This window comes from Cyrtonyx montezumae, unplaced genomic scaffold, assembly GCF_038088225.1.
Source record: "Cyrtonyx montezumae isolate F1298 unplaced genomic scaffold, pur_monq_1.0 scaffold_3, whole genome shotgun sequence".
Taxonomy (NCBI): domain Eukaryota; kingdom Metazoa; phylum Chordata; class Aves; order Galliformes; family Odontophoridae; genus Cyrtonyx; species Cyrtonyx montezumae.
Genome location: NW_027072034.1, coordinates 57,898,080 through 58,156,905, shown reverse-complemented (window position 1 = coordinate 58,156,905; position 258,826 = coordinate 57,898,080). Strand labels below are relative to the sequence as shown.

The 258,826-nt window shown below is 38.8% G+C and overlaps 2 protein-coding genes and 1 long non-coding RNA gene across 4 annotated transcripts; 2 read left to right on the top strand and 1 right to left on the bottom strand.

Moving 5' to 3' along the window:
• The first annotated feature begins 21,086 nt into the window (after nt 1–21,086).
• DYRK1A (dual specificity tyrosine phosphorylation regulated kinase 1A) lies at nt 21,087–93,929 on the top strand. The gene is made up of 12 exons (XM_065741692.1): nt 21,087–21,632; nt 47,953–48,031; nt 75,441–75,640; nt 85,366–85,458; nt 86,397–86,585; nt 86,762–86,909; nt 89,269–89,555; nt 90,875–91,021; nt 91,409–91,549; nt 91,824–92,130; nt 92,452–92,576; nt 93,242–93,929. The coding sequence occupies exons 2-12, from the start codon at nt 48,022–48,024 to the stop codon at nt 93,863–93,865; spliced, it is 2,271 nt and encodes a 756-aa protein (XP_065597764.1). The 5' UTR covers nt 21,087–21,632; nt 47,953–48,021; the 3' UTR covers nt 93,866–93,929.
• Nucleotides 93,930–116,923: 22,994 nt separating this feature from the next.
• Nucleotides 116,924–131,955, top strand: LOC136052003 (uncharacterized). Of its 2 annotated transcripts, none has more exons than XR_010622511.1 (3): nt 116,924–117,058; nt 117,183–117,224; nt 131,846–131,955. It is a non-coding gene; the product is annotated as an uncharacterized LOC136052003 (long non-coding RNA). The 2 variants fall into 2 exon arrangements; XR_010622512.1 differs by lacking the exon at nt 131,846–131,955 and adding an exon at nt 128,951–129,013.
• Nucleotides 127,092–235,517, bottom strand: KCNJ6 (potassium inwardly rectifying channel subfamily J member 6). The gene is made up of 3 exons (XM_065741758.1): nt 235,468–235,517; nt 165,514–166,434; nt 127,092–127,700 (listed from the first exon to the last, which is right to left on the bottom strand). The coding sequence occupies exons 1-3, from the start codon at nt 235,490–235,492 to the stop codon at nt 127,375–127,377; spliced, it is 1,272 nt and encodes a 423-aa protein (XP_065597830.1). The 5' UTR covers nt 235,493–235,517; the 3' UTR covers nt 127,092–127,374.
• Nucleotides 235,518–258,826: the final 23,309 nt, after the last annotated feature.

Here is a 258,826-nt window from a genome sequence, read left to right as displayed (position 1 = left end):
AGCACGAGTCTAAAGCTTTACCTAAAATCATTTTTACCATGTTAAAAAGTGCGGGAAAACATTTAACTGAGATGTGGCAAATGTAAACCTTTCAAGCCTCAGAGACACAGCACCATTCTTTCCTCATCGTACATAATGAGGCTTTTTTCATTCACTCAAAGAGAGGCGGAGGGGAGTTGTGATAGGTTTTCTGGGTACCAGCAAGGGAAATCAACCACCACTGAGATCCTAGACAAAAAAAAATCTGGAGTTGGAATCATAGACTCACAGAATATCCTGAGCTGGAAGGGACCCACAAGGATCAGTAAGTCCAGCTCCTAGCTCCACACAGCACCACCCAAAATTCCAACCCTATGTCTGAAAGTGTTGTCCAAATGCTCCCTGAGCTCTGCTCAGTGCTGTGACCACCACTCTGTGGAGGCAGCTGTGGTGAGCAGGCTCTGCCATAAACACCATGGACGTAGCACACAGGTGGAAGGTAAAGACATTTTTCTGTGGACTTGTCTCCCACCAAGGCTTTAGGTGGCCTGGAGTAGACAGTCAAAGAGCTGCTCAGTGGTGATACTGTGGATCTTTGAAGTCTGAATGCTAGGGCTGGTTTCCATCACCTGAGCTTACTAGTTAGTGTTATTTATTGCTTTTCTCACCAAAAATTGATAAATAGTTCTCAAAGGCATTTGAGAATGAATAAGCATTCAAAGAATTCTGAAGTCATTGTTGTTTTAATTTTATTGCCTTAGTATAAATATTTGTCCTTTTTCAGTTATTGGTGTTTAGAAGATACATTTTCTTAGCTTCAAATAGGTCAAAAAATAAATACAAGGCTGGAGGTACTATGTCCTAGCAACAGCATGCAGAGATCATTCCTGAGCACAAATGTGCTCCAGAAATGGCAGGAGGGAAGCACTCAAATGACATGAAGAGGGTGCAAAGCTCCAAGTCTCTGTTTAGCCCTCCCAGCCACATGAAGCCAAGAAGATGGTTCTTCTGGCCAATCTCCTCTCAGCCCTGTGCATGCTGTAGTGCTAAAAATGACGCTACAAGAAGGAAGACAACCACCTAAACACTGTGCCACCTGTGCTGCTTAAGTGCTTTTGGAAAGCTTGACCAAACAAACAAAATAACCAAAACAGTGCACACTTGTAATTAGCAGCATCTTTTGTTCTTGGGAAAGAGTGGAGACAGCTGTCATTGCAGAGATTGTTTTGAAAACAGACTCTAAGTGCTAAGGTAAAGGAACAAAGTATTATTACTGTACTTCATAACCAGTTACTGTTGCTAGTCACCATGAGACAGGTAAAAAGGGACTTATTTTCTTTCTATTTATTTTATTATTTTCTATTTACTTTTTACCCTAACAAAGAAGAATTCAAAAGAAAAGAGTATTTGCCCAGACAGCGCAGTCATCTTCAGACTATGTTGATTTTCTGCCATCACTTTCACAATCAAGTATTTATCATCCTTAGGAAACTTTTTCAAAGGTACTTCAGTTACTCATTTCTAGGAACTGAAGTCTCATGTCCAGAAAAAGCTCCTGTTGGTACAAGCTGTAGCTGCCCTCCTGCTTAGCAACACAGATCATCACAAACAAATCCCTCTGGAGCACCCAGGCTCCCAATGCAGTGTCCAAATACGGTCTCTGTATCGATAGTTCAGCAAGCACTCTTTGTGCAGTTCTTCTTGCCAGCACTGGATGATAGCTCCCTCTAGACTACAGTCTCTGATTCAAGGTACGTTTTGCTGGACTAGTGAGGCTGGTGGTTAAAATAAACAGATCTGCAGATGCAGCCATCAGTATTTCTAAATGTCTAGACTAAGTTAATACTAGTTAGAAAATTAGAGATGCTTTGGGCAGTTTGGAGCCAAATGCCATCCTCATCTCCTCAATTCATGTTTCCAAAACCTGAAATCAATTTTGAATGTTTCTTTTAATTGTCTTTTCTCCCTCTAGCCATTTTTATCCACAGATTAGAAAAAAAAAAAAAAGGTTCATAGTCTAACCCAGCTCTTTGAGGGGAAGATTGTGAGTCCTCAGCCTTACATCTCTCACATTATTTGTTTCTGTCATGCTACTAGTTATAGCTATAACTATATTTATTCATAAGAACTGATTTCTTCAGATTGATCTAAGTCAGAAACTTTCTATACTAAATACATTACTTACCTCATAGGGAATTATTTCAGGAAATTCAGCAAAATCAGTGACAGTTCAAGCTTTAGAGCAAAGGCTTAAAATTTGGCAGGGAGTCCTCCCATTGTCAGGGGATGTTTCTTCTGTCCACTTGAAAAATCCATTCCAAATTTGGACAAATGATGAGAATGAAAATTTTGGGCTTCATTCAGCCAATGGGAGGTATTTCAGAGAGTTACAGCTTCGTACACACCAACCATCGCTCCTTCACTTCCAGATTGGAGATGAAAAGGGAAAAAGGGCTTCTGGACTACTTGAGGGATTATTGCAGCACACAGGCCCTGGGCCAGGGCACCTGTCAGCACACCTTGGCTGTCAGCCACTTGTTTTGTCTCAGGCACCAGGAGTGTTGCCTACCTCCAGAGGGGAGGTCCTGCCACATGAGCATAACAACTGGTATTGTTCAGAGTCAACTTAAGCAGCAGTGGTCCAGGATGGGGATAAAGATATTCTTGTCCAATAGATGAGTGTGGGAACCACTGTTGTTCCATACAGCAGAATTTGGGAGGGTTTTTTATTACTTTCCCCAGTTTCTAGGAATCTGTAGGTGCTAGTAAGGCTGCAGAGTGAAAGAATGATAGGTTCAGTAATTATAAAGTTAAGGTTATTCTGCAGTTTTCAGGTGCCCCCTGCTTTTTTCATTGAAATGCATAACATACTAAAGATTTCTGTTTCTCAAATAAGTTTTTATTATTCTTTCCCACTCTTTTTTTTAAACATAGTTTTATTTAGGAGATAGGAATTTATTTAGGAACATAGAAGCTACTGTCACAAGACAACTCTTTATTACATAATTCATATCACTGTTACTGATGTTGGTTCGTACAGTGCTACATTCAGCTACGAGAATATTAAACACTCCTTTTATTCCTGATTTTTTTTTTCCCCCCACAAAGAATTAACCTGAAAGAGTACATATTTTGCTTTAATCCATCTTGGATATCATTCTGCTTGCAGAATTAGCCAAATGCATTGTTTTTAAGTTGAAATTCAAGTTTGAAGTTTTATTGACCCTGAACAAGGATGGAACTAGAACAACTCTTGCACAAGGTGAACATAAACTGAAAGCAAATGAAAAAATATATCAAATTCAGTAGAATGGTACATGCATTTGTTTTAACTGACCTTAAAATGTTACTTCAAGAAGTATGTTTAAATGGTTCAGAATAACCAGACTTCTACATTTGCCTCAATGCAAGGTTGACATTTATGCATTAATATGCATCTCATTACTGCACTTGTAACTTGAAACAAACAAAATTTAACTGCCTTTCCCTAGTGAACAGCAGCGTACTTAAGGAATTTAGTGGAAGAACTCATGCAAAAAAAAAAAAAACCTCAGGTAATACAAAAGCATACTTTCTGTGCATTAAAAATTATCCCTTAAAGTTTATCAGGCTTAGAAGAACTGTGCATGGATATAGACAAGGAAAGGTCGTAGAAGGATAGTCAGTGAAACTTAGTTGAAGAAAAGTCCATATAGAAGGACTTAGAAAAAGCCAGATAATAAAGATCAAATTAAAAGAAGAAAAAAAAGGAAGTGCTCAAAGAATAGCAAGCAATAGACATAAAGGAGGTGTGTGTACATCCATTGTATTTACCAGTTAGAGGGCCATACTCAGTGACTAGGAAGCAAAGAAGGTGAGATTCTGTGCTACTGAAATCTTCAGAGCTATTTTGTGAGAACTGCAGTTAGCAGCACGATGAGCACTCCTTTACAAGGGGTAAAAACACTGCAAACTGATTGGTCACAGGAAATGTCGAGGTACTTGCGTGTCAGGTGGCAAAGCAGTACCTGAGGTATTGAAAAAATAGGAAATAGTCAAAGACAGTTAATTCCATAAACTGGGTAATATTTGTTTATGAATCCTGGAGGCTCTTAAGAACCAAATAATTTTTCCACCAGAAGTGCATCATTTTAACAGAATTGCCACAAATCAAATGTGATTAACTTGTCTTAAAGATCTTTAAGGGCTAGAACTGAATGAAAATTACACCAAGCTTTAGCCCTCTCTCAAAAAAGAGTTAGGGAATACAGAAAATGTCATTATGGAACACGCGCAGGGTGTCAACCAACAGTGGATAAAACAAAACAAGTTTTTATATCTGATTCAGGTATTCAATTTTTATTTATTTATTTAAGTCTAGTGGGTAAATAATATCAGGCAATAAGAAGTACTTCAGAATCAGATAGCAAAGTGTAGAAATACATTTTTTTTTTTTTTGTAGTTAATAATGAGTACTGTGAGATTCTGTACAGTAGTGTAACTTTTTTCTCAGAGTAGAACTACTGCTTTTTCCTGATTTTTGACAGACACATTATTCATTGCCAGAGCAGCAGTTCTGCCACTCACCCAGGTTCTTTTCATTATTTCCTTTGGACACAAGAGGCAGATTTGTCCTGTGTGAAGCCAGGAGCTGGACTCAGCAATCCTCATCAGAATCAGATCCTGCTCAAAGCATACCTGGGAGCTGAGTGTTCCTTAATTCTCTGTGATGCGCTGTCTGACAAGTTTCACAGAGGTAACAAAATCTTGGATCAGTCAATTCACTAGTTTGCCCTAACTTTGTAATTTTGTTACTCTATTGTTTATTAAGCCTGGTATTTTGATCATGACAGCCAATGAGAGCAGCAGAGATTACCTTTCTTTTTCTTCTCCAGGAAACAAGCACATATTCTTGCTAATACTACAGTATAAACCTCACATTTTACATCAGCTTTTATAATCAACAACTTACACATAGTTATGTTTTGTAGTGGCCTCAAAGGAGACTTGTAACAGGACTTCTTCATTTAAAAAAAATCAATGAGACACTAGAAAAAGTCACAAAAATCAATATCAGTAAGTGATATCAATAACCTCAACTGTTTAAATTTTTACTGCGATATAGTTTTTGAAACTCCAAATCTGAAATCATATTTATGGATTAGTTTTTACCCAGTTATCTTCCTTTCTGCAATTGGTAAGGATCACATAAATAGGTAGGCAACTTAATACCAGTGACTGGATATTCACAGCCATGCTCTACTGTAGAAATAAAAGATAGCTTTATTTTTAATTTGCAAGAAAAAAATATGCAGCTCAGTACCTAAAACAGCTTTTTCCTTTCACATGTTACAGCTATGGTGGCAATGATATATCACTGCAAAACACTGACTGATGCCATGCACTTTTAATAGTGTACTTATCTTAGCTTTTGAATGGCAATATTTCAAAAATGGGGTATAGTGTAGGGTGAATACACTGAAAGAATAGTACCCACACAATATAACAAAGATGGACAGTATATTTTTGTATGGCTTATCCAGATGGTATAAAGACAACCGGTAAATTAGGAAGGCCTCACCTGTCAATGAAGGCTGAGGTTTGCCTGGAACTCCACAGGGGAGGGATCTCCAACAAGAGAGCCTTCCCCAGTGGTGGTCAGCCCTTAAATGGGGTCTGGGAGAGGTGGAGCCAGACTGCACCCCTTCCGGTCACACAGTGCATTGCCTTCACCTGTGCTCCTGCGGCTGACTTGGTGCTCGCCTCAGCTGATCCATCAGTGCTTCAGGCCAGGATTCAACAGTTCCCATACAGATAGCATGGAAATTATACTTCTCAAAGTATAGATGAGTTCATAGATTGTGACATTAATAGCACAAAGGAGATAAAGGAAAAAAAAGAGTTTACAGAATTACTTGCAAGGCTGTGGAAAAACTAAAAGCAACACAAAAAAACCCAAGCCCTTTCCCATTAGGTGTCTGGAGAAGAACACTTAAAAGAAAACAAGACCATAGAAAAAACTACATTTGTGTTTTTGCGTCTGTTTTCACAGTGCAAGAACTTAAAGAAACTCATGCCAGCACTTTTCATTATAAGGAATTCAACAGATTTATCTCAAATTTAAGTGTGGGGCAGAAGATGTTAGGGAACAAACAAGTAAATGAAACACTGTGGGGACCAGATGGCCTCCATCTGAGAGCTCTAAGAGAAATCAGGCATCTGACAGCTGAAGTACTGAAGTGCATGACCTCGGTTTTAAAACTCCTTTCCCTGGTAACTCAGTAGGGAATGTGCCAGCCATATTCAGGAATTACTCCAGTGAAGAGGTGGGCAGCTATGTAGAAGTAAGTCTGCTGTGATGTTCATCTGGGCAGATAAGTATTATCTGTCCTACTTAACAGAATCAGTGGACATATATAAATAGAACATACTGAGGAAGACACAGCACCGCTTTTGTTACGTTATGTCACATGTTGCAGATCTATAAGTCTTTGGTAGAGTTAACATGTGCGGACAAGGAGAGCTCCTGTTTAAGGGCTATAGAATTTCCAGTGGCAATGGCAATGAGATCCCTAGACAAAGCTTCATTTAAGAAGGAGAAAAGAAAGAAGTCTTTATGCAATAAGAAGAAAAAGGAATGGATCAAAAAATGGCAAAAAGACAGGAAGCAGAATTAAGACAGAAATAAAGGTCAGTGTTCATAGAGGAGGAAGATCACAAGAGGAGTCTGCAGGGACCTGTGCTGTGACTTGTGCTGCTTAATGTAGTCATAAATGATCTGGAAAAAGAGAGTGAGCAGTGAGATATCACAGACTGCTAATGATATTAAGCTATTCAGGTAAAGGAAAGTTAGAGGACAAATTGTGAAAAAGTTAAAGCAGCTGACTGTGGAGAACTGAAGAACTAAAGAAAGACTTGACAAGACTGAGTGACTGGATAATAAAATGGCAGACAAAATCTGATGTAGTTAAATGCAAAGTAGTGCACATGGGAAAAAAATGTATATACAATGATAGACTATAAGCTGACTCTTCACTCACAAATGAGATCTTTGGGTTCTGATGAATACTTCTCTGAAAACATCCACTCAAATGCTCCCCTGTGTGCAGAAAAGTAAATCAAATACTTGAAATAATTAAGAGTGGAACAGAGAACATTGTAATGCATCCGCCTCCGTATCAATCCATAGTACACTGTGCATTGAGTAGTATGTTCGGCTCTTTTCCTTACATCTCAAAAAGGGCATGATAGAACTGGAAATGATTCAAAAGAGGTTTGATAAGGACAACTGAAGAAACATAATAGTTCTGCATGAGGCATACCTAAAAGCTCTTCAGTCTGAAAGACAGATGACTGAGGGGAGACACGGCAGAGGTCTATAGAATCACCGGTGGTAGAGAATAGATGAACATGGAGGCACTGGTTTTCCAAAACAAGTTCAAAGGATATTAATGAAGCTGTTAAGAAACATGCTCAAAACAAAAAGAGTTCTTCACAGGATATTATGCTGCGGAATTCTTTGCTGCAATATACTATAAAGTGTTGCAAGATGTTAAAGGTACAGGAGTTAAAACCCACCCTGACAAACTAACGGAAGAAAATTCCATTAAATATAAGAACAAACCTTCACCATCCACACTGCAGAACCCTCAAACCACAGATTAGTGGATACTAGGACTCCTTGGTGACAACACGTGTACCTTGCTCTTAGCTTGTGCATACTCTATTGGTTGTTGCTGGAAGCCAAATACTAAACCCGATGAGTTTTAAATTCACAGTATAGCACTTCTTCATGTAAATACTATGAAAAAGATTCAGACACCGCAAGGTTTACCATTATGAAGTGATTCAGAGCCATGAAAGGTTAGGAGAAGCACCAATAGCTTCTGGAAGAAAAAAAATTGCATTAAAAGCAGTCAAGCAGTGAAGTCAGTCACCCACGTGTAATAACTAACACTGTCCCTTCGCAGGAAAGGAACTCTGGTGTCTGTGACTTCAACTGGTGATCTCTGGGACAATTGTTGGCTCCAAATCCATATCACCCTGCAGAGGAAGAGAATTAACTTTGACGGCAAGAGTAACAAATAAGGAATGCATAGTCTTTCTTCTGCCATCTTCTTGTGGAACAAGAAGCCACTTCAACATCCTTCTCCAGAAGGAAATGAAAAAGCTCCATGGGTTGTTCAAAACACTGTATTATTCAGAGGAGCACTGCAATTATGAAGAAACAGAAAAGATAAGAGGGCAACTGTGGGAGGCAAAAGTACAAGAGGGAGTGTATCATTGAGTGGGAGAAAGGAAACGTAATTTCCTCCCTTTGTATTTGCATGCCCAGAGCTTCTTCTAGATGTATGGCAGAACATGGTATAATATGATTCAACCTCAACTTGAAGCTTTTTATTCAGCTGCATAAAAGTAACTTGAAAGTACACTGTATATGAAATGCTCATCTTACCTCTGCTGTTTGCACGTTCGTCAGATTCTAATGCTTGCTGCACTGAACTGCATTAGCTAAAGTTACAGTTGAATGTCCTTTCTCATCTCCCTTTTTTATCTTTTAAAAATCCTTTCACAGAAAAGCTTTGTGTATTTTGTTTCGACTCGGAAGTTACTGGGAAGCTTAAGGGAAAACATTTTTTACTTATATAACATGTAGGAAAATATATTTGCATTGGTCTTCTGATTTGAACATCACACAAACAATGCAAAACAATACATTTGAAATTTAAGTCTGAAGAAAATAAATTCAACAACTTGGTGATAGAGTAAAACACACTACTCATTCCAGGTGAGATATTGCTAAGATTGTTTGTAGTGGTGCATGAACGCTGAGCTGCTATAATGCTGATTACCTTCTGTAGTGGTATAATGGCAACAGGACCACTGTAATGAGAAGATGTTACAAAGAAGGAAACAGTAGGCTCAGCCATCTACAAAGATCAAGGCTCACAGGGAAGAACTCCACAAAGGAGGGACCTCCAACAACAGATCCTTCCTCAGTGGCAGTCAGCCTTTAAATGGGGCCTAAGAGGGGTTGAGCCTGGCTCCATGCACAGACAGATTGCCTTCACCTGTGCTCCCAGGGCTGACCCAGTCTTTCTCCAGGTGCTCAATCAGTGGTTCAGGCTGTGACTCAGTAGTTGCCGTCCGCTCTCATTGGAAAATTCCCTTACACAGCTTAGCAATGGCCTTAGAAGACTTTTTGGTTTTAACTGTTCAGACTATAATTGACGTTTCTGTTGCAAGTACTCTGCCATTTTTGAGGTGATAAGCCCAGACTTCTCATACCCAAGAGGGGACTGAAAAAATGACCGTATTTAGAAGATTAGGCTGCTAAACTGTGATCTGTGTACCACACATATAAAATCTGTTTCAGACAACAGATCTTGGTGCTTGAATAGGAATATGGCTAATTCACAAATAACTATTTTATCTGAACTAATGTGCTTATTCTTACTATTAGCCATAAAAGGAAACATGTAAAAGAAGGCGTATTTTATGCATCACATCAAAACTACAAGTTGCTACTGTTGGTTCTGAAGGAGTGGAGGCTTCACACCTTTTCTCTCTGAACTAACTGTGGCTATGTCACTGACAGAATTTAGTGATACAGCAGGAGGCTGTTGCTGAAAGCACTATTTTCTGCAGTTTATGATACTCTGCTGGGAAAAAGAACAACAAATGCCTGGAAACTTTCCCTAATTCAGAAGAAACTTTTATGCATTTTCTTCTGTAGACACATACTGTGAAACTTGTGTGCTGGGTGTAACAAAATCAGATATTGTCTCTTTGGTAGTAGATGACACCGAGAGCCATCTGAGATTGGGCAAAAACTACTGACATGGAGCTGGGTTATTTACCATCATTTATTATACACTGGTCTTATTACTCTGAGAAGCAACATGAAAAGGACAACAACAAGGATTGGAATAGTTTTGCAGTTGTTCTCAGCCTTTTAAACTGACATTTTGTCTGCAGTTGTTTATAAATTTCCCAAACTGAAATATTACCCTTCCCAAACTAACCCCAACCTCTCCCTATTCCTCCCCTCTCTCTCTCAAAAACAAAAGACAAACAAACAAAACATCAAGCCTGAAGGAACACCCAGGATCCCAAACTTCTTCCAAGCCCTTGAAGCTTGGCAAAACTATAAACAATGGAGAACAAACAAACAAATAAGGATTAGTTGGATGTTTGCCTGAGCCTGAATGTTCTGGAAAAAAAGGAAAAAAAAAAGGCAGAAAGGTTTCAGCCCTTTCTCAGAATGAAGTTAAGAGGACGTGTATATTATTTTACATATCTGTAAAATCCATAGTCTTTTAACTGAAAACATGGAGAACAGTTCTTAATAATCAATATAGGTACTGCCCTGATGTGAGAGAATGTTTCTGTTCCTTTCCCGTTACGTGTGCTCAAGGTGCTGAACACCATGCACACAAGTACAGAATGTCCAAGAGGTCTGACATAATCCACATGTGCAGATATGATGGCTCTGTGTCACACATACAGAGTTTGGTCTCAGTGACTATATGATGTACACAAGTTGATTACATTCAGGGTCAGGCTTATTGAACCTATTTGAAACTTGGACTTGGTTCTCGTGCCAACCTCAACCCTTTCTATAATCCTCCCCACTCAAAATGATGAATGTCTGAAGAATCATGGTCCACTGTGCACTGTGGGAACTTTACACTGATAAATTCCTGAGTTCCTTCTTCTCCAATTAATAATGTAGTGGGCTAATTGGCCTTGCTTGTTCCAGCATTTGGTGGCATCTACACTCTGTGCATCCACAGGGAGAACATTTATGTTGTCTCAGCATTTCTGCTGCTAAGGTCCAGAGGAGAAAAATATCAGGTGTAACATGGGAGGATAAGAAGCAGGGTTACTGTAGGCAAGAGGATAGGTACAAATAGGGAAAGAAATACCTCTGGGACATAGGGCAGATGGTACAATCAGGAGTTTCAATTTCAGCAACAGAAGTAACGGTAAGATTAACCTTGAGTGTCTTGCTGCCCTTGGTGTGCTTGCCAGGTTAGTTCTGACAGCCCTTGCTTTTACACCTTAGATACAGACTATGGTATTTTGCAGTATTAGGACTCTGCCTAATTTAATAATGAGCATACAGTTCTCAACCCTGAGTCAGACCAAAGGTATACTGTTCAAAATGACTATGTGGGCTGGTATAAAACAGCATGTTAACTATGGTAAAGGCCACAAGCCTCTAGTGGCTTCTCTCAAGTGACCTCCCACACAGACACCAAGGCCTCACATGCCTTCAGTTAGAGGTGATCAGAGGAAGGGAGGTACCTGGCCTTTTAGGGCTGGCTGTTGAGCTGAGGTCACCATGCTGTGCTAATAGCATGCTGGGCCACTTCCCACAGCACAGCTCACATATGACATCTTACTCCATCTGCTTGAGCATTTGACCAGGTTGGCCAGCTTTCTGGTGCAGTTGTGAGGTGCATGTTCTAATCAGTGGTCACAGGGATTAACCCAGCAATTAAGAGCAGCATTTAGAACAGCTAAGTACTAGTAAGGGAGAGTTAACAATTATAAAACAGAAGATCTAAGTAGCATGGTATTCTGTTCTCGGTTTCACATATGAAAGAAAAGTGTACACCAATTCCAGATATACAGTGCCTGTGTAAATCTAAGCACTGGTTTTGTATGTCTCTCATAATTGGCTCTGTGCAAATATTTTATTAAGTGAATATGAATATATGAAGGATGCTCTGAAAGTAATGCCTCCTATTTTACTGTGGTAGCCCATGATGTCAGAAGAGCACCTTGGTGGTGTGGCAGTAGAGATTGAGCCTTCCCACCGATATTCCATTACATTTTGCTTCTGTGTGACAGACGGCAGCAGAGGGGTAATCTGCCCAAGTGGTGTCAGATGTGGAAGTGGGTATAAAGCAAAGATGTGTTGTAGAATGTCTCCATGTGGAAAGATGGAACTCACTGATATTCCTCAACACTTGCTGAACATTTATGGAGACCAAACAGTGGATAAGAGCACAGTGAGGCAGTGAGTGGTATGTTTCAGCAGTGGTGACAGTGACAGTAGGTCACTTCTGCTGGTGCAGATTTTCAGAAGCATGGCATGCAGGCTCTTGTTCATCACTGGAAAAAATGTAAAGCTACATTGAAAAAATACTGTTTTGTAGCTGGAGTCTTTTCTATCAAACAAAGTTATTGTGCTCTTCGTATCTGTTGTAGTTTTCATGGAAATGGGCATTTCAGGAGGCATTACTTCTGGGACAACCTACGTATTCTAGTTCTTGAGAATTCAGACTTCTAAGTGTCAGACATGGTTTTACACTGAATAGTGGTGTACTTAGAATAAGCTTAAAAAATGAGAGTTACATATTTGTATATATTTTATATATTTATGATATTTATATATAGTACTTAAATTATTATTTACATTACTGCAGACTCACCTTGATTAATACAAGATGAAGTTGCATAAAAAACCCCGCCAACTTTTAAGTGAGTGTATTTGTGAGTTCCTTTGCAGTGGGATTTTCATTTGAACGTTCACAAGTTAGACACTGAATTTTTTACGTGCTTTCCATTTATCTGTATTGGAATTTCTAAATTTGAATTAAATTTCAGTTAAATTATGTCCTGCCCGAAATTTGGCTACAGAAGTCCAATTTCACATAACTGAGGTAACATCTTACAAGAAAAAACAACCAGCTGTCAGTCAATATACGCAACAATTGGTTGAGGCTTCCTGTGACAAGCTGTTCTACAACATGTAAGTTGGAAGGGCAAAAATAATGGATTTGAGGTAGTTTTTTAGCTTTTGTTTTTCATAAGTGAGTTTTATATACCAAGAGATAAAGTTTTTGTGCTTTGAGCATAACTGTTATGTGCTAAAGCTTATAAACTTGATGTGCGATAAGTATGATAGTCTGCACGTTCATAAATTTGATGAGCCTTACACATCAAGATATTAGCTATCTGGATTTATGCTAATTTTATTCTCCAGAAGGGAAAGGATTTATGGGCAGTGCGCTTAGCACAGAGCAGAGAAGCAGAGATGTAGTTCTGTGTAACCACTGGCATAGTGAGTTTCATCAGCAGTTGCTGATGAATGAAATACTTTTGGATATAGTTTCACACCTCTACAGGCTTGCCACTATTTAAAATTGCCAGATTATTTTTTTGTAACATTTAAATACTGTTTATGAAAAACTGACAATGTAAATACAAACAGCCAGTGACAAACAGAACAGCAGTAGAAGCCTTATTCTTCTCTGCTCCCAGTCAGGTGTAGCAGTCATGCCAACAACACATCTAATCTTCACTTATGTATGTAATGGCACTTGCCAGTGTTCCACCATTCCCAGCATAAAATATTTTTCTCATATAACTGTATCCACCTTCCACAGTTAGTACTGGTGATAGAGAAGGGAGTATCCCAGCAGATATAGAATGAAATCATAGAATCATAGAATGGCCTGGGTTGAAAAGGACCTCAAAGATCATCTAGCTTCAATCCCCCTGCTGGGGGCAGGGCTGCCAACCACTAGCCTAGGCTGCCCAGAGCCACATCCAGCCTTGCCTTGAATGCCCCCAGAGATGGGGCACCCACAACCTCTCTGGGCAACCTGTTCCAGTGTGTGTCATCACTCTCTGAGTGAAAAACTTCCTCCTAACATCTAACCTAAATCTCCCCTTAGTTTGAAACAATTCCCCCTTGTCCTATCACTATCAACCTGTGTAGATAATCATTTCCCCTCCTGTTAAATTCTCCCTTCAAGTACTGGAAGGCCACAGTGAGGTTTCCCCTGAGCCTTGTCTTCTCCAAGCTAAACAAGCCCAGTTCCCCCAACATTTCCTCACAGGAGATGTGCTCCAGCCCTCTGATCATTTTAGTGTCCCTCTTCTGGACCCGTTCCAAGAGCTCTGCATCTTTCTTGTGCTGGGGGCCCCAGGCCTGGACGCAGTACTCCAGATGGGGCTGAGTAGAGGGGACAATCCCCTCCCTCTCCCTGCTGGCCACCCCTTTTTTAATGCAGCCCAGGATACAGTTGGCCCTCTGGGCTACAAGCGCACACTGCTGGCTCATGCCCAGCTTCTTGTCCACCAGGACCCCTAAGTCCTTCTCTGCAGGGCTGTTTTCCAGGAGTTCTTCTCCAGTCTGTATAAATAGCTGGGATTATGCCGGCCCAAGTGCAGCATCTTGCTCTTGGCCTTGTTGAACCTCATTAAGTTTACGTGGGCCCACTTCTCTGGCCTGTTCAGGTTCCTATGGTTGGTTTCCCTTCCCTCTGATGTATTGACTGCACTGCTGAACTTGGTGTTGTCTGCAAACTTACTGAGGGTGAACTCGTTTCCATTGTCTGTGTCATTGAAGATGTTGAAGAGCACCACTCCCAAGACAGACCCCTGGGGGACACCACTTATGACCGGCCTCCACTCAGACATAGAACCGTTGATCACAATCCTGTGGCTGCAACCAGCCAACCAGTTCTTAATCCATCAAACAGTCCATCTTTGAAATCTGTACCTCTTCAATTTAGAGAGAAGGATGCGGTGAGGGACCATGTCAAAGGCTTTGCAGAAGTCCAGGTCCCTGTCCACTCCACCATAGAAGACCTCCAGATTGGTCAGGCAAGATCTGCCCTTGGTGAAGCCATGCTGGCTGCCTTAGATCACCTTTCTGTTTCATATGTGCCTTAACACGGTACCCAGGAGGATCAGCTCCATGATCTTCCCAGGCACAGAGGTGTGACTCACTGGCCTGTAGTTCCCTGGGTCATCCTTTCTCCCTTAAAAATGGGAGTAATGTTTCCCTTTTTCCAGTCACTGGGAATTTCACCCAACAGCCACGATTCTTCAAATATGATGGACAGCGGCTCTGCAAACACATCAGCCACCTCTCTCAGAACCCTAGGATGCCTATCATCTGGCCCCATATACTTACACACATTCAGTTCCATGAGGTCTCGGACTTGTTCCACTGTTACAGTGGGACAGAATCCGCTCCTCTCACCGACACTTAGAGGTTCAGGGTCCTTGTGATAAAGGTCAGCTGAAAAGTATTGCTACTATTTACGTACCCATGATAGAAGTGACAGTGGAGGTGAATAAAATCAAAAGGGCTACACGCCAAAATGTAGCTTTAGACAGATACTCAAAGCAGAGCTAAGATTTTATGCAGAAATGCACTCCAAACGTGTTGATGTTAGTAACCTGACCATTTTTAGGCAATCAGTAGCCACAGCTTTGTTGGTGTGTAAACATATCCTAAACAAACCAATGTGACTACTACAGGAGTTCCAGATAGCTGGAGAACACTAGCCTACTAGTCACACATATTGTGTTGTAAGAGACTTACTCAACGTGCAAAGCCTGGAACTGACCTTAATAAAAATACATGTCATCCTGCAGAGGAAAAACCACTAACAAGGAACAGCCAGATATCTGCTATGTAATGCTTATGTGACAATTTTTAGCCAGAATATACTGTCAAAATCTGGCCCATCTCAGGTTTTCTCATACTGATTTGAATGCAATTCAAGCCATTTTTGCTGAAGTTTTTTTCACAGACATATCTGTACTAACTAAATGAACAATCAGACCTTTTGACTTCAGTAAAGAACATGCATTACCCCAGAATAGGGATGGAAAACTCTCTGGAGAACAGTCATAGAGAATAATAGAACCATAGAATCATTAAGGTTGGAAAAGACCTCTAAGATGGCCTAGTCCAAACATCAGCACCCCCACCATGCCCACTGACCACATCCCTCAGTGTCACATCCACACGGCTCTTGAACACCTCCAGGAATGGTGACACCACCACCTCCCTGTGCAGCCTGTGCCACTGCCTCACCCACTCCTGCTGAGAAGAAATTGTCCCTAATATTCAACCTGAACCTCTGATTGCACAGCTGGAAGCCATTCCCTCTCACCCTATCACTGTTACCTGGGAGAAGAGGCTGACCCTCACCACACCACAACCTCCTTTCAGGTGGGTGAATGGAGCAACGAGGTCTCCCCCGAGCCTTTTCATGTCAGCATAACTCACTGCAAACAGTCTAGTGAACTTGTGAACTCATCCCCCTAGTCTTGTACCTCCCAAGAGAACTGAGACCTGTCTTGGCTACATGCAGAGCAGGCTGGCTGACTTGCTTGTACTGAATTGTTTGTATGATGTTATTCTTCCCATGCCAATATCATATTTGTGGCCCCACGTGTGTTTCCCCCACAGATGCCTGTCACATTCTGCCCTCCCAGACAGCCTGGGGAACCTTCAGAAGGAATACTTTTAGGATATCCTCACAGCAGCAGAAAAACCCTGCCCGGCAGCCAATGTACTATTTTAGTAGCTCCATTCTGGCAGGACTGTCCCTGTGGGACTTGACACCACAGGCCTGGTTGGCCCCACTTCTGGCATGCAGTAGTGATCATGAGGTGGGCCAGAGCATTCACAGCATAAGGTCAGTATCAACCTTCCTTGCTTTGCCAGTTTCCCTGGAATAACTTGCTGAGGTGAAACTGAAGGCCCCTAAAAAGCATGTCCTACAAAAAAAAAACCAAAAACGAGTTCTGGTCCTCATAGCAATTAGCCTACATTTGTGATGGCACAGAATGTGCTCCAGGGCCAAAACAGCATAGCCAAGGAACTGATTGTGAAACATATGTGATAGGAAAATAATGTATACACAGCTGATTCATTTTACACGCATAGTAGAAAGAACAAACTCATTTTATTCTGGTTTTATAAGGCTGAGTTAACTTCTTCTTGATTGGTTCCCCAGTCCATCCCTCATAATTTTTTAACTCCTAGTAATGATCAGCTGCTACTTCACAGATGACTCTTTTCTGGCGGAGATCTCACATAAAAGAAACACAAAGTTTGACAAAGTTTGGTGAGACAATTGACCCTGGTTAGTTAGTTAATCATTTCTCACCGTGAGAAAGCTGAACCACAATCTTAAATGTTAATGCCTCTGGTTGGTGCCGTCTGGCCAAGCTCCACCCATATAATTCCAAATAAATCCTAGTTCACAATCACCTTTGCTCAAAAGGGTCACATGCTGAAGCTTTGGGGTCATTCACAGGGAGGTACGCAGGAAATCTGGATCCCTGAGATAAAATCTTGGATTGGGAGGGGTTAGAGTATCTGGAAGGAAAAAGGGATAGAAAACCAAGCATTATGGTTTCCACTGTTGGAAGAGTGATTTCTTAGTATGGTGAATTGCCATACGTAGCAAGCCACAATTTCTTCTTAGCTGCCAAGTAGGCAAACACCTTGCTTATAAGAAATTCCATGAACAGGACAGTGAAGTCAGGATAATGCAGATGCATCTGCATTTCAAGGAAATAATATACCTCCAGAAGGAGCACAATATCCCTCTAGAAGGATACTTTCTCATGACATCAAGAACAAAGTTTTCATTTTAGCCAGCAAAGACATACATTCTACTGCTACACAACTACAGGGTAAGGAAACTGGGCCATCACTGGACAAGCTTTAAAACAAGCTGCCAAAGAAGGACCTAATTTTACAAGGATTTGGAAGTTTTTTCCTTTTTGCTCTTAGAGGAATTTTCTGTAGAGAAGCAGAAGCTTCACATTGGGTTGGTGTAAGCACAGTCAACTGAACTACGTTACAACCAATAGAACCAAATATAAATTTTACAGGGATGGGCCTTATGTTACACCAGCCATTTTAGATGGGAGTGAAGTGTTATGATTAAATTAACAGAATGCCTTTTGGGTGTTTCCAAACACAGGGAAAACACATCCCTCTAGAAGCTGGAAATTGAAGATACAGGTGGGGCATACTTGAGACTGTGTCACTCGACTTCCAGAACTATTAAAGAATCGCAGTTCTTTGGGATGCCCGGTTTTGATAGAAAACTCTTCTGTGCTCATACAAATTTATCTATCTTGGAAAGTGGTTTCAAGAGAAGTTCTATGGTACAGCTTTAAATTACACTTTTGCTCTGGAGTAACACAGACTCCTTCCTGGAGACTTCTCCCCCCAAAAATCCATTGTTCTGGGGAGGGAATTTGAAACTGGAGTGAGGAACTTGTCATACTTAGAAAAGAGATCTCTAGCCTGCCTCTGTACAGGGTGAGAAAAGCAAGAAATGTCTAACAACCAAGAGAATATTAGAGCAAACTCAAAGAGCTGCACAACCTTTTTTTATTTTTTTATTTTTTTTTATTTTTTTTTTTCAGCAAGCCTCACATTGCAGCAACAGCAGCAATTCCAGGACCTTCTGGTCCAGAGGCGTGCCAACCTACACAACATGCAGTACTTGCTGTCAATCCAAGCCCTGTACTATCAAAGCCAGGCTCTGATGATGACTCAAAAGCGTATCTATCTGCATTCAGATAAGTTACTATGGCAACCTCTCTGGCCTAAAAAGAGATGGACCACATTAGTTACTTAGCAGCACCTTTTTGACAGGCGAAACACAAGCTGCTCATTCCAGATGATGGTTTGATTTAGAATTAAGTCTGTCTGAGAGCTGCTGCGGAGATCTCTGAAGTGCTAACAATGTAACTGAGAGAGAAGATCTTCTGGGACTTAACTTCAGACTGCGGCCTAGCACTAAAGCAACTGAGCTCTACAGTAACTTTGCCTGAGAAACGCAAGTTAACAGAACAGCTGACAATCTTTTTCCTACAGTCTGAAGAAATCTTTCCTGAAGATCTTCTAAGCTTGGTCTGCTGGGCTAAGAAGGCCGCTCTTGCAGAAGATGCGTAGGATACCAAGGATTACTTGACTTGCTGCTGGCATAAAACATCTTTTAGATTGAAATACATATTCAAAGTGCAAATATTAAACCCTGGAAAAGTCAGAGCGCCCATGCCCAATGGGAAGGAAGCCTAGCTAACAAAAACACATGCATTTAAAAGGAAAAACTGCATGGTACAAGGGTTCTTTAAGTTTTGGATTAGGGAATGAAGACTTCGGGAGCCCAGGTTGGAGAAGAAAATGGTCCTAACAGATCTTTACTGAAAAGTAGACCTAACAGATCTTTACTAAACTTCTAAGTACAAGACTCAAAGCATGAAATAAATTTTATTTTCAGTTTTTCAACTGATTCACTGATATCCGTTCTCTTTCCTTGATAAAAGGGTGAACACAAATACTTATTTATGACTTTACATTCACGTTTGTGCCATATCATATAGTTCTTCCTTTGGATGATAACGTCTGCTTTTTCCCCCTGGTAGCAATAAGTCATCAGCCTGGCAAACCTACAGCATACTTGTTTCTACAGCATACTTTCCACGGTGGTTCTGAACCTTCAGGAACTTTTGCATCCTTTAAGTTCCCATTGCAACCATTTCTGTATCGGTCCTTGTTGACAGCATAGATGTAAATGGACACCAGCGAAACAAAGGAAGATGGGAAGGATTATATTTCTCCGCATGTTGAAAGACAGACAGGAGAAGTGAAACAGTCACCAGATTTGACTAAGCTACATTTCTGTCCCATTAGGATACTGTAATTCGGTGTTTCGGATGCTGCATACTGTGTTGCCTTGCACCTACCTAACTAAGAAAACTTTCATATTGTTGTGCTTTCTTTTACATCTATTCTATTTCTCAAGTCTGTTGTAAATTATTTCTTCTCTCAAATCTTACATCTCCCTGTTTTCTTCCCATTTTCTTTTGATGTAGGGCTTTCCTCCCCCCCCCCCCCAAAGTGTTTTGCTTATTGTTCTTTTTTAATATTGACCTTTCTGTGGCAGTTTGCCCTTTGGGATGAGAAATCCAACCAGATACTCTTTATGAGCCCATCTTAAGAAATATAATACAAACTCCTGCTTTAAAGCGTCACAGTGAAATGCTAACCTCTCTCTTCCAGTTTAGGGTATTCTGCGATTCTTTTAACTGCTTGTGCAGTGATAAGGTATTTTGGGGATGTAATACTTGGCTGCTATCTGCTTGTCTTTGTCCATTTATTGCCACCTTCTCAGCTGCAAAAAAAAAGTTAAGAGTAGAAGAAAAAGCTAAGGGAACAGGTGTCAGCATCCTGCCCTCATTTCCTCAAGGAGGCTGACTGGGAGCCAAGAAAACTACCACAGGTTAGAACTAAAACGTAAGATAAAGGTAATCCTCCACTTTTCGATCTTTGCGAGCACTACAGAAACAAACGAAAAAGCAGCAAACAAAACCCCACTGCACGTTTAGGACGGCTGTACGCACCAGCCCAAAGGGAAGGATCCTTCCCTCAATAACCCGTGACTGCCTTCACAGAGCGTGCCACACATCCAGCTCCTCCGCGCCTTTCACGTGAGCGGAACAGGTATTTCTTCCAGCGGGAAGGAGCTCAGCCCGCCCGAGCCCCGTCATACACCAGCCCGACCCGCCGGGGGGCGCTACTCCCCGCGCCCCTTGGCTGCTGCCTGCTCCCCGCGCAGGGCGGTTCCCCTCCCCTCGGCGCTCCTCCGCCCCTCCGTCCCTCACGGCCCGGCGAGCCGGGACCGCCCCAACCGACAGAGTCCCCGAGGCCCAGGGGGAGGCGGGCAAAGCAGAGGTTGCCGGGCGACGGCAGCCCCGCCCTTTACCCGTCGCTCCCTCTCCCTCCCTCCCCACGTCAGCGTCGTCTCCGTGCAGCCCGGGCGGGGTGGGGCAGCAGGGCGCGCTGACGGACAGTTGCCACAGCGACGAGCTCGCCCCGCCGCCATTTTGTCGGTTCGCCTTTCCCCCCCCATCCCGCTAAGGAAAAAAAAAAGAAACAAAAACCCAAAAACAACAACGAAAAAAAACACCCTCAAACCCTTTCCCGCTCGAACCGCGGTAGCGGTTTTTATTTATTATTTATTTAATTTTCCCTTTCCCGCTTCCCCTCCGAAAGCAGAGAAATCCAAAGGACACCCTCATAAAATAAATGAATAAATATCCAAAAAGGGCAACAATTCGTCCCCGAGATTCCGCCAGAGGTTCGCCCCGCGCTGCGGTGCGCCGTGAGGGAGCGGTACCGGCGCAGAGCCGCTCCGGGAGGGAGGAGGAGGAGGAGGAGCGGGCGGGGCGGGAGGAGGTAGAGGCTGGCGGGCGGGGGAGGGAGAGAGGGAGGGAGCGAGGAGTTCCCGGGGGCTCGGTACAGCGCTGCGCTTCCCCCCCACCCCCTCCTCCTCCTCCTTCTCCTCCACCCCCTCCCCCCGCCCGCTCTCGCCGCCCGCCCGCCCGCCCGCCGCCGTCCCCGCGCTGCCAGGCCGGGGTTCAGGCCGCCGTCGTCCGCCGCACCTCACCGAGCCGAGGCGAGGCCGGGCCCCACCGCTGCCGCCGCCGGGCGCTGCGCAGGTTTGGAACGCGCGCCATTTTGTGAGCGATAGAAAATCCAGCCCGGCCGGGAAGCGCCGCGGATCCGCCCGCCGGGCCGGGCCGGGCTCCCCCCCTCTTTTCCCCGCCGCCCGGAGAAGAAGGCGCGCGGCGGGCAGACCCTGCGATCGGCACCGGCACCGCCGCCGGCCGTGCGGGCCCGAGCGCGGCAGGGCGGCCGGACGGACTGCGGAGCGCGCAAGAGGGAGGCGCCGCCGCGCCGGGGCCGCGGGCCGAGGCCGGGGGAAAGAAGAAGCGCCCGCTCCTCGCTCTGCCCGCCGCACCGGCACGACGGGACAGGAGAGGAGAGGCAAGGAGAGGAGAGGCCGCCCCCGAGAGGAGCCGTGCCGGAGCGCGGGGTTCGCGCGGTGAGTGAGCCGGCGGCGGGGCGCTGCGCAGCGGGACCGCCGGGTGCCACCTCCCGGCCCGGCGCGGTCGAAGGGGGCGCAGCGCAGGGGGCAGCGCCGCTGCCATCTTAGACAGAGGCGGCGGGGACAGCGCGGGGCCCGGCGGGCCGCTGCCCGGCGCTGCCTTCGGGGCTGCCCTTCCTCCGCGCCCTCCCCTCCGCCGCCCCCTAACGGGACGGGCCGGGGCAGCGGCCGCGGCCTCTGCAGCCCTTTTCCCGTCGGTGTCCGGGAGCGGGGATGAAGGGAGAGGGAGTTCGCCCGGTTCCTCTCGCTCTGATGCGCGACGCCCTGCGGTGGGCGGGAGCGGGGTCTCGGCCCGGGCTGGGAGCGGGGACGGGAGGGCGGCGGCAGCGAGGCCGTCTGCGCGGCGGGCACCTGTTGTGGTGGCCTGCCCGCGCCTTCTGTGCGGGTCGGGGCACGAGTACCTGCGGGAGGCCGCTGTCACACGGCTGGGCCGGGGAGCAGCGGGGTGTTAGCGGCTGGCTGCAGCCGGGTAGGAATTGAGCTTTGTGCTGCTGGAGGTGCCGGAGACCTCCTCTGATGTACAGGGGGTTCTTTCTCCGGAGCGGCGTTCCCTCCCGCTGCCACGAAATCAGAAAACACAATTAAAAGCGCTGTAATTTGGAATTTCGAAATTGGTGCATTTTTTGAGTTTCGGTCAGCTTTGAAGTTTTCAGTTCGGTCTGCCCAAAGGCCATGTAGGGGTCCTTTGATCATGCGTCTAGATTGCTGCAGTTACTTAGTTCTCCTGTTACTCCATAGTCATCGGGGGAAATAAACATCCATTGTTCTTTAAAATTAAAATTAACAAAGACTGAATATCTGACTATGAAATAAATCATCAGGAATGTTTCGGGCAACCTCCTGTTCTAATCCCAATGGGAGCGTGCAGGTAACTTCTGCCAGTAGGCTCACACAGTCGCTCTTGCATGGCTTTGAGCATCGCAGGGGATCTGGATAAGTTAACAACTTACTTGGTCATTGTGTTGTTAGAGCTGGAGAATTTATCAGTGATGTCTGAGGATAAATAAACTAATGTTTTGTTTGTAGTGGTGCTTTATTATCTGTGAGTAACTGAGCAGAATGTAACTTACCGCACTGGAATAATGTAGCCTGAAGAAGTTTTGGTGGAACTTGTTTCTCCTTATCTGTACTCCCACCAACCTCTGTAGGTTGGATATTTTTGGAAAATCAATTAAACTATAGAATTGGAATAATAACACTGAAAATAACTCTGAATAGGAGCTAGTATTTGTAACTGTTATCTAACTATATTTTGTGAGCTGTGTGTGTGTATATGTAGACTACTTTTGTAAGCTGTGCTTAATGTTTTTTGCTTACACAAAACATTTAGAATCAGAGCCTTTCACTCATGGTCTAGAAGTAGAGCACGTATGTTGGATTTACATTTGCTCTATGAATTATAAATTGTGTTGAGGTTTATGAAGCATATTGAGTTTCAATCGTATTTTCTGATCACTTTTGACTGAGCTAAGTATCTTGTCCAATAGCGTGGTCGTCTTAAATCACAAAAAAGGGGCAGTCCCTCCCCTCAAATTGTTGGGTACGCGTGCACTAGGGTAGTTATATATTGTTTCCAGGCAAATAGATAAGAAAGTTTGTTGCAGTATTCCAGTTTCTGAATCAGTACTCAGGTGAATATATGAAATTTGTCATCGGAATCCCTTCTCTCTGTGTTGGACAGTTACGGAGGAGCAACAACAAAGATAATTTCACCTAATAGAACCCAAGTGTTCTCTTTCACTGTCAACTTATGGATAATATTCTCTTACTTGTGTAAAATAAGGATGTAGCAATCGTGAGTATATCAATTTTTGAAGTATGTGGACTTTGAATGGATTGGGAATTAACATCTGATGACCATAAATAACTTCCAACACACTGATAGATGGTTTATGCAATGGAGCAAAACATGACTGACAATAAGGAAAAGCCAAGGTTTTAAAGTTACATTTAAGTGGGACATAGCTGCTAACATATATGTCACATCTTGATTGCAGTAGGGCCTTGGTCAGAAATGGGTCTGGGTTAACTGTATTGTTGGGCTTTGCCTTAACGAATTTACTGTGAGATTTTTGTCATTTTAGTTCATACGATTTCATTGACGTTTTACATTTTGAAGTGTGAAAGACCCGAAATGGTTGTGCTAACGTGTATGAAACACCTGCTTGCATGAGAGTGTGCAAGAAGACCAGTTAATAAAACTCATGAAAAACTATACCTTTATTTGCTGTGATGGCATTTTATAGTTTTATCTCAGCTGAAATGGGTGGTGACTCTTAGCGGAGAAGCAAGTTCTTTTGCTATAATTAGATTCTCCATTCAGTATTCCTCTTAAAGTGTCTTTATTTCAGGTTTTTTCCAACCTGTAGTCTTGTTGTCAGGGTTAAAGTTGTTACAGCTGATATTCTTGGTTACTTTTTCTGTAGTCATTTTTAATGCCACTTGGACAACTGTTTTCTTAAGTGAAGTCAAAAGCTTTCCTGATACCTTTGTTTTATGGAACCATGGAAAACTTGTATCACTTCTGAAATCCTTTTGTAAATAGATCCTGTTGTTGTAGAACAGGATTATTTACAGAGAACTGCTGCTTTTGTCTTTAGAACCAAATACAATAGATTATTTGTTAACTAGCTTCCATTTCATCTCTTTTCCTTTTTACAGCAAGAGTTTAAGAGACTTTTATTTTCCTCTAAGTCCACTAGCTGGACTTGTCTGATTAGTGAGACTTCTTTTTTGATTTGAGACCATTTGAAGTAATGCAAAAAACGTTTCTGAACAAACACATCTTTCCTTGTAAACTCAAGACTGGTGAAGAAAGTCAAGAATACTTTGGAAAGAGGAATACTCTCATTTTTACTCCTCGCCTTGGTGGATCCTTCAGGAGGAAAGTTGTGGGAATTATAGTCTATATTTTAAAAACACTGGGGGAAAGAAAATATTTAGAAACAATTGTTTCTTCCATAAAGATGTATTTCATATGTACAGTTAATTAGTAATTTCTTTGGGGTGACTCAGTATGCCCATAGAATTGCAGTGACCCAATCACTAGCTGTGTATAGCAGTTTGTAATTGATATCCATGGATTATCTTCTTCCTTTATGTGGAAGAAAGGTAAAATTCTGCTTGATTCTGTTCTGTCAATCGTGTATGGAAAGATAGTTCAATTGCTTTTGCTAGTACAAATGTATTTTTTGCTTTAGGGTGGGTCTTCAGCACATACATACCTCAGCTGTATTTGGATTTTTGCTTCTCATCCCTTTCTAAAATGTTCTGGCTGTATGATTTACAGTGAGAATACCAACTGGAGGGCTTGGCAGATGCAGGAGATAGTTCCCAGTCAGCTTTCCTAAGTCCATGCACTACAGATACTCTGGAGCCTATGAAGTCTAGGTAGTAGCTGCTTCAAGTTGACTTGTGTGACAGACATAGTCAGTTTAATTTCATCTCTGAATGTAGCCTGTCTTAAATTCAAAAGCAGTGAGAATGTTTTTGTAATTAAAATAGCATAAGCTAGCACTTAGTGGTAAGCATAGTTGCTTAGTTTACACTCCTTAGTTTTTACACTCCTTGCTTAGTTTCTGAGATCTGTAGCACTTAGTACCTGAAAGTGAAACTGTGTAACTGAAAGTGAAATCAGCTTTGTTAAGTGTCAGTGTTTTGTTCCAGTTATGAGAAACCAAGCTTTCAATTTGTGTGTTACATGAAGTTCCAAAGCTTTCTGTTTTTCTCTTTTTTCTTTTTCCTTTTTTTCCCTGGAGGCAAATAAAGTTAAACCAAGTTTTGAGTCAGTTAAAGGAAAGGTTAATAATGTATTAATATGCCCGTGTGTTGAAAAGTTTCCTCTTTTGCTTTAATAACTGTTTGTATAGCGAAACAAGAGTAATGGAAATGTACAGATTGGTTTCTGGTGGCAGAGTTATTCTTTCAAAACATAGTTGAAAACGTTCAGAGTGAATTTTGGTGAGTTACTGAAAAAAATGCAACTGGTACAATGACAGCTGACATAAGCAAAGGTAAAATATATTTTGGTGATCAAATCCAAAGTGCCAGTAAAACTTTTAAAAGAAACTTTTAAATCCTAGTGACCTGAAAACCTGTTGTTCATCAGTGTTTGGCTTTCTGGCTTCAAACACAGGTTGTCGTTTCGGAATCCCATTGATCTCTGCATGCCCAAATCTTCATTTGCGTTCTAGTGAGCTATGTAAATTACTGATTGTTTTCAGTTTGCTTTGCCAGTGGATCTGTGCTGAGGAGCCAGTCAGAGCAGAGTGCATCCACTTCCTTTACAGAAGGAATAGTATCGTCTTATAAATACATAACCTCACGTATTCTCATTTTAAAGTATGATTTTACAAGATTTATCTGTGTAATACATGTAGGGTATGTGTTTGATTACAAGCAAAAAAGTTTTTAATGCGTTCTGTTTCAAAATCTAATTGATCTGGAAAGCTCTCTAACTCTCCTGGATCATGTCTGATTCTGATTTCTTTCTGTTATGCTTTCTAATTTGTGGATAGGGAGGCATTAATTTAATTGCCTGCCAAAAGCTGCAAGTTAGTGTTTAAAATGCATCGATGTCTTTGCGAATGTTGCAAGAAGTGATTGTTACTGGAAGATCTTGGGAGATTCCCTTTCTGTAGAAGTTACTGGCACATCCTGCAAATACTAGATTATGCTTCTGGGATAACACAGTTGAGCGTATGTTTTTCTGTACGATCAGTTGTTCGTAAGCTTAGAGTCCTGTGTGTCGTATTTAGGGTGACTTTCCTGTCAGTGTCACGGAGTGCCTTCCAAAGCTGGGATTTTGATGGCAGGCCTTATGCAGGAAAATGAGCATTAGCACAAATGTTGAACATCAACATGTTTGTCTATCTGCCTGTGTCTTCCCACTCAAGTCAGATTTTTGCTCAAGTCAAGTTCTGTGTATGCTAAGGCTACAAACTTACAACACATTTTTCTTTCCTCCAAAATGAAAAATGCTGGTAGGTGCAGTTCTGGGGAGAGGGCACTTCGCTGTGCGGTTAGCACAGCATCATATGGAATGCCCCTTACATCTCAAACTTTCCCTGATGTCTTATTATTTTTAATATACGCTGTGTGTTACAAGCCTAGTTTCTAAGCGAGTTAACATATTCTGGGAGCTGTGTCTTTTAGAGACAGTGTCATAAATGATGCATTTATTTTGAAGGCTGGGTGGAAAAAGTATACGTGATACTGTGTTAAAAATTGTGGTTGAACGTTGTAGCATAAGAGCGTAGTCCAAATGGTTGGGGTTTTCACTGTAGTGCTACTTAGACCTTTGGTGGGATCAGATTTCCATTTTGTTTTGTACTGTTCAACATAAAGTTAAGATTACTTCTTTCTTCATTTGATTTTGTGACTTTAAGAGTCATACTGGTTCATTCCTGATGTTCATCTCTATTGCATTTCGATTACGGTGCTGTGCAAATCTCGGAATTGTAGGGGTTGGAAGGGACCCCTTCAGGTCATTGAGTCCAACCCCCCAGCGCTTGCATGGTTGTGGTTTGGTCACTTTTTCTTCATGCAAATACAGAAGGCTGTGAGTGATTGTAAGTTGATAGTCTGCTGTTGTACAAAAGTTTAATGATGGTCTAAATATTAATAATCTGGAGATGTGAGCAGGAATCATTAATGATGTCTGATGCCCTTACGAGAGGGTTTCTTTCCTGGCTTTGCACGGTTTGTTAAGTGACATTTTCCCCTGTATATTTGAAACAGTTGTGATTTGTGGATTCCACAAGATTCCTTTTGATTCAACTTTCAGTCCTTATGCCCATCAACACCTTCATGTTTGTGTCTCCCTGGAGTTGGATCAGCCAGTCAGCCAGCTTGACAAAAAAGTCAAACTTTAGTTCACAAGTTTCAAGTGCCATATTTGGAAATCATTGTCCATTTTACAAAATGTATTAAAACACGTTTGCTCTTGTAAGTCAACTGAAGTATTTTAAAATAGGTTTGTTTCAGTTGTGCTACATGGGAGTGAAATATGGAGGAAAAATGTATATAGCAATTTCTAAACATTCATCCCAGTGTTCTGTGTGTGAGGGGAAGGGATGTACGTATGCGACATATATTTTTAACAGGTCTTTGGAAACTCTGTCAGTGTATACATGTGACGCTTTGCACTGAGCAGAGAAGATGAGCGATCTGTCTGTATGTGTGATTGGTTTTCCTGTAAACTAAGAATCTGTAGGCTGTGCAGCTTTTATTTAAGTAGCAGATGGAAAGAAAAATATCTCCAACTTTCTTGATGCTTGTTTAAAATACATCTAAGGAGATAAATCTCTTACGAAAGAGAAGGAACTTAATTAACCTCTTTATGCTATTTATCATTTTACGTATCTTTATTACAACTTATTTTTTTCCTTCAATAGTATCCTCTTAGTTTTACTGTTTTACCATACTATTGGCCTCACACTTTTCTTAAGATTGAGTATTGTAGTGCCTACCAGACTTAATTGAGACATGAGAATAATGTAATTATTACTGTGCAAGAGCTTGAATATGAGTGAAGTTTAAATTTTAGACTTCCATATATGAAAAGTTTGCCCTTGATATTTTCCTATGTACAGTTCTTTACATGCTTTGCATTCACTCTTTTTCTGGACCACTGCTACTACTTCTTTGATCTTCAGTCTTCGTATGTTAAAGGAAAATGTTGTTTGCATGAAACAAAGCAACTTGAGATCTATGGTGAGGTGAGACAGTTGCATTTTTAGCAAGCATACAGTGGGCTCAGTATAATTTCTAAGTTAGGTGTTAGTCATTATAGATACTGTAGAGCCTATGAGCTTCCACGGTGCCAGTGCCATTTGTATGTTTGAGGAAACAGGCACATGCTGTATCCCGTATGTTGTAATCAGGGTATCTCTTCTTACATTTTAATCGTGCCAACAGCTGTGGAGCTGTCTTTGACTCAACTATTTCCATAAAGATTCCCAAACTGCGTCAAAAACTCAGTGACAAAAATGGGAAGACTACTTCTTGCTTTTAGTGTCTTGATTCATTCTTGTTTCATTCAGACTTTTTTTAGCGTTGTGTGGAAGAGATGTTTCTTAAGTGATTAGGATCTAATACACAGGAGAATTAATACCAAAACTGATACAAAGAAGAAAGCCTTCAACTTATTCTGTTTTGGTTTGTCTTGCTTATACAGAAAGCACTTTCTGCCTTGCTACCAGAAGATAAGCGCCTTCATAACAGCTATTTTTTTTTAGCAAGGGAAATTGAAACAAAATGAAGGTGAAATGACTTGCCCAGAGTTATACTGTGATGTAAAGGGTGGAGCTGAGGTTAGAAGTTTAGGCATCTTATGTCTTAATAGCAGGATGCTGACTGGTTACGGTTGCATTTGTCTTGAGTTTTTATTCTGAGTGCTCTGTAATTCAGAGAAGCAGTCTCTTAAGGCTGGAGAGTGACTCAGCATTTCCAGATAGTGGTCTGCTCGTGGAACCTAGGATCTGTTGGGAAATTTGAGAGCATTAGTTAGAACTCATTTTTTTTTTCTTGAAAGGAGTTTGCGTGTTTTAAGAAAAATAATTAAATTGATTTTACTTTGTCTCTTGCCCTGTTTGGTACACGTCCTTCCATTTCTGGAGGAACTGGTGGAGTGTTTCAGTAGTACCATTTGCTTTATAGGTGGCACGTACCATTAACTTTGATTTCTGTGTGCCACGCTTCTGATGTAAATCTGCTCAATGACCAAAACAGCATTTGACTATGAAAGTAGATTGTATTGCAAAATCAGAAAGGGCTGTATATTGTGCCCACCTTAAACATTTCTTAACTTCTTATTCTTTGATTTTAGGAAACTTACAAAACTTCTTTCACATGGGAGAAAGAGACATACATGGTATTTGTACAGTTTCTATAATGGAAACATCTTACTAGCAAAGAACATGCCACCTCTGTTACTTGAGCTAACAGCTTAACTACTGCCTCTGATGAGACTGAGTTCTTGGTTTTGTGGGTCAGCTGCTTGAGAGTGAATAGTTTGGAGAATGGTGGGTGACTTCTGCAGGTGTACAATAGTTGTGTAAATCATGCTCCTGAATGCTCTGGTTTAGTTGGCTTTTGAGAGGCAACATTGGCTTTGTGTCTTAGTCATGACTCTTCCACAGTAATAACCTGTTCTAGTTTCAGCTGAGCAGACTTGTCACAGCATCTTGGGGCACTGCTTTGTAGTGGTACCAGAGAGGAGGAATCAAATGACAGAAGCTGGTGAAGACTGAAGATTGGTCTTTTGGTACTCTACTTTTGTAAACTTGAGCAAAATTCAGGAAGACTTCTTTACCTCTTATCTAGATCAGTTCCATATTCTGGCGTGGAAAAGGACAGTATGCTGGTGCATTATTTCAGTGTTCAGAGAATGCTGAAGGGCAGCACCGTGAAGAACAGTACATCAAGAGGAAAATACAGACAGTACTGATCATCTCCCCGCTTTCCTCTCCTACCTTGCTCTTCCTCAAAGTGCACCTGTACCAAATCTGAAATAACAGAGAAGCGAAGCTATGAGAAGTGCATCTCTTTGTTTTAATATTTCATTTAGAAGGGCTGTGGGACATGAACAGTGCTTAAATCTGATGGCGTAATATGTGTTGTTTTTATGGCATAAGTATTAGCAAACCAATCCTGCTGCAGTGTGTACTGCCACTGAAGCACTCTGGGTTAGATTATTAAGAGTAGTTTTGAAGGCAAAGTGTGCAACAAGCAGTTCTCTAAAGGCAACTGCAGCTTAAGCAGTTCCCCCTCTCTTCAGATTCTGGCTGCTTGTTCCCACCTGCTTTGTGTTGGCACAGCTGTTTGTAAGACCAACCAGTGAATCAGACTTGGAAACTGAGTTGGCTGAAATACATAATTTTATATATATAACATTTGGGTGTGTGTGGGGGTGGAGAATCAGGTTACTTTTCAGTCAGATCAGTTCCTAGGCCCAGTGTACTGTGCTGCTGCTGAGACATTTGACAAGATAATGGAATGGGTTGTGTGGGTGGACAGGAGCAGGGTGCCTAAGAGTGGCAGGGGTTGGTTAACTGGCTCTAATAGCTGTTACTTAATGGAGAACATCATTCTGAGGAATTTTTGCCACCCCTTCTGTAGTAAATCACTGCTCTGACAGACAGACAGACACGCACACGTACACTACCCGCCCTCCCCGCCCTGCTTCTCTAGCACCCTTCCTCTCCAAGTTTCACTTGCTATCTCAAACTGACGTTCTTATTCCCGCTCTGATGCTGTCCTGCTTGCGTGTGCTCTAGCATGCATGAAAACTAGCAGCCTTTCTTGATAACGAGTTCTTCCTCCAACTCTCCTGTCTACTTTGTTATTTCATCTGTTTTCTTGCAGTCTTTCTTTACTTTTTTTACTCAGGTTCTTTCTCCTTCTCATTTAGTCCTTTTTCTTTTCCAACTTGTGCTTATGCCCATATTGTCTTGCATCCTTTTCTAGTGCTTCTCTCTGAGGTCCTCTTTTTCTTGTTAACTCAAGTGTTCTCTCATCCTTGTTCTTGCTTTCTCTTTTTCTTTTGTTTTCATTTGCTTCTTGAGAGAATGACACTTTGGAAAGGAAGTAACACTTCAACTTCTAAAGAAAAACTCCTGAGAAACCAGAAGTTTTTACTGTTTTTTTTTCCTCCAAATATTATCACAAAACAGTTATCATATTGATTTCTTCTCAATCTCATGTCCTTCTAAATTTTTCAGTTGAATTCTATACTGCTGTATAATGCATACATGCACACAAAATGCGGATTGTTTCTACTTAGACATACTGAAAGATGAATTGAAGTTTCTGAAGTTAATGTTCTAATAAGATATATATTTTAAGCTCTATAGAATATGAAAATAACTTACTGATATGAAAGGGAAATTGGAGAGTAAAGAAACTTGGGTTTTTTGATTCTACTATACAGTGGAAAAAAGGTTTATCCTGACATTATAAAAAGGTCTGATTATGTATTCAAACAAACAGTTCCTTTGGAAAATACAAGCTTGCTTGTCCACTTAAATAAGTGACCAGAGCTGCTGGGGTTATGCTATTGTTTCACTCTGTGTATTCTGATTTCTAATCTTTTTGTTCAAGTTACTGAAATTTAGTTGTTAACTGTTCACCTGCTAGTTGAGAAAGTAGGTGAGAATGCTGATTCCTTAATGACTGAGCTGTGATTTCATCTGCATTTTAATTATCCAAAGTTAATCCAAATAGAAGTGTGGAGTATCAGATAATATAGTTCTTTGTGGTAGGGAACAAAATTCTTCCCATCTCCTTTGCTTTTCATGGGTGTACTGAGCCTGAGGTCTGCTGTATGCAAGGTGTGCTTTCTACACACCAAATCTGGTGTACAACGTCTCGACTTATGCATTCTTACATGAAGAAGCACTAAAACTCTCTGAGCTTGCAGTTGTTTGTTTTGTTAAGACAACTGCTCTAAGTCAGGGTATAAAGCAGCCTACTATCAGGATGTACGTGCTAATAAGCAAACACTATTCTGGATTACAATAATTGCCTTTGGATATGCTTGTTTGGTTCCTACTTGGTTAATAAATAGAAGTATTACTCATACCCGTTATACATCTTCAGTGATTTGTATTTTTTTTTAACCCCATCCATCTTCTGCTCTTGGTCTTGTTTCAGTCTACTTTTAAGTAAGCTGGTTTCCTTGTGCTTGGTTTATGTACATTTTTTCATGTTGGAAGGCTACTTACATAAGATAAACAACGTGGCATTGCTTAGTTTCTAGAATTAGTTGAGGTTCCTCAGTCAAACAATGATTTTGATCCCTCAGCAGTTAGTGACTGCCTTCCCCCTCCCTTCTTCTGCAATCCATTGCACTTTTCATAAAACCTTTTTTCTCATTTTCCTGAATTTCCTTTGGGTTTATTATTCTGCATTTCAGAGCTTCCCGCTTTGACCATCTTTGTGGCTCAGCAAACCAAACTCCTCTCTGGACCTGGACAAAATGTTAGCAACTTCGGACATTTGTGGAGATACTATTAAATAATCACAAAGATGTAAAATCTTAGTATTTCTTTTAGAGTTACTTAAGTGGATAGTTTTATCAATGTTGGTGCCATGGAGAACATTAGCTTGATCAATTTATGCTCAGTATTTGGATGCAGGAACTGCTGGAGTTCCCAAATATCTCCATAAATAATCACTTCTGGTTTCACTTCTTCCATTTGGCGTTTGGATTTTGTAAAGCATAATTCAACAGATTTAGTCTGAAGGGCCTCTATGAGAGTTTTTCCAGGCTTTCACACTGGGCTTTTATGGACTTTTGTCTCATGACAGCTATCAAAGAACATTAAAAAATAAATGCCGCACCTCATCTTCATAGTGACTGCACCAAAGATGGATTCAAAACGTTATCTCAAATTGACTGACCAAGCTTGGTCTGTATGTTCTGGACAATAATTTTACAAGTTATTAAAGAAAAACATGTTTCTGAATTCTTCAGACCCTTATTACACTAAATTTTTACATTCTTATTCAAATAATAGGTGTATTTGTTTGTGAAGCCAAGTTAGTGGGCCTGATTGAAGTTCGTATTCTTCTGGATCAGTTGGTGTTAGAGCAGTGAGGATTGGGAAAGGGAAGAATGTGGGCAGAATTCTCCCCATGTGCTCCTTCATCCATGACTTCAGCCTTCTTTTGCTGTTGTCTGAGCAAAAGGAAACTCACATTTATTGTGAGTTGAGAGAGGGGAAGAAGAAGAAGAGTGAGCGAGAGAATGGGAGAGGGGGAAAGACAGGAAGGGGGAGAAGTTGCTATCTTATGGTGAGGTCTCTGCAACTTTTGTTAGATTCATAGAACCTTTTCCACTCTAGAAAGTCCCTGTTTTTGATGTTAGTAGGCAGGAAACAATACCGTTATAGCACTCATTGCCAGTTCTTTTAGTTTGTTGGAAGGGTATCACAGTTTCTTGACCTTTGAAAACTTCTAAACGACTAGGTCTTTTTATGGGGAATTACTGGCTGAAATTCTGAGGAAGTTCAGTTTGATTATGATGAATATACTTCGAGCTTTTATTTATTTAATAGCAGAAATTATTTTTATCTGGCCCAACGAGCATTCTGGAGTCTCCAGTGTGCTACCTGTAATCGTATTTTATAGGGACACGGAGCTACCATGAATATTAGATGACATTTCTGTAATAAATGTAGCCAAGTGGAGTTTTTGTTAGTTGATGCACACCCATTGCCTATACTGGCTTTTCTTTCCGTGTGGGCACGTGTCCACATATGTATGCTTGTATTTCTTGAATGGGATGTTTGAATTCTTCTTAATGGCTTATCATATCAGTTAAAATTCACTAAGCATTCGCTGCTTGTAACCTATGTAGTGTAGTATATCCTTCAGATATATCAAGATTATGTTTAATGGCAGGGATAGAGGCTACAACAAAACAGCAAAATAAGAGCTCGGAGTTTTAAATATGAAAAATAAGTATTTTGACCTCACCAGTAGATTACGTGACAATTCACTGAAGTTTAATTCATCTCCTTCCTCAATGAGAGTTTTCTAGGTCAGTGATTCCTTAACTGGGGAATAAGGCCATGGTAAAAGAACTGCAGATGGAATTTAACTGTACTGAATTATATTAAGTTGAAAATAGTTCTTATTATGATTAGTGTTTTCTTAAATTTTGGAGCTGGCAGTGGTCTGTATTCTAATAAATTGGGCTGTAGTTATGGGGTGAATGATGTGAGGTAAGTCTGGAATCATTTATTTATTCATCTTTATTTATTCATTACACTGAAGGAACAAAGAAGGGAAAACCCATTTGTGCATTTTTTGTTGATCTACTTAGCCTTTTTTTTTTTTTACAGTAGTTTTGGAGTGCCTTGTGATGTTTTAGGCATGGGAGATTACTGTAACTCATGTATCATGCTCATGAGATAGCTTCCTACTTTCAAAGCTAACTTAGGGGAGGGGGGGGGGAATTCAGACACATCTTCTGATGGACTTGGAGCTGTCTTTGTGGCAACACCTACCTCTTTGGTGCCTGGGAGTTAGGGGGAACCAGCAATCAGAGGTTAGATTAGGTTATATGATGGAGCTGATTTGACAACAGCCTAAATTAGATTGAAAGGGAACTGTAGATTAGATTGAACTGTGTCTGCTTTTCCGCTTGGTCCTACATTACTTGCAATTGCTCTTTGTTGGCACCTTTGCTTTATTTTTTTTAGTGCTGGGCTAGTTTAAGAAGCTAAGTGCAACAGCCTAATGATATAAGCAAAGGTAAGAACTTCATTGCTAGTTTAGCTACCTAAACTGTTTCATCGTAAGGTGGAAGAGCGCCAGGATGACAAGTCTTGCCTGTGACTTGGGCCTTCTTTTTGAATAGAAACCATGAGTTTGGTTGTCGTGTGAAGCCATGCACTTGTTTGAGGTTAGGTAATGGGGCATAAACTGAACTAACATCTTCTTGCTGCAAAAAGGTCTGTTCCACCTTTTGTTCTAGCTTTTCTTGCCTTTTGCTGAACCAGAGCAGGAAATGAACCTGACAAAGATGTGAAGAGTTTTTGGTTGGATTGTTGTGTTATCACGTTTTACCATAGTGTGAATAAACAGTGAAGCTTTCACAAGGAATAGGGGGACTCAACCATGCATCTGAGAAAGAGAGGAAGAGGGGCTGCCCTTCCTGCTGCTGGCAGCCTTTTGGATCATCTCAGTTGACAGGCATAATTTCACCTGTAGATCCAAAATTGTGCGCTAAGCACTCCATGCTGTAAATGTTTTCCAGGATAGAGCTTTATTAGCTCATACGCTCTTTGAGAAATCATCCATGCTATCTCTGGAAGATATCCCTTCTGAGTGAAGAGCTATTTTGTAAATGGTGTTCTTCTTTTAAGATGCTCATGACAGAATTAGTTCCGTCTCATAACTCTGTTCTGGAGTTAGGCATCTGAGCTATTTCAGAAATCCGTGAGAGTTGTTTGAAACTGACAAAGTTTAAACAGAGGCCATACGGAGTGTTGGGAGTTTCATCATTGAGACTTCAGTTGTTAGAGAACATGCATCAGCTAGCTAGAAATGGACCTCACTTTAATGTGTTCTTCATGATAAAGAAAACCCAAACTCATATTTTTGCTTCAAGTGAAGATGTGAAAAGTCAGGTGCTTACACATATTCTTAGTGACTGTCCACAAGACCCATGTAATCTATGCTGCTGTACAAGAGGGAATCAAGAATGATGGGACACGATAAGAAAAGGAAACATGACTATCCAATCCAGTGACTAGTGTGATGATTTACCTTAACGGAAGAGGAAAAAAGAAAATTTCTGTGATTCTAGCAGTGCGTATGCCTTTTACAGGAAATGGCTCCTGGATAATGTTTTACTGTGCAAAGATATTATGTGAATTCTGCAAACACAGGGCAAGCACCAAGTTATGAGTGCTGAATGACACGTGAAGGAAATGTGTAGGGAGTGTGGGTAGAACGTAAGAATGTTTACAACTTACTTGTCAGTTATTTGCTAAGAGCTTCAATACTAAGTAATTTTTAGAGTAAAATTAATTTTCTGAAGGACTTTGATAAATTATATGTTTTTATGTTTGTTAATTTATATGGCAAAATTACAAGTACTCTGATGTTTTATGAAATGTATTCGAGTGTTACAGTTAGTTAGAAATGCATGCTGTGGTGTTTATGCTAAAGGTATCTTCAATTCTGGAAACAGCGTTTCTCTTTAACTCCTCTAACCTGATAATCTCTAGCATGGTAGAAATAATGTTCTCTAATAATCAAACTTTCCCTAAGGTTACAGTAATCCAGAATAGAAGCAGTTTTGCTTTAGAATTCAGTTACCTCCTTTGCTGTGGCATTGGTCAAACTGAGCCTGAGTTGGAACATACTGTGGAAGTCCAAGAGCTGAGTACTATGGGTGCTTTGATGGAAAAGTCCTTTTTGTTTTTTTCTTTGTTTGTTTGTTTTTTCTTTCTCTTTTTGCTATCTGAGAAGTTTGTGGCTGGCACACCTGATTAAATTTATTTCTTCAAGTTTATTTATGTAGACTATTATGACAGACATGAACTATATATAGAAAAGCCTGTAAACATATCACTTGAAGTAGAGGTAGGGTCTGTAACTACTGATATCAAACCAGTTGTTAACTGTGGTTTTTGAGGTGCTTTGTGGCAGTCTGGCAAGTACTGTGGTGGAGTGCTTTACCCAGTCTGTTCTTTACTTCTCCTTTACTGTATTCGTAGCCTATACAATGAATTTAATCATAGATAGCAGAGAGCTCACAAACTTCATCTTTTGCTTTCCTGTGCACGAACTTGGTTAGTTTAGATGATGAGCTTTTTGAGCAGGGATCACAGTTCTGTTTTGTCACACAACACCTACAATGATGGCGTTCTCTCTCTGTGAGTAGAATGCCCTGTCTCTTATCCCAGCCCTGTTCTAGAGCTTGGCTGCTCACAACCCCTACCAAATGCCTGGACTTGTGCTGACTTACAAGCTGTCAGTTTCAAACGTTCCCAACATCAGAGGCTTGATGCAAAAAATGCAAATAAAGTTTTCCCCGATCGAGTATTAGTATGCAGAGTATAAATGTATTAGCTGTTGGCATGTACTGAAGAGATCTGTTTTAATTATTTGCTGTGTAGATTTTGAAGCTGAAAGTTAAACTCGGGCTCTGGTGTGTGTAGAGTCAGCAGGAAACTTATCAAAAAAGGTGACTATCTTACATCATGCTAAATTGCGGAAATGACTCAACGAGACTGGGGCAGGTGCCAGGAGTGGTGCAAGAGATAGGCCTGCACTGAGTGGCTGAGGACAAGGAGGGTGTGGATGCGAATGTAGCTGCTGAATCTAGATCAGCTTTGGCTTTTGTGAAACTGCAGCTTAAGAATTCTTATTTTAATGAAATAACTCAGTTTATTCATTATAGTTTTTGAATGCAGCCGGTTGTCATGGAGCCTGAACTTGACCACTGTACATTTATTTTCAAAGCTACTGAACTTTATTTGTACTGTTGTTTGAAAGATTTTTAAGTATGGTGTGTCTGTACTAACATGACTGGCAATTGATGGAGCTTATTTTTAGATTTCCAAGTTTGAGCTGGAAGAGCAGTCATGTTACGTGTAGTTTCAGAATTAAGGGATGCCCCTCTTTTTAGGATCACAGAATATCCCAATTTGGAAGAAATCCACAGGGATCATCAAGTCCAGCTCTGGTCTCCATACAGGACTACCCAAAATCCAAACCCTACTTCTGAGAGCAACGTCCAGACTCTCCTTGAACACCAGCACTCGGGCCGTGCCCCCTGCCCTGGGCACCCTCTGCCACGGGCACCCTCTGCCATGCCCACTGCCCAGTGTTGCAGAGCCTGTCCCTAACCCCCAGCTGGCCCTCCCCTGACACAGCTCCATGCCGTTCCCTCGGGCCCTGTCGCTGTCACACAGAGCAGAGCTCAGCGCTGCCCCTCCGCTCCCTGGGAGAGCTGCAGCCGCCATCAGGCCTCCCCTCAGCTCCTCTGCTCTGTGCTCAGCACACCCAGGGGCCTCAGCCGTTCCTCATAGGTCTCATATGCCAGACCCTTCCTCATCTTTGTAGCCCTCCCTTGGACAATTTCTAATAGTTTGATGTCCTTATGTTTTGACACCCAAACTGCACACAGTGCTTGAGGCAGGGCCACACAGTGCAGTGCAGAGCGGGACAATTCCTTCTCCTGACCACAGTGCCATGCCCTTTTTTAAGGTGACTTTTTGTTGACCCTTTTTCATGTTCAACTTGCCATCAACCAGAACCCCCACATTGCTTCAATGGGGCTGTTCTCTGTTCTCTTGTCCCCCAGTGTGTATATAGATGCAGGGTTTCCCTGCTCTTGTTAAACTTCATCCTATTGGTAATTACCCAGCCCTCTGGCCTGCTGAGATATCTGTGCAAGGCCTCTCTACCCTTGAAGGAGTCAGCAGTTCCTCCCAGTGTAGTATTGTCCACTAATTTAATATAACTTGAAGTTCTGTGACTTGAGTGAATGGGGGGGAAAGGCAAAATGACTATTTGATATTCTGTTTCAGTACTTGTCTTGGGATTGTGGAAAAATCAGTAAGGTGCTGAAATAGAGTTGTGCAATAAGAAATAAGATGTCCTTCCTTCTTGAAGAACATGTTTAAAGTTACTTTTAGGAATAACTGTAAGCCGAAGCTGCTTTGGTTTCTACTGTCATCCTGCTAATCAGGCCTGGCTTTTCTTATGGAAAGGCAGTGTATACCTTCTTCCTGAAGTACTGAGCTCAACTCTTAATATAAATGTGAAGCTTGAGAACTTGTTCTGCGTAAAAATCATCACCCTGATGATCAGACAGAGAGTCATGTTTTCTTCCATGAGAGAAGAAAGAAAGAAATTAGAAGGGAAAGAGAAAGTTGAGAGCTGAGGCCACCCTCCATCTAGTGTGAGCCTTCTTAATTAACTGTGCTATAATATGATTGTTGTAATGTTTCTCGTTGTTACTAGAGAATTTGCCATCAGAGTGATGGTGTGGACTGTAGCCTTCTGGGGAAGGCTTAAGATACAGAAAACTTGATGATTAAGTAAGCGCTAGAAATTTATTTTAGAGTTTTACACAGAGTTCTGTAGGTCTTTCAGGATGAGAAAAAAATATTTTTAACTGAAGAAATCTCTTCCTTTTTCTGTTTCTTTTAGTTAAAGTGTCTTGGGAACATACCTGAGCAAGCATCCATGGGAAAATCCATCTAAATTGATGAAGTTTGACAGGTACATTAAGGATAATTCAGATGTTTGAAAACTAAATATTTTCATTTAGTTACTTAGAATACAAGATAGAAATATACAAGCTGCAGTTTTCCAGCCTGAACTGGAACTTGAGAAGGTAAATACTGTATTAAAGTGGAAAGTGTGTCAGCAGTAATTCTTCATTATCACTTTTCTATCAGAAATGTGATAGGAAGATACAGAAGCTCAGGAGATAAAGTCTGTTTTAAGGTCCAGGCATATGGCTAACATATGAAGAGAGAGCATCTAGCTGTATGTATGCGTATAGCGTCTGAGTCTCTGAGATAATGAAAGGTAAAATTAGATTGTGGCACTGCAGCTGTCAATGGGAGCTGTTGTATAGGGATCAGTTGACCAGCAGTTATACCATGGTGTGTTTAACGAGTGTTAAAAAAGCATACAAGTCTGTATATTGCTTGAACAAACCACTTAACCAAAGTCTTATAAAAGCACTGCCTATTTACAGAGCTACAGTTGGTTTGTTTGTCTGTTTTTATTTCAAAGGCTATTGGTGGGCCGATGTCCTTTTGGAGTGAAATTGTTGTCTGCACCTGTTGAAAAATATATATTTGCATATAAATATAATTGCAGTTGAAGTAAATATACGTGCAGGAAGGATCAACTGCCCTTCCCTCACATAAGCATGGTCATGCAGCATGCATATTTGTGCCTATACATATTCGTATTGTGGCTCTGAGCTCATGCAGACTTTGAGAGGTAAAAGCATCTCAGTGCATGCTACACATGTGGAGAACATTGCAAGTGCTGTCCCTGCTCTAGGATAGGTTAGTTGAAGTTGGTGCATCTGAGCACTCCTCTGTGACCTAGTCTCTAAGTAGATAGTTTGTTTTGTTAATAAAAGGACAAGAGAGACTGGGTGTCAATGATCACTAAACAAGAAGAGTAGTACACTGTCTTGAGGTGTTTTAGATGTAAAGTTTGAAACTGATGAAGGAAAGTATATAGTGGCACGTGTTTTACTTTGCAGTTTTGAAGTTTTCTCAACCACAAGGAGCAGAATCTGTTTTTGTAAATGAAATGATCGATGATTTTGAGGACATCTATGGAAAAATCTCTGCTCTGAGAAGCATTTCACAACTGTGAGAGCAAATTAAATGGGTTAAACTAGATAGTCTGCTTTGTGTTACGACTTCAGTCACACGCTATTTCATATGACAACTGAAATGGCTCTGTTTCTAAGAGAAATTCATTCATTCTTGCATATAAGATGCCACCTCTTAAGGGAGTTATAGGTGGGAAATACGTGGTAACGTGAAGAAGAAAGTATGTGGTTATAGGAATTCAATGACATCAAACTACTGTGAGTGTTTCAGTGGCAGTGCTGGGGATGGGCAGCTCCTGCTGTGGCATTCTTTGCTTTTGGATGAGGGAGAGGAATGTAAGTAGAAGCATGACTTGACTGTTCTTAAACAGTTAAAACTTAACCATATCCAATTTGCTTGACAGTGTTAAATAGGTAGAAAAAGTAACTTCACACTCTGATTTGTGGGTCCTTATATGGTCAGTACAGTGATAAGTATTTTAGACTTGTGCTCCTAGAAAAAGAGTCAGGAAATAAGGTTGTACAAATTATCTAAATAAATCTAATTTAATTGAACTGTATTTAGCCCATGTTTCTTCTCTTCCCCCTCCCCCCCCCACACACCTATTTTGTCACTGAAACACTCCCTAAGACTGTAGGTTTTATTCCACGATTAGCACAAACAATTTTTTTAAACAAAAAATCCTGAGTTGTCTGTAAGGTTTGCTCTGTTCAGTTCAAGGAAAAGCGTACTTTCTTTTAGAAGAGTGAGTTGTGCCTTTATTTTCATGAAGAGTTTGGGTTAAACCAAACCATATGCATGCTATAAGTCATCTGTTTTAGAGATCCATACTGCACTCTGAAGTCTCAGCTGGTGTGACACCATTCTAGGTCTTTCTGTAATAACACTAGGTGCACTTCAATGTTTACTATTTTGTCAGTACTGTGCACTGTCTAGTGAATCAGGTTACAGAATTGGTTTGAAATGATGGTCTTTTTTCCTCCTGCTGCATCTTGTTTTCCACCCACATCGCTGCTGTTTGCTGAGCTGATGCTGTAATAGTAGCACACTCATCCAAGCAGGTAGTGCTGGAAGGGATACAGACTGCTTAGGCAGTGCTGCTATTGAAAAGAATTTCTGCTGATCTGCAACTGTAGTTCTGCCTTCGCCAGATTTGAATCTGGGAGAGAAACTTTGTGATTTCAGCTGTTTGCACATGCTTTCACACTTAAAGGATGGGTTCTTGCATCACGCAGTGTAAATTTAGCATGAGTGAAACTAGTCATTCGCAGCATTTTCTGTCTGGAGGAACTAGTGCTTTTTAGAGCACAGGCAATCATAGTTTTACAGTATACAAGAATAAGGATGGTGCATATGTTTTGGGTTGAATGTCATTGTTTCACAAGTGTCTCAAAAATGTTGATCTAGAAGCTGATCTAGTTCAGCAGCATGCGTTGAATCCTCTTTAGGAGTAAAAAAACACAAGCTCTTGGCACGATGCTGTGTTAGTGAACTTTAGTATAAACTAGGCTTGCACTGTTGTGACCTTCTCACACTGGCTTGAAAGCCAGCCATGTACCAAAAAGGTATCTTCCCCGTAACACTGTAGTTATTAGATTTATTTAATCAACACATTAAAAATATTAGAAGATAATTTCTTAACTGAGGATCTATGTTGATGTTTGGAGGACTGGAGATTGCATTCAGATCATGCTATTTGTGCTTCAACTATGCACAGCAATTAAATTGCATTCCCATAGCTTTCCTATAGTCCCTGTAATTTCACTAGATTTCACAGAACCCCATAATGACTGAGTTGGGAAGGGATCCCTAGATCCACCTGGCCCGAGACCAGAGCAGGGTGCCCAGGACCTTCTTCAGCTGTGTTTGGAAGGATCCCAAAGGATCCATGGCTTCTGGACAGCCTGTGCCAGTGTTCCATAGTAATACACGGTAACCTCTTCACAGAAGAAGGAGCTGTCAGAATGTAGTGTTTAGTTAGCACAATCTTTCAATTTTTTGCTAAAGGTGCCATCAGAAACTTATAACAACACAATGATAACCAAATAAGGAAAATAAATCTGGGTACAAAGTTTTAATTAGTAAGATGTAAAAAGAAAAATCCTACCCAGCAGACTTTTCTTTTAATTCACACTCTTAACGTGTTCTGTTGTTGATACTCTGAAAACTCTCATTTAAATTTGTTGTGAGGGAATGCTACACAGGTGCTTAAAATAAAACCCAAGTTGTAGTGAAAATGTGGCCTTTACTTTAAAGGTGTTTGTGATTGTTGCCTTTAATACTTTGCATATTTGCATTGTACGGAACAATCTTAGAATTGTACATGCTTTAATATCAGTTTTATAAATGACATGTTCAGTATATTATTTGACTCATCTCTTTGGAAGTTTATGAAATAATATATGTAGAAAGAGAGAGCTCTACATATGTAGAGCTGTCTTACAGCTCTGCTATGTATAGTTCCTGCTGAACTGGGTTCCTATTCTTATGTTATAAAATTGTCCCCATTTGCAAAAACTCACGATCTAGTTTGATAGCCAGGCATACGCACACGCAAAATGGGGAAGGATGAAACCTCTTCAGAGACGTTAGTAATGTTTTTTGCACTTCATTAGTTTTTAGTATGTATGAGAGTTCTGAAACCAGCATTGGTTAACAGTGAGCCTACTGGCAAGTAAGTTGAGTAATGAGTGTCTTGAAACGAGGAGAAAATCTGTTAAGGAGTACGGTGGACACACAGTGACTTCAGAAAGACTAACAGGCAGCTGCAGTTTATGGAGTGAAGAAAAGTCAGACACATAAAGCTTTATATTTTTTGTAGTCCCCATCTTTACAATGGTAGCGTATAACCTGGTATAGGGTATACTCAGCATCTTTGTCTGATTTATCTAAGCATGTCGTAGTGAAGCTGAACTCTACACTTAAAATAATTAATGAATGTGGAATTGCTTTGTAAAGGTAGATAATCCCATCTTCTGTATTTTGAAGAGATCAAAGGAAGAGCATTGTTTTGGTGAGGACAGGTGAAGTCTAGAAAGCAACAGCAAGTGAAATAGGAAGTAAAAGCTTGAAGTACAGTTGTAGCATGGTACAACTTCATGCACAATTGATTTCTGAGACCTGCCCTCTTTGTCTAAGTGAAATAATTCACTTTTATTATTTTGCTATACCACTTTAAATAGTTTGCTTTTCAACACCTTTCTTGTCATTTCTTCCTTTCTCCGTTCTTTAGTTCAATTTGCATCTTCTTTGTATCAATAAGTAGCCAAGCTGGATTCTTGAAGCCCAATAAATGTTACCATTTTCCTTCAGTAGTCTAGTAATGGTCTTGCAGATTGTGTGATGAGTGGGATTAGTTCTTGCTTACTCTCATCATTGATTTGTCATTACCTGAAATTGTATGGGCTGTGTAAAAGGCCTTTTGGCTTTAAGAACATAGCAATACGGAGGCACAACAGAAGACACTCAGTAACGGTGTTTAAATGTGCAGCTGGTATGTGCTGTTGGGTTGTATCCGTTTTGTAAAGGATAAAATAGTGTAAAATGTTACCCTTTTATGTTATATCTGTGATACTGATATCACATAATCTAATTATTTCTTATTTTGGTCCCTTGGTTTGTTCAGCCCAGAGAAGAGAAGGCTGAGAAACAACCATTGCAGTCCTCAGCTTCCTCAGAAGAAGAACCCTGGGGAAGCCTTCATGGCACCAAGCTGCTGGAGGTCAAGAAGTGTTTGGATAACGCTCTCAGATGTATGGCTTAATTGTTGGTAGTCATGTGTGGAGCCTGGGCTGTCTTGTGATCCCCTTGGGTCCTTTCCAACTCAGGAAAGTCCAGCTCCATGATTGAGTCGTTCTGTGATTCTGTTTGCCTGTGACAGCACGGCTCTATGTTGCTGGTGTTGCCATTGGTTTGGTAATTGGTTTGTTAGGCTGTTAGAAAGCACTGGTGATGTGCTATTCAGCTTCTTTTGGAGCTCACCATCCCATTGTAGAGCTGGCAGAAGACACTGTATGAATGCTTTACAGTCCCTTTTGGCTGAAAATCAGCTAAATTTGTTCAGATTACGTTGATGGCTTGAACTAAACGGACAGTATTGAAACTGTCAGTATTGAAACAATTGCAGAAGGAAGGGATTCCATCTAGAAGGACCTTGATAAACTCAGAAGGTAGGCCTGTGTGAACCTAATAAGGTTCAGGAAAAAGCGCAGTGCAATGTGTTGCACTTGGACGGGTACAATCCCAGGTTCTTATACAGACTGGATGAAGAACTCATTGAGAGCAGCCCTGCTGAGAAAGACTTAGGGGGGTCCTGGTAGATTAAAAACTTAACATGAGCCAGCAGTATATGCTTACAGTCCAGAAGGCCAATGGTATTCTGCACTCCATCAGAAGAGGGGTGGCCAGCAGGGACAGGGAGGTCACTGTCCCCCTCTGCTCTGCCCTCATGAGGCCCCAGCTGGAGTACTGCGTGCAGGTCTGGGGTCTCCAGCACAGGAAAGATGTGGAGCCTTTGAATAGGGTCCAGAGGTGTGCCACAAGGATGCTCAGAGGTCTAGAGCATCTCTCCTGTGAAGCTGGATGGAGCTGGGCTTGTTCAGTGTGAAGAGGAAAAGACTGCAGGGAGACCTCATTATTTAAAGGGAGTTTATAATCATGAGGGAAATCAACTTTTTACATGGGTAGGTAGTGATAGGATAAGGGGGCATAGTTTTAATCTAAATGAGGGAAGATTTAGATAAGATGTCAGGAGGAAGTTTTTCTCTGGGAGAGCGATGAGGTGCTGGAACAGGCTACCCAGAGAGGTTATAGGTGCTCTGTCCCTGGAAGTGTTTAAGGCGAGGTTGGATGGGGCTGTGGGCAGCCTGATCTAGTACATGATCTAGCAGTTGGCAACCCTGCCTGTGGCAGGGTGGTTGGAACTTGATCCTTGAGGCCATTCTGTGATTCTGTGAAACTGGTCTTGTACTGGAGGGAATGAATGAGACAAGATACGTGTTGTATTTGAACTACAAGGTGGTAAGGACAAAATAGTGATGTCTTTGGTCCTTTCAAAATCTGCTGGAAAAACATTCTGTGATATTAGTGTCTGTAGGGTACTGCAGATTAAAAGCAAAGAGAATCTTGTCTGGAGAGAGTTTAAATATGGGAATACGGCTCTGTAACCTTAAGATACCCAGGTAGGCTGCACGTATCTAGCACTCTAGCACTTTGTTTGCTTGTCTAAATCTAGTGAGTATTTAGTGTAGAGACAAGTTTGTTCTTTCTCTCTGCTTGTTTTTGAATGCAAGTATCTGCCTCTACTGAATTTAGCTGGACTAAGTTTAGTGCAAGAGACTTGCTGTGTCTGTTAGTATGGTATATATGTTTAGTGTAAGTACCAGACTGGGTGTTTTTTCTTTTTTTCTTTTTTTTGTCCAAACAGAAGTAACTTAGGCACGTTAGCACCTGGTTTGTAGGATCTGTGTCAAAATGATAAAACAGAAGGTATTATTTTTGGAGCAGCTCTCATATAATATATAATAAGTGTATATGAAGAATCAGAACTTATTTTAATTGTTAATGGTGTTTTATTAAAACATATTAAAGAAAGGGCCACAATACCATAAAACTAGTAGGATGTGTGACCTTGTTTTAGTGAAACTAACACGTCAGTGTGGCTCAGTGGTAGTGATGGCAATTCTTAGTGAGTTCTTGAGGTGTTCAGTTGAGGTTTTTGATGAAATTTTACTCTTCCCATGCTTCATCCTTGAAAACAGTTGTTCACAAATGTACATACTGCCAAAAGCAATGACATGAATAAGGTGTGATGGTGAAGCAATGGGTATTTCTGGTAGGAGAGGGCTTATAAAAATCTGCTTAAGAGACATGATCAAATTTTGAATTGCGGCTCTATATATTCCATTTGAACATTCACAAGTAATGTATTCATGTTGACTGAAAATGTAGTTGCAAATAAAATGTTGATTGCTTTTTGTCAAGTTGGGAACTCATTTTGGAATTGATTTATCAAAACTGAAAGCACGGCTCGTATTTTTTGCTGTTCACAGGCCAGTGTATCAAAATGTATACACTCACTTGCCATCACTCCATGTGATGTATGTGATGATGTAACAATGCACTGTGCCTCGAGCCCTGGTTTTGACCTAGATGGGGTTATGCACTAATGTTTGGTTGGTGCTGACAGACCAGGCTGGGACGGTTCCTGCCATGATGGCACAGGGTATGGAGTGTGGCCGTGTTGCGAGCTGGAGCAGGCTGTATGTGGCCTGCGGGTTGGACTTGCCTGCCTTAGACAGTACTCATCAGCATTGCCAAGGTCACAGCTACTGTGGTTGGCACTGACATTTGATGTGTCTGTGGAATTTCACTTTTGAATGACTAAGGTGTTGATTTATGACAGGAGATGGAGAGTTCTTGTTTGTCCCTTCTCCTGTTCGGAGACGCAGCAGCAAAAATTCACCTACTCATAAATAACAATGCAACCACTGCAACAGTATTGTCTTAGCACCACCTTCTTCAGCTTGTGTTACACTTCTGTGGTGTGGTGGTAGAACAGGTAGCTGGGCCTGTGATAGGTGCAGTACTTACACAGTTCTGGTTGATCAAGAAGTAAGTGTGAACTGAAACAGTTTTCACTATCTGAGTGCATTTTAGGCTAGAAACGCTTTACTGGAGTTATGTATATCAGGTATTTAGAGATAGTCTAGACTTGATAAATTTGCAAAAGTTCTCTAAAATTCTCAGTTATTAGTAAAAGTTTTTGCTGTTTGCTTATGTTCTATGTGATGATGATATTTCATTTCAAAACATGTGAAAAGCAAATAATTGAAAAGTGCTTTGACCAGGGGTTGTTTATATGGTGGTTTTATTGTTTTCTTTTTTTCCCTTACATAATATCCACTATTCTTGTGATGGGGTTATAAAAAGCTTTTATATCTCTTTGTTTTGTTGAAAGTTATAATTTTATTGTTCTGAGCATTTTTAATGGCACTTAAGGTAAACCTAAATGAATTTTATATGAGATATGAGGAAAAAATAAAGTTCTACCTTATGGATTTGCATGCACTTACATTTCTTTAGCCTGTTGATTTGGTAAAATCCCACTGAATTTTTTCTTTGTTCTGAGTTTCGTTTTGGGAAATTTGAGAAAGTTTTGATGACCTTGATTTTCGGAGATATTGTACAACATGTTGAAACTTTAAGTCAAACCTTGAAATTTTGTCAGATGGATTTTGTAATGTTCACCTCTGCTTTTAGTGCTGGAAAACTTCATTTTCTGTTGGCACTTCCTAGGCTTTACATCTGTGGCTCTACCTGAGAGCTCGGGCTGAACTAAACATGCAAGTCCAGCAGAATAGAGGTTGACATATATTAAGATATCTTATTGGTTTTATTTATATTTCTTTTTTTCTTAATCTCTGCAGTGTTGTTTCCTGCTGGACTCCCCATGTCCCCACAACCCCACAGGATGATATGAGACTTGAAAGAAGACGATGCATACAGGTGAGCTTATTTTCAAGTGCTTTTATAAGGGAAAATCTTGGATGTTCTTGATCTATTTTTTGTTTCCATTTCTTTATATCTCCAAAATTGTCATTCCAGACTTAGAATGTTTAAGAACCTGTGGAATTTTTTTAACGTGTTTCTTTGCCCTTTGAAACTTTTTGCCACTGACCAGGAAGGAAAGTGATTTCTCTGAATGGAAATATTGTGTTCAAAGTTTTATGAAACAAGGTTTTGCTCTTACTGATATTGACTAAGTGTACTGGTTTTAGTCTTTTCTTGCTTGTTATAACCCCATTTTAATGATGCCCACTTAATCAACAGATGTGTCACATGAGTAGTGATAGACTGTTTCAATCTCCTGTTACTTTATTTTAAAGAAATATTACGGATCCATCTGAAAATGATCATACCAAACAAATAATTGGAGTTCATTATGCCTAATAGCATCCTTATGTTCAGCTACTGTAAAATTTCTCAAGAAACAAGGATAAAGTCTTTGAACATCTTCAACTCATTAGCCATTCTTATAATTTATGTTTTAGGAAGAGACCCTTAGTCTCAAGTGTATTTGCTGAGTAGATAGCTTATTCCTAGTGGTACTGTTTTATTTGCTGTTTTGATGTGAAAAATCATGATCAGCACAAGTCGGATAGAAATAAAGTTTTACAAGAGAATTGATGCAGTTCTTTATACCCGTGTACCCTTATTTAAGTCACAGGAGTATGCACTGCTTGTATTTGGAGGCCTGTGACAAATCTTTCGTTTGCTGGCTCTGCTTTAAAACCTGTGAATCCTTTAGGCTGGGAAAGAAGTTAGATACATGTATACGTATGCACGCAGATCATCTCTTGATTGACAGTTTTCAGTCGCATCAGCTGTTCATGCTTAAACAGCTTTACGGGGTATATTTACATGGAGTATGTTGGATTAAGGCCAAGATGCTGTAAGTGGATATTTCATTCTGTGAAAACTAAGCATTTGTTCATTTCAGTTGAATGTGTGTAAGTTGTATGTTGATAGCTCAAGTAAAACTGGGCCTAAAGAATTACAAAATGCAGTAATGGCAAAGAAATGGGGAAAGATATTCTAAGGAGCTGATATTTCATTTGTTATATATACATGTATATATGGAGGAATAGCATTTAAAGTCTTAAAATTGAATCTTTTCATGTCCCTTAAGCTTTGTGGAACTCTGTCAAGTAGACAGTCATAGCAACTGAGTGTAGGTCATTTGCTTATTGCTGTATGGATTAAAAATAATGCCCAATTCAAGTATTGAAACAGTGGTTTGAAAGTTTAAAAGCCATAACTGAACAGAGATATGACAGTACAAAACAGTAGCTTAAGTACATTGTGCTGTTTGAAAGAATTAAGCTCGGTATTCTTATATTTCCGTTAATGTCTTTTAAAGTAAAAATAAAACACTTCAGGGTTGCTCAGAGTTTCTGATGATGGTCAGCTTGTAGAATTACAAGCTTAAAGAATAGAAATATATACAGGATATGTAAAGACCATATTTTAATTAGGAACTTTGTCTTCTAAAGCCCGACCTCTTCATGTAGAAGTCTCATAATAAATAGAGTGAAAAACAGTAGTATCTTACAAAATCTTTTGAACTTCTGGTAAGTCATTGAAATTGGAAATTTAATAAGATTTATTTGCAATTCTCTGTTTATTGGGAGAGCCAATATTTGTATGCTGAGGTTCTGAGAATATGTGTGTTTTGCATGCCTTAAAATCAGAAAAATATTCCATAATTATTCTCTAATGTAGTAATAGCAGGAGTCATATGACTCTGCTGATATCAGCCTCAAGTTCAAAGTAGCTGGTGAGAGCTCAGGCCAGAAATTGAAAGGTTTTGTGGTTACTGAGAAGGATTAAGAAAGCAAAAGGAACCAAACTTGGCTTCCAAGAGTGTCTGACAGAGGGTTTCAGAGATCCTTGGTAATTTCTAAGCTACCTTTGACTAAAGAGTGGGAGCCTATATGGGGTGAAAAACAAAACCAAACAAATGAAAACTTCTGTTCATTGAGTATCACTTTCTCTCTGGAAAGTAACATCAAATTTGAGATTGTGTTTGTGTACTTATAAGAAGGATTGATCTTGTTTGGAAGTGTTGGTTTTGCAATCTATTGCTACATCTTGTCCTGCACCTGCTAAGCAGAGCAGAACACTGTGGTTGTTTTTACTCTTGTTGCTGTTGTTGCTCCCTTCTCTCTCTTTTTTCTTTTTTTTTTTTTTTTTTTTTTTTTTTTTTTGTGGAGGTTACTATTAACAAGGATGATTGGATTTAAAGCAAGTAACTTTCTGGTTTGGGCTTTGATTTTTCTTGTTAGCTGTGATGTAGCAGTATGTAACTAGGAATAATTAACTGTCTCATCTTTACATTTCTAAAGAGGCTTCTTTCTTGACCTTTGCAAGAAGACTCACATTTCAGTTGTGTGTATAAGGGATCAGTGTAGATCTACTAAGCTAGAAGTCAGTGTTCAGAAGGATCCTGTACATGTCACATACTGATCCTCTCAGAGGAGAGTAACTGGTAGCAGTTACTGTTGGGGAAGTATTGTTCTTGAAACTAGAAGGGAAAGAAAAAGTGGCTGTATATCAGGAACTGCTTTTTGATGACAATGAGTTCTGCGTTAAAACACACGAAGGATTTCATACTGATTTAGGTCTTCCACACAACCATAGAACAGCATTGTTCTGAACACTGAGATGTTATCATGTATTAACTTCATTTTTGAACATATTCACTCTTTCATGGGTAAGTGTGCATACAGAAAGCGTTGAAGCAATAGTTGTATCTAATTCTTCTGTTAGTTTTGAAAATATATTGAATGTATTAGAAGTTCCAAGAACCAAGCAAGAGATCATAAATGTGAAAATGCTTTATTCCAGTTAAAAAAAACTTTGGATATGATCACATTGTTCCTAACTTTACAAGAACTATTGTTCATGTTTGGAAAATGAAAAAAGTCCATCTGTATACTATTCAATAACAACAGTGCAAGAACAACGTAAATAGTAAATACTTATATTACTGCATTTTTTTCCCCAGTTGCATTGCTTATTGAAGTGTAACAAATGCAAAGTAAAGACCTTTGGGAAGTTCTTAGGTTGGGATGAGTCTTGCAAGCACTGGGGTGTTAGTTTTACATAAGAGTGGAATGAAAATTCAAAGAGTTGGGCCAGATTCTTATAATGTTCTTACTACAGATTTAATTGAACTTGCAGCTATTTTAAAGAATACTTTATATGTGACTAGTAAAACAAGTGAGTAAAACAAAAAAAATCACAAGAACCTCCTAATCACGTTATTGTGTAGTCAGAAGAAAATCATGTCCAGTATCACTGCTCTGCATTTTGAAGTTCACCTGTTTTACATTACCTCTTAGACAGTTCAGTAGATCTGGCATAGTTTGTTTAGAGCTATTTTAACATTTACCAGGAAATTCCAGAAACTTATTAGGGCATCACCTTTTTATCACATATCTGTATTTTGTTGTTGTGGAAATGATGGATGTATTATCTGTGGTTCCGCTTAGGTAATTGCATACCTGCAGTCTTTGTGAGCTGCATGTGGTGTTGGCATAAAACCAGAATTGGATTAAAAAGGGGCACATGCTTGGCCCATGATATAATTCTGTGCTGAAGTGCAGTATGAGCTGGTTCTGTGCTTCCATTCCAGTTGGACTGATTCTGTCAGTAATTTTGTCACATGTTTAACTGTATCCTTACAGGCATTTTTTCTTGTCTGTTCAGGTTTTGACTGCACAGATTTTCATTTCATCCTCCAAAAGAAAGATGCCAGAAAAATAATGTAAGAGACAGGGTTGCTTATTAGCGGTGTTAGTTTTAAATACAGACAAGTGCTTTGCATGAATCGGAATGCTTTTAGGGTTAACCACTATTTTTACATAGGTAACTCCCCTAGCAGGAGTTGTTTGTGCTGTCTTTCTGGCTGTTAGTTTTCTGCCAGCAATTGTGAGAGAGCAGTCAGAGGTGAGTTGAACCCGGCTGCTTACTGAAAGGCAACAGTTATCACAAGGAAAGTGGAAGTTCTGCTTTTCAGAGATGGAGTCATTGACCTCAATGAATGATAACCTTGAAGTCAAGAGACTAGATTAATGCTCCACTTTCTCTACCTGAGATCAGAAATGTGAAAACATAGACAGCTAAAGTTAGACTCCTGCATCCATATTTAAAAAGAAGTTGCCTATTTAAAAAATAAGTAAGTTTTTTTTCCCCTCCTCCAAAAGTACTTAGTACCTGTGATATTAAAGATTTAGTCTTTCAGCCTCAGTGTCCACTGGAGAGGAAAGAAATTACATAAAACTCTGTTTACCTGTTTCTGTGTTTTTTTTTTTTTTTTTTTTTTTTTTTTTTTTTTGTGGAAGTATGGCCTCATAGAGAATGCTACTTGACTTATTGAGAAGTATACCGAAGTGCCTAAAATAGGAAATCATTAGAGGCCTCTGTTTTTATTTAATCTGTGTTTTCTTGAGAGAGAGCAACTTTATAAATTCAAATTTGCCTAGAAAGTTGTGTTACTAGTTGCACACTTTTCCGTGTCTGGATCTGTAATTTGTGCTTTGTAGCAGAATTAATTGAAATGCTTTCTTAGGCAGTAAGTTAGGAGTGGTGTTGATGTGAATGGTTCATGGGGCCATGGAGGCCTTGGATGGCAGCAGCCATCCAGCAGCTGATTTCCATAGGGCTGCAGGGAAAGGCAGGCATGCAAAATTCCAGCTGCTGTGGCCGACCATCCCTGTCCTGTCTTGGTGGAACTGAGATGGCAGCTTGGTGGGCCATTAGAAGACAGGAGAGTCTGAGCAAATCTGCGCTTTCAAAAACCTTATGTTGCTGCATAATGTTTTAAATAATAGTTTGTAGTTTCAGTACACTGGAAAATAATTAATGCTTATTTTTTATCCTGATTTATGTGGTCATCTTTTTATGAAAAAAAAAAAAAAACAACCAACCAACCTTTTAAGATAACGCCCAAGAAAAATTAAGTGATAAATACATTTTTTTCTAATGAACAGTTGAGCTTCTGCAGCAATATTGTGAGGCTGAAGTTTGTTACCTATTTCTAACAGCAGAGACTCATTTAGACTTGAGCAAATATTTGTTTTTGAATGAAAGTTCAAACTTTGATTAAGAAATATAATCTTAAGTATTATAAAAATTGTTACACATTTAAGTGTTAACCTTTTTCTGGAATTTTTGGTTAGCCTACTGGGGATGTCCAAAGTGAACATAATACTACGAATTTAATGTCTTTCTAGGGCCCTTAAAGCCATCAAATGGGCAGCTGGAAGGGAAAAGCACCTGTGGTGTTGGAGTGTTCAGTGAGTGAATGAAAAGCAGAAGTTCTCATGGGTAACACAGTGATGGGATGGCTAGGGCTGCTTCTAGAGCTGTTTATATTCCCTGAGCATTGTGGTGTATTGTATCGGCTTTGTGGCTCAGGTGCGAGCATTTGTGTGCTACACTTTGTGGTGTGTAACAGACAGAGCTTTTCCGTCATGTTCTGTGTGCCTTGGAGCAGCAATATTCTGTCACAGAGCTGATACTATTTGCTTGGCTTGGGTGACTTTTGAGTGACTTTAGGGGTGGTGCACAGGCTGTGAGGTGGCGTGCAGCCTTTTGCAAGAATAGCAGCAGTTTCTGTACAGAGGAAGCTTCTTTTCTTGAACTCAGCACAGGGCAATGCTCGTTCAGGAGCTTGCCCTTTACAGCTTTCCAGGAATCATGACTGAAGTCTTCTGTTCCTAAACTATATCCTAGGACTGAAATCTTTCATTGATACCTGCACATAGCAGTGAGTGTACTTGGATTTGCTATCTGTGGAGACACAGAATACCCTCAGTTCATCAGTTTTGAATGGCTGTAGCACTAGAGAAGCCTTAATAGTAAACTGAATTTAAATATGCACTCCTCTAATTCCTTAGTGCATCCTATTTTATAGATTATGCACTCAGTTGTAAATGTCCTCTTTCTCCGTCTCAGAACAGTTATATTCTTTTGGGATTAGTTTGAAGGCAGAGTGAGAGAGGTCCTAGGGTGGCTCTCTTTAGCCTGTTCTGAGTAGTACTCAGTAGTTATTTAATAGGGATTCTGTTGATGCTACTTTATCAAGTAGGAGACAAGAACTATGTAAATACTGTTCACAAGTTTTGCTGAAGTTGGATATTGTGTCATCTTAAAAACTGTTATTTCTGTTAGTACTCAATTTGCTGTTTCCTATTCAATTCAGTTATCTCTTTGATATACGTTTTTTTGTACATTTATATTCACTGTTATTTCAGAGGTGGTGACCGTACACATCCTGACAGCCTGATGCGTAACTGTTATGTCAAGCTGGTATCATTTCAGATTGTGGAACCCAAATAGGATACTCTTAAGACTTGATTATGGAGGTTTTTGTCTAGGTGTACGTAGGGAAATAGGTATCCCTTTCACTGGATCTTATGTTAACATCTGTGTCTTAACATGAAATTAACAATCTATACTTGTCAACTTGGATGTTTCTTAAGGGCGTACTTATCAGATGTTTTATGTCACTAGATTCAATCCAAATGTTGGCTAAGTGATCTAGTTAAAACTTTCTGTGCTAGGGAAGATAATAAACCTTGGGAAGTTGCTTGAATCTGAAAATGTTTTCATTCTCAGATTTTCATCTTGATGCTCTATTTTTTTTAACATATTTGTTGATAAAACTGTTACAACAGTGATTAGATAAGAGAGCAAGAAACAATCATTAGTTTTTATGAATGGTGGTGAGACATGAAATGTGCTGGTTTGACCTCTCAGTCATCCTGGCAGTAGAGTTAGTGGATAATTCACAGCACAACATATATTGATCAGCTGAAGTGACATTCTGTGGCCTTGTTTTTGATGTTCAGCACTTCATTGATAATGGCATCTAGTTCCCATTGACATTTTTGTGAGTTGAGTACCTAAATATCTCTGAAGATCTAGATTTCTTTCTGTAGTGCAGGCAGGGACAGTTCTCTGCTGTATTTGTTAGGAAGATAGAATAGGTGGCAGCAGTTTTGTTTCAGACGTGGAAGAGAGATTTGCTCTTGATTTCTACCTTACCTGTCCCTAGCCATGGCAATCTCTCAGTGCCTGTGTTAGTTCTTCTGTTTTCTTTTTTGTTTTGTTTGTTTCTTCCCCCCCTTCCCCCATCTTCCTGGCCTTTAAGATTTTACTTGTAATACAAATAGCTTCTTTGGGTTCACTCAGGGTGCTGGCTTTCGCTACAACATTTTTCTGTATTCTTTTGTTAACTTTCCAAAGAAATACAGCAAATCTTAAAGCAGAAAAAAAAAAAAAAACAACCTGAATTGTATTTTATTGTTTTACTGAATCTGACATGAAGTTTGGTACACAATCCAATGCTATCACCTTGTCTTACAGAATATTTTTTAACATCTTAGAATTTTTGTGTCTGAGGTCAATACCTTGCAGTGAGCTCAACACTTGTTTGCACTGCCTCCAGAAAATAATGTAGGAGGATCAAGGTACGTGCCCTCCAGGAAATACTGTAGAAGGATCAGGTTTACAAAGGTGGGTGAAGTTGATTTAATTCTTACCTGGTTTGTGGACAAAAGCTGTGCTTTATGTAGTAATGCAGGTAGGAATGCTTTTGAGTAGAGAAGAAGCATTATAATGCTGTGATTATTGTCCACAGTTCATTGCTTTTTCACCATTCCAGTGGAGTAGATAACTGTTTCTGATGATACGTGTAGCTCTCTCTACAGGCAGCAGCAATTATAGAAGTACAATAAGTGGGCTGAATATAAACGTATTTTGATGGATTATTCTCTTCTAAATGTTAGCTTAGTGTAGGTAGCTCCATTCATCTTTACAAAGGACACTGAAAATGTTTAGATGGTGTGAACTGACACTGCAAGTTCTTATATGTTACTGAAAGTATATATGCTTCAATCTGTCTTATATTAGTACATGTTCTGACAATCTACTGATGTGTCAGAAATGATCAGATCTCTTTATGCAAAACAGATCAAATATAGGAACGATAAGAGGTATTCCATAGATTCATGAAGATACTGTCTTATGTAGATTAGATCAATGCTCTTAATAAGCTGAACTAGGTAAACTTATTTGCCATCCACTAGTGAAGAGGGTTGTGCTGCTTTGGAATACAAAGGTAAGTTTGCCATTTGAAATATTTCCCTTAGTAAAGTTTATCAGAATGTCCACGGAAAAGCAACAGATCTCAGTCATACTCTCATTTATAATTTCATTTTAGGTGATGTTCCTTCCTTATTTTTATCTTAAGTTGTTTTTTTAAAGTGAGGAATATGATAACTCCTTACTCATTGTAAAAAAGCATTAATTTTGTAATGAATTTATCCTTGTTTCTTGAAACTAAGTTGTACGTTTCTAAACTCTTCTGTTGTAAAATTAAGTAATGATTATACAGTGCTGAGTAATTCCTGGAGACTTACCTGAGTAAAGTGATATTTCTGTACCATACAGCGTGTTTACTCTCAGTTTGTGTTGCACAAAATCTAGTGTTTCTTTTGAGCTGAGTGTACACGTCTCAGAAGTTTTCTCCAAAATATATTTTTGAAAAATTGCCATGTTGAGATGTCAATGGAAAACTTCAGTTCTAGTGTTAAAATGATTCTGGCAAATAACTGAGAAGATACAAGGTAGTCTTATGTAGCTGAATTTAGACTGGTTTGTGAAGTATGTATGTAGTTTGCATGAATATATTCTGTGCTTGCTGGTCCACATTATCAACTAATTGTTCTTGCCCTTTGATCTCACTATGCAATTGTTTGATTAGAGCATTAGCTTCTTTTTGAAGCAAGAGCCTTGCAAAGAATCAGAGTGATTTGGCCAAAATCTTCAAGCAGACAGTGTAGTTTTAAATAATAGCTTCTAACATGTCTTTCTTCCTCCTCCTTTGCACCTTGCATAAAAAACATTCCCACTTGAACCTTTTCTGAATTTGTTTTGTTTCTTTTTTCCTGACATTGTCACTATTTGGAAGGAGATTTTCTCAGAACAGCAAGACATAGTATTTGTAAATTATGCCAAAAGAGGTGCAAGAGCAAATGTAGTCAGAAGAGATTTGAGAATAACATTTTACAGACAAAGATGCCCACTTCTCTGCTAGTAAACTGGATGTTCCCAGTAACTAAAACTGATCACGTGGAGCAGCACAAATCTGTGTGAGTTAACTGTCCCAGCCTGTAAAACTGGGTGGCTGCCTGAAAGCTGAGTATTGGGAATAGTTCCTGGAACACGGTGACTGCTGCATGTTCCTAAGAGTTTCTGGGGCAGAGTGCTAGTTGGAGTGGATGCTATGTATGCAGTTTGTAGTCCTGTGCTTGGGAACCTTCCTTGGCCTAACTGAATGCACTAGTGTTAGCTCCATGTGTATGAAACTATGAAGTCCACTATTATCTACTAGTCCTTAAAGAAGGACTGGTACAGTTCTTTCTCCTTTCCCTTTGGACTTACTGTCTTGGAAGGATATTTCATGGTCAAAACAAAGAAAATACTGTTGTTCTACCTTTTGCTATATATGTAGAATGTATATAAATGTATATGAATATAACCTGGGTGTTTTTTTTTTTTTTGACCTGGAGATGCAGAAATACTCCTTTGTTTCATTCTCAATTACAAAGCCTTAGAGAATTTTGTGTTGCTTTCCTGTAGGATTTCTATGAAAGCTGTGGTTTGTTTTTTTCTTTTTGTATTGTATTTGTTTTTGTTTCCTTCCATCATCTGACAGCTTTTATCTGCTAAGTTATTCTGTGGCTTTGGCTGAGTTTATGAACTTTATTGGGTCTTCATGACTTTTCTTCTGATAAAAGATTTTCCTCAGGAAAAAAAGCTGTTGCACTCTCAAATCAATTGGAGGATTCTGCAACTTAAGTTTAGAATGCTGTGTTCAGCTTTGTATTCCTACAAAGATATTGGTAGCAAAAGGCTGCAGGCAGCAACTGTTAGTATTTTGAGAAAGGCAAAAATTAGTTGCTGTGTTTTGTTTGTTTGTTTTTTTCCTCTTCATGTCTGGAGGCATTTGGAGCTCTAGGGGAAGGCAAGTAGTGAAACTTCATTCTTTCTTGGGAGAAATCCAGGCGCTATCGGCTGCCATCCAACTACAAAAATTCTGACATTCTGTTCAGAAAAAGTGCCACCAAAATGTAGCTAGCTGAATATTCTACTTTTTCAATAGAAAGCAGTTTCCTTAAATAGAATTCAGGAGCTAACTTTGTCTGCAGTGAAGATTTAGGTTGAAAACACTGTCGGATCTCCAGTGACGCCTCTATACTTGAAGTCTTTCACTCCAGCTCCAGGTATTCAGCTCAGGTCCACATTAAGAAAGGTCAAGAATAGTTGGTTTCCTGTAACTGCAATCTATAGCTTGTGTAACTTTAATCAAAAACTCTACTTTATTTTTTCAGTAAGGATAGAAGTTGTTGTTGGAGAACAGAATGGAGTTCTTGCCTTGCTTGTGATTTACATCCTGGCAATGTTTTAAGAGTTTTTAATACAGTGTTTTTATATTTTACTTTCGATCAGTTTTTTTCCCCCCAAAGATCTGACTTTACTAGTGATATATTTGAGCCATCAAAAATCCACCTTATCCTAGATAACAGATTACCAATAGCTTTGTCTTTCCAAGAAGCTGCAGTAAGCCATTAGGAAGATGGTTAATCTCCCTCTTATCTAAGCCTTTTGATCAATTTAGAGAAAAGTGAATTGGTGTCTTATAAGCAAGTCTATGTAGCAGGCTACTTAGACAAGGAGATTTGGTCTCCATTCAAGATTAGATTCACCATCACTTATCTAATGAATCAGCTAAATTTTCATCAAACACTGGGTGGTTAGACAGGTGTTGCACCGTTTGGATTAATGAGACCTCTGATAGACCTTTCTTATCAAAATCGATTCAGAGATATAAACTATCTGCAAGAGTTGATCAGTTCTTGAAAAAGAAGAAATGCCTTGGAAAATCATGAGAAGTGTGGACCTAGATGCATATATTTGTATTTCTATTTAAGAACTTCTCAAAAGCTTTCTCTTCTTTGATAACTGTTGCTGACATTTTGAAACGTTGGAAACACTTATTGGCTCTTTGACTCAACCAGTCCCAGTCTGAAGAGTACAATGTTCCTTCCCACAAATGACGGCAAAGCCATTTCTGTCCACTCACATTAGTTCATAGACATTTTGCATAAGGAATCTCCACTTACCCTTTTGTGATAGAGAGGAAGGGAGAAAAGGGGCAACTTCTCTGTGGTGTCTTCCGTTGTACAAAAGAGGATTTAGTGAAGTTACTAATAACTGTAGTGTTTTTACAAAGCCCTGTGGAAGTTTTCAAGAGCCTGACTGAGATCGATTGACATTTTGAAACGTTGTTATGCTGGCTAATGCAACGATGTCACTGAACAACACCTTAGTGCTTTCAACCTTGATGCTTTGGCAAATACCAGCTTCATGTATTGCTGCTGCTTTGCATAATGATGAATGCTACAAAGCAGTAACAGGTGGTTTGGATTTTTTTTTCTGCTAATTTTGCACCAACTTCCTATTTTATTTTATTTTTTGCAGTGGCTTTGGAGCATGCTAGTGCTGCTCTGTTTTTTTCTCCTGGTAGGGATTTTAAATGCTTCAAATGCACTTGATAAAAAGTTTTGCTCAATGGCAGCGTTGGTGATACTAAGTTACCCAGCTCTCATTTTCCTTTGAAGGTGTCTTACAGATGACAGGAACTAGGTTTTGATTATATTTCCCCTCCCAAAATTAAACAGTGTAGTATCAGAGAGTCCTATTACTTTGCAGATTGTTTTATAGCCTGATTTCTGCTCCTGCTGTCAGTAACATTCCTTCCACGCCCCTTTCCAAGCATCTTTTCCCACAAAAGATTAATATAACCAGCAGTCTGATAAGCCTGCTTTTTCAGTCATGAGAAGGCGGGCACTTCACACTGCTTCCCTCTTACCTTAATATCTGCTTGCTAGAGGAGCTGTTAAGATGCACGTCTACAAGAGCACATTTGCTGAAGTCCTCACGTGTGGTAGCTGCCTGCCATCCAAGAAGCTGAATGTTTTGTCAGCAAATGGTTATATATGCCCATTCATTCCACAGAGCGTGCTATGCATAGCTGAAGAGATAACGTGCCTCATTGCAGTACTTGGATTAGAAAGTTTCCTGTTAGAATGGAATTGGAAAGATAGTGGCTTATTTTCTTTTCTTTGTTTTTGTTTTTATTTTTTAAAGTAGCAAGATCTTGTTTCTAAATCAGTTACAATTGTTTCATTTTCTTTTAGAGAATGACATTGAAGCTTCGATATGCATTGGTATCTAACTTTTCAAGGCAAAGATCTTGCATGTTAAAATTTTCATTACCTGCAATGCCTAAACCCCAGGTGAAATGATATTAGGAGATCATGGATTTTTGCATTACAGTACAGTTGTGTCTGCTGTTTATAAATGTGATGTTCACTAAGTACTCATGAACTGGAAAGAGTACCCTGACCAGACCACTGGCACAGTTGTGTTTGAAAGTAAGGATTAAAGGCCTGCAGGGGTCAGAGCTTTGTTAACATTTATGTTACAGACTGAACTTCTGATGAATTTTCCACAGAGCATGGCCATTAGCTGGACCTTGAAGAACTGCTTGTCTGTTTAGAGTTTAGCATTCAAATACCATTAACATTTTTACATAATCTCCTTTCCTTAAAACGTTCAAGACTCATTCCTTAGGTGAAATGTTTTTCTTCCTCTGCATCTCTGTGGAAGCAAAAAAACTCACAAAAAAAAGAAACCCAAAATGTTGTCTGACCACTTGGTCAGATTTGCTTTGGCGTAGTTGAAATGTCCTTCAGGGAATGGTTGAGTGACTTCTTCAATTTATTTTTTCTTTGCAGCCATTTTTGCACGCTCTTACATAAGAGGTCTTTTCTGGTGGCTAGAGCATACCTTGCTATCTTTGCATTTCTTCTGCAGAGATGTTGCCAGTGCATCAGATGGGCTTTTCTCTCTGTAGCTTGTTCTGAGAACTGGCGTATAAAACCATTCAGAGTGGGACAGAAAGAAAAACTGAAGTGCTACAGCTTAAGCAGGACAGCAGAACACAATGTCTTTGGTTTATGCGTCTTCCATAATGTCCCTAGAGGAGAAAGGTGAAGTTTTGTGGGAAGGAGGAGGGGCCATATCACAGAAAGCATGAACTCAAATCCTCTGGTTAGAGCTTTTGAAGTAGGATTTACTGATATGTTTAGATGAAAATGTAGACAAAATTTCAAGTTTTATCAGTGTGCATAGCTCTGGTGTCTGGGCAACGTTCTCATTGGTGTGAAAAAAAAGAAACTTTAAAGTTAACTTTTTTTTTAATAACTACACACTGCTTAGTTTTTCCTAGATCAGTCAAGCCTCTAAAGGAAAAGTGAGTTATACTTGAATGATATTTTTCTTAGATCACAGCATTATCCTAAATGAAGAGAAACAGAGGTTTTGATTTTTTTATTTTAGTTTTCTTTAGTTTTCAAGCTTAGGCAGGCTGGGAGAAATGAACTCGTAGTGAGCCCCAAACACTTCAGGGTTGTGTTCTTGTTTGGATTAATGAAACTTGGCATCACTGTCTTTTGGTGGTTGCTAGCTGCAAGCATGTGTTCAACCATACTGGTTTTTTTTTCAGTCTTTGAAAGCTAAGACTTGAAAATGAAACAAATCAAAAGAAGTAATTACTTAAAATTGTGTATACCAAATGGAGAGAAATTACAAAGGCAGGAAATTAGTCTCTAAAATAAGTGTTTTGGAATTGTGATGTCTCACTGCACTTGTGAAAACTTTTCTTTCTGATTTTAGTTGTATTCTTCTGTAACTAGCTAGGTATGGAAGTGTTAAAGCTTTTTACTGGGGGATGGTTTAAGAAGTTTGAATGCAGTTTGTTAGGAAGTATGGGCTGACTTGAGACGTCTACTGTAGAATGCCAGACTCAGAATATCAATTATCAAGTTACTGAAAATGCAGCAGAAAAATGATTTAGTTACAATTTAAAACTTTTAAATATTTTATAAAATAAAATAGTGCTGGTGCTTCTAGTCTGCTCTAGAGTAAGTAAGAAAAGAAAAAAACATTTTGAATTTTAATATTTTTATAAACTGTCAATTAATATGGATTGCATGCTTATAAATTTGTAAGTATTCTTTTTATAGAAAACTTACCAGAATTTCTGTTACTAAGACACAATGTGAAAATAGTATGCCATTTCCAAAAACAAAATAGCTGCATTGTTAGTGGCCAGAACTGCACTCAAAACTTCTGTTTGGGTGAAATAAACTGTTTTAAGATGATAGAGGAAATCAGCCATGACCTAGGATGCTTACAGCGGTAGATTCACCGTAATCAAACTGTAATATATATCATTTGTTTTTTTTTCTTCAAATTGTCACTTAGTTTTCTGTGTGTCTTTAAGTCTACAAAATACTTTTGTTTGACGTAATTAATTATTATGTTTCTGTTTGGTTGGTTGGGGTTTTTTTTTTGGTCAGCATAGCCATCCTAAATAGTGTCCCATAGCCTATTTGAAACTGGGAAAGCAGGAGGATTTGCAGCATCCATATGATGATGCACTGTCCAAATCCTGCATGTGGAAGAAGGAGTCATAGCATAAATTCTGAAAACACATGCCTGTCTATTTGCAAAATCATTTGAAAGAAAACTAGAAATGAAATTGTTTTGTTCTGTAAACAGTGAAACCTACTCATTAAATATGATTATTTAACTGCTGTAGATTTAGGAACATTTTTGAAAAGATTATTTTGCATCAGTTGATAGTACTGTATTTATTCAAACTACAAAAGTATTTTCAGATCCTCCCCCTCTCTCCTGAAAGCTGTTTTCTTTGGTCAGGTACTGAATAATTTATATCATGTGAGACTATTGCACATGATGTATTCATCTCTTGTTTAGCTCTTACATTAATGGTTTGGCATGCTAGCTGTACATTGATATGGTAGATGCTTTCCATTTTTTCTGTACCAACTGTTTAAATATATCTTGTGTCTCAGTAACTACAAATGGGAAATGACTTGAATTATTCTATTTCCCTTGATGGTTTTTGTGAGTAGGAAAAGATTCATTTTTCTAACGTATATGTGTTTGTACTGTAGATTAAAGGAGGGCTTTAAAAATTATTCACATATTTATGCTAACTTTCCATTGTGCTCAGCTGGAAATGCACATTAAATCTAAAATGTGAAGTTTAGACATTGGGCTTCGTGGCTAGCTATAGGCATTGTTTAGGTTCAGCATTTTTTGTTTTTCATATCATGCACAGCTCTACAGTTTTCTGTGTTGCCAAGTAGCAGGTAATTTATGTTCTGTTTTCAGTTTTTCGCTCTAAACTGAAGACTGTAAGTAATGTTATTTGTCCTCTTTTTGGAGGTGGGGGGGGGAGAAGGCACTGTACAAATACAAGGAACTCTTACTTAACTGCTGATAAAAGTATTACTTGGAGAGGGCAGTTGAGCAGACTAGCAGGATTAGTGCTGCAAGGTATTGGCCCAGGATGGATTGCTTGGAAAATCTTGTAAGCCGATGGTCAGATAACACTCTTCTGTTTGCTGCTGCTGTGCTGTACAGGGTGTGCTGCTAGATGGGCATAAATCAAAAAGCACAAATTTAGTTTAAAAAGCTCAACTAAGATACAGAACAGATTGAATTGATTTTCTGCATGTGTCGGGCTTGTGCACACACCAAGACAATTTTATGTATTTTGGACATATAAGGAAATAGTAATTTTGCTATTGATAATGTGTTTGAGTTGTTGAATTTTTCTGGATGAGGGAGTCAACAGAATTGTCAGATTCAGTCTCTAGAACCTACTCTTTCTGGCACTGTTTTATTTTTTAGTGCAGGTTCTGTGGTTAATAGCTGCAAAGTTTTGGGTGTCAGAGCAAGTGACGAAGAAGCAGGGAGCCCTCTGCCCTTCAGCGGTGCCCTGGGTTGGCGGCTGGGCAGAATGGTGTCACTGTCCTTGTGTGGCTCTGAGAGACACTGGTGTGCATCAGGCGGCAGAGCCAGGCTGTGCAGCTGCCTTCCCCCTCTGAGGAGAGGCAGTGACTGCAGGATACGTCGGTCGGTCGCTGCGCTGGGCACTTGGTCTTGAGCGCACTGAGCGATGGCAGTGTTTGAGTGCTCATTTCTGTGGGTGTGGAAAGCAAGCTGAGCGGTGCTGCTGGTTAGGGCCTGTGGTGGTCTGTATCCACTGCTGTGTGCAGACACTGAACTGCAGGTATACTCTCAGATTTCTCATATTCTCTTATGTTCTTTTGTAAGAGGGAAGAAATGGGCTAGCTCTCCTTAACGACACACATTTCCTACGTTCAGTCTTAACCTGGCGCTTCTATTTAGTTGAAAGAGCTGAAACACATTTGCTTAAAATCTGTCAGTGGGGTAAATGATCAAGGAGGTTGTCTTTAGTCTTCTTCCTCCTAAAATACAGAAACGTAGCGGCTGTGAGAAGAGGATCCTGCACTGGAAGCTGCCAGTTGATGCAGGCTGTAGTTGTATCGGGGGAATCTGCACCACCCAAAGGGAACTTATCTCCTGCCAGGTGTCACAGTGGCGGAAAAGCCCCGTGAAGCCTTTTTTTAAGGGGGAAACTCGCACTCGGGAGCTCCCGAGCGCTGCCTGCCTGACCCCTCTGAGCGCCCCGGGCGCCCGTGACGCCGCAAGTTCGAATCCCGCCGCAGCGCTCAGCCCTAATCCCGCGTATCATGACTGCGCGGGCCCTGCCCTTGCTGCAGGGTGAAATGTAGAACATGCCTCTAATCCCCGCTAGACGCAGCACATTTCGCTTTAAACTTGAAAGTGTTAACAGCAACTTGAAAATGTGACAAAGCTCAATTTCGTGGCTTGTTTATTGCTTGTTTTCGGATTGGACAATAGCCGGCAGCTCTGCCCCGGCAACTGCGGGATGCGATTTGCATAGCCCCGCCTGATTGGACAGCCTGCCGGCCGGCTCCTCCAATCAGCTGACGGCGGCGCCGTGGTAGGCTATGCTAATTGCCCGCTGTTGCTGGGGTTCCGGCGGTTTCTGCGCGCCGCTCTCCGCATTGTGCAAGGGGCGGGAGCGGGTCTGAGGGCGGGAATGGAGCGTTCAGCGCTGGGTGCGTGCGTGTGTGTGTGTGCGTGTCCCGGTGTGCACCTGTGCGTGGGCACGTGCTGTGCAGTAGGCATGTACCAGCGCTGGGGAATGGAAAATAAAATCTTCACCGTGAGTGCTGTGCGGATGGAAGAGTGCTGCCGCTGTACTTGAATCTCTAATAAAAGCGCCTTACATTGCAATAGCCGCGTCTGTGCGGGAAGCTGGCCCGGGGAACATCCATCGGGGCAGCTCAGTGCCGGCGCTCTCTGAACGCGCTAACCTCTGGGTTATTGAATGTGGTAAATCCAGCTGCATACATTCTGCGTCATTTATTTATTTATTTCTGTTGGTATGTTTCTTTCCTTCTTCCCCTCACATGCGTATTAATGCCTATCTGAGATTTGGTACCACCTAGCACTTAGTAGTAATGGAGGAAATTACTCTTGCTGGCGTATTTGCGACATACCCCTGCTGTCAGCAGATCTGGTCACCCCTGAGTTCAGCTGGATTTGGAAGTTTGTCAGAAGTGGTACAACTTAAGCACTTTTTTTTTCTTTGCGCTATATATTTCTTTGAAAACATCTGCATGCAAAATTATTAGTTTTCATAAATTTTGAGTAATTTGCTCTTATACACGAAGAAAACATGCGGCGTTCTAATGATGCAATGCTTAGAGTTGGCTGTACGAGTATGAGAGCATTGCTTCAGACGAGCAATAGTCTGCAGTTATTTCCAAGTCAACTCACCACAAAGACTAAAGCTTGCTGTCACAGTGACCTGTGATTAAAGTGAATTTTTATTTTGGTGGAGTTTTGTTTTAAATTTTCAGCTCTACTTGATGATTCCAAGCCCCTTTAAGAAGCTAAAAATCCGAGATATAATTTATGTGAACTTGGAGTTGGCTTTTGAGAGTTTCTGGAATGTGAGTGTAGATGTTCCGTTGGAACGTGTTTAATGGATTGACTTCATACAACCATGTTATTTTAACCTTTGTCACTGCATTGCTGTTGTCCATATTACAAGGTTACTGCAACTTATAAAGTACTCTCCCTGTCACTTTTTTACTTACTGAGTTTGTTAGAACTCCTTATAAGCGATGTTTTTCTGTCCGTGTGTTTTCCACAGGTTACGCTGGGAGCTAATAGATGGGTGTGGGCCTTTCACTTAATTAAGCCGTTTTCCATTGTCTTAATGTCCATGTTATTTACATGACAAGATTGTCATTAAATTAAGAAACTTATAAACTGTATAACTGTAGACATAATTGGATGAAATTTTAAACATAGGTTTGTAGAGGGAAAAAGAAAGAAGAGAACATCAAGCTTGGCTCTTCTTCACTGACATTTCTCCTCTGAAAAATGAGTATTTGTTGTGTTGAAGATTTTTAATAAAACTTTCCCAGTTTTAAAGCAAATGTTAGTCTTTTAAAATATTGTTTATTAAATAATTAATGTATTGATTGCTCAGCTGTTCTGATTCACATATTTCATTTGGCACAATTAAAATGCCATATTGGGCTGAATCATCAGCCTAGACTACTTTAATTTTACCAGTATTTGTCAAGCTACACATTGATGGTGTTAGGCAGAGTTGCAGTGTGGTAGGAGAACTTCTGGAGAATATGCATATTATAAGAAAATAAAAGCTTGAATAAGCAATATGTCTATGTGTATGCAGGTGTGTGGTAGTGAATGTTTCTTTAAATACTAGATTATCCTACCTTCGAGGATCGCATGAAGGCATGTGGTCTAAAAGGGAGCTTAAAAACAATGAGCCAAACCCCCAGTAATAGAATAAACAGAATTGCTGGTCTGAAGCCTCTCATTTGTTTCCTCATGTCGGTATTGTTGTCTCTGCGGGAAAGCAGACTGTTTCTTTTTTACTATTCAGCAGAAGCATCAGATGAAAATGGCAGGTTTGTAACAAGCAACAAGACATTGCTTAATGAGTAAGGTGTTGCTCTGAGTAAGCTGCGGAGCCTTTTGCCAAGGGATGTTCAAGATGCTGAAAGCTGAAATGCAAAAAATGTTTCAGCAAATCCATAGAGTAGAAGAATGAGTGAAGTATATTATGTTAATAACTGGGGTTTGGCTTTATGTAACTCCTGATCTGGAGTCTAGAAGAACATGCCTGGCACATACTGCGATATGCTTGCCCTGGCTTACTGCTGCTGACCGCTGTCAGATGGGATACTGATTGGAATGGAACTTTCATGTGATATGTGGAGGTATTCCCATGTTAGTGCTCCGTTGTTTGGAAGAGCTATGCTTCTTAGTCCAGTATGAAGCAAGTACCCCTTCTTGCTGAGTTTTGTTTATGAGCAGAAATGAACGTCTTTCAGACCTCTCTCATTTGGTTTACCTTTCCTGAATTTTTGAAACTTCCTATTAAGCTTCTCTGTAAAACAGATCTACCTATTAGTGTGTGTTCCTGGTCTTTATAAGTCTTCCTATTTATAAAATCAGGAATTTAACACCACGAAACCTTTTTATCTTTAACCTGCCTCCGCTTGTTTTTCTGTAGATAAAATTCATCTTTTATATATATTCTTATATGTAAGAATACTGCAGAAAGAAATTATGAATTACATGGGTAAAAAACCAGTGGCTGTTGTATAGATTATATCTGCAGATAGTAATGAATTTGGTTGGGCACAGTCTTAGGCCAGGTTTGGGGCTGGGTGGACTTTGAGTTCCCTTCCAACACAAGCTGTTCTGTGATTCTATGATATTATATTAAATACAATGAAAATAAAATCTATGGTATAGCAACCTCTATTCAGACAGAATTACTTTCTCTCTTTTAAACTAAATGGCTTATTAGTGTAGCCAGGTAGTATCATAATTGGTTTACATAGAGGCACTGAGTTAAAACTGTGGAAGTATTCTGTCATTTTCTGACTTCTCTAATTGTAATGTTCTTTAGTTGAGTGAGTAGCTAGGTGCAAGCTTCTGGTCTTTGTGGAAGCCTGAACGTACAGGTTCCATTCTCACTGTTCACTTTTGGAGTTGTAGACTTTCTCAGACGTGTGCTCTTGGGCAGCCTACTTCTCAAGAATAGACATTTCAAAGCAGAGTTCTCACAGAGCTTAGGATTTTGGTGGTTAGAGTTAGCATGCTAATGTTTCCTGTAGGCTTTAGCTGAGAATTTTGGTGATCTTGGGCTTTGTTTATAAACGAGTAATTTCACTTTCACATAATTTTCATCGTTCTGAAATTGTCAACAGTTTACTCAAAGTAATACTTATATGTTAATGAAACAGATTTATAGAGTTGCCAGTGTTGTCTTTCATTTAAATAATATTTGTGAGTTTTAGAAATTTCCTTCTCTTTACTTGTTGTGGGAGGGTTACAGAGAGCATTGTGAACATAGTCGTGGTTTGATGGCACCAGACTTCTGAAGTCGTTGGGTAGAGGTGTGTACCAAAGTCTCTCCCAGTCATAGGTCTTAGCCACAGCATTTCTACAGCAGAGTAGAGCTGTGTCCCCTGGAAGTACATGTGCAAAAGCAACAGAGCTTTTGCATGTAATTCCTTCTCGAATCCACCTCCTGCCATAGGTCATCCAGGACAGAGGATAGCCAAGGCAGACATGGCACTTTCAGAACAACTAATGAAGCTGTTCCTGGCTTTTCTTTCTTGCTCTTTCTGCCAAATGTCCAGGCACGTGGCAGACATGTCTTGTCAAAGGTCTGCAAGCTGTTGGGAAAGATGGCACCGAGAAGTAGTTTTTTGTCCCCTCCTAAACACTTCGTCTTCTCTGAGCATACTCCATTAGGAAAGAGTGCAAGCCAGAAAATTGGCCTGAGTGTGTTGTGAACAGGATTCAATAATGTTCTTGCTTCTAAGTTTAGGACTTAATTTTGCTTTGAGCAAAGGTAGCATTTAGTATTTCTGTACAGGGAAGTTGACTGAATAGTTATTGTAGAATAGCTTCTAAAGGTGCCATTCTTAATAGTATAATTCCTCCACAATAATATAGCTCCTCCAGAGGAAGGATATTTATAACGGAGTTGTTTGTTCTGCAGTTGCTGCTGCAGGTAATTTTCCTTTGTTCACTGGGTTCTCTCACAGCCTTCCTCATTCCACAGCAAGCTGAGTTAAATCAGTGTACCCTCAAATTCTCATGTGGTCATTTTGAATGTGCTGCATGAGGACAATAGGCAGAACAGCATTTCAGCAAAGCAGTAGTTCACTTAGAGTTCAGGTTGGCATTTGCTTATTGCTTAAAAATGATTGATATAGATGACAAAATCCCAAGTGCTTGACATTTATTATGCTTTGGCGGACCTAGGTAGTCTGACATGTCTTAAATGTGGAGGTTCGTTGGAACAGGGAGTTCTCAAGATCCTGGGATTTGTCTGTTGCTAATTGATCACTGCCTCTTTTTGGATGTGCTAACCATGCAGAGGTGGTTGGCTGTCAAAGAAATGCAGAGGTCAGTCTTCTCCCTTTTTCAGACTTGTTTCTAAGAGGTGCATTGAATGGTGGCTGAGGGTAGTAATGACTATTTCCCAAGTATGGATTTTAAAGGACAAGATTGAGCAGAGCTCTTCAATAGGATTAATTTTGCCTCGTCCCAATAAAAAAATACAGTATTCTGTTTGAGAATATGGATGGCTCTTTTGACACTTGGAAAAAAGATAATGGGAGGATGGAGGCCTTAATATGTGATGGCACTGGAGGGATTGGAATTGTTCACGTTTCAAAATCTGTTCCAGTTGTATGCACTACTGAGAACTGCCATGTTTGGTCTGTGGTATAGACCCACAAGCTCTTGAACTCTGAATGTGGAAATGAGACTACCGATTGTGGTGAATGATACAATTCACACTTTTATTCTCTCGTGTTTTCTAGCGTGTTCTCATTCAACTGTGAACTTATCACCGAGATGGAATAATACCTCAGTACATTGCTAAATGACCCAAATAGTAGATAGCAGAGATAGAACAGGGAAAGGGAGGATGGGGCAGAAGGTAGAGGAGGTATAAGGAAGGTCAAGATCTTTACAGGGTAAATGCTGATGAACAGAGAAGAGAGAATGAAATAGGTTGAGTTCTGCAGAGAAATATGTTCAAAAGATTTGTTTTGCAAAAATCAAATGACCCAACAATCCAGGAACCTACCCCCCCTACCCAAGCAGTATTTCTACTGATTCCAGTTTAGTTCTGCATAATTCCTGTGGCATACTTTACCTGTCTTTATTTTATGGTTACAGTAAGAAATTCTTCCTCTTCTTGAAGCTTAGTTGAACAAAGAGGTGGGGACCTTGGAACAGTGAGGTTCAAAAGAAATAGCTGAAGTAGTTAGTGGAAGTAGTATTCACTACTTGGAAGAGCCAAAAGCAGAAGATTTAGGTGCTATGAAATTGTTTTTTTAATTTATTTTTTTAAAGGTAGTGTTTATCCAGATAGCAAGCAGGTTAGTGGTAAATGCTCACACTTGGGAAATGACATCTGCAGTTTTATGACTGTGAAATAGGATGCTGATGTGAGCAGGTTTCCCAGGCTCATGTTCAGGCGGCTTTTGAAGATCTCCAAGGAGGAGACTCCGCAGCCACTCTGGGCAACCTCTGCTGGAGTTTCATCACTCATGCAGTACAGCAGTGCTTCCTGATGATCACACAGTGCCTCCTGTGTTCCAGTTGTTGCCCATTGCCTATTGTTCTGGCACTGGATGCCACTTTAAAAAGAGCCTGGCTACCCCGGTCTTAACAGCCTCTCTTAAGGTATTTATAGACACTGATGAGTTTCTCCTGAGCCTTCTTCAGGCTGAACAATCCCAGCTTTCTCAGCCTCTTCTCTTGGGAAAGGTGCTCTGTTCTCTTCTCCACATGTGCTGGAGTTAGGAAGTAACTATGCACCTGGGTTGGGGTGTCAGGGTATCTATAATTTGTCAGTAAGCTGTTAGCTTTCCTCAGCTGTTCAGGCAACCTCTCTTGTAATTTATCAGCAACTGTCAGAGGAGGATACAGATGTTCATGAAAGCACATGGGAAAAATAATCATTTGATAAGGATAAACTTACTCCCAGACCTAACAAATCTCAGCGTATGTGTGGATTGCTCTCTTGACCTTTCTGCTAGTGCTTATTCGGCATCTCTGGAGGTTTAATTCTAACATGTTTGGATTCCAGAATTGACTGTAGTTAGTATGTAACTGTTGTCAGCATTAAATGTTGAGCTTCCTATGGGTTTATGTTTGACCGGCCCCCACATTTGGAAAAGAAACATGAAACACTGTGAATATACATAGTTTTTTATTATTGTGTCAATTGATATATAATCTCTGGGCTTTTTTTTTTTTCTTGGCAAGGCAGAAAGTATGTGTGATACGTTCTGTGTGTAGCCCAAGTAGTGACCTTGGGAAAGGCTCTGTCATGACTTCCAGTTCTGTTAGATACCAGACAGTCTGTCTAAAGAATAGACCTCACAATGACCCAACCATAGGGAAGACTTTGGTTGAAGTTTTCATGTTCTTAGACATCAAAGTTAAAAGAGCAAAATATACAATTTTTGGAAGACTGATTTAAAATTCAGTACTTACTGAACTACTTGATGTATTCTGTTTCAGAGTCAGTGTAGCACTCTTGGGGTGGCACACAGAGCCTCCTGCAACTCTCAACAGTCAGTAGACAAATGTTTCAGCATTATCTTATTTTAAAAGGACAGTACCAGCAATGCAGTACACCACTTGGTTGTGTTCCTCACTGTATAAAGAAATGTATTCTTTAATTTACTCCTCTTCCACCACACAGAACTACTACTTTGAAGAAATGAAATTTACCTTCTTCCACATGATAGACCTATCCATTTCAGCAGTATCTGTATTTTCAGATGTTCTGAGTTGAGTTTCATAATTCAGGTTTTTTCTGTTATAACATTTGTGCTGTCTAGCCCCTTTTAACTGTTTTCTTCTGGTTATCATTACAGTGGGTTGTTTCCACATTGGTTTCACATTTTCCTAATGCTCACTTCTGGCTCTCTTTTGACTTTCCAGAGACAGTAATAAAAAGACAAAAAGATGCTCTTGTTATTTACATTTACTTTATGTTATTTTATATGGAACATCAGTGATGAAATAGGGTATTCAGAACAGCTTCACTTCAAAGAGCTGTTACATTCACTACCATAGGAAATAGGCACTCCAGGCTGAAATGAGGGATGCATGCTGTAGTTGGACCTTGTTGTCATAACAAGTTCTGATCTAGTCTTGTCATAGGCAAACTAAATATTTTGACCTTTTAACTATGTAATTTTTTTTTTTGCCATTCTCTGACCTAACGCATTAGTTAAAAACCAGTTCTTAAGATAGTTCTATACACTGCAGATCTTCAGTGTCTTCAGTGTAGATATTTAATTACTTGAAGGTCTTGGCCTGCTTTTTGTGTTCTTGTCACTTTGTTTCCTTCCCAAGTTGCATACGGAAGTGTAACCATTTCAGGATAGTGGTTGGAAAGGAGAACTGATGATTGAGTAGACCTTGCTCTTTACCTATTTGTATCCTGTTGGGTAAACTCCTTTGAAATCTAGCACCCTAAGCGTGTCAATAGATCGGTTAATTTTGTAAATGTCTATAACAAGCTCTTAAATCAGATGATATCAGGTGTTTCATCAAGGGTCATATCCCGAACATTTTTTTTTCTGATAGCTAGGACTCCATTTTAGTGACAGTTAGAAATTGTGAAGAGAGAAATTAATTGGCTACTGATGTTTTGGAGCCACAGTTCTTCAACTTTCGACCCAAATGATTCTTGTTTATTGCAGTTGAATACCATCATATTGACAGGGACTATGAAAATGCCTCTCCCTCTGGCATAAGAACACACCATACTAACTAGCCAGTTTCTACCTGTCTACTTGTCTGCCAGACTTCCAATCATCAGACTGTAGGGAAGCTCTTGTATTTCAGTGTTGCTCTGCAGAATTGATCTACATTTCTAGCAAAGAACAGTGGCATATAAAATTGTCTACAACAGGAAACTTTTTGCTTGGGATATGCTGATGTCATTGTGTATAGCTTATCCCCAGGCAAATAGGTAACTGCCTGGTAGACATTGAAATGTCAAAAATAAATAAATAAATAAATTGAATGAATACTTTGTTGAACTGTTTCTTTAAGAAACTTTCTTTGTGATTCTACAGTCCAATCTAATTCTCATAAATCATGAAATTCTTCTTTCTGGGATGATGCTTTTGAATTAACAGATTTGATCCATCTCCCCCAAAATGAAACTTCAAAGAAGAAAGCAAAAAAACTGTGTTCAGTGGATTCTTCACTTTTTCTCAGATTTGATGTGATCTTCTGTGTGTGCCAAAAGATACTGTGGATTCAGAGTGTAAATTACAACTCCATGCTGTTCTTTATTTTATTTTTATTATTATTTTTATTTGTATGTATATGTGAATTCTCTGGTTTTTTTGGGGGGGGTGGGATGTGAAAGGGCAGGGGTTTTTTTTGTTGTTGTTTTTTGTTTTTTTTTAATAGCATTTGTTTAGTTTTCTCATTTGCTAGGTATCTAGTATGTTATTGTGGAACTGGTCTTGGGTAGAAGGAAGAATAAAATACTGAACTTGCTGCAGCACTCCCAAGTGGGGCCTCATGAAAGTGGTATAGAGAGGGACATTCACCTTCCTCAACCTGCTAGCTGTGTTTCTTCTGATGCAGCCTAGGATACAGTTAGCTTTCTTGGCTACAGTGACACGCTGCTGGGTCGTGTTGAGCTTCTCATCAACCAACACTCCCCCCAAGTCCTCCTTCCCAAGAGCTGCTTTAAAGCCATTGACTTGCCAGCCTGTGTTTGTGCTTGGGGTGACCCCAGTTCAGGTGCAGGACCTTGCATGTGGCGTCATTGAACATTGTGAGGCTTTCATGATAAAAATGATCTTAGTTTAAAATGATGGTTGATTCCATCCCGTGTAGTTCTTCTACTCCCCTACTAGTTGCCAAGTCAATGATTGGCTATCATTTTAAGTATTTTATTCCTTTCTGAACTAGAACAAGTGGCAAATGAAAGTCAAATTAATGTGAGATGTTCACCTTCTGTTTTCTACTGATTATATTTTCTTGCAAATTTTTGTTTGTACATGAAGCAGAGATTTCCCTTGCTGGTTAAGTAGTTTGCTTATCTCACATTTCACCTCTAAATGTAATCCTTACCAATAATCATACTTCTACATTTTAGTTTTTATTTCCACTCAGTCTTCCAGTGACACTAGTGGTTTCAGTACGCCTGTCTGCTTGTCCCATCGTGTTCTCTCTTACATTGTGCCAGCATCCTTTTAGAGTTTTTCCCCCTCTGGCATAGTCAGCAAAAAGCAAAGGAGGGATAGCATGTTCCGTGTGTAACACCTGAACTTTCATTAACAAAGAAGACCAAATTGTACTTGTGTTTTGTCCTCTGCTGTTAGAGAGCAGTAAAGATAAAAGAAGACTATGAATCAATTAAATGTGACCTGACATAACTGAAATAATGGTTGAGAGGTGTTGGATCCATCCCAGTTGGAGGCAATTTCTATGCCTGTGGGATTTGGCATTTTTAAGCGTGCTGTGTGATATTATACTTGAGCCATGCAGTTTGCCTTTCTCCTGAGACTTGATGCCAGGCGTTTTGTTTGTCTCCTGCTTTGTGCTGTCTTGTTGCAATCTGATTGCACCTTCCCAAAAGGAATCAGTTGAAGTTACCTACTTCCTACCTCTAGTTCCATGAAACTCAACAGTCGGAGTCAGTAAGCTGAGATGAAGCACCGGAAGCTCAAAATGTAGGTTAGTGAGCAAACAATCAGTTAGGTAACCGTAGCCATGGAGACCACAGAAGATGAGCCAGGTGAAACTGGGCTCAAGTTGTTCCTTCAGTATGATCAGTTCAAGAAGTTGCTGTTAACAGCCTTAAAAGGCAGAACCTGAATGTTTTTTCATCTTTGTTGGATATCTGCACTCAAGACTAGTATGTTTGAAAATAACCCTTGTCAAATTCCAGTTGAGTTAGTACATACAGATAAAGATATCAGAAATGGGATGTTAAGGATAAATATGAATAAATGATTAATGATGTTACAACTGAAACAGAAGGAGGTTCTTCAGCTAGCTAATGTTTATATGAGAATGATTTTTGGGTTGATTGTGAATGAAAACGTAGGTATGTTAAAATGGTTAAACTATTAGTTTTTTATATACTCTGTATGCCTGGAGGTGGAGACTAACTCTGGAAAATAATTTAAAGCCATTAACTTTGCATTAAAAACTTGCATTATCTTTCTAGGAGGAGAGACTTCAGCATGCAAACCTTCATCTGTTCGGCTTGCACCATCGTTTTCATTCCATGCTGCTGGCCTTCAGATGGCTGGACAGATGTCCCATTCGCATCAGCAGTACAGTGATCGTCGGCAGCAGAACATAAATGACCAACAGGTTTCTGCCTCATCATACACTGACCGGATTCAGCAACCTCTAACAAACCAGGTACGTGACAACAAGAAAGAGAATGTCTGCATCTGAAATAACCAAGTACCTTTCAGATGTGTAGCTTTCAGGATCAGGGCAAATGGTCCAAGGGTGAGTGGACAGATGTGTTTCTGGAAGTTGTTTTCAAATATCTAGTACATTCTTACTGTGATTATTCTAACGATTTTGAGATGAGAGAGGAGGACAAGATCATCCAAATCGACTTGGAGAGAGTCTGATAGTTGTTTTCTTCTTTTTTTCCCAATGCTGTTCGGTGTTAGAATGTGATTGTTTTAATGACAAGTGCTTTGATGCAGAGTTGCCAGCTGTTACATTGGGAATATACAGGTTTGTACAAAACAATATTAGGAAAGGCAAACTTTTTATAAATGGAAAGCTATTGCATCACTGGGATTTTACTACTATCAATTAAAGTGGATCAGTTGGGGGTAATGTCGGTAGATGCTTTTGAGCTGTTGCAGTCATTGTTTCTTCTTTACTACCTTTGCACTGCTAGAACTTCCAAAGTAGCTTGCTAGCTAATAGCAGTAGCAGTACCCACAAATGGTATCCGCAAAAGCTGGCACTATCTTCCTGGGTAAAAGATAGGTCTGTTGCTTTCCATAAGAGAGGCAGCCTACTGGTCAAGACTTCAACACAGATGAGTTTCAAAGTATTAAAATCCTGAAGTCTTTTAAATCATAGCTTCAAAATGTGGTGCAGTCTAATGAGGCATGTTTCATTTAAAGAAAGTGGAGACTGAAGTCTTTTGCTGCTATCGGGATTAGGTCTGCTCTTACCTATCTTCAGTAGAAAATCCGTGGTACCACCAAGTGATGCTCTATTGGTATTTCTTTGTCAGAAGGAGCTTATGCAGAAAAAGATCAGAGAAAATGAGAATATTGAAACGAAGTGCCAGGATATTTGGTACTAAGAGTTGGAGATTTGTATTGATGAAGGCTCTGTGAAAAATGGTGAAGTGAATGGAACTGGCAAAGAATGTTTTTATTTTCATGTAAGCCATCCAATAGGAAGAGTAAATCTGATCATATAAAATAGCATTATCTTAAGAAATCTGCAAAAATATTTTATGAGACTTTTTTTAGGCTAAAGGCCAAAACCTCCACAATGAAGTTAGTGAACCAGTCTGCCAATTAAGAAATTTTTTTCATGTTCCTTAAACCTTTCCAGGGTACTTACTTAAGTATTATAATCTGGCCTCACATCTATGAGCTTTAGTGCATATTAGCACTTAATTGTTTTTATCCTAAAAAAGGAAGCAAAATCAAGAAACTGTAGGCTGTATCACCATCTCTTGCTATTTGTGGTGGCAGTGGTTTTTAAATGGTAGTTGAATAATAAAAATCTGAAGAATAGCTTTCAGAGTAGTCAAGAATTGTTGACCAAAGAATGTAGCCTACCAAGAGGACTGTATGAATACAGAGAAAAAGTTTTGGTTGGTTCTGAGAGGTTTGCAATACATATAAGTGACCAGCTGGCCACCTCCTGTTTTTGTAACATCAGTATCATTTTAAAATGAAGTTATTTATTTATTTCTTACGCATGGTAGCTTGAGACTTCCTATTTTGCTGTAACTGCATAGCTGAAGTCTTCAGAGTTCTTCGCTTAGGCAGCGTTGAATTGTTAATTGTTTATCTTCTTAGCAGCTTTTAGTTCTGTTGACTTATAACTGTGGGCAACTTTTTGAAGACTTCTGCCTTCTTGGTTTCTTATGGTTCTTTCCTCCTTTGAGTTTTTGTACTTCTCCCATCAAAATTTCACAGAATGAGTTTGGATTATCAGCTTCCAGGGTGGTATGAAGGTTCTCTGTTGGCATACTGGGAAGCCTAACTATCTTTTTGCTTTTGTGTGGTATTCTGCTTAATCTCATCTGCAGAACCAAATTCAGCTAACATCTTTATGCTAGTGACTCAGATCATCTGCTCTACACCTTGTCTCTGTGTGAGCAAAATTTTCATTCCTTTTTTCTTGTAGCACTTTTTGTAGATGTCTAGCTGTCAGTTCTAGTTCATCGTGATTAAAACCTGACTTTTATTCTTTATGTAATATATCTTTCTATACAAACCATGGCCCTCTGTTGGTGAAGTTTTTGTACTCTTCTATTTCTCCCTCACTGTGGACACCACCATCATCTTTCCATTTGTACAGAATGAAATCTGCATACTGTCTAGGTTTTCATGTTTACTTGATACATACATCTTGCAGATTCTGTCTTTATGGCATTTCTATAGGAATGCTATTTTACAGAAGGTATTGCCTTGGATGTGCTGCAACTTGTTTCTCTCTGTCCTTGATAAAAACAGTTCTGCCCTGTATATGAAATTCAGAAAAACTCCTGTGGAGATGGCTGAACCATCTTCCTGTGGTTGTTTTGTTTCTCTGGAGAATCCCACCATCAGCCCTTAGTTCTTCTTTTTGTTAAGTGTGTGCCTGTTACTGAAGCCTGTAACTAACTAACTTTTCAGTGATGGTAAGCTGTACTGAGTTTCATAAGTTAGTGTACACCTGTGTTTTCTTAGTAGATCTGCTTAAGGAGATCGTGGTTTTTAACTTGGGCAGCAAGTGTGCATGAAGATTACTCTGTGATAACTAAGGAAGGGGTTGAATCTCTATTGTAGTGGACTTAGTAGTTACATTTAGTCTCCATAAATGAAAGCAGAAGAAGGTAAGGGTGACTTCTGTTAGATGCAGGAAGCATAATTGGTAAAGGGTATGTCCTTTTAATACTGTCTTGCATCCACCTGGGGCAGGCAAGAAGTAAGGTGTCAACTTCCCTTTCCCAGAACTTCCTAATGCAACAGTGGCCATCAGCACATCAGACGCTCGGGTCTGCTTTGGTGCTACCAGTTTCATCCAGTGCAGTCCGTTTTGGGTACACGTGACAGGGGGGGACAGGAGCTGCCAGGCCTTTTGCTCCCCAGAATGTGCCGAGACTAGCCTAGTGCTGCAGCTCCATCGTAAGGGAAGCAGGAGTCTACAAGGGCCGATGCTGCTGCTGGCCGGGCTGAGGGCCAGGCAAAATTCTTTCCCGAGCTCCAGCCACCATCTGCTGGACAGAGTGGAGCACTGCACAGCCGGGAGCTGCTTAGGCGGGGAGCAGTTTTTGCTAGGAATGTCTTCCCTCAGATCTTCTAAATATTTCATGCTTTGGATAAACTGTATTCTTACTAATTAAAAATGTGTGAAATGATTTACAGGACTTCCTAGAGAACCTTGAATTGAAGAAATCAAGAACACAAATATTAAAAAGGGTGGATACTTTACTGCTACAATTGCTGAGCTTTGTAAGTAGAGTATGTTGCTCCAGTACAGACGAAAATGACTGGCTTGGAAATAAAACCTAGGGTGATGAAGTCTCAGTTTTTGTGATCCTGACATTTTATAGAGTGAGGAGATATTAAAATAGAAAATAAATGGATAATATATGATATTCTCTCTAGACACAATGGAACATGGCTTATTTTCTACCCAGCTAGAGCTGGAGTTCAAACCAAAGTCCTTCAGACAAACAGCCCTGAAAAATGAAGATGCTTTAATCAACTTCCAATGCAGTTCCAAAGTGGTGAGATTTTATTAAACCAAGAATCGGGTCTAATCAGGTCTCTCCACTTTGGCAAAGCCTGAACACTATATTTTCCTGTGTATAGTCCACTTCTTGAGTTACACAGGGAGTGAAAAGCCTCCTATTCATCCTGGGGAAAAGAGTTGCAGAGAGGAGAGGTGTTCTGCTCCCTCTGGGGACGAGGGGCTCTGCTTGAATTCGTTGTGGCTGTCTCCTGCTGGGCACCCATGGGGGTTTCAGTACCTGCATGGGCAGAACAGGAGCACAGAGTGCCTCACACCTCCCCTGGATGTGCGTGGGACGAGGGCTGCCGAGACGCATCGTTCCGGTTGCTTCCACATCCAGCGCTCCGAGCTGGTGGCTGCTGTCCAAGCTGAGCACTCCGCTGCCTCTTGAAGCCTGTAAAACCGTGTTTCCCTCACATTAAGAGGGAGAACGCTTTTGTGCTGTGTTGCTGTAAAAGTATTAGAAAAGCTCATGTTTTGTCTGCCTTCCTCATTTAATATTCTGTGTTTAAATAAAGTACCTGACCTCACTGAGGCAGTATTTGAAAGGGATAAGGGGAAAGAAGAAAGTCAAGAAGCCCCCAACACTTTAAATTTAGCCAAGCAGGCTGGATGTCCTGTTTATTGTAAGCAAAGGCTCGAACTCTCGAAGGGAGAGAGGCAAAAATGCCACCAGCTCTCCCCTTTGCCCTGCCTGGTGCTGGGAGTGCTGTCACTGGGGTTCACAGCAGCTGAGGGAACTGGGGTTGTTCAGTCTGAAGAAGAGGAGGCTCAGGGGAGACCTCTCACTCTCTACAACCACCTGAAAGGGAGCCTGTAGCAGATGGGGTTTGGCAGTTCTCCTAGATAACCATGGTAGGATGAGAGGGAATGGCCAGAAGTTTACCAGGGGGAGATTCAGGTTGGATATTAAGAAAAATTCCTTTTCGGAAGTAGTGGTGAGGCAGTGGCACAGGCTACTCAGGGAGGTGATGCAGTCACCATCCCTGGCGGTGTTCAAGAACTGTGTGGATGTGGCACTGAGGTACGTGGTCAGTGGGCATGGTGGGGATGATGGACTAGGTGATCTTATAGATCTTTTCCAACCTTAATGATTCTATGATGAAATAAATGTCAGGCTGCTGCTAGATACATAACGATACTGCTTGTCAGTTGCTTAAAGGAGTTCTTAACTTCTAGCATTTACAACAGCAACGCTTTCTGTAAACAGTGTCACTTTGAGGAATAGCAAAAATGTTCTCCCTTATGTTGATTTTTTTTTCAAATTTTTTTTGTCTATCTGTCTCTTTTCTGAGGACTGACTCTTTTTTTCTTTTTTCTTTTTTTTTTTTTTTTGGAGGAGTATTATCTTGTTCAAGTTCCCATGATGATTTTCATTTTGTAACCAAATAGTGAGAAAGCAAGGCCTTGAATGTTAATTCATTGTTTTTATTTCCCCCCTCCCGTCCTGGTTGTGTTTTGATTTGTAATGGCTTGCAGACTGTATTCTGGTATTTTATGAATCATTCACAATTAGAGGTTAGAAAACAGTAACAGCAATAAAGTTATATAAATTACATTTAGTTAAGATAATGTAAATATTTTAAGGGTGACATTTCTTACGCTTATTGCCTAATGGTTATGGTGGCCAAAACTTACTCATCTCATTATTGTCAAGGAGCAAATAACAGGACAGTACTTCAAAGCGAATGAGTCTGCTTTGGTTTTTCATTTATTTACAGGGTTTAAAATTACAGTTAAGAACTTCCAGTGCTCCCCCTCTTATTTTCCCAAAATTGCTCAGTGGTAGACGTTTATTCTCACTCAGTCATTCACTGAGAGTTGGGCCTACTGGAGGGATGGGTTTGTATGGTCTTACCTTTCTGACAAGTGCCAGAGCCCACTTCAGGAACGCAGTGAGAGAACGTAGCCTGGAGTGAATAGAAAAGATGAGATATTTGGGACCTTTCTCCTTTAACAGAAACGAGCAGTAATTTTTTTTTGTTCTGTCTCAACAGTCAATTGAGTAACCTGGAAAGTTCAATGTAGCCTGTTGCTAATATAAGAATTTAGAAGTTTTCACATCTTCAGACAAGACTGATCAGTTCTTTAATGTGTAGATCATAGATTTTAACAAGAATTCCTTTTGCAATACTTCATTTTATACTATAAATAGTATAAAATCTTTTTTATTTCTTTTGTTCATAAAATGAATCTTATTTGATCGGCAACAACAATCCCTTCCTTTTTCTCATTCAATTAACAGAACCTAGATACCTACTCATAATTTCCCTTAATCAAAATTACATACATTTTGAAAAGAACGGTGCCATCTGTTTTTGGATAGTAAAGCCTATGTCTGAAAGGAGAGAAATTACATGGGGAGAATGCAAGTGATCTGTCCTTTCATTCATGAAGCAAGCCTCAAATGCTATGCTAGTTAAAATAATATGTCTGAGTTAGTAGTTGCAGTTTCTTTAAAGCATGATTTATCTTAAATAGGGTAAATACACATAAATAGGATTCTTGACTGCCTTTTTTTTTGTTTTGTTTGTTTGTGCATGAATGATTCTTCTTTGTTTGGAATAGTAACAAGTTGTTTCTCAAGAGTTAGAAAAAAACAAAGCAACAAAACTGAATTTCACAAAATCTCAGAACTGTAGGGGTTGGAAGGGACCTCTAGAGATCATGGAGTCCAGCCCCCTGCCAAAGCAGCTCCCTAGCCCAGGTTGCACAGGTAGGCGTCCAGGCGGGTCTGGAACGTCTCCAGAGAAGGAGACTCCACCACCTCTCTGTGCAGCTGTGCCACTGCTCCGTCACTGCACTGGGAAGGAGTTCCCACACACATTTGTGCTGAACTTCATATGCAGTTCAGTTTGTCAGTTCCTTATTTGCAGTTTAATTTTTATTATGCTGTCATCCCTGGTAGCGGTGCTGATGCTATGAAGACATCAGAGTAGACCAGTCAGCATGTGTTGGGCCTGTACAGACACACAAACTGTAATGAAAATAATTTCTTGTCTCTTAATCTTGAGATACCTTTTGATTTAATCTTTAGGAAGATCTGAGGTTGCAGTGTTGCTGTCTGGCCACCAGATAGAGACTAGTGTTTGCAAAACTGGGTTGTGGTTTTTTTATTTTATGTCACTGGAAGTTCTTCAAAGCCAAGAGGGAAATTGATATTACCCTGATGATAGAGAAAAAAAAAAAAAAAAAGGAGTTGTGTTACTATGCAAATTGGATAATGACCACTTTGTTCCATAATCTTCCATTATCAGAAAAGAAGGGAGCAAGAGTCTGAAGAAGAATCTTAGTAGAAGAAGAAGGGAATGTTACAAATTTTTCAGTGTAAGAAGGAAAGAAAAGGAGGCCAATTCCCTCTCCTCTGCCACTCCAAACTTTCTTAAGAACTCAGGACACCAAATGAATACCTATTTTAAGAGTTCATTTAGATGAAAGTGTGTCCTTAGAAATGTTTCTGATACACAATAAAAAGCACAGTTTTCAGATAGCTTATTGGCCGTAAATAGAATACAGGTAGCCTACAGAATTTTAATTATTTATAATTAATAAACACCAACATATTATTTTTTCTCCAAGCTTTTATTTTGGTGTTGAATTTAGAATTTCTTTTTAAGAGAGGAAATTTGATTTTTAAATTAGAAAATAAATATGAACGCTTATCCTACAAATTCCCTTTCCAAATCAGAGCAATCTTATGTCTGAATAGTTAATCTGAACTATTGAGTTCTTCCGTACTTAAGCTATCTCCTCAAAATGTGACCTGCAATAACAGAGGCTGGTCGTATCAGCCTAGGTCAGACAGAAGTCTCTGCAAGTATTTATGTGCCAGTTTCTTTTACTGGCAAGTCTACCCATATTCCCAGGTTCCAATCATCTCTTCAATTCAAATTCAGAAATTATAGGGAACTCTCGCATTTGAAATGCCTTTAACAGTGTTGGTTGTGATTAGGACTAGGTGTTGTTTAGGTTTTTAGCACTGAGGCTGTAAGTACCAAAAATGATCATATTGAGGTGTGATTTCTTTAATGATTAACATCTGTTTGACAGATGAGGGGAAGAAACAAAAATGTTGTGGAAATGTCAAAGTATTTGTTCAGAAAACTTTAAAACACCTTCCTGATATTTTTACAGAATGGTCATGTGCTTGTAGTAAAAAGGAATTAAGGGGGAATTAATTTGATTTATGTGCTGAAAGGAAATTGACGGTAGGGAGCCTATCAAAAAGTGAATGATAGAGTAAACATTTAGAATGTAACTTGAGTTAAAATTCTTGGGGGAAGTTTAAGTTTTTTACATTGTCTTTGAGAAACAGTCTCTAATCCGGAAGGCTGAAAGCCAGTAGCATGGGTGTAGAAATGTTATGTAGATGTATTCTGAGTGGTGTGCAGCAGAGCTTTGAATTGCAGTTCAGGCTCCACTGATTCTGTAGCAGTTGGGAGTCCTGGCCTTACACAGATGCAGGAAGGTTACTAGCAGCTTCTTGGCTTTTTCTGCACTCTCTCTAGCTCATTCACAGACTTTCTCAATCTCTTGCTCTCTGTCTCTTGTTTTTGTGAATTATTTCCGTGGCTGCTTGTCCGCAGTAGAGCGTGAGCTAACTTTTCTAGTGTGGTTGTTGAGTGTCTGGGTTCAGATCCAATTTCAGATATCCAAAAATTTCAGCTATCCAAACTCTCCTTGTTGCTCCTGTTGGTAAGAACTTTTTGAGGTTAATTATATTTTTAATTTAATTAATTTAAAAAAATTTATTTGGTCATTGAGGGGTGGGGTGGGGGGAAAGAGCTATTTGTACTGCTACAGTCATAAGTAATACTGTAAAAGAAAGAGAAGTGATTATGCTTTTCTAGTTCTTTTATCAGTTCAGCAATACTTACATATTAACCAGTTTCGTTATTTTGTTGATGGCTTGTGGTCTTTGCATATCTCTGCAGGAGGGTGGATATGAGTTCAGCTGTAATAGGAGGCAGCAGATGAGATTAAGTAACTGCAAGTGAAGAGAGTTAGGAGCCTGAGCATATTTGCTGGTGTGAGATGAGATGATGTGAGATGAGAATTGTACAACTGAGTGTGGTGGCCCTCTTAGCACTGAATAAGGAAGTGAAAGGAGCTTTAACATGTTGAACAAGCTTCTCCCTAAATGATTGAACTTGCTGTAGGGTTTCTTGTCATTGAGGAAAGGGGGAATGGGGAAAGGTAAGCTTTAGGACCAGTCACACTAGCTAAACTCCTCAGTCTGTCTTCCAGCCCCACATCCAAACACACTGTGGTTTTATCTGGTGATGTTAATCACCTCTAGCTTGCCACTTGGAACTTAATCCTTTCAGGAACTTTATCTTCAGAGACCTCAAACAAATCCCAAGGAGCAATGGCAGTTGAGTAGTAGTTGCAGAAGCTGTGTGGAGCATATCTACAAGGAAAAAACAGCCTCACAAATAAGTATGTCAGACAGAAGTCTTACTGCTTTAAGAAACCAATACCAAAAAATACCCTGCTATTGAAGGTGTTCGTGTTAGGGAAGTAATTGGTGTTAGGAAACACAACTGAGCAGTGTCCTCATGTTTTCTGGGATGTTTTTAAACTTCAAAAGTTGGTATGGTTTCCATGGGCACACTTTAAATTTCTTTCAGTTTATATTCTGTTTTTTAAACTTGATATTGCACAGCATAGTAAATCTGAGTTTCTTGATTTGGAATGTAATGTATTTTTAACATGGCGAATTGCCACAGTTCTTCAACAGTTACTAATTTCCATTTGTGATTTTAATGCAGCTAAACACTGAATACAGTTCCTATATATGCCATGAAGGTAGAGCAGTAATGTCAGCTTTAACCTATGTAATCGAATGAGCTATATTTTTATAAAAAAGAAAGATTGTTTATAGGGATTAAGCCAGTTAGGCACATTTAACAAGGGTGTTTATTTGGATATTTATTGATTGACTGATTTATTAGGAAATACATTACAAAGTAACTGGACTAAATGTTATTTTCTTTGATTCCTGTATTTGTTTTTCTTTGTGTGTGTGTGTCAGCTTAAAGATGATGTCACATTGAAATAGCTCGCTTCTGTGGGGAATATCTTGATTTGATGGAGTAATTATATATAATTGAAGTCCTTTTTTTTCTAATATATCTAATATTGTCATGTTACAGAGGCGGATGCCCCAAACTTTCCGTGATCCAGCTTCTGCTCCTTTGAGGAAACTCTCCGTAGATTTGATTAAAACATACAAGCATATTAATGAGGTAATGCGTCCAGCTATCTTTGTAATGCATATTGACAGGAAGGTTTTGTTTGAAATATGTTGTTAAATGTGTTTTCTATGAATCATACCACGTTCTCTACTGGCATTACTTTGGATTTGTCTTGCAGAGTGAAGTTCTTTGTCTGTAAATTTTTATTAAATCTGAAATGACTGCAAAGAACAGAAGTATATTAATACCCTGTTGTGTCATGTCCCAAAAAAAACAGTTTGTTCCTGTATGTAAAGTAGAATAAAAAGAGAGAATCCAGCCTGTTTTTTCCCTCTTGAGTAATCCCAGTTTTTAATTTCTTTCTCTGCCAGAAAAGATTTATTTTTGCTAAAAACTTTGAAATAAAGTTGGCTCAGATAGCTATATATTTTCTAAGATAATTAAGTATTTGGATACCTCTGTTTCTAAGCCTGACTTATTGCAAGTTCTGAAAACACGCCTGATAGATATTAAATTCTTACAAAAATATTAGAAATTCATCTCAAGGAAATACTGTTATTTTATTTTCTTTCTGATTATTCCTTGAACATTTAAGTTTTACAAGACTTTTGAAGAGATGAGAAAAATGAAGGTTCCTCTCTGTTGGTCTCAATTTACTTGAGATCACTGATGTCACAGTCCTCCTTGCAGTCCAGCCAATAACTTTTTTTCCTTTTTTTATCCTGGATATGATTTTCTATTGTTTTGTAAAGAAACTTTCAGTTTTTCTGATGTTTGATGAAGAAATAGAGTGGCACGTACATTCTTCTAGCTCATCTTATAAACCGATATGAATGAATGTAGAGAATTGTAAGTTTTTTCAGCATACCAAGTCCTGTTTCAGAATCACAGGGTGAGTGAGGTACATGGTGATTATAAAAGCTATTTCTATGAACAGATGTTATAAAAGGTGCTCTCTTAAGCAGTATTCTTTTCATTACTTACTTTAGGTTTACTATGCAAAAAAAAAACGGCGGCATCAACAGGGCCAAGGAGATGATTCCAGTCACAAGAAGGAGCGAAAAGTTTACAATGATGGCTATGATGATGACAACTATGACTATATTGTAAAAAATGGGGAGAAGTGGATGGATCGTTATGAAATTGACTCTTTAATAGGCAAAGGATCCTTTGGACAGGTGATAAATATATCTATCAGCTGTACAACCTCTAATTCATGTGAATGATTATATACATACCATTTGACATAGTATAGGTACTTTTTTTGAAATTCAGCTCTTGATCCTATTTTTGACTGAATTTTGAAAACTCCAGTTGAGAGATTAGTCTTATGTATTTGACTTTTGTGTTTCAGGTTGTAAAAGCTTATGATCGAGTGGAACAGGAGTGGGTGGCTATCAAAATAATAAAAAACAAGAAAGCTTTCTTAAACCAAGCCCAGATTGAAGTGCGACTGCTCGAGCTTATGAACAAACATGACACTGAGATGAAATACTATATAGGTATTTAAATAGTTTTCTTAATATTTATTTAATCAAACTATGAATATTTTATTTCTTGCCATATAGCGTAAGATGCTGCAACTAATGCTTTTGATGCTAACAAAGTGAAAAAATAATCCAACTTTTAATAGTAGTGTTCAGTGTAAGTTACTTTGCATAAGCAATGGGTCACTTTGCAGTAGGACCAGATTCAGAAGAAAAATATATGAAATGCTTTGGGATAACCTACTTGCTATTTATTCTGTAACATTTAGACCTTCTTTGGAATTTTTTTTAATGATATGGACACTTAAGTTCCTGTGGATCTGCTTTTTTACAAAAGCTGTAATAGTTTGTGTGTCTTCCACTACTATAGTCTGCTTTAAGTAATCTGGGAAACTTCATGGATGGAAGGATGTGTGTTTAACATGAAGCAGTGTCATACAGTAGTTCTATGGCTAACTTGATAATTATTTTTTATATTTTTGCATGTTTTAAAGAGCTTAACATCTTGTTTAGAAAAATTGAGAAAAAATTTTTGTAAATGTTTAGGTTTGCCAATTGAGATCTCAGAAAATATTTCCAAGGCTTGTAACTCTGACTGTTTCTGTAGATTGGCATGCTGTTCCCCGAAGCTGTTATTAACTTGGTACTTGAACTTTGTAATAAGGATGAAATTAAGTCAGCTCGAGTGATAAGTTTATTATATCCTCTCCTCTGGAATGAAGTATTTGGCAAAAATACGATGGAAAGAAAGCATGTTGTAAGGCAAGATGGAGAACTGATTCTTTCTGGAGAAAGAATAATTGCAGAAAATGAAACATTTTAAAATATCCTTCATCTTTGTAGAAGCTGAAATACTATTGGCTGTACTAATCTTGCTAATATTTATTTCTGTAGTTCAGAAAGAAATTTTTGAAATTATGTTAGTACACATGGATGTTAAATTATCTAATGGCTGTTCAGTTACATTTTAATATTTATAGACTACTACCTTCATAATAGTATTTCTATATGCAGTTTTAAATTTTTTATGGTATTTTAAATTTATTAGGTACATGCTTATATGAAAGAAAATCTAAACTTTATACCTTCCTACATCAGAAAGGTGCTTCAAGAACAAGAAAGGAAAGACCAGTTTCACATGAATATAGAGCAAATAAAAACTCTTGCCATCACCAAATAAGCTCTTGAAATTTTATTTTTTTAGAAAGTCTGTAACACCACATGAGATTGACCAAACCTTCACTTAATCTCACTGTATGGCTTAACAGTGTATGCTTTAATATAAAGCATTTTTTAAGCAAAGGAAAAAAAGGAAGTTTTGATAATTTTGAACATACAGATTTTGCTTAGGCAGACACAAATGGTTTCTGTAGTTTTAGGCTTGTATCAAGTTGGTTTCTGAATCTGCTAAGGTGTATCTGAATAGTTCTCATTTTTCTTTACCTCAGTATTTAATAAATGTTAATTAACACCAAATATATCACGTTTTGAATGCATACCTTGTATTACATGTGTTGTGAAAACTGAGATCTCTTGGTGCTACACTGTAAAATACTTGTAAATATAGGAACAAAATCTTTCAAACCTATTTTTTTTCAACAAGACTTACTGAAGCATTCAACATATATATTTTTTATAATAAGTTGCCTATAGGATAAGGACGGTTCACCTAACTGGCATATAATAGTAATATAAAATTCTATAGGACACCAAGTAATGACCTTAACTGCAAGTCTGAATTCTGATAGTGCTAATATTTGGTTCAAGGTTTTGTTATGACAGTGAGGGAAATGAATTGCTATTTATCCGAGAGCTGAAATATTTTTTTCATGTACCTTTTTTTTTTTTTTGGCAACCAACCTGAATGCTTAAAAACCTGGTAAACCCTGCTTCCCTCTAAACAGGTGACTTTCAAGAAACAAACTGATTAGATTTGGATTGGGTTTGTTGCTTTCATAATTTGAGATTATGCCTGATTGAGTTTAATGTCGTTGGGATAATGATTAATAATAAAATTAATCTATTGAAGTAATGATATACAAATTGCAGCAATGTTATGGTATGTTTTAAATTGTTTTGGCCTTTTAATTTATTTTTTAAAATCTCTCTTCTACCTTTTAAAACCATGTTTTGTTAATATAGCTTTAGTGAGTTACACCTGATGATGCTTCAGCTGTAGGAATGAAAGCCAACCAAACATAGGCATAGCAGAAACATGCATTATTTTCAATATGTACTTAAATAACTGTGTAGATCAAGTAACAAATTTAACAATATTATCTTACTCGCAGGTCAGCACAATTTAGCATTCTTGTAATTTGTATGTAATACCTAATCACACAGCACATGTGTTAATTTGTTGTTCTTTTTAAAGTGCATCTGAAGCGCCACTTCATGTTCCGAAACCATCTCTGCTTAGTCTTCGAAATGCTGTCCTACAATCTCTATGATTTGTTGCGGAACACCAACTTCAGAGGTGTCTCATTGAACCTGACAAGAAAATTTGCACAGCAGATGTGCACTGCACTGCTTTTTCTGGCGACTCCTGAACTTAGTATCATTCACTGTGACCTAAAACCTGAGAATATCCTGCTCTGTAACCCCAAACGAAGCGCCATCAAGATTGTTGATTTTGGCAGTTCCTGTCAACTTGGGCAGAGGGTGCGTATTGGTAAAAATTCTAACTGTGTTGTTATTGGATACATACTAGAAATGTAATAATTGTAAGTCATAATACTTGATAGCTAATTTAAACTTTAGTAGACTTTAATTGCTGAACAGGGTGTTGGATGTTGGCAGCCCTTAGGAGCTTTAGATAGGAATTTTAATGCCATTGGAGATAAACATTCCATCTTTTTTTTTTCTCCTCAGTTACATTTTTATAATGCAGAATGTATCAGCACTTGATAGTAGAAGTCTGGAATGATGTAATACTTGTAAACATAGTGCTTTTTTATTATTTTCTTATTCCATAATGGTGATATAAATATGAGTAAAGAGGTGCAAAGCTTTTATAGGGCAAAGGGACACATTGCTTTCTTCAGATCAGGATAGATCTATGTTATTATTAAGTAATTATGAACAACAAGATACAAAAGGTATGTATTTTTTTTTATGCTTTGATGATGAACTTTTAAAAAATCTTTAAAATATAGTTCCTTATTACTTTAAGAAATGTTAAAATATTTGCAACAGCCATTAAGACCATAAGCAATTCCACTTGGCTGCCAAAGATGTTTTTTTTTTTGTTTGTTTGTTTTTTGAAGAAGGATGACATTGCTCAGATGTTTGATTTGTATTGATGGTTCACTAAAACTTGATCAGAATGCATTATCCACTGTACAAGCTATAGTTCAGAAGGGAGTGCAGGCTCTTGTCTGGTTGAGTGACTCCTGTCTGGTGGAGTGAGTGACCGGTTCTGTTTGGGATACCTTTAGTATTAGTTGTTGACACTGAAAAGTAACTGTTGGATAGAGAGGTAAGGAAAAATTCTGTAGACAGAAGCCAGGCTTCCAAGCATTTTTGATCTAGTATTAGGATAATTTTCTTTCTTGCAAAATGAGCAGGATAGTTGAGGGTGTAGTGAGGTAGCTCTTTTCCATGTGGAACCACCTGGTAATTTTATTTAATTTCATCACATCATAACTGCAGATTTTGATATATATATGAACTATTGGTTTTGTCAGATTTAATTGCATGAGATTACCTTCATCAACCATAAAATCTTGTCATCATGAGTGAATCTGCTCTTTTCTTTTTGTTTTTGGTGGGGGGAGGGGAGAAGGGGAGAAAGAGTATTTTCTTAAGAATTAGCATTTAAATATTTTTATACATTTATAATGTAGTTTTAGTCTTCCTGATACCTTGTCTTTGCTTTCCCTACAATGAAAGTGTATTTTATGGTAGTTCTATTTTATAATACAGAATCGTAACAGTGCTCTTTGAATGCAATGTACTATTTTTGAATGGTTTTATTTCAGATATACCAATATATCCAGAGTCGTTTTTATCGATCACCAGAGGTGCTACTGGGAATGCCTTATGATCTTGCAATTGATATGTGGTCCCTTGGGTGTATTTTAGTTGAGATGCACACTGGAGAGCCTCTTTTCAGTGGGGCAAATGAGGTATGAAGCTATTATACATTACACGTAATTTTAATTATTTTGGTCATTCTCATTGTGATATTAATCTATTTTATTTTAATACATAAATTAGGAAATAGTAATAATTATAAAATCAGTGAACATCAATGATAGCAATGCCTTTAGTTAGAACTGTAACTCATCTGGCAATAATGTTCTGTTTCCAGGTACCCTCCCCTTCGCTGTTCCTTATTTGCTAATTTGTTTAGTCAGTATTGGATTTTTCTTTAACTTAGTTATTAAGTCATGAATTAATTGCATGGATAGTTAACATTTGCTTTCCATGCGATTATATAGAGTATTGAACTCATATGGCATTGCTCAGCTGTAAGTCTCATGTTGTTCATGACTATTCTTCATGTGGAACAGGTGGATCAAATGAATAAAATAGTGGAAGTTTTGGGGATACCGCCTGCCCATATCCTTGACCAAGCACCAAAAGCAAGAAAGTTCTTTGAGAAGTTGCCAGATGGCACTTGGAACTTGAAGAAGACCAAAGATGGAAAAAGGGTAAGTTACGTAACCAGGATGAAGATACAGACTGTCCCTTAAAAAATAAAAATAAAAAAAAGGAAATGGTGATATGTTACTTGTTTTACATTGACTTACTGAAAACATGGCTATATTGTTTGTTATCATTGTTCTGTGTCATAAGACAGGGAGATTAAGTGCCACTTCATGTAGTATTGAATAATTTCTTACTTAGATTTGACTGACTTATTTTATGAGAAATTTAAACTATGAATGGAAGTGGTTTAATACCTGTGACTGGATTTTCCAACAGGAATACAAACCACCTGGAACTCGTAAACTTCACAATATACTAGGAGTTGAAACAGGAGGACCAGGTGGACGTCGTGCTGGGGAGTCGGGTCATACTGTAGCTGACTACTTGAAGTTCAAAGACCTTATCTTAAGGATGCTTGATTATGACCCTAAGACACGAATTCAACCTTATTATGCCCTTCAGCATAGTTTCTTTAAGAAAACAGCAGACGAAGGTACCAACACAAGCAACAGTGTGTCTACGAGTCCTGCAATGGAGCAGTCACAGTCTTCAGGAACCACCTCTAGTACATCTTCAAGCTCAGGTGAGTTTTTCTCACTAACAGAAAAGAAAATTGTATTTCTAAATCATATCAAAGGAGAGTTTTCCAGATAAATGTCATGTCATTGTTTTAATTCAGCAAAACGTATGTCAGTCATTGTCATCAAAAGCATTTATTTTTTATCTAGAACAGGAAACTGCTCTAATCAAGAATTTTAAGTAAATCTACATAACTAAGAGCGATTATCATAGATCCTATTTGTTTGTTTGTTTGTTTTACCTTGAATCAGTTTAAATATTTATGCTGTCGTTTTGCAGCTTACTGTAAATCTTATCTCTTGGTCTATTGCTACGATTTTTGTAGGTGGATCTTCTGGGACAAGCAACAGTGGAAGGGCACGGTCAGACCCCACACACCAGCATCGACATAGTGGTGGACACTTCACTGCTGCTGTTCAAGCTATGGACTGTGAAACACACAGCCCACAGGTATGCTGAAGTAGAGCTTTTGTATGTTTGATGTATTTTTTTTCTTCTGAGAAGATTAAATCCCTGAAATTAATTGTCACTACTTGACAAGGTTTTAGTAGTGCAAGGGTGTCCTCTTAGTAAAATCCAGGGTCTCCTCCAGTTTAAGATAAGAGCCATTTCTATCTGACTCAAAAAGGGACTTGCTGCTGTACAGGACTGAGCCAACAAGGCTCACTGGTTGAACCTCTGTGATAGCAGATTCAAGAATGGGGAGAAAACGACTGTACAGCAGCAATTGGGAGAAAGGAATGAGTAACTGTAGAAAGAAACAGCTCAGGTAATGCCAAGGGCTGTGCAGAGAAGGGCAGGATATACGTCAGGTGTGGTTCAGAAGTTCTGCTGCTCATGGAGAGGCCCATGGAAACAAGAAAAGATCATACATACTTTCAAGCTGACAGGTTTTTTTCTCCCAAGTAAACTATTTAACTCATTCAACAAATTGATGTGTTTCAAGATCTGGCTTACTTTAATTTGGCAGTAAGATCATGTATTGGACATACTTTTCTTGCTTGTTAGGAAAAAAAAAATGTTCAGAATGCAAACTTAAGAAAAGTAAGTTATATTTAGAAATGTGTATTAGGAATGATTGATGGTTTTACTATTTACTTTTCCTGTTAACGTAGGTTCGACAACAGTTTCCTCCTCCGATTGGTTGGACAGCCACTGAAGCTCCTACACAGGTCACTGTTGAAAACCATCCAGTTCAAGAAACCACCTTCCATGTAACCCCTCAACAACAGAATGCATTACATCATCATCACGGAAATAGCTCTCACCACCACCATCATCACCACCACCACCACCATCATCATGGACAGCAAGCCTTGGGTAGCCGGACCAGGCCAAGGGTCTACAATTCTCCAACAAACAGCTCCTCCACCCAGGATTCTATGGAGGTGGGCCACAGTCACCACTCCATGACATCCCTGTCTTCCTCAACTACTTCTTCCTCTACATCTTCCTCCTCTACTGGTAACCAAGGCAATCAGGCCTATCAGAACCGCCCAGTGGCTGCTAATACATTGGACTTTGGACAAAATGGAGCTATGGACATGAATTTAACAGTCTACTCTAATCCGCGCCAAGAAACTGGCATAGCTGGACATCCAACGTACCAGTTTTCTGCTAATACAGGTCCTGCTCATTACATGACTGAAGGACACCTTGCAATGAGGCAAGGAATTGATAGAGAAGAGTCTCCCATGACAGGAGTTTGTGTTCAGCAAAGTCCTGTGGCTAGCTCGTGACTAAACTGAAACTAAGTTTGTTTCTTGTGTGTTTTTATAGAAGTGGTGTTTTTCCAAAAACAAAGTGCAAAGCTGCTTGAATCAGAAGGAGATAAACTCACTGAACCGCTACAGGAGGGCAAAGCTGACTATTTTTTTAGACTTGAAAAGATTGCAAAGGGACAATGAAGTTTTTTTTTGTTTTGTTTTTGGTTTTGTTTTTTTTTTTAAGAGCCATGTCCGGACCCACCTTAACGGATAGCATAGTAGTGTGTTCACCTTTTGCTTCCCCCGTTTTAACTCGCCACAATCTAGTCTCATAGTTTGCTTTTTTTCTGGGGAGGAGGGAGGGGGAGGGGGCAGAAGAGGGTTTTTTCTTTTCTTTTTCAGTCTCATTCAACAGGGATTATTGTTCAAACGTTAGCTGTAGTTGCGAACTAGTTTCTTTTTAATGGCATTGCACATGATTTACAAAGAGGCCCTTTGATGTTTTCGGGTGGGAGAGGAGTGAGTATATATATTTTTTTTAGTTCCCCAGACAAACACGGGCACAGAAATGCAGTACTGTAAGAAAGAGGGACCTTCAGATTACACAAATATATATTCTTCAGTTGTAAAAAGGGACGGTTGTAATGGAGTTTGTAAGGCACATTAAGCATGATAAGTGGCGGTGATCAGAACTCTCCTTATCTGAATCTACTGAGGATCAAAGCAGCAATTGTAATGGGATTCTGTGTGTCTCACGTTTTGGAGACCACAGTCAGTTTAGTATTGAAATATGACTGGTTTCATAACTAAGGTGCACTGAGAAGCAATCAACGGGTCGGTCCTGGCCAGTCGTGGGGAGGTCTAAGTGGTGGTCTTTGGGATAACCTTTGGCCTTATGGATTTGGACTCTTAAGTTAGAAGAGCCTACCATTTCAGATGCAATCACTTTTGGACATGCTTTTGCAGACAGTCCTTAATGCTGAAAACACAGAGAATGGGTAATTCAAGAGGCCTTTCTTTTAAAATAGACTTTTGTGACCCACTTATTGTAAGGTATTGCAAGGTCACTTTGCGTGTGTCATAAAGTTGACTTCCTTATTGGTTGAAGGTCACAGGAGTAGTGGTTTGCGTTTGATGGAAATAGCTACAACTGTGTCCCTTCCCGCTTTTTACTTTTTTCTTTTGCTTTTTCTTGGCACGTGGTTTCTCCACCATTACTTCTGCACAAAGACGTCTTCTGTTCATCCTGAACATTTTTAAAAATGCAGAATTTTATGTGACTGCTTTTTTGCCTCACAATTATGCTGTGAATTTTACAAAAATTTATTTTCTTTTTTGATAATTTATTGTACCAAAGCTGTTTTTATAGCACATAGATGTCTGTAACCAATAATGTAGCAGTTCTGCACTTTGACACAAGGTGTAACTAGACCATTTTTAAATGTCAGTTGAAAGTTATGGCTGTACTATTGCTTAAACAAAACTGGAACTGTTGTTGAATTCATAGCCAATACATTTACAGCAATCTGTGTACTGAACATAATAGATTGACATCTACTTCAAGACTATAACATCTGTTACATTATAAATGTGTTCAGGCTTCTGAGGGTAAAAGGGACACTAGATCCAGAAGCTATGAAACCAGCAGTTTGGTTCTTGTATTCCTTATTAACATAATTGTAAACTTGAAGGCAAGACCTTGATTGCATGAACAGGTCCAAAACAATAGTCTGAGTAAAGCAAAACACTCACATGAGACCTGAGGTTAGCAGTCTGTATTTAACAGGTGCCTAATTTTTGGGTAATGCTGCCTTAATGTAACACAGTCAGCTTGGCAGTTGCAAAATTTATGGGCCCGGTCAGAGATTTGTTTATATTAAAAGTAAAAGCTTGGTGAAAAACATCTGAAAGAATGAGTGATTCAGTGATTGCCCATCCCAGATTAACACTGTTTGCCCATTATATATTACAGAAGCAGTGATCTACCTCTGCCAGTAAGCCCATTTAAAAGTTAATTCAGCAGAAATTCCAGAGTTCACACTGGTCAGTTCCATGTGGCTAAGTCATTTTTTTTTCAGACTAAAAGGCGGACTTTTTTATACTTACAGTGGCAGCACAGCAGCTGAATACCATGTACATGGGAATGAATACTTGGGATTACCATTTTTTTGTAGATCAAAACCTTTTTTTAATCAAGTGATCCATAGTTTTTTTCTATTGACATGTCAACCCTGTGGATGAAAAGGGTTGGTTTTTTTTTTCCTGCTTATTTTTCTTTTCTTCTTAAACTCAGTGATTCAGAGAAGTTTACAGGAATTGGAAGGCTGTCACCTTAAAAACAGGATGTTGAGTTCAGCAATATAAAAAGGAATCCAGTACTTACTGCTGTCTAAGAGTATAAGGGTAGTATGAAATCTGGGTATTGTGTGCATGGGTTGCCACACCTTAGCAAGCGCCAAAAAATGAAGCAGTTAAAAAACAAATAAAAATTACTTAAAGAGGAAACCACAAAATCCAGTGCTTCTGCATACTGTGTTATGTTACAGTCCAGTTTTGTGTGCTTTACTACACAGTTTGGTTACAGGACTTCTGTGCATTGTAAACATAAACAGCATGGAAAAGGTTAAATACCTGTGTTCAGATTGTAAGATCTAGTCCGGACTTGCTGTGTATATTGTAACGTTAAATGAAAAAGACAAGCCCTTTGTATTATAGTCATGCAGTCTTATGTATGATAAACAGTTGAATAATTTGTCCTCAGACTCTTTACTGTGCTTTTTGAAAAGAAAAGAGTAATTTAAGAAAAAAATGTAAACATAGTAAATCTTCCTATGCAATTAACCTACTCCAAGCCATGGTATGGTAGGTATGATTATACTATAATATGTAAATATCAGATACATTGAAACAGACTTAAAAATATGAAAGTAAAAGTTGGAGGCGTAATGGATAATTTTGAGTTTTTAATTGAAACAGCAAGGTATACAAATCAATGATGTATGAACACAGCTCTGCTTGATTCTGTTTGACTGTATTTGTAGTTTGAGTTGTTTATATTATCATCTGTTAGTTTGAATGTTCTTATATGCACTGCAGCTTTCTACCTAATACAAGACTAGCTGATTTTAAGGCCAGAAGCGACCATGGTTATGAAATAATCTGACTGGCATGCCATTATCCCTAGGATTCAATCTAGTTATTTCTGCATCACGAAGCCTGTATCTTTTGGGTGCAGTAGAACATACTTAAAAAAAAAAAAAAAAAAGAAAGAAAAAGAAAAAAAAAAAACCCGCCAGTTTTCATGTAGGCTCTGCAAGTGTGAGGATTTCTCCATGTCTCTCGAGTGATTTCAGCTAGTTCATTTTCCATACTCTCTTAGTCCTCCTTTGGTTTCGGAACTGTTTAGTTACAGCTGCTGGCCACCACATAGCTAGCTGCCTATTAGAACAACTAATAACGACTCTAGTTTTAAACTCTTACACTTTATTCACATAAAAAATATGTTAACTTTAATAACCTATGTAGATGAAATCTAACTGTAAAGCTTTTATGGCTCTTCTGAAAATTCAGATGTTTTAAAATTCATTCTAAAACGTGGACATGAGAACTGCATACAGCATTCTGGTAGTAATTTTGGTATTGCTGTGTGCGTGTAGTATGTGCAGGTACATTCTTGAACCTTTCAGTTTATATCTTTGCTTGTTTGTTTATACCTCCAAGGATTGCATTTTTAAATCTTTCAGTCTCAGTTATTTGCATTAAAAGATTGTAAATTTAGTTGATTATCCATCATGGTTCCTAAGTCCTTTTCAGAACTGCTGCTCTTCCAGGATGTAGTCTTCCATCCTGTAAGTATAATGATGCCTGAATGGGACTGGTTTACGGAAGGGTTGGATTCACCTATAGATGTGACTTGTATTCATTGTTTATCATTCTGCCATCGTTTTTATTAAACCATCAATAAGCTTATATTTCATTCTTGAAAAATCTTAAATGCCTTCGAAGATAATTCTTGTCAAAACTCATCTGAAGCATCCCTTCTTTAATGACGAAATAATCTAAATCCATAACCTTCTGACACAGGGCATTTAACACATTCTGTGTTGATTCATAGATCAAATATATTCCAGTAAGATTGTTATATGGAACTTCTGACTAGTATGAAAGCATCTCTGTAGTCAAAATGGCACGAGTAACTGACTACAAAGCAGAGTTATTGCTGAGCATTGATCTCATGAGGATAGTTTGTATGTGATGCAGCATGTCTGTGGCAAGTGATACATTTTTATTTAGAAGAGTGGATATTAGAATTGTGCTGTCTTATGCCTGTCAAGCAAAGAAAGATGCCTTGCCAAATTGCAGTTTCCTGTTGTATGCCCCTGGGTTGTTTTTTTTTTTCTTCCACATTCTATAGAAGCAACTTCTTGTTGAAAGGTTTGAAATCAGGATTTATTTCCCCACCTCACAATGGCGGTTTAACTATTTGTTTCCTGTGGATTAAGATGCCTTGTTTTTATTTCAACAGTTCTCCATATTAGCCTTATCAAATATATATGATCTACGTAGACCTGAGAGGGTATGCAGTTTTTGTTGTTTATCACATTTTATGCTAGATGTTACAGAGCATCACAAAGTTCAATCACAAAACAGTCACTGTGACAATCCTTGATACGAGAATGTAATATATCTCATGATCCTGACAAAAGTGGTCATTAGAATTGTGCACTTGAGGCTCCTCAGCTGAAGGGAAGAATTTAATCACATCAATCAAAGTTCAGAGATAATAGAGTGAAATTGAGTCTTCAGCAGGGATTTGATTTACTAGTGGATAAGGGTTGAAATTGAAGGCTGTTCTATGGAAGGGAATCTAAACAAGATGAATAACAGCATAGGGAAGGATGAGAAATACCCTTAGCTAGAATGAAATGGTGCAGACCTGAATAGAAAATGAGACAGAGACTATATTTTACATGGTCCTGGTTCCAGGAAAGCATGTGATGGAGCCTAAATGAAGAACTTCATGGCCATGTTGAGTGAAGATTAACACCTCTCCTTTGAATTGAAAATACTTTTTTCACAAAAGGTTGAAATCCTGTAATTAAAGTGAGAAAAGCCCAGAATGTAGGTATGCATTTATTTCAAGTTAAATTTGAATCCAGACTGTAATTAAGTTGCAAGTTTGCAAGGAAGCACAAACATTAGATGAGATAGGTTTGTTGCAATCAATGACTAAATTGATGAAGGAGATTTTAGTTTTTGACAGCAGAGCAAATGAGGATACATTGGATAGAACAGATCAGCAGAAACAGCAGTTATGGAAAGGAGTGGATTGTCAACACGTAGGCATCTAGTGATATTTTCGCCTACTTACTAGCTAAAGCTGAGACATATACATCTGAAATGGGCTGAAAACAAAGCTGAGTGAGACCTTAAAAGAAGCAGAGTGCTTTAGAATTTAAAAAGAGTTCTAGAACTGTAGGGGAAAAAATGGAGCAGTGTGTATTTTTGAGTGAGTGATTATTAAATCTTGAAGCAGGGTGAGAGCCACCAAAGACATGCTTAAGAAAAAACTTAAAATGTTGTCTTGGAATAGAAAGGGCACTGAATCTATTAGTATTCATTTTTTATGTACTAAAGATGTTTGTAAGCTGGATCCACAGTAACTTATTGCAAAGGCAGAAGCTTGTTGTGTTTCACGATGAGCAGTTTTTCCTCAGTGAGGAGCAGTGCAGAGCATCACAACTGAACAGTGATAAATAGCGTCACAATGAAAAGCTGTAAACATCAGATATGAGAACAGCATCCAAGGAAAAAGGTCCCAGTGTTTTTAACAAAAGTATTCATTACTATTTTCATTTTTTCCTGAAAGCTAGGGCTAATGATACTACTGATGAGACAAATACGGTTATTGTAGAAATGTCTTGAGTCTCTTCAGAGAGAGATGAGTGTGCTGAACAGTTTGGGTTTCTCAAGAAAGCTCTTAAGAACCCTAAGGAGCAGCTTGGTCTGGATTTCAGTAGAGCCATTGCGGAGAAACCCACCCATACATGGTACTTTCTGGATGATAGAATGTAACGTGGCTTTAGGTAAACAAGGCAATGCAATTAAACTACTCTGTAGTACAATTCAATCTTCTTTTATCTCTACTGTATGTCTTCACAACAGGCACTTCTCATCTCTGGTAAGTAAGTAGATGTCCAGCTCTTAAGAATGTCATAGGAACGGCTTTGACAGGAGTTTCTGCTTCCCACTGGTGCAAACTCCAGTACAGAATGCAGTTGTCCTGACATCTTGATGTATTTTTCATTTATAAGGGCATTATATTATTTTAGAGCACTGCCTCTTAGATGTCAAGTTTAATTTGAAGCTGCTCAGTTAACAGAAAGCAAAAATGTTACTGTTTTGCATGCAAACGGGCAAACCTCGTGGAGTTGTCACGTGTATTCTCAGGCAGTGCTGCAGCCTCTCTTAGAAATGTGTCAGTCTCCAGTATGAATGCTTTTTATAACATATTCCACGTTCTCTTTGATGCGTCGGCCGTTTGGATTCTTCATTGCTACATTCACCTTCTGGAGTCCATGGTGAAAAATTTCTGGAAATCTCCCGTTCTGTTAATGGAGCAAGAGATGTATAGTTTTATTTCTCCTGGAAAGCAAAACCATCTAAGTCTAAATGATTGCTTCATTTTGTTAAAGGTGTTGAAAGATGCAATATTTGACTGTAGGATGCACTTGTTGTCTTGACACATCTGCATCATGTTTTCCCGTTAATTTATCTGCCTGTGTCTGCCAGTTCTTTCTGCCTAAGGCAGTGGATGAAAGTAACATAGTTCTGAAGCCATGGCTTGGTAGCTTTCTTTTTGGATGTTATGTAAGAAGTTCTGGCCTTGCTAATGCTGAGCTGACTTTCTGTAGTGTGCATGTAAAGAAAATCGACTTAATTTTCAAGGCAATCCCCAGAGTAGTCCCTAAGAAGTTAACAGAAGGGCGAGGGAAGGGTTGAATTGAAAAGATTGCCTCTCAAATCCAGTTTTGTGTTAGAAGTATAAAGCTCATCATCACGAGAGAAGTGGAAAGAGAAATCTTCCTGAGCATTAGGTTATGAATCTATTCCAAAATTCTGTGGATTTTAAGAATTCCTTCTGTTTTCACCTCCTGGGTATTCCTCGTGGTCCTGAATAATGAAAAGAGCAGCAGTGCAGGTAGGAGAGTAGAAAGTAATGAACAAATAAATGTGCCTCACGTAGATCTGCCCATGAGAAGTGGGAGAAAAGGAGGTTAATGTGAGCTGTTGACCATCAAAAGAGAGCAGGTTGGTTAGCTATGGGAAAATGAGGAATAAAAAAAATGGAGTGAGTTTGTCCTAAAGCAACAAATTGCAGATGTAAAACAGAAAACCTCTCCACCCAGTCTGTCTTTCTCGGGATCTCTCACCAGTAGAAAAGGGTTTCTTCCACACCGCCTCCAGAAGTGATTCAGTGCCTGTTTCCTGGAGGCTTTCCTGCCACCCTGTGGCTTACTCAGCACAATGAGCTTCCCAGCATAAAATGCCAACAGTTGGTAGATTAATTTATTTGAGACAGCAAGGATGATGATAAAGAGTTTTTTTACAGGCAGGAAGAAAGCCTAGTCCTGAATGGAGACAGCTTGAACTGTTTTGCATTTTCACTGCAACAAACTCTTTTGTATTACGCACCCAAAGAAAATGCCATTCAGAGCCCCTACAGTCAAGCAGAAGGAATGTAGTGTTCCAAAGCTTTGCTCTCACCTCTTGTCTTTCCCAATCCAGGGCCATCACACATCAGTACCTATGGGATTCCTTCTTGCTTTGCCTTGCCAGAGCACTGAAGTGTTTTCATTGCCACATGAATTGGTCTCCAGGCTGTATAAATTGCTGGCTTTTTTTTAACAAAGTAATTTTATCACCTCTCTCTTGGGCCTTTGCTTCCTCTCTTTCTTTCCCACCTCAGTTCCTTTTCCCCCCTCTTTAATCCCATCCCCTTACTCCCATCCCATTCCTGCCTTTATCACTTTTTGTTTTTCCCTTTCCCCATCTTTCAGCTTTTAATTTTTCTCCCGCTTTTCTTTCCACCCCCCCCCCCCCAACCTTTGCTCCACCACGTTTGTTTTAAATGCTTTCAGGCCTCCTCCCCTCTGCCCTGCCACTCACTCCCTCTCCCCACTTTTTCCTCTTTTGACTTCCTCTCAAGTTTTTCAGGTTCCCCTTCTTCTGTTTTTGGTGCTCTCCATTCTTTTTCCCACTTTGGCTTTCTCACATTGAGTTTTCTATTCTTTTCTCAGCCTTTCAGGTTGGGGTTTTTTTGTTATTGTTTTTTTCTCTTTCTTTTTTTTTCCCACTATTTTGACCTGTTTTCATTGCCTATCTTTTCTGCTTATGTTTTTCTTGCTCTCTTCCACTTCCTTTTCTCCCTTTACTTTCACTGATTTTGTCTTCTTCCTTTCTAATACTTTTTATGTAATTTTCCTCTATTCGGTGCTTCCTGTCTCTTCCCCCCCTTTCCCCCTTTCTTTTCAGTGCTTTTCAGGTGTTTGCTTTGCTTTTAGATGCCAATTTCAATGCTTTTCAGGTTCCTCCTTTCCCTTTTCCATCTTTGCTTCAAATGACTTTCAGTTCTATTCCTTTCTTTCCCTTTAGTATTTAATTCTTTTATTTCCCCTACTTTTTCTTTGGTATCAGTTTTTTCACTCTATTGTCATTTTCTTCTCATATTTTTTCTGTTTTCACTTCTTATTACATCTGTTCACATACTGCATTTTTTCGTTCTTTTGGTGCCTTTCTTGTTCTTACAAATTTCTTTGTTTCTTGCCACTTTACACTATTTTAATGTCTGTAATTTCTTTACACATTTGCACTTTTCCATTTTGTTTTCCTCTCTTCCTCTGTTACTTTTATTCTCTTTCCTTCTGTCTTCTTTCCCTCTTTTTGCTTCTCTCCTTGCTGAGCATTCAAGCAGGGTTTTCTCCAGTACACAGAAAAGGGAAGAAAATATAAAATGCTGAGGTACAAAGAAAGTGCTGATAATGATAGAATCATTTGAGTTAGGAGGAACCCTTAAAGGGCCACATAGTCCAACATCTCCATTGTGAACAGGGATACCCACAGCTCCATGAGGTGCTCAGGGCCCCATCCAGCCTGACTGAGTGTCTCCAGGGATGGGACACCCACTGCCTCTTTGGGCAGCCTGCGTTAGTGCCTCATCATCCTAACCAAAATACTTTTTCCCTACATCCAATCTGAATCTCCCCTTTTTTAAGTTTGAAACTATTTCCCCGAGTACTGTCACAATAGGCCCTGCTAAAGACACTGCCTCCTTCTTTCTTACAGCTGTTCTTTAGACACTGAAAGTCTTCTCTCAGGTGTCCCCAAAGCCTCCTCCTCTAATTATGAAGACTACTTCTTTGTCACTTCAAGATATTGTCATGATTGTTTTTCTCATCCTGTTAAATCCTTTCAAATCTGTTGCCAATACTGAGGAGCTGATTCTGAAGATGTAGAATGCATATTGTTAGGTGGTATAAGATAGTGAACATGTTTATACTTACAGATTTGGAACCTGAGGAACGTGGTGAGTAAAGGTCTGATATCACTGGTGAATGTTTCCTCCTCAAACAAAACATTCAGCTTAGATTTGAGAGATGTGTGATTCCAACTTTCCCTGTCCACAGTGAGTTCAAAGAGGTATACTACCATACTACATCTGTCATTCGATTTCAGAACAGGTGAAAGAACAGAAACGAGGGTTTCTTTGAACTCCCAGCTTTAAAATTGCCTTATTGATTGCAAGGAATTCATGATCCATTTGGACAGGCAGAGGATGCAAGGAGAGTTAAGTTGTAGCCTTGTGGCTTTGAAGCATTTCCTAGAGAAGGAGAGAGATTAGGATTAAGACCATTTGCACGAAGGAGTGAAAGTGTTTCTAGCATGTTCTGTTAAGGGTATAACACAATGGCAGGGAGAGCAAAGGCATATGAACTCAAGCTGGGAGCTACTATTGGGTATAGGTCATTGTGTAGGGAGGGAAAATTCCAGGTATTCTTTAGAGGAGCACTTTGCTCTTTTGTATATCTGCGTTACAGGTGAAATGGTGATGTCTGGTGACAGCTCTGCATAGTTTAGGTGCTTCCTGCAGATGTGTCTCTATGGGCTCTAAGGGTAAGTAACCCTATATATAGATATTGGGGTGGGGATTTGTTTCATGAAGCATAACCAGCACTTTTTTTTCTTTAATGTTTTTAAAAGTGCTCTGGGCATGCTAGTTATTAGTTGAAGAAGAAAAAAATACATCAGCAGTAATGTTAGACTGTGAAAAATTGATTTCATACTAACTGCCTATCATCATAATATTTAATATCATCATGAACTATCCGATTACTGTCTTTTTAAAGGGACCACATTATGGTGCTATTTGAGCATCCCTAAGAGTAAGAAATCAGGCAAAAGCAGCAGTAGACCTGAATGGATGAGCAGGAAACTCATGGAAGAACTGAAATAATAATAATAAAAAACATAGTCTAGGGAATTTGGAAAAGGGGTCTGTTCACTTAGGGGAAAAATAGGGATCTTGTCAGGGCATGCAGAGATGCCACAAGGAAAGCTAAGGCCTACTGGGAATTAAATCTGGTGAGAGAGGTCAAAGACAAGATTTAAGTATCTCAATAGCAAACAGAACAGTAGAGAAAATGTGAGTCTGCTGCTGAATGGAGTGGATTCCCTGGTAATGCATGACACTGAGAAGGCAGAGATAACTGAACATCTTCTTTTCTTTAGTCTTTACTGTTAAGATTGCCCCTTGGGAATCCCAGTCCCCGGAGATAAAAGAGAGAGTCAGAGGACTCCCCTTGGTCAGGGAAGATCTAGTTAGAGATCCTCTAGGCAAATCTGACACACACAAATCCATGGGTCATGGTAGGCAGAAGTAATTGCCCAATCTTACCATCTTTGAAAGGCTTTGGAGAAAGGGAGAGTTGCCTAAGGACTGGAGGAATGCCAGTGTCACTTCAGCCTTCAAGAAGGGCAGCAAGGAGGAGCAGGGAAACTACAGGTCAGCCAGTGCCACCTCTGATCCTGGGAGGGGGATGAAGCAGCTTATTCTAGATCCCATCTCCCAGCAATTGAAAGAGAAGAAGGTTATCAGGAGTTGTCAATGTGGCTCTGCCAAAGGGAAAGTCATGCTTAATACATCCTTGTAGCCTACTGTGGTGTCATCACAGGTTGGGTAGATGGAAGGGGAGAGCAGTGGATGTTGTGTACCTTGACTTCAGCAGAGTGTTTCCTACTGTCTCCTACAACATCCTTGTTGGTAAGTCTAGGAAGTGTTGGATAGATGAGTGATCACTGAGCTGGACTGATAACTGGCTGACTGGCAGAGCTCACAGAGTTGTGATCAGCCTCTAGTTGAAGGCCTGTAACTAGCAGTGTTCCCCAGATGTTGGTGTTGGTTCTGGTCTTGTTTGGCATATTCATGGATGACCTCAGTGATGGGATAGAGTCCACCCTCAACAAGTTTGCTGATAATACAGAGTGACTGACATGCCAGAATGCTGTGCTGCCATTCAATGGGATCTGGATAGGTTGCAGAGATGGGCAGAGAGGGATCTGATCAAGTTTAACAAGAGCAAGTGCAGAGTCCTACAGCTGTGGAGGAATAACCACATGCAACAGTACAGGTTAGGGGCTGACCTCTTGGGGAGGAGCTTGGGGGAGAAGAACCTGGGTGTCCTGGTGGGCAGTAGGTTGGCCATGGGCCAGCAGTGTGCCCTTGTGGCCAACAGTATCTGGGATACATTAAAAAGAGGGTAGCCAGCAGGTTGAGGGAGGTGATCCTCCTCCTCTGCCCTGGTGAGGCCACTTCTGGAATACTGTGTCCAGTTCTGGACTCCTCAGTTCAGGAAAGAGAGGGACCTACTGTAAAGGTTTCCGCTGGGAGTGACAGAGATTATGAGGGGCCTGGAGTACCTTCTGTACAAGGAAAGGCTGAGACCTGGGACTGTTCAGTCTGGAGATGAGAAGACTGAGAGGAGATAATGTCAGTGCCTGAAGCGTGGAAATCAAGTGGATTAAATCAGGTTCTTTTCAGTGGTATGCAGTGATAGAACAAGGGGCAATAGGCACAAACTAGAACATGAGGAAAAACTTCCTTACACTGAGGATTACAGACCACTGGAACGTACTGACCGGAGAGGCTGTGGAGTCTATGTCTCTGGAGAAATTTAAAACATTTCCGGATGCTTTCCTGTATGACCTGATGTAGAGAACCTGCTTTAGCAGACTCAGTGATCCCTTCTGACCCCTGCAATTCTGTGATTCTATGAGAGGCATACAGTATTTTTAATACATCTAATATCGTTTTCTCAGATTTTTAAATTCTCTTGGGAGAATATAAGTACAAAGACATTAACACAAGGAGTCTAGGTATATTTTACTAAAAACTTCAAAACCTAGTAACAGTGAACAGGCATAAGACAGTCGTGCTTCTATGTTGTCATTATTACTTTTTTAAGGAATCAAAGAGTCAATATAAACACGATACAGACCTTAAATGGTTACAGTTACAGTTTCAAAGCAATCACATGAATGTGCTATTGTGAGGAGAGTAAGACACACATGAACTTACTAACTCCCTGACTTACTTAGGGAAAACATTTAATGTGATGCAGCAGGAAAAGTGGCAAAGACTTTAAAAGAGGAGTAATGATACATACAAAAAAATCAGCTGTAAAGTTCAGAGGAGAACGATTCTGCGAGGCTCTGTTTCCACCTTGATTCCTGAGACTCATTATTTTTTTGTCTTTCAGAAAGAACGAGGAGCCAAGAATAAAGGGAAAAGTGCAGGAATGTTCTGATTTAATTTTAACCTTGACCATTTTTCTGATTGTCTTTTTGTCAGCTAAAGGAATGCAGGGAGCAAGGGAGGCTTCTCAATAAAGCTTACATGTTTAAAATAGAAGAGTTCAATCCGTAGATGCCTGGAAACCATGAACTATTAAAAGTTTATAAAGTTAACCAAGGGAAGATGGTTGCTTTTTGTGCAGTATGTGCAGGGAATTGGAGCAAAGCACAACATGAAGCAGTAAAAGCCTAAATTCGGGATCTTGTCACTGTGATTTTTGTAAAGTGAGTTGGAAGCATGAGATAAATTAGTTAACTTCAGTTCTTCAGATTAATCAACAAAAATGGTTTTAATGTGTTTGGAAATCTTTTAGAGAATACCTGTGAGGAAAATAAATAGGCTGACATTCAAGGGAGGGCTATAAAGATGGTGAAGGTATGTGAGGAGCAGCTGAGGTCCCTTGGTGTGCTCAGTGTAGAGCAGAGGAGCTGAGGGGAAGCCTCAGAGGGCCTGAAAATGGCATGGAGCTGCATCAGGGGAGGGGTAGCTGGGGATTAGCACAAGGCTCTGCACCACAGGGCAACAGGCATGGAACAGGATGCCCAGGGCATGGGGCACAACCCTGAGTTAGCTTTCTGGTATACATTATGATTTGACAGTGCAAAGCTGTATTTATCAACACTGTAGTATACATGCCATTAGTTCTTTCTGCCTTCCAGCTTCCTCCTTTGTAACCCTTCTTGCAATAAAAAGTACAGATATCAGGAAAGCATATTGCATGTATAAGTGAGATAAAGAAATCACGTAGAATTTTATGGCCTATAACCAGTGAAGTCACCATGGCTTTTTTAATCTTGAATACCTGAGACAGCCTATGAGTCTGTGAGATTTAAAGCAGAGCCTGTCCTGTCCTTGCCCACACTTTTCTTCCCTGTGAATCATCACAAAATTTCATTCTTTGTCTCCTCTTCAAGTGCTTGTGTGATGAGACCTCACCCCTGAGGGTGCTGTGATATATTCCTTGATACCTGTCTCAGAAGAGAAGAAGGACTACATTTCCCAGAGGACTTTGCGATGCTTTGCATTCTTACGTCTTTACGCTCAGAGGGAAAGATAAAAACTGTCTGCGGTCACGGGACACTCTCTTCCCTTTGGGATGGACTCAGCAGTGGGTGCTCGCTGCCGTCCGCCTTCAGCGTTAGCGTAAGGCCTTCGGTTTATCGGACACTCTCTCTTGCTCATTTTATTTGATTTATTAGCTTTAATTCCAATTATATTGTATTATATTGTGTTATTTTGCTTTCCAATATCTATTTAGTAAATTAGCTTTCCTCCTCAGATCATTGTTGCTGTTTTGTTTCTAGGCCCATCTCCCTTTTTCCTTTTCCCTTTCCCCCTTCCCCTTTCCTGGGGTGTGGGTCCGTGAGTCCCCCCACACCAATCATCACAGAACTGGGCCGAACCTGCCCGTAAACTGTTGACATGTCCATAACACTTGATTTCCAAGAGCACCTTCGGAAAGATGACTGATTGTTCAGATGCTCGAGAAGAGCAGAAACATAAGTGGCCTCAACTCATCTGAAGCAACCTTTCTGCTCTGATCTAAAGTCAGTGTTGAAAAGATTCTCTGACAATTCTAATTATTCAGATGAATTTGTGTCCTGTGTCTCACATCAAAACCCTCTGGCATCTGTGGGAAACCTATTTTATTTTCCTCCACCTTTCTATCTGCTAACAAAACGAGCACAGCTAGACATTGTTTTTCCTGACCTTGAAACCACCTGATCATTGTTGATGTCCCTGTTGATATTTTAATATTAAATGATTCAATCTTATCATTTTTCTTAGTAAGAGTGAAAGGCTTGTTGTGTCATAGTTCTTTGCTCTAGCTTCTTTATACTATGTGGAAGTCAGCTGTAAAACCAGAGCATCCTGCAGTGAGATCATTTGATTTTAGAGATTCATCTATGAAGATTTTACTTTCTTTCAAGTACCAGTTGCGTGGGCCCTGGATGTAACACATTCCCCTCTTTTCTGACAATATTTTGCTTATGCTTCTGGCCATTAGAAGTTAAAGAAACCTTCAGTTTTTTCAGTCTATGCCAGATCATTGTGAATTTCCCTTGAGAGGAGCAATAATGTGATGATTTTTATGCCTTGTTGTTCACTGCCTTGTTCAGAAAGTAAAGCACAGGCGACTTAGATTCAAGTAAGAGCTTTTCCTGGTTCAGTATCTTTTTTGGCTCTAGACTTCTTGTCTGTGTGGATAGAAATGGATGCAAAGCATATGTTTAAAGATAATATTTTTCCTTGTAGCATCAAACATTGGGAATTTAGTCTTTTTAATTGGAGATGAGTTGTACTTGCTGATTTGCTAAATGTAATAGTTATAGGTAAGTTGAATGAGTGGCTTGAAATAGGAACTTACAACAGAGATCATTTATGTAGCTTTATCTCCATCAAGTGTCATCTATTTTACTGTAAAATGAAATAACTTTTGTGGCATGTTTTGCTTTGTGGCTTTTATTTCTGGTCAAATACTAAAAGTAATTTCAGAATGATACTATAATATTTCTTTAGAAAGAAGTCACTGATTTAAACAAACACCAATATGATTTTTCCCCCAAGTACATATTGCTAATACAATTTCAGCTTATAATTATGTGCTCGCTTGGCACCTACATCTTTATTGAAACAAGCTGGCTTTTCTTCCCTACTGGCTCTTCTGAACTTACCCCATGTGCCATCTACAGGCGGTTTTGTTGAAGCAGCCTTGAATATCTTGGGTTAGTACAATACATTTAATGAGCAGAAATAGTAATTTGATTCTTAACTTACTGTTAAGAACAAGCTGTATAATGCACAACATGGTTGAATAACAACAAAACAAATGTATATTTCACTTTAATTATCACCTGAAACTTATGCCCTCATTTAGTAGCTTGTAATCACTGCTGCTCCTCGTGGATTAAGAATGGTAACAAAGGTGATAAAACCGAAAAGAAAATGTAATGAAAAGTATGATGAACACTCCAGAAGAACTCCGTTCTACTCAGATCAGATTTCAGCATTTACATATTCTTCCTCCTGATGACAAAGTTGGAAGTCTTTCTCCTTAGCCACCATTTTACTCCTTCTCCACAAAGGATTCATCTTCTCAAGATTTTCTGATTCTAACAAAGAGGGGAAAAAAAAGAACACCAAAACCCACAAAAATCCAAGAAACAAATCTACTTATCTCAGTGCTCTACTTCAATTTTAAATTTGTTTAAATGTTGTTTGCATTTGTTTAAATTAAAAGCAAGATAGCATTGCTGTTGACAGAGGAGTGTAAGTCTTTTGCTCTACTTCATCATCGGTAAAATTAACTCAATGGTTCCTACTGTCTGTGAGCTGTGACTGTGTTAAGGAGACTCAAAGCTGTCTGCTTGCATGGTTTCCTCTGCTAAGAAGACACTCAGTGGGAGCCTGGGGCAGGGAAAGAAAGCATGGTGCTATTTTAGAGGATGGAAGTTACAGCAAGGTGAATGAAAGCAACAACAATATCTGAGGTGACATGCAGAAGGCCCTGGATTAGCACCTGTATTGTTACTAGATATCTGGAAACCAGGTGAGGAAAACAATGGCAAATCCCACAGAGGATGCATGGTAGTAAACTTGGGCAAAGTTCATGGAAGCTGTGAGGAACCTGAGAGGCATTTCACCAAGCTGGGGAATCCACCCAATGGCATGCTGTGTCCATCTGGCTATCTGAAGCTCAGCACAAAGGTCCAGGGGGAAGGAATCAGTGACAAGCATGAAGAAAGTGTGAACAGAGTGGAAAACTCTCATGCAGAGAGTCTGAAAGATAGCTTGTTTAACAAGAAGGACCAAAAAGCATAAAATATTACTCTGCGTGACGTAGTGGAGACTTCTGTTCACCTGTTGACTCATTAGGTTAAGTAGTGTGAAATTAATTTGCTGAAAAATTGAAATTGAGTTGCAGTTGAAAATGATAAAGTCAAAGCTTTTCTATCCTTTGCACTGCTAAGCCCATATAACTCCTTCCCCTAACTTTAATTGGAAACAAGGACTGAAGAGAAAGTGTGAGATAACATAGAGATAATGGTTCATCAAAATGAATAATGAGGAACATGAACCCTCAACCTTACAGGCAGTAGTCAGACCTAATCCCTGAAAGTTGGGAGAAAACTTCCTTGCTACTTCTTGGTCCAAAAAGCTGCCTGTACCACTTTCTGCTGTAGCTGCTCTCTTTGAGAGTTTGGTGCTTGCTATAGTTAGGGACAAGACTACGAGGATCCTTTCTGTGCCCATGTACGGGCTTTGTCAAAGCCTGCTTGTCCTACAACCTTCTCCTTCATCACTGAATCCACATTTGGCTTCCCTTGTATTACATAAAAAGCTTCTTGTACCCTTTTTTTTTGAATGTGGGCCAAACTCTCACAGCTGTGAGTTCAAGAAGGCATGTTTCAAAATCCAAATGAGAGAGGAGGATTTAGAAGGGGTAATAGGAGAACCAGGAAAAAGCAGATCTAAGCACGCACATTTCTACTGACTTGTTTTTCCTTTTGTTTGGAAAAAAGAAAATCAAAATGTAAAAAGGTAACAAACTCTTCATAACCATCTGAAACAGGTTCCAGACTAAATCAGTAGAGTGGTGTACCTGAAAAGAGGCACTTAAATTGGAATTAAAATAGATTCTGAAAATGTGTTTGTCCATGTCTAATTATAGCTGCTGCTCTGCATGTGTTTGATTTTGCAGCACGGATGGAGCAGCTATTTCATTTGGCTGTGTGTGCGTTGCCCTGCAACCTGCCCCCTCATTCACTGCATTCTGACACTATGTTTAGAAGCACCAACCATCCAAATTGTAATGGGCCTCATGTGTTGCATTTTGACTAGAAAAGTTAAAACCAATTAACACTAATGCTACAGCATTGATTTTTTTTTTTATTTCATTTCAAGATGTTCTAAAAATCTATTTTGGTGTAGTATGCTGAAGATACATTTACTAAACAAACCTTTATTTTAATCTATTACATTTCTTCTGCATTTGATACCATCTCTTCTCAAGTATTAGCTTAGAAGAAAGAATTTTTCTGGTTTTGTAGAAAAGGGAATTAAATGCCTTCAGCCCTGTGGCCTTTTCGTTCTCCCCATAACACTGGCCGGAGCATCACCTGTCTGTAGTGATGGGAAGGGAGGGTAAAGTCCTGTGTGTGTAGAACCCTTTCCATCTGCACTTGCGGCATTGCCAACCTCTGGGTGTTCTTTGTGTGTTGTGACATTATCTGGCATTCTATTGTTTACAATTGTTCACGTTTTTCTGAATACAATCACTTATAGACACAAATATAGGCAAAATTCTGTACTTCTCGTTTACTGAAAGAATATTCTGATATTCAATAAGGAATTTTAAAATCCTTTTGCTAGAATGCAGTTAAGGTAGAATTTGTGCTGTATTTTTAGGGGCAGAAAGATAAAAGATAAAACTGAGATGTTTCAGGAGAACATAATTCAAGAAAGGGAGATGCACACAGTTGGATAAAGTGCAGAAGCTGCAACTGTCAACACAGAAATAACTGAAAGTCAGTTTGAGTTAAGAGACATGAGGGATGGACAGCTATTAATAATAATGAGACACTGAAAAAATCCCACAGCAGCCAATGGAAGAAATCTGAGAAAGTAATGCTATTAGAAGGATTTGTAAAAATAGTAAGATATGTTTGCAGGGGCAATTTCTCAGTCATGTTGGTGGAGTAATGGAACGTAAAATGTAAGTTTCTACAGTTGGAGCATCAGAGATCCATAACCAGTTAGAATTGTGGAACTAGCCAAAATCCATACCAGAGGAAAAATCTTACAGAAATAGCTGAACTGCTGTATCGGATGACTGCAGCAAAATTACATCTGATCCAGCATGGAAAGCAGAAACACTTGTACATATCACTCAAGAGTGGAACGTGAGAGGAAGAAAGCAGAGTGGATACAGCTCAAAGAAAGTGAAAAATCTGTGCTACTAAAAAAAATATATATATATTTCAGTGGATATATATATCCACATTTCTGGTGCAATTACAATTTGTAGTGAGTAGGAACCATTTTTTCCAGTCACTGAGTTTGGACAAGAAATGGAAAAAAAAAAATCACAGGCTCAGTGGAAAAGATGAGAGTCTTAATTGAGTCTGGCTTAATTGAGTGAGGAGGGACAAAACATGAACCATGAGAAGGAAAGCCTCCCCTGCAAGGACAGGCTGAAAGAGCTGTTTAGCCTGAAGAAGGCTCTGTGGAGGCCTGAGTGTGGCCTGTCAGGAGGTATATAAGAAAGATGGGGACAGACTCTTTAGCAGGATCTGTTGTGATAGGACAAGGGGAAATGATTTCAAACTAAAATATGGGAGATTTAGACTGGATATAAGAATACTGTTGGCTGCTGGTCATTGTGTTAGACCATCCCTCACCTGGAAGGAGGTGTGACTCCCCTAGCTCACCTCTTGTACATTAATGCTGTGTGCAGTCACTACACTGGACTTAGGCTGGTATGTTTATATGGAAACTTATGTGCCCTAGTTATTACTGCTCAACAAGGAGTAAATATAACAGCTTTACAGCCCACCATGTTGAATGGCTTTCAACCTTATGTCATTTACAAAATCAGATGGTTTTAAGATGATCCTGTAATGTGCTGAGTAGCTCCAATAACGCCCATAGACTCTAATTTGAGAAAGGTATTTGCACACGCCCATGACCTTAAGTGCCTCTGTTCCTTTGCCTGAAGACAAAATTTCCTAAACTGGTGGCACAATGCCTTCAACTCCTATTAAAAAAAAAAAAAAAATCCCCACATTACAATGTGAATGTTGATTAAAACGTTGCTGTCTTCTTCTTCTTCCAGTGCATTTCAGCAAATCATGAACAGCATAATTGTTGCATGTTATGCTTGTAAAATATGCACATTGTTTGGAAGTTGTATTCTTTTGTATAGCAGTGAAGATTGTATTCTTGTGATTGTTTTCTATAGCATCAATGTTTTACTCAGTTTTGTACAAGGTATTAATTTTCTCTGAAGACACTTTTCTTTTTTTTTTGCTATTATTGTTCTTCTTACAGAAGTTATCTAATGTGGTGTAAAGTGTGGCACGCAGGGAGTAATAATCTATTGACATATTGCAAAACTTTGTGTATACTTTTTAACATCAGCAGGAGACCGAATCACAGATAATGTTATTTCCCCTCTTTTTTGTTTCAGTAACAAAATAGAATTATAGAAACTGATTTTCAGTTATTCAACAAACTAAGAAGAAAATGTTTGCTAGTAATCAGGTGAGGGAACTGGTATGTATTTTAGTGATTCGTATTCCCAAGTTTGCTTTTTTTGCCTACTTTGTTCCTTTGGGTGCATTTAATTTGCTTATCTATTCTTACTCTATTTTGGTATTTTTCTTTAATTAAAAACTTTGGAACCAATCATTCAGCCTGAATATTCAGTCCAGAAGAGGATATTCAGTGATATACTACCTTGAAGTCTACTCCCCTGTCATATGGAAAGCAAGTGTCTTATCACATCATGAGTGTTCTTGCCCATCTTCCTTCTGCTCCTCTCTACGTGCACTGAATCTGCTGTTGGCAGTGGCTGGCATCTTTCTCTTTCCAATTTGCCCCTTGTCCCACCCTTTCACTTGGTCAGATGTACCATCACTGGGAACTGGAGAGATGGCTTTGCAAGGAAATCTGAATAGAGCACCATCTGGATTCAGCCTTTGCAGTCTGCTGTTGAGCCTCTGAAACACCAAATGCCCATCATTTCAATTTCTCCCTTCCGTTGGCTTTCTTCTGCAAGGTCTTCTGCCCACACTGAACTCCTGCTTGAAGATACTTCTTCAACATTTCTGAAAAGTTATACCTTATGTCCCTCCAGAAAGTTCTATGGGAATTAACTGTTCCTCTGCCATTGGGCACCTTTTCTACCTGTTCTTATTGCTTTCCCGTTCCACCCACTAACAAAAATTCATCAGCCATCTATGTGTAAATTTGTGTGATCTACCACTCTGTTCCTATCCTCAGTTGTCTGTCCCTATGGTCAGCTTCAGTAAAACAGAGATTAATGACCCATACATTTAAACTAGATTTAAATTTAAATGCTGATTTCTCTGTTATGAATTTAGTGGTTAATTATTGAAAGTCTTCCTTGTGTTTCTCTTTAGCGCTCAAAAATAACTCTCCAAAAATAGCAACGCTATGGTTTTATGTATAGCTTTAATTTTCCTCCTTGAAATTTCTGGTTAGTTTGTTTTTTTCTTTTTTGATGATGGTTACAAAAGCCTTAGTACTGGATGTTTCCCATCTTCACTGATATTGAAGCCGTACCTAACTTAATGATACTGCTGCATTGTTTAATTTTCTCTTCTTATTTAGCTGTTGCTTCTTGATTTATAATTGAGGCTGAGAAAGTTAAGCTAAAATGCCTAGAGGTATAATTTGAAGAAGATTATTTTGATTGCTTTGAATCATTTTTTGGCAACTACTCAAAATTTAGATGGCTTTAATTTATTTTTATTTATTCCACTTTCCTTATAAAATTCAAGAGAAACTGAGCTAGAGTTAAGTATTATTGGCTTTGCCAAGGAAACAGATTTTGAAAAATTTGAACAAAAAGCAACTGGTTTACCTTGGTATGTAGTGAAATGGGTAACCAGAATTTGGTGGAGGAGAAAGACTACTGATGAGAAAAGGGACAGGGTGCAGAAAACTGAGTTGTCACTGAGGAAACAATTATGCAAAAATTAAGATTGACTTAAATATAAAACACATTCAAATAAATATCCATTGATTTGAAATTTGATTATAGTATGTCACATGATAATTTAGAGTTGTAATATTTAGAGAAAGCATGGAGGAAAACATATTCTCATATAATGTGCAAAAGTGCCTCTTGAAACTGGTAGCGCTGAAAGGGAGCTTCAAAATGTCTCAGAGACCCAGATAATTACTCACCAAACCCATTCTTTAAAATTCTGTGTTTGCAGATTATTAGCTGTTTTTCCCCCACATAAAGCAGAACTCCATGGAAATTCAAGCTGTAGAAAAAAAATCTTCATTCTATTGTCCTACTGTCTAACAGAACACTGCTGCTAGAGTACTTGAAACTAAACAATAATAAAACTCTTCCTAGGAAAATTACTGGAAGCTGAAGCTTCATGAATATCTTAGTAATTTAGGAGCTTAAGAACTATTGAAAAATATCTTAACTTTTAAAATATTAAGTGTGTTAAAATAACTTTTTAACATTTTAAACACGAGTTTGTAGTGCTGAATAATTGAAAATAGCTTTTTGTCTACTAGAAGATTACTACATTCTTAAATGTTAGAGGAAGAGTTATGTTTTTTCCTCTCATGATTATTTTCTATTAGCAGCTTTTCAGTGTTTATCTGCTATATTATAATCCCAATGGCTAACAATGAAGGACTATGTTTATAGAAAGGATACGATCTGAACACATGAAAGAGAAAAATCATCAAGTTTTTGCATAGATTCCTTACAGAGCTTCTGTGGCTGAGTACCCTTGGTTTTCAGACAACCATTTGCACATATTCTTGCAGTGCCATAAATTAATGTTTGATGTATGCCTTGACATGTTGCATGAAGAAGTCATTGGGGATGAATGGAGCTGTCTACTCTGTGCTTGAGTTGCACATGTTGCAGTTCTGGTTGTATCTACAGGCCAGGTGAAATAGACATTGCAGACAAGAAAGATATTTAATCATCATTTTACTGATTTGCTGATGAAATATTGCCAGATAAACCAAGAGTTAAATGCAACTTGCTGCCAAGGAATTTAGTTTGCCTTCTGCTGAGGTGAGTATAATGTGAGTCAACCAAAGCATCCGACTACGGCCTGCTTCCACATTTGAGGCTGAAACAAGATACTAGCTTGTCTACACCTGCTGTACATCCATCATTTCTCAAAGTGCAGAGCCTTGTAGGAACACCACCTACAGGTGAAAGCAAGCTCGTAAAGCTACTGCTTGGTCTGAGACAGGAATAGGAAGAAAACCCAGATCCAGCTGTACCCATGCCAAGTTCAATTAATACTGTAAAAGTGTGAAACATTATAGTCAAAGTACATGATTTTTTTTTCTGGTTCCTGGAATTGCACAAGAAGTACTTTGGAAAACCAAAGATGGAAAAATGGAGCCAGAAGTCCAGGCTGTGAACTAAGGACTCCAGATCTTTACTAAGCTCTGGCCTGTAGCTGTCTGTGCACTTGTATTTCAATGGATTAAACATGAGCAAATAAAATCAAGACAATGCCCGAAGTTGTTTTTTGTTTCAGAGGAATTTATTTATTAGCATCCTTTTTTAAATTTTAAATTAGGTAAATAATTTTCCTATAACAGTAGTTTCATATATATTTTATTTAAAATTTAAATTATTTGTCTAAATACATACTTTTCTTGTGCTTCCTTACTAAATATGCTTTCATCATTACCCATTCACAGGTGCACTGAATTTGTTCCTAGGGAAATACAGAAGATTTTAAGGTAGGTTAATGAGCCAAACTCTCTCTTTTTCTCACTACCACCTAACTTCTCTTACGACAGAATAATGAAGTAGATGTGATTGTGAGAACAAGTAGGCAATAGCATAGCCTAAAGAATTCTTTTCTGATTTCTCTTTATTTACCAACTAAGATAATTTGTGCATGCATTTATGCGGTGTTACTAATCTATTCATAACCATATATGTAAGTATTTTAGGGTAGATATGACATTTCTTATTTACTAACTCAACTGTGTTATCATTTAACTTCCATAATTTAACGTTCTGCAAAAATGCAGAATGACATGCAGAAATACAGACAAAAAATATTTGATATCTCAATAAAAATATATGACTGTGCCTTGCAGTTGCTTGGAAAAAAGCACTTTAATTGTTCTTTATGCTTAGCAGCAGGAGTGAAACGCTTCTGAAGGTTATAGACATCTCAAAATGAAAAGGTGTGGGGAAGGTTTAACTTTTAACTGAATAAAATTTCCACTAATGACATACAGCTGAAGTTCTGACCAGAGTACTTCTTACTCTACAGGAATTTGTATTGCAGATTTGAGGCTTTGAAAAATTTGGAATTTGTAGCTCCTGGTAAAGCAATTTCTAAATTAAGTCAAAATACTCAGTCACATTTACCTAAAAGAAGCACTTAAAATTGTGTTTTTCCATTTGCATGGTTAACAGGAAGAAGAAAAGATAATTCTCTCAGGCTCTATCTCTCGCCATTAGTGATTTTAAAATGTAATTTTACTTACAGGAAACTTCACAGACTGTTAAAATATTGTCATTTGGTGATTCTGATGACAATTAAACTGGATATTAAAAGTTTAGCTGCTTAGTTGATTTTTGTAAAGTAATGATATTAGATAACAGAAGTTTTAGACAGTTCTATGGGTCAAGTGGACATTGCTGATTCACATCATAGAGATTTTTAACACATAAATTTGAAAATTCTTGATTTCTTATTGTAGTCATGTAAAATTTGTTCTGTGTGGTATGGCATGGGAAATACTAAGTGGAAGCAACTGGTCAGCCAGCTGCCTGCCTGCAGTGCTGGAGACTAAAGGAACAGCAAGCCAAGAGGAAAATGTACCCTGTTTTGAGGGCTCAGACTAGTATTAGGGTTTCCAAGAAGAGCGCGGAGTATTTGGTGCCAGTTTGTTTGGTTGCCAAGAAAAAATATTGATAACAAAGTTTGAATTATTACTGGAAGTTTCTCTAAGGTACCCTGAAGTCATACCTTTTGCCATCCATCAGGTGCTTGTTTCTTAGGAAAAGCAGGCTTCTCCTATGACAGTGATTGTTAAGAGTGATATCAAGATCGTAGTTATCAGTACTGAGGTGTTTAAAAAAACCAAACACAGGAACAGTAGAATAATACCCAGAGTAATCAACCAAAGCACGACCAAAACCAAGCTATCTGCATTACTTATTTAGAGAAGGAGCAAGCCCTTCTAAAAATTTTATTTGTAATTGTTTTGAAACACAAAAAGCTCCTTAGTCTTGATATCAAATTATTTTGTATTCCTTGAGGAAAGCCTGAAGAGTGAATGGGAATGGAGAGGAGATATAATGGTTGAGAGGTAAATTTCTATTATGGGGCAGCCACAATGCAGGAAGAAAGCTGCTAGTTCTTTCCAGTGTTTTGAATGTGAATCAGAGATGCGGTTGCTGGAACACATGGGTGTTGCCATCTCTACACTCATGTGACTCTCTCCTTTTCACCCATTGCTCACAGGCACCTATGATGGTGCTTTAATCATTCGTTCCTTGGATGGATATTCAGTTGTTTCAGGTGGATCCCTTTTCAGGCACGACTCCAGTTTCAGCAAGTTACTTCGTTTTTCAGTGTGAATTCTGTGGTAAATATGAGCAGAATTTTTCAACTCACCTCCTCCCTTCTGTGTGTGTGTATGTATCTGTATATATACATATTATAACCTCTCAGAGTTCACAACAGATTGAACTGATAATTCGTAATCTGATGGGTAGAAACTGTAGGGGGAGGAAGGAGATCTGGATAGAGCTTTTGCAATTCAATTTTTGAGATAGTCTGAGATTAAAAAAAAAATTGGTGAGAGTCAGTTAGAGAAGGAAGTTGAGTCTACAATTACCAAATCCCAGGTGGGTCTGTGACATTTTGGTACGAACCCATCACAAGTCAATTTCCATGGAAATGTTCAGAATGTCATATTGGGAAATGCTTTATTTTAGCTGTAATGGGAGTCATGGCAATAACTGACTCATATTGCAAGCGTAAAGATCATGGCAGGATATGGCACTGTTAGGTATCTCCAGCACTGTTTTATTTTGTTTTTTGAAAATCTCTTACCTTTTCATTTTTACAGTAGGTAATCTGACTTTAATGTGACGATCTGAATTTGTTTATTATCTGCAAAGATGTCAAAAATTGATTTTTTTTAACCCATTTCCAGAAAATCTCCAACTGAACAAAACATCCAGTATCTGAATGCTTTGTTGTGTTGGGTTTTTTGGAAAGTCAAGAGGAAAAAACTGTGAAAAGACAACTCCCTCATGATTTATCAAGAAATCTTTTTTAAGATTCATGAGGTTTTTTTCTATAAAGCTGTATTGATCTAGTTCTAATGAATTCTTTTTGAGGAGAAATTCTCTTTGAATTTCTTCTCTGTTTCTAATGAATGCTGTTGCTTTTTCATGGCCACAGGTTTTTTTTTTTTTCTTTGGTTGTTTTTAGCGAATCTGAGTGTTGACACAAAGAGAGAATAAATAGTCATTAAAAAGGGAAAAGGAAATTCTTACTTAAATGTGAAAGTAGTTCACATTTCTCTGCCATTATTAAGGAAAGTTTCTATGCAGTTTTTGTTTTCTTCCATTTCTTCTCTGGCAAATGAGACTAAGCAAAATTTTAACCCCTTAGTAATAGTAATGCAGTAGTAGTAATGCAATAGTTATCATATTATGTGATCTTGATGGGATTTTTGATCGTGTTCATTCTGATTTAATGCCTCCAAGGGCTAAAACCTTTTCTGGAATCAATACCATAGGTACTACCAGCACATAGCTGATTTCTTCCTTGTCATATAAATAACTGCTAAAGTTTCTAAACAAAGTCTTGAAATGTGTGATGTCTTTTATGCCTTGAACATTTTCCCACTTCCTTTCTAATTCAATAAGTTTAAAAGGAATATTGTCTTTTGTTTGTATAATACGTTTTTCAGGGAGTAAGTGCTTTATGTGATTCAAGTGATGAATTATCTCCCTTGTCCTTTCTCATTATACAGATTTCATTTTGCTGATTTAAGTAGTTAAAAAGTAGTGAAGATTTAAAAACAATGGTTTTGGGTATTCTTTACTTTACTATAGATATATGTATGTGTATATATGTATATATAAGTGTCTGAATGTGAAGAAAATGATGTGTATGCATTAAAAATTAAAAAATGGCCAGCAGCATCGCTCAGTCTTCAACATGTGATTCCTGCCCTTTGGACAAGATTTTTGTTGGGTTTGTTCTGCAGACTTTATACCTATTTGTATTCCTTCCTGTCCAATTTCAGATACCTTTTGTATTTGCTATGAACATCTGCAGCCTTTGGATTAGAAGGTATTAATTATCTAAAAACACAGATTATTATCTATTGTTCTGAAAATGAGCTCATTAGAAATGTGGAAGGATTGCTGAGCTATCTGCTAAGGAATGAATTACACCTTTCCCTACAGAAGCTACAGCACAAGTGCAAACTGTTGGCAGTTTATGTTTCTTGCCCCACCGCTATGACTGAACATCTTTTCAAATAAACTGCCTTAGTGAGAGTCACGCTGTATTTTGTTCTTGTTGGTAGCATCTTTAACACTAATTAAACACTAAGGGAGTGCCTTTAGTGATCCCTAATTCACCTAAAAATACGTGCCTAAAGCCTACTGCAAAATGGAAGGATGTAAATACTCTTCCTGTGGCTCTCTTAAGACTTTGGCATGTATTTGATGCTGATGGCACATCACTGAGATGAAAGACCTTGCCTGACTTTATCATCTCATTGGGAGCCTAAAAGCTGGAATAAAAAGCAGTATAGAGTTCTCATACAGTCATCTCAGCAGATGGTCTCTTTTTTTTCTTTCTGCCTTTTTTTTTTTTTTTTTTTTTTCCAGAAATGCCTCTTCGTTTCTACTGATTTTGTTAAGAACTGGTATATGTTCAATATTTCTGAAAAATTACCTGTAGATACTTAGGTTAGCTGTAGCATCCCATCTGTGTAAACCAAAAATATTGCTGAGAAAATGAAATAACTTCTGTTATGGTCTGAGCCAGGTGCATCACTACGACCTCAAAGTGCTGCAGTTTCCAATGAAGTGGATCTAACATTCCATACTATCCTACATGCTATCCTTCCTGGGCTACCACCTCAAGCACCGCATTGTTCATCCCTTAATACAGATATTTCAGGGAGGAATTTGGGTCCTTCTGGTTCCTATGATGGGGAAACAGCCAGGGTGGGTGGCTGTGAGGATCCATGCTCACGTGCTGCCCTGTGTTCCTGAGCTGGAAAAATCCAGAGGACTCCAGTCCATCAGGCTTGAAAAGCATGTGGGGGAAAGTGTGGTGAAGTGACAGTTATCCATCAGTCCTTCCAATTTAAACCTTTCAGAAAAGTTAGTGCAAGTGACTGCCTATAATCATTTGAGCAGAAACAGCCTCATAAAGGAAAACACTTCGGTGCAAAATGATAGCAAGATGGTGCCTGTAGCTTCTAGAGGGGTACTGTAGACCTTTGGCAATGGATTTGGAGCTCCTGCTGCCTTCTGGAATAAAAAGAAGAAGAAAAAGAAGAAGAAAAAAGAAGAAGAATTTGAGGAGGTTGCTTCCAGTTTTACTCTGAGAAAAAACCTCAGAGCAGTTGGTATTATCTGAAAGCCCTAAATTTTTATACTGTGTGGATGACACACATGTTAGAGGGGGTGAAAGAAGAACTGTGGTTTATACTTGTGAATTCGCTTGAAATAGAAAACACATTTCACACTTGAGATGAAATAGCAAGATATGCGGGTCTCTCTGGAACACTATCTTTGCGTATGATTTCTGTGTGCAGTCTACACAAAACTGCATTACAGCACTGGCATGCGGGCAATAAATGGAAGAATGGCAAGTGGTAAAGGAAGTACTTCGTTACACTGAAGTTAACACAAGAATAACATTTCTGAAAATCCAGGGAAGCTGAATAAATGGAAATGTGTGGAAGTAATCTTGAACCAAATACACAAAATGAAATGTGCTCTAGAATGTGCAACAACACCCCTCCTCTCCAAAAGGCTAATCCTAAGTTTAAAATTAACTAAGGAAGAATATAAGAGAATTGTTTATTGTAAGTAATAGATTTTCTGTCTTGTCTTTATGAATTGGATAGCAGAATGCTGCTTTCCAAGTCATTTCCAAAGAACGTGTTTATGAGTTGAAGGAACAAGAATGTAAGAGAAGCCAGTGTTTGTTCTTGTTTAGTTAGGTCTGATTTACGGTCTAAGTAGTGTCTGAATGATGTAATGTGGTTGTTAACAGGACTTATATTCTGAAAAGAAGTGTATTTTGGAAGACAGAAATTACAGTAATAGTAAGCGGATGTTTCTCAGTGATAATCTATGCTGTTAGCCAAATAAATGTCCTACCCTCTCATTGCCATATAGACATTACATTTTCAGCTTTAAGACTTCACCTCAAGTATTTATAAGTGGTATAAATTCACCATTCAGATCTCCATGTGCCAGAAGTCCCAAGTACCCCCAATTTCTGCCAGGAATGCGGTACATCTATCCATTCTAGGCATAACATTCTTGCAGCTCTGAACCTGTCTCACAGCGAAGTTGATGTGACAAAAATGACTTGGCTTTCCTCCACCTCCCAAGAAGGCTGCTTGGGTAGGTGGTGTTCAGAACACATCAAGCCTGGACCTTGCAGGATTTGGGTGCCTGGGAGACATGCAAGCTGCTTGCATTCAGAAACATAGGCAAAGTCTGTGGTGATGCACCTCTGCAGAGAGCAGCTGCCTGCTGGACAATGTGAGAAAATTGAATTGTGTGCTGCCCCTAGCCTGAGGGGTTGCACCTGTATCAGCAACACAGCCAAGGATTGCCCCGATCAATAGGATAGTGCATCTTAGGGAGTAAGGAATTTTCCATTCTTTTGTTAAAATTTTCTGAAAGGAAGGATTAACAGTTTCTTTGGTTTAGCGAAAGAATTCAAGTATTCATCTGACCTTGGCAGGGCTGTTGGGACTCTGCTGTTGCTGCTATGGCTAGGTTTGTTTCTTGGGAGATGTAGGGCATGGACTTGAACCTTCCTGTTCTGAAGAAGGCACTGAGTCCAGATCTTCCCTTTCCTCAGTAGTCTAATGCCACATGGTTGAGCAAAACAGGAACTTGTGCTATCTATTTGAAAAGAAAATAGACATATTCACTGTCTGTAGGAGTTTCTTCTTTAACTACAGCAGAAGAATATGGGCAATGCTAGAAGAACTAGTCACCTCTGTGCATCAGAGCTGGGCATGTAAATCCAGAGCCTGTCATGAGGTAACTCCAAACTGTCCATCGAGCATTCTCCCCTTTGCAAGCACACTGTACTGCTTGTATGGCAGCTGCCTGCTGGGGATCCTTCTAGGGCATTGCACCCCCTTCCTCCATGTGGCAAAAGATGCTCAGAGCTCTGCTAACTCAGAACTGTGTAGCTCACTCTGCATGTGCTGCAGGTGCAGAGACGTACAAGCTTGAAACAAGGCCATTCACATAAGCAGATGTTTCACTTTGACCACCAAAGTTACATTTGTTGGGATGTCCCACATCAATGGCAATGGCTGTAGTTTCATAGGTCAAAGATCTAGAGAGAGCGAGAAGGAGCAAGAGATGACTGCAGTACTGTGCATGAAGTCTGTATGAATTTCTGCAGCATTTTTGTTTGTAGAAGGAACCGAGTGCTGTAGTAAATGACTGCAACTCCACATTTGTATCTGGAAATCCTTTTGTTCCTGCAGATTCCAAGATACACTGAGACAAAGACACCAACACATATTAGTGAAGTATATAGAGATACGACGGATCTTGATGAATTATGCAGCCAATTAAATAAAAATATTACATTACTCATGATCCTTAAATGTGATTTGCCAACAATATTCCCATAGGGCACTGATATTTCAGAGGATATTGTTTAGGGTTAGGAGATGAAGTTCTCAGGTTGTTGTAATGAAAACGCCACTCAGCATATACGGCTTGAAAATCCATTGTTAATTAACAGCATTCAATTCTTAATTGTCTTTTTACCAGTTCAGTTGAAATCATTGGCACAAAATACATTGTTAAACTGCTTAATCAATCATTGTAGAAAAATAGAGGTGTTTGATAGGGACATTCTAGTACAAAGTTTACGTGAAGCTTCCCCATTGAAAGCTTTGGAGGCTTCTATTTTTTTAAGCTTATGTTACAAAAAATGAGATTTCATAAACTTTACAGTCCGTGCTACATGAATACCAAAGACAATAAAATACAGAAGGGGAGAGAGAAAAAGACAAACGCACACACCTTAAGCTTGAAGTGCCCTATTCACAAAAATATAGCTTACACATGCGCATGCCCCAGTGGCGTAAAGTCTATTTTTTTGTGCTAAAGGACACAAAAATGGGTTTCATTAGGGCCCTGAGCTGCTGTTCTAATTATCACAAACTTTTCTTAAACTGCAGCAATGAATTACAGAGGGGCCCAGTATATTCCAAGAGCAAAAAGCAGGTTTATCCTCAGAGGAATGGTTTGCTTTCAGCTCATGCACCTTTTGCCAGGACTGCAGATGGACATACACAGGCTCTTGGCTACCCATGTGCTATCCCTGGGTTCTCTGCTGCAGAGCTTCTGTCTTCCAGCAGAACTTTGGGGGTGATCGTGCCTTAGAAGCACTGGGTGACGTTACAGATGGGTTGTGGTGGGTCAACAGGAGGACTTGGCTTGTTCTTGTGTTGGGGCAAAAGACCAAGCTTTAAAATGCCTGCAGCAAAAGGAGTTGTATCTCATGAAACCTCAGTGTAAATACTGATTTGATAAAAGCAGCCACTCCATATTCTGGACCATTACTTATATCATCCTGATCAGTGGAAGCCTTTAGAAAAGATGCTCAGAGCTGAAGCAAAACTTCCTATCCAGCATGCCCTGCCCATTGTCAGTGTTCAAACCTTTCCCAATTCCCTGCTCTTCCTCCTTTGCATTAAGCACAGTGGGAGGACCTGCACAACCCCATGGATTAGCCACACTTGGTGAAAATTAGCAAGGGGCAATTGTTTCAGCAAGAAATAGGTATGTACTTGAAGTGAAAGCTATATCACAGTGCAAAATTTCCACCTGCCCACCGAGTTTCTCCTGAGGGTTTTATTTATTATTTTTTTTAATTTTCTTCCCATTTTAATGTAAATGTTTCTGTACAAAAGATGCTTTTTGGGCTCCCTTCAGAGCGCTTCTTCTTTCCAGAGTAGGCAGGTACAAAAGTAAAAACAAACAAAACAAAACAAAACAAAAAACAGCAATGAAAAAACCAACAAATTAAGGCTGCAGCTTCTTTTCATTTATTGACAGGAAACGTAGTTGTGGATGGGCCTGGTGAAAGCCAACTGAGAGCAACATGACCTGCATTGAGCAGGTGACACTTAGCACACACCGGCCTGGCCGTGACCCTCAGCCTGAGCGGGTTGGCTCTGCTCTGGATGCAGACGTTGTGGTGTGAGCTATGCAAGCTGTCCCTGCCCTGTCAATTCTGAAGTCATTAAATTAGGGTGTGTAGTGATTTATGACAGCCTAGGAACTGATGTAGGGAACCCCCTCTCCTGAGCACGGGTGGCAGGATCTGTGTGTTTTGCTGAGAAGCCCTGTTGATGCCTGTCACCCAAGGATGGCACCTGTTTTGTGGTTTTTTGGGACCCACTAAGCACCAGTGCTGCTGGCGAGTGAATTTCTTCCATTGCAGCTTCAGCTGTTTCCTTTGCGGCTGGGAAGCTGCCATCTGCACGTGACAGGCTCACTTGGTTTTCAGTGGCCTGTGCCATTTGTGCATCAAACTGCTTAGCAGAAATCCCACGGTTTGAGTGGAGAGAAGGGAGGTGTTCCCTAGATATTGCACATAAAGGCTGATACCTCCGCATGAAACATGCTTGATGAGATTAGGAGTACGCAGGAAATTCATGTTTGCCACAGTCTAAATTTAGATTTAACTGCTGAGAGTATACCCAGGAATGATTTGCCTTATTTGTAAACATTTTCACAGTATATCAGTAAGTATTCTATAATTTTTCTACCCTGCCCTCTCCCAGACTTATGGCTTTTTAGAGTCAATAAAATGACCTGTTTGGGAAACAGTGAGGTACTCTAAAATAGCTGCCAGTCTGGTACACTGAAGAAGATGTCATGCACTAAAAGAGCCATAGATATAGGGATCAATGTGATACTCCGGAGATTAGAAGAGAAGTGCTTACTCAAGGGGTAGTTTGTTTTTGCATCCCAATACTTCTAGAACTTGTTTTCTAAACCTATATTAATTACACATCTATGTACATTATTTAGAAGTTCTTTACTACAGTACTTTTGTACATGCGTTGTTTATTACTAAATGTAAAGAGAAAGTAATTACATAAGGCATATGTACAGTATCGTGTTGGGGTGCAGATCCTTCTGCTCACCGTCCTCTTAAAGCTGCAAGGCCCATTTTACAGAGGCCTGTTATCCAGTTTACAAAGCTGTCTTGAAATGCATAAAAAAAACCTGGAGCCTAGGCCCTTCGCTTTGATGAACATCAATTAGTCTTTCATTTTTATTTACCTTGTTCACATTCCTGTGGCTTTTTGTTACTTTGAGGAAACCTGGAGGTCTGAACTCAGAGAGGCGCAGAGGAAACCAGCAGTCGTTACCAGGGCGGGGATGGCGGTCCCACTGAAAGTAATGGGTATTGCAGCTTTAACCTGCATCTTAGCTTAGTCTGTGAAACTCTTGAGTTTAAACTGGGCAGGTAGATATTTCACATCTGAAGTATTTATTTTTCCAGAATTAATGACAAGGAAGAAAAATAAAAGCTTGTGGAAGAAATAAAATGGGAACATAAAGGGAAAAGGTAAAGAAGGTCATGTGGTCCTTACACCTCCGGTTCTACACTTTGGACTCATTCTCTAGGTTTGCCACATCACCATTTCTTTCATTTTGGTCTTCTTGACTTTTCTCTTCCTCTTCAGTTTCCAGCTCAGCATGTTGGTCCAGCTTGCTGGAAACAGACCAAGTCAGGGGCAGTTCTGCTCGGCTGGCCATCTCTGCCAGCTCTTTGGCACTGTAAACTGGGGTGTTTGTCTCATATGTTTCATGAAAACTATTGTAGTCAACTTCATAAAATCCATCCTCCAGAGTGAGGACAGGGGTGAAACGATAACCCCACAGAATCTCACTCGTAACGTATGAACTTCGAGCTTGGCATGTCATTCCTGTAACAGAAAAGGAAGAAGCGCTGTAATAATGACTCACTGCTTTCCCGAAACCTTAATCATTTTTAAAAATAGGCAGAGAAGTGTATGTAAAATGACACATGCCAGAAAAGTAATAGGCTTGACCTCAGATGAAGTTGAGCTGAGAAAGTAATTTTATGGTGCATAGCCTTCTCCTTCTATGCGTATATATAATAACATGCAGTACATTTAGGACCAAAGTCTTTACATTTTTTTTATTAAATGCAGCTCTTATTCCTTTATTTAATGAGTGAATAACTTGCCTGCTGCTGAATCTCAGAGTGCTTGTGGAGAATGTGTATGACTTCCTTTTGTCATCCTTTTGTTCCCTGACCGATGCCTTTTGTAACAAACACACACCACCACATTCAGCAGTTGCCCAGGCTGAGGAGCTTCTGTAAAAGCTTTTCTCTGTTGGAGCTAAGTTCTGAGCTTGTGATCCACAGATTACTTAGTTTCCACAAGGGTTGAAGCCACCTTTTAGTTACTCTGCTTTGATGTTTGGGCTGGTGGTCAATGCACAAACATCAGCAAAGTTCTTGGGGGGTGTTGTAATAGTGTGTGGTGTTGAATTTAGATGAGTGGGGCTATATTCTTTGCTGCCATCCCTGTACAACTCTGCTGAATGTCTCCCTTGCAGCTGCAGTTGCGGGACAAATCTGTAAGGTACTAAACTGTATTAAGAGATATGGAGATAGGCAGCCATTCCGAGTTCAAGGTCTAATTCAGGGTGTCCTCTAGCTGAAAAAATATCTGGGTGTAGTGGGGAACTGTAACTTGGAGAACATTTCCCATTTGAAGCAGACAACTCAGAGAAGTACGACAACAACATATTGTTGCTTAGCAATGGAAGGGGAAACTCAGCAGACTAGGAAAAAGGTCAGGAGAAAGGAATTCATGAAGCAAATGAACATTCTCAATAAAATATATTTACATGGAGATGATGTGATGGCTTTCTTTTAATTATTTGTACATTATTAGCTATGTGTTCCTAAGCAAGCCTCAGTTAAATATTATATGTCAAGTGCTTATTAAATACTGACATATAACCTCTGGATAAATCTCCCACATATCAGTTATTCATAAGGTAAACAACAAAAATGTATGTCGTTTTGAGGGTACAAATGACATTCAATAGCAACGAACGTTATTTCTCTACCATATGAAGTGACACATTGAGTTTCAGGAAGAGGAAACTTGGATAACTTAATGTTTCTGATCTTTTTCAGTGCTGTACTAACTGTTCTTGTTAATTCTGCCCTCATCCTCTCAAGCTTTTTCTTCAAACTCAGGTAACTCATTTCTGACAGGTGAAAGCTGCTGTTCTTGGTACTCAAACTTCTGCATTTATACTGTTATGTTACAAAATTATTTGCTGGCTTTTCACATGCTGTGGTACTTCTCCAGTACTTCTCTCCACATCGCAGATGCTGAGGACTGGTGACTGAAGCTTCAGCTTGAAAACTGCCTCACTTTTTCTACTTGCTGGAAAAGCAAATGTGCTTCTGCTACACTTATCAGTCTTAACTTCTCTTTCCCTGACTGGGCTACTCATGCCTTTCTTTTTCTTGGTTTTGCAGCACAGGTCATTTTTGCATTTCACTTTTCAAGTAACACACAGAGAGAAATATAAAGATCTTACCGTTTTACTCTTCATTTCACAAGCATGAAAGAAGGAAGGACACTGGATATCATGACAAAATTGTTCATAGCGAGATTTTCTCTATGATTTTTAGTCTAAAGGAGATCATCTTCCACACAAAATGACAGAGGAACTTGACTGCTCACAGAGCACTATACAAGAGACAAATGCACTAGCTGTGCAGCACCATCCCAAAGCACGACTTCCTTTCATAGAATTGTTAAAACCTAGGAAAGACCTCTAAGGTCATCTAGTCTAACCATCAACCCATCATCACCATGCCCACTAACAATGTCCCTGTGCAGAATACTGGAATAGCCAGAAGAATGGATGTCATGTTTCAAAGGACCTTCCTGCCATGGAGATGGCATCACCAGACTGGAGGCAGAGAGGTCTGGGAGCAGCCAGTCTCAGATCCTAAAGGTATATGTCATCCCTGGCACTCATGTGTTTTTGAATTCCTTTGCTGGAGAAGTGAAACTTAAAAAATAGCAGAAAATCTGGAGTTTTCATTAGAAAGACACTAAGATTAAATTAAAAAAATACTCAAGTGCCTTCAGAACAGTATTACTTTCTTGCTCTCAAACCAAGGACACACTGTTCCTGCTGTTTTGCTCAGGAAACATTAATTTGACCACTGGAAAATAAGGGAGCAATTTTCTACAGAAGTCAAGAAGATTAATCAAAATATGCTTGAGTTAATGTTCATTAAAATCTAACCAAATCTGAAATTTTGACCCATCTCTGCTTTTTAATTTAGTCTCCCATTCCCACAGTGATTTAATAGCTGTTCATTTCCCATAGCTAGACAAAATAATTTCAGAGCTAGAATGAAGCAAACAAATTCAAATCAAGAAAAAGACTAAATCTAGCAAGGAGTGTGTGTATGAGAAAGGCTTTAAAGGCTTAGATTGCTAATACAGAAAAAAGTCTGTGAGTAGAGCACAGTGATTCCAGAATAAAATGCCCTACAGTTGCAGACCCTTGAGGAGAACCTGCGTGCACCTGGAGACAGAATAGAGAGATTTCTGCAAGGCTATATTGCATGGGTTTACTAGCTTGTGCCTGTACTGGCCCAGGGTCCCTCAAACTTGTTCCCTTATCAGATATTATCTAATGTACATGCATTTTTATTATATGTCATCACTTTAAATTGTGCTAAAAAATAAATGTAACTGTCATTTTTTGCTCTAAATTCTGAAGTTTGTGGATGAGGCCGCATTCGTGTGGTGTTTAAGACTTTTTTTCAAATATTGTGTTTTTCAAATATTGTGTGGTTTATTCAGTAATCATGTGGTTCACATGCAGCCAGAGATCTGCTGCACAATGGCCTTAAAAATAACTGTGATTTGACATTCTGACTAGAGTTTCACTTCGACTGGATCCCTTCTGGGCAAATGAAAGCTGGATGGGAAGCCTTTGGAACTTCTTAGCTCAGCATTAATTGGACTTCTTCAAAATTAGCAGGGAAATTAGGAGACCCAAATAATTCATTTTAGATTAATTAAAACTGTAACTGGTCTGTACAAGCAGGAGTGTTGCAGTTCAGTGAAGACTTTTGAGACTGGATGCTCACACCCTAAGTCCACATGGCTGAGGAGTGTCAAGTGAAGCTGGAGTGGCTGGTGGTGACTGAAGGACAATCTTGCCTGCCTGGGGCAGCTGCCAGCCCCTGTAAATCCTTGTGAGGCAGCTCCATAGCCTCCTGCTCCATCTGTCTCTGCTCCCTGGCACGCTAGAAAAGCAGAAGCAGGATTAGGTTGCACCACTGTGGGCTTTATCTTGCACCTGTTCATCTAACTGCATGCTGGACTTTCAACACACTGTGAGCTGATGAGACCTCTGATGGTTCCCCTTGACTGTCTCACTCCTCTAAGCTCAAATAATCAGCCCTTGAACATATTGTGGCTTTCTCTTAGGTCTGTCTTACTAGCGCTGTTTTGGTCTGTTAGTTTTATGTTTACACAGGCTGCAGCATCATAACTGAGTGTTGTCAGGAAAATTACCTCTGAAGTAAAATTACTAGCCATATTACATTATTATGATTATCATTATTAAATTATGCTTAATGTTCAGTTAGAACTTGGTGGGCTGTAGCCACAGCCATAAATATTACCACTTTCTCCTGAAAGAATTGCACTGTTGTGCATAACATTCCTACGCTCTCTTGTCCCACTTCCTGGGTCAGAACTATGCAGAGCATCACAGCTGAATTTTGGTCCTCTTTACATTATAGAAGGCAAAATAAATTATCCGTTTTGGTGAAGGAGATTTTTTTTCTGAAGTATCCAAGCTAACACTGCAGTATTTTCACAGTTCTGCTTTCTAACAGGAACAAAACGATCCTGCTGACAGTACTGGGATTACTTCCATGTATCTGAAATCAGACATTAGTTACTATTTTGGATAAGCCTATTACCATATAGCCAATTCACCTAACATTTCATTTATTCCCTAAATACTTATTTCTCTTCTTCAACAGGTAAGAAGTTGAACAGCTTGGAGCCTTGATCTGCATTGCAGAGTAAAGTGTCGTGTGTGCAGAAAACAACCAGCTAAGCAACTTTCTGTCCACCTTAAGGTTGACACACAGCTTCTGCCACAAGGTATCCGAGCCAGGGTGAGAATACTGTGTATTTATCCATAGGCTATACTGTAGAAGGCTTGCTCACATCCATGACATTACATCCAGACCGCCTTGACAAGAATTTGGGACCACATTCTGGCTCCTGACAGGTGTTCCCCTCCAGACAACCTAGGAGAGAAGGCTGAGGTGGCTCCCTCTGGCTGATCAGTAGCATGGGGCGGTTCAGTTTCCGTGCATCCCATCAGTAATTTTTCTTGCAGCTAGAATGTGAGGTTTTATCAAGCTTATTATTTGCAAGTTCAGCCTATGAAAATGACAAAATAATTCCCTTAAACTGTTGCTGATATGAGGGTAAGGTTACGACCTCACCTTTGCTAGTCTTGTGTTAATAACAAAATTGATGACTCTTCCACATTCATTACTCTTGTAAAGTTGCCCTGTGCAGTTATTTTGAGGTTACAGATTGTTCATGCTGTCTGCTGCTATTTAGGCTTATGCTTACTACTGTCTCGCAGTGGTATAAAGATTTAGTGTGGTAACCCAGAGTGACGTGGTGCCTTTCCTCACTGAACTCTAAATTTAAGATTTCATGATCACTTACACAATGATACACTGTGTCATGTACACTTACCATGTATTATTTCACCTTGTGATGGGGGTGATAAAAAATAAAACACTGTCAAAATATTAGGAGAATAAGAATCATAGAGTCAAACTTATGTTTGGACTGATAAATGGAAGTACTCAGATCTAGGTCAGCCTACTGCAGATTACCCATAGGAACAGCCTCATTCAGCTTTTGTGATATTTGGGGTAGATTTCATGACAACAGAACATGTTATTTTCATATTTTGCTCCTGTGATGACTTGTAAGATATGTGATTAAATGAAATGGGCGGGGAGGGGGGAAGCAATTATTGACAGAGTCTTCGTGGCTGATGGTCACAATGTCAGTGGCTTTTGAAGTTCAATTTAATGGGGATTTCCTCTGAGACAGACTTCTCGCTGCACAAGATTGTTGCATGGGAAGTTTGCTTCGTGGTTCAGCTCAGAGTGAGATCTCAGCAGCTCAGGAATGGAGCAGCAATAGAATACAGTGGGGTGTCCCCATTTCTGGGATGAGGAGAATTTTGCTTCTTTACATGAGTACTGAATTTTGTACGAAGTCTCAGCTGGAAGATGAAGTGCATGTGGGGTGATCCTAGCACACTACTTCCAGTCTCTCTTTAGTCATAACATCCTCTCCTCTTTATTACTGTAGAGATTTCTATTTACTTGGTCTAAAAGTTCATTTGTACAACAAGAACCTTTTGAAACCAAACACAAACATTATACAATCCTCTACTCCTTGAGATAAATTCCTGTAGCCTCTACACCAGCACTCACAATGCTGTAGGAGTTATGAAGAAAAAGGAGATTCTGACTCATAGCATCAGAGCCAACGTTTGCACCTTACCTCAAGCACAGGTCAAAAAATGGGTGAATTTTCCTTAAACACCTTGATGACAACACTAACATTGAGGTAACTGGATTAATGTGCACCTAATCTCTTAAACTCTGATATGGCACAGTGACTTTCTGTGCTTATGTTTGAGCATTGCCCCTGTGCTTAGTAAGTACCAAATGTGTGCTACAAAGAGAGATTCCATGATTCTAAATTCTAAACAAAGTTCATTTTGCATCAGTCAAGGCATCCTGCTTTGCTTTTCATTTTGACTTTTCCAAACTTGATGTATTTATAGAACATGAATTAGAATAAGATGATCACATTTCAGCCTTTTACAAAATACTAACAAAATGCACAATTTTTTTTCCCTGATGGGGGATTTCAATGTCACTGATGATATTTTCCAATGGAAACATGTTATTTTAGAAATATTTAACTTAGTTAATATTTCTCTTTTCAGGAATTATAAAACCATAGGATATCCTGATTTGGAAGGGATCCTCAAGGATCCAAGAGCACATGACATTTATTTCACTGAATATTTTGTATCTTATTTCTTGCTTTTTGGTTACATTTAGCTTAGTCTGAGGAAGGTAGAGGAACTTATTCCAGTCAATCTCCAAATGTGCTGCCATTTTTAGCTACGATACTTGTATACATTCTCAATGAACAGCTTCTCAGAGACACAGTACAATTACTATTCAGCCAATATTTAACCTTCATTTAGCCTTATATTCAGGCCATGCCCAGCAAATCAAGTTTCCCTATGTGTATGAATTTAAATCATTTTTTCAGCTGTGCCTTTTCAAATGGACGATGATTGCATTTTTCTGCTGACTAAATCTGGGAAATTCAGTATATCAAACAATGCAGCATCTGACCACAGGGAGAAGCACATGGCTCTCAGAGTCCTCCCCTCTGCTCTGCCTTGTTAGGACCCATCTGGAGTACTGAGATCAGACCTGGGTCTCCCAGTGCAAGAAAGATGTAGAGCTGTTGCAGTGGGCCCACTGGAGTGCCACAATGATCACAAGGCTGGAGCGCCTCTCCTGTGAAGACGCCCCATTCCTGGAGCTGCTCAAGGCCAGGTTGGATGGGGCCCTGGGCAGCCTGAGCTGCTGGGGGGCAGCCCTGCCCATGTCAAGGGCTGGGGCTGGATGAACTTTGGGGTCCCTTCCAACCCAAACCATTCTATGATTCCTTGAGAGAAAAGTGTCCACTCAACCTTTCTGGAACAAAAAAGTACAGAGATGCCATACCCCATTCTGAAGTACATTCATAGACCTAGTGTTGTTTTAGACATTGACTCAGCACCATGCTTCAGTTCTCCTACCAGACATCTACTGCAGGAGGATATAAGAGTATCTCATTTAAAAGAGGCTGTGTCTTCTGTTCATGGCTGTATCTTCAGTGACACTGCTCACAAAATGTGAAGTGCTGATGGAAAAAAAGACCTATCCTGACCTTTTAAGAATGCATTGCCATAAATCTGTGGGATTCCTCCTGAATTCTGGTGCATGGGTGGGGTTGTCTTCTTCAGCATGGTATGCAGGCATTCCACCTTGCAGTTTCCTCGTGAAAAAGGATAGGGGGCAAGCATTGAGGAACTACTCTCAAGCTGAGCTGCTGCTGCTGCCTCCATCCTGGCAACGTTTTTGTGTTTTTGTAGCACAGCCAGCCAGGGCTGAGAGGAGAGCAGGGGATCTGAGGTGGCAGGCGGTGGGTAGAAGACCTCAGGAGTGTACTAAGGCTAATAACGCTGTTTATGGTTTCCAATCTTGCCAGTTGTCCTGATGTACTGATTCCAGTTGTACTGTAACAGACCCAGCAAGAGTAGGGTAGATTCACATCTGCTGGAGAAAAGCATCTTGTAAAAGCAACAGAAGAGGAACAGATGTTGTTGCCCAGCTGCATACCAGCATGCTGAAAAACCATGCCACAGCTGGTTGCCTGCAGCATGGCCTCAGGCTGGGACAAACTAATGGGAGCCTCTTCCTCCAGGTACTCTGAGTCCCCTGTTCTTTCTCTCACCTCTTGAAGGGCTCTGCAGGAAAAGCTAGATTCAGATAAAGGAAAGGTGAAAACTATACCTTTTATGTGCAATATAATGAAATCTGCTTATTCTCCAAAACGTTCAGGCTAATGCTACAAGATGCAATAGCTCAGACACACCTGAAGCAAGCATGGGGTAATGCCTGGGGGTGGCACTAGGCAGAGCTGGATGTTCTATGAGCTGCCTGCTGAGAATGTGAATCCTCATGCATTGATCTCAGAAAGTGGGAAGAGCATTGTTTACATGAAAGCTCTTTCAAGACGGCATCCTATAAGACATATAAACAGACAGGCAACACTTCGTGGAAAAATATAGCTGACTGCTACATTGGTTCTATGCTAAACAATGCCTATGAAACACCCTTGAGGAACATATATTGAACACACAATAGTAACTGGAACTGAGAATAGACCAAGACATGTTTGGGCATTGCTGAAGTACCACATCACCATTATACCAAGGGATGGCTAGGAAAAAAAACACAAAAGAAAACAAAAAAAAACCTCATAGTAAGAATGACTTCTGTGAAAACAGCATTTTGTAATGGCTTATACCTGCTGCATATTTGTGCTGTCATGCCTGCAAGAAAAGAATTTTGTTAAAATGTAAGTGAACTTTCTCACCTCCTGCAATGCAGACTTCTTAAACATATAATTTGAGCTTACATGTCTGGATGTTTTTTGTTTCTCTCCTTAAAACATTACTTAAAAAAAGAACAGAACATCCACTATTTTCTCTGTGCTAAAGACTAGTGACTTGAGCTTTTTATAAAAATGTCACATTTTACTGTGGAAATGTTTGTGAACCTGGGATTACAGACAAAACAGTGTGAGCACACAGCTTGGCATGCTGTAAAATGTAGGAAACAAGAAAGATTACTAGCTTTTTGACAGCAAAATATGAGTCACTCACAAAGTATTTGGTGGCTGTTTCTAGATTTCTGGCTAATGGCATTGCAGAAGCCTGGTTTAGCTGTTGTGAAGCAGGAGGAGGAGATGAAAGAGAGGCTACTTGCTTCTGCCAGGCAGATGCTGGTGAGATGTGATGTTTGTAAATGCACCATTAAAAAAAAAAAATGAAATAAATGATGCTCTATCCAGAATAGCTTGGATTTTTGATAAGCAACAAAATTTGCTGGTGGGATTGACTGGGTGGTTTTGTAACAGTGCATCCTTTTAGGTGGGCTGGAAAATAAGCTAAACATGGGTAGGTGGTACTTGCTTTTAACAGAGACAGCTTGAAGAAATCAATTTTCTAAAAATATTTCAGCTTCTGAGATGGTAATTTCAATTTATGTTTTACCAGAAAGAGTCCCAAGAGGACTTGTTCAGATTCAGAGGTGCTCAGTGGCTTTCAGAAGAAAGCTCTGGCTCTTGACAGCACCACTGGAACTGTCACAGCTACTGTTTGAAAAAGCCAGCCACTATCATGAGTTGGCCTACTAAAAGCAGATAGGAATGGGGATGTGAGGAATGGAGAGTTGGAATGGTCCAGCTCTGTACACTGCCTAATAGCAGCACAACAGCTTTCTGGTTCTTACAGTAAGTAAAGCAAGCAGCTAACGAGCTGCTCTGGGAGGAGGAAGAGAAAAACCTGAGTTAGTTTTTTTAATACAGACCTTCAATCTTTTCATTTACACCATGGGAAAGAGTTTAAGCAATCAAATATTTGTCAGTGCTATTATTTAGAACTGATCATCTCCTTTATAAAAATATTTTAAAGGAAAATGGTTAAATAAATTAACCTTAAAAATTATCCTGTCATAATGATGATTTTTTAATTAAAGTTTAAATCGGTCATATGGATTCAGTAATTACTGTTATCATAACAAAGGAATCAATCAATCTCTGACTGAAAGCAGCCCAGATTTTTGATGAACTTTTGCTATTCTTTGTCCTTCTGGCTGTTATGCGAAGAAAATCATCTGTGCTGTTAAAATCCTCCCACTGAATCTCAAGTGCATTTTGATTTTTTTTCTATTTTTTTCCAGTTCATAGGATGAGACTTAAGATAAGTTGATGCTTTCAGGTTAATAATGTCGGATATCTGTCAAATTTAGCAGCATATTTTGAAATGCAGTCCTGAGCAAAAACTGGTTGCCTTAGGGAATGAGATGCAAAATCATCCACTTCTGAAGCACTGTTTAATATTCAAGTTATGTCAAAACCTGTATCCACAATTTAGCAGTGTGGCATCCTATCTTGTAATAGGTGCTATTAATGTACCTGCTATAAGATCAATAGTCATTTTAGAAAAATTAATATTTCATTTAGTTTTAATTGACTTTGGCTTTGTTTGAGGTGACGAGGATGGAGCTGAATCAGATCTTTAATTACCACCTAGAATTTAGCAATGAGTCTAATGAAGGAGGATAGCAGCAGTAAAACTGGGATTTTTGGGAAGCTTTGGTACTACTCTCCTGACACTTTTATTCTGAGAGAAAAAAACAGGAACAATACATTTCAGGCTCTAGGGTTTTCAATCTAGCACTTTCCTCAGTGCCTGCTTACATTTTAAAGGATTAAAAAAAAAAGAAGAAGAAGAAGAAGAAAAACCCAGCAAAAGGGTATTTTGCTCCATTCCTTGTTCATGTGTTTTAAATATTTAAACGTACTGTCTCTGAGTGAGGCATAGACAGATCAATCCATGTGCTGGGCCTGATTTTGGGACAAATATTTCAAACTGATGATGGAGCATGAAAAATTTAGTTTCTTTGACTTTCATATCTCATTTATGGAAGAAATGAAGAATTTTTGGGACTTTTTACTGCCACAAAAATTCTCCATAGTCTTAAGAATCTTTATCTAAGCTGTTGAGAGAAGTTAGTTGTATTAGCACAGAAAAATTACTGAGCTTGACAAGAGGTGCTAGGAATGGGGTAAGCTGTCTGAGCAAGTAAGAAGATGGTGTTTGCACCCAAATTGTGCAGTTTGCAGAGGAGAGGTATCTAAGATCCTGCAGAGAAGGATCAAACACAATGAATGGGCTTTTGAAGCACCTTGTGTAAAATGGCCTGCATAATTTTGATGGTTCTTCTGAGGGATTAATTTCTGTTTAATGCTAAGGTTAGGCTTGGTGGTGAGGAAAGATGCTAAGCTTTTTCTGTGAGAAAAATAGTTGAAATGCACATCTTTGGCAAGGGAATACTTGTCTCAGGATGCTGTGGTGCTGTGTGAAAGCTGATGGGAACAGAGAGGATGGGCTATTGCAGCCCTCCCTGGCCATGAGCTCATGAAAGCTTTCATCTTTACCTCTGTGGTTTGTTTCATTCCTCTCTAGCAGTCATGAGGTGGCAGTCTCTTACCAGAAGAGATAGCTCACAAGCATTTTGTTGTATGCATATGTCTAAATGAAGAAAAACAAGCAACGCCTAGAAAATGTTGTTGAGAGGTTATTGCAGAAGATCTTTTTGAAATGTTTGGGCAGGCAGGCAGCTGACGTACCAGCAGGATGGTGTGTGTTTGTGGCAGGAATGTAGTAGTTGGAGGAGGAATCTTGCTAACTTCTAGTTGAGCTAGAGGTTAGCAGCCTACTCGATTTTCTTCTGAATTCCATATAGATTTGAGGCATTTCTGTGTGCCAGCTGCAGACTATATTCTTCTTCATGACAAGCACAATTACACAGTCTCTTTCTTGCAGCTTTTTTTACTGCTGCCAGACCACTGCTAATTTGGAGCACTTCACTGATATATGCTTTGTATAATGAGTGCTTGGCTGAAACTGGACATCCTTCATTCTGATAATGTCCTGCCTCTCAAAAAATAAACTAGAACAGGCTCTCGGTTTCAGAGGTAAAAGGGAGAAAAATGAAGCATAGGTCTTGCTGACTAAAGAGCTCTACCTCTAATGTCTCATATGAGTGTTTAACACGAAGTTTTAAAACATGTATGCTGCAGTAAATTCAAAACACAAAGCCAGATTCCAGTCTCAGTCAGAAGGAGTTCAAATCGGGAACAGCTTCCACCATGATACTGGTGTTCCAGACTGTGGACATGACTCTCCAGTTACAGACATCCATAGGATCCTTCCTATGTTCCAAGCAATAAAGCAGATGCCTGTTTGTCAGTCATCATCCCCGGGCTCCTACTGTGTACCTAAGAGATGTTTAACCTCCAGGATGTGAAAGAAAATTAGCATTTTTGGCACAGTCCTTTTGGAAGCTTGCTGACCACTTTCCTCCTTCACTCTTGCAGTGAATCAGATTTGGGTACTAGGTGAGCACAGGGATGACGTTAAAGCCATTTGTGCTTCCTTTAAAAAATTTAAATCACAAAACCTGGGAGGAAAATGCATGAGTTTGGAGACAAAGCAGGCTAGCAAATGGGATGTGTTAGGGATTTCAAGAAAGCATAGGAGGAACATTGGGTCTAACCAGCTCTATACCATGTTCTTCTTTTCCCTCTCTCCATGAGAAATGTTTTCCCTGGATGCCTAATGAAGTACAGTGTAACTGCCTTTACTTCATACTCCAGGCAGAGCTCTATTTTTAAAAGAGGGATAGAAGAAGTAAAGCCCCGCTTCTGGGGTGGGTGGTATTTCACTAGTGGCACCTTGTCTCCTTACTCTTGTCTCTCCCCTGAGTATACCACTGTGGATCTGAGCCTTGACATGGGTGGGTGCTCCTCACCCCCTGAGGATGAACTCCTGACTGTTGAATCGGAAATCAGCATGGGCAGAACCCCAAAAAGACCAAATTCAATCATTAACTGAAGAATTACTATAGAACAATCACAAGCCGTGTGTGTATATGCTTAGAGCATTAGGTGTTATTTGCTTGGTACAATCAGGATGATTTGCTGCCTGTGTTTCCTACCAATTTTTAAATCATATTTTATTCCAATTTTACTGGAAATGGAGGCCAATGCAAATACAATAAGGCACGTGAAAAATGTAATATGCCAATCACTTTGCGTCACAACCCAGAAGCTCAGCAGGGAATGAATTATTGAAGCTCAGAAACAATAATAGTTTCAGTGTTTGGATATTATTTCCAATGACCTTTCATCTGAAAGTCTCAAACGAAGGGAAAAGTATTGCTTCTGTTTTGCAAATGAGGAAACTGAGGCAGAGAATAGTGACTTTCTCCAAGGCTTCCAGGAAGATGTACAACAAAGAAATACTACTCTAGTGAGAATACATACATTTTGACACCCATGTGGGGGCATGCAGTCTGTCTGCTGTCCTTTGACGTGAGGCAGGAGGATTTTTTTTACTGAAGCTCCAGTGTAGTTTTCATGAAGCGTTTTGGAACGTCATTCTTTTTCTGATCCTCTTATTTCAACACAAAGCAAACTTCTGCTCATTTTCAGAGTCTCAACGGAGCTTGGAATCTTTCCTAAGACCATTTCTTCCCTTTGCTTTAAACAGAGAAGGGTATAGATGGCAAAACTGAGGAGATTATTGTTTTGGAGACAGAAGTTTGATGAGATGGATCTAGGCAAGGAATCTGTCCTAAAGTCACAGCCTTTTCCTTTTGTTTGTGCAGCGGAATTCTCTCATTCTTCTAATTATGTTTAAAAAAATACTGACAATCATCTGAATTATGGAGTTTTTGTGCGTGAGTGCTGTGTTATCATGAGGCTGTGATGTGCACAAGCACATATGTATATACTGGATGCTTAGAGATATCATGTTCAGTGATTTCTCAGTTCTCATATACCCAGAATAACAAGTTCTTGATGCGTGAGCCTTGGAAATCCTCAGTCCCTTCAAATGCTTAATGAGATAGGTTGATTATCATCAAATGAAAATTACTTCTGTCGTATGTGGGGAGGAGATGAGAATTTAACTGTCAGCAGTGAGAAGACAATTAACAGACATCAGAGAGGCACTGGGAGAGCTAAAACATTGTTACAAGATAATAAATGGGAATTAACTTATAGATCAGGCTATTTAAAGCATATGTTGAGAACGCTCCACAAGCCACCCCAAAAAACTGAAGTCTGTTATGATAGGATTAAATCAGCTGACAGTGAGTGAAATGCCATTGTGCCATTATGGCACAGAAGGGCTTGTGTTCAACACATTTATAAAAGTTATTTCCCACACTTGCTGCCCCCCATAAAAACATTTGTAGTGCAGAATGCTTCACTTGATTTCTTATCTGTGGAAATGTTGTAGCACAACTCATAATTCTTTTTCTGCACAGTTTATTGGGGTAGTATTACACAACTTGGCTGCAAGAAAGTCCCCTAGTAAATGATATTTGTTCACAGTATGTAGTCCAACCATCAGTCTCGTAAATGTTCTTATAATCACTGAAAAGTTGAAATAATTTGGAACTGTGGCTTTACACATTGTTAATCACAGAGCAAAGTGATTGCTCTGATTTCACCAGGCATGTAAAAAAGCCTATGCTACTCTCAGAGGCCAGTACAGGTATAGAAGCACAGCTAATCATAACTTCCATGACTGGATTTTAGGCCCAGTAATTCATGGAGCATTCCTCAAAATTTGGTTAAGATTGAAGGCTTTCATTTAACAAATCCCTATGTGAACTGGGCCAGGTTGTTTGTGTACTGATGTGTGTCCGTGAAGGAAGAAGAAGCTGATTAAAATCTTGTTCCCAACTGATAATGAAAAAGATGAATATGATGGAGTCCCCTAGTGGACTGATAGCTCTAGCTGTAATACGTGCCTTTGTGCTAATCATTGGCACATATCTTTTCTACAGGCTTTCCAACCCAAGGTGGAGGTCTGTTCTAAGCTTCACAAAAACCAACAGTAACTTCTTGCTTCATTTTGACTTTTGGAATAGAGTGGAATTAAGTACAGATGGGTGATGATTTCAATAGTCTCCATAGGAATGGCACTGTGTTTCAGAATCCCTGGACTTTGGGAACGTTCTCCAGTTTTACATCTGATTACTGAATACCAGGAATATTTGTGAATCAAAATGTTGTAATACATAAGCAAGGACAACAGAAGAGTTCATTCAAATGAAATCATTCCAAGATAATGAGGATGCCATGACCTGAATTGCACATAGCATAGAATCCTAGAATCATCTAGGTTGGAAAAGACCTTTAAGGCCATCACATCCAACAGTCAACCTGACCTACTGAGTTCCATCACTAAATCCATGTCCCTTAGTGCCACAGAAAGGTATAATTCTGCTTCATGAACTTTTGCAATGCCTAGCAACAATATCACAACTTATCTGTATTACGTACAGTGCCACATTCATGCCAGATCAGTGTGGCCTGATGTTTAGGTTATTGTTGTATCTTTAACTAGATTGCTGTGAGCAAACATCTCAAAAGAAGGAGCATAATCAGAACCTTGATGCTGCACAACTCCTGAATAATGCTGTAGCTTGCAGCTCTGTTGCTAACAGGAAAAGGATGAAGATTAAGATGGCAGCTGCACAGAGAAATTCATTTTGCAGCCTTTTCACATTATCATATTTAAGAGATAATGTTACAAATATAACTACTGAGGTATGATGATTTAGAGGAGGACAGTTTGGATTTGCAAGAAGCTTTAAATGTCTTGTTTTCTCACAGCCGCTTCCATCTCCCTTGGTAAGCTAATTTTAAAAGTTAATGGACTAGATCCTTCAACATGTTAATACTGCATTGTACTGCTTCAGTGGTGCAAAAGAGCACTACAACAATCTTCTATCAATAGAGCTTTCCACCGATTCCAAGGAACTGATGGACAATATGGGTTAGCTCTATGAAATCTTCATTGAGCCCTGGTACATCTGAAGCAAATGCCTCTGGGGAAGAAGCGGGGCAAGAAAGGTAGCCATATACCCAATTTAGAGTGACTACTACCTTGGGACTGCAGGTTGAGAAAAACATTTTAGAGGCTCCTGATAGAAAAGATAGTTCCAGGACTGCAAGAGTACTGGAAGTCTCAAATCAGTGTATTGCCCTGCCACTCCTCCTCTACCAAATGTAGAATAAATGTGTGTCCATGAAATTTTGGACTGCTTATTTGGAAGAAGGCAGGAAAAACAGCAACAGATAAACAATTCCTTGCAACTTTCCCACTTTCCCACTTTTTCTTAACTGTGCTGACAAAACAGAAAATACCCACTTGGCAGTCTGGAACCTGTCAGTGTTTGGTACATAATGTACTGAGTTAAGCTCTGGGATCTGAGAGGTGATGCTGATCAGGGGTAGCACCTACACATCTACTGTATGTAGTCTAAAGGTTAGTGCTCTGGGTTGAACAATCTACCCACATCCAGCAATGCACTCACTTAATTCTGTGCTTCTATGATTCAACCCATGGTTTTTGGAAGGTTTTGTAAAGATTCTGGAAAACCACAGGGTTCAGGAGAGGTGGTGTCCATTAAAACAGCCCCAGCTGAGACAATATTTGTTAGAAAGAGGAGGCTGGCAGGGAGCATAACAACTTTAGCTGGCCAGTTTTAATGTGCTCTCATAAGTCAGTCTGACTCCAGCTCAGGGAGAGATGCTAGAACAGGGGCTGATTCTATGCACAAAGCTGCTCTCTGCCTCAGACTTCTGATAGAATACAAGCTCACAGTTAACCAACCTGAGCAGGGCATCTACAAAAAGACACAGCTGTGAATAGGCAATTAAATTCATTACTGTTACAATTTGGTGCCTTCAGCTAGCCATGCTTAAAACTTCCTGCAACTTAATTCTGATATCATTCAGGCAACTAGACAAGCAATCATGTCTTCTGTTTCAGACTGGTTATTTACCTCATATAAGCAGAAAGTTGCTGCTGCTGATTTTTAGTTGAAGGAATGGAATGGAATGGAATGGAAGAGGGGAGGGGAGGGGAGGGGAGGGGAGGATCAACAAAGATTAAGTTCAGCTTGCATGAACTCAGTGAAGTTAGTCCAAAGCCAGAGATCTGAACAGGCTAAAGCACAACTGTGGGTTCTCCTCCATTGCAGGTAACTGCAGCATGAGGATAGGATAGGTTCCATAAAGCCTATATCCACGTACACATCTGAGGCAACAAGCAACTTGAAGCTAACGATGAACAGGAATAGCATTGTCTCATAATGACTGCGAACCCTCCAGTGTTGCTGTATGTTGAACAAATGTTATCTGCACAACTGATACATCTGCCCAGGCTTTGTGCACAGTGTGTGCTCAGTGAGTGTAACTACAGGGACATCAGGTGAGTCTTTCATTTTGTGTTTGTCATGCAGACAGCAGACTATGCCACAGAGAAACCAATTTGTGCACTGTCCCTTTCTGTTAAACATCCTGCTGTTTCTTTTGTGAGGAGAGATTTGTATCTCCAGGCTTGCCTGTGCTTGCCTCTGGGAAGTCCATTTCCCTGCGCAGAAGCATGGGACCTGTCATTTGATCTGTACAGCATGAATAAAAATGTGCGTATTTTCAGGACACTCGTTACTTGAGAACAGAGTAACTGTGGACTGCTTCCATCTTGGTTAGGAATAGTTGAAGTGGAAATTTTCTGGTTTAACAAAAGCAAGAGAATGGGGAATAGACTGCAGTGATGACTGAATATGTTCCTAAAACTCAGTAGTTTTCATTTGAAAAGCAAAGCAAAGATTTTTGACCCAGTCTTTTTAATACAAATGCAGAATAGCAGACATGGCATCTGACATATTTCCCTTGATGCAGGGATGGGAATGACCACTTCTGATAAACTTCAGTTGTGCTGCATAAAGTCTTCAGGCACTGAAACAACAGGGATCTGTCTGAGAATGGGACAAAAATGAACTCCCTGGATAGAGAGTAATGAGATCAACAGGGAACACTTCCTGGGAAAAGCATCACTTACAAAAGGACTGCTGTTTGCCAGGGCAGACAGAAAAGTCCTGTGTGAAGCAAGACAGCACTGGGAAATCTGGATGACAGAGTAGCACAGTTGTATGATTCAGTATTTTCAGGTGATCAGCTCAGGTAAGCCTCAGATGGATGTGAATCTGTGCCCTGTGAGGTGAATCCATTGTACAGGAAGACAGTGGAGGAAGATAAGAAAACTTCATTTTTCCTGTTGTCTATTATTTTCTACTTCTCTCCTTGTCAGAAAATGACAGATGCCTGCATGTCAAACTGACACACTGTCAAGTGAAATCTTGAGCTGAACGAAGGCTGTAATTTTTTTTTAAAGGGATCTGACAAGTTTTGAAACAATGGAAGTCTTAAGACTGAGCCAGGAGGATTTTGTTCATTAATAGTGTAGGTGCTGCATTACACAGTTTTCATAAACCTTTCATATTGCAGTGGCTAGAACATAACTGCATCTACTTCTTCTGCTGATTTCAGAGGGACCGAGTGGAGATGAAAGATTTGGAGGAATGGACAGGTAATGAAGTGAAACTTCAGGGAGGTTGGATTCAGCAAATGAAGACTTGTGGTGATTTGATGGCTGCTGAGAGAGTGGTGTGAAAAAGAAGCTGAAGCTCTTGCGAAACACATAATTGGTTTGAGATTAATTTCCCAGTGCTCTGTTCAACTCAGCATCACAAAATTAATAAGTTGGTGTCTTTCAACAAAGTCTGTACTTACATGTGGGGATGGGTATAAAACTAGTTACAACGTAGTAAAGTTGATTAAAGTCCATGGTGCTGTCAGCACAGATACAAAGCTTGAGGTGAAAAGCTGTAGGCCAGAACTGAAGAGATTTTTCACTTGCATTTCCTCAGGGATTATTCCAAAATAATTTTCTTCTGTCCAGTATGAAAAACTTGATATCTGGGTGAGAATCAAGCATGTGAGTCACATTGAATTGCTCTTAGCTCTGACAAATCAGGTTTACTTGGACTGTGGTTTGCATACAGGCAGATGGGTTGGCCTCACAGGGCCTCCAGGAGAGAGCTGTGTTTGTACCCTGCCCATTGTATTTAATGTTTAGATTATAGGTCTTCAGATGCAAGCAACATGGTTAAAACGTTGTGGTACTTTTCTGTTCTCTGTTTTCTTCAGGAGAAAGGGCTCCTGTTTCTTTCTGCTGTAACCAGGAGTAGAACGCTAGGATGACAAAGGGACACAGGTTTCACTTTGGAGACAGCCAAAACCTAGTAAATAAAGGGTTTACCTCTCCTAGGAAAATCCAACCCTCTGTCAGAAGGGGGGGAATCTCTTTTCCATTTCTAAGTGTCTACTTTAGTAGCACCTACATAATGTTCCTTGTATTAGAAACTTAATAACTTAACTTGGAAATCATGCTTTTTTGATGGCAGTTGAAATAACATGACTTTTAAACAAGTAGAGGAGACTGTCATTGAAGCTGAGCCAGTTATGTGGGAGTCAGATGATTAAGGTAGATACAATGTAGGAGGTAAGAAATACTATCATTTGAAAAAAAAATGCTGTATTATGAACAGGTTTAATGTTCTTTTCCAGGAAAGTGGGGATGTCACTATTAAATGCATTATTAACATTAGATGCAGGGCTTGATTCTCTGTTGATGTGCCTTCTCTGTAATTGTTCACATCCATGTAAATAGCTTCAAAAATGACTCTATGTTTTTACTGAGTAGTTCAGCTGTAGTCTAGGGGAACTGTGTGCTTCCTTTTTCAGATGTAGAGACAAAGATGCAGCAGATGTGGTGAGAAGGAGCTGTTCTTTTGTTCAGACCATACTAGTGTCTGCCTGTCTGTAATGCCAGGGATCTGCCTTCTGATCTATTCACGTGGTAGCTTTTCCACCCCTTGGTCTTGCATTCAGTTACACTATGCTGGAGAAAGAGAGCTGGAAGTAGAAAACCTTTGCTGAAAACCTAACTAATATGGCATTTGAGACAGATTTAGTGTAATATCTTGTGATGTGGATGCAATAAAATCTCAGTGTAGTGATCATGAAAATGTAATAAGCTCTTGTGATGGTGTGGTTAGTCTTCACTCTAAGCCATGTGAATCTTTCTGTTGACTCCAGGAAACTCAGGGTGTTCTCACACATACTTTAAGGTTCCTCCCAACCTAAGCCATTCTATGATTCTATGGATCATACTGGAAGTGGCAGCAGTTTAATACAAAGAAGTGCCTTTTGAGTAGCAGCTCATAGCATAGCAGCTCACAGTAATACCATTCTGAACCTTTTGTTTTTTTTTCCAAAGTAGAACTTCTTTTTCTCCTTGCAGGAGAAGCTTGAACAATTTAAAGCTGATAGAAAATTAACATAAAATGTTACCTCTCCTCCAGATGCTTTACACCATATTTTGGAATACAACTACTTTCTTGAAACAATTTCTTCTCTCTGAATTTGCAGTGGAGAGGCTCATTGACCCTGAACTGTAGCCAGAATGGTTACAGCTCAGCCTCTGAGCCTGCAAAATGTTCTGCTTTAGCGAGTATGTTTTGATTTGCATGAATTCCTCCACTTTTCTCCATCCACAAGTGAATTAAAAGACCTTGCTACTCGTTTTTCACTTCGCTTGGGATTTGAATGACCACGTATATTTGAGTGACCTCTGCCTGGACACGTCTCTGCTTTTTATTGCAATGTTGTAAACTTAGTGTTTTTTAAAAATCCCTTGAGAAAACTATGTTTTTTTCCTTGTCAGATTATAAATGTATTCAGTGCCCTTTTAGCACCAAGCCTACAGACTCATGATGATGAAAACTGAAGCTTATATAGTGTAGAGTACAGAAGGCTACTACACCAGCGCGTATTTTATTTTTACATTTTCTAGAATGAACTTACTGTAATTACAAGGAGTATATTGAAAATACTGTTGCTGTATATTACCACCACCTGTTTGGAATATCCTCCTTATAGCAGCATGGTTCATCACTCAAGTGTTATGTGAAGTTACAGCATTGCATGATAAAGACATTATGCCACATGATAATGTACTGAAGCATATTGTGAATGCTAATATGGGTTTAAGCATCAACCTGCAAGTTTTGCTTTCACAGCATCAGTTATACACTGAGTGCTAATCTTCTCCCAGTGTACCTCTTGGTGCTCAATGCTGTTTTCTTCTCCTGTTGTTAAACAACATACATGTGTGTTATATATTTTGCCCATTTAAGTTACATCCATCCTCAAATAAAATATTAGGTTATTTTAAAATTGTTTTTTCCTTATCTTCTTGAACCTTGCACAGCTAGAAGAGTGGAGATAAAGCATTCTGGTCCGTATCATACTATTTTTACATGGAAGATATCTGGCTGAAGTAGCCAGTGATATCTTGGTGGAAGCTTTCTCAGGGAAATGAGGATGTTGCTTGCTTAGTGGTTTAAAATAAAGCATTACACAGTCATCTATAGCTCTCAGAGACACTCCAAGCAGCTGGTTCAGGTCATGCTTAGCAGATAATGACACTACAACCAGAATCCTTTGCCTGCACTCCTTTCCCTGCTGGCTCTGGAGTGGGATGGATGAGGAAATGTATCTTGGCCTGCCCCTGTTCTAACACCACCAGAGTCCCTATAGAATTGGCCATAATGAACTGCAAAGAGATCCCTGTCCAGGGACTGAGTAGATATTCACGCAGTAGAGTAGTACCCTACCATTGTACAGTCAGGGACAGACTCCAGCTGCTTTGAAGGTGTCTGTTATTCTGTGAGGCTGCAAATGTGTGATGCCTCCTACACCCCTGTGGGACAGCACACATTTCTTGTTGTCCTCATTTCCTCACAATTGCCTGGAGAGAAACATAGTGTGCTACTCGGTCTGCTCTGAGGACAGAGTGAAGTTCTGAACAGTGAATTTCTGTTGAATAAACTGCTGAGAGGCAAAACAGAACTAGAAAGCTCGACAATTAGAGCCTTTATTCTCATACCTGTAATGCTACATTCTGCCTTGCTCAGTACCCAAGCTCCCTCCTCTTAGGTTCCAAGCCATCAATCATTGAGTAACTGCAGCATGGCAAGGAAACTCTCAGAGCTAGGTGTCTTTTGACATTAATGCGCCGAACAATCTCCCTCATGCATCTATCAAACATTGTGAGCAGTAGTTCATATTTGGCCTAAAGAACACCAGATATTTATTTGGTTTTGAGATGGGAAATTTTGATATGTCTTTTTTTATTCCAAAGTTTGGGGGCTCCGAGGTAGGCTTGGCATAAATAACTGCTGACAAAGCAGAAGAAACAGCACATACCAAGAGTCAATTTAGTTGAGCAGTTTTCTCATACCCTCAGGGACAGACCTTGATACTTAAATGTTTTGTTTATATTTTCAGCCACCTGTTTTATATACATATACTTTACCTGTACAAGTGGATAAGATGTGGCTTTGCCATAGAAAGTTAAAGACATCACTTCTAACTGATGCTTACGTGCCTGTGAAGTGCCAAAAGCCACTTCCCTGTAATTCCTCATCAACCTCACACTAGTCTTTCTAAGTCACACAAATCCCCTTCCAGCAGTGGAGATAGTTTATACTTGTTCACATTTGGATGGCTGGTGATACTGCATCACTAGAGACTTTTATTACTGAAAGATATCCCCTGGTCATTTTGAGTGAACTCCATATAGTTTTCTATGTCACAGTGATGCACTGCATAAAACCAGAAGAATATGGGAACAGGAAACCACAGCACACACTTCCCACTCTGCAGTCCTCAGGTGAAAGATGTTGTATGAGTTTCTGGATATGAGTGACTGTGATTATTTACCACTTTATTTATTTCTATATATTTTATTTTGGTTGCTTTGCAGTCATCAGAAAAAACTTGTCTGCTGTCTTTTCAGCATCACAGATTGGGCTGTTGGGAACACATTGCTAACCAGAGGATAATTTTGAAATGTACAGATTGTTTGGCCTGTTGGATCCTTAAAAATAAAAAAGATATAAATAAAAAGGGGGAATATGAGGGATATGACAACGCTAAAACAGCATTGTCAAGGCCTTATATTAAAAACAAGTTTTAGTGACCAAGGAACATCCTTACTGCTGAAGTGAGAAGGGCTTTGTCTGGAAAAAAAGTCACATGAAAACTCCTGGAGGTATTTTGTATTTTTTTTTCAGTAGATGTTCTTCTGATCTACTTCATATGATGCTTATCTATGTGAAGAAAAGAATTTCAGGAGGGATCTTAGTCTTGGCTGTCATAAAGCCTTGAGAGCTGTGTGAGTTCACAAGGGTCTCTAGCTCTCTATTCTAGTTGTTATTATTTAAATGAAATCATTAGCACATATTTTTAATGGACCTGCAGTATCTGGTGAGATTTTGCCTCTTGGTTCCTCTTTTTTATTTCCAACAGATGATGTACTGAATTGTGTATGCAGATGGAAAGCTTGGTAGGAAATAGTTGGGTACATAAGGAAGGGATATAGGGTAAGGTGTACTTTCATGGACCAAGTGCTTTCATATGTAGTCATGTTTGTATTTACTGTGAACAGTTTGTATGATAAAATATTCAACATTAGTTCAGGCTGTCTTTGTAGAACAGCTTGTTCCTGCATATGCAGAAAGAAAAGTGACTGTGGAGAACAGAGTGACTGCAGGATTGTCTCAATGCAGTGTGCCTGTGGGGAAGACATCCCGCCTGAAAGCAACATCCCTCCCATGGGTATGGAATCTTCTCAAATGTCATAATGTCTCGTTTCAATAGACCAAAATTCTCATATGGGCACTTTATCTAGATTATAAACATTTATCTGCTTTTAACCTTTCATTTGTCTTTTAATTAGAGTATTAATTGCTTCTTCTTTGAGGTCATTAGAGAAGTGGCAGGTATTGCACAGCTCAATTTATTCCTTTGAGGTCCTAATTCAAATGTCACCAGAGACTGAGACCTACTTCATGAACATGGTAGAACTTTGGAACAGGCTCAGAATTGTATGATAAATATTTAATACTCATTAGTAGGGAATATTTCTGAACCGAATTTCTATCACTGATGGCTTTTGAATTCTCTAGTACCATTTTATATCTCTTTCAAGCATAAAAGAATGTTAACGTGTAAGGTTAAGATTCATTTTGTGTGTTCTTGTGTTTCGGGATCTTTACTAATTTAACAGGGTTTTAGAACTCTGTTGCATCAGTGTTCAACTCCTGAGATGAGAGTCTTAAAGTGGGTTTTGAGCACCATTTTAACCCTAGAATGCAAATGTGGAATTTTCATTCAACTGTATCTAATTCATTTGCAAGTTGGAAAATTACTACTGGATCTATTTTGTTTTCGATATGAGTTAGACCTTTGCCTCATTATTCTTTGCTACAGAGAGAAAAACAATCCCAACAATTTCATTGTAAAATTTGGACCAGTTTTTGTTCTTCAGGATCTGGAGAAGGCCGTTTGTGAATGGTGGGCTTGTACTCTTTCTGCACCTGCTGCTCTGATGTCTCCCCAAAAGATGATGCCTGTCATTGCTGGCCTACTTTCTGCCCTTTCCTGCATTGCAAATTATGATGGAAGTGCTGCAGATGAATATTTTGCACTGGTCTTTACACACAACTCTCATGCTTCTTACAGCCTTCATCTCTAAAGGGAATATTCTGCAGAATGGTGTGGAAAAGTTTGAGTTGCTGCAATAAGAATGCACACCATAAGCTAGATCCACAAATGTCACCTGGAAAGTACTGAACTTTATTAATTAAGTTATGGTGAAGTGCAAGACTGCTATAATGCAAAGATAGATGTTAGCTTTTCTCATCCCAAGAGATCCTGCTCTTGATCGGTAGTAGGTGAAAAACATTTTCCTCAGTCTGCAAAGCTAAACCTCGTTCACTTTGCAGCTGTGTAGACATGTGTGTACTCAAAGAAGATCTTTGACCAGAGAAAGTCTATAACTGGCTTGGAACCTTTGGCTTTGAACTCATCTACACTTTTTCACAGCATCTATTATAAACATACTGATAATTAAAAACTCTCATTATTATACTTAAGAAAGAAAGAAAGTAAGAAAGAAAAAGAAAGAAAGAAAGAAAGAAAGAAAGAAAGAAAGAAAGAAAGAAAGAAAGAAAGAAAGAAAGAAAGAAAGAAAGAAAGAAAAGAAAGAAAGAAAGAAAGAAAGAAAGAAAGAAAGAAAGAAAGAAAGAAAGAAAGAAAGAAAGAAGAAAGAAAGAAAGAAAGAAAGAAAGAAAGAAAGAAAGAAAGAAAGAAAGAAAGAAAGAAAGAAAGAAAGAAAGAAAGAAAGAAAGAAAGAAAGAAAGAAAGAAAGAAAGAAAGAAAGAAAGAAAGAAAGAAAGAAAGAAAGAAAGAAAGAAAGAAAGAAAGAAAGAAAGAAGGGAAAACCTACCACTGTAATTAAAGGACTACTGGAAAAAGAAACTTAGAATTATGAAAGTGATGTGGGGACCTTTCCTATCATGGTGATCTAACTGTAGTAAAGCTAATACTTCTTATCCAGGAGGGAAGAAATTGAACCTTACGTCTAGTTAAAAAGAAGTGCCAGCCCAGTTTAATTGGACTGGCTGAGTCTTAAATCTTTTTTGCTATGGTGGTGCCTGGCAGCTCTGCCATAGTCAGATTGATTTTTCTCCTTTAATGGTAAGCTCCTGTCTCTTCAGTTCACATTAGTCTGCATCAGACAGAAAGGTGGAATAAAAGTTGTCAACCCTGATGTGCCTTAGGGCTCCCCCCAAAGATAAACCACTTGACACTATTGCTAGATACAAGGCTATCTGCTGTGATGATAACAATGATGATGATAATAACAGTAATAATAACTGAACAACTGTAGATAAGCAGATCTTGTGTAGCACATTTGAATCATACAAAGACTGTCCAAAGGAGAGAGAAGCAGGCAACTGCAGCAATGTTCAATACTCATCTAGGCCTTCCTCACTGTTTAGAGGAGAAGAAAGATAAAAAAGGAGACTGTGGCAATGAAAAAAATCCAGGAGAAATAGTAAATTCTGATTTAGCACAATCTTTGGACCATTCTTCAAAGATCAGTTGTCTGGTAAAGTGCTGCCTCACAATTTTAAGATATTCTCTTGCAGCAGACCTCCTGGAGCAAAGCTTGGTTGCACTGACTGGCTGGTTGCACTGACTGGCTGGCTGCCTGACCAGAGCAGAAGACTCATACTCCTTACCCAGTTTTCAGGTATATAAAACACAATTGCTTAAATGGTGTTATGGGAGAACAATGCAAGTCTTCAGCTGGACGAATCATTTTTCAGTGCCATTCAATTCTTCACAGTTACCATGTGCTAGTAGAAGTAGCCTTGCAGACTAATAAGCAGTGAATGATTTAGACTGGAAGATATCTATAGAGTCAACTGGTCCTACGTACTGCACAATGTGTAGCCAAATAGCTCAGGTTGCTCAGGGCTTATTCAGTCAGGTTACAGGCACTTGCAGGGATAGCAGTTCTATCCTTCTGGGACCCAGCCATAATGGTAAAAAAGGCTTTTCCTGATGTCTAATCATGTACTCATTGATTCTTGTCCCATCATTTTGAGCCTCTGAGACATGCCTGTCTCTATGCTCTCTTTAAGGTCTTATTAGGGCTGTTCAGACAGAAGTAAGATTACCCTGAAGGAAAAGGATCTGGGGGTGCTGATCAACACTTGCCTGAACAAGAGCCAGCAGCAAACCCTAGTAGCCAAGAAGACCAATGGCATTCTGGCTTATATCAGAAATAGTACAGCCAGTGAGAGCAGGGAGGTGATTGTCCCCCTGTACATGGCACTGGCGAGGCTGCACCTCAGGTACTGTGTTTGGACCCCTCACAACAAGAAAATAAGTGGCCCATGACAAGCAAGACAATGTGGCCTGGAGCATGTCCAGAGAAGGTCAATGAAGATGTGAGGGGCCTGGAACACAAGTCTGATGGGGAGTGGCTGAGGAAACCAGGATTGCTTAGTATGGAGGAGGCTCAGGAGAGACCTCATTGATCTCTAAAACCACCTGAAAGGAGGTTTGCAAGGTGGGAATTGGAGAGGAAAAGGACCTGGGGGTGTTGGTTGATGCTCGGCTCAACATGAGCCGGCAGTGTGCCCAGGTGGCCAAGAAGGCCAACAGCATCCTGGCCTGTATTAGAAATAGTGTAGCCAGCAGGAGCAGGGAGGTGATCATCCCCCTGTACTCAGCTCTGGTACGGCCGCACCTCGAGTACTGTGTTCAGTTTTGGGCCCCTCACTACAAGAAGGACATTGAGGCCCTGGAGCGTGTTCAGAGAAGGCCAACAAAACTGGTGAGGGGTCTGGAGCACAAGTCTTATGAGGAGTGGCTGAGGGAGCTGGGATTGTTTAGTCTGGAGAAGAGGAGGCTCAGAGGAGACCTTATTGCACTCTACCACTTCCTGAAGGGGGGCTGTGGTGAGGAGGGGGTGGGCCTCTTCTCCCTGATAAATAACGACAGGACGAGAGGGAATGGCCACAAGTTGAGCCAGGGAAGATTTAGATTAGACCTGAGGAAACATTTTTTCTCTGAAAGAGTGGTCAGGCACTGGAATGGCCTGCCTAGGGAGGTGGTTGAGGCACCATCCCTGGCGCTGTTCAAGAAGCGTTTAGATGAGGTGCTAAAGGATTTGATTTAGTAGTTGGATAGGAGGATGGTTGGACTAGATGATCTTATAGGTCCTTTCCAACCTTATGAACTTATGAACTCTTCTCCCAGGTAGCAGTGATAGAACAAGAGGGAATGGCTGCAAGTTGTGCTGGGGGAGGTTCAGGTTGGAAACATTTCTTCTCAGAAAGAGTAGCAGTGGCATAGTCTGCCCAGGGAGATGGTGGAGTCACCATCCCTGGAGGTTCTCAAGAAATAAGCAGATGTGGTAGTTAAGGACACGGTTAGTGGACATAGTAGTGATGGGTCAACAGTTGGACTAGATTACCTTACAGACCTTTTCCAGCCTTAATGATTCTATGATTCAGTTTTTTGTACTCAAGCTCCAGATGCCTTAGTGGCCCTGTGCTAGACTTGCTCTGTAAGACCAAGTCTTTCTTTTACCGGAGCATCAAGAACAGGACACAGAACATCAGATATAGTCTCTCTAGTGGTGAACAGAGGCAAACAGTTACTCTCCTCAGACTTCTGTATAATACCTTCACTAACACAGCCTAATAACCAGGGGGCCTTGTTTGTGATAAGGACTTATTCTGGTGTGTGTCATTCACTCTAACAGCTTGTGCTAAGAGCAGTAGTTTAATGATCTGCTTAGCACTGTATCTACAGAGACTTTTATGCATTTTACTCCAGTGAATTCAGTGTGGTCAGCAATATTCACTATTCACTGTATGTGTGAACCTGAGCCCACTCATCTCCTTGGGAAACCTGCATCTGAGGGCTGAAGTAGGCAGAGGTGTTTGACAGTTTCCTTACTCATTTTGTCTTTTTTTTTCTCTTTTACTTTTATTCTTATCATAACGGTGATGTCAGGGACATGCTGGCCTCTTCCAGCTCTTTTTATTAGCAGGTATAAATTCTATGCCAAATCCCTGGGTATTTGGCTCCGTTAAGTTAATTTGGCCATTGCTTTGAGCAAACCTGAAGTAGATGGTATGGCTTCAGTGTCCCCTTCCCTTGCTATGACAGAGAGCTGCAATCACACTGTCATAACTGCATGATACTGCCTTTCTCTAGTGCCCAAAGCATGAGATATAGTGCTGATCAGTGCTGTCTTGGGAACCTATTTGTACAGTTCCTGGCTTTGTAGCAGGGAACTGCTGGGAAGAGATTGGAAAGTTACAACTTGGCATCATTTGCAGGACAGGAAATCCCCTGGAGTTTTTTACCCGTCCCACTATTTATTTCTCATCAGTGGAGCTGATCCAAACATTCCCTCTAAATATTGTTGGTAAAAATTTTTTTTATTATTTCTCAGAAATCTTAAAGAGTTTTTTGATAACCACTGAAATATTTTTTGTAATAAATATCTTTTATGTTTAGTACATTTTCATATCTTAAGTGTTTCTTTAAATCAAGTTTCTTTATTTCAATGAGTTGTTTGAATGGAATATCTCCAATTTGATAATTCTATTCTTATTAGAATCTTATATTTCTAAATTTTTATTTTTATATTTTTAAAGTCTTCCACTCCAAAGAAATACCAACAAATGAAAGTTGTCCAAATCAAGAAGAACAGATATCTTGGAAAACTTTTTGATTTCTTTTTTGGTAATTCTCTTAGGAATGGCAGGAGTGAGTGAGCGAGCATAAGTGCAGCCACAAGGCTGATCACATGAGCTCTTTCTCCCTTTCACATTCATTGCCACAGTGGCTGCTATCATTCCTTGAAGATATTTTCTCCTTTTCCATCTCTTTTAACAATGCAGTAGGTCTGGAGAGGGGAGGACAAGAAAGGTGAACATGGGTTTTCTGGCTGTCATACACATTGCCAAGAGGAGGAAGTGTTTCTTCTTTTTTTCAAAATCTATCCTGCTTGTTCATCAGTCTTTTAGGATGTTACAGTTACTACTCTATTCAATTTTGTGAAAACTTTCTGTTGAAGGTGAATGACCAATGTGCTCATGTTCATCAGGAATTGATATAAACATCTATAAATTCACAGAGATCTTACTGTTGTCAAGAAATGTAATGTAACACATTTATCCTTTGTTATAATTCAGTGAGACTGAAGAGGAGAAAATGATATTATACAGCTGGGAATAAATAGGCACCAAAGGGACAAGTGAAAAGATCTTCTGGAGGTGTAGGCAAAAACAGACATTGCCAAAAGTACTTCCCAAGGTTTAGAACTACAGGCTACTTAAATATGCCTTATATCTGGAGATCAAACACAAGAGAACAAGGTGATCAACATGAAAGAATCAGTTCATTTCAGAAAAAGTTCCAGGGTTGAGATACTGCCCTGATTCAAATCAGTGTGTGTCTAGGATTTCATCATAGTGCTCAGCAGCCTTTGTTTTCTGGTTGATAACTACCTCAGATGGTCAAAAGCAGAACTTTAAAATAAGAAATTTTTGTTAATTTTTGTTATATTTTTTCCAAAATCATCTGCTTCCATGCTGGCTCCTCACTTAACATCATTACAAGGCTAAAAAGACAATCTGAACAAGCATAAATTAATAGCCATTATCTTTAAATGTGCTCAGAAATGCAAAAGGTTCTTCATAGTCCTGAAGGAATTCTTAGGAGTTCAGAAATGACATCTCCACTTTGGAAGCATGGGAGGTGTTCAGTCAGCTAATTTTGCTTTGGGAATTCTTTGGCCCAAATAAATGGCTGCTGTGCTCTTTGTCTAGCATCATCTGTTTTGTTCAGCAATTAGAGATCTTTCTGGTCAAGACTGTGTAGACTCAGGAGACGCCAAACACAATACAGTACAGATCAGCCCATGCTTGCTTGATCCCCTAAGTTATGCACATTCTTTGAAATCTGATCTTGGTCAGGATACCCAAGAACACCACGGCATCATAGAATCATAGAATTACTGAGTTGGAAGTGACCCTGAAAAGCTACCTGGTTCAACTCCTCTGCAATGAACAGGACACCTACATCTGCATTAGGTGCTCGGAGCCCCATCCAGCCTGATCTTCAGTATCTGCAGGGACTGGGCATCCACCACCTCTCTGGGCAACCTGTTCTAATGCCTCACCACTCTTATCGTTAAAAATGTCTTCCTTATAACCAATCTAAATGTCCCCTCTTTTAGTTTGAAATTATTTCCCTTTATCCTGTCCCAATAGACCCTGCTAAAGAGTCTGTCCTTTCTCTTAGGCTCCCTTTAGATACTGACAGCCTACTCTTGGGTCTCCCCTGAGCCTTCACTTCTCCAGGCTCCAGCTCCCTCAGCTTGACCTTGTAGGGGAGGTGTTTCATCTCTTAGACAATTGTTGTGACCCCGCTCTGGATGTGCTTTGACAGGTCTATGTCTCTCCTGTACTGAGAACTCCACATCTGGACCGCCTTCGCAGGTTCCTTATTTTCTGTTAAAATACTGAAATACAATGTTGCTTGAAGATTTGCTGGAAGCAGCGTTGTTAATCTTCCTTCTGCTAGGGATGCAGCAGCATGGCCAGCGTTACATTACAGATCTTGTGATTCCTTTGTCCGTGGAGATCACGATTGCTGCAAAGGACAATATATGCAGACCCATAATTGGGAAGGAATAGTGAGTGCAGAAATGGTGTGTATCTATCTCTGCTTGCCGCTGTGCTAGGAAAGGAACAGTGCTGACAGTGGAGGTCTATGGAAGCATGCACAAAACTTAGAAATACCCTTTTTCTGTGTCCTACCACAGTTTGCAAGGGTACAATGTGCAAAATGAAGATCTTCTACTGAAAGTTTTGTGTTCAATGCAGATTTTTAAAACAATAATATCTAATTTGTGACAATTATTTCAATATAGCAGGGTCTGAAACCTGCCTTTTATAGAGTTTACTTTTTAGCATCTGACTTGCTGCTTGAATCTGAATATCTAAAGGTTTAGGGGTGAGGGAGCAGCTGTTGTTGTGAAGAACCGAGCAATGAATTGGTGAGAAAGACATGGAAGATGGATAACAGGAGGTTATCAAACTGTGTAAAATGTTTGTATAGTATCATTATTCATAGAATGAAGCTATTAGAGAAAACATGTAATTCCTTTTCCCCTCCATCCCTGAAATCGATACAGGCACTTGCTCCAAAATTTTAGTTTAGCCAGCATTTCTCTTTTTTTTCTCATGAACTTTGCTCCCTGGCTTCTTGCCATTTTGTGTACTGTTTTGACTCTTACTGTGAAACTGTAACAGCTCCATTTAAGTCTTATATTTTCCTTCACCTTCAGGAAGCTTCCCAAAAAGAAACTTTGCAATGAAATTGGAGTGATTTTCTGTGCCAACATTCAGAACTCCATCTCATGACCGCAATACTTTATGGTAATAACCCTAACTTTCTGTGTTAAAATTAATAACAATGAAAATTATTGCTGAATTTGAAAAAATGTAAAGGAGAGCATAGCACATAAGTGAAAGAGGTTGCTGGAAAATACTAGGGAGGTGGGGTAGAGGTGTAGATGAACTTAGATGTCTAAGCCTAGCTCGTAGCACCCAAGTGATGTAAAGACAGAAGGAAAAAAGTACAGCCTAAGGACTGGAGAGCAGTTGTATTTTGACCATTCCTGAAATGGTGATGATACAGTGTAAATAAAAGCCATTTATTCTTAAACCTGTTTAAGCTGCATGTCAGTCAATGTATGTTTGTCACGTCCTGGAGCACAACAATCTAATCTACTCTAACCAGTTGCCTTGCAGAAACACTTGCGTATGAGAAATCCTGATTCCTTTTTTGCCTTTCATCTACATCCCCTTAAGAAGTAATTTGAGAGCATAATCATCTCTTCTTTGAAGAGCAATAAAAAATTCTGGTGAAAAACTGTAACCCAAGCAAGGCTTATTTGGAGGGAGAGAGAGCAAGGTCTGCTGAGATGTTTTGAAAGGTTGGAACTGCTAACATACATATCAAAGGGAGATATTTGTTAGGATTGGGCAAAAATAAGGGGCAAATTTTGCAATTCATTAGAGTGAAAGCAAAAAGACAACAAATCAGTCAATCAAAGGGGCTGTAGTGAAGAGTGGGAACAACTTTATACAATGTTTGTCTAGTCGATAGCATCATTTACTATATAAAAAACCATCAGTGTGAACATTTTATTGTTTTCTGCACACATTTTCCACAGCTGGCGAGCATGTTTGTTTATGTATATATGAGCCATTCTGCCAACATTGCTCATAACCAGCCCGTGTGTCAGAATTATAAATGCACCCTACTGCAAGTTTATTTGTAAAACCATCCATATAAGCCTGAAGTTCTACGCCTAGTTTCATAGCTTATTTTCTTGACAGTTATAAATGCGCTGATTTTTTTTTCTTGTCCTTTGATAGTGTTTCATTTTTCATATTTTATTTTTAGGCAGAGGGAATTCCCAGAGTGTCATCTAGTGCACCCTACTGGCCAGACACAACTTCACCAGGTTTGTGGGTTTGTCTGAGTAGTTTGAAATCCTTCATAGTACTTTCCTGAGTTGAAAGAATTTTTTGTTGTTGCTGTTATCATTATTTTGCAGTGTAGTACAATTTTAGATGAGGGTTTTGATCCCCATTGTTTGCAATCCAGAAACCACATTAACACCAAGGCTGTGGGCTGTTTGGGACAGTCCTCTTTCTCCCTTTCCTTTATTTATTTATTTTTTTAGAAAATTCCTCTCAGGTTTTCTCTTTCTCCCTCCTGGTTTGTCTCTCATCTCATATATCTCACTTTCCCTCTTCAACTTCCCAGTTTCAAATGACTCTCAATTTCTTCATCTTGTTTTAATTTTCCTACATTAGAATTCAAATTCTGGAAGTATCCTTTATTTTCTTTTTTCAAATGACAGATTTGTTTATCTTAATAAGACCTCCCTCAAAAATAGACTTCACTTGGAGAAAATGGCTTTAAAATATCAAGTCTATTGTAGGAAAGTGGCTATTAACTTGCCATAAAATGTGTTAATTGTAGATTTCATAGAATCATAGGACCGTTTGTGTTGAAAGGAACCTTTAAGATCAAATAATTCCAACTCCCATACTACAGACAGGGACACCTCCTACTAGACAAGATTGCTCAATTCTTTTTTGAATTTGAGAGAAATACAGAAATTATTCAGATCCAAACTTTTGTGCATACTGTTTAGGGCAGACAAGGTTCAGGATCTTTGAGCCCCTGTGTTCTGTTTTTCATGGATTGAAGAATTATTTACTCAAATTTCACTGCAATAAAACTGTGTAGTCCGACAAATATCTTAATTGATCTCCAGAAAAGAAAAAAAAAAAGCAGTGATGGCATTTTAATATAAATATTTTGAATGGCAGATTTCAAATGCTGAGGAATAGAGACTGTTGTGTTGGTCTTGCTCTTTTCCTTTAGTAGATCTGCATGTTGCATTACACCTCTCCCATAAGGAGTGAAAGGATGCTGGAATCCTGTTGTCTCAATGCCACAGCTATATTCTGACACTAAAACATACAAAAGTGCCTCAAAGCACTTCCCTATTAAAGGTGGATGTTATTTTTGTTATTGCTGAGTTGTACTGATTCTTGCATCTTACTTGCACTCTTACCTTGCCATTAGCAGAATGGAAAGAGGAACAATGGTTGTAAAAGCTGGAAGTAATGGATATGTCCATTATACAGGGGGATGTTTGGTTGGACTTTTGCACCTCCATCCTGAGGGGTCGACATTTGCTTCACAACAGCCTAATATACTTCACAGTATAGGGCTGTGGAGAGCTGACTTCACTTCTCCTTGAGGAGTAGCAGCATAGCCCACCAAAATGAGAAGCACGAGGTGCTGCCTTTTCAGCTGAGTCACCAGCTTTTGTGGTAGGGGTTGCATTAACTTATTAGCTGTGAGCACTGCAGAACAAGTCCAGAGACACTCACCTACCATTGCTTTTTTGGGTGTTTGAGAGATGTGTTGGTATTAGGAAGGACATAGGAGTGAATGTTTGTGAAAGTGTTATCCTTTGAACACAGAGGGATTTTTGAGTAAACAAATAAGGAAAACTGCACATTGAAAGGATCCATAATATGTTCATAAAAACCAGTGTTATTTTCAGTTCTTGCTGAAAATATTCAATATGAAGGAGTCAGATGGACATCATATTTTGTTAGAAGGGACTTTGTGAATCTTCTACCCTCAAAATAACCCTTATGGTAGAATTAACATAGTAGAGGAAAAATTAAAAAAAAATAAAAAAATAAAAATAAAATAAATAGTGGAGGTTCAGTGATATTCTTGGTTGATATTTCGATTTCTGCCTTGGAAGATACATCTTCTGCATTTTGTATCTCAGAAAGTACAGTGATGCTTCCAAGGGGAATTAGGGTGTCCTTGAATTGATATTTCTTCTAAATTTTGGTTTGGCTAATAATTTCTGTTTCCTTTCATAATGTGTTATTCTTCATTTCTACTCCTAATGCACACTGCAAAATTTATATGATGCTACATAAGTAGTTATGTTTCATACTAGAAGTGGCTGGGCTTTTGAATCCCTTAACAAGGGAACTATTATATAAGGTGATACCATTTTCTCAATAAAACTTTAAACTCAGTAATAACAATAATTGATAAAAACAATAGCAAAAATTTATACTTAGCACTTCTCATTAAAAGGATAAATGCAAGAACTTATCTAAAGCTCTGAAAATTTAGAAAGGATTGTTCTCGTGATCAGAATTGGAAGTGACTTTTTCTAATGCACAGAAGATAATGCTATCAATCTGTGTTTGATGCATGCAAGGTGATACTGAATGATGTCGCTGCTATAGCTAAGGACATAGTTTCTTAGTTTACTTGTCAGTATTTTTTTATCCCATGACTTTGAGCAATGTTGAAAGGTATGATGGGTAGTATGCTGGAGATTTCTGCAATAAGCAGCTTCTCTTGATGCTCTCACTCTATATTTGGTATGAAAAGGAAAACTGAATATATATGGCCTAAATTCTTTTTCAGTATTTGCAAGAGTGTAAATGACAAATATCTGTAGAGAAAAAAAAAAAAGGAAATATTCTTGTTGTAGAATGTTGGTCTGGTTGCATCTTCAACAGAAGTAATCCAATGCACGTGTACTACCACACAAACATGTATTAGAAATTGTACTAGTAATTATGAAAATACTATTCCTGATGACATAGTTAAGAGGCATTATACAATGCCCTCCCCTCATATCTCATGCAGCTGCATGCCAAAGAGGTGTCTCCAACAGAATAGACTGGAGCAGCTGAAAATGTGGTGGGGTAACAACTTTATCCTGGGCAGTTTCAGTAGATTTCCAAATCATTACATCCTGTCTTTCTATTATTATGGACTTATACCAGAATTATATAATTTTAATATAACTTCGTCAGTCTGAGAGATAGCCCTAACTGCTGGAAGCTGATAATGACTGAATGGAAGATGGGATCAATATATTAATATCAGAGCAGCAAAGGAAAGAACAGAGGGCTGCGTAAGTGTGCAAGGGTCAAGAGGAAGTAGGGATAAGAAGGTTAAATAGTGAAAAGCTTAAAGGTTTAAGACAACAAGTCTACACTTGATGTACTGCAAAAGTATACATAAAGAGTATACAGTCTTTTGATCTTTTATACATTTTTAGTGAGATGCCTTTTACACAGATTGCTCTGAAGGTAGAGTCTCCTAATTTTTTCCATGGGAACTACAACTGATACAAAGAGCACAGTCACACTATTTGATAGAGCAAATTCTCAGCTACAAATCAGTATTTTTCAACACAGCCACCACCACTAGCTATGTGTTTTTACCAGTAATGAATGAAAGTATGCTTGAAAAATCTTCACCAGTGGAGGTGACCCATTGTTGCCACTGGTGAAATGCACCACCCACCCCTTACTGTGGTCATTTCCACTGACTGATATACAGAAACATTCAGAAAGTTGATGAATGTCAGTGGGTCCCTTTTTTTTCTGCATGGAGGAATTCAGCAACACACCTTTGCTTCATGGGCACTTCCATGTCAGATGCCATTTTGTCAGTATGCCTCTCTGCTGCTGTCTTTCACGTGAAAAAAAAATATGTATATATATGGGATATTGATGGGAAGATTCAGTCTCTACTGCCATGCCATCAACATCCCTCTGTGGTGTTATGGAGCATCATAGCAAAATGAGATGCATTACTTTCGGAGCAGCCCTCAAATATTACTATTACTTGCCAAATCTTCTTTTCTCTCTCTTTTTTTTATTATTATTATTATTTTTATGAAAAACGTGTCATTTAATAAATATTGAATAATAATAATAAAGAAAGGCTTCTGTTCCTTGGGATGTCAAGTTCATCTAGCTGCAGTTCAGAAATTGCAGAATGTTTCAGCTACAAACAGCAATTTCTTCATCTTCTCATCCAAAAGTGATGCGGATGTTTGAAATCTCTATGCTTACTGCATGTATCAGAAACTCTAAACATTTAACCTCCTTGATTCCTTTTCATTGCCACCTACCTTCTGGAAAATGTGGAAGCCTTGCATTTACCTCTTCAGATTCTCTGCCAAGTTCCCTTGAATTATATTTTACTTCATTTTTGTCTCACACGTTTATTACATGGTGACAAATGCAATTTTATTCTGACACCACATAATAGATGTGTGAAACACACACACATGTTCTGGTAAGAGACTGCTCTTTATTTCCTGGCTCCAGTTGCAAAACATGAGTCAGGGTTAGGAAGGTTGTACTTGTGTCAGAGAAGTGTAATCTGCATCTTCAAACTCTCCTAGCTTTTACAGTAGTAGGGAAGATGGCAAATCTGGTTCTTCTATTTTTCTGCTCACTATTTTCCCCTTTCCAAGCACATCCTTTCTTCATTTCCTAATCACCATTCCCTTGTACTGTTTATGTTTGTTCAGTTCAGAATGTGATGCTGTCATTAGCAGGAAAAATATCTCTCCTAAACCAAGTATATCAGCATTCTGACTGCAGTAGGTACACCATTTTCAGACAAAACATCCTCCTACTATTCTGGTTTTAATGCAAAGAAGAAACACTGCTAGTCCATTTACTGTGAATTCCAAATAGTATTTTCTCTGCATAAACTGATATTGATGTTCTGCTGTATAATTGCAGGTAATGACCAAACAATCTCTCTACAAGACTTTGGTGACATAATATGCCTTATTTATACATACTAGAATTAAGTGTTCTGAACACTTCTGCAGTGTGTAGGAGACATAAATGAAATACAAAATCAGATAGATCATTGGGGAACTAAGGTGGAACAAGCCCCAAGTTACAAGTTAAAAAGCAGGTAAACAAAGAAGTTAAAAAGAGAAAGCTAAACACATCATCTTTTTTGACTGGATCCAAACAGGCTAGGAATTTAATGTGGCGACCAGTTATTTTGCAGCTACCCATGGGTGATTGGAAGTAGCAGAAACTATAGTACTTCCATGTTAATCATAAACAGTTTCAAATTGATTTTTTTCTAAAACATTTTATCCCACAGGATCCTAGTGGTTGAGTGGCTTCTCCAATAGAGAAATCGTTCTCCAAACAAATAACTGCATGGCATACTGTGAAAAATTTAGAAAATGAGAAAAACTATCCCATTTTCCAAACAGAGCAGAAACAACACTAATTTCATTAGGCAAGATGGAACAGACAATTAAACTGGGCACACTTTTAATTTCAAAGCTAACCAGATAACTGATGCCTTTTGCAAATGTATCAACTATTGAAATGATTCCTTTAAACTGAAGCAAAACTGCTGATTTTCCTTTCTAAAATTAAAGCATTTACCTTACACAAAGTATAAGAAATGTTACCTGTTGCCTCCACCATTCCTTCTAGGATTACAACAATTTCTAGCTCCTCTTTGGGCAACTGGGCTTTGGAAATCTCCCAGAAAGGACTCTGCTGGTTAATTTCATGGCTGATGATCAGTGGTGAAACCAAAAAGAGACGATCATCCCCTGTGTAATAACCTACGTTGATATCTGTCTGGTTGAGCGGTATAAATTCCCCCTCCTTTGTCTGTTTGGATTTGATCAACTTGGCTCGTATTGATGCCTCTACAATGTGTGAATTCCTAAGGTCTCCTACTCGGAACATCAGACATAGCTTTCCGTCCCGCATGGAAATAACTGCATTTGTAGAAAAAACCAAGGTTTCTGCCCTCTTCTTGGGTTGGGATATTTTCACAAACATGCAGCCAACCATGAAGGCGTTGACGATGGAACCTAAAACAGACTGAATTAAAAGAAGAACAATTCCCTCGGGACACTTGTCTGTGATGACCCGGTAACCATACCCAATGGTAGTTTCTGTCTCAATTGAGAATAAAAAGGCTGAGACAAACCCATTGAGGTTGCTGACGCAGGGAGTCCATGTGCTGTCCCCTATATGATCCATATCTCCTCGCATGTAGGCAATTAGCCACCAGATCATTCCAAAGAAGAGCCAGGTCACTGTGTAAACCATGACAAAAATCAACAAGTTGAACCTCCACTTCAGATCGACTAAAGTAGTGAAGATGTCAGTCAAGTAACGGTAGGTCTCTCTGACATTCCCATGGTGGACGTTGCATTTTCCATCTTTCCTAACATACCTCTGGATTTTTCTCTTGGCACATTCTTTGTTTAGATTTTTTGGCAGATCCTCTCTAGCTTGTTTGGGTAACTTTGGCTGATGAATAGTGACAGGGCTCTCTATGTCCTGCTCCATTGAGTCTTCTTCCAGTACGTTAGCTGCCATTAAAAGCAAAAAACAAGAAAAAGGCAGGCATTATTTTTCTTATTATTTTCCCAAGTTAACACACAACTTCTCCCCATATTACCAAAATGATATCACGATTAATAAATAAAAGTATTGTCCTTGTTTTTTGCTCACTTATTACATGCATAATGCAGAAGTCAAATGATGTCAAGCATCCTCAATTTATTACTAAATAGAAATACTTTAAAAGCAAATGTTCTTTTTTCGTATCTATCAGGTCATCTAATCTGCACCCATACTTAAATTCTGCAAGATGTATTAAAACAAATTTTTCTTCCCTCTGTCCTCCTTTACAGTTTAATAAATGATTATTATTTTTTTATGCACCAAGAAAGATCTTCTGGGAGATAGCTGATATAAATGAGGAAATGAGTTTGCTTGAGGGTTTCCATCAAAACGAGCAGAGAAAATGAGCAATTGTTGAACTATTTTTTTTCTCTGAATTGCATTGCTATGGGGAAAGTATTAAATAAGTTTCAGAGGTTTAAAAAAACAAACATTTTTTTTTCAGAATGAGCCGATCTTACTCCTGTTGAAGGAAAGGCAGGATTTCATGCAATATACACCAAACCCAGTTCAAGTGCATTTCTACAGAAAATCAGTGTCTTGCTGATACTGAGACAGGGAACTGTGTGTCCTTCTCCCAGTAACGTAAAACATACAGTACTTCAGAACATGATTTCATTTGAATTCTTTATGCCTGTGGCTTTAATTCAAGTGTTCCTTTCTAATGACATCAGCCTACAGAGTGTTCCCCAGTTAAGTGTCTTATAAGAATATGAAAAACAGAAACAACAGTAACTGTCATTTTTCTCTTTTGATTCCCAGGCTCTTGAGATAAACAGCTTCATTCGTTTACAAGATTTTGCTCAAATACAAGAAAAAAAGAGTTTACTGAGGAGAGTGGCCTCCTCCAGGAAGCCAAGGATCTTGGAGAGGTCCAAATTTTCACATTTTTGGCTCTTGTCCGACCCAGTGGTCATGTCTCTGGCACCCCACAGGCTTGGGGTCTCTGCTTGGCTGTCCTGAGCAATAGATTCAAATCCATTCAATGTTGAGGAGCTACTAGGGAAGGCCTGGACTCTTATCTGGAGGGAGGACTTGCACAAGGGACTGCTCTGGATGGGTCAGTATGGCTCAAGGAATGTTTTGATCTCACAGCAGCAAGTATTACATGAAAGACTGTGGAATCCCAAGATAGCTGTGCATTTTTCAAGATGTGCACCTTCATCTCTGTGGAGAAAGGCCCCTATTAAGTTTTAGGAGTGACTGGAACAACCAAGAAAAAATGGGTTGTAGAGCGTTTGTCTTATCTCCCGGCCTGCTCCACTGACAGCCAAGCCTCTGTTCAGTCCTGCAGCCTTTTCCAAGTTAAAATAAAGGCTCAAAGGCTGACAGTAGCATGGAAACATGGAAGCAGTTATATATTTTAAACACTGCACTCCACCCTGTGTCACTTTTTTAGTTTGCTACTGTGTCGTGAGAGCACTATTCAGGCTGATTGTAGTGGCAGCACTTAAAGTCGTGTCCCAAACCAGTCAGTTCTGGATGAACTTATCCCAGTTGGTGACAGTGTGCCTACTTGGATTATCACTAATGCTAGATAATGTATGACGAAATAAACACAATAAAAAGGCCTTAAAGGAACCTAGTGAGACAGACTAAAGAAAAAGGCATAAAATTTGAAGTTAGGGCTTCACGCTTTATGCTTAACTCCATTGTGCCTAAGGATATTTCAGTCCAGAGGAGCTATCACATTGCTGCAGTAACAGACCCCTCAAACACTCACGAACAGCCTACAAAAGCTCTAGTTTTTGAGAATTTAATGCAATGTATGTTAGGTGAGTAATGCTGGTTTAATGTGTTTCATTATATTTAATGCATTGTGAATATTTGGCTTTCCCTTTTGTGTTAGAGGACAAAGATATGGTGCAGGTGTTCCCTGCTGCATTTCAGAATGTATCTTCTGCTAAAGGCAGCCATGCCCTAGACCTTACCACCTGAACATCTCTTACCAGAAGCTGCGAGGCATATTAAAAACCTTAACAGGACAGGGAAGAGACATAAGCATTGATTTTATTTGTGGCTTCAGGAGAAATTTGAAGGGGTGTACCCATCCAAGGATAGCTACCAATCATACACTGCACCCATCTAGCCTGCTTTGCATGTTTATTTCTTACAGAAGTACTTACTAGCAATGAAGCATGTTCTATTCATACTGCATTTTTTTACCAATGCTTTCAAAATACTGTGTGCTGATGAAGCCCTTGTGCAACATACCCAGTGTTACTTGCCTTTTACAGTATGTGAACAGTTTTCTCAAGCGGCTGTAGGTTTTGTAGCAGGAGCACAGTGCTGTCCCAGCACATGGTGGTGGGCTGGCTCTGTCACTGTAAGTGGTCTAACGTGTGAGAATTTTCCTCAGCCTTGGGAGACAGCACCAGAGCTGGCTTCTGCGTGGATGTGGAAAAGGGCAGCTTTTAACCAGCAGATCCGATGGCTGCATTTAATCTAAGTCTCTTTCAGTATAGCACCTCACTAACACTTACAGACATTGTAATCTTCCCGGAGGCCTTTGGCTGTTTTGTCAACTCTTCAGGCTGTTTCCAGTGCTGTCATTTCTCAAATCCCAGGCAGTCTCAGAGGAGAAAAATTTAGGCAGATTTTTTATTTATTTTTTTCTCTTATGCAAGATGCCCTTTTACGCTCCCCCTCACCCAAATGCCCATACTCTAAGACCCCCAAAATACCAGAATGGGGTGCTTTCTAGATCGTGATTATTGCTCAGCACTCTCACCCAGACTCAGCTCTAACTCTAGAGTGAACCTTGGTAGCAGTAGCTCCTGAAATAAGTGATCCAAGGACTGTGCATCTATGTGTTTCCATGGAAATGCTTGATGAATAAGTTTTAAACACATGGTCAGGTTCCTGTTCACCAGTGAGGCTGAGGAGCTGCCACATATTGATGGTGCTTTTGACACAAAATTCTCTGACTAATTATATTTTTACTTGATATCAACCCAATTGACTTATTTATTTCATGTAATTTTCTTTTTGGTTATATAAGGGCTGTCATAGTTCCAGGAACAGAGGAGTGAATAGCAGCTCTCTCACTTGTGAACTATTTTTACTATCTCTGTTTTTCTTCATGACAAAAATATATGCACATTATTAATCTGCACAGGAAAAAAAAATCAGCAACATTTGAACATTTCCCCCTTTCTCAGTAAACATTATGTTTGTCTGAATGCAATAGCCTGGTATCGATACCATGCCAATTTAGAATATTCTGTTCAAAATACTTGTTCCAATGAGCCCTTCAGGCAAATACATAAATCATGTATGGGATTTCTGTGACTGGCTTGATTTTCCAGCAGATGACAAAAAGAATTTCTCCTAAAGAAGTCCCTGAATTCATGCTTCATCATAGCAGTATGTACTGGCTACATCGGCATATTAAATGTGCCCGTGCCTATTTTTTATCATGGAAGATAAATGTAAGGGTACAGCCCACACTTGTACTATTTATCCCCATTTGTTTTCAAAGCAGGGTAGGCTTATACAATGTGCTCATTGGAAACAATCTATGTTCCATAATGACATAATGACACCTGTAATGTAGCCAGGAACTGTGTATACTCAGTTATGTACTGGCCAAAACCATGGCAGCAGCTTTCCTTGGAATTTTACCACATAGGCAGCAGGGTGCTTGCACTCAGGATCAAACAATTTATTTTCTAGTAAAAATGCAACCAGTGATAGAGTTTCAGTCTTGTGTATTTTAGGACAGACTTAGAAAGGCACAACTCAATGTTTCCAAGCACATATTTTTATTCAGAGCCTATGGAAAGACATGAATCCAGTATCAACAATAAACTATGAGCTGCACTTCTGCACTCATTACTATAGTAGTTGTGAACACAATGGACTGCTATAATCCCTTAGTCACCATTTTATAATCAAATATAATTTTTTGTATTCTGATAGTCCTTCAGAGGTCTTGTCATGGTGTCATACAAGTTCAAACCAGATGGAGGTATGTAAAGGACATACCTGTCCAAGTCATATACTCCTAGCCTGCTTTGGCTGTATACTGTATTAGAAGATGACCAACAAAATAATTAGGTATTTTAAAGACAGAATACTGTAAGGTGTAACTTGATTGTTTTTTAATAGAAGCTGATGTAGGGAATTCAGGGAAATTTCACTACAGTTTAGTAGATTGATTTTCTCTTCTAACACAGTTGTGAATGATTTGTGTGCAAGTTTATTAAAATATGACTAATTTCAAAACATCAGTTGTAACCTGCTAATTGCTCTCATGGAAATGATCATACAAATGCAAATGTTGTGCAGATGTAGTTTTGATTGTGATTTCATAGAATTTTTAAGGTTGAAAATGACCGCTATGGTCACCCAGTCCAACTGTCACCCCACCTCCACCATGCTCACTGACCATGACCCTCAGTGCAAGATCCAAACAGTTCTTGAAAACCTCCAGGAACAGTGACCCCACCACTTCCCTGGGCAGCCTGTGCCAGTGCTTGACTGTCTGCAATTTCTGTCTGCAGGTTGTTCCCCGCTTTCTTGTTAGGATGAGTTCAGCTTTTAGATTCAGCAGATATTTGCATTGGTAAAGTCCAACCCTGTCCTTTTGTGAATAGTCTTCAGCATTCACCTTCTATTTGTTGTGATCACAAACTTTCCTGACACTGAACTCACTTATGGAATATTCAATAATACCAGGTGGATATTTCTGTTCCCCATTACCTCTGGAAGGTTGTTGGTCTTTGACATCAGGGGAAGAAGTCACAGTACTAGAGATTTTCTGAAACGTTCAAGGTCTTTTTTGTTTTTTTTTCTTGCATAAGATGCAAGGAGAAGTCAGACAGAGGAAGCAGACAGGGAGCTTTTGAAATGCTTTGCCTGATCACTGGCTTGTTTTAGTCACTGTTTCAGAGCTTTGTTGCATCTCAGTCTAATGAGCGTTGAGGGCACAAGAACAGATACTCTCAAAATAGAGGAGGATTTGCTTGTTTGATTAACACAGCCTCTCAGTGACACCAGGTAACCTGTACTGTGAGAAACTGTGTATTGTCACTATATACAAGGAGAAAGAGTTTTATTTACACAAAAAGGAAAATGAGCCTTTTGTGATCAGCTAACAATCGTAAGCAGTTATTATCACAAAACGCAGATTTTCCTCTGAAAATCAGAGAAATTAGGATCTGGTCTTTCAATGTTGAAATCAATGGAAGACTGCCTACTCATTCAGCTGGGAACATTGTCTAGTTCTCATTTGGAAATGTTGAAATATTCAATAAACAGTGACTTGTCAAATTTCTTCAAGTACAAAATTACTTATTTGCTCCCATAGAATCATAAATATAAATTCAGAGAGAATGAGTGTAATTTAAATTTATTTCAGCTGCAGTTTTCACTAGAAAAGAAATGCAAATTGAAATACATCTATGATTAGAAAAGTGGATGTAAGGATGATACCTTGCTTTTCTCATGCTACCTGCTTCATTATTACCTTCTAATCCAATCCAATAAAAATAGTTTCTACTATTTTTATTTCTTTTAAGCCTGTACAATTTCAGTCTCAGTAACACTTTGCTTCTGTGAAGTCTAAACATATTCATGAAGTTCTCATTCTTGGCCCTTTGAATACAGAGGATGGAGAATGATGCTGATACGTAAATTAAAAACAAAAAACAAAAAACATGACTTTATTGCTGGTAAACATTTGACCTTGTAGATTTTGTTTTGGATTATAATCAATTGCGACACAGAATTTACCACTAAAGGCTCCAGAACGCTGTTTTTACATCCGCTTTGCTACATGCAGGTTCATTTGAAGCACAAGCAAAGCAAAGAATATTTTATGTGTGTCGGGAAATAAAAGAAGGCTACAGACTTTGAACCTGCGAAGGTGTTTGGAGATACCTGATTATCATCATCTTCTGCCTTTCATGAAATAGGGAATCTTGAACGAGATTATGAAACTTGTTTACTACCTGAATTCTGTGTGCCTGTGGAAATCCCTGGCATCAAAAATTGGTTTCTAGAATAAGGAGATTTTGATGTTACACATCTCTACTCTTCTCTTACTAGTCTATACATGGGTTTTACCAGATTTTTGGCTTTCAGAAAATCTGAAAGTTTGAGAGCATGTGAGGTTTCACTGTAGGCCATGATCATGGCCCAAGGTTGCCAGACCTCAAGGAGATTTTGGAGAATCTCTCAGACATAGGGTTTGGATTTTGAGTGGAGCCAGGAGTTAGACTTGATGATTCTTGTGGCTCCGGCAGTTTGGGGTTTTCTATGATTCTATGATCTACACAAATTAACCTCCTGTGTTTGACTTCAGCAGGTATTCTCACCGTTGACTCACATCCACATGTGGTGACTATGTCCAGAGTCTTTTTTGGGAGCCCAGTTCAATGCTGTCCAGATCCCACTCATTTGAGCAGACTCAGCATGTTCGTGGTCTACTGTTGATATTGCACATATGCTACGGTTTATGCTATGCCCTTATTCATCAAATTCTCCTTGATGGTACAAGTCATCTTGTAATAAACTGGAAGTTCAATTTATGAATCCCTCTGATCTTATGTGGAAGAATATCTATTGTCTTTATCTAGTGCTCAGTACCTTTTCATGCTCGCCCTTCCCATTTGTGTGACAAGTGAAGTGTAGATAATGGAAGGCTACCAGAAAGCAAAAATCAAGATGACCAGTCATAATAAGTGAACAAGACTGGCACTGAAGTTGGAGACTCTGGCATGCAAGTGTTCATAGTAACATGCAAAGAAGTCAGAGGACTATGCTATTTATCTGAAAAAAAATCAGACCTCAGTTTCCTTTCTTATAGTGTTGTCCTACCTACAGCCAATGCAGAAATGACAACCTCAGAAGCTGTATCTCGTTGGAGAAGGTGAAGAAGGTGAGAAAGGTAGAAAGAAAGCATTTATGCACTTGGAAAATAGATACTATCACCAAAGCTGCTGCAAGAAGTGAAGCAAGGTCAGTGGCAGAGAGAATATAGGTGTCACTCCCTGAATCATGCCACCGTACAAAATCAGACCTTGTATAATTTCTACCACATGGGGTAAAGCTACTGACAGCTGCTGTAGTAGAGATAATAGGGATCATTAATGATTCTCAGTGCTGAAAGGCCTTAATAGCTGCAAATGCTGGCCACATGGTTCCCTTCTGATAACTCTGCATCAGATGCATGTCACCCTGAATTACTGTAAAATGTCATTGTCTGACATGCCCATTGAGAGATTTATTTTTGTAGTTACTCAGCTCCAGCTATTTCTGCCAGTTACTATAACATGTACTAATATCAGAATTTTTACTTTTCTGTTTCAGTAGTACTTCAGACATTTACCAAGAAGTCATGTTCATTTCTGTTAGGTGTACCAGGAAAAGGCAAAAGTGTGAAGTATACTGACCTGAGTTTTACCAGTTTAAAACTGCATTCACATTTTCTAACTGCTGGAAATTGGATAAAAAATCAAAACTGCTTAAAATCATGGAATATTTTGGGTAAGAAAGAGCCTCTAAAGGTCTCTTGACCAACACTCTGCCCAACATAGGATCAGCTTCAAAGGCAGATCACCGAGCTCAGAGGAGTTTCCACAGCCTCTCTGGGCCCTGCCCAACACTGCATTTCTTGTACTGGGAACATTTTTTTTCTTTATATTCTACTATTTTCCTTGCTGAAAATTGTGCCTATTGCTCCTTGGTAGAACCAGTACACCTCTGGGAAGAGTCTGGCTTCATCTTATCTACAGCTTCTCTTTTGCATCTTGGCTGTTGATTTACAGCTCTGCCTTCCTGGAAATTTCTGTGAGGCCTGATTAAATACTGTTTTCTCCACAATTTTTTCCTAACTGATTATGCAAAAAATGAATGTCCTCAAGTTTTGTGAGTAGAGATGAGGAGAATTAGTTCCTTGTCTCTCTCTCTCTCTCTTTTTTTTTTTGTGTTAAAATTTTCCCAATTGAAAATTCTAGAAATAAAAATTAACTGATCAGCTGAACATTTTGTATGCATAATTCTGTCTCATTTAACTCTGCACCTGTAATGTCACTAATATCTGCAGGTTTCTCTTGGTTGCTCCTGGAAATGTAAATGTAAATAGGAGTGTGGCTGTCCTGTCCAGTATGCAAGCCTGTGGATCTGGTGTGGCTGATGTAGTTGCCAAGCCAAGCCACTATCTACCATATTCAAAAAGTCATGGCTGTCAAGTGAAGCCTCTGGTGACTAGAAAAGGGGAAACATTACTCTGTTTTAAGAAAGGGAGAAAGGAAGATCCAGAGAAATCATGGAACAGAACATTCTGGATGATATGGTAAGGCATATGCAAGGCATCAAAGTGATCTGCATTGGCTGACAAAGAAAGAGTGACTGATGTCATCTATCTGGACTTGTGTAAGGCCTTTGATACGGTCTCACATGATATTGTTACCTCTAAATTGGAAAGACGTATTTGAAGGTGGAATTATTCAGTGGATGAAGAATTTGTTGGATGGCCACAGCCCAGAGTTGTGGTCAATGGCTCTATGTCCAGGTGGAGGGTTCAAGAGGCCCTCCACCATGCATCTTTACGTGGTCCTCCTCTATGTCTTTGTCAGTGACCTGGATAGTTGGATTGAATGCACTCTCAGCAAATTTGCTAATGACACTAAGCTGAGTGGTGCAGTTGATATAAGGGAGGGATGTCATCCAGAGGGACCTTGATAAACTTGAAAGGTGGGCCCATGAGAACCTCATGAGATCAAATAAGGTCAATTGCAAGGTGTTGAACTTGAGTCAGATAATTCCCATATATGTGTACAGACTGGGAGATGAACTCCTTGAGAGTAGGCCTGTGGTGAAGGGCTTGGAGGTTCTGGTAGATGAAAAACTGAACAAGAATCAGCAGCATGAACTTGCAGCCTGGAAGATCTACAGTACCTGCAGGTGCACCAAAAAGGGGATGAGGGAAGTGATTGTCCCCTTCTACTCTACCCTCATGAGGCCTCATCTGGAACACTGCATCCAGGCCTGGGGACCCCAGCACAAGAAAGACACAGAGGTGTTGGAGTGGTCCACAGGCTGTCCAGAGGGCTGGAGCACCTCTTCTATGAAAGAAAACCAAAAAGGCTGAGGGAGATGAACTTGTTCAGAATGGAGAAGAGAAGGCTCTGTGGAGATCCCATTGCAGCCTTCCAATATTTAAAGGAAGATTGGAAACAGGAGGGACACCCACATTTCATGGTCTGATAGTGATAGGAAAAGGTAAATGGCTTTAAACTAAAGGAGGGGAGACTTAGACTAGATGTTGGGGGAATTTTTTTTACTGAAATTGGTGAGGCCCTGGCTCAGGTTGCCCATAGAAGCTGTGGATACACCACCCTTGGCGGCTTTCAAGGCCAGACTGGATGGGACCCTGGGAAGACTGATCTGCTGGGTGGCAGCACGGCCCCCAGCAGTGGGGTTGGAACTGGCTATTTTTTACAACTCCTTCCAACCTAAGCCATTCTATGATTCCATGGTTACCCATATTAATAAACATTAGCCTGCTGCCCATTTTGTTTTTGGACTATTCCTGTAGCAGTCTGAGACAATACGTATGAATGGTTTGAGAGACAATAATACGTGCCAGGGACTGTTTCCATTAGACAGCATGGATGAGATTGCAGCACCTCTGGGTTCATTTACTTTCATTGGACAACAGTATCACAGAAGTCCTTGCTGCCTCAAACAACTCCACAGGCTCTCATGCTATCATCTGTCTCAAGCAGATGGTGTTCAGTACGGTCTGCAGGGCCAAGTGCACTGTACCTCTTGCTTTCAAGGCTACAGAACAATTTTTGACCTTGTTTTGTTTATCACTGTAGGTGTAGTCAGAATGGTAATGGGTCTGGTGCCTATTCCAGCATGTGAATAGTTTAGAAATCAAGTCAGTTATAGTTGTCCTGATCAATGTCTACTAGATCACTGGAGTGGAGATAAACGGAGTCTTGGAAAAGGAGTTACTGCCATCAGTTTTCAAACTTTCCTGTTGGAAACCAACACTTCCCTCTCCCAACAATTGGACATAATTTCTTTTTAGTTCCTTTTCCTGAAGTAAGGAAGGCTTTACTCACATCTTCATTCCCAGGACAGCCAGATAGAGTTTTTGCCTGCAGTACTGAACAACCTTGAAACAGCTCTGTACCTGAATATTCATACAGCTTCTTGGGCAGGTGTTGGAACTGTCTTGACTGCTGTACAACCATACCATGTCAGCTTGCACTGCTTTGATCAATGAGCTATCATAAATATAAGGCATAAGAAGAATGGAGAAGAAAATTTTTGTCAGAAAGAAAGAACTTGATTCAGTCAGTATGCTGTACCATACCAGTGAAGTAAATAACTTATGCAATGAAGTAAGGCTTCAGACCAAGCACAAGAATTAGTAATACTTTACTCCAGAAATATGCTGAAGACACTATACTATTGATCCAGATTTTGGTTTTGGTCACCTTAGGGATAGGGAATCTGAGAAGAATTTGAGAGTGTTTAATTTTCCTCTGCAAAGCACCACATACAGTGAGTGAAATATCAATAGGTCAAGACAAATTTTTGCTAGGGAGAAAACAATCTATGGGCCATGTGTATCTGTGCCATGATACAAAGTGGACTGACTGCTACTTTGCAGCTGATTTTGCCTAGCAGCATCATTCTAGAGAAGCCAGGCTTTGGGAGAGCTCTCTGAAAGCCATTAGTAAAGATGAGGTGTTTGTGCTAGAAGGACTGTCACTTGCAATATGTGCTTCTCCAAGAAATACAGACTGTAGAGAACAGAGTAACTTTGAAGTGCAGATAACTGATTCCCTCTCTTTGTCCCACAGTTCTCAAAAGAAGAATGAAAACATGTTAAAAACTTCCTTCCCTAAATCATCTTTTCTTTCTCCTCTTAGTTTACATCCAGCTGTACCCCAAACAAGCTGCTCTCAGGTCACAGACATTGCCTAAGAGTTTATTGGTTTTCCTTCTGTTGTTACTGTTTCATGAAGTTACAGAAGAAGCTGGAAAGATGGGAAAATTGAAACAGACAGAAACGTATTTTGCTTATTATTTGGCAAAAGACATTCCTTTCTCAATAACGTCTCTGTAGGTAAAGGAAGATTTAAGAGGCTTTTGCTTCTAAGCAATGTGCTTCATAACAGGAAGGCACTCCTCCCTTAAAAAATCAGTCAGGATTTTAATTTAACTTTTTTGCACGCTTAAGAAAAATAATTAGTAAGATCATTCTCACAAGCTCTTTGTAGCTGCTGCTCTCGTGGTGGTGACCACTCTCATGGCGGATGTTTGTAGCTTATCTTACCTGCCACATATCTCTCTTGCAATCACTCGATTTATCTTAACAACTGCCATGTTCTTTCAGTTTCTTACTGCAGCTCGAGCTCGAGCAGCTTTCTGTAGGCTAAATAATAAGGCCATTGCTGGCTGTATTGTCTTTCTCTGGTGAAAGAAGTCTCAGTGAAATGCAAAGACCTAGTTTCTTGTTATTCACTTCTCATTTATACTTCATGCAGTTTACAGACTGTAGAGAAGAAACTGAGAAATAAGACTGGAAGTGATATTTAAAAAGACATTAAAAATAGTTTTCTTAAAAAAATAATTTCAACTGGGTAAAAGTTCTGTTTCAGATTGTAGTGTTTTGATAATCTAGAATCTGTATGTGCAGAATAGTACTTTAGAAATGTTTTCTCAGGAAATGAGCCTTATCCATTGCTCTGTCTGGCCTCTTCCTGATCACCTTTGAAAGTCTGGCTTATATTTAGGTTTTTAGATTTCTTTTAGATTATCAGTTAGATTCTGAAATGTAAGCATAGCAATTTTTGACAGTGTATGGAGGTCTCAGAAGTACAAAATTCTTACCAGTGTCATGAAGACAGTCTGAACGAACCATGTTATCAAGTGCCAAAAAGTTGATACAGGATTTTTTTTTTCTCATGCACAAAATTGCTCCCAAAACTACCCTTTCATAGTTTTATATTTTTTCATGTAACTATTTCCTAATCTCACTGTGAACTATCTTCAAAAACCTTGCTCCTCCTCTGTGCAGAGCAAAAAGGGATGCAAGCTTTTGTTTTCAGTAAGAGTGAAGCCACAGGTTTCATCTGCCTGATGCCCATGTTTGATAGAAGTGCTTCCATGTTCAGCAAGATTTGTTTAGATTGCAGTTGGTGGCTTTGACTACAAAGAAAATTGAGTACAAAAAAAAAATCTGACTCAACATCATGATTTTTTTTTTTAAGTTTTTTACTTGAATCAGAACAGAAGATTGAACGAATGTATGTTTGGTCTGAATCAAGACTTTTCTTAACTTTGTTTATTTTGAAAGAAAAGCCACATGCAATTGCTGTTGTGCATTAGCTCTACTGGATTTTTTACCCATTTACATATGAATGTGTTAAAAAATATATTCAGGCTACAATCTCAGACCCAACATAACTGAAAATACAAGTCAAAAACACAAAAAATGATGTTTCCATGTCAACAAATAGCAAATTTTTGTGTTGGAATAATAGTTCTGTGGTGTCTAAACTACCATTTACTATTTAAATTCATTTAAGCCACATAGCAAAGTACAAAGGTCTATAAACTTGTTTGAAAAAAGAATTGAAGAAGTTGCTGTGGTATTGTCATAACTGCTATAATTGCTATTCTTTTTCTACATGGTAATATGCAGCAAAAGGAATCATAAGCACTGAAATATTTTGTTAAGTTGAATTCAATTTGGCCAATGGGATTTTACAAAATGTTTTCTGATTGAAAAGACATTTAATTTCAGAGTTTAAAAAATGCAATATTTTGTGTCCGAAATACTGAAGTGTAACAGCATTTCAGAAACAGTTTTAAAATTCAAATTCTCACTCCTTTTTCACAGTAACATTTTACCTTGCTTTAGGCAACAAATAAGGCTGTTCAAAAGGATTAAATAAATAACCTCAAGGTGGAAGGATTATATGGAAGATTTTTTAATGCTTGTTTTGCATTGGGAAAGGCTTTGCTATGTTTTTGCTTGTTTATTTTTCTTTGCTTGTTTTATCTCCTCTTATTCTGTTTAAAAAAAAGTACTTTAAAGAATTAAGAACTTTTTGATTTGCTCTTAGTTTTAATTTTCTTCCAGTTTGACTGAAAACAACCCATCACTCACCAGGATTGCTCCCATGCACGAGTCATTAGATCATCTGTTTCCTCCCATAAAAATGATGTACTTTGAGAGTAACTTGAATGTTCCCGAAAAAACAGAAAGTTTACTGTGCTGGGTTCTCCTGCAACCCCAGCTGGCTGGATCACTTCATTCAGTTTCTGCAAATTTCTTAAGGAACTTTAATAGCGTTTGAATCTGGATGGATGAATTCTGAGCTTAATACAAAAATAAAACCCTAGTGTGAATTTAAATTTTCTTTCCAGAGTATGCATGAGTCTTTCTAGAATGGGCTGAACCAATACTGTATTTTCGTGTACATTAGCGTTCAGCTAGTAAAGCCCATCTATCTTTACTGGAGATAGCAAACCTCATCTTGACACAAATAATTCCAAGCTTTCATAGCATTTGGATGTCTTGAGAGAAAAGAGTAGTTCCACTTTTCACATATTCCCGGATTTGTATAGAGAAAAAAATCTGCCTATGAAATGTACGAGCTTGCTTTCAGGGATTTGCTCACAGACATCAGAAATACATGTTGCTCTAGTTAGACCTACTGTGTGAAGCAATATGCTGGAATAAAATATGAATTCTGTGTCTTTTGTAATCAGGTACATGTAGCTTGATCACTTAAAGAAACAGTAGATAAGGAAGCTGACCTTTTTAAGAGAAAGGATCTCCCATGCAGTAAGCACAAGTATTGAGACCATGGAAGCAAGCTTTTGATAAATAAATAGACTGGCAACAAGAACACACTTCTTGCACCTCCAAAAGCAAAATTAAATGGAAAGCTGAGATGGTAAAAATACAGCTTGGCTGCTTCAAAGCTGTTTTCTATGCATAAAATGAGCAGAACATTTGCAAACAAATGAGCTTGTGTGTTGGAGAGGTTTCTGGTTTTCTTCTGTTTAGAGCTAACTCAAAACCCATTTATGAGGCTGAGGCCAGTGTAGAAGGGTAACATTTTGCCAGGAGGCAGGCAAAGGTTTAGCTGCCCACTACAAGTTCCCCCAACTCCTCAAGCTCCACGGGAGCCCACCTGACTGATCCGAAAGATGTGATCAATGTCTTTGTAGTGACAGTAGGCACAAAGGAGGACATTCAGAGAATAGCATGTTAAGTGGGGGAAGTATATATGGATTCATTTTTAATGAAATAAAAATGGCTTCAAAGGCCCTTTCCCAGAGGTCTGGTTCTGTTGTCCTGATATGTGTACCAGTGTAGGAGCATGAGAGGACACAAATGCACAGGAAGGTAAATGAGGGGCTTATAAGAACTGTACATACACTAAGAAAAATATTTTATTTCTATTCTAATTGGATGATTTTCTTGTTCATGTAAATACTTTGGTTGGGTAACATAGAAGGTGACTGCAATAAAATGATTGCTGAGTTCAAATACAGACTCTTAGACTTATTTTTTTCCTAGCCTTGCTAGTTTCCAAGGAGATCTAGATTGTCTGCAAAGTTGGTAATTAGCCAGCAATGAACAAGATGGACACAAAGCACTCCTTGGCAAAAATCTAAATTCAGATTAGTTCCCTTTTAATGGCTAGTATGCAGAAGCAATCTGATCAGTTCTTTTCAGGTTTTGAAAAATATCCTCATTTGCCTTCAAAGTATGGTTTTGTACACAACCGTCTTTTAGACTGGGGGCTGAACTGAAAAAAAGGAAAATGTTCTTAGGCTGATTTTGATGGGATAGTTTTTCACAATATTTGTCAATTAAAAATAGGATCTGATGAATTAGTCTGCCTGCCTGTAAGTAATAACTGTTTGGTTTTATAATGCTTATATGTAAGCATTCAGAAAAAAGAGGAGTCACAGGCCGAGGAGGGGAAGAGGCAGGTGTTTCCTTTTTTCTTTTGGACACAGACATGGCCATTATATGGGGTGAGAAGTCCTGGATTTGCCTTTGAGTAAGGCAGAGACAGGTTTTGAACCTGGGTTGTCCTTTCTGCCTGGTGTGTACCACAGGTGTTAGGAGTGAGGTAGAGTGAAGAAGAAATAATGGCATTCTTGAAAATCTAACTTCTTGGGAGAGCCATTTCTCTATTGATCTAACACACAAGTACAGTAATCATTCTATATCTGATACCCATACTTTCCTCCTTGGGAAAAAAAGATTAAGAAGGTAGTTGAAAAATATTTAGAGATTTTATGCTAGAAGAATTAAAACATCATTTGTTCAGTAAATGAGCTATTTGCAATAAAAACATCTTATAACTTGTGTGTCAATGCAATTTTCAGGCACATTTAGGGTAATGCTTAAAGAGAAAGAAAAGCCTTGAAAAATTAAATGTAGAGGGGTCAGTGTAGCTGAGAGTTACCCAGAAATACTATGTGGGCAGAAAAGTGGAAAATCTGCCAGTGTATCTGGACCTTGTCACTCTGGAATGTTTTATCACTGTTATGATAATTTTTATGAGGATTGGAATAAAGTTTTGAGATCATCTCTGTCTTTCACAACTCCCGTATATCCCAATATGGACCATATTTGTCTTAACCAATGCATATTTATTTCCATCTACACCGAATATGTGGGAGTCATGTGTGAATCGAATAATGAGGACCTGAGATACTTGGAATACAAAGCAATGAGTATGCATTCAGGAAGAGTGGGGGAGATGCACGGAGACCTCTTTCTCATCTGTACATAAACACATTTTTTTCTCCTCAGATACTGAGTTCTGAAATGGTGACTAAACCCTTTATTTTGGGGTTGTTACTCCTCCCCCAGCTTGCACAACTGGTACTTCATTCTGGAAGACAGATACATGAAGCTGTGTTGGAAGCTCTTTTTTTAAGATGCTTCCCCAAGTAGGTAAAAGGGAGCAGCAGCAGAGCAAGCATTTCCTTCTACCTGATGTCTGTGTCTTTCAAGAGGATGGGAGATAGGCCCCAGCTCACTGCTTTCCTCTGGAGCCCAAGAGAGCAGTGAGTTTGTAAATTAGCATTCCCAGAGGAAACTGAAGTGACCAGCATCTTGAAAAGAAGGTGGAAAAAGTAGTTAATTCCCCAGCCACAGCCAGCATCTCTTGGTGGGTGGGGTCCAAGGGAGCAGGTAGAAATTACCTATTGGGAAGGAGGCATGGATAAGGGTGGTATAATAATGCTCATAATATAAAAATAGAGATAATGTGACACATAGACCTTCAGAAAAAGCGAGGAAATGTATGAGTGCACAGTGGTGTTAACAAGCGCAGGTACCAAAGAACCTGCAACCTCTTTTCCCTCTTAACCTACAGGTTGAGCTCTGAACCACCGTTCTGATATGGCACAGGACTGTTCCCAGTACACAACAAAGCAGGCACTACATCTTCTCCGTGATAAAGTATTTATTACCAGAGTCTTATGCAGAGCAAGCTCTGCTAGCAACATCTGGCAAGCCATTAATAACAGCTGACTGTGATAAATGTCTGTTAGTTACAACTGATTTCAGCTTTTTCCTGGCTGACCTGAGCGTAGGCAATCAGAGCGTAATACTATTCACATGCAAATTAAGAACAAGTTCCTACTGCAGGGATGCTGAGACTAAATAGGCAACCTCTTGTTTTTCATTTGCGATCATTTTTAACAAATTGACTGACTTGTTTGCTTTCACCTTCCCCCTCTTGCAATTACCTTGATTATTTGTTTTTATATTTAGCATTAGTGGATGCGTTGTATCTGGTAAAGCCTCCTTGTGAAATCAATGAAGAAGTGCTTTTTCTCTCATCCTCTCAGTACTGTTTAACATAATATACTGATGTTATGGAGCCCAGACAAAATCAATACGAGCTAAAAAATGCAGCTAGACACATGAATAGGTATGATTGTTGGAGACTCATGTGTATAATGTATAATGTTATTGCCACATCGATGAGGGAAAGGCATTGCTCAGTGCTCTTCACAAAATGCTCCTTTTCTTTGTCAGGCTGAATGTTCCTAATTATCTACTGTATTATCTTTGGAACATTAATGCAAAGAAGTGCAGTCTGGAATTCCCCTAAGAGAGGTTATATCTCAGGTTGGAATTGCAGAGTGAAATTCCAGAGGCTGAGTTTCAGGTTTTGTGGTTTTAAAGGATGTTTTTGGATTAAAAGGATTCCCAGTATTTCTTCTTTTCCATCTCCTCATAAAACTACTATTGTTATCGCTCTTTCTCTTTAATTCTCTTCCTACTTAAAATGAAACTTGGTCAAGAGAAACTTGGCCTTTGGTCAAGAGACTTCAAGCTGGGGAATAAGCCCATGTTCACAAAGATAGGTCAACTCCTGGCCCTGTTGCATGAGTAAAACCAGGGACCAGCAGCAATTGTGCAATATGAAATCTCTGACCCATCAAGGGATTTGAGGCTGCACTCAGCACTGCCCTAAAGTCATGTGATGCACATGTTAGGTCTCAGATCCTTGTCAGTACGGGATGAACCTCCCCTGGAGGCTCTGTACTTCTGGCACCTCCATGCTTTTGTCCAAGTGACTCATGCTGAAGGGGGCCCAGTTCTTTCACAGTGAGGTTAAGAGAAGATATGTTGCTGATGTAAAGGGGTTTTGCACTGATAGATAAGAGCCAGCAATTGTTAAAAAGAGAAACTCAGGTTTGAGCTATAACACTCCTGGTTTGGGAGAGTATTTTTTCTTTTACAAAGCACAACTGCAGAGGAGAAAGAATGTAAAAACTGTTTCTGTAATGTGGTAAACTCCATGATAGATTATTTCCCACAGCTAAATCTCTGCCAAGCTCCCTGATGGGGGCTATCCAGGTGCCAGTAGCTGCTCCTGGTCTCACTGTGCCTTGAAGTTTCAAGAAGTGTACACAAGGACCTATTGCAGAGAAGGAGGTGTAGGAAGCTACTTGCCTGCAGGAGTAATACACGTGGGGGGTATATGCAATGGAAGGACTCAGCAGGACACAGTGTTCCACTAGTTTCTGGATGCTGAAAAGGAAGCTCTGCCAATAAAACACAAGAAAAGTAGGAAAGAAAAAACATCCTGGTGAAAGGAGCTTGGGTTTATCTGGTCCTCCCAGTGAGTCTGCTCAGAGCAACGTGTGCAGATGAGGGATAGAAGAAAGGCAACGTACACAGGTCCTCCCAGGCTGACTTACAGTGTGTTGATTCTTTGCTTTTTAGGGCTTCCCCAAGAAGAGTTTGACAACCCAAAACCCAGCTCATTTTGGATTAAAAAAAAAAAAAAAAGCAAAAGAAGGAAACTATACAAATATATTTTTAAGCAGTGAGAGTGACTTTTCTGTATCCAGTTGGCTTGCTCGTGAATGAAGCTTACAGGGAAAGAAACGTAATGAAGATGTGTTCTTTCTGGTTTTACTCTCAGACAGTTGCAAGTCCCTTGTGGAGCCCTTCACTGCTTTCACATAGACTCAGAAGAACCCATGTTTCTAGTTTCTGATCATTGTCCCCCTCTTTAAAGTCTATGAAGTAATTTTCATGGTGCAAATCAAAAGAAATGCAATTGAGGAAGGATGGCTTACTGTTGATGCAAATACTTCAGTATTTGAAAGAAGACAAGATTTTACAACATCCTATTTTTACCATGTATACAAGTAAAAAGATCCAGTTACTGATGTTCCTGCTGGTGATTACTATAGTGTCTTGAGCATATTTGTTTTTTAGATTTAAGTAACTGATTCACTGATTTCACTAATTTTAATAGACGTTTGTTTGTTTCTATGTTTATTTTATTGATCCACTATAAAATAGAATCATTCTTTCTGCTAGTTGCAAATTTTAAATAAACCAGTTACATGAAAAAGGATATTTGAACTATTAGATGCATGGGTAACATTTTGTTATTCTTTGTTTTTCTGAGTCTTGGAAACACCAGTATGTGAGAAGTGCCCTGATCCCTCTAGTTGACTAGCATTTACTTATACTTCTTGGGTCTTCCTGTTTTGGAGGATGTATATGGATACATGTAGAATGGAAAACTGAGAAGCTCTGAAAAAAGATACAGTCTGTTACAAATGAAAGGTTTCAAAGAGAGACAAACACAAAGTTTAATAGAAGTGGGAGATAATAATATGTTCGTTGCAATGGAAAAAAGCACCATAGAATTCCCAGGTTGTGTGCTGAGATTTGTTTTATATTTCTTTTCACTAGGCTTTTCATCTTCAGTAACATTTCTGTCTAAAATAAAAGAGAAATACAATTGATTTCCAGGTTGCAGTGGGATGTCTCTGCATGTAATGACAACCTAGATGTTCTGGTTTTCTTTTCTCATGTCAGTTTTTCTTTGCATTGTTATAGCTCCTTCTGATTTCTAGGGCTCTGTAGCACAGGTTTTAGTTACTGAAATCATGGAAGTCAATACAATCTTTGTATCTTATATTTTCATTGTCTTTTCTGAGTCATGCACTATTCTCATGTTTCCAGCAGTTGTCAAGGTTCCAATCAGACTAATATAGTTTATCAGAACAAGTACCCTGAATACTTCCAGTCACCAGATGTTAAACTCTCCTCACCAAACACGCTAAGTAATCTAGCAACTACTGAGCTTTGTATACGTGAGTAGAAAACCACAGCATTGAAAGACTTAAATCGCTGGACCATAGAGGGTGTTAATCATGGAGGATAAATAACTAACAACCAATAAGAAATTCAAGAAGTTGCAGCTGAGATATTGGTCTGCCTTTTCAAATACAGTTTACCTCCCAGATCCTGTCTAAACAATGTCTTTCAGCATTCAGTACCAAGCATTAATGTAATTACTCATGCCAAGGTGGTTGTTAACACTATCAGTACTACCTCTTCTTTCTATTGTGCAATCTGTTAGCCTGCCATAGCATTTAGGATAAGAGAGTTTGTAGCTTTATATCAAATCTTAGCCTAGTGTGTATACTATAAATTCAGTCAGCTCCTCTCAGGCATACCCTTTTGAAATAATTCCTTTTCAGGAAAAGGAAAGGAAAAGGAAAAGGAAAAGGAAAAGGAAAAAAGGAAAAGGAAAAGGAAAAGGAAAAGGAAAAGGAAAAGGAAAAGGAAAAGGAAAAGGAAAAGGAAAAGGAAAAGGAAAGAAAAATCTCATTTCCCTAATGCAAGCTTTATCTTCTTTTTCCTCTTTTTTCATATTGAATATTTTTTAAACTGAGCTCTCCCCTGCAAGGTATCCTTACTTATAACAGTAAGGATACCTGCCTGACTGAATGTAAACAGGACATTGTTAAATTAAAATGGGAGATTTAGATTAGATGTAATGGAAATTTTTTACTCACAGGGCAATGAGGCCCTGGCACAGCTGCCCAGAGAAGCTGTGGTGCCCCATTCCTGGAGGCACTCAAGGCCAGATTGGATTGGGCCCTGGGCAGCCTGAGCTGATGGGGGGCAGTCCTGCCCACTGCAGCAGCCTGGGGCTGATTGGGCTCTGAGGTCTCTTCCAAGCCAAGACTATCTCCAATTCTGTGATTGTGCTGAAGTGGATTTACAAAGATGCCTGAGTGCACTTCAGGGTCGGGGGGAGGGGGGGGGTGTGGGCATCAAAGGGGAAGAAAATACCTGAACACAAAACTTCCAGGAATTAAAAAAGCTGAAAATCTCATTGGAGAAATGTCATATTGAAACACCTAGATTTTTCTTCTTCTGTGACTTCATTCTGTAGTAAACTGATGCAGTGGAGAACTTGCAACTACTTAGGTCGCTCTGAAAGTAATGCATCCTTTTTATTTCCATGGAAACTACAACACCTACAAAAAGCATAGTAACACTATTTGATAGAGCAGATTCTCAGGGACGAAATGCTATTTTTCAACATAGGCACCACCATTAGCTCTGTATTTTCACCTGTGATGAACAGGACTCTGCATGCCGAACACAAGAAAATTCTGCCTGACCATCCAGAATGTGGCTTGCCTTTCATGATGCTATTACTACTGCTGAAATGAAACATCCACAGCTTCACTGTGCTCACAAAAAAAAAAAAGATGCTAAGAAGAGAAGTAGGAAGCCTAGGCCATGTAGCAGGAAGGGGTTCAACCTCCTCATCTGTTACAGAACACTTATTCAAATATGCACTTGGCATGTAGTTGCTACTGGGACATTGTCTGAGGAGTAACATTTTTCAGGAGTAGAATTTTTGGGGCAAGGAACATAGCCTTATGACTTGAAAAATTTTCTAAAACTAAAGTTTCTCTTGAGTATTATCAATTTTTCCTTTACATCTACCAGGCATCCTCATTCTCAAAGAGCATTTTACATTCTTTGAAGTTTTGTCACATGTGAATTTTGAGAAATTAAACTTCTCCTATTGTGAAATCAGTGTTAAATATTTTGACATCGTTACAATTTTATTAACTGTGACTATTTTTAGTTTAATTTCAGGTTGCTATTTTTTTAAAAAACAGAATGTTTTATCCTTAACATTTTGTGTTTTCAAGACATCCAGTGCTCATCTTCTTTTACAATTTCCAGCACTACCAGACCTTGTTATCTGTGTAGGTCTATAAACACATTCACTGTAGAACATGGAATGTGAACTGCAATTTTCGTGGTAAATGGTAAGATTATTCCTGGGAATAAGTGTATGTTTTCATTATTAAACCAAAGCCTTACTCTTTCACTTTGTATTCATTTATTTTATTTCTTGAATTGGAAGGAAGTACTTGGAAGAAGGAGTCAGTCCAATTACGATTTCTCCTGTCTGAGCAAAATGCAGAGCTTTCTCCAGCTAGAAAATTGAGCTTTAGTGTGCATTTAATTGTTACACTCTGCTCCCAGAAGCATTCTGTCTGCAGAACAGCCAGGCAGACCTCTTTTTTTTAAGCAGAAGTCTTTTTGCTTCCCTGTCCTCCACATTTGAAGTTAAAATTGCATCACTGAATCTGAAGGTACTTACTTTTCAGCTAGACCAAATCTACACTGCATCTTTGTTTTCCATTTCATTCTTCTGAGAAACTTAAGATAATCAGTTTCATTATGATTGATTATATGTGTGGCATACTGCCGTCTGCTTGTGTGTTCATGTCTGCTCTGGCTGAGTATCTCCTGTCCCCTCTAGTGGATGGACAGTGAAAATAACCTATCTATAATCCATATTTTTGATTCTTCTTTTCTGTCTTTTAGAATAAACTTTTTATGTTGGGTCTTTGCTAAGACTCTTGGCTCATGTGTGAAATTTACAGCTGATAAGAAAAGATCAACATGGAAAGTAGATATGCAACAGAGATATAGTAATACAAGATGCAGTTTATTCACCAAGATGATAGAGTTCCTCTAAGATTACATCAGAGAGAGTGTGGAAGATAATTTGTAGCAAAAAAAAAATGATATTTTTTTTCTTTCATTTTCTATTCTCAACAACTCATGACTTGGCTTTCACGCTGGAAAGCATTTAACAAATTTTTCTGGGATTTTTCTCTTAATTCAATTTTTTCTTCATGAACTGGTCCTAGAGAATTTGCTGTGAATATTCAGTATGTTGCATCTGAAATCTAGGCTATGTTCTCCATCTGAGACTATTCACATGAATCTTACAATATTTTTGCTGTTCCTGAATTGGAGAGATGGAACAACACATGGAAGCTCTGAATTTATCACTGGGGAAGTCAGTGCTGCAGAGATCCATGAGCTAGTGCACTCATGCAGCGCTAAGCAGTGCTCTGCTGCAAGGGGATGTCAGCCCAACTCCTGAACCAGCTATCAGTGTACTAGTGCAGTGCCATGTCTGAACTCCTAACCCTGGCACTGTTTTGTGAGAGATTAAGTTATTGCAAGATGCTTGTTCTACTGCAGTTAGCCTTAATCTTGTTGTCTTTGCCATTTTGTTAAGAAGGATGAAGTCTCAGCCTCTAGGAGGGTGAATGCTATCATCTCACAGCTGTGGTGAGCCACATCCAATACAGCTTTCCTGGCATTAAATTCATTTGACATACAGTGGAGATTTTTCTGGTAAGTGTCCACACAGTCATTGTATTTAAATAATTAGTCAATTTGCTATTAACATACTTTAGCCTCAGGATGCTGTTTATGAAATAAAAAACAAAACTCTAAATATTGGAAATTAGTGCTTACAGACCACTAAAAGGAAAAAACAAGCCAACCATGAATTGATAGCAACCATTGATTAAGAAAAGCATGCACAACTCACTTTCAAGTGGATTGTTCAGTACTCATTCATTCCTTGCTGCCTTTCTGTGCTTCCCATTTCTGGGAAGAATTATCTTATTTAAATGAGATGTTAATAAATTACGTCAAAGATTTCCTTCCAGTCATTGCAAGTTCTAAAGGACCATAAAAAGAATGCTGTGCATTAGTTTTATGGATGGTAGCAACTGACTATGTTTTGTAGAACTTAATTCACATTTGTGCTGCCCAAGAAAGAGGTTTTCTACCTCTCCATAGTATAAGCTGAATCTTGCAAGTGAAATCTAACAAACTCATTCAAAGTGTAGTTCACACAATACTTTCAGTAGCAGTACTTTATAAAAGCATCTTAACAATGGATTTTTTTCCCTTGCATATAAAATTGTAGAAACAAACATAGAAGGAGATAGCACAGAAAGACATCCAGCAGCAAAACCATGAAAGTTGATTTGCCTTTTTACACTGTTTTTCTAAAAAGTGTTTAAAATTTTTGTTTTAATGATTTAGCAAATAATGAAGTTGCGCCTGTTCTGAATGCTGAACGAACACCAATGTGATCAATTCCCACTTCAATTAAGTTTAAAGAAAACTTACAACTAGGTTTTTCATATTGGTAAAAATAAGTTTTCAGGAGTATTTAGCTTGCTTTTGCCACCTGCTCAGACTCCTGGTCTGAATTAAGTCACAGACACCTGAATGTATTTCTACCTGATAACCTTGTCTAGATTTTCTGTCATTTAATAATATGAATTAGGTGGATGATAGCAAAATCTAGTAGAGATTTGTTTCTAAGCATGTTTGGCTCGCATGTGAAATAAGTGTTTATTAGGTATTCAGGCACCATCAAGGTGCATCCTTACATTTTAGCATGAGCTCAGAGTAAAAACAAGGTTACAGGATTTTGAAATTGCTACTCTACAAAAGTGAGATTAAATGCTTTTAATTGTGTCTTTGCTTTTGCTACTCTTTTGTCTAAAATTGGAGGAAACCTTTGAAGGAGGTATTACCATGCATTGGATCTTGGCAGCCTTGTGTAAATTCACTTGGTATTGCTATCAACACACACATTTAAAATAAACTGGTTGCTATCAAAGCTCTAAATTAACAATCTCAACAAAGCTAGAAACCAGAGCTTCCATGGAAACTAGAACTACCTGAGTCAACAGAGATGAAAAGTGAAATGCACATTTCTTCATTTTGATTGTTCCTTTCAAGTAATTGCCTGAGCAATTGAGGTTATAACTGCAGTCTTTGGAGGCCTATAAGTTAGACAAAATTCACAAGGTTTAAAAAACAATGAAAAAAAACCACCAAAAAAACCAAGGAAACCACCCCCAAGAGAGAGAGTGTTTAAAAAAAATATTTTAACACTGAAAATGTTTGAAGCTTTTGTTTAAACCTTCTATCTGTTCTCTCAACTTGGAAGTGATTTCCTGATCACTGCTGTAGTATTAGTAGGGCTTCTAGCTGTTCACCTGCTGCCTGCCAACATGTGAATCACAAAATGCATGGTTCTTCCTGACCACAAGGATACAGTTCTGGAATCCAGCTCTGCATATGGAGTTCACTACTGGCTATAATGGGACTGCCATGCCATACTCTGATTTGGGTCAGAAGGACTCTGAAAATCAGCTAGGTCTCCCAGAAAGTGTTTTCATTTCAGATGCCCCAAAAGAAGTAAGATAGATCTAGATGTGTGGTATGAAAGTTCAATGTGTAAGACACTTGTTGGCTTTTGTGCATCTTCACAAACCTAAATGATAACCTGAAGATGTTTAAAGACTTGAAGGTCAGGCTAGTCAGAGAACAATTTATGTCTCATGAAAACTTCAACAGCTTTTGTAACTGCTTCCAAGGTTTTGAATTTTTCCTTCTACATTGAAGGAGAGCCAAACCCTTATGAATGTATTTTATAAAATTAATTAGTTGAAAACATCCATTTTATTATTAGAAAGATGAGACATTTCAATTTCACTTCCTTTCTGCAATCCCAATGACCTGATGGCCCAGTTCAAAATCTTAGAAAACCCTCTCCAGTGCTAATTTCCCTGAAACCTAAACCCACCTTGCCAATGATTTTGGCTATTAAAGCTCTCCCAATTAGTTTCTTTGTCAGAGCCATTCCGACAAGTTTGACTTCCTGGGGTTTGTGACCCTTGCTCCCCTGTCAGGCTATGTGATGAAGTAGTACAAAATGTAAGGAGCTGATGGGCTTTAGAACTTACCTCTGTTTCTCATCCAGATGCCACCAGAGGTAATAAAGGTGATGTAAAGATTTTGTGCATGATGTGTAGAAGTTGCTGAAGTTTTACAGAATTGGTGAGCTAGCCTGTATTCTTGGAGCTGAAGGACATGTCCAGGGGATGAAGAGGAACAAGACACATGATTCATTGAGAGAAGTGAAAAATGTTTCCACAGCTTTGCTCTTCCTATATCTCATTCTATCTTATATTTTATCAAGCTGTTACTAATGTCAAGCTGTTTCCTCCTATCACGTGAGATGTGGCATATTGTAGCACAGTTTTGAAAAATAGCCAAAGTCTATATGAGATGAAGCAGTCCCTGGAAGAGCTTCTTCTATCCAGGAAATGCCAGATGTTGTGCTCTACACTGAAGGCTAAACTAACTGCTGAGGAGTGAAGGAGTGAAAGAAGTATTTTTCTAGGATGAGCAGTCTAATCAGTCAGGAAGTTGAAGTTTTCTAGGTTACTTCTTATACGAGAATGCAATAATGTGACTACTAAGCACTGAGCAGCCTTTGATCTGTGAATCAGTCATTCAATATTCTCGGTCCAATGAGGGCACATCTGCTCCTCTCTGATCCTCAGGACAGACTTTGGTTTGATAATCGGCTTTCCCCAGGGTGTGTGATTGGTTTCAATCTGTTAAGTGGACACAAGATTCCTTAGGAAAGACTGGGAATTTTCTAAAATCTGGGATGTTTGTGGGACAACAGTTGGATTTGTCAATCTTGTTTGCTATTGAGACTACCTAGACAGCTATGATGTGTGCCGTGCATTAGGCATGATCTAAAGCATCGAGTTCATGCTTTTGGGTGACACACAAAATACACATTAGTCTCATTTCTTTTCTAGTTGGAGAATGGTGTTATAAAATTCAGTACTGCAGCCCTGCTTTGGTCACATCTGCTCCTTCAGTGCATTCAGTCCAGGCATCTGTCACCATTTGATGACAACATTCAGATGGGTTGACCTGTCCCCTTTTGGCTGTTAGACAAATGGACATGATCCCATTGTTTTATACTGCCTTGTCTATCTCTCATAGTACTGTTCACCCTTCCTGTCCCAAAAATAGCCCTTCCCATTGGTTCTAGGGAAAAATATAGCAGTTGTGCTAAATAAAACCTATCCAAATATGTTCTGTTTGGTTCTACCCTTCTGCGAAGAGGGGATGATTTAAGGGTTGTTTATACCCTGAAATAAACCAGAAGTATTTACTGTTTTTTTTTTTTTTTTGTTGGTGGTGTTTTTTTCTTTTTTATTTTCATGACTTGCACTGCATGACTCAATATATGAGGACAAAACGCTATTTAGAGTAATGAAAGGAATGGACACTTCAGTGACAGCATTGATTTTGACCTAACACAGAATAATATCTAGTGCTGGCACAATGCAAATCACAGCCAAATGAGGTTTTCACTCACGCAACAGCAAATTATTAAAATGCAGTACTCAGTAAATGCATTAACATATGGTGAGACAACTGTGATTCTGTCTGCACACCACAGGACTTGTGGAAAACATATTAAACTCTCCCTTCTGCTACCTTCTTAAGCAGAAATTTCCTAGTTAAGAGAAGAGCAAGTGAAGAAAGTCTGGTGCTCTTGTTTCTAACTCCTGTTAAATTCCAGTTCTGACTCTGACACCAGTTACCCAAGGCTGAAACTGGACCTGTCACAGTTCTTTTCCTTTCCTATGGGTGCTGCTTTGCAACCTGTTCCATAGTTGGAGTTCACCAGCCACCCATAGTTAACACACTGCAAAATTAAGTGAAGATCCTCCACAGGTCCACAGGAGAGACTGAACTAAGTGTTATTTTAGTTCATTGTCATACTTGTGTATGCAATTCATGTGCTGCTGAGATCCAAGGCAGTCAGGATTGTATTCTGTGGTAAATCATAGAAGGAATTAAAAAGGCATAAGACTAATCAGGAGAGCAGTAACCATATAACCAGAGTAGTCCTGATTCTTGCCAATTTAATACATGAGGTATAAATAAAACTCCTAAATGAAATTCCTCTTCTGACTGAGAACAAATACAGTGATGCTGCAGTTGATGAAGGAATTTCTCAATATTCAGCTTCTCTTGTGAGAAGTAGGTATAATTTAGAACATAAACATTTTCTAGAATCTGGAATGGTCTATCTGTTAGTATTTTTGAGAGGCCTGTGAGAGGAAGCAAAGAGGCTGAAGCATTAAATATATTTTAGGCAGATTCACCAAAGCCTCAGAAATGCCCTGGATTATTTATGTAGAAATTCAAATTTCTTGTGAACTCAAGTTCTGATCAAATCTGCACAATCCCTGTAATCATGTGTAGCAGTCATTCAGACTCTTAGTATCAGGCTTACAGGAACACAAAAAGAAAAAAAATGGCCTGAAAGAAAGTAGGACAACAAAAATAAACTATTCTGAGAGCTAGTAGAGTAGAAAAATTAAGTAGATGCTTTCCTGCTTCCTGAAGCACCAATCCTAGGGTGTCCTAAAAGGAATACAAAGAAAATAATGTACCCCCTTCATTTGCAGTATGCAACCTAATCTACTGGGATTTCCAACAGGCTCCTCAGCTTTAAAAAAAACAAACAATCAAACAAAAACAAAAACTTTTTTGAAAAGTCCAAATTAATGTTTATCATGGCAAGACAGATATTTTAAAGTTTTAGGTCTCCCAGCCATAGCATGCTTTTTAGGGGAAATCTCTCTTGTGCACACCGGTACATTGCACAGTTGGAGCGCCTTTGGCAAATGAAAAGGGTTATAATGACATTGCTGGAGCTGTGCACTGCTTACATTTCTGTAACCACTGGCACAAAGCAGCTCTGAGCACTCTTCTGCAGCGTGAGGATTTGCAGATAGACAAGAGAGCTCTGGAAAGATAGAATGAGGAAAACTGATCCAGAATGAGGCAACAAGCCCTTTCAGGTGGATGTTCTCCCAGGAGAAGTGAGGCTGGGAGGAGGTTGGGGCCAATTTTCAGGACCAAGTAAACTTCCACACATGGATACTGCTGAGATCAAACTCTCGGTTGTTTTTATCACTGATGGAGCATATGGGATACATCACAATTGGAGCTTCAGTGGTGCTCTGCCCTGCTGCTGGTGACAAGAATGTCACAACTTTGTGATACCTACATGGCTGATGATGCTTTCTGTGTTATGTTATGGTTCCAACCATAACAACCATAACATAACCATGATTGTTATATCATAACTGCTAGGTGAGGGTTTTATGCTGCATTAGACACCACCTCCTCACAACACTTGGAGTGTGGTGCAATGAGCTCAAAACCCTACATCATCACAGAACTGTGACAACAGCATACCAAACGTTCCTCCACTGGGCCTAAGTTAACAATGGAGTTAAATGTAAGTAACTCTCTCTCAGAGTGAGAATGCGAATTAGGATGAGGTAAACACGGGTCAGGATCTGCCATTCTCCAAGGGGGCGAGAAAATTAAATAGCATGAGGAATGAATTTCTGGCTGGTAGATAATGTCTTCAATAGAACCCTGTTGATTTATATTAATTGGAGATTTCATGCAAGGTATGTTGCTGAAAGTACTATGGGAAGACAAAAATAAGATTTCAAGTGAGAAGACCATTTCATGCGTGTAATTTAAATAATAGCTATGTCTGCTATTGCTAATACTCTTTCCTGATTGTTAAAGTGGTCTAGATCAAATTTCTTTGTGGCTCATCAGCATAATTGCAACAAATAATAAAGATGGGGAAAAAAATCTAAATTCATAATAGAGTGGCAAGGAGTAAAATGATAACAGAACCATTAGAACCCATGTCAGACGATCAGATTTTTCCATCAGATTTTAACTCACAGTGGGACCACAGATTTGCTGAAACACCCCCTTCTTTCCCACTAAAGTGAGTGCACATTCTTGGGCTGTCAGATTTGTTGCCTTTGTTGTGCAGAAGGTTGCTGTGTTAAAAGTGCCTTTTTAGCACAACTTAAAGAATAGACTTCCAATAGGAGATCTGTCTCTTTTTAAGTACTAGCTGATATGAGCCTTCATTTTCTGCTTAGGCCTTTTAATATTCTTGTTTCTGAAAAAGGTTTCTTCCCTCCATGTTTTTATGGGTTATACTGAGAGTATATGGAGGAGTATTTATGAAGTAAGGATTTCTGGAACATATCTCTTCAAAATCTACCAACACCAGCTTTAAATATTACTTGAATTCAAACAAATACATATATTAATTCTTCTTCTTTCTCTTCAGTGATTAAGTAAAAACAAGATTTCACTATAAAAATTAGAATGTCCTAAGGGCAACATGATAAGGAAATCACCTTGTCTTCAAATAAGCTGAAAAAGCCATTTAATTCATGTCATGAATGAGGTTTCTAGCAAGGATGAATGTGGTAGTCATTTGTAATTCTGCATCTGCCAGATGCTATCATGAAATATTCACTTCATTTAATTGAGAAAGCATGTTTCATTGTTTGAAAAAATAACTTGATTTTGTTGGAATCCAGCCTGTGTTTTGGAAATGGATGAGAAGATCTTGCCATTCGTTACAGATGACCAGATCCTTATGTACCCCACCTCGGCAGAAGATAAAACATCTGTACACCAGAAGAAACTTCCTCAAAAGCTTTTCACAGATTGCTCAGATATTTACTGCTGAGTGGTGCTAAGACTACAAGAGAATTAAAGTAAAATTCACATCTTCCATGGTTACAGCCTCCAAGTATTAAGCCATTGCCAGTATGATAACAGCACAACAGATGGGAAGTATCTTGAATACTCTTTCTTTTATTTCAGCAAAGACAGCTACAATAGGCAAATCTCCAGAGGTGAAAGCTGCTCAGGTACCTCTTTGGAGAGGAGTTTGAACATTGCTTGCTTATTCCTATGAGAGGAGTTCTGGACTGTGGTAAGAAGTGACTCTTTCACCAGCTGCTCTGAGTTTTCCTGGCTGAGATGCACGCTCAGCCTCTTTCAGCTGCCTGTATTTTTTTCCAACTCTGATATTCTGATTTCTATAACTTATGTCTGATCCCACTCTTTGCTTTGGGCCTGGGCTGCTCTACACAGTTTCCACAGTGGGAGTCACCTGGCACAGGTTGCATGCATTTAGTATGTGCTGGCTGCACTTCACTTGTGTGTCTGTGAATGCCACCTCCCTCTCCAGTTGTTCCATCCTGTAGGTAGCAGATAGCCACCAGCAAATTATATTTCAGCCAGGCAGCAATTCAGCAAGTGTGAACCAAGACATTCAGTCAGTTGATCCTCCTGTGCAGATACACCTCTATTGGCTGTTAGCCTGATTTACACAAACTGAGAGAGGGCTGGGGACTCTCTCAAGCAAGATTTATGTTCCGTGATCTGCAGGGCCAGGGCACCCTTGGGTAGGTGAGAGGAGGGCTGCTCCTCTCAGGGTTTCATTTTATGAGACTCACGTGCTGTACTGCAGTGTTGTACTGAGAAGTTAAATTCTCCTCCAGAAGCCTTTGCTGATCTTTTATGAGTTATGTTGCTCTTATTTTCCTCCTTGTACCAACTGTCTGACCTGACAAGCAGGTTCCCCTTCAATGTAGAAAACTGCTTGATGAACAACATAACTCCATCCTTTGCTTCGTGGCTTTCTGCTCACATTCCTCTACCTCTCTGCCAATGAAACATATATTCTTCTCCTCTTTTGTGCCCAGATCTGCATGCTCTTTGATTGCCAAAACTTTCCTGTATTCAATGGCTTGATCAGCTCCCAGATGTTTATTTGCATGTATATGTACATCCCCATCCTCCCCCAGCTTTTGTAAAAACATATAAATATTTGAAACAGAAACCTATGAATATAATTTTTCCACTTTTATTATTTTTAAAAATTGCTTCTAATATTTCAGTGTGGGAGAAAAACAAAAAGTAGCAGAACCCACACTAAGACTTGTGTGTTAACAGAAAAGGACTGCACTGCCTCTAACTTCCAGAAGAGTTTAATGTTATATTCCTTCAGCACATGGAGGAGCTGCCTGATGCAGTCTTGATTAGGATTCTCTTGAGATCTATTCTACATCCTGCCCATTTGTTTCCGTAGACAGATATTGTACATGATCCCCTTCCCATCACCCTGGAAATGGCTCATTGCCCTCTCTCTGAACTACTTTACAAGGATGGTGGTAGAGAACGTGTGGTAACAATGATAAAACCTGCACTGCATGACAAACAGTGAACGGTTCCCATAGGGGAAAATGCAGTCTGCAGACACCCTGCCTCCATATTTGACATTAGAGGCAGCTTTCCCCCTTATCTCTCAGCACTTACAAATATGCTGTTAGGCATATCTTTTGCGTGAAGTGCTGTGTTTGAAAGCTGAGACAGGTGCAAGGAAGGATGAGATGCATGGGCAATTTAGGAGCTCCAGTTCTTGTGGGTACAAAAAGAAACAGTTCAGTAAAAGAACCAGCTTTCTATTCTGGGGTTTTGTTGCTTTTTTGTGTCTCCTTCATACTCAGATGTATTTTTTCTTTGTTCACAGAAGTGGCAACATTCTTCTGGGCTTGCATAGAAATCAGAGTCAGGAAACAGGAAAAAAATTATGGGATTGGCAAGGCTAGGAGCCATACAAGAAATCTAAAAAGTCACTTATTTCTAAAAGAGTGGGAAATTGCTCTACAAGTTATTCTCACTCAGAAGGTAAGGTGACTCCACACTGCTTGCAGAAAGAAATTAAATCTTCTAATAGATCAATGCATCTAACTGTGGACAAAGATAAACAAACAAACAAACATGGGTTTAGGCATAAGGGTTCTTTTTTAGTTTGGAAATGGAGTGTAGGAGGAATACATTAGCAAATTAATAACCTCCCTAAAATGGTAACTTGAAGAAATTTTCTTCAGGGTGTTTTACAGAGCTTTTGGTGTCATTTGACCTTAAAAACAGTAGAGAAAATAGGAAAAAAAAAAAAACCCAAAAAACAACCTCATTACTGAGAGCATATATTTCTTGCTGAGGAGTTTACTGAGAAGGGTAAGAACATCAGAGCAGTGACATGGCCTGTCCAGCATATATGTTTTCAAGCTTGTTTTGCTGTACAAGATCTTTCCCTCTTTCTCCTGGACCCTATTGGGTTACCTCTATTCCCTACCGGTGCCTGAATGATGCAAATCTGTACAATTATACAATTATCCCTCTTTTCTGTGGTGGCTTTTTGTTTGTTTTGCCTTTTCAAGGTTTGTTGGGGAGTTTCTTTTAATGGAAGGAGGTGGGTGTCTCTGAATTTTTTTTATTTCAATCGTGTGGTGAGTCACATCAAGCCTTATCTGTTCTTTTCTTTGCTGCCTTTGTTATTAGTCCTCAGCCTGAAAGCATTACGGTGCAAGTCAGATACAAGGAAAAAGTTTGCAGGAATTGTTGTAGAGGGACGCAGTAAATGGACAGGGGGTGACTTCTGCTGGCTCTTCATATGCTTTGACTCTTGCTTTCAGGAAGAGAGCTGCAGTCATTCAAGCCTCAGTATAGGCTCATTTATTCACAATAGTCTTGATCAAAGAGGAGATATGTACACTTTGGAATGGTTTTGGCATGTGATTTTTATCATATCTGGTCATCTGATGACACATGGCATTCTGATGCATCATTTGATGAAAAAATAATGCCTGCTGGCTGAAGGACAGGGATAAACAGGGCAGAGCCACGGTCACACACACCCTGTCTTAGTTTGGAACATGATTTCATTCTGTCTGTGTCTACAGTGTAGAAGTGTTTCTCAGCATATGTACTTCTGGCTCCAGAAGGAAGGATTTATGCTCAAGATTTTCTAGACTATTGCTTGCCTTGATCTTGCCTAAATGTGAATACTGCAGCCAAAACATTTAATTTTAGAATTTCTTGTTCACAGGCCCCTTGTGTAGTCAAAACTGCCGTAACGTTTGTGGATTATATGACCCATGTGACTGAATAATCCTTTAATGTGCTGTCTCCATTCCTTTGTCCACAGTAAGTGACTGTGCCTGTTCTAATACACCCCTCTCTGGTAGGTATCTAAAGTTAAGTATGGCAAAAGCACATCTAAGAGCTTTGGCTGTATAAGCTGCACTGTGTTGAGAGACTGATCTCCTTTCCTTGCACTTTTTTATGCTTTATTGAATTCAGCAAGGGTTGATGTGGATGCAGAGGGTTGCAGAATTATTGCTCAAATTATTCTTGATATAGGGAGGAAAATATATTAGGAGAGAGGAGACAGGAGAACACAAAAAATACATAGTTTTAATGTAACATAACCAATTATTTTAGAATATAATTGAGCCATTAATTGGACCTGGGTGCTAACTGAGGGAGAAAGAGATTCTTTAATAATGTAAAGTAATTATCTACTGACATTTCTCTTTTTTTGCTGCCATCCTTTCAAGCTTAACTCAATTTTCCAATATTCCACACAGCCTATTACTAAGGTCAACCTCTGCAACATAGTGCAAATTTATGTCAGTTTTCTTTTGTCTTACAGTGATTCTGTAGCAAAGCCCATGAGGAAATAACTAATTCTGTTCACTGAGTAAATGGTCTGCAAGAGAGAGAGTGTAAAGCCACACTGAGCAACGAAGATAAAAGAAATTACTGAGAATCTCCCAGTCAAGTGTGAAGTACACATGTTTGTGGACAGAATAAAAAAGGAACTGTGGAAGCAAGAGATGGAGTTCAGTAATTAAATGCACTTCCATAATGTGTGTGCACAAAGAATGGGAATATGAAGTTTTCCCAGACCTTCTGAATAAGCACATTTTCTCCCTGCCACATCCAGAAAACTACTGCAGAGAAACAGAAGAGATGTTGGTGATGGAATGTGGAGAGTACTGATGTGAAATCTGTTCAGATGGATGACATAGTGTGGACTCAGTCATCCTCTGACTGGAATTTCATCCTGTACTAATAGCATTAATTAAAACCTCAATGCTAATAAATAACATGCTTTCTGATAGCTTCATAGATTTTAAAATTCAACTATTTCAAATCGTGAATGAATCACCAATTTAGAGTGGAAAATCCTATTACCATGTCTATGCTGTACTCCTAAATTACAGATCCCAAACTTTTATTCATGATTCATTGAATGGGAGTAGCAGAGAGTACATCCTTGTAACCAGGACTCGTGGAAATATGATCAGTGTGCTCTCCTTCAGAGAAGAAAGGCACTGTCGGCACAGTGGACTATCTTACAAACACTACGGGAAGTGTTTCATCATTCACTTTACTCGGAGCAGAATTAATGTTCTAAAAACTGTTGTTCTAAACAGTAATGAGCTCAATCTAGACAACATGCAAGAGCCAAAATTCAAATCTTCAAAGATACTCACAAAGAGTATTCAAATAAGTAGTCACTTTTCATTTATCCTCAAGATACCTTTCAAGAACAAAGGTAAGTTTGCTGTAAGTTTGCATTTAATTCTGTTCACTTATACATTAATTGCTTTTGTTTGATACAAATTATTTTTAAGGGAGATTTTTTTTTTTAGTGTGCAAGGTCAATTAATATGTATATACAGCAAATATGCTGGGAACATGGGAAGAATGGAATGAAGAATTCCATGTGATGGGAGATTAAGTTAGAATGAACAGTGCCATAAAATGTGACTTTTCTCACATGAGATGACAATAATTAAGGTATTGTTACATGTGCTGAGTGCACTTAATACTTTTAATTAGGATGAATAAGCAGATGCTAGAAATTTCCTAATGCACATTGCTCCTTGTCATTTTACTATCTAAATAACTCTGTTTTCTATGAGAGAATCACTGCAGATTTATTTACCATGCTGATTTGCTTTAGTCCTTTGGGCTTTCCTGAGCTCCTTTTTCTTTCTCTCATTTTGAGACATTAAACAGTATTTAATCAATGTATGAAAATGCCCAAGGCTACATTAATGTGGTTTGGCTCTCCTAATGGCTGCCCTTTTATAATGAAGCAGATTCAAATTATAGTACTTCTTCAAAATGTGCAAGAGATTTAGGATGCTCTATGCTTTCAGGCTTCCCACAATGCTGTCACTCAGGGAGCATGGTCTCATGATTGTGTGTTAGTGAGATTTTTGCATTCTCCTCGTTTGATTTTAGGATTACCAATAGGTTAAGTATAAAAAATAGAACATGGCAAAAAAGAAAAAAAGAAAAAAAAAAAAGAAAAAAGAAAAAGAAAAAGAAAAAGAAAAAGAAAAAGAAAAGAAAAAGAAAAACAAAAAGAAAAAGAAAAAGAAAAAGGAAAAGAAAAAGAAAAAGAAAAAGAAAGAGAAAAAGAAAAAGAAAAAGAAAAAGAAAAAGAAAAAGAAAAAGAAAAAAAAGGAAAAGAAAAAGAAAAAGAAAAAGAAAAAGAAAAAAAGAAAAAAGTTGTACTAATGTAAAGTGCCAAGATGTATAGGGATTTATTTTTCAAAAGAGAAAAGAAAACAAAAAAAAACTTCCCTATTTAACAAAGACTAAACAGAAGAAAAAGAGTCTGCTTCTTCTTTTTCCAAGGACGCTACAGATTGCTTACACCATCCATCTTTTTACAAAGAGGTAGCTTTAGTCCAGTTATTAAAGAATGGCTCTTGCTCTCCCTTTTCTATTCACCCCACTCCAGTAGAGCACAGCACAAATACGTTACCAAGCACAGAGCAAAGAGTACTGCAGAGTGCCCTGCAGGAAACCTTCCATTCTGGAACTTCTCTGCAGTAAGACATGAGAAGAGGGAAGGAAAGACCTTTTTTTTGTGCTTTGCAGTTGCATGTTGGTAGAAGTATGTGGTAGTGCAAAAGGAAATGAAACTGTGCTGATCATCTCTTTGGTTGCCTGCGAATTTTTCTAGTGCTCATGTGGAAGGTTGTCCAAAGAATTAGGCAAGTAGAAGAGGTGGCAGGTAGAATATTCAAACTGAAAGATTCCCTGCTAATGAGGAAATGGGATTTTGACACACTCTGCTTCTCTCAAAATGGTATTTGGAAGTGTTACAGATGTTTGAAGGTTCCTAGTCAAGCACCCTATATGCATGCATCTGTTTTACCTATTTTTGAATTATATTCATTACAGTAGCAAATCATTTCTCCCATTACAGGTTAATTTAACAGAGGATAAAAGCACTACTTCAAACAAGAGAACATATCTCGCATACTTTGAGATGTATTTTGAAGGTTTATGCTGAATTGTCCAGCAATAATAGTTTAACTATTGACTTAGTTCAGATTGTTTGGGATGGACACTGCTGATTTCTGCTCCCTCATGGGATTTCATAGGGAACGAATTGTGTGGAAACTAATATGTTGAGGAAGATGCCACTGGGGAAGAAAGAGGAAGCATAACTGTAATTCTCACACTTCCTATACATATGACAAAAGTTATTTGATTCCCTTAGAAAGATTTCAGAAGTCTCCTGCCATATTTTACCAGGCAGATGTGCTGCACTTCTCACTTGATAACTTTGTTGTCCATGAGCAGTTGTCACTGATGGTTCCTACTTATTTAAGAAAATTTTGTTTTGAATTATTTCAATGATTGATCATCGTCCTGGTGGGTAATATAGAAATTTTCATAGTATTTTTACTCGTTTCTGAGACCAGAAATATTGTCATTTGAATTTCAAACTCAAGTTGGCTTGAGAACCTTTCCTTTCAGTGCAACTTACCAGTTTATCATCTGCAATAAAAACTGCTAAAATATGTAAAGAGTGGTCAGGCACTGGAATGGCCTGCCTAGGGAGGTGGTTGAGGCACCATCCCTAGTACTGTTCAAGAAGCGTTTAGATGAGGTGCTAAGGGATTTGATTTAGTAGTTGGGTAGGGATAGTGATAGGAGGATGGTTGGACTAGATGATCTTGTAGGTCCTTTCCAACCTAATGTACCTATGAACCTATGAACCTATGAACATCTCTTGGTTAACAACCAAAGGAACTACTTTTGTTAACAATAATAACGAGAACAAAAATTTAATGTGTGACAAAAATGCCTGCAAGAGGCACAAAGAACAGGCTGTGGCATGCCATCTTTTACTGTGAAGTTTTTTATTTTTTACATGAGTTCTTAGGGTATATTTACATCACGCTCAAGGGAGAAATCTTCAAGAGAAAAGGCACTAGCTCCACATTTAGAAAGAAGCTATGTTTTCTCATATGAAGACTTTAATGCTAATCACAGACCACTGTCAAAAATGTGCTTTCTTGCACCCAGTGCATGCATATGGTCAATTTATCAGTGAAGTCTCTGTGGAAGCTTAGATCACACTGTAAAAGTCATCTCTACGTTACTCAGACTTACAAGATTATGACCAATACCTGCGGAAAATAAGAAAATTTGCTTCATACTCCAAGACAAAAATCAGCAGATGCTTTCAGATGTTTTCATTACTTAGAGGAAAATGAGGACAGAGAAATAAGTGAGCAAGGCAAGAATGTGAATAATTAAAGCTATCTGATTGATACTTCCTTGCAATTCTAGACTGCTAAGTCTGATACTGCTGTTTAATTTCAAAGGCAACTGAACTAGGTTTTCTATTTGTAGGACAGAGAAAAACAACAGCATGCAAGAGCTAAATGATTTTCTCCTGGGTCAGTTCTTAGCAATCTCAGAGTTAAGCATTTTCAGTAGGTAATGCTTTTAAATCATTTACAGTCTCAATTGAGCAGTAATCCTGAAACAGAAGAAATAGAAGCCCTCTCATTATTTCAAACATTTTAGGCTCAGTGTCACTGGGGAAAAGAAGGATTTATTTCTCCAAGAGGACAAAATCTGCATAAGGGAGCTGTGCCTAGGTGATGACCAAGCACATACCAGTTTCGACTGATTTCTCAACCACACTCATAGTCTTGGGTCAGACTTGTGTCCCATTCACAAAAGGTCACAAAAGAGTGAACAACTCTTTGAGAGAACTTCTGTCCTTTCTCTGGAGACCAGGATCTGGGGTTATAATTCCTAACTGTGCAGTTTATTTCTGCTCTTTAGTGGTCACATTACTTGGGATATAGTAATTATACAACAGATGTGAACAGACATGAGTGAGTGTAAATAGAAGAAAAAACATTGAAAACTGATACCAGACTTCTTCCTTTTGCATTTCTCATGGGTTGTAACCTGTAATTCAAAATGGGGAAGCATCTGTCAAAAAGAACTACTTCAAGATGTTGAATCATGTTGTTGGATCCTGAAACCGCAAATGTACCTGTTTCCACAGGTCTTTCTCAAACAGAGCAGGAACATAAATGTCTGGGAGACTCCTCCTCTATGCTGCAAAACTGAATAAATGTCTCTGATATCACTTAGCGGACAACCCCATCTACACTGTCATCTGACTGGAAAACTGATTACAACCCCTTGGCTTTCTCTCTTGGGTTTTCTTGTGTTTCCTGAATGATGACTAAGATTTTGAGCAAGCCGCCATGCTCTGGCCTCAAACTTGGAGAATCTTCTTGCCTTCAGGTAATAAAGATTATCTGTAAAATTGTTGGGGATGTTCTTCCATTTTTCATTAGTCATCAGTGTAGGGAGACAAAGGCCCATCAGAACTAATGTGGCTCCTGCCTGTGAGCATAGCTGATGGCACAGAATCAAGGCCACGGCATTTTCTAATGAAGATGTTTAATATTTATTGAAAAATAATATCAGTTCTCAAACAGCTGGCTAGCTAAGAAATCCACACCTTTTTCTTTTGCTCAGCCCTTTTTTTTTTTTTCCTCATTGAGTAAACCTTTCATGCTTGGACACTGTAGGAAATACTTTGCTGCAACTCATGTCCTTTTTACTTAACAGCTATCATATGGACTTCAGGCTATGCTCCTGTGCACAGAAAACAGATGTTAATTGTTCTCATATTAAATGTGCATGCAAGCACTTCACTATAAAGTGGTTGGGTGAAAAATATGGAGAAAGGTATTATTTTCTGAAAAGTTGTTGTAACATGAATATGACAGTCACAAAATGCTTTTTTCTTGTGTGTTAAAAGGGAAAGATAATTTAATGAATCAGTTGCCTCTCAGTTCTGTGTTTTCTCCCTTAACACTGACAACTCTGCAGCAAGCTGTGTTGCAACTTGTATTAGTAAAGTGAATCTGTAGCTGTACATGTGAGACAGCTCTGTCCTGGTACAATATATATCACTGAAGAATGCCACACTTCATTCTCCTACCTTAAGTACTTAGCCTTTTAAAAAAGTTCTGATGTATTTTCACATGAAAGAAGCTAATCCTAATGAATGATGAAGGATTCATCCAGGAGGCTGCAAAACTCCTCAAAGACTTACTAAAGAGCTCTTCACAAAAACACTACCAGTAAAGCAGCACACATGGGTCTATCTTGACTGAAGATTTAGCAACTGGTATATCTCCCCCTGAATTATTTAGTGAGATTTAATCTCAGATCTTTTTTAAGTCTTTTCCATTATGTGGAGGTGATTTTGTTTAAGAACCGGAATATAAATACTTACTGTTGTACAAATACTACACTATCATAGCCTATAGTATGTGGTGCACTGCATCTGCAAAACATTGTAAGTTGACTTTTAAGAGAAGTATTTTTCAGATGTTTTTAAAGACAGTTCTTCTGTTATATTCCAAATTCAGTGCCATTAGGACACAACACATTGTGAAGATCCTGTGAGCTGTGTGCACTACCTACTCCATAGGCTCTTTTTATTCCAGTACTATATTTCTTTCTCCTGTCAATTTCCTACAATTGTTGGTACTTCCCTCACAGTCTTCCCTTACACTTCTTTGATTCCCTGGTCTACTGTCAATCACAATGATGGAAAAAGTAAACGATTATATTAATCGGTTGCTCAAGTGTCAGCAAGTCCTTCATTGCTCCCTTTCTTTTAGCTCATCAAAATCTGTTGACTGATTCCCAGAATATTTGGTGTACTTGGGACTGATTGCATGTGTTTTCTATTCAATGGTAGAGAGACATTCAAACACATTTATCAAGAACAAAAAGGCTAATCCATATTTGAGCATCTAAGCCAAGAGGGCAACACATGGAAGTCTGTTGGTAAAGCAGGAAAAGAGCATTTTGCTGATTGGATAAAAACTCAGAGCTGCGCTACTATCTTAAAATTCTGTAATTTTTAGAATAATTTAATTTTATTTCCTTGTGACATTTTAGTCATTGGTTGAACAAACTGAGGCACAGAGAAATACTATTGAAGCTACACTGTGTGTATAGTTCAAAGGGTCATGAGGTGTGATAAGCTAGCTCTGGATCCCATGCATGACTGACCCCTTTCTGTCAAACGTGTTTCAATGTTTATTTAGTGTTTCACCATTTCTATTATTTCTAGGATTAAGAAAATCTTAACAAATGCAGTACACAGCTGCTATTGTTTCATCAAACCACATTTTGAATACTTATTAAGGCCCTTTGAATCACACTTAACATATAAATAAATATATATTTAGATAATTGAATAAAGGAACTTAGTTACCTTCAGCAATATATTAGATATAACTATTTGATTTCTTACTTTTTTTTCCTTTCCCACATATAGCTCCTTTTTCTATAAGAATAATTGGTAATAACAATAAATAATTACCAACTGGGAAGCTGATCTTCCCAGCTTCTTCCTGGAGGCACTAGAGAGATGGAATGTCCTCCGGAGCTCTCTAATTCAGAGTATCTACATCAGGTACCTAAACATACTTATGCAGAAGCTTTTGAAGGAATGTAAGTGGAAGGAAGAAGGAATACATGCGGATGCACGATTTGGCTCCAAAATGCAAATTAATAAAAGTGCCTTCTTGATGATGACAGAATTCAAATGGCATTTAATGAAGGATGGTGCATTTTGATTTGGTTGGTTTGGAAAGGATTTCAGTGATAGTTATGAAAACAAAGCACCAAAAATCCCTGAAAATTAGTGATCTGCATATGGTATCACTAAAAAAGATGAAGGCAATCTACCTCCCCAGAGGAGTAATTGTGTTTTGGAAGGTGGACAAAGGGAGAAAGGAATCTCATGATCAGATGGCACAGTATTTTTTAATTTCTCTGAAACAGCAGGCAAAGACCTGAGAAGTATCACAAAGTCCACGGAGAAGAAATAAAACGTGATTGTTGCATTTTGTTCCTAAGGACTTTCTTTTAGTGGCTGAATCATTCTCATGGCTTCAGGAATAACAATTAGACAAATATCCCAGGGACCTGAGATCTTCTTAATGTCTCATGCAGAAGAAATCTGGGAGTGGAGGCCTCTCCTGGGCTATTCCTTGGAAGGGAGCAAGTTGCAGATATTTGGCTTCTGTTTCTAGTTCTTTGCTAACCACCCGGGGGGAAACTCATGTATCATCTATACATGTATATCTATACTTGTATCTATTCGTTCAAAATGCATATATTCATTTATTTTCCTGGCAACAACAGGTACAAATTGTTTTCAGTTCAACAGTTTAGAGTATTGAAATAAAATATAATGGCATATATTAATACTACTACCAGCAGTAAGCAAAAGCATACACTGCATTTCATGTCCACTTTATTGGAAACAGCAGGTTCTTTGGTGTATCTGGGACTGCTGTTCAATTTTATTTGCATTTCATGGACACCAATTCCTCTGCTGGAGCTGCTCTGTGAAACATTATAAGGTGCTTCAGGGTAAAGTTTGATATAAATCTCTTCTTGACTATACCTTAGTGTTAGTCTGGTTCTTCAAGAGATTGATAACTCATTGTGTGACCAACATATTTCACACAGCTGCCAGGAAAATGGTTCCATCTAGAAGAACATAACCTCTGCTTTTCTTCACAAGTATTTCTTACTATGAGCCGGCAGTAACCAACATATGTGGGCTCTTAAATTACTGCATTATTCTTCCAGCACTGTAGAGTAAGTGTGGTTGGGCTTTATGTGAGCATGCCTGAGGGAGTAAGAGTGAAATTCTGGATACACCTGACATGTCATCTACCGACAGAGTGACTGCCAGATGACATGGAGCTGTATTGTCTGCATCCTGACAATTCACAGTGCTATTTTTGAATTGACTTCAAAATAGTTACTCTGCGCAGAGGAATTCACAGCACACTAAAAAATTCTCCCTGTACCTAACAGTCTTTTGGAATTCAATGAAAGATTCACTCTGGGGCATTTCTTATTGAAGGCAGTAGGAGCAGCTACTCTGTATTTGCTGCTCAATGATTAGTTAATGGCAGTTCTGCATATCCCTGAGGGCCTTTTCTAGCACAAATACAGAATTCTGTACCTATGGCCCCAGGGCATCTGCCAGTCATGTGAGGGATCTTGGACTCTGCCTCTCTCTCACTCTGTACGGAAAACATTTAATATATTTTATGCTGGGGAACTGTAATTCCCCTTTGCCTTTACCCTTCTGCTTGAGAACTGCTTCTATTGCAAATATGCATAGAAACACACCTGGTTGAAATATGCATTGGAATTGAGCATGGATGCAAACAAGATAACAGTTGATGTGTAAGCACCAATCATAAAAAGTAAAATTATGCTTCATTTTCATTCTCACTTTAGAAATCAAATGGATACCTGGCTGCTGTTCAGGGCAGAGTTGGTCACACCCATATGCCAAACGGTATGTCAAGCCTAGCACCTGAGGAGCCAGACTCTGTAAAACAAAAGCAGTTTTCCCTGTAAGCCTGCAAAAATATATGAGTAAAATATATTTGGAGAAGGCATTGTTTTCACAGGCATCAATCCATTCTACCAGCTCCCTATTCTTGCCACAGATTTCTGAGTGAGATGAAACATAGCTGCTGAGGGTAAAACAGCAGCCTGTTCCTTACTCATGAACTGAATAACAGAATTAGGCTCAAGTGATTAATACTGTATTGGTTTCCTGTGCAGTGTGTGCATGAGGCTGCACTTCCTCTCAGGCTAACTGGCATTTTTACATTATTTGAGGAGCTACTAATGATCTCAAGAGGTGTCCTGCGGTATTTCTGTGAACCTCAGATTTACACTGTGATGTGTCCCAAGAAAAGACTGAACTCATGCCCAAGACATCCCTTGGGATCTCTGGCAAGTCTTCTCATCAGATTTTTTTTTTTTTCTGGCACACATCCATAGACACTGTGGGCTTTAGATATTTTTTTATTATTATTTTTTTCTTTTTTTTTTTTTTTTTCCCTTTGGACAGGCACATCTCTGCTGCAGTGCACCACAGCTAAGCTCAGACATTGAAAATATAGGCCTGTGTTTTCACCTCAGGGAGCAAAACTGCCTCATGTTGTAGTCCTGTGGGAAGGTAAAATTAATGTTTCTGAGGAGCTCAAATATTATATGGCAGTACCTTTAAATAACAAAGAATCAAATCAATTGAATACTCATTGCTCAAGAATTTCTAGTAAATTGGTTGTTTTGTTTTTGCCCTCAAACAACTGATGTATTATTAAACCTAAGCAAATACAAATGCTAAGTAATGTGAAGAGCTTGACTCATACCAAGAGTTAAAGCTGGAAATAATTCTGTCCTTAATCCACTCTGCAGTGCCCTGTGGTAACATTAGTTGTCATACTAGTGGTCTAGTAGACTGCTTAAATTCCTAATAGAACAAACTGGCTAGGGCACATTTTTTGCTGAAACTGCATTGAACTTCTCCTTGTGTTTCTAGCTGACACATAAAAATCATTTAAAAATGTAACAGTTATTACAAAATTATTGTAAGACATTTATTTTTTGTATAAATGATAGATGGAAAGGCAAATTCAGCTTATTTATGCTTAAACAAACTGATTGTCTTACTCTCAAGTAAAACTTGAGCTGATATCAGAAGCTTCAAACTGTGGAGTCTCTGTTTTCTGACTTTTAAAACATTTTTTTTATTTATATCGTTCTTCACCCTTAGCAACTGAATTGTCTTGAGGAATTTTCCTTGTAGAAATACCTACAACATACATTAATTCAGAACTGGAGTGATTTTTAAATGCACTGAAGTCATTTGGTCACTGAATTCTATAAATATTTCTAAATATTCCTCTTGCAAATGTATATACCTATGATATATCATAAGTGCAGTAAAGTAAATACAAATTAGTATTGTTACACCCACTTATATGTGTGGAAATGGAGTCACTGTGAGAGACTGGGAAGCACGGGCGATGAATTTATTGAGAAGTGTGAGAACAAAGCAGGTATCAAGCTCAGATCCCCTGTGGAATCTTATTTTTTCCAGCACTGATAACATGGATGAAAATAATATGTATGCCTTGAGATTCCTGTGGTTCTTAATGGTCAGTCTCTCCTGAGCTGCATAGTAGGTGGCATGTGAAATGCTGCTATTGCTGGTAAATGGCTGGAAGAGTTTTAGATAATCACTCCAGTCTATAGCCATACTGCACATCCATTCATTTTATATTACTAACTGGGAAATTGGCTTGTGACCAGTTAGAAATGTCTTAATGTGTCTTCCTTTCTTAGTGCATTAACTTCAGTCTGCCCACCAGTGCCTTCTGCTCTATTCTAGTGCAGTGGAACTATTTGTCTACCCAAAGCTTGAATCAATTCTCTCTGCTTCTAGTGTACCCTCATGTCTGAGCATTGAGAGAGCCAAAAGCCATGTATATCTTGTAGCAATTCGCTCTCCTTTTTGTGAGGACGTTTCAGAATCTCATCAAATGATTACAAGTGTGCCTTCATCCTCTAATACTGATTCACATTAAGATGGTCAGCTTGCATATCATACTTCTAGAAGAGCTGTACAGAAACTCTTGTCAGCTCTTACAGGAAGTCTCTGTATGAGACAGATAACAACTACTTCAGGTATTTATGGGTATAAATTAATCCCAAATACACAGAGTTGTTTAAGACTGGGCATAATTTTCCCCATCTCAATTTGTTTTTGAAGTTTTAATGGAATTAAGTAGGTTAACTGCCTCTGAATCATTCTTAAAGCAGATATGAATTTCTCCCAGGTTGGCTGACTGTATACTTTATTGTAGTACTGCTTTTGATTTTTCAGTTGATAGAACTGAAATAGTCTAAATGCATCTCTAACTTCAGTGTATATCTGAAAATCCAAAATATCTGCAAGAAATGAGTTAATAATCAATACATATTATAAGAAATGAAGATCTAATACTTCTCTGCTAAATTATATCTTGCTCTGAGCAGCTTAACTGCTTTTTCAGTTTCTCAGATTCTGTATTTGTAAGATGTAAGGCAGGTACTGTATTTTTAATGTCTGCAGAGTATAAGGAACTCCGCTTTCCTTATCAGACAGCTTTATATACAGCTTGTATTGCTGTTTATGATTATGTCAAAGCTGTAAAGTATGAACTTCTCAGAGAGGTACTGCACTCAAATATTGTTGTATATCAATACATAAATATAATAAATAAGTAAGTATATGTGGAGAGTGAAAGAGAGTATTGCATTTGAGACTTCTGGTACAACTGTAAGGATACCTCTAACCCCGGTCTGGTACAACATTAAGTTAGGCAGATGTTTCCAGGAAAGGGGTCTGAAAGATCTGGAGCAGGTTAATTGGGCCCCAAGGGTCAGTTAAAGGAGTGATGTGCCTTCACAGGCACACAAAAAACAAAATGCCGTGGAATGACTTGCCTTAACTGGAACTGAAAGGGAAAGCAGCTGACAGTGCTCAGCCTAGATTAACTCCCAAGTAAATATTTAGATCTTTAATCGTTGACTAGGTACATCTGAGCCTGAAATGCAATGGAAGCTGTTGATTATTTGGCTTGAAATGCCATGCTGTTAACTGCAGCGCATGCAGAGCTGCCTTCTGGGCAGCTTCGGACTCCTGGGCAGAGACCCTCAGGCTGATCCCTATGGAAATAACTTGGAGCATACTTCTCCCGAAACAATTAATTTACTGTCTACAAGAGGTGACAATTGTTGCATAGATTTTGTTTACAGTGTGGACTACTAGGCTGTTTAACTGCTAGCCAGGTCCACATCAGCTGGTTAAAAGCTAGCTTGCACAAGCTGTAGCCTCAGCAGGGACTGCACTGCAGATATATCCTGAGGTTTCAGGTTAGCCACAAAGTACAACGATCTACTCATACCATTTAAGCTTGTTTCATGATTAGATTCTGTTCTGGAATACTGGAAATAGTAAAATGCCAATAATGGCTAATGAAATAAAAAATGCATTGGTTTTCTTGGCTAATTTCCAATAAACAGAATATCATATCTCCATAACAGAGGTTTTCTTGCCAAAAGGACTGCATGTCAAAAGAAAGCAATGTAATTATATAAAAAATCATCAATAGATGAAAGGATAAAAATGGTAAGTGTAAATAGGCACCCCTAATAGGATGGAGTGTTCCTTTACATGAGCAACATTTGCCTTACTTCTCTCCACCCTCTTCTACAGTGATTGATATTTTATTTAATTTCTAGCAACAAAGTCAGGTTTCAAATCTTATGTTTTAGTTCTGCATCTGTATTCAACAATCCAGTGCAACAGTATGCCTAAGAGTCAGGGGCATGGAATTCTTTCAGTTTACCTAAGAAGGCAAATTATTAATTATAAAATTATAAAATTATTAATTATAAACCTCCATATTAATGCATTTCATTAGGATTGTAGAAATATTTTTAAGCAAGGTAACTACTGACTACTAAAGCAACAACAAAATTATGACTGCTGAACTATCATTAAGTAAGCATGTCCAACCTATAAGCTCTACCTTACCAGAGAAAGATAACCCTTCACAATTGTACCTTATTTATGTAATTGTTTTGGGCAGCATATACATTTGTGAACAACTATTTTCAAGGATGAAACACAGGAAGAGTAAAATCTCTTCAAAAAATCTCTGACAAGCACCTGGAGAACTCGCTGAGAATTGTAGTCACTGCTATCAAATCAAAGTGATGTGTTAGTTTCACAAAAGCAAGGTCTCATATCCCAATAGTTCTATAGTATTGTGGCTCTTCTGAAACGTTTTAAATAAAAAACTTATAATAATAAATAATAATAAAAAAGCTTTGTCATTTTCATACATTATCTGTATTACATATATTCTAAGGGTTGCTCTGAAAGTAATGCCTCCTATTTTATCATTTTGGCCCACAATGTCAGAGGTGGATGTTGGTGATACAGAAGTAGAGGCTGAACCTTCCTACAAATATTCTGTTACATTTTCTTTCCATGTGACAGATGGTAGCAGAGGGGCAGTCTGACACAATGGCATTAGACATGGAAGTGCACGTGAAACAAAGGTGTGTCACTGAATTCCTCCATGTGGAAACCACGACACCAACTGATTTTCATTGATGCTTTCTGATCAGTAGTGGAAACCAAACAGTGGATGTGAACACAGTGAGTTTGTGGGTGGTGTGTTTCAGCAGCGGTGACAGCAGTGGATCACCTCAACAGGCATGCACTTAAAATGCATAGCTAGCAGTGGTGGCTGTGTTGAAAAATAGCATTTTTAGCTGAGAATTTGCTCTATTAAACAGTGTTATTATGCACTTTGTATTGGTTGTAGCTTCCTTGGAAATAACTAGGAGGCATTACTTTCCAAGCAATCTTCATAGATATGGCCCCAGACCATTCCTTTTTAGTCAATGCAGCCGTGGGAAGCCAAAAGGTTGGACACTCGTGTCATTAAGAATCTCATAAACAGGAGAATTTATGCTATGGTTTATTCCTGAGGCTTTATTAGGGCTTATACATCAGAGCCAGAATACCAAAAGCCAGCTGTTGGCTATTTTAGCCCAGGGGAAAATACAAATGCATTTTTAAAGCAAAACTTCAGGCTACTAAGAGCCATTACAATTTAATGTGAAACATTATAGTACTCAGTGCAAGTGTGTTCATTTGCACAAATATTGTGATGTTTTGCTCTGCATTATTCTTGAATATACTTATTGATTATTAAATTAATCGATTATTGAAAACAATCCCTTATTTCTTTATGCTTTCTATTCATTGTGTGTAGTATGTGCAAGCGCTGTGCAATTATAAGACATACTCTGAACAAGCTTAGTTCGTAGGCTAGATTGAAATTGTTTCTGGACAGGGTTAAAAGGTAAAGATGTTCTTGTGTATCACCCTCTTTGCACCCAGGAATCATCACATCTGCAAATAGTTGCCAAGTGCTGCAGATGGTGGCAGTGTTGGAGGCACAGTGTTCTTTCCTTCAGGGGAAATTTTGGCCTTCTGGACCCAGGCATATGATGAACAGCTCCACTGAGAGATACTGGATCCAGGGGAACCCATCAAATGAAAATTTTCTGTAAAGTTTTCTCCTTGGTGTTTATACAGATTTTCCTCCTTTCTTTCTTTTTTTTCTTTTTCTTTTTCTTTTTCTTTTTCTTTTTCTTTTTCTTTTTCTTTTTCTTTTTCTTTTTCTTTTTCTTTTTCTTTTTCTTTTTCTTTTTCTTTTTCTTTTTCTTTTTCTTTTTCTTTTTCATTTTCTTTTTCTTTTTCTTTTTCTTTTTCTTTTTCTTTCTTTTTCTTTTTCTTTTTCTTTTTCTTTTTCTTTTTCTTTTTCTTTTTCTTTTTCTTTTTCTTTTTCTTTTTCTTTTTCTTTTTCTTTTTCTTTTTCTTTTTCTTTTTCTTTTTCTTTTCCTTTTCCTTTTCCTTTTCCTTTTCCCTTTCTCCCTCTCCCCTTCCCTTCCCTTCCCTTCCCTTCCCTTCCCTTCCCTTCCCTTCCCTTCCCTTCCCTTCCCTTCCCTTCCCTTCCCTTCCCTTCCCTTCCCTTCCCTTCCCTTCCCTTCCCTTCCCTTCCCTTCCCTTCCCTTCCCTTCCCTTCCCTTCCCTTCCCTTCCCTTCCCTTCCCTTCCCTTCCCTTCCCTTCCCTTCCATTTTTTCTTCTCTACAGATTATAGCTCTGACCACAGAATATAAAGTATGAGAAATACTGTTGCACTGCCTTCAGCATTAGTGACTGTCACTACAGATACTCAAAAACTGCTTATGTCTCTTCAGCAGTGAAGCTTACGCCTCTCCAAAGCCAAGTCTTCCTTGGGAAGAATGGAAGCAGAGAAGATTTTCCTAGACCTTAACCTTCTTATTTATAGACTTTGCAAAAGCTAATGCAGAAATGTTTATCAAAAAATACTTTTCATCTGATATTTGACTTAAGTTGAAGTGAATACTCATTTTTCAGTTTTGTCTGGGGGTTTATTTTCAGGTAGATTTTTTTGGGAAGAGCTCTAGGTTTTTTGATTACTACTGAAATAAAGAGTGCTTTCATCAGAATCTTCTGTCATATTTTGGGAAAATGGGGTATAATTTTGATGGGGGGATAGAACATTCTCCTATGTGGTGTGACAAGGAGCTCTCTTGCCACCTTCTAGTGGACCAAGGACAAGAAACAGAGGACATGATGGCTGTCCACAAAGGCTGAGATATTCTTACCAAATTCTGCATGTTGATGGAAAATTTGACCACCTCCTGTGTGGAAAGCACCGAAAGAGGAAGATGGTGATTAATCAGTTTGTAGTGTTCTCAGTTGAGGGCAAAATGAATCATAAGCCAAATGTAATTCCTGCACTTGTCATTATTAAATAATGTGGGCATGTAATATAACTCTGTGGGCTTCCTTGGTGCAGAAGCCTGTGAGGGAACACATACAGATGGAAAGCTATCAGAAAGAACCTGTTTTTCCTCAGGCACCTCAGTTGTGAGTACACTGATACCATGCTTTCCAGCTGTCCTGTGATGTGAATAATACTACACTGGGAGTGGAATAAGACAGAGAGACATGGAGAGAGAGGAGAGAGAATGCTCTTGCTTACCTTCTTTAACATAATGAAGTATTGTGGTGGTCTTTCAAGGCTGAACGTATGATCTTTGCACATAATTTTCCATGAATGCATTCTGAGATGAGACAAAACTCCTTTGTTCTTACATGTACAGCTGGGGCTCTGATAACCATGAACTCTGCCTGCTGCCATCCTGCTTATGTTCTGCTAGGTTGCACTACTGGGAAATAGTGATATCCCATAAATGCTAATATGACCTACGTGAGCATATGCAAAGTGGCAGTAATTCACTGCTCTTTATTGCATATTTGAGAGAAAACCAGAATCCGCAGGACCATGAGGGATGCAGGACCACAAAGATTAGGTGTACTGGCAGTCTCACCAGAGGAAGCTTGCAAGACTGCTCCTGGATTTATCCATTGTACTTGCAATAGTGTAAGCATTTTATCAGAACAGAAGTTTAGTTTCTCTCAGAGACCAGTGATTTGAAACATTGCCTATACAATTTTGGTAAAATATGCATGAAGTGGATTTCAGCTAATGCATTATTAATTTTGGTATTGTTAGATCTCTAGCAACCTCGGATATATGAATCAATGGACGTGACTGTTTCAAAAATTTGTTGTATGTGTCTACACAACTGCGTACATATCAGTGTGTGTGTGTCAGTCATACAACTGTGACACAAAGCTTTTGTAAGCACTCCCACAGCATTCTTGATGCATAATGGAGATAAAAGATTTGTATCACTTTTTCTGTTTAACTGTCTAGTTTCATTTTTGTGACCTTTTGCTCCTAATGCATTAAGGGAACTGAATTGAATGGTTTTACTTGCTATTCCTAGGAAAAGGTTTTAGAATAACGTCTAAGAGATTTCTCTAGTGTCTTTTTATTTATGTTATGAAGCTGGAATAAATAATTGCAAGAGATACAGTGAAGCAATTCCTACTTGTCACATTTTTACAGACTTCACAATATTTACCACTTCTAAAAACACAGATCATAACTTTTATATACTCCCTTCCATCAAAAATAGTTCAAATATATCTTAAAATGACAATTCATTAAGCTGTTGCCAGCATAGCTGCAGAGCTTTCCGACATTTTCTGAACTATATTGTGTATATAATGACAATTGGAGCAAATAACAATCTACAGTGACATAACTCTATTCTTGGAGATGTATTTTGAGGTGTAAATGTAAATTAATGTGAAATAATGATCTGAGGAAGAGAGACTAAGAAGTTACTCTATCAGTCTTTTATGCTGCTATGGAAGAAATGATAACGCAGTAAAACACTACTACGTTATCTTTGTCACTTTATTCTAAAGATGGTGCTAAAGGATAGTAATCCATTTAACACTTCCAATTATTTGGGGAAAAACAGAACAAAATACATTCTTTGCATTATAGGAATTGACACCATGGAAGAGCTATTTTTTTACTTTTGATCTCTGTCATAAAGCATGTATAAGTATGTGTACTCTTCAATGTATGTGCACTTGGGGTGACTCCAGATCTATCAGTTATCTTAAATAGATTTTCCTTGTATTCAAACAAAGCTCTTAAAAGACATTTTTCTTAGTCCATAATGTAGCCACATTTCAAGATCATTTTTAGAAGAAATTCTTATTGCTCTCTTCATAGTACATAAGAAATTATATTGCATTAATTCAAATCCAAGATAAAAACACATCAATATATTGGATTTTTAGACAGAAACAGAGTACAAAGTTGTAATTTTTGAATAGTTGTTGCATTTTACCAATTGTGGGAATTAGTAGCACTGAGGCCTTGTATTCTAAAAGCAGGTGCTTTCTCATACAGCACCTTGGGAAAATAATGAAGAGAGAAGACCCTAAGCTCTTCTTTCAACTAGTTTCCTCCCTCCCTTCCCTCCCTCCTTCCCTTCCCTCCCTCCCTCCCTCCTTCCCTTCCCTCCCTTCCCTCCCTCTCCTTTCCTTTCCTTTCCTTTCCTTTCCTTTCCTTTCCTTTCCTTTCCTTTCCTTTCCTTTCCTTTCCTTTCCTTTCCTTTCCTTTCCTTTCCTTTCCTTTCCTTTCCTTTCCTTTCCTTTCCTCTCCTCTCCTCTCCTCTCCTCTCCTCTCCTCTCCTCTCCTCTCCTCTCCTCTCCTCTCCTCTCCTCTCCTCTCCTCTCCTCTCCTCTCCTCTCCTCTCCTCTCCTCTCCTCTCCTCTCCTCTCCTCTCCTCTCCTCTCCTCTCCTCTCCTCTCCTCTCCTCTCCTCTCCTCTCCTCTCCTCTCCTCTCCTCTCCTCTCCTCTCCTCTCCTCTCCTCTCCTCTCCTCTCCTCTCCTCTCCTCTCCTCTCCTCTCCTCTCCTCTCCTCTCCTCTCCTCTCCTCTCCTCTCCTCTCCTCTCCTCTCCTCTCCTCTCCTCTCCTCTCCTCTCCTCTCCTCTCCTCTCCTCTCCTCTCCTCTCCTCTCCTCTCCTCTCCTCTCCTCTCCTCTCCTCTCCTCTCCTCTCCTCTCCTCTCCTCTCCTCTCCTCTCCTCTCCTCTCTCCCTGCCTTCCTGCCTTCCTGCCTTTTCCTTCTTTTCCTTCCTTCCTTCCTTCCTTGCCTGCCTTCCCTCTTTCCTCCAGTTCTCCTTGTCTTCCTTTCCTCCTTTCTCTCTTCCTTCCTTCCTGCTAGTATTTCAGTGTATCTATTGCTATGTCTTTGAAAACTTACACTGTTCACAACATTTTTGCAAAGACATTTATGCTGGACTGCAGGCTAGCAGTGACTTAGTCCAGCCTGATGTAAATCTCTCTGGGGCTGTCTGGAGAAAATTACTCCTGCTTGCTTCTTTCTGACTATGATTTTCACCAGACAAAATGGCATACTCATCAGTGGTTTATAGCACTGGGTACATTGCTCTTGGGCCTTACATTTTTTTAAAAGAGAGGTTAAATAATCTGATGAGAAATAGATATAGTGTGGATATCTAATCATAACTACCATGCTTTGTTCAGCCAGAAACTGTCATGCCAAGAAGGAAGTACATTTTCCAGGGGTCAGGCATTAGAAAAGAGTTCTTTTTTAATGAAATATAGGTTTTGTCATTCATAGGATGGGGAAGAGCTGGCAATAGAATCAGATCACAGCTACAGCAGCATCTTTGCCCATCAAACCCATTGGCACTGCATTTCAGAGATAACTGTGCCTCTTTCCTCTTGACTATTCTGATTGTATAGAACAGCTACTGGTACACAGTTGTTTCTTTTTTGGTATATTTTATTCTCTAGTGCTTGAGCCAAGCAGGATGAGAACTCTCTTCTGCCACCTAAGTAGTTATTCATTCTTGTGACATGCAAGAGCGGAGGGAATCTGCTGCACTAGTGTGGGATCTGTATTTCATAGGACATTCACACACATCCTATGTGTATCCTGTCATAGTACAATGGTAGATGGTAGTTTCTTCTCCCTTTTAAAAAGAATAGCGGGCATTAAAACATAACTGTATTTAAAGATTTTTTTTTAAAGTAAAACTCATAATATGTCCTCTAAACGTTGTTTTTGGTTTTCCTCTGAGAAATCTCCATCTGTGGAGGAAACAGTGCTTATTGAGAGAATGATGGAAGTACAGTGGAAAAAGTGGTTGTACATCTCCCTTTCACTCCTAGCATTCACAGGTGTATAAAAGATATAGTAAGATGTCTGTTCAGTTCTTGGTCCCCAACTCTCATCTAGTTCTCCTACAGAATTACTTGATTAAATTTAAATTTGTCTGCCATTTAAAAAAATGCACTCTTCATTTCCTTGGTGTTCAGCTGAGACTGGAGATTCTGGTTTTGATCTTGGTTACCTTGTCTTTGCACCTGACACTACTGAGAATTAACTTCATTGGCAAAAATCTGGCTGGAATGTGAATGGACTTCGAATTGGGACATCATTAGTGGCAGCCCTTGTCTACGATTTCTCCAGTGGCCTCTGGCAGGTAATTTTGATCTCCTGTCTCAATTTCTGTCTGTAGTGTGAAGACGGTAATAACTTCCTTTATTGTCTGCAAAGTATGTGAATACCATGTCAAAAGCTCCACAGGACAATCGAGAAGGAAATGCACGAGTAGGTCATGGGAAATGAAGGTTGCCTGCATGCTAGTTCTGGCAATTCCTTGCTTGAAAGCATTCTAAAACCACAGCTGCTTCAAATCTTTCACTGCAGACTGATTGGTATAGAATGTGTATAGACTCAATTGCTTTTTACCTCCTACCCTCATACATCACTGTCATTTACAGATTCAACTGTAGTTTCTCTGTTATAATACTGACAATGTAGGGCTTTAAACCAAAACAAATTCCCACCCAAGAAGTCTGTTCATCACCACCTCCTCCAGCCTAAACAATATGATCCAAGGTTGTGTAAGATATCTATACACTTATATACATGAAATTCTATGCATATGTGTGTATATATTTCTATTAAAGCATTAAAGAAATGCCTCAAGAAAATAACGTTACTTTAAATGAAAAAAAGTCAAGTCTCTAATTCCTAGTACATAAAATATTACCTCTGATAACGTGGAAAGAGAGTTGAAGAGAACATTAAAGCCTGAAATTAACTGAGCTGCTCCTAGAAGCAGTTAGTGAATGTGGCCAATAATGTGTTGTTTAAAAAGCAAAATCACTAAGGATTTTGATTCCATGTGTTCAGTATGACACATAGCATGCATATCTAGTAGATCAATATTTCACAGACAAGGAACAATTTATATGACAGACTGTAAATTATAATGGGTCCAAAACCAGCCAGTATAAATGGATGCTAAGCAGTGTGAATCAATAACAGACGCATCTCTAATAGTTTCCCCACTGCTGGTGGAAGACAAAAGCTCAAGCAGCATATCTGTTGTTCATTTGCCACCATGGGAACACCAGATGCTGTGTATCCCATCCAGATCTTCATTCTGGTCATTTTCTTTTACATTTTCTATAGAAAATCTTAGCAGGGTAGCCTGCCACTCTGTGTGATAACCCAAGATCCTCAATGTTCATGCCTAAGAAAATCAGACTTTATGCAGCTGGTATTTATTAGAGCACACTGTTCCCTTGTCTTCATGAGCAAGCAACAGGAATGGGACAGTATGGAAGAATTTTGTCCCCAGTGTTAAGTCTCAGCAACACAATAATGATTAGGTAGTTAATATGATTTTGTTTAATATAATTAATCAATGATATGTTGTCAGCTAATTTGGTTAGTTAATGATGATAGGTAATACTTCTGACATTCTAACTCTTTAAGAGTCAGACCGTGGCAAAGATTTTCCAAAGGGAAACAGCCTAAATCCAACAAGACTAATTTTCTGTCTTCCTTTAACACCCCTATAATGCATTCAGTTGAGCTACTCATCTGAAGTTGCTCCTGTTCAGGTTGCCAATAGCCTTTCCTTTGTTTATTCTAGTAACAGAATCTATCAATTCCTTCTATGCTTTTGTAAGTCTGTAATAAATCTTCCATACACTTCTCTTTCTAGCTTTCAAGGTCTCTTGTTCTTTATCCTTGGATTACTGCCATTTTTTGATCTCTAATTTCCTTCCTTCCTTCCTTCCTTCCTTCCTTCCTTCCTTCCTTCCTTCCTTCCTTCCTTCCTTCCTTCCTTCCTTCCTTCCTTCCTTCCTTCCTTCCTTCCTTCCTTCCTTCCTTCCTTCCTTCCTTCCTTCCTTCCTTCCTTCCTTCCTTCCTTCCTTCCTTCCTTCCTTCCTTCCTTCCTGCCTGCCTGCCTGCCTGCCTGCCTGCCTGCCTGCCTGCCTGCCTGCCTGCCTGCCTGCCTGCCTGACTTTTCCATTTATATCATCATGGTTATTATTAAAGGAACATCCTTTCCCTCAGTAAAAGACAAAAAATAAAATAAAACAAAACTATCCAAAGGCAATTCCTTCTTTCCCCAGCAAGCTCTGACCCAATAATTCTGTGGGTTAAATATCTGCTAGTGACTGGATTGAAGGCTTGCCTCCATTCTCTGGCATTCCCCTTTGCTGACTCAGCCCAAATCTCAGTAGCTTGTTCCGTTCTCCAGTTCTGAAGCCTGGTATCCATCATCCCCTAACCCTCTGCATAATTGTTTTGAATGGTGAGTCATCTGAGGACTTGTCTTCTTGTACTTGTATGTTCAAACATATGTCTGAATTGCTTGAGATTATATAGGTGAGGATAGGACAGGAAAATTTTCTATTTTCTCTTCTGTCTGACAGATTTTTTTCTGTTTCCATTGAACTGTTTATTTTTTTTAATTAATTTTTTTCTTTAAGATCAGACAGCTGAACCTTAGTAAAAAAAAATTGTGTTCTCTTCTTTACATTCAAAAATGTTCTTTTGTCTTCATTCCCACTTCCAGTCATTGATGTGAACAGAGGACTCTGCTTTTTTTCATCACAATTCATCATTTCAGTACCATGCAGTACCATTCCTTCTGATTTCCCTCACTTCTTCACTATGTGTTTAAGAGTTTTATATGATTCTGTGTGACTTTACTATCCAATCACATCACTAAACTTGCCGTAATATACAGTCCACATGATGCACATAGACTGATATGCATTGTGTAGAACTGTTTGTTAAGACTTCCCCTTCCTCCCCTCTGCATACATATATTCTCACAACTCTATCTCCTCTATTTACTGCTGCAAGTGTCTTCTCAGCTTTTTTCTAACTTTTTGTGAGCAGTTATCCTATCTATTATTAAATTAAAGCTTCTTCTGCCTTGCAGAATGCATAGTAAATCAGATCCTGGTTAAAGGTTTTTGTGTCTCTTCACCCTGCATCCCTTAAGTGTGCACTTCCTCAAGAGGTCCAAGAGTCCATCAGTAGTGGTCACAGCAGTACATATTCTCCATGCTACTCTTCTTTATTGTACATGTAAACTCTGGGGCAATAAATGTATTAATGATCTGTCATAGACTGTATTTTGTATAAGCCACTTGATGTATCTGATACTTCAATAAATTAAAAACTTTAATGAATGTCTGCTATGAAAAGGAAAAAAGAAACAGTGAATGGGGTACAGCGAGTGAGTTAGCACTGAGGACAGTTAGAGCTGTCTGGTCAGTTTTATTGGAATGTGTCTTTTCTAAGCCTAAAGGCAAATACTGTAGATTACTTGGTGCACTTCTGTGCATAAAGGGATAAGAGAGGAAAAGAGGAAGAAACAAAACAGTTGTGTTTTTTTTTCCTCTGCAGTAATCCATAAATTCTTGGCTGAGATGCGCCAATATTAAAATGAAACCTCATTGTCACATTCTTCTCACACCTCTAAGCAACAGACAGGACCGTACAAAAGAGACAGTACTCCCTAAAATCTGACTGGAGCACATTTGCTTTCTCTGTGCCAAGAGGAGGATGGAAATGGTATCAACACCTTGTTAAAAAATGCTGTGAGCAGAGATAAAAAATGAAACAGAACAAAAAAAAAAACAAAACAAAAAACAAAAAAAAAAAAAACAGAAGAAGGAGGCTCATTTGGATCTCAAATTGTGACTTATACTGGCAGTTTCAGTGGTAAGAAACTCCGCTGTTTCTTTACCCATTTGTGTGATTTTTACCTTTTGGCTCTCTCTAAAGCTACAAACCATTTCAAGCATGGTAAAACAACAGCAGCTGTAACTGCCTTCCTCTAAGGCAATACTATCTATTCTTCTTTGCTGGCCTCTCTGCCCTTAAAGTAAGATATACTATGAATGTACAGTTTAAACATCTTTACCTCCCTCCTTTCTTATCTCCTTCCCTCTCTCCCTTTCTCTCTTCTCCTCTTTCAGCAGCCCCCCCTCACTTCTCACAGCTATCTGGTCTATTGTGATTCCTTAAACTTATAAATGTCAGTCCTTCCCCCAATCTGCCCCCACCAGATTCCACTGTTTCAGTTCTCCAACATCTCTTGCTATATATAGCCAATTTGTCTGAGTAGAAAAAAAATCCTTTACTTTCTGTAGGGAATACCAGCAAAGCAGCAATATTGCCATGGCAACAAGGTTCTCAATCCATCAGACTCCCGCAGTATCTAATACATAATCTGTAAGGAGGAGACTACTGTTGAAAAATGAATGTGACACATGTCACTTCAGGATTTAATATGCTTTCCCCATGACCTTAATTAGCTCACCTTATTTTGAGTGATTACTCATTTTCTGATAGAAACTTCTTTTTTATTTTGCTACACTGAGGAAGGTAATATGTGATCCACATTCATTAAAATGCAACTTTTGACTTTTTCTCCATAAACATGCCACAAAATGGGAGTTTCTATAGTAACACACAATGCAGACTTAATTTGAAATTATAATCTCTTGATAAATATGAGATTCCCCCAGCACCCATCTCTGAGTATTTTTCTTTTTTTAAAGAAAAACATTGATTTTGCTACAGTGGTATACCTCTCTTTTACTCTAAAGGCTGTTTGAGAAGAGTTTCTTAAAATTAAATATCATCACTGAATGGCACTTCTGAAGTGAAAAACACACATTCTTAGCACACATTTTCCTTATACAATATAGATTTTGTATCATTTACTTGGGTTTTAACCTCATCTTATTCTTAAATTATTGAATTCTTTCACTATGACTGTTTAATGCCATAGAAAAGGGATAACTGCTTTAAGCAACAACAACTGCAAGGACTAATGGAAAGGCCTTTCTGAAGTTTAAAGTGCCTTAGATTTTTAATCTAGTTTTTAAATACTATTGAATCTGTTTAGTACTCGGTGTCACAACTTCATGAAAAATAAACCACTGACCATTTTTAACTGCAGTTAAGAAGCATTTACAGATCTTCTGCTGTTGAGTGGGATGAAGAAGAGCCTCAAAACCTTCTGTCAAGGCTTGAAAGTGGAAATGAGGGATGGAGGAAGGGAAGCAGGGAAAAGAGAATGATTTGTTTACAGTTACATTGTCCAAAACAGAAGAATGCAGAAGAAATTAAATGTTGCATGGAGAACTGTACTTTCCTAATGAGGCAGAGGGACTCAGCCAGCCAGTTCAAAACACTGTGGTGTTTGGCAAAGGAAATAATATCTACTGCAGTAGATGGTGCAAATTGTATTTTGATTGAAACGCCTTTTTTTTTTTTTTTAATCTCTTCCACGGAATGAAGCCTAAAGCTCACTGTAATTTGCCCTCCACTCCCTTGAGAAAGTTTCTTCTGGGCTACAAATCAGACTTTATACAGTCAGGAGATTTATCCCTTGTACTTAAGCGTTTAGTCGATGAAAATGGATATAGAAACCACTGCAACCACTGCTACCTTCTCTGTTTGGCTCTGCATCTCAGGAGAATGGACTTGGATATGGACTCCTGATTGCTCTTCACAGACATCTGCTCAAATCTCAACAGATGTTTCTGAACAGTAAACAGAAGTGTGCCAACAGCCTAACTCAGGCTCTGCTACTAGTCCACTTGTTTGCCAACAGATTTTTGTGTGGTTCTTTCAGATCTATCCTCCAACAGAAGAAAAGGCAAACTATTCTGATTTGAAGAAATGTACTTAAAACTGCACCATTTTAAACTACTTTGAAATTAAGAAGTTTTAAATGTTCCCTTAAATCTGAAAATCCTATATTTATATATATTTATTTGTTTTCAGCAACTTTTGGCAGTTTTGTAAATGTCAGTCATAAAAAAATCAAGACCAGAATCTCTAGCAGTAAAGGTACAGAATTAACCAAGACAATGTTACGTTTTAAAAACTTCTCACAGGCTCCAAACAATGAAACACAATGACATTCAGGAAGTTGAAGCTGCCAGTCTTCATATTGTATAGACTGTTCTCCCTTACTGGGAGTTGTGGGGATCATAACTTAACGCAGACATCTGCCTGCTCAGATGTAAAGAGACCATTTAAATGGGTTCATGAGTCTCTCTCTTTTTGTGTTAATATCATGGACACCTTATAAAATTAAAGAGGCAGAAAAGCAGTAGGGTTTTTTTCCCTCACTTTAATGAGTTTTGTATCATGACTTTCATGAATACATTTTCAAACATTACAGCCCAGCACATGTGATTGAATGGATACTAAAAATATGCAGCGTTCACCCACAAATTAGCACAACAGCATGAGGTACTTGCGCCTTAAATAGCAATACTCCCATAAATAATAATGTTAACACCAAAAAGACATTCAACTGTATGCAAGATCAATATGCCATAGGAACAAACTGACTTAGCAGGAGGTCTGTGGATAGTTCTTTTCTGCCTTGTTAAGAAAAAAAAGGAACGTATGTACCATAATGCATTCTACGTTTCAGAAGATATTATTCTTTGCCTGTCATTAAAATAACTATTCAAACAACACTAGAAAATGGAGTGGAATGAGATATTTAAGCTGCCTCCCAAACCTGTCAAGTGAAAATACAGGTTTCCTAAATTCAACAAAAATGTACCACCTTTAAGGACAAGCAATCATGCTATTTGTTGTCTTTTTGATTTATAACTAGATTAGCAAAAACTGTTCATGTCATGTGATACAACTCTATTTCATAGGTTTCTAGGAACAACAGAAGGAACCTGCAATATAGAGATAGCAGGCTCAGTTTGATAAATATGTCAGACAATGACAATCATTCTGTTTCTCGTGAATGAACTGAAGTGGTAATTTAAAGTGTCATCATTTGGAAACTTAATAATCTCTGTGTATCATTCACAATCGTGTTAGAACAGAGTCTGATATTATTCCATGCATAGAGTGAGCTATGTGAAGATCTACAGATACAGATTTGGAGTTGGATAGGAGCATCAGATCTGACCTCTGAGATAAAATTACTAATTAAATTTCACCAAAGATCTGAGGCCAATTACTTACATACCACTGAAACATGACAGACTTGATGAAGATCAGGGCAAAAATAGGATTTACAAGCCAACTGTATTGTGGGGTTTGGTTCCAGTCCCTTTGGCCATACTGCTGTCATTCCCCATACTAACAGGATGAGGAAAGACTCATCTAGGGAAGACCAGGCCAGGACTCTTTGAAAACTGCTGTGATAGTAGCCAGTGACTCTTCTCACAGCTTCAGAGGTGTCATGAGTTTTCGCTAACTGCTACCTTGGTCTTCTTTGTTATTTAGTAGGATGTCTAAGATCTTGGGACTGTACTGGAATGGTTTTGCAGCCATTATTACTTATTACTCTTATTATTGCTCAGGTAGACACAGGTGTCCCAAACTGATGCTGTTTTAAGAGGATGTGTGGAATTAAAGCTATAGGAAAACAGGAAAAATGATCTTGTAACTACTGGATGACACTCCTTGGGTAGGGCTGCTGATTGTGATGGTAATAGGTGGTGACAAGTGGTGAGGAAGGAGATATAGAGCACTATCTCAAGCAGATTGATGTGAAATAAAACATCAGTGGAATATATTTTTTTGCTTAATATTCATTGGTTAGTGGATCACTTCTTTCCAACTTTCCTCCTAGTGGATCATCACCTTATAACTCCTTATATAGACATCCAAATCGCTAAACTGAATGTTTGCTGTCTGTCATCCCATCCTAGCCAGGATTACTTTAAACTTTTTCCCTACTCTATGGTACTTTGTGACAAAGTATTTCATAAGCTGCATGCTCTGTGAAAAGCTTCCTCAGATGTGCTACCAAATGTGATGGTTTTAAGATTTTCTAAAAACTGTCTTTTACCTCCCCTTTCCATAAGTTGGTGTTGTCAGGAAAGATAAACAGAAATGCATCTATCTATGGTACTATTCCATCAGTTGGTCTGTGTCTGTCCTGAGCAAACATGGGATTTTGTTTTGGATGAATATATTGATTCTGATAAGTTTACTCAGCTCAGGTAACCATTATTGAATTGTCCTTTTTTTTTTTATTCTTAATTTATTATTAATATTATTATTTTTTTAACGAAGACGTAAGCTATTAAGCCAAACTAAGAATAGAAATTGAAATCTGGACTCTGAATCCAATACCCAGCAGAAGATTTACTGATGAGGAAGGATATATCAATGCAAAAGTTCTTCAGAGTACCTCTGCTTCTGCTACTTCTCTTTCGAAAGAAACACCACCTTTCTTAAGCATTTCTTTTTAATTGCCAATTAGGTGAGTAAGAGCTGCATGCCTTCTTTTGTAGCTACCAGAATTCTTTTTCTTTTGTGTAAGCCTTTGTCCTTTTCATTATTTTGCTTATAGGCATATGGATTAAGAAGAGTACTTATGAAGTATGATCATGACAAAGTGGAGGGTATGCAACAAAGAACAACAAAGACTGGAGTGCCTGAATGTAGAAATAAGATTATAAGACCTACCCTTGCAATTCAATTATGAGGTGATTAGGCAATGTTTTTCTTAAGTTGGCAAAGATATGAAGAGAAGTAGGGCAATTATTTGCAGGACATAGTAATAATAATAATGAGAAGAAGGTGCAATCTCTAGTTATATGGCTGTTTCATGCAGTGCATGATTCTAACAGTAAGGATCAGGAAATGCACAGTCATATTCCATGGAGATATGCCTGTGCAATGTGCCTGGGCTGGAATGGTAAAGGGTGTAACACTGACTGAATTGTTGAATGTAGAGCTGTGTAACAGCCACTCTGTGCAATCACTGTGATCCCTGCATCTGGAGAGAAACAGTGCTGCACTGACTTGATGGAGGACAGACCTTACAGTTTCTTCTTTGATGCCTTTTCTTTCAACAGCTCATGTAATGCTGGCAATGGCTCTCACTGGAGTCTTTCTAGTTTTCTCCTCCATATAGTTGAAAATATTTTATGGGAAAATGAATAGTGGCAAATAAATTTGGAAGAGCTTGAGCTACGAGTGCAGGCAGTGGTTCAGAAATAATATACTCTGAATTAATGTGTTCTGTACACATTAGAGAAATTGACTTGTAGGAGTTGTTTTGTCTGTAATAAGGTTAATATGGTCCCTGCTATCCCCTCTCAAATTTTTGAATAGGAATGGAGGCAGGTGAAAAATGCAGGAACAATATAGTCTAGCCAAAGGGATTAGCTTAATATCCAATTATAAGGCTTTTAAAAGACATCTGTCAAAAATACCATGATAAGACCTTTCATTCATTGTTTATAATGAATGCATTCATCTGGGCTCTTTTCTCAAAACAGTGGAACATTTTTCTTTCATATCAAATGGTTTATCCTACCATATTCTAAGTGATTTTCCATTAATTGATCCTGGAAGCCTTTGCAACTCATTTTCAAAGTCTAAGAGATCCAGAATCCAATCTATTTATGGCGGTAAATTTTAAACAGCTGCCTCTTGTATATCTTGAATATCTCGTTGTTTTTTTTTCCTCTTAATTGTTGACCATCATTCTTTATTATTCATTATTCTATACCTATTTAATAAAACTAAAATCCATTATGGTCTCTTATCTGTTCAATAGCTCAATAAGCCTGAACCAGGTCAGACAGCTTTCTACAGCTTTCAGAAACATTGATTCTGCTTTTCACCTTTTCATTCATCTCATCTCTTCACTGTGAAGACAAACGATTGATGGCTCAGACAGTTTTAATCACTTCTTTATCATACGTGAATATGAACTTCCTGCTTTTTACATACACAGTGTGGGCTTTTCTTTCAGCACTGAACACTGCTCACTTCTCTAGATGAAGTCTGCTGATGAATAGCACCTTTGGAAGACTTAAGTACATGTTAAATAAATGCAGTCAAAGCTCTATATTAGAAGGACATTACAATTGTGAAACCCAGTACAAAATGGCTGTAAATACAGAGCTGGCAGTGCTTTTGCAATACAGACTGGCCTGGATGCATGCAAATGCAACACATCATATCATAAAGGTATATAAATAAGATAATGTGGTCTCAACAAAGGCAAACCTAGCTGATATTTTGGCAACTCAGTTCCAAACGGAGGTTCTCCATAACTGGTACTTAAAATCTGATATACTTTTTCTTTTGATAGTAAATTTCTGCACATGCTTAAATAAATTCTGGTTATGCCCAGTAATACTTGTGCCCTCTCTAAAAGCTTATGTCTGAATCTCTCTCATACCAAATCTGATCTAGATTCATAATTTTATCCCAGTGCTGATCAGGAGATATTATAGCAAAATGACTGAGTGTTGAGTTTTGCAGATGGTACTGCTGTGGGAAGCTGTGAAGGTGTGTTTTTTTCCTAATAGTTTTATGTCTAGACCACTTAGATTTAGTGCAGAAGATGAGTATTTGCTTTAGGAAGCACATGACTATAATACTCCAGGTTCAATGCGCAAAGGAATGACACTGAAAATTCTGTTTTAGAAATGGTTAATCATGAGCTAATAAAAACTATAGGAAAGACTGAAACACACCTACTCTAGAAAATGACTATCTGAATATTTTTTTGTGGAAATTGTAAGTAACTGGGAATAATGTGCTTCAATCAGAAGCACTCAGTGTTGCCTATCTACACTCACAGCTCCTTTCCAAAAAACAGAAAGAATTAATTAATTTGTCACTCTGCTTTTAGTTATCTCATCCTTTATATTTTGTTTAATTTTCACAAACATTTTAGCTTAATAAAGTAGTATGACTTGTGCTATCAAAATATAATACATTTAAAAAAAAAAAACTAAGCTACTGGAATCACATGGTTATATTTGAGTCTGCATTTCCATTTGGTAAAATGAAAGTTTTGTCCCTCACACTTGTGGAAAGATATTAAAGAAAAGACCTCTGAAGCCTCAGAGAAGGCCAATTATTGTCTAGTCAGGACTGGCAATACTGTCAATCAGCTTCCTGATTAAGGCAAATTTCTTTGTGTCTCAGTGCATATATTAGTTTGCGCTTCTTCTGAACCTCTTCTAGTACAGCACAGAAACAGAAGAACTTTCTGCTTTCTTGCATAATTAAGTCTTGTTTTAGAATTTCATTCTCCTCTCAAAACTTGACCTTTACGGTTAGGAATAGACTGTATTTTCATTTAATTAAAATAGCACTGTTCATTCTGCTCTTTTCATTATGTGCATTAGCTATTTTCTACTAAAATAATAATAATAATAGCAACAACAATAATGAAATACAGATTCTGGTTACTTGTAATTTAAATTTGATAAAAGTATTAAGTAAAAAGTTTTGAAACTCTATCAACCTACATATACAGTATGAATAACCAGATATTCCAGTTAATAAAGCAGCTTCATAACTTAATATTTGCTACAGAAGTCTTCTCTAGAAATAACTATCACAAGATCGCTCTTTTCTTACTGACAAATGTGAAAGATAATGAAAACACATACTGTGGAAAAACGAGCTTGCCATCCTATAGTTGGCTTGCTGTTATAAAAAGGTTTACCATAAAACGATAACTTCTCGGTTATATTGAAAATAAATGACTGTAACTTCCTCCAGCATGGGAACAAATTTATTGGATGAATTGTTTGAATGCTGTAGAGCTTTAGCACTTGGATTTTGCCAAGTAAGAATCTTATCTTTCTAAGTAATCATATTTTGTGTTAAGCTGGATATTTGTACTTCATTCTTCTAGACCTGTGAGATAGAAACAGAGCCTATAAGGTCAGTTACTTAAAGTCCTGATTTTGTGCATGTATAGCTAGTGCTGTCTTCATGCCAGACAGAATTTACACAAGCACCACTGACTTGTGATGTGGTAAACAAGAACATGTCTGTCAACAAAACTGCAAAGAAAATCAGTACAATGTGGGAGAAAAATGAAGTAGGAAATCCATAATGCTCTATACCAAGAGACAGCATATTGGATATTCATTTACTGTCACGAACCACACAATTTTCTTAAATGTTGTAAAGCAGTAACTCAAAATAATTAGAACTGCAAAAAAAAAAAAAAAAAAAAAAAAAGTCCAGAGACTACCCTGGTGCATATAAATCTGCAAGTGCTGGGACACTTAATGAATTCAAAACAGAAACTTTTTTCTCTTCAGAAACCCTCTCTACAAGTGTGAGAGAGCACTAGGGACACTTCAGATTCAAATGATGGAGATAAAAAGAAAGCATTTGTGAAGAGTACTCTGTTACAAAACAGATCTCTTCTGTTTGCTTCTAAAAAGTTTTTTAGATTAGTTTGATTTTTCTTCCAGAGTAAAACTAATGGCAACTACAATACAGATTTTTTTGGAGCCATATAAAGTCTCAATCTTCATTGTTCCACTGACATTGTAAGTATATTTACAGACATTTGAAATACAAATTATTTTAATAAACAAAGGAATATCCTTATTTTTAACTAACTTCTGTTTCTGACTGTTCTCACACATGTACACCATGTGGCTTAACTGGGAGCCAGAACAAAAATGACTGTTTATTAAATTACCTCTACTGCCTGAGGGCTTAATTGGATGTCATTTCTCTGTTTAAATGCTTTCAGGCAGCTATCCATGCCCACTTCTGAATCTAGTCTGTATCAGGTTCACCCTGCTCGTGTCACATATTGATTATACTGCATTACGTGGCACACTAGGTCTGTGCTTCTGCATAATTCACAGCTGAGATCTTGGACCTTATTCACCGAAGCATTCAAAATGGCAATCGTTCCCAAGGACTGAATAGTTTTGTTCAGGATGTTCCCCTGAAACGTCTAATTTTTGTCATGTTGGCCAAATACATCAAGCCAAACTTCTGATATCTTCCTGTGCAACTTAATATTTGCTCTTCTACTTTGCTTGCTGTGTTTTAAGGTATTCCCAGCCAAGACAATGGCATCATTTGATTTAAAATGAGCAACAGTGTGCAGGAAACACAAGAACAAGGACAGAAGAAAAAAAGAAAAGCAAAGGGAAAACACTTTGGTTCCTGGTTTCATTTGTACCTCAGCTTTTATGTATTCTAAGATTATATGAGGTAAATTGCCCAACTCAGGCTATAAAGAAATTTCAAAATGCGGACGGATTTTAAGACATTATAAAGGAATTCTTGGACAGCTCCCTGGAGCTCAGTGCAATTATTGTGGCTTTCTATTAATCCAGTGCAAGTATTTTAAAATAATGTCTTGGGGCAAAGTGTGCTCTTACTTGCTATGCATTTCTGCTTATATATCTGCTCTTAGGGACTACTCAGAAAAACTTAGCACAGCATTTTCTTCTAGTTTGCACTTTAACTGTTCTGTTAGAATGATTTTCTCTTTCACTTACTTTTATTTTAACCTTAAAGACAGGCAGTTTCCTCAACACATACAAGGCTCTGTCGTTATACCTCACATCCCTTCATCATTATATAAAAGTTCTATTGAAAGTACTGAAACATTTTCTTCTTACCAATATTTCCTACAGCATGACAGATCCCTCCATTTACCACCAAATGAATATATAGAATGTGATGAAATACAAATCATTATCCCTTGGAAGTACTACTACATTTGTGTTTTCTCATTCTTTCTCTTACTTCTTCTCTTAGTACACCAACTGTCATGAGTTTGAGGTACAGGGATTTTATTACTGGAAAAATATCTGGAGAATCCTTATGGAGAAGTAGGTGTACAGAGCAGTGCTTGGAAACTTCATCATAACACTTAGGTGGAAGGAAAAAACTAGAGAAGTACAGGTAGGGTGGCTGACTATTCTTGGAATTGTGCAAAGGGGTGAACAAAGGAAAGGGAGAAGAAACACAACTTGGGCAAAACTGAAAGGAAAAGAATTATTTTGCTAGATTGTTGCCATGATCAAACAATTTTTTGAGGCCTTTGAATGCCTGAAAGGCTTTTCTTTATATTCTCAGTTGCAAGAAAAAGGCTCTGTAGTCCAAATCAGAGGCCTAACAACCCTTTGACTTTTTTAATAACTTTTTGACCTCTTTTACCCATAAGTCATCTTGTTGCTCCACTATTCCATTTATTTGCTTTTAATCTGCACCAGCTTTACAATGAGCAATGTGCTATCTTCATTTTTTTCCCAGTCTGTATCTTGGTTTATGATACATTAAAATATTTCAAAATGTCACAAAATTATCTGAAAATTTCATAAAAGTCTTACATGCATCATAAACAATACTCATACGAAGCAGTAGTAAATTCATTGAAGAAATAAAATAAAAATAATTCACAAGAAAAATATGAATTCTAAAGGAACAGACAAGTGTATTTTTCAGCTCATGTTCCTGATCATCTATGGGCTTTTTCAGATGTTAGTCTACTTTTTTTTCAGGACATTCAGAAAGATTAGAAAGAAAATTAGAAAATTAGAGAGAACTACCTAATGTAAAAGGGTCTTATGCATGTCTATCTTTCCATTTTTTTTATAGACACCAAAAAAAGATTTTTCCCTTTTAAGACATTTCTTCAAGCTTGCATATCTGTGGAGCTGTATTTGTTTTGGGAAAGAGATGGGGGTTTGCCAGGATTTCTTCCTAAATTATTTCCAAATGTTATTTAGGAGTAGATTAAACTGTCTGAGTCCCTTGGCTACAGGCATTTATACGTACTAGTCTATTATCTGGATTTCATATGAAAGAGGAAGCACAAATGACTTCTTCTTAGCTACATATTCAAATCAATATATGTGTTCTAAAAAACAGTGAAATCAATTGAAAGATTTCCAGAAATATATCTGGGCATAATTCCTGTTGGATAAATCTGGAACAGGGGACAATCCTGAATACTTGTATTGGATTTAGTAGGATCTTCTGTAAGATGGTGAAGTGATTTACACTCTAACCTACATAAAATAAATAAGCATTTATTAAATCCACAAGAATACTCTCTAAGTGAAATTCAGGGTTGAGTAGTAGCTATTCTGCTGGATTTTGATCCAAATACAAGTGATTGAAACAGTGCACAAAGAAAACAACAGTCTTTTTTGTAGGGGTTCTTTTTCTCTGGGGGGAGTGGAATGATATTTGATGAAATTAGGACTGAAGAAAGGTAGGGCTGGAATGAGATCTTTTTTTTTTTTTTTGGTGTTATGTAAGGGAGTGGAACAAATGGAAAACGGAAGTGGTTTGACTTCCTATTTTTTGTACTCACTCATTGACTCTGTCAATTTGGCCATCTCTGTTTCTCTTTTGGACTTCTCCTGGAGGAACAGATAAAATAAAAAACATATATATATTTATATTAAATTCACTTGAGTGTAACTGTATTAAAATTTGCTTCTAAACAGAAAGCACCACTGGAGGCTTTTTCCTTGTAATATGTGGATTGTGTTAGCTTTGAAGAGTGAAACTTGCATTTCATTCTTTCTCTGAGTGTATGTTTGTGAGTGTATTTAGTTGGAGTAAGTTGATTATTCTATCAAACTGATAATGGAGTAGGAAATCCTTCCATTTTATACTTTGCACTGTAATTCACAAGTGTGCTAGGACTTCATGACAAAAGCTGTGAAAAAAGGCCATCCCACAAGACAGATATACTGGAGAAAACAAGCTCATTTAGAGATAAATAAATTTCAGATGGAAGCTGGAATGAATGACACATAGCACTGGGTTTGATGCTAAAATGAACTGAATGAAATACTGTTTCTTTTATTTCTTTAGTGTGTGAGGGACTCCCACTCAAACCTGCTTGTCTTTGTCACTTGTTTATGGAATCAATTTTTTAGTCTAGTTTGTTTTCCTGTTTCACACAATTGTATCTGCTGAAACTATACCTATTTTGGCAGATGGTTTGATCAATCAAGAACCCTTGGATTTGGTGGAGTTCTCCTTCACAGCAACTGCAGCCTCAAAGCATGTTTTATCAAAGATGCACCTAATATGCTGATTTCACAGGCAGAATTTGGGTGGAATTAAAATCATCAGCCCTACACAGCCCTTTAAACCCTAATTACCTGTTTTTGAGAAGTGGTGGCTGCTCCGACCCCTTGCAATACCAGAAATGATGCAAGCACTTTAAGCGTCTCAGTCAGTTCCAGCTGGGTGGATAAGCAGAGCTAGCAGTTACCTGTTCAAAAACCCACTGCTGTTTCTGGAATCCAAAAATTCTATATATTTACTATTTTTAACCACAGATGGCAACACCAGCTGAAGGGTAAAGGTAAAGTAGGAGCTGGACCCAAGCCTGCAGTGAGGACAGGAGACAGGCTGTGAGCATGCAGATGTCACATTTGATTCAAGCAGAATTTTCTCCCAAGAATGTAAATAGAGGGGTAACTTGACTCCAAGATGTGATTTTAATTGGCATTAGCCCCAAACTGTTGCCACCTATCTCAGCTGTGGGTCATGGTGCTGTTTTCTGTGTTGGATGGCCTGCAGTAGCTGGTGGGAACAGGATTCAGTGAAAAGCATCTATCTTTTGCCTGGTTTTACCAACAAACAGGTAAGCAATGAGTTGAGAATTGTGTGAAAATGTTCCCAGTCAAATGTTGACAATATAGAAACAGTCTTATGATGATGTTTCACTATGTAGCAAGCAGACCTCACTGCAGAAGTTCTACCTGTTCATATGTTTTATTCTACCATTGGGTTTTATTTGGTATAAAAATCTAAGAGGAAGTTTCTATATGAAACAAAATACAACTTGTACTTCAGAAAGCTCAAATTTTGCTATCAAAAATCTTATATTTCATAGGAATAGAAAACATTGGAACTCGTGATATAAGCAAATCATGTTTCACAATTGTTTGCATAGCCTTTAGTGTATTCAGTACTAAGAAAAAGGTTTAAAAATATATCCCAAATCAGTGGTGAGTTTAAGGCCATAAGCCATATTGTTAATGTGAAAATATATCCAGCATCAGTTTTATGCATTAATGCGAAAGAAAGAAAAGGAAAAAAAGGAATTGGCATTAGAAATAGCAAATGATCACCAGTTAAAAAAAAAAAAAGTCAATGGTAACGTATAATAATTTCTTGCATGGCACTAATCATCAAAGCAAAGCACTACAATGTGAAAATCATCAGTAATTTGTGTCCATGTTTCTTTCTAATGATACCTTAAAACACCCCTGTCAATAGATAACTATTTATTGGGATTGAGAAGTTGGGGAAGATCAGTTTTGATCCTTAAGGATGGGAGGTTGGATTTATTATACTAAAAACAAGTTGTGATTTTAAATATTAATACTGTACTCTTGCATGTTATTACATACTTTTTATTATTGATGAGGTAAAGGACATAGGAGTCTATAATGTCATTTCCTTTTTAAATGAGAGCATTTAATATGCATAAAAAAAATATGTTTTTGAGCCATGGAGGTCTGTTAATGATCAAATATTTCTTCTGAGGAAGCTGATACAGGCAAGAAGTAAAAGAATAAACTTCTTCCTCTGGTGATGATTGGAGACCACTGGCAGACAAGCACATGAAGCAGAAACTTTTTTGTAAAGAGTGCAGATAATCACTACAGAAGATAGGGTATATCATGTACAAAAAGAAGCTGAGGTTTTCAGGCTTATTAAACTGTTACTTGTGTGAATTTCCATATGTGAGAAACAACATGAGATGGCTGGCAAGATTCAGATAATTGCTACACCTGAAGATATAGAAAGAGTTTGGCCTTCTTTTCCAGAGAGAAATGACCAGAGCTACTGAAGTTCTAATTTTTCTTCTTCAGAATATGAATGGAGTCTTGTAGGAATATGATTTCTCAATAGGACAGGTTTAAAAAAATTCATACAATTTTCCAGATGTTTTATTAGAAAGGTTTAACTGCTGTCACTGAATTATAGAATCTATAAGAATTTTTTTCTCAGGTTTGGAATTTTTTCCATTTCTCTAATAAAAGCTAGTGTGTGCATGCATACACACAACAGGGTCCTTCGAGACATTCCAAGTGTTTTTTCTCCCTCATTTCTTTTATCTATTTTATGGAAAATTTTAAGAAAATTATAAGAACTCAAATAAATTTTGGTTTTGATGGCAAGTAAGGAATTCTATCTTTGGACAGACTAGCAAGAGGGATAAAGACATTAAAACATATTTTTGGTCCTAAATTCATCAAAGACAGATTCTTCTCCTGTAAGTGACTGGAATGTGTACAGGAGTGCTCCCCTTGCATATCTGTCTGAAATGACTACCATCTTCTTGATGTTTAAAAATCAAGAAATCCTGATCATTATATTTGAAATGATACACATGTGAGGTGCGAGTGATGTGTGAAATGTAAATTTCCATGTGTATCATGACAACTTCAACAGGTAAGAATGGATATTTAAAACTCTATACTTTTTGCAGTGGTGGTGAGGTTATTCATTCATTCAGCTGAGAATGTAAGAAGAAATTGCAAATATTCCTTTTCTAAGAGGGCTGCTTTCTTTCCTCCCTCCCTCCATTCCTTTGTTTCAAGAATTTTTTTTTTTTACACTGCTAAGAAATGTAAATGTTAGTTTCATTCCATCTAGTTTTTTCCCACCATACAGTCGGTTTACTTCAGGTAATAAACATTAATGAGATCGTTATCTTTGCTTTGTTTTTTTACTGCACAGCTGAAAATAATTTTTCTTTTGCCAGGCTACAAATGCAGAGCTGCACCAGCACGCTAGGAATCTAGTGAACTTTAGCTAAAATTTCTAATAATATTCCATCTGTCCTGTATTGGCTGAACTACAGAACAGAGCTGAAATATATTACATCCATTACACGTGTATTTTTGTGAAGCTTTGCTACTTTCAGAAGTAATTCAGTGACAAATCTCTAGTAATTTCATTGATATATCCTTTAAGGTAACAGCTACTCAATCATTAAATGCAAGTTCAGTGAACAAGAAGCAAGAACGTTTTCTGAAATTTTAGCTTAGAGTAATTTATCTTGGGATATCTCAAATTACTTTTAAAACTGCATGGAAATGGTGTTATGTTTGAAACACTATTAAATGAGAATAATAGATTTTCCTTTTATGTAGTGTCTTTCATACTTGTGACATCCTAAAATGCTTTACAATAATGAATTGGACACTGGTTGTTAGGCAATGGTGTGTAGGCAAACACAATTCTCATTATGCATTATTCATTTTAGCAATAGCCTGCACACAGCTCTTGAAAGCATAGCTTATTTTAGGTGGATAGGGATTGCTGGAAGGAAACTGAGCTCTTATTTTTGACAATTACCATAGGAACTTTCATTTCTATTTACACACATATCAAACAAAGGAAAGTAATAGCTTAATAGCTCATCTTTAGGACCTCTATCAATGATATGGACTTTGTTTCTGCATTCTTCTACTGTTGCCGACATGCAAGACTTTAGTAAGACCTGCCTAGATTTATTGAGCTTCTTTTCAGGTCTGCCCACTCCAAAACTAAATAATGGTGTGTAACTTCTTTATATCTATTATTCCATCTTGCCCTTCCTAGCTGAGATGGTTGGTGTCATCTGCTAGGTTTGCTTTCTCTCATAGAATTAATTCTTGACATAGGGACTGTTGTGTCTATATTCGTGCAAGGCCTAGCACAATGTGTTCTTAAGCAAATTGGCATCATCTTCAGCTTCAAAGGTGAGAGTGTGAGGAAGTAATCCATATTTCCTTGCATTTGAATAGCTAAGTATATATTTTAGTGGAATATCCTGTGCTTGGCAAAAAAGGTGGTTTCAATCTGTATCAACTGGAATGAACTTAAAATACACTATTTGAATAGATAAAGAGAACTGAGTTCACAGAGGGTGCAGCTTAGCAGGATTCACTAGACTTACTGAGTAGAAGGGGTAAATATGGCTTATTAATTTGCTCCAATGCCATAGAAACCACTTAGTTGCTCTGATATAAGAAGATTGACAAGGAGGAAATCGGCATTACAGAAGGAACTTAATTTATCTCTCCGGGTTCTAGAATATAGTTCTTACATTTCTCGTAGTTTTTAGTTAATTTATTTTTCACCCTTAGACTGTGAAATATCTGTTTTATTTACTTGCCTGTTTTCCTAGACAGAAAATCAAGCATCCATTCTAAAGAAGCTTGTCTGTTCTGTTTAGACTCAACATACAAAGCTGACAGAGTATTGTATTAAGTCCAGAGTGAATACGTTCTCTACCTGGAAGATACAAACACTCCTGCATTAAGTAGTGGAGATGGCATATGGCAGTTCCAATGGTAGGAACTTTTTCTGGCAACAGAATAAGCATAATAAATAGATGTTGATAAATAGATGTTGCTGACTGCTGTTGAGTCTGTCTGAACACTTTTAGGGTACTTACATCTACTAGAACACAAGTTAAAATAAAAGATAAGAGAAAAATTAATAGAAGAGTAATTTATTTATGTTATCAGGATACATAGTACTCTTATTTATGGAACAGAACAAAAAAGAAAGAAATGGAAGAGAGTGACTTTGTTTTTGGCATTTTAGATAAGATCTAATCTGCATATAGTCCTAGGTTTTCGGTTTTTCTCAAATAGCCAAAATAACTTTGTATTTAAAAAACTAGTGAAGAGAACATGTATCTAAAAAGAATTAAAAATGCTATTTTTGCCTGTATGTGAGAGCTACTGGATATTAATTATCCTTAATTTATTTTGTTAACAGTGACTGAAAATGCAGATTATTTTACAAACTGTTCTGTTTTACATTTTTTATGCAGTTAAATACTTGTTTTTTTTCTGATATCAAATCAGAAGATCAATTCAATTAGTAATACAAAATAGCCATTAAGCAACTAGTGGGAACATTATAGGTGAATAAATATTCTTATATTTGGGGTAAGGAGAAAGACAAAGTATATGTATATGGAAACAAAATGTGCTGATATTATTACATGTTTAAGGGCAAGCTAACTTTCTTTGCTCTAGAGGTTACAGTGTATCAGCTTAATTATCATCTGCTTTGAAAAAGAAAGACCCTACAGAATGCCTGATGATATATTTGATTGACTCAGAATCCAGTAAAAGATGAAGATGTAGAGATATAAATGTATTTTAAGAAGTTGTGTTGCCTACACACTGAGAGCTTCCATTTCCTACAGACAACAAACTTCATGTACTACTTGCTTTTGAGAAACTAGGCTTGGATGTTGTAACAAATTACTGACAAAGACAATTGCAATGGTGTATTTAAGGCTTAAATGTAACATTAACAGTGTACAATGTGAGACTAACTAAATGTAAATATAAGCTGAAATTCAAGAAGAATATTTTTGTAACAAGGTGATGCTATACTAAAAAGTCTGGAAATCTTTTCATTTGTCACTGTTAAAATTAAATTGGACAAACTACTGTAAATTATAGCTCAGTCTTCAAGATAGAGTTGAGAATCTTAGACATGCTTTGTCATCTAAATCTCCAGATTGCAGGTAAGCTGTGTACAATTAACTCATGGTGAAAAGCTCTAGAATCAGTGGAAATGTTATTACCAATTCAAAGACCTGTGGATCATGCTTAAAAAACAGGAGATTCTTCTTTTTAGGTCATGATTTATGAATACATTCTGAATTTGAAGAGAGTAACCTGACTTATTAAAAAAGTTGGTAGAAGCATAAAAGAGGAGAATCTTCGTAGCAAACGAACGTAAAAAAATTTGTGAACTCATTTGCACTCTGCCCTGCAAAGGAAAGTCTCAACCAGATGTCTGTATTCTTACAGCATTAATTTCCAGATTTTAATACAAATCACTTTAAGTCTATTTTTAGACTAGGGATTTCACACAAAGAGTTATAGGGAGAGGCATGCCTGAAGTAATCCAGAAACCATTATTTAAACTATTTAAGAGCATAATGATTTAAAAAGTATGCTTTGCTTATTACTTGCCTTGATGCATTGCAAAAATAACTCAAAACTGAATAGAATAGATCAAACATTTCAAACTGAACCTTAGATACCTTGTGAAACTTAAATGGCAAACATACAACTACAGGAACTGACATTTTTCTTTGTTCTATGCTATGATCATGTTCATTCACTGAAAGTTCTTAAACAAGAACAGTCTTCAGTGTCAGATTTGGCTCCAGAATGAAAAGTACTATAGCATCTCACACTGTTTCCAATTTTAGCAACCTTTTGTTGTTAGATCTATTAAAAAGACTCTTCAAAAGCAAATATGTTGAAAATGCAGAAGAAATGTGCCAGATGATGCTAATAATGAAAATACCTCCCTGTCCATACCACTTATTACTCCCTTACAGGGATATTTTTCAGTGGAACTGCAATAGCATTACAATAAATAAATGCTGTGGTAAATAATCCTTTCTAAATTTGGGAGCTGAGAACTTTGCTGCGGGTTGTGTCTTCCACACAGATAAAACAGAAAATAAGAGTGCAGTACTTTCTGTATTATCCTCTTATTACTAGTGACCTTTCCACATTAGGGTGAAAATCCCTCTTTACTTAAATGCACAAAGTCAAAACCACGGCCTCAGATCTGCCAGCATTTCAGAGCTAATGAAGATAATAATAGGAGCTGAAGTAGAAACAATCAAAACAGGGACCTTTGGACATATGGCTAGGTTTAGCTCCCTATATAAAATCTAAGCAAGTTAGTTAGACTCCCTGTAGCATAAACATAGGGAAACCTGTACATCTGAACACGATTTAGTCCATCCCATTAAGAATGACTCAAGTAGATGAATTACTCCTGGAAGTGCCCAACTCATAGGAAATGCAGTATACATGACTAAATCAGACTGAATGCTTACCTGTTATATGCCTAAAGACGTATTTCTGGAATTTGTGTGGTATTGACTGCTTTCTGCTGTGCTAAAGTTTTGTCTCCTGATCTCCTCATCCCCACGTGCTGCTGCTTCCCTCTCATCTAATCTAGTCCATCATCTTTCCTAAAGTGCTCTCTCTGTTCTGATTTCTCTCCATCTAATTTGTTCCTTTATAACTAACCTTATTTCTCTTTTTCTTCACACTCTCATATTTCTGAAAAGAACGTTTGTGAAGACCATTTGTTCCTATCATGCTGTACACACCTTCTCTACCCCTTAAATCGCAGAATCAAAAATGATTTTGGTTAGAAGGGACCTCAAAGATCACCAAGTTCCAACCCCACTGCCACATCCAATCTGGCCTTTAATATCTCAAGGGATGGGTCATCCACAACCTCTCTGGGCAACCTGTTCCAGTGTCTCACCACTCTTTGAGTGAAAAACTCCCCCCGACAACTAATCTAAACCTTCCCTCATTTTGTTTAAAATAATTCTCTCTTGTCTTATCACTAACCATGTAAAAATTGTTTTCCCTCCTGTTTATAATCTCTCTAAAATTATTGGAAAGCTGTAATGAGGTCTCCCTGCAGAATTCTCCAGACTGAACAAGCCCAGCACATTCAGCCTATCTTCATAGGAGAGGTGCTCCAGCATTCTGATCAACTTCATGCCCTCCTCTGGTCTCTCTCCAAAAGCTTCACAACTTTCCTCTGCTGGGGGCTCTGGACCTGGATGCAATGCTCCTTCTTGAGCCTCATGAGGGCAGAGTAGGGAGGGATAATCCCCACACTTGCTCTGCTAGCAACCTCTCTTGTGATAAAACCCAGGATGCTGTTGGCCTTCCAGGCTGCAAGCACACACTGGTGGTTCATGTTAAGTTTTTCATCTGCCAGGACCCCTAAGTTCTTCTCAGAAGGGCTACTCTTAAAATGTTCTTTTCCCAGTCTGTATGCATATCTGGGATTACCCCTATCCAAGCACAAAACCTTGCACTTAGCCTTGTTGAACTTCATCAAGTTCACACGGGTCAACCTTTCAAGTTTATCAAGGTCCCTCTGGATGTCATCCCTTCCTTCTGATGTATCAACTGCACCACTCAGCTTGGTGTCATCAGCAAACTTGCTGAGGGTGCACTCAATCCCATAATCTATGTCATTGATAAATATGTTAAAGAGCACCAGCCCTACGACAGACCCCTGGAGGACACCACTTTTCATTAGCCTCCTCTTGGACATAGAGCCATTGACCACAACCCTCTTAGGACCTTCTGACCAGTTCCTTATCCACTTAATAGTCCACCTTTCAAATCCATATCTCTGCAATTTGGAGATGTGGTGGGGGACCATGCCAAAGGCCTTGCAGAAGTCCATGTAGATGGCATTAGTTGCCTTCTCTTTGTCCACTTATGCCATTGCTCCACTATAGAAGGACACCTGGCTGGTCAGGCATGATCTTCCCTTGGTGAAACCATGCTGGCTGTCTCAGATCACCTGCTCATCCCTCACATGCCTTATCTTGTCTTTCAGTAGGATCTGTTCCATGATACTCCTAGATATAGAGGTGAAACATCAGTTTTTATTTCCTTGGGTCTTCCTTCCTCCCTTTCTTATAAATGGCAGCGATATTCCCCTTTTTCCAGTCAGAAGGAACTTCTCCTGACAGCCATGACTTTTCAAAGATGATGGAGGGAGGCTCAGCAACCACATCATCCAGCTCCCTTGGGACTCTGGGATGCATGCTGTCCAGCCCCATGTGCTAGTATGCATTCAGTCTCATGAGGTGGCCTCAGGCTTGCTCTGCCCTTACAGTGGAGGGTAGTTTGCACCCTCAATTCCCACCAAGACTTGTAGGGATGTGAGAAACATAAGAACCCTGATTGCCAGTGAAGACTGAGGCAAAGAATTCATTGTGTACCTCAGTCTTCCCCACATCTGTTATAGCTAGTGCTCACTTCTCATTTATCAGAAGAGGTATGCTCTCTTTGGCCTGCTTCTTATGACCAATGTACCTATAGAATCTCTTGTTATCTTCAACATCTCTTGCCAAGTTCAGTTCCACCTGTGCCTTGGCACTTGTAGTCCCATCTCTGCACTTCCAGGCAGCATCTATATATTCTTCCCAGGCGACATGTACTTGTTTACACTGTCTGTACACATCCTTATTTTCCCTCAGTTTGACCAGCAGGTCCTTGCTAAGCCACACTAGTTTTCTGTCCCCTTTCTTATTCTGAGAGTTGAAGAGCTCTTGTGCTATCAGAAAGGCATCCTTAAAAAGTAACTAGCTTTGCTTCATTCCTTTGTCTTTCAGGACAGCTTCCCTTGCTGAAGCAAGAAGGCCTAATTGACAGGCTCCCTTTGATCTGGTGCCCTGAGTAAACATCAATCACCAGCTGTCCCTTGTTGGTCCTGACCCTAATCTTAACTCACAGGCTCTCAACCTGTTCCTCACTGCTTCATAGAGAGAGCTCCTCACAGTATATACACTTTTTAACATAGAGGGCAATTCCCCCGCCCCTCCTTATTTTCCTGTCCTTTCTAAAAAGCTTATAGACCTTACTGGTAGTATTCCAGTTATATGAATCATCCCACCACATTTCTGTGATAGCAGTATGATCATAGTTTTCCAAATGTACTGCAGTTTCCAGCTCTTCCTGCTTATTTCCTTGCAGTTTCCAACTCTTCCTGCTTATTTCCCATTCTGCATGCATTGGTATAGAGGTACTTCAGCTAGGCTTTTGGATGTATTACCTTCCTAGAAGAGCTCTCTCACAAACCTCCAGGACAAAGATGAGTGTTTTTCCTGATGACTTCAAAAGTGATAGTGTTCTCTGGCTCTTCATCACTCAGCAGTACACCTTAGTGGTTAATGGAGTTAAGTCCAGCTGGCATCCTGTTACGAGTGGTGTCCCCCAAGGGTCAGTTTTGGGGCCCATCTTGTTTAATATCTTTATTGATGACCTAGATGAGGGAATTGAGTGTATCCTCAGTAAGTTTGCAGATGACACCAAGTTGGGAGGATGTGTCAAACTGCCTGAGGGTAGGGAGGCCCTTCAGAGGGATTTGGATAGGCTGAACAGCTGGGCTGAGCTCAATGGGATGAGGTTCAATAAGGCCAAGTGCCGGGTCCTGCACTTTGGCCACAATAACCCCATGCAATGCTATAGGCTTGGGGCAGAATGGCTTGAAGAACGTAGAGAGGAAAAGGACCTGGGGGTGTTGGTTGATGCTTGGCTTAACATGAGCTGGCAGTGTGCCCAGGTGGCCAAGAAGGCCAACGGCATCCTGGCCTGTATTAGAAATAGTGTAGCCAGCAGGAGCAGGGAGGTGATCATCCCCCTATACTCAGCTCTGGTACGGCCGCACCTCGAGTACTGTGTTCAGTTTTGGGCCCCTCACTACAAGAAGGACATTGAGGCCCTGGAGCATGTTCAGAGAAGGGCAACAAAACTTCTGAGGGGTCTGGAGCACAAGTCTTATGAGGAGCGGCTGAGGGAGCTGGGGTTGTTTAGTCTGGAGAAGAGGAGGCTCAGAGGAGACCTTATTGCACTCTACCACTTCCTGAAGGGGGGTTGTGGTGAGGAGGGGGTGGGCCTCTTCTCCCTGATAAATAACGACAGGACGAGAGGGAGTGGCCACAAGTTGCGCCGGGGAAGATTTAGATTAGACCTGAGGAAACATTTCTTTTCTGAAAGAGTGGTCAGGCACTGGAATGGCCTGCCTAGGGAGGTGGTTGAGGCACCATCCCTAGCGCTGTTCAAGAAGCGTTTAGATGAGGTGCTAAGGGATTTGATTTAGTAGTTGGGTAGGAATAGTGATAGGAGGATGGTTGGACTAGATGATCTTGTAGGTCCTTTCCAACCTTATGAACCTATGAACCTATGAACCCATTTCCCCATGCAATTGTAGTTTAAAGCCCTGGTAATGAGTCTAGCCTGCTTTTTGCCTAGTATTCTTGACCCTCTTGGTCATTTGTGTCTCATCCCAAGTTAGCATTCCTGGTTTGTCAAAGGTACATTCTAGATCACAGAACTCATAGCCTTCAGAGTGACCTAAATCCAGAAGTAAATCCATAAGTATCTTATCTAAATAGACTGCACATCCTTGACTGTACATTCTTGAACTGCACAGGCTTAATCAGCATCACCCAAGGTCTTCCCATGCTGTGGTTATACTCTTTTTTTGAATAGTATGGACAATATATTGAGAGATATTATAAATGATCATAAAGGAGTGTATGAAGTTGCCAAAGGGTACTGACTGCTCTAGGACACTTGTGCTTAGAGCATCAGCAGAGGTTGGAGAAGATAAAACAAAAGGCTGTTTTCTGCAAGGGAATGCCTGCTCAGCATAGTGCAGTGCTGCCTAGAGATCTCCTAGCAGCCTCTGAAAGAGAAATAGCTGTTAACAAATAAATTAGTCTGCAAGAGACTTGCAATAATGTAAATGCACTGCTAGTACTTGTGTTAGCTTTTTACCTAGACATGTTTTGTATTGTCCCTCGTAGACATCTCCTGTATTGTGTCTTGGGGGTTTTAATATGTTTTAACCAGACAAACTCTTGTATGAATCAGACTAAAGATTTACAAGGCAGACACAGCAAATATACATATTCCTTAGACAATACAGTTGATTACACTTTATACACAGTGTTCTGTATATGCACACATATATGCCATATAATGGAGCTTTCAAAATGTAGTAGCTTGAGTTCTAAGATAAGCAACCCCCCAAATACTATCTATGATGCTGCTGATAAAAGGTTAGCTCATTAAGCTAGCCATTTCTTTTGCTTTTAATCTAATTGAGGGTTAATGGTAATAAAGTATTTATAGCTATTACATTCTAAAGGGAAAAAATATATGCCCTCTAATAGGGGTAAGTGGGGATAACATTTTTTATTCTATTATATAAATATTAAATTGTGATGATATTACCACTTGTAGTTATGTCTTCTAGACTCATATGCCCTACCCTGATGTCTCTAGGAATGCTGTCCATCATCTTTCTATATAATTGTATTTTCCTCAGCCCTCTTATCTTCAGTATCATACACCTTCCCTTCACTTAACATCTGGAAAAGTCCCTGCTTTGATATTACAAGTCTCTGCCTTTTTCTCCACATTTTGTGATTGTTTTAACCATTCCTTCTTCTTGTCTGTGATGCCTCTACACATAAGGCAGAAGCAGTAGTATGATACAGAATGACATCTAGAGCTGTTCGTGGGCCTAGCTGCTTCTTGAGAGCTAAAGACTCCTGGTGCAGATGAACACCTCATATAATGACATAGAGAGTGCACAGAACTAAAACCTAACCTGAGTATTAGAGAGTGAGATGCTCACCTTGCCCCATAGCTGGATGAACACAGCCAGCACTCAGCAAGGACATTACCAGGCAGCAAAGACTCCCAAGATCATCAGGAAGCATCAGCATGTCAAGCAAGAATTGATTAACAGCTGGAAATCTCTCTTGGTTTCTGACAGCTTGCATGCATCTACTTCGTAAACTTGGGATGTCTTAGTACATCCACCACAGTGCAGAGGCCTCCTTGTCTGCCACTGACATCAGATAATGCAGCCACATGTCTGTGGAGGGGCTAGGCTGGGATCCTATCACTGCAACACTGTAAGTGAAACTCATCTGTTTTATCCTGTAATGCCTTCTATGGTGTGACTGTAGTATGTCCCCTTTTAGAAGCAGGACACTTTCTGCTACTTTGAACCATTCTACACTGGGTAGTATGGAAGTCAGAGTTCTCTAAGGTTGTTTTGTGAATTTTCCAGTTTTATATATATATATATATATATAAAATCTTTTTGAGAAAAATAAAAACCAACATATTACAGCTATTTTTTTAACTCAACTCTCTTCCATTTATAAAGAATTTCATTATTACTCATGGTTAGAACTATGTTTCTTGAAAGGTGTTTTTTAAGTCATAGTAAAGAATAAGTGCAGTCAGAAGAAGTCATTGGATATTTTTTTCACCAATTTTTACCAAATTTGTTTTTGAATGTGTCCTTATTTCCTATTCTAATGGTGTCCTTTCTCCTCCCTGGATTTCAAACAGTTCCCAGCATTCATTCAGTTACATGCAAACCTGGTTCGTGTGATAAACATATGCAAATTACTTCACTATTAACCTATTAACATAACCATTCAATCAATGAGATAAAAATCCTCTGAGTTCTGCAGCTTGACTTGATACTGTCAATTATACTGTTGCACAATTGTTAAATGTTCAACTCTAGGTGACTTAAGGCTAAATTAATGTTTACTCACAGTAAATGGGAACAAAACTTAAGTAAGGTTTTTTGATGTTTTGTTGCTGTTTCTTGATATCTTTCATCAAAAATTCCTTTTTTTTTCTTTTTTAAATTCTTCTGGTATTTCAAACTTCAGCATGTTTTCCAAACTACACAACAGAACAATTCATGTGCAACTTCACATGCAACTCTATAGACTATTTTTCATCTTTTTTTTTTTTTCATTTTCTCTCTTTAAAGAGAAGTTTCAGCTGCAGAAGCCTGGAAAATGCTATCAGAGGCATATACACCTTGATTGTGAGATTCAGTATGGTCTGATCTGTTATGTCTTCATGAATCACTGCTGGATGTGGTCAGAACCTTGGCTCAGTGCAGGGTGACAGCTAAAGGCTCTGACTTCCTTAAAAGCTTTTCTCTAGTATTTGAAAAGTCAGACATGAAAGTGACTATCTCATTTGCCTTTTGTTGGACAGAAATAAATAATCAATTTCTTTCTCTGAGTGTACTAATCAGATATCTTTATGTTATTTTTTCAGCCTACCCTCTGAAATCAACTCTCAAATCAACACCTGTTCAGATCAGAATAATTTTTACTTCACTAAATTGATTGCTATATAATTACTAATTTGATGCAAGCTGGTATGAATCATGGCCACAAAGGGTTTCATATTAAAAACATTAAAAGAATATGATGTTTACCACAGTGTTTATAACAACAATTGGAAAATTTAAAGTAGGCTCTCCAAATATTTACATGAGGAGAAAATTACCTATTTGGGCTTTATGAGATGGTGTGTAATTGTTTCTGCAGCTGGCCAGATAAACTGGGCTTATGGAGCAGCACCAGAATGGCCTATATTTTCTCAAGTAACATATCTTAGTCCTTTTTGAAGATGGGATCCCCAATACACTGAAGCCCAGTACATTCCAGTGTAACAGCCTGAAGGACTAACCTCTTGTGGAAGACTTCATCCAAGACTACTGACTAGCAATAAAATCACAGCAAACATTTCCATATTACTCATTGCTTGCTTACTATCTGTTCTTGTGAAAAATAAAATTTCTCTTGTAATTTTTTAGGAACTTCATGATTCAGTTTTAATACACTGTTTAATACTATGTTTCTGCTGCTAAAGTGACTTGCTGCTGTGCGTAACACCTGGTATCAACAAATATTGCTGATTTTTTTCTTTCCAATTTTCATGCAAAGTAAACAAAAAAAAATACCTCTCACGTGTCTCTATCTTACTTATTGTTATGGAATATAGAAGTGAAAGTTTCACATTGTTATTCTACTGCGGCCACAGTCACTGCTACTTTGTGGCTTCCTCACAGTTCCTACTCTGCAATTTCTGCACTGAAATTACCATAACTGTCCAAATTTTCCAAGCAACCAAAAGTTTTCTTATCCCATTAAAGGTATGGGTGATGAATACCTTTGGAAATTAGGCCCTGAGTGCTTTAATAGAGTCATTATTCCCATATGTTGCCACAATAACTAAAACCTTTCAGTGATTCGGATCCAAATGGAAAATCACATCCCAAAATTACAATAAATGTAGGTATGTGTAATTATCGTCACAGAAGGCACTCAGTTCCAAGCTCATTTAATATTTTTCTCAGCTGAGCCTGCCAACAAAAGTACTAATTAATGTTTTTTTCCAATGTGGACACCTGCCCATTAGAAGCTACCAAACCTTGGTAAATACAGAAAGCTGTCAGATGGTAATTACCTTTTGTTTTCTGTTGTTCTGGCCTCTGAAGGAGAACTCTTTCTCACATTATCAGAGAGGCATGAGACATCTAGCACCTTCACATTATTTTAATTTTCTGCTTAGTAGGGATTCCTTTTGGTTGTTGTTTCTTTGTTTATGGCCTCAATTTGACCTTATCCACAAGGTCACATCATTTTCAAAATCACTGATTTTGTGATTTTGGGGAATTCATGGTTGAAGGAGAAGGAAATAATTGCCATATTACTAAATCGGTTCTGAAAATTACTTTGGCATGCCCAAACACATAATTAACAGTAGTCAAAGACTAATGTCACATCATTGCTCCACTTCCACAGAATATCTAAACTAGGTACTTTATAATTACATTGTACTTCCTTATTAGAAAAGAAAAACACCCTACTACAATTCCTGGGAGAATAAAATATGTCATACTACTTTGAGATCCTCAGGCTGTATGTTATGTACAAAGTTTGTTTTAATATTTTAAGTAATTTCTCTATTTTGCCTAGGACAATACACGACATTATGTATTACAGAAGTTACATGCAGTATCTCTATTACTGAAATTATCAGAGTCAGATTAGAAAAATTGTAAAGAGCAACGAACCATCCACACAGGCCCTTTCCCCATCTCTCCTCCAACCTCTTGGTAGACGTAAAACTCAGTACAGCCCTCTGCATGTTTTATTTGTGCATTTGTTGAGATGTCTTAACTTTGTTGAGATGGCTTAAACTTGTTTTTATTAGTGTTGAATCTGAAATTCTAAGACCTACAGGTATTGTATTTCAAATGCACACCTTTTGATTTACTGTCTTTTCCCTTCCCTTTTTCCGTTCCTCGCCACCTTCTCCATTTTTCCTTTTCCTCTTCCATTTTTCCCTTCTTTTTCCCCTTCCTTTTCTCTTTTTGTTTTTGCTGTTAATTTTAGTGAGCTAAAATCTTGAACCGCTTCTTCAGGGCTTGTTCTACTGAGAATAGACATATTGTGTAGTACTTAACTCCTCAAGAGATTACCAGGTCTGCTTTCTGTGGGAAGAAACATTGGAATTTGGCTTCCTGTAGTTATTCCTAAGGAAATGATTTATCTCAGCAGAACAAGCTCATGCTGCAAGAGTAGGAGAAAAGGGGACAACAGAGGGAAATTTCAGATATAGGAGTGGAAATACATTGCAGCAAAGTTTCCTTTTGCCTTGAGGTAGATAATAGAAAAAGAAAGCGCTGAGAAATCAATGTGAATTATGCAAAGAGAGTATTGCTTGGGGATAGGGGACAAGGTGAGAGTCAGCTGATGGGGTGGGAGATGAGTTGTGTAGAGCACAGACTCACTTTGGAGATAAAAGGCAGGATAACTGTGCCAGCATTGCAGAATATCCTAGAGAATCACCCTGTTGAGAAGCCAAATTCATTAGCTTAGACATAGAACTGAGCTAACATGTCTATAGTCAATGTGAGTTTTCAGCAATTATTCCCAAGATGCACTGCATGAAGGGTAACAGCTTATTTAGATCTATCTCAGGAGCCTGTACACTGTTTGATGGGTTTCGTGTATGATGTTTGAAGCAGAGGTGAAAGAACTGAGCTATTTTGAATTTTGCTTCAGACCTTGAAGGTCTAAGATCCTTTCCTTTGTCTGATAGAAAAATAGCCAAGGCTGGAATCTGATGTGAATGAAAAAAATGTCTAAGTTCTCCTGTTTGGAGACACTGATACCTTTTCTTTTGCCAACTTCTCTGTCTTTGTTGTTGTTTTTCTAATTAACTAGATGATCTTCAAGATCTCCTTCAACCCAAACCATTCTATAATTCTATGATGATTCTTGGAGAATAATTCATTGTGTAACTCTCCCGACTTCAATGGATTATGATTTTGTTTTTTTTTAAAGTGAAAATCTCTGATTCAATCATATCCATGAAAAAAAACGAGTTCCATTAGTCATTTCATCCAAATCCGGGTAATATAGAAAAAGAGTACTTATTTAAGATAAAATGCACATTAATTAAGTGTTTCAGAAATTAATATAACACCATTTTATTCCTCCTTTGATAGTCTAGACTTCTTGACAGAATTTGCTCATCTCCTTGTCAGCTTTCATTATGGATTAAGGTATCCATACTGCAAAATATTGCTAGTGAGGAAAGCAATTGCACATCTGTTTAAGCAGATGGTTAAATACCATTTAAACTAGATTTGTGGTAGCATAATGGAGAAGTGCACAAAGGCTTCTTCTGACAAAATACTTCCAGGATGTTTATATCTGCTGGGAATTAGAAACTTCCATGACGTTATTAACAGTGATGCAGATGGACGAAAGAATGGATGAGGAACAGATACCTTAGTATTTTCCTCTATGATGGGCCTGATTATAGATGAGAATTAGTAAAGAGATCATTATTTTTTTATATCACAGTTTGGACCTGTTCTTCTCTTTGGGACATCTCAAGACAGATTGTGTGATGGCAATCTTATGTGTAGTGTTTAAATATATAATAGAAATAGAATCCAGCAGAAATGTGTATAGATGGTACAGAACAAAATGTTCTGTAAACTTTGTCAGAAAAGTATATGTCCTTGCCAGAAATACATATCCTTGAAAGGCATAGAAAGCTGTTAATTTGTGTACAGTCTATCAGGAGTGGAATTGAAAGGGGAAAGTGAGACAGAGGACATTTTCTGGCTTCTATTTCCATTTATCACTCTTGTCAAATAACCTGTAACACATGAAGATACTTGGTCTCCTTTTAGGAGTATCCCAGATTAAATTACTCAGTTCCCTGAGGGAATTCATTCACCTGTATACCTGTCCTTGTGCACTATTTCACTCCTTCTGAGCTGCTCCAAAGGGCATTACTTTGGCTTAACCTTGTAGGCTACATCGGTCAGAAAAGACACAATATAGTGTCACAATACCTTCTGTTGTTCTGTGAAAACAGCCAACAGAAGATGGTATGGCCTCAGCAAGTGTTGTCTGCTATTATTCCTTGGTGTGTATTACAGTCATAGAATCATAGATTAATAATGGTTTGTATTGGAAGGTACCTTAAAAATCACATAGTTCTACCTCCTCTGCTGTGGCAGGGACATTTTCCACCAGCCCAGATTGCCCAAAGCTTCATCTAACCTAGCCTTGAGCACTTCTAGGGATGAGACATGCACAACTTCTCTGGGCAACCTGTTCTAGTGCCTCACTACTCTCTGAGTGAATACTTAATCAGAATCTATCCTCTCTTATTTAAAGACATTACTCCTTGTCCTATCACTACACTCCTTGAAAAAAAAAGTTCCCCTTCAGCTGTCTTGTAGCCCCCTCTAGGTACTCTAGGCTGCCATAAAGTCTCTCAGTCTATATTCACAGGAGAGGTGCTCCAGCTCTCTGATTATCCCCATGGCCCTCCTTTGGACTCACTCCAACAGCTCCTTCCTCTGTTGGGGGCCACAGAGCTGAATGCAGTACTTCAAGTTGTATCTCACAAAAGAAGAGCAAAGGAAGAATCACATCACTCAACCACTTCTTTTGATGCAGGCCAGGATTGGTTGGCTTTCTAGGCTGCAAGCAGACACTTAAGGATCACACTGAACTTTTAATCTAATAACACCTCCAAGTTCTTCTCCTCAGGATTAATCTCAATCCATTGATTGCACAGCCAATATGTGTGTTTGAGATTGTCCTGACCCAGGAGCAGGATTTTGTACTTGGCCTTGCTGAACTTCATGAGGTTCACACAGGCCCACCTCTCAAGATACCTCTAGATGGCATCCCTTCCCTCTAGTGTGTCTACTGCACCACGCAACTTCGTGTCATTGGTAAACTTGCTGAAGGTACACTCAATCCCACTGTTCATGTCACTGACAAAGACGTAAAATAGCAAAATTTTATTAGCAAAAGTGTGTTCTGTTCATCTGTGTTCATCATTCCTTATCACTTGTTCAGCAGTGTGTTCTGAACTTTTCTTTCTTGTTGAAAAATCATTATGTCAAAACATTGATTTTTCAAGCTGTACAAATTAAAATTTAATAGTGTAAAATGCTAGCAGTACCTTCTACTATGGGAAGATTTCAGAAGTCAAATGAACCTTTGAAATATCCATTTTATTTCTGCTTAGAATTAATATCCTTAGGCTCTGGACCAAATATCTGAACTGGCTAGAACACAAACCAACCTATCTAGCTTTTCCAAGAGTGCCCTAATGTGTTCAGTTTTGTCTAAAGATAAAAGCACTGATTTGGATTATAGACAGATATGAAAAATGTTATTTATATTTTGGATGCAGTTAGAAGCACAGTGCTGGAACTCACCCAGAGAAGTTTGTTTGATTTTGTTTTCAACAAATAGTTTGCACGTGCATCCAAAAGGAATCTGAAAAGCTACCTGTTGTCCTGTCTCTGATTTGAGGATACCTATATGTAAATGAACAATTTTTTAAGGAATTCTTGGTGCTTTATTAAAATCTTGTGAAAAACTAATGTTTCTGAAAGTAGGAGTTTTTGCATCGTTGTGAATAATATTTCCTTGTCTTTCTGCTGATATTACATGTTTACTAGACAGCTTCTAGATTCAGCCATGTCATTAACTAATTATCAAATAAGAAATTGATTTAAAAAAAAAAGCATATAATATACATTGTCTCCTGACAGTATTTTTCATTTTCTATTGGTTATTGGGAAGGATTTTCTTTTTCCCATAATGTATGCTTTTTTTTTTTTTTTTTTTTTTTGCATAATATATGCTTTTATGTGTTTGCCCTTTTTGTTTCTGGCTGGAAGTGAGGATATACTTCTATTTTGATTAGAACTAGAGTATAACCTGATTTGCATGGCATGTAGGGTGTCAGCAATTCAGATGTTTGAAATATGTGTAACTGTAAAGATGTCTACTAATTCAGTGCTACCATTCTGCTGGTTAAAGAGAGTGTTAAAAGTTGGCACAGTCCATGACTTTAAGCTAGATAAATTATTTTGACAAATCCTTGTTCTCTGTCCATCAATCTTTTTGTTTGCCAGCTGGTTTGTTCATTTGTTTTTGTCCACATTTTACAACTTGGAATGACTATAGGAATGGAAAGAGAATATGTTTTTTAACACAGTTTCTCAGGTGACAGTTTTCTTGCTGAGTGCAGAATTCAGAGGGGAATGAATTGCATTATGCGTTTTCTCTGTTTTTGGTCATGGATGGTTAAGACTTTTTTTTACTCTTTGAGTGTCATCATACTAGATGACTTCAAAAAGACTATCCCACTGGAGGGAGTGAATAGATGTTGAACAAGTAGGCTTTTATTTACTTATACTTTGGGACAGGGAGAATGTGTGGCTGCTCTAAATATATGTAAGCAAGAAAACTGGACAGCTTAAACTTGCATATTTAACAGGATGCAAAAGATACTAGTAACACACAACAGAGAACTGAAAATCAAAGATTTGGTTCTCCAAGCTTCTATTTGGACTACAAATAGCCTTTCAAACTAGAGTGTTCTTTGAAAGGATTTTGTTGAGTCAACTTCTACAGTCTCCTGTGTAACTGTGTAACCGTCCTTTGAGAATTCAGAAATAAGCATATGAAGACTGTGTGTATGAATTCTGAACACACTGGAAAACTAGGGAAGATATCCATTCAGTAAGAACTAGGCTAATGTGCTAAATGGCTAAGGAGTAGAAAAGAAATACTGTGAAATCTGAGGAGTAATACATAATGCAATTACAGATTTCCTATTTTCTACAGACATTTTATCTCCAAACTTGTCAGTACTTTGAGTTATAAGAAATTATAAAAACAGTGACATTCCCTTATAAAGTCATTACCTTTAATTTCTTACATATTGAAAAGTGAGGTCTACCTGATCGGTATGATAGAAAAATCACTGTTCTCTATGAGAGCAAGCTGTTTTTCTGCACAGGTGTATGCACAAGGCAAGCAGACAATGAACTATGGGGAATTTCAGAATCCCTTTTGTCTAGCCAGAGCTCTGGACTGCTGAGCTGAGATGGGTATATATGAAGAGATAGGGACAAATACACTAATTTCTTGACTTTCACCCACACAGGAGCAGAAGAAGTAAAAAGCCTGCCCTTTTCCCAAGGTTCTTCTCTAGCAACTTTGCCCACTACTCTTTTCAGATTAAGGGCATCTTGGCTCGAGTGATCTCTGACTTTGTGATGCTCCTGAGAAGCTTTGAGGCTGCTCTGGGTGGAGAATGGCATAATGCAGCCAGCACTGATTGAAAGTATACATTGGCTCATCATGTTTTTAATGTAGTCATATTTACACTCTATGCACTTAAAACTGATCCAAGGCCCATTGAAATCTATGGGAGGCTTTCACTTTGCTTCAATGAGCCCTTGATCAGGCCCTTAATTAGTTATACTTCCATTATTGCTCAGCAGGAGTCTGAAGGCAGAACCTTGTATGTTTCTGTCTCCTTTTTTTTTTCTGAGAACACTCCTGTGCTTGAAACACAAAGTGATGAACCTCCCTAAGGTACACTAAAAGGGCTTTTTCTTTATTTTTTCCCTTCATGGTTACACAGAAGTCTATAGATCCTTTTCTTTGTTTGTTCAAATTCTCTCCCACAGTAAGCACACTAATTACCTGCTCCACAAGCCTTCCTACTTTCAGTTAAGTAACCTTACTGAAAGGAACTGGTAATAAGGGAGACTTCAGGATCTGGAATTCAGCAAAATGCAGTTTAATATACAAAAGCATCTGAGTTACAGGTTAGCACACTTTGAAAAGTTGCATTAAAATTTGTAATGTGAATCCATGGGAGCTTTGAACACAACTCAAGCTAGGGAGAACTTGTGGAGTACTACCTTAAACACTCTGCAAGCTCTGCAAAACTTGCTCCTTGAATTATTTAAAAAAAAAAAAAAGTGTTTTGAAAGGTAGAGGTAAAGACATTCTAAACTCTACTGAAACAAATAAACACTAGTCATTCTGGTTAGACTCCCAGAGTGTCAGGTTATGTTTGCTTAGACTATACTGGTTGCTTTGGGGAATATACTGTGTAGTGTGTCAGGGTGAACATACTGCAGCAGGTGACACCTGAAAAATAAGCATCTCCTGATGGTTATCCCCTCTTTCTCTGCAGGTAATCAGGAAGAAAAAATACATCTTTGCTCCCTCTGAAAGATACCATGGGGAATGATCCTCTGGAGGTGTCTGTCTCTCTCCTTCGATTAGATAGAAGTGGAATACAGACAAGGGTCTGAACCTAGAAGTTTAACATTTTGCCACCTGTGGTGAGGTAAAGCAAATACTCCTTCCTGTCATAAAGTGCAGTAGATATCTCCATAAGCACAAACTACATAGTATTCTCAGTTCTGTTTATCACAGGCTTCTTCATAGTAAAGTTATGGTTCAATATGCATAAGTGTATTACAGGCTGTCTCAGGTAAACACAAAAAGAAAACTAAATTATGGATATCTTTGTCAACGAAGTGTTAGCCTGCCATCCCAATGTCTAGAAATGTCTGTCTGTGGTGCAATGACTGACAGTATGTTTCACTGAGAAGAAGCATCACCTCTCACCCCAAATACATATGCATAACCTATTAGAAGAGAAAGAAATCCATCTGGCCCACCATTTATAGGCACTGTAATTTTACCGTCAGTTTTTAAAAAGTTATCTTAACACCCCCCTCCAGGCTAAGACTTTGTGTATGCTGCTGTACTCTAAAAACATTTGCTTTCTCAGCTGGAAAACTTGCTCCTGTTCTTTCTTTCTCTCAAGCTATTCTTTCATGTTGCTACTGCAAGAAGAGACATTGAAAATGCTTGCAAAATATGCATGCATATGTCTTCCAGAGAGGTGAGGAAAGGT

Bases quoted from the DNA above. Each gene is read 5' to 3' on its own strand.
- DYRK1A (XM_065741692.1), top strand. The intron at 85,459-86,396 runs GTAATGCGTCCA...TACTTACTTTAG, and splicing joins CATACAAGCATATTAATGAG to GTTTACTATGCAAAAAAAAA. The intron at 92,577-93,241 runs GTATGCTGAAGT...CTGTTAACGTAG, and splicing joins GTGAAACACACAGCCCACAG to GTTCGACAACAGTTTCCTCC.
- KCNJ6 (XM_065741758.1), bottom strand. From the start codon at position 235,492: ATGGCCAAATTGACAGAGTCAATGA. The intron at 166,435-235,467 runs GTGAGTACAAAA...TTTTAATGGCAG, and splicing joins CAAATTGACAGAGTCAATGA to CTAACGTACTGGAAGAAGAC. The intron at 127,701-165,513 runs GTAACATTTCTT...TTTCTGTTACAG, and splicing joins AGGAATGGTGGAGGCAACAG to GAATGACATGCCAAGCTCGA.